Raw genomic sequence first — 286,669 nt, 5'->3', positions numbered from 1 at the left:
AGTGACCCCTACAGTCTACTTTCGGCATGATGTGTCTCGAGTTTTTCCATCTTTGCAAATGTTTACCATGTGCTCGAGTATGGATTTAATAAACAATATTCTAAACTGGGATTTAGAATGTCCCTTTTCTTTAATCATTCTTTGGAAATATTTTCCTTATGCTTCCATTGGTCTTCTCCAAGTAGTCTGGCTTCCTCCCACAAAGTCCAAACTTGTTTTAATAATAACATAATTATTATATTAATAATAATAATAAATTCATAATTTATGACTTGTCTAAATTGACTATATATGTGAATGGTTATTTGTCTATATGTGCCATGAGATTAAGTGGCAACCAGTCCATACTTGTGTACCTCAATTTGTCACCCAAGTGAGCTGTGATAGATAAACAAATTATATAGAAAAATGGATAGATCATTATTTTTCAGGAAAAATAGACTTGGAACTTGATGCTATGGTAAATAATAAATAAATAAAATAAAGACGTCTTTACTTAACATTTTAACAAATGAGGCCAACACACTAGAATAAAAATAAATTTAAAAAACTTCCATGTTAAGACTTGCATCTAAAATACAGAACTTTGTATGAATGTTGATTTGAGTGACTTCATTTGATCAAAACCAAAAACTGTGATGAATCAATGTGCAAAAAAAAAAAAAACAACGTGCAAAAAATAAATTAAATTAACCTTAAAAACTGTTTTCATTATTAGGACGGTGAGAATGTAGTAATTCCTGTTCTGTTGACACACAATCTGCCACTGATCACAATAAGACTGACTATCACCATTCTCATCGTATTAAATGGGTGTGAGTTTTAAAGTGAATATGGCCATGATCTGGTCTGGAGTGATCAGGGGTACAGTGTAGTTTTTTTTTTATGTCAGAGTGAGAGCAGCCCTCTCGAAGCGATGAAAAAAAAGCAGCCTCTCTTATCTAAATCACGCAAAATCATGACAATCTGTGTAAATTTCATAGAGCGGCATATATTAGTTGGTGAATCACCAAATAAACTTTAATTACATTGCATGTACATGCTGTCAAACTTCAATGGGAAAAGTATCATGACAATTCAAATCACACTACTCCAGTCATCTTTGCCTAATACATCACTACCAGCTTTGGTATAAATATGTTTTTAAAATGTATCTTTAGTTCTCTGACTCCATAGAAAAAAATTTCCGTTGCTGTTGCTCTTTTCTTGCTCGCATTCTCTCCTTGAAGTCTTCCAGCTCTTTCCTCTGCAAGTGAACATGATAAAACAAATATTGGTCAAGTCATGAAATTGGGGGTAGTGGAACAGTCAAGCCATTAATCATTGCTGGTATCAAGGTACAAATTCAAAATGATGACAGTCATAACTGGCATCCCCAAATGCCATCTAGACTTTTAACAAATAAATATTTTTTATATATAACTAGATCGAGCCTAGCTGTAATAAAATGCATCTACAAAATTGACAAATCATTTAAAGGTATTGGTAAATGACTAAATTTACAAATGAAATGTAATAGACACATACTCGAACATCCTCGTCAGCGGGGAAGATCTCCCTCTTAGTTCCACAAAAGATTTCATCATAGAAAAAAGAAAGCTCAATTAGTTTTACAACACGGGTACGGCATAGTAACTTGCTGTGAAATTACTACTGGGTTACAAACCTTCCTGTTTACGACGTATTTCTCAAAATATTCTGCTTGATTCGAGATCCAGAACATGGTAACGGGGAAAGACAAGTACACCATCATCTGTTCCACGACAACAACAAAACACAAGCATGTCAGTAGCCTTGCTTGACTTGAACCAAAACAACGCCGAAATCGTTGGTCGTTTTAAATCGTTACACAGTAAGGGTTTAACTTTAACAGGAAAAAAAACAACAGATTTACTTACTCTGAATATCTCTATTTTTACGCCCATTTTGACGTGAAATTTCACCACAGGACTGCTGAAGCGTTATCTAAGTTTGAGCTGCAGCCAAAGACCTACACGCTGTTTTCCACTGCGGTCCGGCGAGTTACCACACGGTAATACGTTATGCTTCTTGTTCTTCGTTTCTTCTGTCTTTTGGGAGTTGACTGAGCAGCCTGACTATACTTAACATGAATTTAATAAATGCTCTATAGTCTCGAATGTCTAAGCCAAGGTCTACACCACGGACACATTAGTCCGTGACCTGGCTACTGTCTATTTCCGGGGTATTCCGGAAAACCAATCATAACGATGCGCATGCTTACACGTTATGAGACTTTTTTTTTTTAAATAAACAAAAACATGATTTTAGCCTTTCTTGCCTTCCTTTTCACGACTAATATTTTATTATGTTTCGCTTGGGTATTCGGAAATGTATAATTTATTTTGTATCGCTAACAACATATACAGTTGAACGTGTACTATTATATAGATGTAGAAACGTTCTTGTCCTCTAAGGGGCGCAGCAAACCTGATGTTTTACATTGTACCGCCTGATATTAGTTTATTGTCGTGAATTGTTTTATGTAGTTAAAAAAACGGATTTATTTTCGTGTATGTGTGATTTAGGTAAATATTCACTATTGCCCTCCAGGCTTTATTTGATCTAAGGAGACGTCAAACGCCACGGGAACTTTAAATTATAACTAGTACTGTATTATATTACATTGTTATCACGTATTGCAACGAATACGTGAAATATACAAAACAGAAAAGCACACAATGTGATTAAAATGTACGCAACAATTACAGCAATTATATTGTTTTTTTTTTTTTTGCCACCGTGCACGTTGGCTGCCTGTTTTGCTAATCGCAGATTGGTTTGCTAAATTTACACATACGATTTCTTATGAGGCAGATAGTTCAAATATGTACCTCGGAGTACCCTTTATCAGTTTGCCAAAATATTATACTCTTTTTTGTTGTTTTGTTTCACTTGCACAGTTGCACCGTTGCACGTCAAACGTGACCCTGTTCAACTTGTCGACTGGCACGCTCATTACGTCCCCGACGAAAAGATCTACGCGTGACGTCACCGACAAGGAGAGGTGTTCATGATCCTCGGAGAGAAAGAACCCGCGCTCACTGGCAACCTGATAAAAGCAGGTAATCGCCATTGTTTCAACCTCTAATTGTCTCGGTTTGTCGTGTCCGTCAACCGTGCCAGCGAGCAATGTGGAACACGGCGACGGCGGCGGCGCAAAAGCCTTAAACTAGGGGGGACGTTGATAGCCGGTGCTCGTTGTGAGCGTTGACTTGCACGGCAGGCCTGCTCCGGCCGGCTAGGCTAGTTTATTAGCCAAACGCTAGCTGGCACTTGTCTACAAAAAGACACAATAACCGCACTTGACTTATGTGTCCGCCTGACATCCCTTACACTTATGAAACCCAGTTCGCCCCCATTATACCACCCGTAGCCCACTAAACGCCGTTACGAACCCCGTTCTCGGCGGCTATGGCTACTTCGCTCGTCGACTATCTTGTGTTGTGGGAGACGGTGACGCCGACACGGTGATGATGGCGTACCCTCACACTGAGGCTTTTTGCTCAGAACAGAGCCAGTGAGGCAAATGACGGCAGTCGGGGGTCTTAATGTCATCTGTTCTACGGCCAGGACTGTGGATAGTCGCGCCTTTGTGCGCGTTAGCAAACCTGGTTTCACTTTGTGTTGTTCGGACGTCCGTTACGAAACTGCTTCTAATCCATGCACCATGGCCTAACGTTATACTCCACACTGTCCGACGAGGCTAACTACATAGCCGTTGTCCATTGATGTAATCATGACTTGATGTGTGTGGCTATAATGACGGAACATAATGGACGAAGTCAATCGCTTTGAGTCTACTTGTGTATGTGTGCACGCAGTTGTACGGTGCCCATGCCAGTTAAATGGCAGGCTGACCATGTTCTATTCTTAGAAACAGGAATTCTGATTTATAACACACACGGACTGTACTTTGTCAATGGTCGATAGTGTGACACGCAAAGTGCAATGTGATGGCCCAGTCAGGCCTATCAATATTAGGTCACAGACACAATCGTTAGTTTGGTTCTAAACAACACGGCATTTGGATAAGAAATGGCCAAGAGGTTTTCTAACTGAAGACTTTTTGCTTTAATTTGACCCAGGGTTTTTAAGGTGCAAGAATTCTATAACAGTTTGTGGCTATCCGGTAAATGACGAGACATAAGTCATATGTCACATTTCGCAGGGGACCCTGATGCAGGAAGAACTCAAAAAGATCAAATGAATTTAATTTCCAAAAGAACAAAAACAAACAAGGGTTCTCAAATTATAAAACAAGGAACTAAATTCACACAAACTGACGAGACAACAAGAGTCACACCAGGGACCTCTTCGGATTCTCGTTTTTTGCCCTAGGAAATGTCCTTTCCTATCCGAGCGAGAAGTATTTGGAGGATAGGAGCATTCCAATCCTACAAATGCTTAGGAAAGGCGCATGTATGCCACCTTTAGCAACGGTTACTTCTGACCAACCTTTATGAAAGGAAGCCCACAATTTTTTATGATAGCAACAGGGCACAAATGTAGTTGCCAGTCTATGCGTAGATGCTTGACTTTCACAGCCAAGACATTAAAAATAAGGTCAAAAAACCCACTCATTTATTGTCACTAGTGACGAAGAAATACACGTTCATAGCAAAAGGGACAGAAATAAAATTATAGATAACTTTCCAGTTTCCATTATATATTTGAGAATGTGTAATTCCAAAATCAATGAAAAATCTTGACAAAGACCCTTCACAAACACAATAATTAGCATCTGTAAATACGATATGTATATATTTTTTAATTTCATTAATATTTCATGTCCTCGTGAGGACAAGGGCTATAGAAAATGAATGAATGGGCATCGATGGGCACCTTGTGACATGGCTCAATGGACGAGCATGCCATTTGGGTTGTTTGCATGCAACAGGCAGCAACGCAGTCAGCGTTGGCAATTTAAGGGGACAGAGAAAGGATTTTCATTGTGGTAAACAAGAAATTGAATGCCCATGGCTCTGATATTTTTTTGTGCTTATGCAAATGCACTTTTCTTAGCCTAATGTTTTTTTTCCCACCTGTCTGTTATGATGCTGTTTTTGGTTCTGCTCTCCAGTTGCCATGGAAACATTTTTGGCCTAATTATGAATGACCTCTAGATGAAACGGACAGTTCGGTATGGGAACAAATGAGCAGGCCAAGCAAATCCATTACAGGGTTTATATGAGAGTGTAAAGAAATGTTGCAACCTTCTTGTAAAGCTTTTGTGGTTTGATATGAACCACTGCCAGACATTATAGAACATTTTAAAATTTTACAATACCCACACCCACACGATATTATGTTCAATAATTATATATAAACTGAATCGGCCAAATGACAGAATAGACTCTCTCCTTTCTGCCTTGTCCCGTTCTTTTATAATCGACAGTAGAAAAATGTAGGTTGCACAAAATGCAACCATTACGCCCATGGAGTCTGTGGACTGTGTTTATTTTGCATAAAATGGGGCAATGATGTCATCTACTGGAGGTTGTGCATCACAGTAAAGTTGTTTCCAAGTTTGGCATTTGCAGTTAAGCATAATTAGATTCTCCCACATCTAGCCTTGTTGAAAAAAAAAAGAAAAGATAATTATACTTGTCAAAGGCAGTGAATGAGTTAAACAGCTTTTTAGATTGATTCGGCTTTAAATAGGACATTTGTGCATGACCACATTCTAACTAAAATCAAGCACTGAACACATATCAAGCCCTGCTCCCATTACCATGTTACACTGCGCCTACTCGACTTACCACCTTGTGTCTAGAACTATTCATACAAATTCTGACTCTACGACTCCAATACTGTGTTAGCATAGGTTGGTGATAAACTACGGAGGATACTGTCTTTGGGTGAGGATTTCCCATGCACTGTGATGATGAGCTACTTGCGTCGACGCCATCCAAACTGTGGCACCAGGATCCCCAACCGACTAGCTTCCACAAGCCATACCTCATAGTTCCTTGTTGTGTCTGCTTTAGATAAAAGAAACGCACAGCCAGTGCATCTGTGGTGAGGCGACTAGCTGTTGGACAAACTTCATTACAATTGACTGAGAAATGGCATGTAAAACCATGGTCATATTTTGTCTTTCATAAAGCCAGAATTCCCCGTAGGTTTGACTTCCTCAATAGTCCTATGATTAATGGAGGCGCTCTTACACTTCCTGGCTCATTCTCATCTCCGGCGCTGTTTCATCTGTCTCTTACCCAACCCCCACTTGGTCCACTCCACTACATGAAACCCTTTCCACCCCACCCTCCCTTACTGTTACATGGCTGTCAGGTTTGGGTTTCTTTGCATAGCTTTATGTTGGAGCTTTGCTGTTGTGGCAGCTGCTATGTTGTCAACATTGGTAATGTGACACATTGTGGATCGCAATCACTATTTAGTTAACAGTGCCCAGTGATGACTATTCCAAATGGAATATTGAATGGGTATTGCCAGTTATATGGACCACGACACGTCCGTTGCTCAAACGTGTAATCAGAAGTCGTCAAGCTCTCACTGGTTATTTGCAGTGCTCACTGGATGTTTGACAATGACATAACACAATGACTTGTTGTCATTGAATATTTTTTTCTTATTAGAGTCTTGTTTTGTATATACATCTTCTATATTGAATATGAAATTGTTGTGAATCTTGGACATCATTTAGCGACATTCCGTGCTTATGTTGTGTAAAAATACGAACGATCTAGGGGTTGATGCTCACAGTTGTTCCACACTTAACATTGTTTGTTATTGTTGCACAACAAACAAGAAATTGCGTTCTAGAAAAAGGTATTCTTCTGGTGCCAATTCATAGCGTTGAGATTGACATGCGTTCTCTCTGCAATTTATCACCTCAACCCTTTGTTCTTGATACTTTTTCAACCTCTGCATTTCTCTGCAAAGTATACACGATTCAACCATCATTTTCTTAAATTCCTGCCCTCTTTCTCTTTCACACTAAGTTACACTGGTGTCAGTTCCGCCTTCCACTATGTTCTGATCCTAATTGTGATTGTGTTTAAATACCTGACTTGTCACGTACACACATCTCTCACAATAGAGGGTTGGCCGCAACGTTGATGATCTTTCTTTCCACATTTCTTATTGTGACTGAAGTATGGGTATCCTTTAAGTAGTTTGGGAATCCAAAAGTCACCCAAAGAAAAACGTGAGTTGGGGTGGAGCATGACGAAGCGGACAGCGGCAAAGACAGGAAAGGGTGGGGTGTTAAAGGTGTAGGGGTAGGAGAGAGAGGGCAGCGAGCGAGCGAGCAAGGGAGCAAGAACCTCAAGCAATTGATGGGGAAACAGGGGAGGGGTGGAATGAACAAGCACGTATGGCAGCCAGAGGAAGGGAGGGGTGTGTGTTTGTGGGCTGAGGCTCTGGTGAATGAGGAAGCAGCAGAGCCATTTTTCCTGTTGAGAAACTGCACGCTGCTCTGCTGCGCCAGAGACGCAGAGAGAGAGGGCGAGCGAGCAGAATAAAAGTCCTCCTCTTGGAGTCTCTGTGGGGTCCTCGCAAGGGCGGCCTTGCGTACGGCTCGCTCACTGCTGTTTTTCATTTAAGTTGTGGAGGCCTTGAAGAGGACACAATGGAGCGGAGAGCCTTTGGCAACTGGGCCGTTGTACTACTGAGAGGGGGATGGGGTCGGGAGAAGACCGGTTCACACAGCTAACACAGCTTGCCGGCTGCAGGCTTCCGTGGCCTCTCCTTTGCTCCTGAACCAGCTCTTCCCGTCTCCCGGGCTATTTTTTCCTGGAACAGCCACCCCCACCCAAAACTCCACTTGGACTACGCAATGGATTTACTCATCATGTTTTGTGGGATTTTAGCACACACACCAGAGCCTCGGACTTAAATCTGTGTTCTGGATGACAGAAAAGGAAAAACAGAAACTTTCCTAATCGGTTTTAACCCTTCTTTTGGGATTGTGGCTTGTTTCCTTGTCATGGAGTTTATATAAATGGATTACAAGATGCATGCCAAGTCCAACGATTTGCTGGACTTCCAAAAACTGGATGCCCTTCTCGAAAAGATTGCACATTCAGTCTCTGTGAAAAGGTAATTGTGTTGAATGTGAAACTTCTTCCTAAGATTTTTTTTTTTTTAACAGCACAGCCAATGTGTGTGTGTTTTTCCATTCATGCATCCATTTGCTTTAATTTTTTTAATGAAACTTACATAATAATAAATCAGTTCCATGCCATGCGTGTTGATATGCTGAGGACAAGGCAACATTGGAAACAGCCTGGAGTTCTAGCTCTTGGGACTGTCATGTGGCCTTTTTTGACACTTTTTCCCCTAGTTGTTTGTTACAGTCTCATATTGAGGACAGTATTGTTATCCACATTTTTGCCAGAAGCCATGAGCCTACCTCCTGGTGAGAGGGGTGGGGGGTAGGGGGAAGGGGCACTACGGAGAAAGAAGGGGGTTGTGTGTGATTCATGGAAGTTTGGCTTGCATATCACAACCAGCTGGAAGTTAAGCGTGAAAGAGCCTTCATTTTTCTTTTGGTGTCTATCTTGAGTCATGGTTAGTCTATTTGAGTCACACAATGCAGTGACTCATACAGACGCTTATAACCATGAGAGGAACTCTTTACTTTGGACAGCTTTGGATCTTTGGACATCATCCAGTTCTGGTCTTGTGCGCTGAACCATTTTGAGCTTTTAGCAAAGCTTTCTGGTCTTTGTTTTTATGGTGGCTGTCTGTTGAGGAAACCTCTTTTGTGGTGCAAAGAGGTGGCTGTCATTTGATTACAAAAAACACATGAAGTTGTCCGGTGGAGAAGCAGCTGTAATTCTTGGGTGGGAGCAAATGTTACATTCCTCAAAAGGGAAGGACAGTCAGTGGTACTGGTACCGGTGGTATAAAACCTTCCAAATGCAAATGGTGTTTACACTGAGATTTTGCACTATTTCTAACTATTTGCAGTCTGTAGTCAAGAGAGAGAGTCACAAATGGCAATGCTAATTGCATTGTTGCATCCACTTCATCAACGGTCAGATGATTAATCACTCATCATCGCTAATCCAAGTCCCATTATGACCTCACCTGTATTCCGCTCATTGACCTAGTTATGGAATGATGTAGAGCCTCCATTTGTTTTCATCTAAACATCAGCCTCTTTCCCACACAGATCTTGCTAAATTGCCGCTTTGGAGCCATAACAGAACTCAACTCATCTTTATTTCTAGAGAACTTTAACAACAACCGCAGCTGTTAGAGATGTAACGATTCACTCAAGCCCCGATTCGATTTTCAATTTTTAGTTGCCCATTTTTATTTGATCTTTTTCTTTTTTTTCTTTTTACAAAATGAATGACTCATTTTATAACCAAAATATTTTTTTTTATTTTAACATCTGCATTTTGTCCTTGTTACAGTTAATTTTGGTAACTTTACCACACAAAAAAAGATAATAAATTTACGCAATGTGCATGTGCAGTTTGTTTACAGCAAAGACACGAGAGAGCGGCTGTGGTTTATGTAGTGTTGTCCACATAGTTATATAGGATTTATGCTTACTCAAGTCAGCAGTATGGACCATTGACTCTGGTCACAAAATCAGGAGACTGAAATATCTTGAATGCTTTTTAATTACAGCAGGTAGAGTCACAAAAATAATGAATGTTACCTCTTAAGGAGAGACACAGAAACGCACAAAAAGGAACTAATCTTTAGTTCCCCCCAGTCTTTTTGACAGTTAACGTGGCGTTGCAAATCGATTATTATTATTTTTTTTACATTGATGAATATTTTAAGCAGTTTACATTGATATTATATCGATTTTCGACGTATCGTTACATCCCTAGTAGTGATAGAGGCTAATTATTTGTCCTCTTTTGCGTGTTCCAAAAAATTGAAGATAGACTTCTTGTGAGAAAAACTCCTTGCTAAGATGATTTATTACAGAGAATCTCCGGTCACACAACACTGAACATCACGTAAAAGGTGGAATTCCAGGGTGCGTGTGTGCCCCCTCTTTTGCGGAATACAGCTTTTAAAGAATCCAAATTAGTAAGAGAACACCTATTCCTCCTCCCATCATGAATAAGTAAAACAGATTGGTTCTCACACAATATGTTACATAATATTATTTTCGTACACAGTCCGCAGCTGTGTTCATCTTTTTAGACAAAATATACTCTCAGGGTACTTTTCGTACTTTTTTCCCAAAACAATATCTCACAAACAAATTGAACTGGATTTAGAGTGGCCATGAGTGATGGTGCTCTCAGGGTATATGTGTGGCAAAATCTGTTCTCACGAACAGAATGTGTGTGCGCAAAACACTGAGAAGGAATTTTTAGACAAAAACAAGGTTAAGGTCAAATTATACTGAGTTCAACACTATTTCACCTACTCTACACATCTATAAAACATTTCAACATGGTTAATATATGAAATAAAGAATTAAAAATGTTAATAATGTATAACAGTAGCTGTAATAAAGTGCTGTTCATATAACCTAAAATACAATAATTTAAATAATAGTAATACAATCATAAGAAATCAAATTAAATGTTCTTTTCTGATTCAAACATAAACAAGCTACATTGGCGTCTCGCTTACAGGCAGTGTTAAGTTTAATGCTACACATGTGTAAAGCTGTTGGTAAGAGAGAGAGGAACAAAATTGATGTCTCCAACGACCAGTATGAAGGTGCTGGGATCATAGATGTCTATGGCCGAGGTACTGTAATCTCACAATGACGTATTTTATACAAACTGAGTTTAAATGCAAACGAACAGTTGCAGTTATCCACTTAGTTTTTTTTATACAGAAACCAGCAAAGTTGCTATATTGCTTACGTTAGCCCATGTCTGTTGTGATGTATAAAGTATTTGTAGGCCACAACAAACATTTTCAAGAAAATAGGGCAGAGTTGAGCTTTAGGTCCTGTCATCCCACCTCAGTTATGGCTTTGATGCGGCCTCAGAAGGCAAAATATTCCACGTCATTACGGTTTCCACCACCCATTCATATCAGTGACTTTTATACAGAACAGAAACATTCAGGCGGAATAGGTATAAAATTTCAACTTTACTGGCAATGTCATACTTCCATACTTCCTAATACTTGATAAGCACAAAACCCAGTCACACTACAACGTTCAAAGTTCATATGTTTTACTGAGATCAGTAGTAATCCGCTTTATCAGCATTAATCAGTAAATAAGTTGGAAGTGTTAATGCTTGATGTCAGTTGTAGGAAAGGGGCTTTGTGAATCAGCAGGGATGGTGCGCCTAGCCTGGGTGCTATTAATTATTTAACCATTGACTTTTAGACTTAACACTATTCTGACACTTAATAGGGAGATTGCCGTCTGACATCCTTACCTGAGCCTGACCCTCCTCCCCCGTACATGAATGATTCAACGAGACTTTCATGGGAGATGTCGGCGACATCTTGCTATGATGTTCTTTCTTCTACACTTGCTGTGAGGCTAAACACAAGAGCACATTTCCTGGTGTGAGATGTCCAACCCCCCCCCCCCCCCCCCGCTTTCACCCCAGGAACTAAAGCCTCTTCCGCTCTTTTCAACATTCCACAGCAGTCTGCAGTGATGTATGTCCAGGTCAAAGGTCAGCTGGTCTTCCAGAGCTTAGGGGCAATGTAGGACATGCAAGAGGCATGAAGTGGACTTTTTGATTGCCCTCACTTAAGTGCTTGTGCACACTTGATTAGTCTCACATGCCAACACTATTCCTGTTTCGGACCAGCAGGTCACTGAGATGACTTTACACTCATGCATAGTATTGGTTAAAGAGTGCAACCACAATAGCACATGTAACCCACGATACGGTGACTACAGTCTTTACCTCAATATTTTTTTCTTGGTACGTTTTCAGTTCATTTTGTGTATAAAGAAAAAAAAAATTCTCTGAAAATTGTCTCTTTATTTTGCTTGTCACCAAAGACCGCATTTTGCAGTGAACAAATTTCACTCTTACTGATATACTGAATTATGCCCATCCACCCATTCATCCATTTTCTGAGCCACTTATCCTCAGTTGCGCATTAATTTCAAGTTATTAACTCATTTACCGCCAGGAGTTCCCCATGTTGCCAGCTGTTTTGGAGCATTTTGACAGATTTTTCAAGAAAAGGAATAACTTAACCCCTTATTGACTGGGGAATTTATCATGCCTAACTCCTGCATGGTGTAGGGATAGACCAATTATTGGCCGAGACGATTATTGGTCCTGGTATTTGGCCTTTTGACAAATATCGGCATAGGCCTTTTTACAAATCTGAAGGTTGATAAAGCTGGTAGCTCACTGAGCCGTGAATGCATCTGTCAATTCTTTATATGTTTAAAATTAAAAGACAAACTTTTTTTTTCTTTACGCTAATATTTTCTCTTACTGCAAAGGAATATCGGCTTGAAATATTTGTTATCGGCCTTCTTGACTACTAATAATGGGTATCGTAAAAAAACATTGGTCTATCACTAGAATAGAGGAATTCACATTTCATGACAGTTGCATAATGTATCTTTACTTCACATTTTTTAATACGCAGAGCCAGATCAACACACACACAGCGTTAATGCAAAATTAATTGCAAAACCGAAAAACTGCACTGATTAGTATATGATGTCACTCCACTTCATTATGAAAGTCACTTCAAGGTTCATCTTCAGTCACAAATTTGATCGTTTAATATCTGTACCAATGTTTTCATATAAATGGTTTAGTGTCTTTTTGCATATTATTTTTTCATTAATAATATTTTCCTGTTAGAGATATTTCAGGAATGTTTGACGTGAATTCACCACTTAGACTCTTACTCCGCAGTGAGTGTGACGACTTGGCCAAGATTTACTTGTCCGTAGGCCAAGATTTGGTGTTTCTTGACATTAATTTGTAAGCAAAGCAAAAGCCTCAGTGCATTCATGTGTAAAGGGCGACTTTACCGCCTGGTGGTAGTAGTTTGTAAGTTTGTCTTAGTAATCACTGTTTACAGTCTACTGTATTTTGTTTAAATTATATGGGATGTTAAGTGCCAATAAAAGGCCAACATTTCCTCATGACGTGTGGCTTTTCATGGAAAACTAACAGAGGCTTCAGAGCAAATTAAATCTGCAGTTCTAACCATGGATCTTCCAACAACTTTTTTTCACGAGTCATCAGTAAAAGTGTGTCAAACTAAATATATGGGCAACCCCCACTTCATTTCTGAATGTGCTTGCAGTTTCACACGTGCAAACATGACACCTGCAATTTCAAGCTAAAACAATCATGAACACTCAAACATGGTGTAACAGGAACATTTTTTTTGAATCTTTCCCAATGGTGCACAGATACATTTTGCTCACTGCCACGGGTATTCCCACCGCTAACAGTTTCCAAACTTTTCAGCTCAGCTGCTGGCCGATTAGAGACTCCTCTGAAGCATGCTGGCCCACTGCTAGCTAGTGTATTTACAAAACGTGTGTTATCATGTTATAACTTGCACAACAACAAGAATATGAACATCACAGACTTAATGACTAGAACCCGAGCTTAGTATTAAATTGCACCAGACAGCAATACTATCCGATACACACATATAAATAGACTGTCCGTGAAGTGTGCCAGTATGGAAAGTATTGTGAGCCATTTTCCGAGTTGAGCTTGACCAGATGCTGGTAACCCTGCAGGAGGTGTAAGTTCATGCTCCCACATTTATTGCTGATGAATGCGTTCTGCACATTTGTTTACACTTTTCATTGTGAAAGACTGTCACAGTGAGCGAGCACGCTTGTTGCTGATGTTAATGAGCAGTTGAGTACCATCTGGCAATATTTATTTGTATGATAAGGGTTTGACACCTAGACTCCTAGAGCAACTGGTATTGACATAAAATGTTGTGGCTACAGTTTTTTTTTTTTTTTTTTACTTTGTCCTTGTGGAGGTTTTCCTAATTTAAAACAACCAACTTCATAGCTTTGCTCTTGTTTAGTCAGTTTAGCTTTATACTAACAAACAATGCAAAATGTCATTAATGGGCTAACAAATAGCATCAATGACATCATGGTATTACAACAACGGATATTTGAATATGAATAGTGGCTGGAACAGATGAATGGCAAATTCCATTAGAAAGGTGATATGATGAGATTTTTAGTGTTTTGAGGTATCAGTGTTGTTGTCGCACAGTGAATTAAACTCGTATCTCTACCACTGTAACCTGTTTTCCACCATCTTGAGGGGTCTACTGTCCCCAAGAAAACTTCAAACACATTTAAAAAACTAGGGGCAAACTCGCTGAGGGACGACTGGATTTGTAATCTAGTAGGGTGCAGAGCATTGCTCACCTTGCCCTTTGCCCTCTGTCCTGCAGACGTTGTTTGCACACTCGCCACCACATTAACCGTATCCCACAAGGATGCATTGGATTTAGTGGTTTGTTCACTGCTTACGTAAGGTATGAGAGCTCACAGAATTCATATAATGTTTTCCCCGTTGATAGTTGGCAATCACAGTTGCCGCTGTACAAAGAAACAACAATTGCTCTTGAGAGCACAACTCCCCCTGTTTACACCTGCTTACATACAACGACCCATATTCCATATATATGACTGGTCTTACATTTATATTCACGCAGACTACAGAAACAAAAGTGACAACCACAAACGCATTACATAATGTAACGTTTGACCTGGAATGACTCTTCTCTTCATGTGTTGAAATGCATGTGAGGCCCATAGCTCCAACTGGCTGCAGTTAACCATTTTCCTGTTTAATGGCTTTTGCAATTTGCACCTCCTAGGCGTTTACTGTTTTTGATTTACTGCTGGTATGTTGTTTGGTTAGTCTGTGTGACACAGTAGGCTATATGCGGTCTTTCTTCAGCTTATCCCAAAAAGCAGTTGGTGTCACTTGAACCACATAGTGTAAATCTAAGCTTAATAGGTCTGGTGAGTCACTTTTTTGGTCTACAATCATAATTACTGTTATTATCTGTGGAAGTAAGATAAACACTACATTGCTACATACATACATGTATACAGTGTTCTAAAAGTAATACATCACAATGTGTTTGTTTTTCAAAATAACATTTTCTGAAACATTTATCTTAAGTGAACCTAAAATACATTGTAAAGATTGTTTTTACAGTATTAAAATCATGAAAGTCGCTTTTTTTAAAAAAAAAAAATTTACCCAGTACCAGTTCAGACGTGCAGTACGTGTTACGTATTGGTTATCATGTGTGACCCCAGTCAGATTCTCCGCTGTGTGTTTGAATGCCCTGACGAGGCCCAAGGCGCTGATCATGTGTTTGCACAAACTGGTTCCTTGTTCCCATTAAGTGACTCATCAAGAATGTGATTGAATGTGAGCAGGGACTCTTGTACGCTTTATGCAGTGAAAATACTGTAAGTGTTCTTCTCTACTATAGGTTAGTTAATTACAGTTGCTGCCGGCTGTGTTAATGTCAACATAAACTGAAATGCCGCTAAGTGTTGAAAATGAACATCTGGCTTTTTTTCTCCACCCCTAGAGAGTCCAGCGAGGAGTGCAATGGGATCAGTGGTGCTCTGTCAGTGGAGTCTGTGCCGGGGCCAAGATTGAACTGGTGCACTGCCAACACCGCTCCCCCTGCCCTCGCTCCAGCCCCTGCAGCGGGGCCCGAGCCCATGCCCAACCCTGTCAGAATGGGGGACGGCCTGGATGCAGCGCAGATGTCGGGCAGCAGCAGCAGCAGCAGCAGTGGCAGCGGCAGCCAGGGGCAGCCCCAGACAGTTGGCAACCCCCTGCCCCCGGAATACATCAATCTTGACAGGCCCAAGCGCCAGACCAATCAGCTGCAGTACCTGCTCAAGGTGGTGGTGAAGGGCCTGTGGAAGCACCAGTTCGCCTGGCCCTTCCATTCACCAGTGGATTCAGTCAAACTCAATCTGCCCGTAAGTCTTTTTTATTTTTCAATTCAGACTGGGTCTTAATAATGCTAAATGCAAATAAAATATAGAGTAATCGTTAGTGATGCACCGAATATTCGGCCAACGAAATTTTTCAGCCAAAATAAAATTAAAGCCGAAAGAATACGGCCAAAATAGGTTGCAGTGGCGCAAGCAAAAAAACGCTGCAAGCAAGCGTCTGTTTGAATTAAAAAGCAAACGCGGGGTGAGTTGTCCGCCTTTTCTTCTCGCTGGCTTTTCACTGTGTGAGTTTGTACCGGCCGGTCGCAGCAGCTCCCGGGGGCCATTGCGCACACCGGAGGAGAGAGTTGTCGCTGGGTGTGCAACATTTAAGTGGGTCGAAAAATGACAGAACTGCCGTGTACTACAGTACAGGTGAGCCACTCTTTCTCCCGCAGCGCCTTCCTTTTTTTCCCTTTTTTTTAAAAATATAAGAGCCCCTCGAACGCTTCCACTTTTTCACCAGCATCCCGGTGGCCGCGCTAAATACTTTAGCTAATGCTAGCACTATTGCTATCAACAGTTTTAAACACGGAAACACTTACCGCTATCTCCGGGTGGCGGCAGACCTGTACAGGACGCTGTGTATGCTGTTTCGGTTTTCGGCCAAGCATTTTTCATTTTTGGTTTCAGCCAACCATTTTCATTTCTGTGCATCCCTAGTAATCGTTTACATATTCCTGGTTCACCATTCACAAATTTACATACATACTTTTTTTTAAATGTGGAATCTATCCCTAACTCTTAGCGGGAAAAAAAGCACGAGTTGTCCTCGTTCTGAAATGCCTTACGTCAAATCTAATTGGAAAGTAGTGCGGTAATTGGTGTCAAGGAAATATGTTGAAATGATGATCTCCACTGAGAGACAAGATTGGGTTGTTAGTGGAAGCTAGAGACAGTCTTTGTCCAACGTGCGTGTGCATGTGCACACCTCTAAGCTATTTTACATTTCAGAGTAATGTAAGGCCTACTGCTAATGTAACTAGCGACATCAAGTACGGCCTATCTCGTGAATAGCAGAGGATTATTGTGCGCTCATTATGGAGGCACCATAACTATCAGTCTGATGTTGGGGGGGTGACTTCACATTTAAAATACTCTGATTAGATTACTGTCACTTTAAATGTGGAGCCTCTGCTGCATGAACTAGCAGGTAAATGTTGTAAATGTGAAAATCTTTCATCTTTAATTAACTTACTCATCACTTCAGCCTTACTAAAAACACTTTTAACGAATTTTCTGCAGTGATGAAGTCATAAGGTCCTTACATGATTAATCATGGATGTGTCATTTGCTTTGCATAGCCTGGCTTGGTGACATAATTGATAGATTGAAAGAATTTGCTCTACTAGATTTCTGAGCAGCTGGATCCTTTTTACAGGACTACTACAAAATAATAAAACATCCTATGGACATGGGAACAATCAAGAAAAGGCTTGAAAACAGCTACTACTGGAATGCCCAAGAATGTATCCAAGACTTCAACAAGATGTTTACCAACTGCTACATGTACAATAAGGTATTGCAGTAGCGCTGTTGGTAATTGGGTGAAGAGTACAGCATACAAATACAGAAGCTGACAAGACTTCATGTTGCTCCATGTTTGTCACTGCAGCCTTCAGATGACATCGTCTTAATGGCTAAAGCGCTAGAGAAGGCTTTCCTCCAAAAGGTCGCCGACATGCCTCAGGAAGAAATTGAGATTGCGGTCATGACAGGGAAGGGTCGAGGCCGAGGTCGGAGAGATGCTGGTATGTGCTTTTAAGTTCATGACATGTCATAATCGTGTGTTGTCCTTAGCCTGACTATTTCGCTATCCATTATCAAGGTCTCAACTTGAAGCCAGGAGCTATAATCGACCCTTCGTCCACAACTCCTCAAACTCGAGGTCTGTCAAACCTCTCGGCAGCACCTCAGACCAGAGGACCGGCGCAGGGCCCGCCTTCACTACCTCCTCAGCCTTTAATGCAGACCCTCCCGTCCCACGTTCCCCCGACGTTACCAGGCCACGCGGCACAGCTTGGAGCCCCGTACTCTATGGGCCAATTGGATTGCACTCTTCAAGTTCCCATGATGACCTCTGTGCCTCCCCCTGTTCAGACCTCCCTTCCCCCAGTGTCCATCCAGAGCACTGCCCCCATGCTGCAAAACCCTATCACCATGACCAAAGTGAGTGTGCGATTGACGTGGGGGAATCATTAACTTTATTTAATAGCTTAATCTCGCCGACATCAATATGTCTTGCAACACAGAGGTACAAATAAGCCAAATAAATAAGAGCAGAGGTTAGGCACATGGGAGATTTGCACAAGGCCATAGAAAAATATATTCAGACTGACAGATGAGTTTGGGCTCAAAACTATTAACGAAAGCGCATTTTCAACAGTAAAATACAAAAGGCGGAACAATTTTTGAACTGCCGTGGTATTGGAGACGGTGCAGTTTCGGAGAATTTGTACAATATTGTACTTTTGTTTGTACATAAAAAAAATTATCTGATTGAAACTACGTAAAATAATTTAATCAGATCTTGCCGTGGAGAGGTTCTTGGCTTACTCTCGCACATTCGAGAAACTAAGGCTGGATGGGGTTTTTTTTTGTGTTTTTTTACGAATGTAATTTTTTTTTAAATCCTCAATATTAGGATTGGGATTTAATATGCAACTACAGGCCTTAAAGTACTCTGGCACGGTGCCAGATTTCCTGCGTAAAAGCCACCAGCGCAATGACAAATCCAGCGAAGTAAACAGTTTACATGTGGGGAATATTGGACACGTCTGGAAAAACACCGCCAATGCGGAGAGAAGGCCAACTTCAAAATAAACCTTCCAGACACAGTTGCCGTTCCTAGAGATCAGTTTAATAAACCGTGCTCACTCAATTGTGCAGTTGACGGTCGACAAAATCACAACTGTGGTTCTGACGTCACTTTGTCTCACAGAACTCAACTCGAAATTTCATTTCATACAAATTGCTGTACATAGAGTAAAAATCAGTTATGAAATAAAGATGGGTAAAACAAAAATAACACCAAATAAATTAATAACTATCTTAAGTGGGTAAATAAATAATAAAATAACAATAAAATAACACAAGTATTTCAATTTAATAAAATACATTAAATAACAAAATACATCAGGCACCAGGGAGAGATTTCTCTAAAATCTCCCTAACTTTCTAGAGAGGAAAATAATGTGCTGTTCAGCACACTTTAAATTTAAGTTAAAAAAAAAAAGAAAGAAGTTGATTATCTAGGAATGAAAGTTGGTTGATCATTAGTAAGTGGAAATATATTATTAATGTCTTCTTTACTCATAATTGTTCTTTCACCACCCGGAAATATTATTTTTATCCAAACACCTGATTATTCAATAGAATTTTCCATAGGATATTTGAATACCAAAGTATTCGATAGCTGCAGCACTAGAGGGGACTGCAACCCGCAGTGCTATACTGTACTTATACATAATACAAATGGGTAATGAAAGAGATGACCTGACGCTTGAGGAGGACTGGCCATCGGGAAATTCATGAGTTTCCCAAATGCCCAGTCCATCCACGGCGACAAATCGAATAGTAATGGCTTGATGTCGGTCGAACAACGAATCGGCACGTTGGACACTGCACCACCACTCCCCGGAAAAAGTTCAGGCTCAGGATTTTTTTTTACTTTAAGCCCTGCAACTAATTTTCTTAAGTCCTTTTCCCATGTATTCTTGAATAAACACAAGCAATAAATCAATCTATAAAGACAATATCCAATTTATTATACTGTACATATATGGTTTGGTTTTATAGGTTAGCCTTACACAAATAAAAAGCTTTGATTTAACATTAATTAAATAATATAACTCATTTTTCAAAGATTGGGAAGAATGTATGTCTTTGTTATACGTGTTACCCATATGTACGCATTTGTTCCTACAGCGTCATTATTTGAAGTATTATCATCCCTGGAGCTCAATGCTGATTTAGCTTTAGCACCGGCGATGTTTAAAAAAAAAAAAAAAAGAAAGAAAGAAAAAGAAACATGTCTTGTATTTAAAACTACAATGTGTGTAATTCATTATGTTGCGTGATTATGTTCTCAGCAGCCAGTCAGTCAAATCAAATCAAAATCCTGCAAGAATATGTAGATGTTGGACATATTTCCCTTTTACCACTTTTGAATCAATAGTTGTGTTTTTAATATGCTACAGTATTTGTATGAAAGTAAAAATCTGTTACGCAACAGACAGATGAGTTCCACACACAAAATGTGCAATGAGGCTGGTAGGTGTAATGTGATATACTGTATGAACACTGTAGGTTTGTAGTTTATTCTCTGACTTCCATTATTGCTGTTTTTCCAGCAGAGAAAGAGCCAGAAAAGAAAAGCAGACACTACAACACCCACGGCTAACGACCAGCTCAGCGAGTCTTCCCCAGCCGAGTCCAAGTCGGGGAAAACTCTACCCAGGCGGGAGAGCACCCGCCCCACTAAACTGATCAAGAAAGAGGCTGCAGACTCGCAGCATCAAGTAGCGATGGGCATGGGAATGAGCGGGTCCAGTAGTGGCCATAGCCCCGTCCCGCAAGATCAACTGGGATACTGTTTAAGTCTGGTCAGGGAGATGTTGTCCAAGAAACACACAATGTATGCCTGGCCCTTCTACAAACCCGTCGATGTGGCTGCACTTGGGCTACACGATTATCACGACATCATCAAGCATCCCATGGACCTAAGCACCATTAAGGTGCGTATAGATTCTGACTGAGCATTTGCATGTGACGTTAAGTCATAAGTTTCCTTGATTGCTTTAAAAAAAAAAAATGTTTATGCATAGGCCAAGCTGGAGAACAGGCAATACCGGGATCCCCAGGAATTTGCTGCCGATGTGCGGTTAATGTTTTCCAACTGCTACAAATATAATCCGCCTGACCACGAGGTAGTGGCTATGGCACGCAAGCTGCAGGTAAACGTTTCCATTTCATTCAAAGCGTGCCAGTATGATTGAATATTTCACGGAAACTGATCACTGGGATGCCAGAATTTTTAGGGAGTGGCAGATGAAGCAATGTACTGCTGTTTTGGCAGTATTGCGTATTTACAGGTAACGGCATGTGGGCAGTGGAGGAAACCTTGATAAATACAATGCATTTAACAACAATGAAAGATGCATCTTGTCGAGTTGTGGTGTACTTCCTGTCTAAACCAGTGGGAAAAGCCTCACTTTTTACTTTCTGGAAGGCTGCTACGTCAGCAATTCCAAATGTAGGCACGCTATTCACGCCAATCTTTAACACTGAGCAAGTGCAGCGTGTGTGACGGCTCGTTCAAACATGCCAATGGAACGGATTACATTCGTCAATCGAGGTAGCAAATATCGCGTGCATGCGCTTTGACACAAATGACTTGGAAACACCGTTTAGTGTTGGCCTACCAAATTGCTCTCAGAATGAGAGGAAAACATGCAAAACAAAAAATATGAAGACCAACACGGCACGTTTTACCACAGTTTTTGTTGAACACAATGCAAGCCATTCTGCCATATATGTTAGGCATCATTGGAGCATTTTAAGTTTTCAAAACTTCAGTAGCACTTCAGTTTCTGCCATTCAAACATCCAGAGGTGGGCGCGTCAATGACTTTTGAGCGTCCGTCATTTGGCAATCGTCAACAGTCGGGACACCCTTGCGTCATTTTCAATCTGTTAATATTTCAAGCCGAACCGCATTGTAATCATCAATCCGTCATTCGTCGATTGCTCAGCAAAATGCGCATCTGTCAATGTTTCAGTCATTCAAAGTGGACATCCGTCAATTCGCCAATCCGTCAGCAAAATGAGACATCTGTATTGACAGGTTGACGGTTACATTGACGGAAGAAAACCCCTTACAATGCTTAATTTGTCTTTTTCGTAAGCTTCCTGCCAATCGGCAATTGGCAAGAAAATGGCCGTCCGTCATTGATGAATTGATGGACCTTCCGTCAATATTGACGGAATGCCCACCTCTGCAAACATCAACTATGAATTTCCAAAGGGGACTGAATTTTGCAAGCTCAAGTTGCTCAGGCGGTTAGTTATTCCCAAAATGTATGTACTCATATCAACTTGCCTGGGACATCGCACGTCTAAAAGAGCATACAGGGGAGTTTGTTAAAAGATGAAAAAGAGAGATAGTGAGTGAGGGCATGCGATGGGGGCTGTTGATATGGCTTGTTGCAGTAACACAGTAAAAATTGTGGTTGTGGCTCTTATCCTCTTAATGGTTGTCCACCCGTGGGCTAATGTGTTCACCGCAGGATGTAGGAAAATGGCAATAGCTGACTCCACCGCAGTGTCACCCGGTTCTTTAAATAGGTGCAACGCCACAACATAAACAAGGAATAACAGTGAAGCGATGCAGCATTTTGTGTTTTGCATTCATTCACATGGCTCATTCTTAGTTCATAAGTTGGTACCTCAACAGAAGGGTACAACGTTGACCTTTTTTTTTACATTACAGATAGTTGTTTTTTTTGTTACACAATAGAACTTTATAATATAAATAGTCTGTTTTATACCTTTTTGTTTTGTCATCATTGTATTTCATAGGATGTGTTTGAGATGCGTTTTGCCAAGATGCCAGATGAGCCAGAGTCCAAGCCTCTTGCCTCCGTCCCAGCTCCCCCGCTCCACCACCCTGCCCCGGTTAAACCCCAGCCTCCGATAGCCCACGTCGCCTCCTCCTCTGACAGCTCCAGTGACTCCTCCTCCGAGTCCGAGTCTTCGACGGACGACTCCGAGGAGGAGCGAGCTCAGAGGTTGGCAGACCTCCAAGAACAGGTCAGTGTGAAATGAGGAAACTTTCTATGACGTTATTTCGCAGTCCTTGTTCGTGATAAGAAAGTGGTGTCTGGTCTCGGTGTAGCTGAAGGCTGTCCACGAGCAGCTGGCTGCCCTTTCCCAGCCTCAAGCCAGCAAACCAAAGAGAAAAGAGAAGGAAAAGAAGGAGAAGAAGAAAGACAAACACAAGAAGAAAGTTGGCATGCCCAGCCTTGTTGACGAGATCCAGGATGCTGCACCTGTTTCCCAGCTGTCCAAAAGGAACAAGACCAGTACAAACAACAATAAAGAACTTCCCAAGAAGAAATCCAGGTGGGTTCATTTGGATCTCTCTTCACTGATGGCTTATCAAAGGAGTTTATAGGAGGAAAAAAAGTACAGTGGTGCCTTGACTTACAAGTTTAATTTGTTCTATGCCCATGCTCTTAAGACACCAAACTCGTATGAGAATGAATGGGCATCCCATTAATCCGTTCCAGCTTGTTTTTTTAATAGCACTCTATAGTATTGCACTTTGTATAAAAAATATACAATAAGAATGTAACTATATTAAATGTAAGCATTTAAACCTTAAGTGCATTATAATTTCATTCTTAAATACCCATTGATGTGCTTCCTCTGGTGTGTGTGCTTTGGTCACCAAGGGGCAGTAGAATACAGGGAAACAAACTACTGTATTATTTAGCGATGTGCAAGAAAAAAAAATCGACACTGGCATACAGTTTATCATTGCAAGCTTTTTTGCAATATACATACAGAGGCATCTGAATCGATATTGCACATTCATTCATAAAGTTTCCCGGTGCGTCTCTGAAAGCTGCAATTGGGCACACATTTGGACCAGGCATGGCACTGGCGGTAATCCGGAAGCATTGCTAACATTGCAAGAAGAAAACATTTTTGCCATCTATACATATGACTATTTTCTTAAAAAATGTATGTAAAGTAATGTAAACTATCGGGACGCTATCACATTGAAGGCCGTGTATCAAAATACATGTGCATCGTGATCCGTATCATATCATGACCCCCTTACGGTTTTCATCGATTTCAATCCAATAAATCCAGCAAACATTTATTTAACGGTTTCATGTATTCAAAAATAATTCCTGTGCAAAATGTTCAGACAACAATAATGTATACTGATTCTAAATCCGTTTTAACATAAACTTAGCATTCATAGTTTGTGGTTAAATGCCACAATTAAGTAAACATTTATTGTAAACCACCCATCCAGCATTCTGCCACTTGTGCAAAATTACAACTCACAAAAATATTTGGATATAAAAGAACATAAGAATAACAGCTTTTAATAATCCAAAAGACAAAATTCTATTTCACAATTTAGCAAATTTTCAAATCTTCTTGCCGAAATATGATCATATCCTCTTTATGGCGGACTTTAATATTCACGTACGCTGTTCTGAAAAACCATAAAGTTGAGTTGAGTACTGTTTATCCGCGTTGTCACTTGCTCTTTCTGATTCGCTAGCTAACAGCCAACCACTGTGATCAAATACCCCCGACGCCGATTCAACATGTCGAATTTGCTGGAAACAATCCTCCCTACCCGACGTATTCTAACTCGACCCGACTTCACGCCAGTAATTTTTACACTTATCAAACGGCACATGCCGTCAGCCCACCGCTGTCCGACTCCCGACGTCGGATTGGTGTATCTAGGCCTTTAGTGTCACTCCTATGAGGCATTTGTTTTTGTTAATGTTGTTTCTGTTATAGAAATACGATCACACCCCTGTCCGTCCCATTCTGTGAAAATTGTCTTCATTTGAATTTTTACATCCCTTGGATTCCAATTTCTTGAGGACTGTTCTCTTAAAAAGGCTTGCATGTTTGTGTGTTGTATGTAAAGCAAAAAGGAGACGACGAAAAACAGCCAGCCCCCCAACCTTCCGCCTGTTCTCGGTCTGGAAGACAACCTGGCGGGTTCATCGGCTTCGTCGGAGAAGTGCAAGCCCATGACGTATGAAGAGAAGAGGCAACTAAGTCTGGACATCAATAAGCTTCCCGGTGACAAACTGGGCCGCGTAGTCCACATCATCCAGTCGAGAGAGCCCTCGCTCAAGAATTCCAACCCCGACGAGATCGAGATTGACTTTGAAACGCTCAAGCCTTCCACGCTGCGAGAGCTGGAGCGATACGTGTCTACGTGCCTTCGCAAGAAAAAGAAGGGTGGAGGTCAGCTGTTTTTGCATCTCATCCTGGAGTGGCTTTGTGATTTTGAGATTTACACACGATTGTTTTACAGCTGAGAAGTCTATGGAGTCTGTGGTTTCCGCCAAGAAGACTGGATCCTCTTCCGACAGCAGTGGCTCCAGTTCTGATAGCGAAACCGAGGCTCCGGGTAAGTCCCTTTTCAAGTTTGGGCAATCAAACTCCTTTTGTTAAACCAATCCTAAACAGGATTCCTCATTCTTCTTTCAGGGATGATAAAGCCGCAAAAGAAGAAGGCCCAATCTGTGAAGGAGGGAAAGAAGACACATTCGCACGTACAGGGTGCCCCCGCTCATCCTGCGCTTCATCCGCAAGTGGCAGCTTTTCAGCCTCAGATGAAGCAGAATCAGGCCCCTCCTGTGGACTATATGCCTCCCCCTGTAACCGCCCTGGAGTCTTCCCAGATGCTAGAGAACAGCTTTGAGTCTTTGCCGGCGTTCGGCCAGCCCCTCATGCATCTTTCCCACCATACGGGAAACTCTTCGTCGCCCGCGCCGCCTCAGCTCAGCGCCAACACCGCTGGGCCGGTGTCCCCCGAGACGCACCCCTTCCTCAACCAACATCCAATTCTCCCCTCTCCAGGTAGGCTCTTGCTAAAATTATATAAATAAATAAATAAATAAATGCCAATCCATGATTGGCCAGTTGGTCTGTTTTTCAATGAACCGTACAGAGTGGTACTCCTGTAAAGTCATATCCAATCTTTTCTGTTATAATTAGCGCTGTCAAACGATTACATTTCTTAATTAGATTAATCAGATCGTTGAATTTTGATTAATCACGATTAATCGCTTGTTTCAAAAGGCTTTTATTAATTTAAAAAAATTTGTCCGCCATATTTGAAGAGCACTTGTGTTAATTCTGTCGACATTTAATCTTCAGCATTTTTTGAAACCACTGCAGACGCTCATCCTGCTCTTTTTCTAATCAGATAATCACTTGCATAATTTAAAATGGGGGAAAAAATGTCCCCAATATTTTTGCATGAACAAATATGTATGAAATGCTTTACTTTAATGCATGATTAATACATGATTAATGCGATAATTCTTTGTGTTTAATTAATTAGTTAACGCTTTAACGTTGACAACACTAGTTACAATCAACTTTGTTTGTTTAGTTGTCCTAATAATTGTAATACATTGTGTTTCAGGGTCAAATTGTTGCAATAATAAAACATGAAGCAGGTTTCAATTTGGAAAAAATAGAATTAAATCAATGTGGTAGTTTGCAAAACACGAGGTGCGTTCAAATGCAGACGGACATTTCAAACACATTAAACGTTGATAACTAACATTGTGGGCGTTCTATCTCTAAAAGCTGACATTAGGGTTGGGCGAGTATCAGTATCAGGCGATATTATTCCAAGGTATAGGTACTTATGACAGCGATTGCCCTCTTTGGCTGTACTAGAAATAAGGAAAAATAGAAAATTGCCTTAATTTCATTCAATTTTATGGGAAAATGCTATATTGGGAAATTATAGGTCTTGCTTTAAAATGATCTGTCTGGAGAAAAAAGTTGTATTGAACATCCTTAGCTAGCATGTATCTAATGGGGGTGAAATCACGTTGCTATTTTACTTAACTGCAATCAATGGTTCATCTAGTCACTTGCGTTATGATACCTAATCAAATAATTAGGCTTCCATCCTCCGTTCTAGTGGGTGGGATGTCAAACATGAACTATATTCAAATAAACAAGTACTAAATGTTTCGTGTTCAGTTTTGCTTAAGTGCTTAAAACTGTTTACATTACAGTTTATTTATTTATTTAACTCATTAAGGCCTAAAGCGCCTGCCAAAACATGCCTCTAAAACCTATGGGTGACTTAAGAGTCACCCCCGAAAACCTGAAGTTTACCTGGAAATGTTAACAATATTGTAATGCCAAAAACATTTCAGAGCTTACACCTGTGGCGTTCACACAAATTATTATAAACCTTCAAAAAAATAGAAATCAACAAACAACTGTGTTGCATCTGCGGGTATATTTACCTTCAACACTGGAGCGCAGTTGTAAAAACTTTGGGGGATTGAGCGGTAATTATTCGTCCATTCCGTTACAAAGCAGCAGAAAATTTCAACATCCTTATTGTCTACAAACATATTTCTTAACAATATGTCACTGTCGACTGGTTACACTGATTCGAAATTTCTTCCGCGCTGTCATCACTACCTGTCATTTACTTTATAACTCACGCGAATCTGCGTTAGCCATGAATGCTCGAATAAAATTCCAGGACGTGCTACGAGGCCCACGTCACCCTCTCGTGTATATTCTGATGCATTTTATCGGCTAAGAGACCAAGAATTGGTCAAAACAAAACCAAATGGCATATCCGCTCTCCCAGTTTTAAGGGGAGAAGCGCGCTGGAGCCCTCCCGGCTGAAACATTGGTAGGCCTTAATGGGTTCATCAAAAGTATCCTAGTAATTAGTATGCTTTTAGTTAATAAAAAATAAAGCAAATGTCTAAGTTGTTCAGTTGTTTAACTGTGTTTGGGTATATTCTAAAATTCAATTTATTTCGATTTTTATATGTAATTTACTGTTTTTACAGCCGGAATTGGCTATTATTACACGTTCTGAAATGATGGCAAAAAAAAATATTTGGGAACACGGTGTATATTAACAGTATGTTTGATGTCATTCAGCCTTGCACAGTTCCATGCCTCAGCAGCCATCTCGACCGAGCCACAAGGCGGCGCCTCTTCATCCCAAACTTCCCCAGCAGCAGCCAACTTTACAGCAACAGCCGACTTTGCAGCAGCAGCAGCAGCCCACGTTGCAGCAACATCCGCCGCAGCATCAGCCGCCTCTCCAGCCCCAGTCCGCACCTCCGCCGCATCAGCTGCCCCCGCAGATCCTTCACCCTCCTCAACCCATGCACCCGAGGCCGCTGTCCCCGCCGACGCTCACGCCCCAGGGCTTGCTGTCTTCCCAGCCTCCCCAGATGCTGCTGGAGGACGACGAAGAGTCGGCCTCCTCGGTGCCCCTCAACCAAGTGCAATTGTACCTGCAGCAGTTCCAACAAGCCCGTCAGCCCCAGCAGTCCTTGCAGTCGCTCCAGGCGCAGGCTCGTCAGCAGCAACAGCAGCAGCAAGCGGGACAGTCGTCCCTGCTCCAGTCAGTCCAGGGCCAACCTCAACTCTCCTCCCAAGCCACGCTGCCCACTCCCCAGCTTCCTCTTCAGGCGCAGGCGCAGGCAGCCCCGCCACATCAAGCCCCGTCCCAACAGATGTCCCTCCACGCCAGCCGCCACCTGCCGCACAGTCAGCCGCAGCAACCGCAGCAGCAACCGCAGCAGCAACCGCAGCAGCAACCCCAGCAGCAACCGCAGCAGCACCTGAGCTACCAGCAGGTCTCCACGCTCATCGGTCAGCCTCAGGGGCCTTCCCACAAGGTGGCCGTGCCCAGCAACAAAGCACAGCAGATCCTCCAGCCCCCGGAGGAGCTGTCCCCTCGTCCGCCGCCCAAGCCGGACCTTTTCATCGCAGGTGAGCGCAGAGGCGGGAAAGGAGGCGATGCGAGCACGCTGGCTGGGAGGTATTTATTATTTGTTTTGTGTGGACAGGTCACATGAGGGATAACCCATCCCCTCTCATGATGCATTCCCCGCAACTTCCTCAGTACCCTCCCGTCACTCACCAGTCTCCGCCTCACAATATGCAGCCCAAAAAGGTGATCATTACCACTTTGGCGTGTAGAAATGAATGGAAAATATTCGATTTGAAAACTTCAAGGTAGGGCTGAACGTTTTTGAAACATAATCCCATTGCTGTTCTTCGCCCCTCAATATCGTGATTATAGTTTCATATGTGATTATTTTTTTCTAGGTTCTCTTGCTGTTTATTTTTTTCAACAAGCAATTAAATGGTTTGGTTTTATAAATTGGGCTTATGCCAAAACAAACGCAAATGAAACATGAATTCACATTAAATAGCATTAATAATGTTTTTTTTGTCTAGGTGAGATTTGTTAGCCACTTTGACGTGCAGTTTCTTTAAACGTTCCCTATGACAACTAAATATTCTACTACATAAGTGTGACATAAAAAAATCTGATTAAAAGATGCAAACAAATAATATAATATTATGTGGTACTGTGTGTGCCTACAAGTCTAAACATGGCATTCTGATTAAGCAGCAAAATCCACCTGTTTTTATCCATCTCAGGAGGCGGCCATTTTGCCACTTTCTGTCAACTGAACCTGACGGCTTACCTGAGCCATGATTGGTTGTTACCTGAGCAACTGTGATGTCATTTTCAGTCCACAGCAAGTGACTGAGCAGGAGTTTACTGCTTAACTCATATTCAACAAATGCAATATTAATCAGAATACTGACTTAGTGGGTGCCCATATAACATTATTTCTAAAAAATTCTAGGTTGACTTACCTTTAAGTCCATGGTGGCTGAATTGTCCTTAATTTGTTATTATAAAAAGATTTCATTTGGCAACTGAAGTTTTCAAAGTGGCCCATTTTTATGACGCCTGTAAAGAACAACCGAGCAAAGTACAGCTACAGTATGTAATCTATGCCTACTTCATCTATTGTGCCGTTTCATGAATGTTAAGGATAATTTAAAAATATATATACATATGTATCTTGTGGCAGACTGTGCCTTAATTATTTTATAAAGATTAAATGTATTGTTGTTTCAATTTAAATTGACACATTCCCATGTTGTATTTTGGTTACTCACCAGTTAGTACTTAAGTAGTTTTTGGGGTGTTTTATTTTAACAGAATATCTACTTATGTAATATATTGGTGGGCTACTTTTACCTCGTGCACTGCCATGAATTCATTAAAAAAAAAGTTTGTTAAAATTACGGGGCGTCAGGCGATTAACATTTTTAATCGCATGCCTTCACTGGTTAACTCACAATTAATCACAAATGTTATGTCTGTTCTAAATGTACAATAAAAAAAAATGTTTTCTAGGTTTTTATACTCTTGTTAACAAAAGTGGGGAAAAAATGTTAAACTAATAGAAATAGTTCAAATGAATTTTTGATGTTTCTAGCCGTCAATGGCAGTGAACAAGTTAAGGTCACATGAGTCCTATTCCAAAGTACAACTACTCTTACTTGAATACAAATTGTTTGCTACTACACTGCCCACTTGTTCAGAGCGAAACTGATGACACCGTCTATTGTGCTTGCAACGCAGCAAAGGGTGCCTGGCAATCAAGGAGTGCTGAAAGAGGAGAAACTTCCTCCGTCACCAGTGATGAGAGGAGAGCCTTTCAACCCCGCCATGAGGTCGGAACATCACAAGCATTCCGACAGCAAGCCCTCTCAGCCAGGCCTCGGCCAACAGAGTAAGACTTGTCCCCCCCAAACTCCCGACCCTCTTTCCTTCAAAACGACGCCCATTTATTGAGTGAGGGCCTGCTGGTGTTGCTTAGATGTGAAGTCCATGGACAGCTCTCGGCCCGTCATCCGCTCCTCTGAGGCCAGCGGACCGCCGCCTTCCCTGCAAGACAAGGAGAAGTTCAAGCAGGAGTCCAAGGCACCCACTGCACCCAAAAAGGTACATAACCTCTGCATGTTTTAAAGCAGACCAAACAGTTTTCAAACATGATGTAATGGCTGGCTGGAAACCCGTGCCTGATTGTGTCAGGATGTGAAACTGAAGAACATGGGCTCGTGGGCCAGCCTGGCCCAGAAGTCCACGTCGACGCCGATGTCCGCCGTCAAGTCGTCCAGCGACAGCTTCGAGCAGTTCCGCCGGGCCGCCCGCGAGAAGGAGGAGCGGGAGAAGGCCCTGAAGGCGCAAGCCGAGCAGGCGGAAAAGGACCGCATGCGGCGAGAGCAGGACAAACTTCGGCAAGTACTGAAGCACAAGTGCGTTAAGTACTTGCAAATCATTTTCCATTGTAAACATTCAACAATTCCTGGCTCCGGTCGTTTTCACAGCAGGTTTGGGAGGAACAATGCCCCTAATCCTTTCCAGAAATCCAATAATCGGAAATTTGCTGTCTTTTATCGAAAGCGGGATGAAAAAAACAAATCCTCACAAAAAAGTCCCATTGTCATTATGGCTAGTCTTTAGAGAGACAAAGATGATGAGCGCACTCTAGTGGCCAATTCAAGTATTCAGAGTTTCCAGGTTTATTTACCTCAAGTTGAGCCTTAAAATTACCGGGAGGACATTTTTATTAGATGAGTCAATAAATATGAACAGAAATTAAATGTTGTCTAAGTATTTATAAAAAAAAAATTAAAAAAAAGTAGGGATGTTCAATAACACTTTTTTTCCAGACCAATACCATACGAGTACTCAACTCTTGAGTAATAACCAATGCCACTTGTATTTTTAATTTTGAAACATAAAATCTATATTATAATCTAAATAGATTCTCACTGAAGGCATCAAAATTGTGAATGAACACATGTGGAGTTATTAACTTTAAAAAAAGATGAACTAACTGAAAACATGTTTTATATTCTAGTTTCTTCAAAATAGTCACTCTTTGCACTGATGATTTTTTGCACACTCTTGGCATTCCCTCGATGAGCTTCAAGAGTTGTCACCTCAAATGGTTTTGCAACAGTATTGAAGGAGTTCCCAGAAGTGAGAATGCCAGGAGTGTGCAAAGCAGTAATCGGAGAAAAGGGTGGCTATTTAGAAAGAACAAGAATCTAAAACATGTTTTCAGTTATTTCATCTTTTTCTTTTTGTTAAGTCTACATGTGTTCATTCTTAGTTCTGATGAATCTACAATGTAAATAGTCATGAGACTATGTGATGTGATGTGTGTGTGTCCAAACCTTTGGCCTGTACTATATACATATCTGTCATCTCCCAGTCGAGGGGAACCTTGGACACAACATGCACAGGTGCTCCCCCCGTCTTCCCACTCCCAGTAAGGCCAGTGACATCAAACAAAATGGCCGACATAACAAATGAAAACACTAATTAAACCCTACCCTCCGAAAAATTGATAAATGACAAGCCACTAACTTAACCCCTAAAAGAAAAACAGCAGGAAAAAGGTTCAACCAAAAGAGCTCACTCACCACGCAGTCGCTTCTTCTTCTTTTTTTAAATTAGTGCTGGATCACATCTCTATGGTGTATACCGCCACCTACTGTGTAAAAGAAGAACAGATGGAAACTGGCACAGGTTGCATGTGCGATTTGCGCATTTTCAGTAAATTTGTTCAAGAATTTGAAACCCAGCTAGTGGCCGTTTCTCAATGGTCTTCCAAAGAACATACTTGAGAACGTTCTTCCAAAGAACTCACTTACTTCACTTAGCCCTCTGATTCTGGCGTATTATTTTCATAGCCCAGCATTCACAAGCAACAACCGATGCATCCTTGGTTTAAGCATTCAAGTGAGGCTGAAAGGAAAACACCTGCTCCTATTTCCACTCAATCAGGGCACGCACAAAACAATAAACCAATGTAGATTTTTTTTTCCCCTAAAAATTGCATATTAAAGATAATTTCTCCTCTTTCCTGATCATATAGTGGCTACACGGCTGCCGGTGCGAGTACTGATACCTTAAAAAAAAGGCTGGTAAAGGCACCGGTACAAAATGGTTGTTTTTTTCTTTTTCAATTAAAACTGAACCTCTGTGAGGTAAGCTTGAATATATTTGCAACAAATACCCAAAATATATTTTTGAATACATTATGATAGTGATCGGTGAAAATCCACAATATGCAGTCATTTTTTTAACTCATTTGCTCCCACAAATGTATAAATACGTTCTATTTTAAATATTACCATGCTCCCAAAGACTTATTTATACGTTTTTTTATGCTAGAGCATACAGATGGCTTTGGTGCAGCGTCTGAACTGAAGAGAATGCTTGAAGCAATGGTAGTTATTACATAAAACGGCCAACAGGTGGCAGCAGAGTATGAGATCAACCAATGGCCATGTTGCAACACGCTTTTTTCCCCCACTGTTTCCAACAGATTTGTGGATAATGATAAAAATTAACTATATTCTAATGCTAATTGCTGCAAAACGATAACAGAAATATACCTTTTTTTACATTGCATTACAATTTACGGTAGTTACAGTAACCCTGACACTTAAAAGATATTTACATATCGCATTTTGTCTTGTGAATGTCAGCTAGCTTAAAGCTAGCTCACAATGTGAAACACAATAGACAGGCTATTGGAAGTTAGCATTGATATTCGCAGCGATCAGAAACTTTTAAGCAACAAACAATAACGGGTTATACCAAAGACAACAAGTCTAAATTGTGTGAGTGTAATCTTCCAGAGGTCGGGACGACGACGAGGTCCTGGAGACGACGAGCAGGAGGGTGCACGAGGAACCGCGCCGGCGTCTGGAGCAGCAGCAGCAGCACATCCAAGTGCCCCCACAGCAGCCCGAACCTCAGCCAGCTGTGATCCGAACGCCCCCGCAGCAGCAGCCGCCGGCCCCGCCCCCGCAGCCCCCCACGCCGCCTCAGCCCGCCGCTGTGCACAGCCCGCTCGACCAGCAGAGGGAGCTGGCGCGCAGACGAGAACAAGAGAGGCGGCGGCGGGAAGCGGTAAGAGGAAAACAAAAGCACAAAGCAACGTTCTCTTTGCATTATTTACCGTTTAGAATTTGTTTTCTCCCCCAAATTTTTTTTTTAATATTTGCATCCAAGACGTCTTTTTCCTTTCATAACATTGTGACTTTTCACTCATAACTTTACTTTTTCTCTACGACCATTTTGTCATTATATTACAACTTGTACTTTTTTCTACATAATTCTCAAATTTTAGAAATAAAGTTTACTACTTTACTTTTTTTCGTAAAATATTTTGACTTTATTTTTGTTAATCTTATTTCTTCTAACATACTACATTTCTGCCATAGTATTCTTTATTTTCTGGGAATTTTACCATTTCGTTGTGGTCATTTCACACAAATATTCTGCTACTCTTAAGAATTTATACTGGTAGCTTTGCTGTTTATATTTGTACTATTGCAACTTAATTCTCGTAAGCAAAGAATAATTTTCTCATAACAATAATACAACCCTTTCTGTAGGCTTACTACTTTTTTGTTGCAATGCGAGTACTTTATTGTAACTTTTGTTTTCTCGTAATATCACCCTATATATAAGGGGGTCTCAATTAGAAATTAAAAAGGTCCAGATTATTATTATTTTTATTTTTTTTACAGTTTTTATGTAGTTTGGGTCTGGGTGAGTCACTGGAAGGCACAAAAACATTTATTTTCAGTATCACACTGATTCTTTCTTGCTTGTTTTACCCCAAAAAATAATAATAACCAACTTCCACGAAAGGTGAATTAAGTGTTTTGGGAGTTCAAATGTTCACAAACTTCTTAAAAGTCCAACCAAGTGTAATTTCAGCAAAAATAATCAATGCATTTTGAAGTAGTTTGTTGTTGTTGCTTACCGATGATCAAGGCCACTCTGGGTGAGCAACCCGTTTTTGTTTTTTTGCTTTTCTGTCATTCACGAGGTCATTTTCGTGCCAGAAGCCTCGTATGATTTATTTTCTTTTAGCTCTCGCGGTGGCGCTTGTCATAATGCCGTTTTGTTTTCACTTTTTATCACAGCCACCGTACTTTTGCACAAAGATAAGATAAACATATTTGTCGCTCCATTCGTCATTAAATTGTCCATTATCGCACGCATCTTTCTCAGACTTGCCACCTTGGTGTTGGGTTACCGCCACCTGCGCCGTTAACGTGACTTCCTGTTTACGTAGTTATCAACCAATCAGCGGGTTGTCACGGGGATGCAAGTGTGAGCGCGCACACAGTCACACGCACACACTCTTGTGCGCTCTCGTCCAGTCTAACCTCACGTCAGTCACTCATAGTGACATGCTTCCACCTGCGCTCGGGTCCAAAGAGGTGGTCTTATACTATTTACTATTAAAAAAATATTTAAAAAATCATGTGATCTTAGGATTCTTTTCTTGAAGTTTCTTGTAACTTCTTCGGTAACTTCTTGTAACTTGACAAAATTTTTCTCAGAATAATAAAATGTTGTACTCTTAACTTGACTATTTTTAATCTCAAAATTATGATTTAATACTCCAATTTGCCTTTTTTATTTTTATGATGCAGCTTTATTCTTGAAGCTTTATTACTTTTTGTTCAATTGCGGATTGATAATAAATACCATAATGTTAAGACGTTATTCTTGTATCTTGACTAAATTTTTATTGAAATTTTAGGACTTGTAACTCGAATACTTTTTATCTAGTACAATTATGCCTTTAAACTTAAGTGTTCTTTTTATCTTATTATTATGACCTATTTTTCATAACCTTATACAACGTTTTCACGTACTATTTAGGGATGTAACAATAACGGCATTATGGCGATATTAACATTTGTACGATATCGCCAAATGTCATGTTAGGATATTAACTCATTCACTGCCATTGACGGCTATAAACGTCAAAAAATAATTTTAACTATTTTTATTAGTTTAACAGTTTTTCCACTTTGGTTAACAAGAATGTGAAAACCTATTAAAAACAATATTGTACATTTAGAACGGTTATAAAATTTGTGATTAATCGTGAGTTAACTAGTGAAGTCATGCGGTTAATTAATATTACAAATTTTAATCACCTGACGCCCCTAATTTTCAATAATATTTTCTTTTTTTTAATCATGGGTTAACGAGTGAAGTCACGCGATTAGTTACATTTAACATTTTTAATTACCTGACGCCCCCTAATTTTTAATAATCTTTTTTTCTTCTTTTTTTTTAAAAGAAAAGATTAGAATAATCATAATAATATATTCATAATCATAATTAATCCCATGACTTCACGAGTTAACTCACGATCAATCAAAAAAAAGGATATCTGTTCTAAATGTACAATGAAAAAAAAATCTAGGTTTTAATAGAAATAGGTCAAATGAACGTTTGACGTTTATAGCCGTCAATGGCAGTGAATGAATTATAAAGAAAAAGAAAAGATAAAAAATTTGGAGCATCTAATCGTAATTAATCGCATGACTTCAATAGTTAACTCCCGATTAATCACAATTTTATATCTGTTCTAAATATACAATAAAAAAAATCTAGGTTTTTAATAATAATAATTATAATACTGCCAACCTGATAATATTGTTTGTTGTCGTTTGCATCATCATATCATTTGCATCCTTAGTACTATTAGAACTTTATTCTTGAAGCCTTACTACTTTCTTGTCTTTATAGTAGGACTTTATTATTCTTATAATTTAGGACAGACTTTTTTTAGACCAACTAGTCTTGTCATTTTCTTTCTTGTAAAAATGTAACTTTATTCTTGAAGCTTTGCTGCTTTCTTGTCTTATGACTGTATTTTTGCAATTTGACAAAATGTGTCTCCTATTATTAGGACTTCAGTCTCGAAGCTCAGCTACTTTTCTCATAACATTTTAGTTAGTTAGTTAGTTTACTTAATATCAACGCTTTACCCTGTAATGAAGTATTATTCTGCCCACATCTTTTAAAATGAAATTGTGCTGCTTTTGTTTTTGTTCTTGTCAGATGGCAGCAACGATTGACATGAATTTCCAAAGTGACTTAATGGCGATCTTTGAGGAGAACATCTTCTGAGGAGGCGATAAAGACGAGGAAGAGGCGGAGGAGGAGGAAGAGTCGAAACTAACTGCAAAAAAAAAAAAAAAAAAAAAAAGCCCCCATCACACACACAAAGAGGGAAAAAGCAACTTTTTAAGAAGGACGACTAAGCGAACGCCACATCATCATCCTCGTCATTCTCACCTCCTCTTGGGAAGGGGACGCCATGTCGGCACTCTTTGCCTTTTTGTCTCCCCCACGCTGCGGGAGGGGGGCATAACGACAATAATAATTTGAACTCGAAGCTCTGATTATTTACTGACACAAAAGACTGGAGCACGTTTGCTTCTGGAACTGAAGTGCAGAACAAGACTTGCTCTCTTTCTTTTTTTGTTTGTTATGTTTGTTTGTTGTATGTGAACACACGAAATGTTCTTTGGGGGAGGGGGGGTGGGGGACTTCCACACTGTAAATCAAGTCAGATTCTCAATAGAGAAGGTACACTTTGCCTTACACATCTCTCTTTAAGACCATGAGGTTCTGTGGCCTACACACTCACACACTCACACACGCACACATACACGTTGAAAAATGACATTTAATACAAACAACTACGACATGTAGTCATCTTCTTAGTATCTACTGTAAAGAAGTATTTTCGTATACTACAATAACTCTTTATTTAGGAGCTTTTACTTCAACTTTCCTTTACCGACGCACTCCACACAAATGCATACATGCACACACATCTATGCCAAACAACCTTTTATGCTCTGTCATGTCAAATAGGTAGCTAGTTAAGAAACAACAACATAAATATATGCATTATCATAGTTCCAAGTAAGCAAGTATTTAATTCACAGACGGTTGAAGTCATATTTTGAAATCCCTGACAGGACGCAGAGGTTAATGTTCCGGAGCTTCAGCTGTTCTCTTATTATTCTTACCATGATCATTTCACTACAGAACCAAAAGTTGGCACCACTATCTTGATACTCCATATCGGCAGTCACACTACTTACTAGCTGCAGTCTGACACATTCTCCATTTTGCAAGTTAAAAGGAAAAAAACAAAAAAAGACGAATAGGAGTCCATTTTTAGTTCTTGTTAGTGGACGTGACTTCTTTGGGACAATGTGGTCTCACCTGGTGTTTGTTTTCTCCAGTGCCTGTATTATTATTATTATTATTATTATTGTATTGCAATTCTCCTTTTGGTTTCGGTTACACTCGGAGGAGCAGAGCTAGAGTGTTATATCTGAACCGGGGGGGGGGGGTAGGGTGAATGTTGTTATTTTTGTTTGTTTGTTTGTTTGTTTGTTTTTGAATGAATTTGTGTATAAATGTGGAAGATGAAAAAAAGAAGAAAAAAAAAAGAATGTTTTATATTTGACCCGACATTGGGGATTTTAAATGTGTTTTTTAGCTGGACTCTCGTTTTAGTCTCAGCATGAACACATTTGGCTTTGGATTCTGCTCGTGTGCGTTTGTGTACATTCGAATGGCTGCGCGATTGTGTGTCTGTTTTTTAAGATATTTGCGTTTTATTGAAGAGAATAAACAGTACTTCAGGAGAACGTTTTTTTTTAATTATTATTATTTTGTGCTTAAGTCACCTTTTTATTTGTTCCCATGAAGTTCACCGTATAAGAATATATCACATCTGAAAAGTTTAACTGAACTCGTTGGCTTTTTTTTTTTCCCCTTTCTCGATGGCTCTCTTTCACAAAAACTGTCGTGCCATGTGTTCTTTGAAGAATGTGCTGACTCAGCCCAAGAGTTTGCTTTATTCAGGTATTTTATTTTGTTACATGCGTTCAGCTTTTTGGGGGAGGGTGGGAGGGGACTGGAGACGGAGTTGTTCACAATGTCCTCAAGTTATCGTTTGCTATTATGTGAGTGGTCTATCTAGATCTCTTGGTTCAGTCTGTTCTGATCATTGAATAAACTCATCTCTTTTATAGAAAACAATAAATAAATAAACAAAAATCTGACTTGTATTTACCCTCAATGAGCCAGTATCGGTATACAGGTTACACTTCAATATGGGAAAATGGAAATGATTGTCCAGGTCATTACAGAATTAGATGACATTTGGGCTTCAAAATTCTTGAAAAATACATCTTAGCTAATTTTGCATAACAATTCATTCAACCAAGTCTAACTATGTTATAAAAATAGAAGAGAGAAGACCCATTGCTCTACCACTGATTTAGCAAACTGATGATTCGTTTCTCTTAAATTTTTAAGAAAGAATAATTAAGTATTTTGTATGTGGCTCATTTAACATTTGATGGGTCACGGGACGTGAAGTGTCCTCCAATTCTGGAATGGCCCTGTACATAAAAGTTCAATTACAATAATTTGTACCTAAATGTTTAAAAACTAACTTGTTACCTATTAAATGCAGGTGTATTGTAACGTTAAATACTGTACTTCGGCAGTGATTCTTGCACGTACCACTAGAGGGAGTGCGACTAGTGGTGCCACACTTTCGAGAAGTTGGGTACCAGATGAAAATAGAAAACATCTGAGTTTGTTTTGAATTTAAAACTTGTAATTATTTCAATCAATAACACATTAAATAATACAGCAGAGCAAGATATGACTTAAGTACTCGCAGGTGTCCACAATTACACGCAATGAAAAGCCGATAAGATTTGGCTTTTTTTTCCTCCACGCCGCGTACACACAACTCTCTCGCCCCCCTTTCTCTCAAGTACACGCTCACACTCTGCACTCCACGACGTCTCACAAAAGTCTCACACAAGCAAATCTTAAAACCCGCAACGTTAACGCAATCGCACACTTTCAGTGCATCTCATGCTCAACGCTTCGACTTGAATGAACGTGTATTATAAAAGGAAACAATACTAACACAAATTATTTTGTTGTTCAAATGTATTATTTCATACGCGAGCTTCTCGTTCGTTTGCAATCTTTATTTTAAATATTACACGTTCCAGCTCATACCAAGCAAACGATGTAAAAAAGAAAAAAAAAGTTTTGCTAACGTAGTTTGACAGTATTTTTGTGGCTAAAAGTGTCGCATTGACAATCAAAATTTAGCTTTCTGTTGATGCGGAGGAGCGGCCATCTTAAACGTTGAGGTCAAGGGTTGTGAGGCGTTCCCGTGTCCTTTTTAAAACTGGGAGTATGCCCGAACTGGTAGAATTGAAAGCGATACAGATGAAAATCCACTGCATTGTTATTTGTTACCTGGATAAGAGTGGGAATATCGGGTGGAGTTTTATCTTGTCTGTTGTTGAAAGTGTATCCAAGTGTTTGTCACAGAAAGTCGATGGAGGCCTCGTTGTTACCTTACTGGGGATTCCGGGTCAACTTTCAACGGGAACGCTTGAACGTGGATTTTTCCAAATTCCGTGAAAGTAGCTAAAGCTCACCTATGGATCACCGATTGCCTTCCTACTTTCCGGTAGTTTGAATGCAACACTTTGACCACTTCCAGCTTCCAAACAAACAAAAAACGAATGCCTCTTACCACAGCGCTACCTGCCATCGTTTTGAATTTATCATTTAAGTTTTAGAATTATGCACAAATGATCATATCAGCATCCCCATTTTATTTTTTTTATATAAGTATTCGTACTGCATATCTTAAATGTACTATACATTACAATGGATGTCTTTTTTTTGCCAACAGGTTCAAAGATCAAAAGGAGCATAGACAAATGGTAATCTCCCCACATATTATTTTTTAAATAAATAATAGTGTTAACAGGTTGTTTTAATGCCATAAAGTTGAAGATTTTGTGTTATAAGACTGACATGATTCAGAAGATGGTGCTATATCTCTTTGCTTTGCTTTTTTATTACATTTGACTATCACAAGAGCATTTTGTGACAACTTATAAAATGAAACACTACTAAAATCTGAAATCAAATGCTGGAAGAAGGAAGGGGGAAAAAAACACACTAAATTGTTTTTTATTAAGTTTCTAATAAGAACACTACAATTTGTCATTCTTCCTTTGTTTTTAACTCTTTCTTTCTAGAACAATTCTAAAGTTGAGGTATAAAAGGAGTTCAGACAGACGTGTGGGTCTGAAAACAGCGGTGGGTTTGGAGGGATTTGGGGGTAAGGGGGGGGGGGGTGTTATATATACAACAAAGATGGAAAGACAGAGGTAGAGAGAGGGGTAAATACAAGGGAAAGAGAGGCGATACAAATTTACTAAGATAACAAAAACAAAGAATAATAATCAAATGGGCTTTTTGGGGGGGACATTTGATACTGTGAACTTTTTTAGTTTCTTTTTTTTTTTTTTTTTTTTAAATCACTTTCATGGAAGCTTCACGGGAACCATCATTTTCCACAGCAGCAAATGTCCCAAGCAGTAAACCCCACATTTTCACCTGGTTATGTAACAAAAAGCCTAAATAATAACAATAATAATAAAAAATAAAGTTGATACAGAGTTATATAGAGTCATGTCTGGATGTGAGAGGGGTCATGGGGGGTACAGAAAGGCCAAATGAAAAGTAGCATCTGAACTGAGCATCGAGTGTATAAAAGAAATGGTGAACATTACACAAACTGTACAGTGACATCCATTACACAGGTAGAAAAAGAGAGGGGAGGGGGCGGGACAGGCAGGAGAGCGGGAGGGGCTTGATGACATTTTGGTGTTCGGAGAAGTAACAGAAGTAATTACATGTCGGGACATCGAGATTGGACATTTTTTCCCCTTTAAGGACATTTCAGTCTTCATAAGAAGACAACCTAGCGTGACCAAGTTGCGTAAGAAAAAAAAGAAAAGAAAGTCATTCCAGAGAACAGAGTGGTTTCCTTTTTATGTATATAACAAGAGTGAGAGAGTGAGACAGAGGGGCCCTCGTCTGATTGGCCGGGAGGGGAAAAACAGGGAAGTCCATATTTGTAATCATTGGAAATAAACATGTTTGCACCTCCCCCTCCCCCCCATCGAAAAAATAAAAATACAAGACACACAAATAGTGGGTGGCATCATCATCATCATCATCATCATCATCATCATGGTTAGTGACTGTGGTATTTTTGGTTTTGGTACAACAGAAGGTCATTGTGTGCGTCACCATGATGACAACGAACCGAGCAACACGTGACGTTCCTTTCTTTTGTATTTTTTTTTGGTCTGACTGTAATATTTATACCCTTTTATTACTTTTTTCCCTCCATTTTTCTGAATTAAAACCCAAGTTAAAAAAGTGAGAGGGGGGCGGGGCTGAATGTGGACGAGAACAGGCGGCTAGAACGAGTCCTAACATGCATGGAAGACAAGTTTTGCTAGATTGCGGATGGTCGCCCGCGCCGTCACGAGCCCCCTCCTCCCTCGCACTGTCCGATGCTGTATTGGCAGCATGTGTGGATTTTTGGTGGTGGCTGGTGCATTCTTATTAAAAAGAAAGGGGAAAAAAAACACGCACACACAATATGGCCAACAATCGAAGAAACTAGCGGACAGAAAAAGGAGTGAACTCTAGCGAGCCAAAAAAAGGACGATTAGTTCCATCCACTCTTTTTCTTCTTGGTCTGCTAACTGCTTAGCCGCGCTCATTGCAAGGATGCTAACAGCGCAACGCAGTGATGCTGATAACGAGCCGGGCGGCGGTGTTTTGGTAAATGCCTGCTTGGGTGACCGATCGAACGAAGCCACAGGTGAAGAGTTGCATGTGTGAAGATACCGAGCATATATGTGTGTCTGTGTGTGTACATCATGACACAGGTGCGGGCGGTCGGTGGGAGGAGGAGGAGGAGGAGGAGGAAGTCCAGGGTTGCGTTGCTGTCCTGTGTTCCAGCACAGTGTTCATGACGTGATCCTGTTGAGTCCAAGATGGCGGTGGGAGGGAGAGGGCGACCCCCCACCCGCTCTCCGCCCCCTCCAGTGGAAATGGCGTGACGGCGGAAGGTGGGAGCCACTCGGATCAGTTGGAGGTGTCGGAGTGGACGCTGCCGGGAGGTCCCGGAGGGGAGGTGACGGAGGGGGGGTTGGTGGGGTCCTGCCAGCTGTTAGCCTGCAACAACACACAAATGAGCTTCAAAAACACCAACAAAACATCTTCATTTAGGAGTGGGCCGGACAGATAAATGAGCTTTTTTTCCCCATCCTTAATGTAGTGGATGTGTTGTAATGTGTTCCTCACATCCAGGCGATGAGGGGTGTAGAGGCCGCTACCCGACAGCTCCTCATAGCCGCCCGTCAGGTGTGTAGCACGGTGCAGGGTATCCACCTGTCAGCACAACACACAGTCGTTTTTTTCCCGGTCACCACGACTACACAAAAGGATTTTATTCCAAAGGCACAAGCAGACAACATCGCCAAGTGAGTGTCGTCAATCTTTATATAATGGGCGCCCCTCTTGCTGACCATGTTGGAATGTTTCCGGTTCCATCTTCATCACGACTAACATGACGAGCACTTTTGCGTTTCTTTCCATGGAAAGAAGGTCGTCAAAAGGGCGCCTTGCCAGACAGCCAGACAGACGGCACGGAACAAAAAGCTCACTTGGACGAGTTGTGTTCTGTTTGCGCTGGTGAACATACACTTGCGAGAAAAAGTTTGGCAAGCTTTGGAATGACTTCTGCATTAATTGGTCAGAAAACGTCATCCGATCTTCATCCAAGTCACAATAGGCAAAATGATCTGTCAATGTTTTTTTGAAGGGGGAATTTTACTTACCAAAAGCACTAATGGTACTGTATCGGTACTTGGTATCGGTAACTACTTAAGAATTGAGTGTTCATATTGTTCTGAAAAAAGTGTTAACGAGCATCCCTGACAAAGTTGCCAAGCGTCTACGTGTCCCACGTGATGATTTGCACGCTATCGTTTTGTGTCTGGATGAAGATGCGACGACATTTCCTGCTCACATCCTTTTTCTTTTCAAGTGTGTATGGTCATGACGAGCAGAGGGATGTCTGTGGGTTCGTGGCGGGATGATGAAGGCGGGAAGTGTGTCGCGTCTGTCAGCACCTGAAGCTGACAAATGTTCCGCACTCGAGGAGGGGGACACGCTCACACAACTAAAGGATTGGATATTGAAATTATTCTACCAACTCCATGGTAACCCTTTGAATGGACTTTCTTGGGATGAGTGGGACTGGGGGGGAGAGGTCAAGGGTCACAAGGAGCTACACTATAGGATAGCTATCCCGGGAGCCTGTCAGCCGTCCTCAGTGCGTACCTGCGGCTGGAGAGAGGGTGCGATGCCGATGCCCTCCCCGTTGAGCAATCGCAGCCCAACGTAGCTGTCGCCTGCGTGAGACAAACCGCATCACCCCGGTGACCCCACAGGCAAGACATGAACAAGATGCCACGCTTGTTATTCTGGGGTCAAAAGGTTACCGCCGGGCAGAGGGAGGGCACAACTGCCAGCCGTGCGAAAATAATAGGGAATGCATAGACGAGGCGGCAAGCTGGTTCCAGGTGGCAGAAAATGAGTTGCGACTGCTAACTGAGCAGAATGACGCTTCATTTTTTCTCATCAATTTCTTAAAAAACACTGTGGAGGTTTTTTGTGTGAGAAGGAGCGATGCCGTCGATCCAGAGTCCGTCTGGGATGAGGCGTCGGCGACATGTGGAGAGCGCAGGTGTGTTACCTGAGTTGGGCGTCGCCGGTGAGTTGGCCTGGCTGGCTTGCGCCGACACGTTGGCGGCGTCCACGGCCGTCTTGACTGCGTACAGGTTGGCTTCCTCCTGGAACTTGCCGATGTTCTTCTTGTAACGTATTCTCTTGTTGCCGAACCAATTTGAGACCTGAGGACGGACCATGGAAGGTTAAAGTGGAAGTCAACCTTAAACATTTCTTGACAATAATATGTTATATGTGAGCTCACTAATCTAAACGTGACATTCTGAATGAATAATATTACATTTGTGGAATAAGAGTTATGAAGCAAATTTTTGTCCATCTCAGGGGGCGGCCATTTTGCCACTTGCTGTTGACTGTAGATGACATCAATGTTGCTCAGGCAGCGACCAATCACAGCTCAGCTTCAGAAAACAGGTGAGCTGTGATTGGTTGTTGCCTCTGAGCAACAGTGATATCAGTTTTGCTTGACAGCAAGTGGCAAAATGGCCGCTCCCTAAGATGGACAAAAATGGCTGTATTTTGCCGCTTAACTCATCTTCCACTAATGCAATATTAACCAGAATACCTTATTTAGACATAGTGTCAAAAAAATGTTGGGGGGTTGCATTCCCCTTTAAGACAACCCATGTGGGACAGCCCAGACTGCATAAACACAAAAGCAGCAGTGGCATTTAGCAGCTCTTAGGCTTCATTTCGACTGCAGGTGCGAGAATTTCACTTCAGGATTTCATTCTGCCAAATATCGGGATGGGCATTGCCCCCCCCAAAAAAATTGCATATGCGTGGGACTCGGAAGTTGGTAGTTGTCTTACCTGAGACACGGTGATCCCACACTTTTTGGCCAGCTCCTCCTTCGCCTCCTCACTAGGGTACGGGTTCGACAAGTGGGAGTAGAAATACTCGTTGAGCACCTCTGTGGCTTGCTTATTGAAGTTGCGCCTCTTGCGTCTGACGGGGGGAGAGGAAACAATCAGCAACATTCTCGGAATGCCAATTGGCGCGCAAAAGGCTGACGAGTTCCGCCTTGGAGAGCATTACCGGCAATCACATGCACGCAACGCACTAAGACGCGGGGCACCTATCAAACACGCACACACCTGGCATCCAGGAAGCGCGAGCGCAGGATCATGACGGCCTCGCAGGTGCTCTGCTTGAGCTGCATCTGGATGGAGCTGAACTTGCGGTGGATGATGGCCACCATGCGCTCAATCTCCTTGGGCGAGATGGGCCGGGTTCGAGACTGCTCTCTCAGCAGGTTCATTACATGGTTGGTGAACTCGCTGCACGCCTGCGGAGAGAGAGGAGACGAGTCATGAAAGCTGCTGCTGAGATCAAGAAAGACAAAAGCAGAGAAGCTGTCAGGTGCTACGAAAGAGTTGCTGGATATGAAGAGAGCGTCTCGCCTCTCTAACTCTTTCTGACTGGATAATCTGCTTGTCAGGAGCAAGTTCAGCAAGCAACTTTCGCACACTGCACACCCGTACAACTAGAAAACGTCGGGACAGCCACCCAAACAATTTCTATAGCACTTGTCTTCATTAACTGAAGAACTGCTCGCATTTTTTTCTCTGGACAACATCATCATACATACATCATTTTTGGAATGTGGAATGTGAAAGATGGACTGAAGAAGAAAACAGCACAAGCATTTTGAAGGATATACTAATACCACACAGGAAGGCCTGATCCAAGATTCGGACCTAGATTCTCTGACGTATCCGATTTTGTCACTCTATTAGGCATAGCTGATGCAGTTATGACCATCCCGCCTACATACCCTAACTATGGAAACACAAGCCAATCAGGATTTATTATTCCAAATCACACTCTTGCAAACAGAACTGCATCACTTGGTGGAAACACGCCATAACTGTGATGAAGATATTTCAAAATGATGCTCGAGTATCCTGAGGAGCACACCTGTTCATACTTCTCCAGCTCCGAGTGGTATATCTGGCGAATCTGGGCCAGTTTGGCTCTGTAGTCCGAGTGTTCGATGCTGCTGTCCGTGGGCGAGCCGCCCGCTGCCGCCGCAGCCGCGGCCGCCGCAGCCGAGCCGCCGCCTTTCTCCGGGCCGGACACGCCCTCTGCTAGCAACATGTTGTCCAGACGCATGATCTGCGGATCTGGGGGGTCTTCCTCCTGCACGCCTCGTATACTCAGAACTGGATGGAAAAGGGGAGAGAAGAATGTTTTTAGTATGAGTATTTTACCATGATGAGTCGACGTCAAATAGTCAATGATGTCATTGTATTTTTTTTATGCAGACTTCTGCCTCACCGACTCACTCGCTCATCCAATCACATGCCTTCCTGGCCGCAACTTGTAACACCTATTCACGTAACGCAACTGCAGGGTCGCTACAGTATATAATAGTAGTGTAGAATTTTTCAAGAATTACACAAGTGAATACTTCACAATAATATATCGCAGCAAACCTGTTACGTGGGTTGTTGCAGGAGTTTTCTAAGAGACGACCAACTGTAAGAGCATGAAAGTGTGATTTGTGACAAGATGAGTGAGTTGGGGCAATTGGAAGGAGGAAGATGAGCTAGCCATGTGACTTTAGGATGAAGGCTTGAGAGAGACAGAAATGATCAGGATTGTTATCAGGCTCCTGCAACGATTGCTGATGAGCTGATCATTTGAATCCCATCTAAAAACATGCAGGATAGTGGCCCTCGACGACTGAAGTTAGTGACTGTTCATTTCCCAAATAAAGAGGTTATTGTTCGACCACTGCTCGTCTTTGTTTTGTTGTCTAACACAACACATATTAAGCGAAGAAAAACAGAACGGCGCGGTGTTGTGAAAGTACCCTGAATGCACCATTTAGCTTGTGGTTAGCCCGGAGCGATACAATGTGATTCTGCTGTCCTTAAGCATCCTTTAAACTGTTTAATGAAACCCTAGTTGGAGTTCACTATAAAAACACACAGCAAGAAGACTTGCATCCATTGTATATTCAAATACAAAACATCGCTAGCTCTGCACTATTGGTAAAGTGAATAGAGGATCCCATTCAAATGCTAACGGAAAGTTAGCATAGACTTCAGGAGCGTTTTTCCTTCAAATAACAAATATTCCCACACAAATGTTGTGGAAACAAATAACCACAGGTAAGATAATTACTCAAAGGCACAAATTTTTCCCAATTTGTGAAAAACTAGTCATTTTAATAGACTTCAATCGCAATTTTCTTCTTTTCTCATTATAAGCATGTACACCATGGATGCACGGCACCACACTGCCCCTAAGAGGCCAAAATGCGCAGGAACACCCAATATTTGTCTTCAATTGCTATTTTAGTATACAGCAGATGTGTCAAGATCCGGTCCTCGAGGGCTTGAGTCCTGCAAGTTTTCGAGGTTTTTCTACTCCAACACACCTGATTTAATGATTAGGATAATTATCAGGCTCATGCAGAGCTTGCTGATTATCTTAAATATGAATCAGCTGTGTTGAACATGGGAAACCTCTCAAACATACAGGACACTGAGGTCCCAGGTGAGCCCACTGGATCCCCAGACTTGTGAAAATAAATATGAAAAGAGGATAATGTTAAGTTTGAAAATGAAGAATGAAAATGCAAGAGGCTTAAATTTCATATGATATTTATAAGGTTATAGTATACTTGGGGAAAAAAGCAATAGTGTTCAAGAATAAAGCGCTCAACGTGAAGGGATGAATGGGCGTAAGGCTATGATCATAGTTTTGAGTAGTTGGGTTTTAGTTGAAAAATCAATTAATAATGGTTTTATTAATCGGGATTTCAATCTCAATCCAAAATAATCGTGATTATTATTTTTCCCATAATAGTCCAGCCCTACTACTGCACTCATTTATAGCACATTTCTTTCCCACCCTCGAGGAACTGCTTCTAGTTTTCTCCGGTGACTGTCTGACCACCTGCTGAGTTAAGCAAGGCATCCATGTTCTTAATGCCAAAACACGTGCTTGCCAACTAATCAACTTTAAGTTATAATCTTCATTGCACAGTGGTAAAGTTGACGCATTGACTATTCGGCTCTACCTCCAACGTTAATGCAGTAGTAAAGTCATAAGTAGAGTACATATGTGTATGAAAAGAGTTCTTCTACCGCAAATTTGTACATTGTAACTTCAATGTGTCATGTGGCAGTTGAAAGAGGAATACAATTATTTTGTCCTCTTTGCGTGTTTCAAAAATGAAGATAGATTTAATGTAAGAAAAATACACCTTTGCAAAAATGATTTTTAATCAGTCAGAGATCTCTGGACAGATAACAGCCTCTAATTCATCACTTAAACAGGTGGGATTCAGAGCGTCAAATGTAGCTCTTCCGCGTGCACAATGGCTTCTTATAGTTAAAAAGACCTCCTCCTTTTCATTTATAGACTAAACATATTCTTAGTACTTTTCCGTGAGCAGATGGCGTAAACAAGGTCAGGTGTGGGTGTTCAAAACAGATTCTGTTCTCAAGGACCAAATGTGTTCTCGCACAAAACGCTGAGAAGGAACTCCTCAGACCAAATAGTATGTCCCAGTTTAAGGTCAGATTATACCGAAATCAACACCATCTGCTCTGCACAGGACACAAAACATTTCGACAAGGTTAATATAAAGAATTAAAATGTTAATAATGTGTAACAATGGTTAATAAAATAAAATGAAGTACTAAAAATTTTATAATATCTATCACAGTAGCGGCGGAAACAAAGAAAACTATGAACCCACCTCTCCTCTTCAATTCAAAGAGGTAAAGCTCTGTCGACCACAGGCGGGAACCACCACCCCCACCCCTACCGTCGCCGACTGAATTGGCAATAAAGCCCAACTTGTGCTCAGGATGCACAGCAGAGGGCAGTGTGGTCCCTCGGTGGCAGGCTGCCAGAGATAAGGGCATGAGGCATGGGACCAGTAATGGGAGTGCATGTGCTGTCACTATGAGCCCCAGTGGCCATAAGTATAGTTATCAGTTGCTGCTCTCCACCACTGTATTATACCAGGACCTCTGTCAGCCCGCAGCCCCGCTCTCATCTCTCTCTTTCACACATACACAAACCTCCAGATAACACTCTGTTAGTGGAAACTTTCTGGCGCAGACAACTATCTTTTACTTCGCCGTCTCAAACATTTGACTTTCTTTTAAATCTTTCACACTTCAGGAGCGGTAAAGGGGAAAAAGTGCACATCTTTGAAAGTGTCTGTTTTCTTTGCATGTGAAGACTATAACTTGAATATGGGAAACATTGTCTGTTAGTTTTCTTGATCATATTTGAGGGCTACTACAATGTGTCACAGTGAAGTTGACCGTTTTATTCAATGAAGGCTAGTCCGACAATTAAAGTCCAACAATATTTCCAATGAGCTCATCTTTATCAAGAAAATGCTCAGTGTGGTTTACATGCACTGAATTTTTTTTAACAGTGCCACGACAAAAAATGGCAATCTAAAAATGTCGAAACTCCCCAAAATACAAATCTTTGTTTGTTTGTTTTTAAACATACACCACCGATATGGAAGACACAACTAATTTTGCAGGAAACTGGAAGGCGTTGGTCCTTGCAGATTACGCTAGTTAGTCAAAGCTCACTATCAAAGGTTACAGAGTGCACAAACTCAGTGGTTCGAAGCGCCTCTGCTTCGTGCGACTTCAGTACAAGTGTGTTGACTTGTGAGTCATTGTGTGGACGTTTCACCATGAAGAGCGAGACAGAAAAACAGGTTAGCAACGTGTGTGTGTGTGTTGTTGTGCTAACAAATGTGGGGGAAAAAAAAAAAAGTTGTCTCAAGCATTCCAGATGCCACAGAGCGAGCAGATGAGTTTAGATTTTTTTTCCTCCAACCTTCGTTTGATAAATGAGTGTTCCACCATTTGTAGCAAAGCGTCCAACTCCCTCCCTCCCCCCCGGTTTTTTTCTTTCTTGTTCCTTCTTGCCTGTTTCTTTCCCTGTGCTTGGGTCTCTTCTCTTTCCAAGGCGCATTCCTGCTCTGCTGCTCCCCCATCTTAGGGCTCAGGAATGCAGCAGACCCTGCCGCCTGAACTAATGACCCTGATTCGCCCATCATTTTCCCTCCACTTTTTCCTCCTTCGCAGTCATTCACCAGCAGGCTCCCCACTCGTTAGCCAGATAACGTGAAGCTAATTCAAGGCAAAAAGTGACGTTATTGGACCCATTGTACTGGTGTAATGGACACCTTTTGTTTGCAGTTTGGTAGCCGAGCGAGTTGTGTGCGCAGACATAAGAATTAGGCCGTACTGCCGCAGGTCACGTGTAATGTCCATCAAGGGGGTCAGGGGGGATTTTTTACTGTCCATTCAGAGAGAAATCGAGCCGATGTACAGTACAGAGGGCAACTGTACAATTCCTAAAGCTTCTCACCACCTCGCCCCCTCCCCCTTTGCCCCTCCCCACCTCATTATGGCCCCCAGCTGTAGCCTAATGCCCCTACATTCCCCTAATTACTCCAATTAAGCCGTGATTACCCACAATTGCACTCAAGCACAGTCTAGTGGTCTTGTAGTATTATAGCAGATGCTGTAATGAGTCAGAATTCTGCATATACTGTCGCCGTGGAAATAAAGTAGGTTTATTTGATTAAAAAGAAACAGGATTCCTTCCTTTAGCTTTACTACTTATTTTGTTGTTGATTTTTCGCATTGCTTGCTGCCTCGCTAGACTTTTTCTCAAAGCCACCACAAATGGCGTGAAAAGTGACATCAAAAAGGGAAAATAAGCGGTTTTGCTCAACCGGTTCTTGAAAGTGCATGCACGACAGTTGAGTTAATGAGAAGCGGCGCTACTTAAATTCGTCTTACTACGATAAGACGAGAGAGGGCCTACAGTACTCTGCACATGTTCCCACCCTCGCTGTGGCACCGGGAGATGGAGCGAGCAACATATACTATGAAATATTCAGAGTATCCAGCTGGGCTTTGGCTGCATACATAATCATTCTCATTTCTGCGGAGCTGCCGGTGTGGAAGCCGTTGAGCTGTGCAGACACAACAGCGGGCTGCGTGGAGCGTGGCTGTAAGTAAGGGTGAAGATCCGAAGCAATACTGTGGCGTGATGTACATTAACCGTAATGCCGTCCACACCAAGGCGCAGATAAGACTTAAACACAGTCAGTATATCATTGCTCAGCTCACAGCACAAGCTTTATCCTTGTCTGTCTTTCCCCTCGCTAGCATCCCCTTTTTCACTCCGTCTCCCCCCCAACACACATCCCCTCCCCCTCTCCCTTTCAGCGCACCCCACCCCTTCTCTCTCCCCCCTCTGTTCTCCATTTCAGTCGAGTTCTCCATGTGAGCCGCAATCCCTCATGCTGTCAGCCCCCCCTCTCCCTCTCTCTGTAGACAGACAGGATTAGCATTTTAATTGCATCAGCTCCCTTGGGTATTCTCAGCCTTTCACTGGGAGAGAGCAAGGGAGCGGGAGAGAAGGATAGGGGAAGGGGAGGAAGAGGGAAAAAAAAGGTGAGGGGAGAGGGGAGGGTGGAAGGAGAACCAAGGAGAATTGCAAAAAGGAGTCACAGGAGAAGATGTGCGTCTGTGTGTGCGTGCGCGCGTCGGGGAAGAGACACCGAGCGGTTACAGAAATATAAAGAATCCAGAGTCGAGGCATGCCAGAGAGGGAGAAAAGATGGGAGTGTGAATACATCAGTTATCCTTTCATTACACAGATAAAGAGAACTGGGACACAGAAATCTTTCCACAATAATAAAAAATGATGTACAGTAAAAGAACGTGCAAATTTACCTTACAAGGGAAAGTGCTATATACCAGGCGGTTACAAGTGCGACTTCTGTATAAAAGATGTTCATAATAATTTATCATAAAAAAGAAAGAAAAATCAGGGTATTGTCATGCTAGTTGTACCAAGCTTAAAAGAAAGGAGGGGCTTTGGTGACGAGGACACTGACTGACATCAACACTAAAAAGCCTGCATTACAAATGAGATGTTTCCTTAATGGGATTTAAGGAAATGAAAATGGTGTCATGTCAACATTAAAGCAATGTTACATACACCCCCCCCCCCCAACCTTTTTTTAAATTATTAAATAAGGTGTCTTTTTTTCAGGCGTACAGCCAACTTAATGAGCACAATCCATATGTTCATTGCTACTTTAAGCAGCTCACACTAATCAGCATCTGTTTGGGGAGAGCTCACCGGAGTCCTGTTGCACGCAGCCCTCCACTTCGCTATAAACACACACACACGTATAACTAGATACATACATAGTACACATGATGTGGTCTGATTAAGGTGTGGAATTGGACAACTCACACCTTGGGCTACACTTCAGCCCCAGCACATCATTAATCAGCAGTTAATTAACTAAAAGGGAGAGAATTGGATGCTAGAGCGATGACGACACGGAGGCCACCACCCCCACCCACCACCTAAGCGGCCATACACAAACACTGTCTCACAAACACACGCACACACGAGCGCACTCAACACTAATGAGGGATAGATCAATTAGTGTTGTCAGGTAATGGAGGCTTTGCTATGTCTTAATCATTAATATGCATATTTGGTGTTAACACAAAAATGGGAGACCAGCATACAGTTTTAACACCAATAACAAACAGCAGGATTGAAATAAAATCACAATATTTACATTCTATCATCTAATTTAGGTGAGCCATTAGAGTCCATCTTTGACAGAATTTATTTCTCTTGAATAACATCATCACAAGACACTTACATTTTAGACTGGACTCCATAAAAGACAACACACAAAATTGTCATTCCAACTTGTTTAAATTTAATCGCAAGAATTTTCCCTATAAAAACTTAATTATGTTTGTTGTGCCATTAAACGAAAGAGGATGCAATGACAGAGGACATACAATTATTTTAAGTGTAGAGAGGGGGAGGGCTGAAGTTGTTAAATTTATTGTCATCAGAATAGCCTAATTTTAAGATGTTAATATGCCATCAAGCATATTGCCTGCTTTGCGAAGCTGCCCCAAAATTCATTTCTGTGATTAATAAAACCAATTAATGGTTACATTTAAGTTTTCATAATGTTGGGCATTTATTTAATACAGTGAACATAAAAAAAATTCACACCCTATTTAAATGCAAGCTTTTTGCTATTCAAAACCTTTTCCCGTCATTAATGTGACATAACATGTTTAACTCAATTGAATAGTAGGGTAGCTAACAATAAACAACTGAAATAATGTGGTTGCACAAGTGTGCACGCCCATATAACTGGGATATGGCTGTTCAGACATAAACAAACACATTCAAAGTCAAACTCATCTTAAAAGAGTCAACACACACCTGTCACCATTTAAAGTGTCACTGATTATCCCCAAATAAATTTCAGATGTTCTAGTAGGCTTTTCCAGGCATTTTTTTTTAACTTTCTTGCAAAAACCTGCAGGCTTTGTGCTAATTCTGATTGCTATTTTCACAGTTCCTTCCACCTTGTCTAAGGCCGCAGTTCACAACTCCCAAAAGTGCGGGGAAATGCATTACTTTCTGATGAAAACAATCAGGTCTGGTGCAAACACAACACTGCTCATCATTTCAGTTGTTTATTTCTTACTGATACTCTCAAAAATACATATTTTTTTAATTCAGTTGTGTTGTACCGGTGATTTGAAATGTTCTATATTGGTCTCAATATTTCCCATAGCTGACGTCACATTGTTCTTGTGTAGACTGCACAGCAGTTACGACTGAAATCAACAGCGCATCTTCTGGTTGGAGGCAAGTAGTGCACTCCATTTGGCTCCTTTGCTTCACAACGTGATTAATCAACAATAAAAGAATGAGGATCACAAGAGTTGGTCTCCAGTGTAACATCAAGTCCAATGCTGTTGTGCACGGGGAAAGATGAAAAGCACGGGTTTGTGAAATGTCACAAGAGGAAGAGGAAGATGAAGAAGAACGCGTAAAAGCAAAGAGGCAACGGCACGGCGCGGCTCTTCCCCCAGTCGACTCTCATCAGGCCAGCTGCCTCCTGTGCTCATTAGCGCAGACTCTTAAGGAGCTCCTAAAGACTTTGTGAAAAATGAACGCTCATTTGAGAGGTCGTTAATTTGCACTGTTATGCAAATGATGCCGCAATTAAGCGATAGATCAGACGAGCGGTCCTCATTTATAACACGTGAACAAGCATTATGACACTCAGATGGTGTTACAGAGCTGAGGCGACATGTTTAGCCTACACCGGTTGATATACCTCTGAGGAATAAAGCCACTGGGCTAATTGTGTTTAAGATTGGTCAAAATACCATTGCCCCGGTGGTTTCGCAAGAGGTTATTTAAGTGCCAAGCTCCTCTGATGAAAAATTAACTGATGAAAACTAACTCACATATCATTACAAAGTTACATTTTAAATTTACAGATGCCACAAAACAGCCAAGCCAGGTTTAATTTGTAAGTGGTTTGAATCCAGCTCTGTTTAATAAAAAAAAAAAAAAGGGGGGGGGGGTTCCCCAGTCGCTGTGCTACACACCTGCACACAAAATAACAACTGCAACAAGGTGTTAAATGAATTAATGCAGGTGTAAAACATCCCTACAAAATTAACACATTGGCGTAAATTGACACCTGCTTTGTTTGGTAAAATGTAACCAAGCAGAATACCATAAAGGCTAGGTTGTTGTTTTTTAACAAAATAATTAAGCAAACTTTGTGTAAAAGTAGGTTTACAGCACCTGCTATAACCACCGTATCACTGCCAATCCTTGCATTTATGACGTGGTGTAATACAGTCTGGAACAGCGATGGGAACAATTGCAGAGGGGTGGAAGTCTCCCATCAATTATAATTAATCCTTAATTAGTCAGGATTAAGAGCTGGGATCTGACACTCTCCCACCCCTCTGCCACCAACCTAGTGCAAACCATCTGGGAACATATTTACATGTCTTTGATTAAAGAGACCTTGTTTTAAAGGAGCCAGTCTTTTAAAAGCGATGTGAGAGGAACAGGACATGCTGAGAATAAAACCAGATGAGATGAAGAAGTCGGAGTTCATGGTGTGGGCTATGTTGGCCCAGTAGTGACAGGTCACATAATATTTCCTGGTCTTGAGACTCCAAATACAACTGGACACAATTGTATTTGAGTAGTCAATGACACGTTGCGGTAAGGTGAAATAGTATGTACAGGCAAATTAATCGCTTCCAATCTCCAACTTGACATTGGTTCTACGCCAAGATTGTTTTTAGAATTAAAAGGCCCACCAAACACTGAGCAACATGGCCAAACATGACTGAGGTGCTGTGCAGGGTTCGGCAACTAGCTTTCATTAGTGCCATGGGCCACTAGTTTTGCTGTGAATCAAAAATTTTAATCACTGGTGAAATGTGGTGTAATCATTCAGCTTTATATATATATATATATATAGATATATATATAGACAGATAGATATATATATAGATAGACAAATATATATATAGACAGATATATAGACAGATAGATATATATATAGATAGACAAATATATATATAGACAGATATATATATATATATATATATATATATATATATATATATATATATATATATATATAGACAGATAGATATATATAGAGAGAGAGAGAGACAGAGAGAGAGACAGAGAGAGAGAGAGATTTATATATATATATAGATATATATATATTAGGGGTGTTGGGAAAAATGGATTCGGCAATATATCGCGATATTACAGTGCACAATTCTTGAATCGATTCAATATGCGGCCGAAACGATTTTTAAACATCAATTTTTTTATGGGAATATTCAACAAAACGTCTTACTTAGGGTTAGGATTTACACATTAAGCATGGAAGAATGTTATATTAGTGGAACATTAAGCCTTAATATTTTATTTCAGTGCTGTTCAAACATGAAACAGACTGCAACCTAAATTTTCAGATAAATAAATCAATTTTCATACAAATCTTACAGTGTATATGTACAAGTTTACTGATTAGCATTTTCTAAATTTGAGTTTTAAAAAAATTCCAATAATCAATTTATAGATTCGTATCGGGACTTGAAAGAATCTTGTTTTTTTTGTTTGTTTTTTTTTTCAACAAGAAGTCCTTGTATATTTGCGGCGTCTCACGTGCTACCCACTGGAAATACACAAGCAAAGATAAACATGGCAAAACTGAGACAGAGCACAGCAACACACTCTGGAGCGAGGAGGAAACTACTACTTTATTAGTGCGGTAGGTCATTGTTTGGCAGTGGGATACATGGAAAACAGGCTGGATAGGGATACTCAAGAACCGCGCTTGAGAACCACTGCAGTAGGTAAAAAAAAAAATATATATATATATATATATATATATATATATATATATATTTTATGACAGTAGAAAGTAAGAAGCGGAAATTATATTTGTTTGTGTCATGAAACTGTCCACCTGTCTACTTACGTATATACGGTTTACAGACAGTATTCAGAATCATTCAGAAAACGAAATTTTGACCTTAGCCCGAATATTGACTGCATGTAAACCATGCAAATGTAGCTAGCTATCCCCACGGTTGCTGAAATGCCCAATGACAAAACAGCTTCTTGAATATCCAAATTCTCGCATGTTCTCACTTGTTTCCCTTCTTTGTATTATTGCAATACATCTTCAGCAGGCAAGGCAATATGCTTCTTTCCTGACAATTGCACCATGTTGATTGTGGTTCAATTGAGAAAGAAAAAAAATCTACAGAATATGGGACTCCTCATTGTTTCCCGACTGAGGGTTTTTCCCTTGCAACAAATTGGTTATATGTGCGAGGGCCAATTACCTACCTAGTGTGCAGCGGGGAGTCGGCAACTACAATTTTTTTGCGATCCAGTTCAGTCACTTTTGGCCATTGGGCTCAGTGTGTGGAGGAAGGCTTTAGTCTTGTGTGTGGGCACATTAATGTTGGAGGGTGTTCCTTCCATTACTGAGTTAGCCCAAAATGAGCAATTATCAATATGTTTCTCATAGCAAAATAAAGATTATTTTGTTTTAAATTAAGATGTGCATTTTTTATGTGCTGTAAGACGATATTGAGCAGCGTGTCATGTTAAAAATGGAGTCCCATTATGGCACTGAAATATTCCACCGAGATGTCCTCATCCTACAACTCCAGACAGCCTTGTCAGTAAACAGGCGTCCAGTTCCTGTAGGAATAATGCCACATGGGAAAGTCAGCTGGCCCACACACCATTAGGCCTAGGCTGAAGGTTGAGGTGCCTTGCTTCTCCAGTTTAAATTGGGGGTGGCGGTTGAGGTTTTGGGGGGTGGGGAGGTTGGCGATGCGTCTGTCAGGGCCAGGGGTCTGTGTGATATTAGCCGTCTGCCAATCTGGCTTGGGAAATGGACATCGAGTAATTACTCCTGCTCTTACTGCCTCATCAATCTCCTTGTATCACTCCGGCACAACCCTCCCACCCTGCCCCTCCACCACCAACACACACCATCTTTTTTCCATTCTCTGCTGTGAGAGGGTGGGGGGTGGTGGAGGGCCAGGCTGAGTGACAGGACACCACGCATCACAAGTGAGATTCCTCAAAAAGCAATGAGATAATCCTGCTCCACTGCATTGCATTAATATAAATCGAGAGGTTTCAGGAAATAATTAAAAAGATGGGAATTTGTCCATGTGAGGATCCAGGGCTACTGCTGCTATAAAGCTTCATAAAAATACAATAATGACAGCTCATAGGTTCTGAACAACAATAAAATGTTATGGCTTTTCTAAATTGGGCTCTTTAAAACTTGTAATAATTAAGATGCTTTAATGAGGCCCGTGATTCACAAAGCTTCATGTGTGCTGTTCAATTAAATTAATAGCACGAACATCGAAGTCAGGTGCGGCTAAAAAAAAAAAATGATTACAGGGTAAACTGTAAGTACCCAACAAATATCCACCATATCACAACCGATAAAGCGGTACTACAAATGCAAAAGTGCAAAATATGGTTTCTTTAACGTTCTCGAGTTGATCCCTTCAAAGTTACACTAGTCAAAACAAGCCACTAATGACAACGGCGGTTGTGAATAAACAACTAGGTTAATTAACAGCCTGTTTGTGTTTTTACAACTTCAAGTATGTTGCAATTCCATTAACATGTAATTGAGGCCATTTGGTGGCTGAAGTAGTACTGTATTGTGATGCATGCAACAAGGGGGGCTGTGAATATACTGTGATTGCTAATGCTAACTGAGAGGAGGGGGTTGTCACAGGCGTGTGGCAGCATTAGCTAGATAAGGATATATTTGCATAACATCACTACTGCTACAAAGTACCGCACTCAGGGCTTAAAGTAAAAAAATATATATTCTGAGCCTGAACTTTTTCAGAGGAGCGGTGTTGCTGTGTCCAACGTGCCGATTTGTTGTTCGACCGACATCAAGCCATTACTATTTTATTCGTCTCCGTGGATGGACTGGGATTTGGGAAACTCATGAAATTCCCGATGGCCAGTCCACCCCAAATGTCAGGTCATCTCTTTCATTATCCATTTGTATTATGTATAAGTACAGTATAGCACTGCGGGTTGCAGTCCCCTCTAGTGCTGCAGCTATTGAATATTTTGGAGTTCAAATATCCTACGGAAAATTCTATTGAATAATCAGGTATTTGGATAAAAAATGTATTTTTGCATGGTGAAAGAACAATTATGAATACGGAAGACATTAAAAATATATTTCCACTTACTAATGATCGACTTAAATTTAAATTGTGCTTAACAGCACATTATTTTCCTCTCTAGAATGTTCGGGACATTTTAGACAAATCTCTCTCCATGGATTTTGGAATGACCTTCTGTTAAATATTAGGCAAAACTCCCTCTCTACCCACTCTTAAAACACATCTTTGTTCTTTGGCATTTGACTCAGCATGAGATTCAACATTGTTTCAATGTTTTATATTGACTTATTCATTTAGCCGCTTAAGATAATTATTCATTTATTTGGTGTTATTTTTGTTTTACCCGTCTTTATTCCATGACTGATTTTTACTCCATGTACAACACTTTGTATGAAGTGAAATTCCGAGTTGAGTAGTTTTTGGTCTGTGAGACAAAGTGACGTCAGAACCACAGTTGTGATTTTGCCGACCGTCAACTGCACAATTGAGTGAGCTCGGTTTATTAAACTGATCTCTAGGAACGGTAACCGTGTCTGGCTGTCAGCATCAAAGTGTGCAAATAATCACCTCGATTAGACTGCCTTTGAAAAGTAGTCCAATGATGACTCTAGCTGTAGCCACTAGCACCGTTAGCACGCTAACACTAGATGCCCTAAACACTGGTAACAGGCACCGTGCAATACAATGTCAGCGTAATTAAGTCTTCTTTTAACGTCCTTAATTGGGGATCGAAGGGGATTTCTGTACAAAGTTGTTTTGTTTACGCCGGCAATAAGAACGGCAGACACACGTTCCTCAGGACGAGTCAAGTTATCCGTTGCGCCGAGACTGGCAAAAAGGTCTCGAGAAAAACTTCAAAATAAATGTTTCCATTGGCATTGCGCTCCACATATTGCTTGGTATGGGAAGGTTTATTTTGAAGTTGGCCTTCTCGCCGCATTGGCGGTGTTTTGCCAGACGTGTGAAATATTCCCCACATGTAAACTGTTTACTTCACTGGATTTGTAATTGCGCTAGTGGCTCTTACGTCGGAAATCCAGCAAAGCCGGAGTACTTTAAGCCCTACGCACTAATATCTACCTGGGTTAAACAGACAATAAATAAATAAATAAAATAATAATAACAATGCATCAGATTTATAAGGGGGTATGGAAATTTCTGTGTGACTTAACACTTGAGATGAAAATTCTAATCAAGCCAGGCAATTTCCTAGAAAGACCCCGTTCAGTTAAACACTCATTGACAAGAACCCTCCCTATCGTAGCTCTCTTCTCACCAGACATACCACCACCAGTACTCTCTGTTCCAGCACTTTTATTACACTCTTTGCTCCCAAAGCATGCACTACTTTTTGATTTTCAAAATTTTGTTAAATTCTCTTCAAACAACTAACAACATAATTATATTATTATAATATAATTGTTAACGTTAATGAGCGCTACTGTCCATGATCACTATACAATTTTAGCCTGTTTAGAACTTCGTCCATGAGATTTGTTGTTTTTTTATGCATTTGCTTTGCTTTTTTTCATTGATGTCTGCTGTCAGGTAAACACTGCAAATGAGAATCTGTTCTCAATTGCCTTGCCTAGCTAAATATAGTAACAAATTAAATAGTATAGTTTAGATATGAGGACAGCTTTCCAAGCTAGGTGGGCATTATGTAAAATGTGCGCTTGTCTGGGGAGAAAGGAAGGAGAAGGTACTTATTAATATACTTTGTTGTCTCCAAGGTACAATGTTGCACACTGTCACATCAATTCCTCATGAAAACAATTCAAATCCTATTCCAAACACATCCGAAAATAAATTGGCAATGTTCGCACATGTAATAAAAGGAACTTCAGTGTTGTGACAGAAGAGAGTGAGTGACAGGCTCACATTGTTTATGTGTACAGAAAAAGGGAGAACATGAAAGGTAAACAAAAAAACGCCTAAAAAGATGCCCAAACTAAATGTAAAAACTTCTGAGGGTAACTGCGGTAGCTTGTGGGAGATTTTTGGCATATGCGGTCCCATTGCACTACACATGAGCTATTTTTACAGTAAATACCCATGAGAGCGAGAGAGAAGAGAACAAGAGTTGAAGCAAAGCCCCTAACTCTTCACTCTGATCATTTTCCATCTCTTTTACTTTCTTCCTCAAAGAGTGTTTTTTAATGAACTATTAAAGGGTATCACATTTCATGCAGATGTTTAATTTGGTGGTTGGGGGTCTGGTAACCATGTAGTGAGAAGGGGGCACTGGCATTTGCGCAGAACATTTCCTTTACAATGAAAACAATCTAACCAACTGCAGCACTCAGAGGAATTCACCTCCCCTCCCCCACTGCACTCCTCCCCTCCTCCAACAGCACCATTACATTACCATATCAAAGCCCCGAGTTCAAAGCGAGTCTTCTCTTTCAAGAAAGGGAGTGAGGCTGAGGCAGAGAGGAGGAGAGGACAACACAGAATCAGTAGGAGTAGACCCAAAGACCGAGTTTGCTTTTATCCTCCTTCAATGCGCTTGTACTGTATGTGCACAAGAGAGAAAGGGTATATGTGTGTGTGTGTGTGTGTGTGTATGCACTGACAAGTGCATGTCAGTGGGGGGACTGCATAAAATGTGCAGAGATACAAGCGGGTTACTGATTGGGTCTTCCAAAAGCAGTGCCGAAGAGAAGTCAATTCCCATTCCGGCAGCACATAATGGAGCCTGCAGGGGGTCTTATGAGGAGCAGAGAAATGCCAAAGCAGGTAACAGTGCAGCGAGGAGGGCGCTGCGTGGCAGATGGCCAGCAGCTAACCAGCAAAGCCAAATATTTCTGCATCTTATTGTGAACATATTCACCGCTGGTATAAATCTATTATTTAGCTTTTTCTCCCCTCCTGCTTGACTTACCGTACGAGTACTAGCAGCTTCTCTCTAGTTGGCTGGGAGACTAAATGTGAAAATCAAAGTGAATGGCATTAGGGTAAATAAGAGCGCCGGTTGCCTGGGAAACGGTATACCCTGCCCCACTCACTCAAGCCTAGCCTGTACTTTTCTCCAATCACTGGAGAGCAATAATACATTATTGACAGAGGGCCATGGCAGGCAGCAGTGCAGCATTTTCAAATTGTATTTGAACAAGAGAGGATTTTTTTTTTTCTTCAGTGAGAAGATACACAAGTGAGAGGCAAGCAAGCACAGGGAAAGAGAAGCCAAGGAAGAGGGATGAGAGGGATGAGAGGACTCAAAATCCCACCCATCCACAGTACCATAACCATCAATCTGCCAGCCATCCTAAGCCTTCGTCCTTTGAACCGCACTCGAATCTGTCAGATAGCTGACTGGAATAGCTAACAAGATGGGAATAAGCAGCTGCTTTTGCTTAAAATTATTGTGCGACTGTGATCAAACTAAAAAATAATCGCATGTGTTCAAGCATAACCCTCTATCAGACCACGTTTATATGAGATCCAACAACATTATTACGTTCCTTTTAGCTAGTCTAGTCGCGCCACATGCTATGTTTGGCTGAGGGTACTGCATTGATATGCATAGCAATTTATTACCAATGCATAATTGCATTATACTGCAGTGAGTGTGGAGGTTCTAAGAGTGCGTCGGAAAATAGCATGTCGAGATGGTATAATACACTGACAGTGAAGCAATAACCCCCGCGGATTCTTTTCATATCTGCCTGCTGTCAACGAGTGTGTGAATTTTCTGTCAAGATTATGCAAGTGTATTTTTTCCCATCCTATTAATTTGAAGAAGATATAGTAGATGTAGTGATTGCAGTGGGTATTCAGCAGTTATTATGTCTGATTTTGTGTGGGAAGAAAAACTATGATAGCAAAAAATTATGTTTTTCATTGACTGTTTAAACCAAACCTTTCGATACTGACAATCTACACTGCCAAGACCGAACAAACACAATCAACGCTCAATCATTTGTGAGTTGTGTGAGGCCAGGAAGGAAGTAGCTTGGATGCAAGGAAGCCATTATTGGAGGGAAGGCGCGACAGTGCACCTCCAAACTGGGTTTCAACTTGTGTGGAGTGCAGAATAAAAAGGAAATGAGCGAAGTTGAAACTCACCTGTCTTCTCTTTGATCTCACAGAGAACACTGAACAGGGCTGGCTTCATTCTGTGACAGTTAAGGGCATGCTTCCTGCACAAGAGAGAAGAGGGAATCAGAAGGGGGAGAGAGCGAGGAGGAACACACACACACACACACACACAAAAGAATCCCCCCCACCATCTCAAGTTGTACCATGTCTTCGTCTTCTTAAAACTCGCTCTAGTCTACCGAGGTATGTGCGAGTGTTTCAAAAGAGTTGAGCAGTGTGGCTCCTTGACATTCTCAATGGGAAATGCCTTTGTCATATCAGAAATATATGTGACGAATCAAAACTAAATAAATAAAGATGCCATTTAGGTCATTAGCACTGTGGGGTAGGTCAAGGAGCCTGATAGCTAATGAGTTACTGAGAGTCGTAATTACTGAGCAGTGCACCAGATTCCAGTTGCTTGTGTGTTCTGTAACTGTTGTAAAGCAGTACCCTACGCCTTGTTGTGACTCATCTGTATGCCTGACTTATAAAGTGCTGAATACTCTGAATTGTGCTAATTGTTAGGTTAATTTGTGCCAAAACCATGAAAATCACAGCACTGTATGGCAATAGTTAGTGCCGAGTTTCGATGAGGCCCAAAACTAATTAATTTCATATTATTAAGACTTCTAAATCTACCCCTGTGTATCTCATTAAATCCAATCACTGCTGAAGTAGTGAGAGATGTGTCATTTACATTAATGGCAACTGTCTGCTCGTGATAGAACAAACATGAGCGCATTATGACATCACAACGGGTGTATTATGAATAGAGTGGCAATAACTTTTTCCGCCCACATTTGGTGTTTAGACGAAACAAAACAAACCCAGCGCATGACATTCATTGGATGTGATGAGCATGGACTGAAAAGGGTGACATGATATTTTCCATGAAAACAGCACATTTAAGACAACCACAAATGAACATGACTTGGCTACACCTGACCACAACAACAATTCCAGTTGTGAAATCCCTGAGGATAATTCAGGAAGGGACTACTCAGACGGGGCCTGAATGATATGCCTGGTGATCCTGCATTCAATGTGAGAGGAATTGAGGCGGCGTGATAGGGCTGCAGCTATAGATTTTCTTACAATCGAGTATTCTCAGAATTGGAATCATCAGAATCAACTTTGCTCGCCAAGTATGTTAGAAACACACAAGGAATTTGTCTCTGGTAGTTTAAGACCCTCTAGTATTACAGCATCAAGCAACTATAACAACATTTTATCGATTATCCTATCGATTAATCGGATGTTAAACTCAAAAATGTGCATGTGAGTTGCAGGTGCTTTTGTCCACTTAGGATCGCATGTTCTACTGTAGTATCTGCGATGTTAAGCGTGCATGACTTTAAAAAGGACTGGTGAGTGACATGGGTGTCAGCGACTGAAAGTGCAGTTGACTGGTCGGGAATTGGCATGCGCTGTGCCCATCGAATGTTCTATGTGTTTGTTTTCTTACCGATTGTTCAATAAGGCGATAGAAAGTGCACCGGCTGGCTGAGTCTATCCCTGACCACTTGCGAGGCATTCATTTACAACAAAGCTTAACAAACGATGGTAGGCTAGACTCTATCAAATGCGTTTACATCAATGTGTTATCTTGTGATGGTGATCGTCGACGTGCCGTTGTAGTAAACATTGCACTTTAGCTTATTTTAATATGTGCAAAATGATTCCAAATTTTGGACATTCTCCATCTTTTGTGGAATCTTCCTCCTGGCACGACACCATCACGCCAACTTATTTTTACAGGCAGTGAGTGGCGTGTGCGACGGCAGTAACATTAGTTCACATGGAAAAGTGATCTCTGCCACGCTTCGAGGCTGAGGTTTTGTGTCGACTTTTTTTTACATTTTTTTTATAATCGATTCATTCAAGTTAATCGAATAATTGTTGCAGCCCTACAGAGTGATGTTAAATGTTTTTCAATGTGTATCACGGCTGGATTTGAGTTGGGGGAGGGCTGCCATCAGAATGGAGGGTATGAGCAGGAGGGGGAGAGGGAGGTGCTCATGCGGTCCTGTACTGACCTGTACTGGAAGTTGACTGGCAGGCCACCCCCTGCCGTGCCCCCCCCTGCTCTCCCTCCCTCTGTGGGGTCGTCTGATCCACCCCAATGCGCCGGCGAATCTTCTGGCCAGCATCTAAACATATGGCGACAGGAGGGGTGGGTGTGGGCAGAAGATGAGGGCGCAGGGCAGGCAGGGTGTGCAGGAAGGGCACAAAAGTTCTTGCACTGCCCTGACCGCTCCCCATCCCAACACACCCTCCACAACAGGAGTGTCATGGTCATGTGGCAGCCTTGTCACATGTTCTGTTTGGCGATCATGACTGAGGAGTGGATGTGGGACGGACAAACTTGACCAAAGTCACAATTATGACGACCGTACCGTAGTGTGGCCCTTGGAAAAGGACCAAACCCATTTGTTATGAGCGACCTCCAACAGAACTGAACAATCCTAACATTGATTAGCATCAAACTGCGCACCTTTATAGATAGTACTAGCCTACTTCATGTGCCTTCGTTTTCAATTTAAAACAGTTGAAAATGGACCAAAAAGCTATGTTAAAAATCTTGGTTTCGCAACTATATTTAGCGTATGTCAGAGTCTTTTCAAGTTTCCTGTACTGATGATAATGTCAAAAACCTGTAAAAATAACTGTAACATGCATGTTGCTGCAGTAGTTTGTAGGCGATTTAGACCCAAAAGTGGCGTCCTCGCGGACATGGGAAACTTTTTACACCAAGTGCCACCTCAAAAACACGTAAAAGTTAAATACAAATTAACTGCACTTGGGCAGTAATTTATTGGCATACCGTGAAAGGGAGCCTTTGCACCACAATTCTTAAATTGTGGTACCAAGGTAATCTGCTGTACGTGTTATGTGAATGTAGACTTTGGTAAGTAATGTGACACAAATGAGATCATGAGCACAATCGCAACGATTGTTTAGACTGTGGTGTATTTGCACATCCTATAAACACTTAATATGCATGCTTTCCGTTTTTACACCAGACAGGTATCACTGACTATGTGTACACGCACTCAATATTCGGGTTAAGGTCAGCATTTCGATTTCTGACACATTCAAGATAACCCGTTTACATGTGTAGCTGACAAAGAGTTACTCCTGTATACATGGTCATTGTGCTCAATTAGAATACCCTGTTCTTAAGCATGACGCATGGACAGTCATTCCGCTTTTAACTTTCTACAGGCAATAAAAGACATTATATTCATTTCACTGACCACGCTAACTAAAGTAGTCGTTTTCCTCCTCACTCCAAGTGTGGTTCTTTGCTGTGTTGTCATGTTTGTTTACCCGTGCTTGAGTATTTCCGGTGGGTTGCGCGCCAGAAGGCGCAATGTATTCAACACGGCTCGCTTAGCGAGTGGGATGGCACTTCGCATATAACTTGTTCCTGTACTACAAAGACCAACATTCGTTAAGTGAAGAAGGAAATAAGACAATGAAGAAGAACAGAGCAGACGCACAATGCAAAGCAATGCCTTGCTCAAATTAGGTACTCCTAATGCCGTTTATATGAACAAGAATTTGGGTTATAAAAGGAGTAGCCCGTTTTATTTGGGTTTTTAAAAACATATTCCGGTTTTTGAGCATATACACGGCCTTTCAAAACCAGAATATTGGCGATATTCTGGTTTTGAAAGGGTTATTACCTGCATGTAAATATAATCACTGCTCAAAAGGAAACATTGGCACTATATCTAAAACTTTAACTTTAAGGTTTAAAAAAGGTCATTTTCAGTGCCAAGCATGTTTTTATGTAAACAAAGCACATAAAAAAAGTGTAATTTGTCCCTTAACGGGTACTTCCCCATCGCGCCACAAAGTTTTGTAGCCACATTTAAGTGTACTCCAAACAGACGCTAGAACAGTTTGTGTGTGGTCGCCGAGATTGGGTGCATTTTGTTTGTTTCACCTAAACTAAATAAGAGAGGCCAATTAGCAAGCAGATGAAGGGTCTCCTACCTCGGGCAAGTCACGCTGTCAGCTAAAAACAAACACCCACTGTTCCAAGGATGAATATTTTATCAAATGGAATGGGATTGCCTTTATTGATTAAATAGTTTGCACATTACAGCCTGCATGTGTCAGAAAGAAGAGTCCCTCTTGTGCACAAAGTGGACATTATAAGGGTACGCACGCCTATGGTACTCCAAAAGCAGACACACCTTTAGTTACATACTGTATATTTGTAACCTGTTTAGCCTGTTACATACACTCTAATTGTCCCTGTTTAGGAGCAAAGCACTATCATTTAGTGTACGATAATTCTTGTTGGTGTGAACATATTTACGAGGGGGGAAAGCGTGACAGCAAGAAAAAACTGCACTGGCCCAGATTGTATTCTCAAACTTGCATGTTAGAAAAAGGTAACAAAAAACAAACAAGCCCAGTGCGCGCTTGGCCATATAGCATCATCCCTCCCCCTCAACACCACCTCATTAATAGAAACTCGATTTGCGGACAGCTGCACTCGCGTACACATTATAGGAGAATTGATTGCACCCAGCACACAATGAAAAGGATGAACACCAGGGAGGGAGGGAGTGAAAGGGGAGTGAATTAATTAAGAGAACCAGGTGGTCAAATGTTGGGTGGAAAATCACTAGCTAATGACACATCACACAGTGGCCACGGTCTTGCAAGTGGACGCCTTCCTATTGTTGAGATAGTGCGGCTTTATCTGAAAGCTGACCTTATGCTCCCTGGGCCACATGGCGCATGAGTGCTGGCTGCTTGCATAGATTTCCCCTTAGCTCGGAATAATGGAAACACCGGAATGCCTCTGTGATATGAGCATTAAGTGAGGAGTCGTATGAATGAATGGCTTGCTGTCATCAGCGGGAGCTCCTGACTGGATACGCCAGCCAATTGAGTAATCCCTGCATTCATTTGCATTTCATCGGATAATGACATCGACTATCAATTGATGCAGAACGCTATTCAGACGCATTGGGGTGCAATTAGACAAATCTCATTAGGCGTAAACAGCAATGTGGTGCTGCTTTGAAAGCTTTTTTTTTTTGAAAGACTACAATCATTGCCTTATTTATTTTTTTTAAATGTCAACAACTCTATATTTACCTGACAGGTGTCTTGTGTGAGAACTGTGTTTACAGTTTTACACAGGGGTTAATAAAAGGCCCTAAAATGTTAACTACTGCTGCTACTTTAATGTAATGAAGCAGTTATATGAGCCATGCAAGTGCAGTTTAAGTGGCAGCCAAGTGGTTGGGAGATCATTAGCAGTACAACAACCATTGTCTCGCCGTGAAAGCCCAAACTTTCGCAACTAAAAACAAAATAACGAGCCCTGGTTTGCTTCTTAATCTATAGTGGATGTGTTTGCAAACTCAAAGGCAGCCGAGCGCAATTGAAATAACAAAGAACCGCCTTGCTTTTCTTTTTAACAGCAGTCAAATTCAAGCGTTGTGGTGATCGCATTTTGAAGTTTATTATGACGAATAATTGTGGCTATTTTTAAAGAACCGCGTCGGCTAAATGTAAGCTCCCCAGAGCAGCATAGCAACGTGATGGAAAATGGCTCTTGGCCGCTCTTACCTGGCCTGTGCTTCGTCCAGGCTTTCGTCGGTGATGGCCATTATTTGCTGTAGGATATCCCCGATGTCTTGTTGGGGCTGGCCGAGAGACTGCTGTTTCCGAACCGAGTCCGGGTCGCCTACGTCGCCTGGCTGTAGTCCACCAAGTCCGGTGAGACCAGTCAGCATCCTGGTCTGGTCATCCATACTTTGTTAAAAAAGGAAACTCGCCGTTTTCCTTCCTTACGCGAAGACACACACGCGCGCGCGCGCGCGCACACACACACACAAATAGCTAGCCTGTTAGCTAGCCCGCAAACTAGTTTCCGCGACAAACATACACACAAGCTTCCTTGACGAATAGTAGGTCGCTGGGAACTGTTGTTGTCATAAAAGAGTTCACGCAAATACCCTAAAACATTCACGCGATTAGAAAAAACGAAAAGGGGGGCGGGAGGGCTAAAAACGTTAGCTAAGCAGCGAGTGAAAAGCAGCTAGGTTAGTAGCTGCAACCCAGCGGCCAAGAATCAGCAGCGGGGACACACACGCACGGTCCGTGTGGGCTCGCCTCGAACATTGTGGGATGAGAAAAACAAAACAAAAACACCAGCGCGAATCTCGACGGCTTCGTTTTTCCACCGCCGCGTAGTCAAACTCCCCCCCCAAAAAAACCCGAGTGAAATCGGGAAGGCAGGACTCCGACGAGAGAGAGAGACAGAGCTCCTAACGCCACAGACTACGCTTGGCCATTGTTGTTGCTGACTGTCGTGTCGCGCGACTATGTGGGATGTGCTGTACTCGGTGCTGGTGCTGTGGGCGAGCTCGGCTTCTTCCACTCACTTGGAACGACACGACACGGCTTGCTAGCGGGTGGCGAAAAGTCCACTTTCCGGACAACCAGCCACTATACTACGTTTACGGAGGTGGATTATATTCATGTTACATGTTTGTGACGCGACCGTCAAAGGGGGATGAAATATTTGTCCAGGTGAAAACCATGACTCCCTCGTGGCAAGCGTTACGCATGGCTAGCCACTGACGTCATCAATATGTTAGTCATTTAACACTCAATTCAGGCAAATAAAGGCACTTATTTGAAACGCTAGACGATTTGACATCATTAAAAAAAAGGACACTGAATGAATGTGCACTTTAATACAAGAGCTGCACACTGAAATCATCATTCATGTCTACTAATATAAAAATATGGACATTAATAATTTTGGAGGCCCCCTGGTAGGACCAGCCAAAGTAACACATGTACAGCAGTATGCAGTGTTGTACATAAATACATATATCTTACAGAGACGCAACAATTAATCGGCATCTAATCGATTATGAAGTGAATCAACAACTACTTTGATAATCGATTACTCGTTTTGAGACCTTGCTAAACTTAAAACTGCTCTAATCTTCAGATTTTCAGCCTCTCAGCAGTAGATTTTTGTCTTCCTCCATGAAAGCAGTCTTATTCTTTGTGTTGAATCCAAATATATTATGTATATAATATAATGTCCAGGGTATAGTCCACTCACCCGGTTTTATACAGCTAATTACAGAAAGTCTCATTTGTGCCAGTTAATATGAGCTGAATTAAAAGATTTTTTGTCAGGGAAGTCACCAAAAAAACTTAGAATTTATCATCATTAGTGACAGCACAAGAGATTTCATTTGAGCATTTAAAGGAATAACTCATACTACCTGTTTTGTTTTTTGTGTGTGAGGGTTATGACGGGGAAATGTGACAATAACCATAGAGCAGTAAATGGAACCCAGTGCAACAAGGGAAATGATCCTGCCGGTCAGAACAATGCCAATTAATTAAATATCAATTACACATGCAAATGAGTTTCTCAACATAACATAATGGTTCTTGACTTGCATGACAATGAGAGCTTGCCAACTGTCCATTACACTGCCTGGGGCGGCGTCAAAGGGTGAAAAGTTTTACTTTTAGTTTTACTATTCAGCGATTATCATCTCTTTATACAAAGTGCCAAATGGGCAGAGCCAAGCCAATCCAATGTGGTGGCCCTTCCATCAGAGATTTATATTATTGTAGATACACTTACAAAATGAATCAAATTGTGTTGTTTTTATCATTGTCTTTAGTGAATAAAATTGTTAGCCAATTTAAAATCAAAAATAACATTTGACTAATGACGTTGATAAAATGTACATATTATCATTTATAATATAATTTAGTTTAAGATGGTACGTGGCAATAAGTTATTATTAAATTTTGGCTGATGATTAAAATGAGGAAAAACAGTAGCCAGCTAGATGTAATAAATGTAAATATAAATACAGCAAATAATAACCTACATCATTTGTCGTGATATTAATTGGGCATTGCTTTACAATTGAATCGAAGTCAGCATTTCTATTTTAAGTGTAATAATAACTAGTTACACAGTGGTGCCTTGAGATACAAGTGACTTGACTTACATGTTTTGAGACACAAGTTGTCACTTACTACTGTCAAAAATCAACATAAAACTAAGAGATTACACGTTGTTTTTAAAACAACCAAACAAATTTGCCTTCAAAATGCACCCGCTAGCTTAATGCTAATGTATGGAAAACAACTTTGATGGGGTAACGATTAGCATCAATAGTCGTCGTGTTATTACCATTTAAGCTACAACTGATATGTAAACACAAACTGTGGAGCAACACAGGCGGTGTTACATTACACGTGGGCATATATTCTTTATCTTCTGCGAAAAAATGGCTACTATTAAGCTGCCTGTGTGTATTATACTGCCTCCCAGTGGCCAACATCAGATGAAGCAGTACAATGAAGTGAAGCATTAAATCATAATGCACAAATGGTTCAATTCTTTACATTATTATGGAATTATGTTATTATTCAATATTTTTATGAAGTACAATAATATAGAGTGTTATTTTCATTATGAAAGAATGCATTACAAACATTTTTGTTGGGGTTTTGGGGGAAGCTGGAACGGATTAATTGTATTTCCATTCATTTCAATAGGGGAAAGATAATTTCAATGCATTTATAATGGGTGTCAATTATACGCGGATTTTTGTTATTCGCCTGCTCCCTAACCAATCCCCCCTCCTGAATAGTGGGGGTCCACTAACGGTCTCTACAGTTATGAATGGTATAGTGTTACTTGAATGCCACATTGACAGTCAATAAATGTTTTATGACGTTGACAATTTGAGCCTGCAACCAATTAATTGACTTAACACCATAAAGAATTGTGTGTCTTGACAAAATAATGATGTCTAAAAACTACCTGCCAAATTGGACATGTCACTTGTGCAATTTCTTCTGTAACTACCGCTGCTTTGATGGCTTAAAAGTGGAACTAAAATGGTGTGTAATGCATGCAAAAATGCGGTGATGACAATCGAGAAAGGTACTAATTAGGCGCATCAATATAAACCTCTGTAATCTGTTTCTGCTCAGTAAACTGCGAGGAGACGAACTAGCCCATCTGATAATGCCAAAGTGGTCAAATTCACATTGCACAAAATACATTGCATCCCAGAAGCACAACAGAAGAGAATCACTCTTTCAGCAGCCAGCGAATGAAACATCGCATCAGTTTCCAGTTTGAAAATGATGACAGCACAGATTGAAAAACTAGTGTCCTTGTGTCTCTTTTTTTTGCAAACTGGGCAATTCTGCTGCCGTTTATCACTCAGATCAGAGAGACAGCCTTCCAAGACGAATGGCTGTTTGGATGCGTGTGTAGGAAAGGCCGATGCAGCAGGCCCAGATGTGCTATGAGGAGATGATGGGTGTGCATAAGGTAGTAGCAACCAAACTGGCGCCGATTTATGCTGACTCTCCGCACATCAGTCCGCGGCAATCTGGGCCTAATCAATCTCAAGTTGGAGACAGCAAGTATAAGCAATAGGGTAAACGCTAATAGCAGTCATAATTTAGTGGTGCCATTTCAAGTTGAACGCGCCTGATGTTGTACAATTCTGAATATGACCGAGATTTGTTGTCCTAATACATTGTTTTTGTTTCCACACTTTAGCCAAGTGCATTCAAATTTGTCATTAAAGTCATGTTTACGGCCACTCGCATTACGTGTGCGTATGTGCCAGTGGTGGATTTGCACAAGGTAAGCAAAGGTGCAAATATTGATTGGATTCAGTGTTGGCTTTTGATAAACAGCACTTAATTACTTGACAGTGGTTAACTTCATACATTTGTATGAGAGTTGTGAATAATGGTTTCTTGAATATACATATCTCATAGGGTACATATAAAAAGTCTACACACCCCTGTTGAAGTACCAGGTTTTTGTAATAGGAGAAAAAGCTCAATTATTTCAAATGCTTTTCCATTCATCTGACCTATAACCTGTAAAACTCAATTCAATTTGTTAATTTTTTTAAGAGAGTAAAAATCAACTGAGACAACGTGCTTAAGTGTGCACACCCTGTTATAACCGGGGATGTGGCTGGGTTCAGAATCACATTCAAACTCATGTTAAATGGGAAATGTACTAGTGGGCTTTTCCTGACATTTGTTTTGCTTTCTAGTAAAATCTTGAAGGCTTTTTCTAGTGCCGTCAAAGTTAAAGCGTTAACTAATTAATTAATCACAAAAAAATTCTCACATTAATCATGTATTAATGCAGATTAATCACACCATTAATTTTGACCACAGATGATCCTTTAGCTTGACAGTGGATGGTTACATTAAAGATAGCACAGGTTGTGTTTGACCAATAAACATAACATTAGCATTAAAGTTAAAATATTAATAAATGTTTCCGTATGACATTGAGAATATTTGTTAATGTCAAACTACCGTGGTCATTTTTTTTCATTTTTAATTATGCAAGTTTAATTAACTGATTACAAAAAGAGGAAGATGAGGGCGTGCAGTGGATCAAAAAAATGTTGACATCCTCATAACATTAAATGTCAAAAGAATTAACATATAACAGGTGCTCTTCAAATTTGGCGGGCAAAAAATGTTGATAAAAAGCCTTTTTAATGAAGTGATTAATCGTGATTAATCAAAATTCTAAGATGTGATTAATCTGATTTTAAAAATGTCATGGTCAAAAGAGGGTGTGGACACTTGTGCAACCACATTTCGTGAGTTTGTTTACCTCCCCTGTCTAAAAGATTTCACGTTTCTCTCCAATTAAGTTGCACAGGTTACAGGCCACATTAACTTGAGAAAACGTTCTGAAATAATTACCTCACGTAAAAATATTTGAGCAGGGGTGTGTAGACTTTGTATTTCAACTTACATGGAACCGATTTATTTTACTTCCAGTATTTCCTATGGAAAAATGGTTGTATAAAATAAAACCCACTATCTTGTCAAATAAACTTAACATTATATAACAAAGCTTTCTTTCATTTTGTATGTCTACAAACAAGATGCGCGAAGGTGAGTCAAGTCTCACCCTTTATCCAAATGTTAAAAACCAAACACTTAACTCCTAAAGGGGCCATTGAGGTTTGTCTGGAGTGTTTTGTTCCTCACACTTTTTGAGTGAAAAGCTGTAAGGATTACCATCTAATGCCAAAGTAATTGCATTTGACTGCCGAGAGAAAAGCTTCCTTGCGAGTGAAGAGACGACAGTGTCTTTGTGGTCCTTGCAGTTTTTATTGTTGTCGATTCATTTCGGGATCATTTCTGTGAAACTTCCTATTCATTTGGATGCTTAAGGTGCCCTCCTCTCACCCCACAAGCATCAAGCCTCATTTTCATCTAAATAAGAATCGATCTCTCCTGCTGTGCGCCATCCTCCCTCGCTCACAACTCTCACGGTCACAACCCTGTTCGTCTTCTCCTGTCAGCCCCTTGAACACCATCCCACTGAAAATGTCACCCTCGCTCTATTCAAGATCATAACCACAGCACACACACGGCAAAGGAGGAATGAGACATTCCCTTTTCTTTATGCTGCACCCTTCAAATTACGCAGGAACATCAATTAGTGAATGGTTCCAGGAGATAGGAGTGATAGCAAACAAAGCTTTTGACTGACTGGTACAATGTCAAAGCTTCGTTCTGCATCAGTGACCCAGCCAAATGCAAGAGATGGGGGGTGAGTCACTGTGGGGGGAGGGGCTTTCTCTTGAATGGTCAGGGGACACTGATGAAGTGAAATAGATGCAGCACTGAAAGAAAAAAAGGAGAGTAAAGCAGCCCGAGGAAGAGTATGGACAAGGAATGGAAAGAAAGACAAACTACACAAGTGTAATCTTTATTAGTATAAAGGTTACATTCATTTTCAAATTGACACCATGTAGTACCCAGTATAACAGAGACCCCACTGCTTTAAACAATGTTTGCAGGACAGCCACTGCCACCAGCTGGAGACTTGTACGAATTACATCAACTATCAACATTAAACTCTTGATAAGAACAAGTGCAGGATTTTATTTAGAATTACGCAGTAATAAAAAAACACATAAAATTTTTCGTTATATACAAGTCAAAAAAACGTAACCCAATTGGGGCTTTCCTCCATTTAATCTGACTGTGTTCTTGCGGATGTAAATGGTACACAGAGTAGGTCGTGAATGATGTCGGCAGAATTATCCTGGAATCCTGCTTGAGCCGCTGGCAGGAAAAAGAAATGGATCCATATGTTTAGTTAGTATGAGCAAAATGATTTATAATACCAACAAATACTGTACAATCATTACCCAATCGGCCACTGGTCTCTTTCACCACCAACTGTGACAGCTTCTTGACGGACTGAAGGACTCGCGTAAGTTTACACTGAGTGTCCATCTGTGTATTCAAAACAAAATATTCAATGATACTATAGGAGAGTAAGTAATGACCATTTGTGGACAATAGAACACACTGGAAATGTGTGTGTGTGTGAAATCACATCATACGTACTACAACAGGTGCCATAATGCGCATCTCGGACTCTAGTCTACAGAGATGGCCACGGTAGTCAGGTTTACTCTGAATTAACTGGTACTGCACGGACTGGGCCATACACGTGTGGTCTAAAGAGAAGGCTTCATTTTGGCCCTGAGCCAGTTTCCTGTGACAAACAGGACAACAGAACATAAGCATAAAATTAAAAAAAGTCGATTATTGGTAGCGTTAACAGTCACCTTTCCAATTCTTCTGCCTTAGTCCGGTGTTTATGAGAGAGTGCGTCCCATGATTGACTTTCAGCTTGAATCCTAAAACACAACAATGTATTAAAAAAAAGAAGCGTGGTGGATCCCAATAGTTATATCCACGACCAGCAAACCTCTTAATAGTATTTTTGATCACCGTAGCTGTCCGTGCTCCAAGCTCACCAGTCCTGAAAGTATATAGTTTGAGAATAAAAATCTATCTGTTATAGACATGCAGGGAATAACGTGATTTACTTTTGAGTCTGTTGTTCACTGCTTTTGGACACAGATTTGGATTTTTTCTTCAACTTCTCAACTAAAGGAAGAAAACAAAAAGTTTTGAAATTAATGACAAAGTTTGAAGTAAGAGGTGGAGGATCAGTAATCTTGTGTACCACATAAAACAGGGCACCTTTTTTCTGAAAAGACTCCAATGAGGAATTTGGCACCGACTGGAGCGAATTCTGAAGTTTATCCGTGGCCAGCTGTTACACAAGAGATATTTTTGAATACAAAGTGTAATACAACCTTTACAAGTTTGAGTCATAGCCAATTTTTGCTGAAATGATCTAAACCAGGGGTGGCCAAGTTCAGTCCTCGAGTGCCCCTATCCAGTCTGTTTTCCATGTTTCTCACCACTAACACACCCGATTCATGATCAGGGTCGTTATCAGGCTTCTGCAAAGCTTGCTGATGAGCTGATCATTAGATTCAGCTGCGCTGAAGGAGGGCGACATGGAAAACAGGCTGGATAGGGGCTCTCGAGCATCGAACTTAGCCACCCCTGATCTAAACGTTTGACAAGATGTATAAAAAGTGAACAAAAATGAAACCAAAAATAAAATAATTAGTGTTAATCTTAAAGCTGCCTTAAGGACTTTGAAACTTTTTTCTTTTACACACGACTGCCACCTCTGGACTAAAGTGTAAATGCAGCCTCCATGATGCTCGTGCATGAGCCGTGCAGGCCTGTACGAGAACGAGCAAACAGAAACTCCTCTAGCAAGAGGCCACTATTTACAGACTAGCAAAGATGACTTCAACTAATAAAGATAAGACAATGATAGAGCAATTCTGAATAAATTGCTAGCACAGATGTTTTAATTTTATACAGTGATATAGTGCAGTTGCTTGCAAGGAATTTATTATCTAGTAATATTTTTGGCCATGATAGTGTAGTTCAAATACACAAAGTTTAAAATAATTTGTTCCTCATGATACTTCAAATCAAGCAACTAAAAATGAAGTCTTTATTTCAAACGTATTCTTGAAAGCATTGGAAACGTGTGTCTGTTCTGTTTATATAAACTGTTGACTGGAAAGACGCCGAAGTTGCGAACTGTGACATCTCACAAGAATGCTGCCAGCAAACGTGGTTGGTAATCTCCCACTTTTATTTGTCTTCACACAACCGGCTACTATGGGTGTTAGAAAAAAAAAACGATTCGGCAATATATCGCGATATTACAGCGCGCAATTCTTGAATTGATTAAAAATGTGGCCAAATCGATTTTTAAACATCCATTTTTTTAGGGGAAAATTCAACAAAACGTTTTATTTAGGATTAGGATTTATACATTAGCATGGATGAATGTTATATTAATGGAACATTAAGCCTTAATATTTTATTTCAGTGCTATTCAAACATGGAACAGACTACAACCGGAATTTTCAGAAAACTAAATACATTTTCATACAAATCTTACAGTGTACATGTACAAGTTTACTGATTAGTATTTTCTAAATTTGAGTTTTTAAAAAATCGCAATAACCAATTTATAGAATCGTATCGGGATTAATCGCTAGCGAATCATGACCTATGAATCGTGATACGAATCGAAAGGTACTAGGTAATTCACACCCCTACCAGCTAGTAGTAGCTTGTTGCCCGCGGCCGACAACAACTGTTACAAGAAACTTCTCCACCCGCGAGATGAGCGATGCGTACACTAAACACTGACACCAGAATGCAGACAACAAAATGTGCAACACAGGAACACTTATGTACCAGCCAAACACGGATCATGTCCTCTATCACATTTACAACGCTCATAAGCAATATTAGCTTTTGATTTCCACCTTCATTTGTCATCATTATTGTTTACATCTTACTTTGACATATAGTTGCTATCATATCTTATCTTCTCAGTAGAAAGGAAGCCAACTCTCACTGTCACTGCTGCGATGTTTACACGAGTCCTCTGTCTGCGCCTATCAGACTATATTTTGGCTCGCTTTGTCGCGCTGGATAAAACTTGTTGTTTCTTCTTTTTTGCGGAGTTCCAGCTGTGCTCAAACGTGTCACTTCCTTTACTCCTGGCAGATTCCATACTCATCAATGTAAAAGCTTGCAGTCGTGTTGTTCATTCTGTCTCAGGTTGAGCACTTCTACATGTTATGGTGCAGAAGTGGAAACCTTTATTTATTTTTTTACATTCCAGCAATAAATTCAAATCACACAATAAAGAAATTTAAACAACGCGTTAGTGAAAAAAAGAAAATAATTGGAGACTGTACTAGGAGACGGGAGCGCGCATGATGTCACATTCTTAGCACATTCGCCCCGAATGGCTCTATTTAGAAGCGTTTTATAGGCTTATCGACGCAGTTGTTGTAAAGACGGTATTGCTTCTGTGTGTGTAAAAATCTGTAATTTTAACATTTAAACTTGCTTAATGCAGCTTTAAGTTTAAAGCCAGCTTGTTTTCAGAGGTGGGAAGTCCATCGGGAGGGATTGAGTGCCCGTCCCTAGTTTGAAATCAGGGCTGTAACTATCAACTATTTTACACCATCAATTAATCAGATAAAAAAAATATTTTGCATTATGAAACAAAAACATTTGCACGCGAGGTGCAGGTATTGATTGAATCCACCATCCTCACGTTCCCCACTACATCATCTGTGACTTTTGAGTGCGTGTGTGTGCTTTAAAAGGTGGTGTTTGGCTGTCGGTGTCAGCAAAGAGTGAAAAGTTGGCTGTTGTGAGCGCAGTTAAGTGGCTGGCTGTTAACTGGCTAACCGTTACCTTGTGTGTGAATGTGCTTATTACATGTTTATTTTGCTTCAACTGTATCTTGTTATTGCATTATTCGATTCATTGTTTCACCCCCCCCCCCCCCATTTCAGATGAAATCAACATTTTTGGAACACTGTATATATCTTGCTTTGTTTTTATTTTGGCTTTGACCTTACCTTCATTGCAGCCTCCATCAGCATACTCAACCTCTCTTGTTGTGATAACGACGTGTTTATGCTCTCATACAAAGCTATTTTTAAAACAAATAAATACAAAGGCACATATACGTCAATATGTATTCAATGATCGTCCTGATGAGCAATGCATTCAACTCACTTTGATACGGTTTGGCAGGTACAGACAGGGAGCGTCTTGTCAAGGTGGCTCTCCTCCAGGATTTCCTCCTGGCAGTGGATGTTTTAGGCGGACAAGATTCAGGTTTGTCCGTGCTTCCAGATGCCATTTCCAGCCCGTCTGTGTCTGGATGCTGTTCTCCGGCATTAAGCAGCTGTGTCTCGGCTAACAGCAATTCAACACGAGGGGATTTTTTTTGAGGGACGCCTTCTGGACCACTGGGTGACGAACACCGCTTGGGTGGCTGCTTGACCTGAATTTAGAGAATACAGATAATTAGCCTGTTTTCTAAAGCAGTGATCCTTAACTGGCTGGTCATTGTTGGGCAGTGGACAGCCATTAAACAATTGCAGGGGGCCCCTGGGTTTATGATGATACTGACATATTACATATTAAGGTTACAAAAAGCAAGCAATGATTCAAATGATCAGCTCATCAGCACGCTCTGGAGAAGCCCGACAACGTTCCTCACCCGTGTGGAGGCGGGAGACATCTAAAACACGCAGGCCTGTGACCAGGGTTGCCTACCCTGCTGCTCTCGCCAGCTACTCCGTAAACAAACAATGCAACGCCCTCAGGCGACAGACATACCTCTCAAATTCATTTGAATAACAAACTGCAGTTGTTTAAAATATGATATTATAAATGTTTTCGAAGGCTATTTTTTAACAATGCTAACAGTTGATAACAGCTAAAATAATTTAAATGTGATTTAAACCATACATACCTCGTTTGTCGCTTCAACAGCAGCGACAGACCCGCAACTGCAAGACAATTGAAATGACTGTATATTATATTAAATAATTGATAGGTAACCTGTCTCAACTTCACAACAAACGGCATGTTTACAGTCAGTTAAATTAACATTGGCCGACATTTTAATGTACCGTTTGAGTTAGCACACCCAACCCCAACAATGAGCCCTGAGGACACAGGCCGCTCGATGTGACACTAAAGGCTTGAAATGCTCATGCATCGATTTACCTATACTTTATCTGCACTATAGTACAAATGTTTAACAGCAACAAGAAGCAAACGGAAACAAACCTATCTTCTTCTGCGGACGATGATTCTTCCGCCATCTTTTCTTCAAACTGTTTTCTTGATATCGCGCGCCTAACAAGCCCCGCCTCTTTCCTGCATTGTTGCACTATGGGAAATGCAGCGTTTTGGCTATGCTGCATTCGAGGAAGGTTGGAAATCAGAAACATCCCAGTTGGCTTTTCCCAGTTGCGACCCGAAAGGGTTCGAGCCGAAAGTAAACAATCAAAATGGCGGATAGTGATCAATTGTTTGTTGTTGTTGTTGTTGTTGTTGTTGTTTTTTTTGGGGGGGGTATGATATTAAAGTAATTTAACTGGATTACTTTTGGATTACTCCAATATTGAGTATGCTCATGAAGACAAAATAAAAATAAATATCACCACAATATATATTCTATACAATGTGCCCCTGCTATTTGCGGGTGATAGGGACCCGGGCAGCCTACAAATAGCAAAAATCCTTGTGTAATTAAAAAGCATGTAGACAATAGATTGATTGAAGGCCATTTGCTGTTTTCAAACTGTCACTGAAAGCAACCACACCTCACAGTTTAGATAGATAGATAGATAGATAGATAGATAGATAGATAGATAGATAGATAGATAGATAGATAGATAGATAGATAGATAGATAGATAGATAGATAGATAGACAGACAGACAGACAGACAGATAGACAGATAGATAGATAGATAGATAGATAGATAGATAGAAGATGATGAGTGACATCGACTGCAAAATGAACTTTTATCCCAGTCACAAGTTTAGCCATGTAAATAATGTGCATGATGTTTAAATAGTGAATTGGTGGGAGGATGATTTGTTTGGAAGGTGTAACTCACATAATGGTTGTAGGCTAGCGGCTCAAACTTTCGCTCCGATTAAGTTCGTTCGTCCCCACCTCCCTGACAAGTAGCAACGGTCCCACTCGCGCGGGCGTGCACAAGCGCTCTGTGTCTCTCTCTCTGATCGTAGAAATTGTAATCCCTCGAAGTAATCCCGTTTTTAGTAAATTAACCTGTAATCTGATTACATGTTTTTTCCTGTAACTAACAGAATAGTTAATTTTTTTTTGTAATCTGATTATTTAACGGCGGATGTATAACTCCCCAAGCCTGTATATATACATACATACAGGTCCATCCTCCAGCTCCTCGTCCCTGTCCCTGCAAGCTGAGGCCGCAAGTGCTTCAGCTGGTTCATGGTTCATCAGGGGCTGGCCACTTTGTCTTAGCCAAGACCCTTCAGCGTCTCCACTCCCAGTTTACTGGCCCGGTTGTCGAAAAGACATGGAGTGATGTGACCTCTGCACCTCCCAAAAAGGATGGCTCTTGCGCTCATATGCCCTTACAGCAGTACCAATTAAGGATATGTGGTTGGGGCTCTTTAGCTTTTTTGTCTGTAATGTTTTTGAAATTGAAAAGGAACAAAACATTTCAGATGGAAGTGTAGGAGTGCTACAGTATATAGGCTGGAAGGTTTGCTTAAGTGAGGCAGTCATGTGCAGGGTGACTGCGCATGCGCTGTGGCCAAAAGACTCGTACTTTAACCACATATGACGGCGTTACATTATTATGCTTTCAATTTTAGCATTGCATCATTGCACAGAATTAAACAGTGTTTGTCCCTTTCCTTTCCTTTCGGCTGCTTCATTTAATAAATTTTTTTGGGGAGTAGTTAGAGAATCATCTTTGGAGAATTTTAGAAAACAAATCCCGGCTATTACAATCACATCAATATCAATAATATTCCTTTAAGAGATAAATAAAACAGGCTGCCAGTATTGTTTTTGCCTCTAATGTCTGTCCCCAGAGATGATCAGACAAATGTGTGATTGAGAATAAACACTTGACAGACCTAATCGTTTGTAAGTCTTTTTATAAGTCTGTTATACATGTCTTCACTTTTTACAAAATCAAGAAGAATAATCAAAAAAACGAACAAACAGCTTGTTAATTCTCTTGGAGAATGCCCCTCTTGTAGTCTTGAGTGCGTCACTCTGCTGGCACAGTGCCGTACTCCTCTCAATACTGCTCTTCATGGCCTTGTGTGGTTGTGGGGATGAATGGAAGTAGTTTGGGGGGAAAGAGGAAAAAGAACAAAGCGTAGCTGATGAAAATACAACAATGAAATGGGGTTGGGAGGAGCCGACTGAAGGAGTGGAGTGTACAGCACTGCGCGCCATTGACCATCTCACTTCTTTTTCTTCCTGTTCAAAGGCTCCTCTCCCTTTAGAAGGACGTAAGGGCCATGGGTGCTGATGGCAAGAAGAGTTCAAGAAGGTACCCTCAGAGTTCCTTTGCCAAGCAAGAACTGCAGTAAACGGTCCACAAATAGGGCGGCGAAAAAATCCACCACCAGAACCTGGGCGATGATCATTTTGAACTATGGGAAAAAAAGGGAGACCATTATTACACAACTACATGATAACAACTCATGAAAAAAGACTTGTCTGTGCCTGGTACCTCAGTTGGAATATCAACGAGTGCAAACTGTTCATTGAACTCGGGTGAAGAACCAGAAAGAAGTCCCACAATTGCTAAGCCTGACAAAGCGATGCTCCAAAGTAGTGGTCTATTCTCACTGAGAGACTCCATGAAGGGGTGACCCTATGCAAGAGAATGAAAATGCATTCATCTTGTTATATGACCAAATATACAGAAAAAGCAACACATGGGATTCTCGGTTTATGATGGAGATTTGATTCTGTGTAGTCTTCTTAGCACACAGTAATTAAGTCACAATTTAAACAAATATTCAAATAAAAAATACTTTCAAGCGAATAAATATACAATAATCAACTTAAAAGCAGTATACTCCAATAACTCAAAGCACCATTGCATTCTTGCGGCACGCTAAAAATGTCAGGACGGTCAAAAACCGAGGAAGCCCTGCACATGTAATAAGGCAAATACCTTGTAGTTAATGGCAAATGTGGCCATCTGCATAGCCATGGACATGATATAGACAGTGCTGTTGATTAGACTGGGTTCAAACTCTTTGTACAGATCCACAAACCGATCTTCTCTGCAAAAAAACAAATGGAGAAATGTGACATTTCACCAGGTCAAGGAGAAGCCACACAGTTCTCGCCTCTTACCTTGGCGGACTTCTGCTCTGCGCCTCTTTGTAAAGAAAGACCAGACTGCAGAAGTGGACCGCGAACTGCAGCAGCACCGTCAACACAGTATAAAGATTGAAGATGTTCGGTAAGGGCCGCTCCCGAGACAATGTTTTCAGTGGCTGAGTCGACAGGAGAGGAGAATAAGAGGATATACACCATTACTCAGAAATGAAAAGAAGTGACAAACACCTAATGGGTGCCTATTTCTTAATACAAATTCTCACCTTTGAGCGAGAGATGAAAAGGAAGCATCCAGCCAACAGTAGACCCTGCAGGGTTGCCTGGAAATCGCTGAACTTCACCCCCTCCAGGTAGAGCACCGATTGGCTGTATGCGAGCACCAGGGCATTGAGAGCGAGGATCTTAAACATCTGTAGCGTCGTTACCAGAGTGCAACGGCCCTGCTTTATTACATGACAGACTGGACAGAGATGGCAAAAAAAAAGCCATTTTAGTTGAGGAAGCAAACCAACTCTCATTGTGATATTTGTTACTCACTGCACTGAATGGAGGAGAGTTTGGAGGTGAAGGGGGCGGCAATGGAGGCGTCGCCCAGTTTTACGATTTGTATCTGATCTTCTTCAAGTTCCCGCAAGACTTGACTTATCCTCTCCTATATAAGAAAAATACTTGTACTTTATTATCCAAAAAACAATAACAAAATGAAGCCACTCTTTTGAGATGAAAAAAAAAAAAAGGTATCCAAATGGTAATGAAGGTGAAGGACACTTTTTGTGCTGCGAGTTGTTCCTCTCTTTGGGCCATCATCCTCTGCCTGGCCCCTCTGGAACTCGGCTTGCCTCCGGCATTCACAGGTAGCGAAGGTCTAATTTCAGCGGGGGGCGCCTCCTTCTCTCTCCCTCGTTTCTTTTTTTCGGGCATGCGTTCAGGGGCGTTGGCTAATAGAGCTACACCTGTGTAAAAATACCACAAAAATCTTAGATGGCAGTCAAATTAAATATGGTGACATATTGTTGGACAATCTCACCTATGTGGGCATGTTTGAGAGCTCCGACATCATTTGTGCCGTCACCACACATCAGTGTTACATAACCCAGACCCTTGAGACTGGTGACTACAAATTCCTAGAACACCGCAGACATGCACATTGTCATTTTACTACATTCAATTGACTTTGATTGCTCTGTGCTCTATTCCAAGAAGTTGATGTCACTGATATACCTCACGAATCCCAACCTCATTTTGTGTCTTTGGCCTTACCTTCTGTTTGGGGCTGACTCGCGCAAACACTTGTACATGAGGCAAAAGGGCGTGCAGTAGCCGGGGGTCACAGCACAGTCTGGCCAGCCCCTCCCCGGTTACACACAGGTCATACTGGTGCACAAAGGAAGAGACTGAGGGAGGCGGAAGGGGTACGTGCACAGTGCCGTCGATGGACTCCCACTGCCACCCGCCTGGGTACAAAACAGCACCATATATAAGGTCATATAATACGGTATCATACTACAAGAATGAATCTTCAAATATAAATGGCGCAGCAAGTTACAGAAAAAGATGGTATTATGGCCGATATTAAAACTGAGGACTTTGCCTCTCTCCCAGCAGGCATGCAGGTGGGGGGCGCAGTTAAATGACTGTTTTGGCGCAATGCTGTGATTGTGATTCATTCGCTTGTTGGCAGTTAAAGAGTAACGACATGTTCACAGCAGCGTGTGCTTCTTCATTTGGCCACAGTATAAACATTGTTCATAAACGTATATTATTTCAATTTGTTATACACAGGGTTCTTGCCGGAAGTAAAATTTGAGACCTTTTTTAGGCCAACTTCAAGTCATAACAGGGTGGTGCTTTCCAGCGTGACTCGAGGGTCTTCACGCCCAAAGTCCCCACTATATATATATTTTGCATACTTTGCAACGAGCCGAGTGCCTATCACCTGCTACCACTTCTAAACAGCTGGAAAACTCGGTACTTTCAAGCCTATTTGTTTTTACATTTACCCATTTTACAGAAACACGTGACGTTTTCCACATTCCCAATCCCCATTCTGACTCACTGCATAAACTCGGCAGAAACGAAAACTTGAAAGATACGGCACGTGGACACACTGAGCCACCTAATTATAATGCTACATTCACACCAAAAGCAAAGGGAGTGTTTCTCCTTGCTTTACTCACTAGTGTTTCACTGCCGGAGTGTACACGGATGCTTCATTTGCGCACACCGGAGAGAGGGGCGTTGCTTTGCTTCACTTATCGCACCCACTTCCACTACAACAAAACTCCGCTCAGGAAAAGAAAAGTTTCAATAGTGCGATCAAGTGGCCGACACTGTGCTATAATGCTTTAGCTAATGCAGGGTTCTACGTTAAGCCTTTTCGGGTGGTGGCCATTCCATGCCAGAACCAGCACTGGCCATGTATATCGCTAGCCTTGGGCCGATACCACACATCAGAATTTGGTAAATAAAAAAAATAATAATTAAGACAATCAATACTATTAAATCGTCCCCACGTGTGTATTTTTAATTTTAATTTTAAAAATGATTCACCAATCTTGAGAGTTGAAAATCGCTTGTTTTTTTTGATGATGCAATGTCAATGATTGAACAAACATTCCGTTTTTGAGGATAACATCAACACAGCACATTACCAGAACTCGTCACTTCATCATCCCAAGCACGACACCACTTGGCAAAACAAAAAACAAAACAAAAAAAGATAGCTGTAATAATAAGAGGGGGGAAAAAAGAGAATAAATAATATAATGATTCCTAATAAGAGATGAAGTAATTCACAATTAGTAAAACATAACTGTAAAACATATTATATATTAAAGTGTTGATTAAATGACATTTTTGATCAAATTTCTAGGGTCATTTGTATTCAGACAACCTGTACAATAGACAATAAAATGAATTTAAAAAACTAAATACGTAAATAAAATACAATAAAAATATCTAGTGGCCATAAAAGTCACATTCAAAATATGTGGTTCTACAAGTTCGGAGCAAAGCCGCAACGCACACGCATGCGGTGTAACACTAGATTAGCTCCCATTTAACCGGTTTCCACACAAATTGTAGTGTGTCCATCTGAACACTTGGTGGTACACTGGGTCGCACCCACATAATGACGTACTTCATAGACAGCTGTCATGTGCTAACTTCGAATCAAAGCGATTAATAAAATGAATAGACAAATTGCTGAGAATGCTGCACAGACTCAATGACCGCTACATGCATAGACAGCGACCCCCACCTAATTTAAAACTATTTGCGGCGATCAAAGGCTTTTATCTGCCGTGATCCGAATGCAACAAGCTAGATGCGATGCGAACCGCTACGAACTACATTGACTACAATACAAACGCACCGCTTTGAATGCCCGCCTTGGCTTTTGGTTTGGTGTGGACGTTCTTCAGCAAGCAGACAGCAGAAACAACAACGCAACAGGCACAATTTTTTATTTCAGTCCTCGGAATGGACGGGGCGGATTTAAGAATTTAAGACTTGGGTAAAATAGTTTTAGACCTGGGATGAAAATATGGGTGTTTTTAAAAAACAACATTTAAGGCCTAAAATTTACGTTTCTGAATTTTAGACCCTATGGGAACCCTGTATAATACATTATTTAGCAGCAGTGCCCCCCCCCCCCCCCCAATCAACAAATACCACCAACCACCTCGCAAAGTTTGCATGACAATGAACGAGAATAGTAATGGCTCCTCAGCACGCACAAAAAGTGTTACATTGGAGCTCAACATATGCCATGTTCAATAAAAGTTTGTGCTTCTAAACAATATTTGATCAAATAAAACAAATTCCCATCAAAATTCGAACACCTAATACTGTAGTATTATCACGTATCATACTCTGTATGATCTAGTATTCAAATACGTGTACTTGTCTTCAAAATATCAGAAATGCCCCTTAGTATGAACAGTAACCACAATCATTGTTGGTTGGAGTTTTTCTATTGTGCAGGTGTACCCAATGTTGTGGGTGCTGCGTGCATCTCAGTCCTACCGTGAGCCGATTGCAATATAAGTGTTTGCTCCTTTTGGAGGAAGTGAAGTTCTCTGGCCACATGGCACGCCGTTAAGGGGTTGTCCCCTGTGATCATCACCACCTGAGAGTGTAAGAATAAGAATCATTGGTATTGTAACAAAAGTAGTGAGGAGGAGTTTGCTTGAATTTTGCGTTGCTTGGAATTAGTTACATGATGAGATGCTTCTTGGATTTCTCTGATGACCGCCTTGCTGTCACTCTTAAGGGGGCAGGACACGACCATGAAGCCGGCAAAGTTCAAATTACACTCCAGGGACTGGCGGTTCATCTCCCGAACCTACAAAACACAAAGATCCAAACAAGTTGAAACAAAATAATACTACTAACTCTGCACTTTTTAGAGTACAGAGACAAAACAAACCTGTTGATGACTTAGATGTCCCATCTCTTTGTAACCCAAAGCAAGCACCCGTGCACCTTGCCGGGAGATTTCCATGTGCACTTTATCATAACTCTCAGGACGTTCTGAAAACTACAACCACAGTCACATTATGAGAACAAATCCCTTTTAAACAATTTGGCTACAAATTTGACACAGTGTTCATATGTACCATCGCTTTGAGTGTCTCTGGGGCACCTTTAACGGTAGATATGTAGGAAAGTTCAGTGGATCCCAGCTTCTCGTATGAGGCCAGAACTGACATCCTCTTGAGAGCGCTGGCAAAGTGGAAGCGCTGATGGATCTTGAGGCCCTGCGTCTTGATGCTACGTGGGAATACCTTTTCATCTGGTTGGACAGACAAGAATAAGTAATGTCTTAGGCCACTAAGGAACACATTTTGCTGGTGAACTGGCATTGCAATAAAGAATGTACTATAAATAAAGAATAGGTTATTGTAACGATTCAATATTTGAATTCACAACAGGAAACAAAACCGCACAACCTTTATCCATTACGCCACACAGCCACGTGCTTTCCTTGGGAGCACTTTACCTTTGGTTAGGGTCCAATCCGCAGCTGTCAACATGGCCTTCTCCAATGGATCTCCAACCAGCTGTCCATCATCCAGAGTGACCAGCGAGTGGCAGGTTGCCACGACCCGATGAGTCTCGACTGGGATATCCGATACGGGCATCACCTCTTTTCCCCCTCTACTCATTAACATACATATAGATTGATATGGATCAAATAATACAATGCCGGGGGTCATAAACCCATTTACCTGAGGCCCGCTACTCCTCGCACCACCAGACTATCGCTAGTGAGTGTTCCCGTTTTGTCAAAACAGCAGACTTCCACTTTCCCCGCGAACGGAATCCTGAAGGGCTCGGTACAGAATACATCTAAGCGGAAGCAAAGACGGTAATGAAGCACTGCAGATAAGGACCATAAATGCAACTATGCAAGCTTACATAGTTTGGCCAAAGCAATGAGAGATGTGTTAACAGCCAAAGAAAGCTCAATGGGGAGTTCCGGGGGGACTACTGAGGTGAGGATTAAGGTGCACTCCAGAAAGAGCTTGTAGCGGTTCCTGCTGAGGTCCTTGGTCCCTGAAGTAGGACAGGTAACACTTAGATACTACGTATGCCAATTTGACAGACTAAATCATCGTTCTGCAAAGCTCACCTTCCACCCACACGTAGGCAGCGGCTGCAATGGCGAACACCAGGAGGAAGAGGATGAAGATAAATGTCTCCAGGTTGTTTGCCGTGACTCTCTTCACACCAAAGAGGATGGTGCGCAGAAGTTTACCCTGCACGCAAGCACGTTTCCAGATTCAATTGACCACTGACGATAACTGACTCATGAAGAAGAAAACGCACCTGAGAGGTGTAGAACCCTGTTCGCAGTACATAGGCCACACAGCCATTGTCTACAGCTGCAAATGCAGATGAAAAGTTACATAAAGAGAAACAAAGACTTCAGTTAGGGTTTGTGTCATCTGAAATATGTCAGCAGCATATGCACTACCCATTTACACCAAAGCCTTTTGACTTGAATGTTCACTACAGTTTTTTTTCCTCCCAGTGCAAAATTTATTGTCTTACGTTTGAGTCCGGCACTGGCCTTTAAAGGGGGGCTATGCTGAACCACTTTGGTCCCCCCAGAGATTATGTGGAGCCGCGAGTCTGTTTGAAGGTCAATGATTTGACTGGGGTCCAAGTCCTCCACTGGCTCCTGAACAATGCCCCAAAATCAGTCAGCAGTTATTGAAATATCAACCCAATAAACACCTTCCATTTTTACAACACATTATAGAGCCAGTCAAGACATTTGCATTCTGCACAGTCCAAATGCATAATATAACATATTTCCCCCTCATTCTGACATTATTTTTCTTTCCATTGAGGCCTATTCTTACCTTGTAATAGATTTATGAACTGTGTTCAACATTTTTACAACAAAGCAAAAACAACACAGTAAACACTGCACCAAAAGAAGCCCGCAGGAGCGTGTCAAGTCAAAATGTTATAAACATTCTCAATTTTATGACAGCCTCCTTCTTTTATAATTCAGCTATACAGTGGAACCTCCGTTTTTGTGATGAATTACTTCCAAGAAGTATGACTAAGGCCGTAATAAACAAAAACTGAAGCAATATTTCCCCAAAGGTAATAATGTCAATTCAATTAATTAGTTCCAGATACCTAAAAAAAACAACAAATACCATTCATAGAGATTAATGAGTTTAAAATACAGAATGTGAAATAAATATAAATAACTCATTCAATCAAAAAATGAGCTTCAAACATTACTCGTAGCATTATTGCGACGATGACAATGGTGTACGCAAGGTTGCAGAGAAAAGGGATTTTAGCGTTTGGAAGAGAAATCCAGCATTTTCTTACCTTGCTATGAGCGTTTTTTTCCCTCATCATTTTTTTATTTATCAACAGACATGCACTGAGAACTTTCTTTTGGCCACACAGTGGCAGAGTTTGTACTTCTTGTACCTGGATTTGCCAACTCTACACCCTCACTGCCTCTAGAAAATGGCTGGCTGGATAAGTGTGTCCTTTACCTTCATCTGAGGTACAGACTCTCCAGTCAACATGGCCTCATCCACGATGCAGCGACCGCGCAGTAGAAGCACATCACACGGTACCAGGTTGTCCTGAGGAGAACGCCCTGGAAACCAGTCCAATACACACTAACTGTCCACTCACTCATTTTGAGAGAAGCGGCAAAATGTCAAGACGCTTACCGATGGAGACAAGGTCGCCTGGGACGAGCTCGTCACTCGAGATGGGCCTCCACTTACGGTTCCTATAAACCTGCCAGGAGTAGCCCACGTTAAACTAGGACGCTTTGCACACACGAGGGTTATAGCTTGGATGGAAATCCAACCTGGATCATGTAAGGCTTGTTCCCCATGCGCCGGATCTCAGACATGTTCCTCATTTGCTGCTGAACCAGGGAGGCTTCGAACGCCACCAGCATGAAAAGCGTGAATACACTGTAGTACCAGTACTCGTCCAGACACCACAGCCCCACACAGAACACCTGGGGGATGAAAAACATGCAGTGCTGTTTTAAAGTAAACCTGAAAATTGATCATTCTAAGAGAAGGAACATTCGCCCAAACCTGGAAGACAAAAAAGGGGGCTGTAGCCCTCTCCCGAAATAACGCCAAGAAATCGGGAACTATCATTTCGGCATGATTGGTGCCGTAGCGCTTTTCTGCCGCTCTGAGGTCGGCTTCCTCCTGGTAGCCGCGCCACAACTGGAAGTAGCCCATTGGGTGGTCGATGGGGAATGCGATGGGAAAGAAGCATTTCTTTTCTTTGTGGTCGAAAGTGTAGCGGATTTTCTGAAACTCAAATGACAGAATCTTGTCTCCATTTTCATCCTGTGGAAGAATGAAAATAGCTTAAGTATCTGTAGCTTTTTATCCATGTAAATGTAACACAGTGAAAAATGAGGTGCTAACTGGAGTCCTGGTCCGAACTCACCTGGTCCCTTTGTAGTGCCACAAGTTCAGCAGAACCGTTATTGGGGGTGGGTACAACCTTTGCCAGTGCAGCCTTATTTGGGTCCAATTCCTGATGGTCAACAGGTGACAAATTCTCACAGGTGTAAGACATGATCCGGAGTAGTGCTGTCACTATTAAATATTTTTGCAATCGATTAATCTATCAATTATTCAATTGATTAACCAACTAATCGGATTCATTTAAATTTTGCACTATTTTTTTTTTTTTTTTGTGTTTATTTCAGAATTCATATTTGTTAAAGTAGATTAAAAAAGTGGGGCGGGGGGGGGTGTTATATTGTACTAGGTTAGCGGTTCGGTCATTGTTTTCCAAAGTCTTTTTTCATGAAGGACTACAGAAATCAGTGAACAATTACTGTTGATATGCTGAAATCAGAGGATTTGGACAATTTTAAATTAAAAAATGGCTCCAAACGATTACTCGATTATCAAAATAAATGTCGACTGATTTGATAAACAATTACTTGTTGATTAATCTATTAATTTTGAGAGCTCTGAGTAATGACAGCAAATGGGTTCCAATCAAACATCTGCCATTTTGCAATTTCTAGCATATTTGTGCCTTTAGAACCTATGTCAACATCAAGGCCAAAGGCCAACACTGCTATATAAGCATTTTTTAACCAAACCCCTTTTTAATACAAATCTAATAGCATTTATAGAGGGGTTGCCACCATTTTACTACTTTACATGATCTCTGATGTTTTTTTGTTGTTGTTGAAATATGGTTCCTTTGGGTTGGCAGCCTGTCAAAACAGGTCTACTAATTTTCGGATTGATTGCTAACTTTGTTATAGCTACAGTAGTTATTAAAGCCTATATTAATAAAGTTGAGTTTAAAAAAGAAAAGAAATGCAGGGGCAATTGTGTACTGTTGTTTATACGTAGCAATATGATGAGGTAAATAGAGTTTTAGAACGGCCATCCGAGGGAAACTTCTTGTCATTTTAGAGAATTTTTGCACCCCTAACAATAGAACTTTACTCGTGGAATCGAACTGACTCCTTATATGAGAAAGGAATCTAGTTTTGAAGCATATGCAAAGCGTTTCAGGAGATATGAACTTTAGCTCGTGAGCATAGTATTGTTGGGCAGAACTGTAAGACTGACCAAATGATCTTATAATAATGTAATTTCTGTTTTAAAAAAATGAGCCAAATCAATTGAGAAAACTGTAATGGTAATGGTAAATTAGAGGTAGAAGGGGACTTCTGTTTTATCCTTGTTTATTGATACTGCCGCGCTGTGATCTCCATGAAGATGACAGTGTTAAATTGAATAGAATGTCGTCATTTTAGTGGATTTTTTTGTTTGTTTCTTTTTACCTTGGAACAAGTAAGCCAACAGTGGGCGTGCACGGACCAATAACCAGACAGCGCCGTGAGGATGTGCACGATGCTGATAGCAGCGAGAGCCAGCAGGCCTGCCTCCGGATACTCCGAGGCTCCATACACCCCCAGCCACACGTAGAGCCAGGACGGGTAGAGGACCACCAGGAAAGGGAGGACGGTGCCGTGAAAGAGCCGCGGCCTTCGCCTATACAGTGTCACTGAGCTCACCAGCTCGTCGCCGGTGCCATTGTCATGCTGATTGTGGCTTACAGAAGGGGCCGTTCGTAGCTCGCCTGGTCCTGTGACGCCGTCCACGGTCATTTCGTCCTCTTTTTTGGCGTCGTTCATGGTACTCTGCTCACCCCCTAGGGTCCTCTGTTATCCGCCGCCGCCCCGTCGTGTTGATGCCGGTAAAAACGCAATTTTTCACGCGGAACGTTCCCCAGTTCTATCTACAAGCGCCTAGTCGCTTTCTGTGGTCCCTCTTCAACAACCGTCGCTTCCGCATACGTCACCGCGTACGACGCGTACGCATGCCTAGGTGCTGTATCGCGGAAAGCAAACAGTTATGACCTTTCCTACAGGCGAATTTTACTTATTAGGCTCTTTTCACATATATAAAACATTTTCATGACACAAAAGACATGTTGTGTTTCGATCCAAATGTAAAATTAGGGCGCTGTTTCTTTAACTTAACTTACGTCATCGCCGGACCTGGGAACTAGTTGTACGATTGTCATCAAAATTAACCAGTAGGATTTGAGATGGTGTTCTCTTACTGGGTTTTCATCCAATCAGAGGAAATATTTCCCGGTTTCCATCCAATGGGACTCTAAGTAGGCGTGTCCACACATCATCTACATGGCGCCACATGTAACCTTGACTAATCAAGCTTCATCGCTTCTAACGAGTAGAAAATAGCAAAATGTAAGAACTTTTATTGCTACTATGTACATCCGATTGTGCTTTAATGATAGAGATAGGTCTGTAGATAGCAAACACATTTACTGTAATGCTGTGTGCCTGCTGAGCAATAGCACTGTCTGTAAGAGATGTGTTTTTTTAAATGTTGCAAATGTGAACCATTCCAAAAACTTACAACAGTACGGCATGTGTTTCCTCCCAGGCAGGCGGCTATGCATATCACTGCAAAGTATTGTCATAAGGAGATGGACGCCTATGGGTCATGTGTGGCCTCCAACCCATCAATGTGGCAGGAGAAGTGTCATGAACTCAAGATGAAGGTTGCACAGTGCACATCATCACAGTAAGGCGTGTGTATTGAACCCATATCACTCCCAAATCACACACTTGTTTGGTCTACTCTACACTAACTCCTGCATTTTGTGGCGCTAGCCCGGTGATCCAGAAGATCAGACAAGACTGTTCCAAGCAGTTCGTGGAGTTCGAGAAGTGTCTGAGGGAAAACCAGGACACACCTTCCTCCTGTTCAGCCCAGGTGGCTCGCTTTCTAGGCTGTGCTGAGACGGTGGATCTCAGTGGAATGGGTAAGTCAGTGAAAAACATAAATAAATAATAAAGGTAAGCAGTTAAATGATATGATAGGGCCAGTGGTGGGTAAAACAGCTCCGGAACTGTACTCAAGAGTACTGTTACTTAAGAATAATGTGATTCCATTTCAAGTAAAAAGTAGACCTCCAAATATTTATTGTGGAAGAGTACTAAAGTGCGCAGTGACAAAACTACAAAAGTGGATTCAAAAACTGTTATCAGGAAGCCTCAAAAACCTATGTTGTATTAAATGTTGTACTAAATGTACTCTTACAACAGGGATGTGATTTGACCAAAGTGAAATTATCTGAAAATTTAGCCGGGGGTCTGGGGGCCGCTGGCACCCAGCTAGGTCCAGGGCAGTGCCCAGTGTGGGGGGGGGGGGGGAAGCATGAACAAATAATTATATCATGACCAAATGAAAAGTAACTCATATTAGAGCATACCACAAATGTCTTTGTTATAGCAGAAGATGTTATCTGTCGGAGTCATGTGCATACACAATGAACTACTAAAAAAAAAAAAATATAAAAATCGATTTTTTTTTTGGGGGGGGGATAAAAAAAAAGCGGAATTCCGCGAATTAGCGGAAAAATCACATCCCTGTTACAAGTACAATTTAATAAAAAAAAAAGAGTTAATTTGAGAAGAGGAAACAGAGTAAGTTTACATCCTATTGTATTTTAGTGATAGAGATGAATATATCGATACAAATACATTTACTGTAATGTTACCCACCACTGGATAGGAAATTTTAAAGCTTTTAAAAAAGCAAAACTGTAATTTGCACTCAATTTTTCATGAAACCTGTGTGGTTTAGTACAGTGTTGTGTATCCCAACCTTTATTGTGCCAAGGGACCCATTTTACATTACAAAAATCTCACAGCACACAACTAAACAAATATTTCACAAAACGTTTGAATAGTTAAAAAATAAATAAATGATGATCTCATCCCAATTTACTCACAGATATACTTTGTAGTGAATCACCGGTGTAGTGCACTACTTGTGTGCAACAAGCAGAGGCGCTGTTGATTCACTCTCATTCAGTCAAAAGAAGAACATTCCAACTCTGGAAAAAATAATTCACCTAAGACTTAGTCTGGGAATGATTAATATAAAACTAATTTGTGTAAATGAAGATGTAGTTAAATGCCCATTCTAAGACTACTATGACTACACAGGGTGCTTCTTCGGAAAGGTAAATCTCTTAACCTTTTATGCCACCTTTCCTTAACCTCTATGGAAATCGTCATTGGGTGAGGGAGAGATTAAAAGATGCTTCCTTTTGAATATAGGGAACACCCCAAAAACGGATTGGTCAAATTAACCCCCCCAAAAAAGGTTAAATTTGACCAATCTAGCTGGTAGTTATGTGTCCGACAGACCAACCGCTCAATGGTAGGTGTTGTCAAACAATATATATTGGTGATTGGGCCAACCGATACAAATTGGTCATTCTGACCAACCTATTGGTTCATCTGTGTTAGAGGCTGACATTTTTTGGGGGGAATACCGCGAGTCACGGGATTCCCGAGAAAAAAAAAGTCACACCCACCAAAGTGGGACGAAATTTGTTCTCTGCATTTGACCCATCCCGAGGGATGCAGTGAGCAGCAGCAGGGAATCCAATGAATATATAAGTTATATATATATATATATATATATATATATATAGTAATCACTTATAATAATTAATAAATACATTCAGAATACAATAAATTGATACAATAAATATATTTCCAATTGATCCATCTAGACTTATGTTTTATTGTAACCAATTTCATTGGCTGTTTGGCTAACCAAAATTAGTATGCCCGTAACCACCCGGAATGGTCAATGTCTGACCAATCTATTGGTTAATCAAGCCAATATTAGCTTAACCAACTAGATTGGTAGTTTTTTAACCAATCCATTTTTAGAGTGAAGGACAGCACTGTTTAAAAAAAAAAAATTCCTAACTGACGTCATCATGCGAAAGCATTTAATGTTGACCTACGTCACGGGTGTAATACTACTAGTTTTTTTGGAAGAAGGATAACTAAAACTCCTTCAACCCATTCATGCTTGTCGTATTTAGTTAATTCAGGTCTTGCAAAAACTCAGAAGAGCCCCAGAGTCCTCAGTTTAGGACACATGAAAAATAGGTAGTACGGCAGCAACTGGCAAGTTTTTTTACGCCGTGCATAAACTCGTAAAATGAAGACCCTTTTACTACTATAGGACTCATTGTATATTACTGCATGACTAATTATTATATTTGTGTGTTCCTTTTTTTCCTCAGAGACAAATCCGGTACCTGTGCCCCCGTAGCATTCAACCATCTATTTGATCACTTTTCCAAAAGAAAAATTCCCATAATTTTGTTTTCTTTAAACTTTACATATTGTGATTCCCCCCCCCCCCCTCTTTTCAAATCAAGTGCTACTTGTACCAACTGCGAGGCTGTGTAGACTTAAATAAATGTGACACATTCTTTATTCTATTAAATCTAAGTTATGTCTTACTCAACCAGTGGGGGTTTCCTTCTTTTGTTTTCAGCTCCATATATCTGCACCGCCTCATCATCTACGGTGCTGAGTCAGAGTCAAATATTAAACCAGAATGTTGCACTCCCACACAAAATCTCCTGACGAAGAAATAGGGAGTTTGGGAAGAAAAGAGCAGGAGGAGGTCGTCTCTGAGAGGGGAGGTTGTTGAGTTATTATCTCTGTGACCACCAAAGAGAACAAACCTTTTCTTCTTGAATTATTACAATTTAGTAGCAAAAAGCGCACGAGGTGATCCAAGTATTATCAAAATGCAAAACAAACAAGACAAGCACACGATAGGATAAAATGTCAGACTGTATTAAATATACAGCAACGTTATACATTCAAAGCACATCACCTTGGTAGCCACCGAACATAAGATTGCAACTCAGCTAACACGGCACAAATAAGTTACCCTCACAAAATGTCACTGTAGAAATGCGCACGTGTCAAACTTGATGTGAGAAAGAGCCTTCTTAGGAGCCATAGCAGCTAAAAACATCGCCAGTCCTATTTTTATGCTTTTTAGATTGCACTGCTTTCTTAGCTTGGTGCTGCTTTACTGTTTGTCTGGAGGTTATGCGTTATTATAACCTACGCTGTGACAAATAATCATGCTGCGGTTTAAGTAGGGTGATGTTCATCACAGAAGAAGGTATAAAATGTCGACCCGACTAATTTGTGATGAAATAAATATGTATGGAAAGAAAATACTGTACTACAATTATGTACATCAACACAGTCACACATTTACATTTGGAGCTCATTGTTTTGTACCCAGTGTGTATGATTAAATGATAAAATAGTTAATAGGCTCTTGTGCAACCCTGTCTCCGAATAAGGCTCCATAAAAGTAACCCTGTCATGGTGTCTCAATGCAAAAAAAAAAAAAAGCAGCCTTTTTTTTTTGGTCTGTAATAAGCCAGTCATGCAAACAAATCAAGACAGTGGAACCTCCAAAGTGGAAGACAAGGTGTTTTAAACACATTTCCTCATTGGAAAAAATGGAAAGGAAATAACCTGACCCGGCTTCCCGCTTTCATACGGCGGGAGAATACTTCCTCCTCGTCTCATCTCATCAGCAAATCGCCAGTCACGGTTTGATGGACCTTCCATGAGTATTGACTCTGGAGAGTTGAGAGAATAAATCGGATTTGTCAAAAAGTACCACGTTTAATCGGGTGAGTTGGTCCAGCCAAGACGGCTTTAACGAGGTTTGCGCTTCGCTTGCGAATATGGCTACAAGCAGTAGCTGTCATGGCGCCTCCACAAATACATTCTGGAAGCTATTTACAAGCGGTGAATTCCAAATTGTGCTGCTTTTGGAGGTTCCATTGTCATTTTTGAAATGATAGTTCCACATGGAGGGTTGCTTCAAAATATCACTTCTTCACATAAATAATCGGTTACATATGAATTTTATCCAGCGTAATATCCTGAGTTAGGTCTCAGGTAAAACATGCACCCACTAACCTGAGCGCAAAACTGTGGGTACTCCAGTTATTATACAGTATTGTATCGGCTGCATTAATAATCACAATGTTTTTCCCGTCAGTTTTTAGTGTATGCATTTTGACAGGTGAATTCCCTTTGAACATAAAATTTTGTCATATGTGGTGTACTGTGGATATTAAGTCTACACATCCCTATTCAAATGGCAGTTTTTTTTGTTGAATCATAAAAAATTAAATAAAAGCACCATTAATTTGGCATACAATGTCACAACTCAATTGAAAAACATGCATATTTTTTTAGAGTGGGAGTAAAAATAAACAAGTAATGTAACATTACGTAACAAAAACCTGGCATTTTGAATTGAGGTTTGTAGACTTTTTATATCCACTATATATGGTATGTTTGGCATGTATTTAGTTTGTCTTTTGTTTAAAAGTGCTGCTTCATTAAACACAACATAAATAGCACAAAAGAGATGCTTCTGCACATAACGAGAAATCATTTTCCATCTAGAAGACTGACTTTGTTTGACGGTGTGTGTTTGGATGTGTTATTTCCCCTTCTTCATTTATAGCGGAGGCATTTTTGACGGAAAAACTCCGTATTAGCTGCGTCTCTTGAGGTGAGAGGTGGAAGAGGAAGCGGGAGGAAGGGCGAGGGTTTCTCAGGGTCACGAGGTGAAGTAGGAGTTTTGCATGGAGTAGAGGCGGTCGATGGGATTCCCCACTCGCGCAGCCAGAAGGCCGCCCTCGCCGGCTGCGAGGAGGCAGTCGCCGAGGTGACCCAGACTGCCGTCACTGTCCAGGTCGTGGAACACCGTCTCGGATTCTATAAAGAGGAATGTACACAGCAAAATGGCAGGTGTTAGATTAACACTGAGGGTGGTAAATCTAACACTAGAAATGTGTTTATGTGTCCACACCAATGAGTGTAAATCTTTCCAAAGTATTACTTCTTTCACACTTAACCAGTGTTACGCCAACTCTACAAAGGTAAACACTGAGTACTATTGAAAGTACTCTATACTAGTGTCAGTGTTAAACATTTAATTCCGCCAAACTACACTTAACTCTGGTAAATGGTACTTTATTTATATAAGCGTTTTTCCTCCTTACAAGGCCCTCAAAACACTTCACATTTTGACTACCGGTACTGATGATACGGCATCAGGAGTAACTGGGGGTTCAGTATCTTGCTCAAGGATACTTAGTCACAGTCACTTAGACATAGTCACACTGACCTGGGATCAAACCCACTTTCTCAGGGTTGCGAGACGACCACTCTTCCACTGAGCTACGTCACTCCAACAACAACAACTGGATGTATCGCTTTTGAAATGTCGCCAGCGCGCTGGAAGATTGGAAAGTTTCTCCTTCACCGGAACGGGTGTGTGGTCAATCAATTTAACACTCAATGTAGTGCTATTCAGGTAACACCCAACATCCACCCCAGCACTCGAGGAAATTTACTCTGAAAGTGTAACTTTTTTATCCTAACAGTGTTAAAAAAAACACTGCTTACTGTATATTAGATCGAACACTAGAATTTTAACACTGACCGATTTGCTGTGTACGCCCCCCAAACTTTATTCAATTATTTTAATTCACAATCAAACATCAAAGTGTACACTCACTCGCTTTGTAAATAATATGAAAGACATCGCTTTCCCCTTTATGATGTCACCTTTGAACATGTGTGGGAAAAATGTTTTTGAAAAGTATATCATACTATAATGCTTAGCTCTCGAAAAAAAAAAATAAAATGATATCATGATACAATAGAGATCCTGACGTTGACGTCACGCGTTCCAAAATGGCCGTGAGCGCAGCCATTTTGGCATGAAAGGAAACGCATCTGCCACTTTGAGTACACAACAATTCCCACACTTGAACAATGATTGACAGCTGTTGTGGACCAGCTGCCACAACAAGAATAGGAAAAAAACGGATCGAGCATGCTCCAGGCTACCAAAAGAGGAACCAATGCTAGCCATTGTTGCACTTAGTATGTGGTGGCTAAATCAGCAGATGCTAACTGTTACCACACGCAAAATGTGGGGGGAATAATCAGTTTCGTTCATTTTTGCTGCTACGGTTTAATAGATATTACACAGTTGAATTTAATAACTGACCAACACCATAAAGAAGACTTTTTACGGTATAAATGACGGCGGCTGCGGTCTGCGGCCGATTTAGCAGCTGCTAAGTTGCTAATGTACATAAATAACACTGCCAAGACTTGCGTGAAACTGCCCATTTTGAGCACACATAAAGGGGAAATAAATCCGGATTGTACAAATTTGTAAAGCCTTTGTATGATCAGATTTGAAAGGCAACAGGGGGTAATTCCATGCTAGCAGCGCCGCCAAGTTGAAAAAAACCCTCTCCTGACACGTCATCAGCAATCCAACATGTCCACCTCGCGCATGTATATCATGTCTTTTTCATTAAAATGACTGTCAATGCTCTTGGGTGTAAAGTTGACAGATAAACGCTAGTTTTGCCCTCCACTAATTGTAGCCCATCAACGCTGCGCCAATAGTTTCCTGCTGCAGGTGGGCATGTTCAGAGAGACTCACGTGACGTCAGGCTCTCTATGGAAAGCACTAGCACTATTAGCTTTAATTAGATTTTTGGGTCTGCGATCCGATTCAGAATCGATTCTTCGATTAAGAATGATTTTTGCTTCAAAATGATTTGATTGAAAATGATTTTTGCTTCAATCTATAGATGTGCAAGGAATTGTAATGATCTACTCCAGTCTGACTCGCTAATGCTAATTAGTACGCTACTCGCGGCACTTTTATCACTCAAAAGAACGGCTCCACGCTGAAAAAAACAACAACTTTTATTGGAATAACTTGATCGTGACTTTTTCCTTCTACTCTCTAATGTGGCTACAACTTAACAGTGTATTAGACCGCGGGGAACCACACTGCCCCTCAGTGGCCAAACCAGGTACAACATAAATAGCGCTCCAAATAAAGGCATACACAGACAAAGGCAAGACAGTATAAAATAATTTAAATAAAATCGATTTTGGGACATTTAAAATCGATTCTGAATCGTACTAAATGAGAATCGATTTTTTGGCACACCCCTAGTAGTTGTAGTAGTGGTGATAGTAGTAGTAGTAGTAGTAGTTGAAGAAGCAGTGGAAGCTGAGTGGTAATATTCGTAGCACATGATGCAGCAGTGGTTGTAGTCGGTAGTGTTACAGCTGCCTTTTGGGTGTGATGGAGTGAATGACACTTCTTCACACAGTCTCAGTGGCCTAATGGATAAGGCACTGGCCTCCTAAGCCAGAGATTGTGGGTTTGAGTCCCACCTGAGGTGTGTTTGTGAAATGTATGAATTGATATAATGTGGTAGTTTATAATCTGCAAGTTTGCCTTATTTGTGACAAAACTTTAGTTGCTGCTTACCGTACGGGTGAAGCTGCTCGTTGGTCAGTTGAGGCGGAGTGAGCCCGTGTCGGAAGGGTTCCCCCCCGTAGATGTTGGGGTCCAGAGTGAGCAGCTGCTGTCGAGGCAGAGAGGGGTATCCCAGCATGCCATCCATGCCCTGACCACTCGAGCCGTCTGTGTGAAGATGGCAATACAAAACTGCTGGGTTAAAAGTAACCCAATTTGGATGGGATTTAGGGACTAAGTCAATGCTGGGTTATTTATACCCATTGGCTTGAGGACTAGATCGCTGCCATATTTAGAATACAACTTCACCCATCATCTATTGCAGGTTTTACATTCTTAAAACCGCAGTGTTAAACGTTACCAAAATTGCATGAAATAGCTAACCCGGCGCTGGGTTCAAAACAAGGGACCAATGAAATTGCTGGGTTATTTATACCCAGATTGGGTTGTTGATTTGACCCAGCACGTTGGGTCAATATTTTGATCCAACAAATGGTGAAATCTAGCCATACATATGAGTTTAAGTTACCAAGAAATGGATTACCAGGTTATCAATATAGCTGCGTGGTTAAAAGTAATACCAACGTTGTTGCCAACATTTTCTCTGTTAAAACGCATTAACAGACGTTTTAAGAACATTTAAGAATAAAGACATAAGAGTAGTTTCCTAAAATAATTTAAAGAAAAAATGATTTTAAAATAAATTCATTCATTTTCCGAACCACTTATTTGAATCTATAAATCTATTCCATTGATCAAAGTTTTTATTCAAGTTTTTATTATTTTTATTTCACTTGGTGCTGACTTCGCTTCTGTTGGCAGCTTATTCCATTTGTGTGCAGCATAACAGCTATATGCAGTTTCACCATGTTTACTTTGAACTCTGGGCTCCACTAATTGACCCAAGTCTGCAGATCTCATAGCCCTACTGGGTTTATATTCATTCAGCATTTTTTTAACTTTAGTACACTCCAAAACTCTAAATCCACAGCAACCCAGTGATAGGGTTAGGAAAACAACTCAGCTTGTTTTAGTGTGGCCAAACCTAAAATGGGACAAAAGTCGAACTTGTTTGACTTTCCCCAAAGTTTTGGAAGCAATGAATAAAATTGTCCAAGATGTGTATCAAAACCTTTGCTCATTCCTTACCCTCGCTGTCATCATTGCTTTGGCGTCCCCCTCGACTCGGGCCCCTCCTGGCCCCTCCCAGCTGTTCCTGTTCCTGCTGCTGCTGCTGCTGCTGTTGCTGCTGTCTCCGGGCAATCTTCTTCATCTGACACAAAAACACTCAAGATAAATCCTCTGTTTTGCATATGATTTTGCAGACTAAATGTGTTACCTTGGCCCTCTGGTTTTGAAACCACACTTGCACAACACGCACTGTGAGGCCCGTCTCAGCAGCCAGCGTCTCTCTCACCTGGAGGTTAGATTTGGTTTGTTATACTCAATAGCATTGTTATTTTGTCTGTCTATACAAGTTAATAAAATATTTGTGTTCAAGCATCCGTTGCTTTAAGTGTTGTGAGCACCGCAGCATTGATGCTAGTTTCGTTAGCCTGTCTATGGCGTTTTTCATTCTTTGTTAGCATTAAGCTAGTAGACTTTTGTAAGTTAATTCCTTTTGTTTTACGTTTAACCCCTGGGCGTTATTTTGACCATTTTTTGGCTTTTTGTTGGTTCTGACCAAGCCATTTCAAAATAAAATACCGCCCAGGGGTTAAGTAAGCTTTAACTGGGAATGCAAATAAAATCTTGCCGTGAATTTAGCTGCCACCATCTAGCGCTCATAACACATTTTTGTTCAAGACAAAAAAAAAAAGAACTCAATAAAATCGGCCGAGCAATAGCTCAGATCTCCTCGGATCACTTGTAAATCGAGGTACCAGTGTGGTTGGAAAATGTTCAGCGCATCCTCTCACCTTGCGGCAAGGTTTGGCCGACACCTCGAAGGACGCTTTGAACGCACGCCGCTGCTGCGTGGTCAAGATGGTGCGCGGCCGCTTGGAGCGCTTGTGCTCCTTGCCCTCATCACCGCCTTTACACCCGCCTGAGCCCCCGCCACCATCCTCGTCCTCGCTTTTCACTGAGCAAAAATGATTAAAACGGTCAAAAACGGCCTGTGTATGATCAAATACATTACTACTATACAGACAAAAGTATTGGGACGCGTGGCATTGACAGTTATACTGTAGTACATGTGCATTGTGCAAACGAATGCATGGCCAGATTGCTTTGGAATCCCGCTAAATTTCGCACCCGATTCCGTGGGCGTGGGACTGATGGCGGCGAGCATCTCCCTCTCCTTCTCGTAGTCCATGCGGCACAGCAGCTGGCCTTCCTTCAGCACAAACTCGTCGCCCCGCTGCAGCCGGCGTTCGCACTCGCAGCAGCTGAAGCAGCCCAGGTGGTACACCTGGCCCAGCACGCGCATGATCAGCTCCGAGCGGCCAATCACCTGCAAGCAAGCGCTGCACTTCCTCACAAACAGCCTGCAAACACACAGAGGGGGGTGCACATGGTGAGGGATGCCTACATATTGGATGTAAAGTAGAGCATCATGAGGGTCAAGGAGCTGAAAGGAGGTGAGGTAATTAAAGATGGAGGCGTAGACAAGGAGCCCCCCAACACATTTATCCTCACATTCAATGATTCCTGAGATTAGCGTCGTCTCTTAATTAAAGGCCGTATAAACATTACCCAATGCACAGAGCAGCAAGGTGAACATCTGCTATGCAAGGAATTACTGTACTGTTGAATGAGTGTCTGTTTCAGATGTTGTGCTTTACTTACAGCCTTTGGATTGTAGATGGCAGTAGTGAGCCTGGAATTGAACTGCTTATGGTGAGATAAAATGATCTGTCACTCTCCCTCCATCCATCCAACCACCATTTTTCTTGGTTACGGATTTTTTTTCCTTTTATTATTTTTAATTAAATTAAATTATTTATTTTTCTTCATCCATCAGTCCATATTCTGTGGTGTTTTACCAGTTTGAGACACACTTCTGAAATAACATATTTGCCCAAATGTTGTTTAATAATTATGTTACCATATGTTATTATTAAAAAATAATGATGTTAATTTATGTGAAGACAGTGATCATATTAATGAGTTCTAGCAATAATCACAAAACTGATAAATATCATTGTGCAACACTTTAATTCTATTAATCACTTGCAGTGTTTACATTTTTAAATGTTCTCTTCAACAGCATTCCTAGAAAATCCCAACAAATTATGCCAAGTACCTCCTAAAAAACAAACAAAATGAGCACTCCCAAGTACCACCGTCATGACCAACATTGAAATAATTATCCTGGTAGGTCTAAGTCTTCATGAAAATAATATTATTGCAATCCACTGTAACATTATGGATATGTCAAACAACAAATATTACACTAAAAAGTTAAATACGACTGGAATGACCTGTGACCATTTCGCGTACTGTTAGAATGAGACCGAGTGCCGCCAAAAGAACTTTTTGACAATCACTGCCCTCAGACTAGCGACAAGCTAACTAACCTAGACCGGTCGCCCACTAATCTCTGACCACATGTAGACAAACAACCATTCCCACTTAAATGAATTGAGACTCAAACACTGAACTTCAGAGCTGTCAGGCAGACGTGCTAACCACTATCACCATCGTGCTCACACAATAATTCAATATTATAGAGAGCCATATGCCTGATTTTTCCAATTGCTCTCCTGCTTTTATCCTTCCACCTCTCCTCACCCTTTCATTTCCAGCCTCACCATCACTTCACACACTCGTTCCCATTCACCAGCACCTAATTCCCTGCCATATAATTCCTCTCAAATCCCTGTTCTCGCTCTTGCTTTCCTGCAACCTCGCCATCCCTCCATCCCCTCACACACACACACCCCCACCTTAGTATTTTCTGCCAGCATTCCCAGTTTGCCCTCCTAGCCCGCCTCCCCCAGTTCACTGAAACTAATAAAGACGGGATTAATTAGATTGTTGTTTAAACAGGGCGATGGCCAGACAGACGCTGTAAACTCATAACCAGGGATTGAGGATAGCATGGGGTTAATCTCTCGCTACTCACTTATGCACACTGAGCCACGCACAAACACACCACTTGAGTATCAATACTTATTCTGATGCGGGCCGCCAACCGCTGCCACTCCTGCAACCAGGAATCAAGGATTTTTGGTTTTAGCAGGATAACAGTGGCGGAGATCTAGTTTGAGCCAAAAAGCAGGAACTAGATACAAACCGGGATAAGGCGGAAGGGAGTACTGGCACGAGGGTGTGCAAGGGGGAGGAAGGCACAGACAAAAAGTGTTGTTGCTCCCTGACTGAGTGCGAAGAAGGTGTTGCTGCACAAATCTGGAGCCAGGTCTGCACATTAGAGCTCCTAATCTGTCATTCCGTCCCAAACGCAGCTGCCATGGCTAATCTCTTCCATTCCATCTGCCAAAAAGCATCTCCAAATTCCCCCAAATGACTGTGTTTTCAAATCAATGGCAAATAGCAAAGGTGGCCAAAGTACTCACATCTAGTTCCTAAAAGGGGAGTTTACAATTTGAATACAAAGAAAAATCACTTCTTCTTTTTTTCAAAGCTGTCAGTGTGGTCTGACAGTAGTACATCAGTAAAGTGGTCTGTGAAAAAAAAAAAACTCAGCCCTCCCTGTCCACATTTTGTACCTCTAATTTGATTTGTACGAATCCACCGCGCCCAAGGAAAAACTACCAATCAGAGGCAAACTGACAAGATGTCAATCACTCTCATGCACACTTACAGTGGGCTTCAGGAGCTTTGCCCCAAAAAACTATAGCTACGAAAGTTAAAAAGATGAAATTTGACAGATTCCAAACAACACAAGAGTAGTCAAAGGCTCCCTTTCAAATGTGGAGAGGCCACAGGAAGCTGAGAAAATTCAGAAGAAACACAAAATTATCAATATTTTTATTTTAAATTGATTGAACTTTCGCAAATAATTAAAGGGGAAGTCGACCCCCCCATCCCACCACCAATTTTTTGGGACAATAATATGTTCTATGCAGCCCAACTAGTCTAAACATGACATTCTGATTAATATTACATTTGTGGAATATGAATTATGAAGCAAAATCCAGCCATTTTAATCCATCTCAGGGGGCGGCCATTTTGCCACTTGTTGTCGACTGAAGATGACATCAATGTTGCTCAGGTCTCAGGTAAAAAACAATCACAGCACAGCTTCAGAAAAGAGGTGAGCTGTGATTGGTCGTTGCCTGAGCCCTGAGCAACATTGACGTCATCTTCAGTCGACAACAACTGGCAAAATGGCCGCCCCCTGAGATGGATACAAACGGATGGATTTTGCTTCATAGCTCATATTGCACAAATGTATTATTAATCAGAATGTCATACTTCGACTAGTGAGGTCACATATAACCTATTATCAAGAAATGTTTAAGGTTGAGGGTGGAGTTTTCTTTCTTTTGGTATTTTTGTAGAATTTTCACTGTTAGAACTGGGATTAATGGGTGTTTGCGTCCGTGACAGTTTCCCAGTTCTACCAGTGAAAAGTCTACAAAAATACCAAAAGAAAGAAAACTCCATCCGCATGACATCGGAAGATAAACTTTAAGATTCCCCCGCTTCCTTGCAGATGATGTGATGTGGGCAATTTCAAACCACCTATTGCTTAATGACTCGGAATTCTGAACATTAGTGTTTACATCCTAAATGTATGTTTATGAAATAGTGACTTTTATCCCTGTAGCACTAGTGAAGCGCCAATGACAGGAGAGTTCTTTTTTTGTCTGATTCTGATGTTGATCTGTAAACATCATAGGTAAGGTGTAGAAAATACAGATTTCCAGTAAAAGTAAAAGTAGTTAGAAAAATACTCAAGGTAGAGATGCCTGAAAAATTAGTAACTGAGTATTTGTGCTTTGCTATTTCACACTACTGCTCTCTGGTTGATATGTCTTTAATAACACATGCGACACTTCCTTTCACCCGAGGGAACAAAACGCTCCAAAATGACGACGATTGCTCGACATGAGATTGACCGTGTTAAATCCTCACATTCCCTAAATAGGGGCGCATGCAGCGTGGTGGGAATATGCTCAGCATGGCAAACGGAGGCAACTCGGGGCAACTGCCACAGAGGGGGGGTCTGTAAGTAGATCAGTCTAATCCCCTCCTAATAGAAGTATCATTCACACTGGCCCTGACAGGGGTGCAACTAGCGGCTAAAGAGCAACCACATGCGGGGCCATCGTGGGATTTTAAACAGCATACCTGAATGCATTGCACTGTTCTCGTGGGAATAGGAAATCCTACATAAACTGTCCAATGCCACTGAGCACATAGAGTTGACGATTTGACAGGGAAGAAGTCCCAAAAAACGCCTGAGCTCCGACCTCCATCATGCATATGGCATTGGGCAATCATTACAGGAGAAATTCACATAACTTTGTGCAGTTTGTGTGGGTGTGGGACCACATCCCACTCACTTGTGACCATGAACCGAAAATGAAGGGAAAAAAATTATGTATGATTGCTACTTCTGATTCTACAAGTATCTACAAGGCGTTGAATGAAAGAAGCAAGGGTATATGACGCAGAAATGATCAAGAAGAATGTAGTTAACAGTAACGGATGAGAAAAGCACTTGAAGGAGGCCTGGAAATGACCTTTCTTTGTTAAGTCGCGCCTGTGATAGTGAGCGTGTTGTACAAGCAGCGTGTCAAACAAGGTGAACATGAAAGACGGAGGAGAACAGTCAACGTTACGAGCGCTTCAAAAAGTTGCGGGCTTGCTGATCATGCGGAGGGGGTTAGAGGCCATGAATAATTACACGTATAAAAAAAAAATGCTTCAGTGGAGGAAGTAAGTATTTGATCCCACGCTGATTTTGAAAGTTTTCATTCTAAGAAATAAATGAACAGTCTCAGATTTTTATGGAAGCTTCATTTTAACTGTGATAGAAAGAATATCAGGAAGATTTAAAAAAATACATGAAATAAAAAATAAAAAAGGGAAATAAGTGTAACCAAGCCCACTACAGTGGGGATTAATCTGGCAACAATGAACAAGAATAGGTAGTGGCAACAACAATTTATTAAAACTAATTACCACAGATTCTACCAGCCAAAGTGCATCAGTGCTTTAGTTAAGATACTACTTTTAGCTAAAATACCACTAAACAATGTAATGAGAGCTTAGATCCGTAGGCCGACAAAAATGAGAGTTTGGCTAAAAAGCAGCGACAGACTTAAATGTTGCAGCAAACACACAACCAGACGCAGGACGTTTCAGTGGAGCAACTTTCCCCTCACAGACCACTCTGCGCTTGTGTCCAAATTCACAAGGCTGGGTCCTCCAAAGGCCGAATTTGTCGGCTGTATGACGTCACTCCCGGCGCGATTCGACAGCACGGATTTATGACTGATTTACAAAGACAAAGCAAGCCTTGTCCGTATTTAATGACTTAAAAAGTTTACTGTCCGATTAGACCTTTTTTTTCTCCCTTTTTTTTCAGTGTTTTCTTTTTCTTGTGTCTTGTTTGACAGCACCGTTTATGTTTGAATTGGATATTGAAGTGTGAAGAAAAAAGAATGGCGTGCACCGGTGTTTCACGTTAACTTAATTAGTCGGCAGGCAGAGTGGGACGGTTAAGACGGGGCTGATGCGTTTAGGGACAGTTGGGAAAAACTAACGCCCTATCTAACCACCTGCTTACATCAGTATTTCTGAGACTCTTCATTTTTTTTTTTGTATAAAAACGTTCAAAATCAGCAGGGGATCAAGTACTTATTTCCTCCACTTTGTATGTAGTGATAAACTGGTCCTTGCAACCCCTTTTTCATGGCAAATCCTCTGAATATTTGTCAAACTTTGACGGCATGACCCAAATAGGACAGCATAGGCAAAAAAGTGATAATTTCACGTCACCTACCTTTTTAGGATACATGCTAACATCAAGTCAGTCGAGACAAAGCTTAGACAAAACATGTGTTTGGCTAACTGTAATTGGGTTTAGTTTTGAGGTAAACTACAACTGGTATGTTCAAAAACTGCCTACAGAAAGTACTTGTTAACTGTTTTTATCTGCCAAACTTTACGCAGCACTCGGGGAGTAAACAATAGTATAGCATGTCGTACGACAGGCTTGTATTGGCTAACGATTTTAACGTGTCCAAGTATAGATTTAGGCCAGGGGTGGTCAAGTTCGGTTCTTCAGAGCCATCATCCAGCCTGTTTTCCATGTCTCCCTCCTTCAGCGCAGCTGAATCTAATAATCAGCTCATCAGCAAGCTTTGCAGAATCCTGATAACAATCAGGTGTGTTAGTGGAGAGAAACATGGAAAAAAGGTTGGATAGTGGCTCTCGAGGACCGAACTTGGCTATCGATAGCCTAATTTAGGCTATCGATAGTGGTATACATACATTTTCACTGGTACAGATGTGCAAAAAACAAAAAACACACCTTTTTTTTTTTTAGCCCTCCAAAAAGGTGATTCATTTGTCACTAAAAAATAAATAAATTCCAAGAGGGCCTTCGCATTACCTGGTACATGGCTGTATTTCACACAATACAATCACAATAACACAATCCAAAGAAAGGTCTTGAGTGCAACAATATCTGGCCTGTAACCATGCAATCATTTCATAAATATGTATATGTCTCAGAGTTATCTTTCAGAATTATGATATATATCTCAAGATATATGCTTGTAGTATGGCTGCCGTACTAGAATTGGCCATCATTTGAGAAATCCCAGAAAATGACAACCGATATGCAACTGTTGTACTTTTAAGTTACTTTGGTATCCATTTTCTTGTGCGCGTGTCTGAGTGTGTGTGTTTGTGTGTGTGAGCGCACGTTGAGCGGATATTGCGCTGTGAAGCAAAATGGCTGAGAGCCAAGGTTCAGTAATCACATCATCTCCGTTTATTAAATCTCCCTGCACTGCTTCTGTGTTATTAAAATCTCCCAGCATTCCCCACGATACTTGCTACCCCTGCCACCTCTCACTCACACACACACACACACACACACACACACACGCACACACGCACACACACACACACACACACACACACACACACAAGTTTGCCTCTGTGTATTATGAGGACATTTTTTCCGCGCGCACACACACACACACACACACACACACACACACACACACACACACACACACACACACACACACACACACACACACACACACACACACACACACACACAGAAAACACTATATGCACAGTCACATAAGCAGCAATGCTCAGTTTGTGGAAAAGCAGATAAGGTGCTGAGGCCCAAACATCCATAAAACAAGGCCAGATGCTGTTGTTTGGGCACCGTGGCGTACGCTGATAAACTAACATGGTAAACAGTCCTCTTGCTTGAATGAAAGTTTCCGAAATGAGTTAAAAAAATAAACAAATGCAATCTTTACTGCCCTGATAACGCAAACTTACATCTCTCAAGCCATCTCTTTATATACAACACTAAGTCCATCCCAGAAATATTGTAGAGCATTACAAAATATATATATATATATAAATTATTATTATTTTTTTTCTAAATTTTTTTCCATGGTTAAATATATATTTTTTTAATTTATTATATTTTCTTCTGCAAAGGTTCTACGTAAGTGTTTTACTGTGTTATATTTACAATGTTAATACGTTTAGCTAGCAAAATAACGTGATAATATGCAGAGTTGAAAAAATGTAAGAGAACGGCAAAATTATGGTTTTGTCTGTTTTTCCATGTAAAAGTAGAGCGAAACCTCAGAGTTTGAACGTTTCGGAACTCGTACAATTCGGACTTCAACCAAAAAAATCAGAGTAAAAAATGCCTTGGAGTTTGAACTCATTTTCGGAGTTTGAACACCCAAGCAAAGCAAGCTAAGCAGAACGTACTTTGAAAAAGGGTAGCCGAATGAAGCAGAGCAATGCCGAAAGCTCACGTTGCGGTAGTTGAGACGATGCACTGCTCATTTCCAGTCAGATCGTGAATACTCCCGGAGGTGCTCCATACTCGCGAGTGCATTTTGATTTTTTCACGACAATTTTCTTTGCCATGGACCCAAAGAAAGACAACAGTGCCAGTGGCAGCAAAGAAAAACATACAGTACTACGAACCACAGTGGAATTAGGAAGGAGATTAACACGCAGTTGTTACTACTGTGACTACTTCTGTAAATACTGGCATGAGGAGCCCCCTTAGCTGTTCAACAACGTGCCTGACGTTAAACAACGCACGCAAGGACCGCTTAGTAGGCTAACAATATGCCCAATGTAAAATACACAAACTCAGCACTAAACTAAAGCTAGCATTAACATAGCATTTATCATCCACTGATGCCATCACACCACAATAAAAATAGGTAAGGTATTTTTTTTTATTGTTTGAATACTGTACAGGGTGTAAATGTCAAAAACATAAACAGCAATTAAAATAGGAATTTTCTGTTTTTGGAGCTTGGGAACGGATTAATTGCATTTACATTATTTCCTTTAAAAAACGTTTCAGAGGTTGAACAATTCCGACTTTGAACACTTTGCAGGAACGAATTATGTTCAAACTCAGAGGTACCACTGTATGTTTGAATAAAATGACCATTTTCATTTTATTCCATAAACTACCAATAACTCCCTTACTCCAAAATATTGTATTAATTTGCAGAACATGGGAAATAGTCAATCTACCAAAAGAAGTGTCCAATATTTAATTGATCTTTATTTTTCCATCAGTCCATCAGTCCACCTCCCCCTCCCCCCCACAGCCGTTATGAAGTCACTTGAAGGCACCACTGCATATGTTCAATGTTGCACAGAGTTTATATATCAAGCATATTGAAGTAAAAGCGTGACGTTCCAGTGCAAAGCGCTGACAATGAAAACCCAGCTTGTATTGTCATTTCTCTCAGGATTATGTTTGATTTTCACCTGATGCTACCAAAAATTAATGCAATGCGCGAGGACCTAGCTCACATGTGTGTGCGTGTGGCTGTGTGTGCGTGTTAGTTTAGATAAAACAGTTAATCCCCAGGCCACCAGAACGCAATATCCTGTCTGCCCGCTTCTCATTTCCTGTCTGTCTCAGGCGGAGCGGGAAGCAGCGGGGCAAGGGAGTGGGGGTGCTGGGATGGCGGTGACGGGGGACAGCGGGACCCGTTGCCCCAGAAACAGGAGATGCAGCGATTCGGTGGAAAGTGTCTACGCCGTTCCCCCACCTCCTCTATTCTCTCTCACACTCTTCCTCCTCTTCCTCTCTGCTTTTATTATCTCAGATTTAATAAAGGCGAGGCGAGCAGCTTGTTCTGCCATGAAACATTTATTAGCTGTCTGTTATAAAACTGTTGTGTGTGGGGGGTGGGGGGGTGTTGGGGTGAAAGATGATGGGGTCTCATAATATGCAAAAATTGGTGGCAATATCGCAACCTCACAGATGAGGCTGCCCCCACCCCCCCCAAAAAAAACAATCCACCTTGTCTTCTTCACCCTCTCCATCGTGCTCGCTCCATCAAGTGACAATTGGCCTTTCATAATACTGTAAAAACATCACAACAGCATGTCGCTGCCATATTTAGGACTCAACTTCACCTATCATCTACTGCAGGTCTTGCACTCTTAAAACTGCTGGGTTAAAAGTTACCCAAATTGGGTGAAATTGCTAACCCAGCGCTGGGTTCAAAACAAGGGACCAATCAAACGGGGTAATTTATATCCAGATTGGACTGATGAGTTGACCCAGCACGTTGGGGCAAGATTTTGATCTAATATTGGGTACTAACAACCCATGCTAATGAGTTAAAGCACTTAGGTACTTGTGGTTAAAAATCAGACTAGAAGAAGAAGAAAAAGAAGAAGAAGAAGCAATTTTACCCACTGCCCCATCTAGCTGCCAACAACAGTATCCAGAGTTCAGCTCTTCAGCCTACCCGAATCCAATTTTCAACCCAATGTCAAAAATAATGTAGTAACCCAATTTACTCAAAATCTACAGCTACCCAGCGAGTGGGTTACAAAAACAACCCAGCATATTTTTTTACCTTGCCTCTCAGCAGTGCTCACTAAGAAGCATGGTTTTACAAAATTATATTTCATTTGAAGGTGACCCTCATGAGGATAAGTCGTTTAGATAATTGATAGATGGATAGCATTTACTTTGTGTGTGTGTTTTTTTTTTAAATGATTAATCATACAGAAGGCTGCATCAAGACTTAAAGTAAATTTTTGGTGGTGAGAAATGCACAAAAGGTAGGTTTAGTGGTGCAAATGCAATTACATTTATAACAAAAGCCAAACATTGCTATGCATGTAAGAACACTATATTTGTACTGTAATTGAGGGGTTTCATTGCATTCAGGAGAGGCATAAGGGGGAGATGATGCTGTACAATAACTGCCATTTTAGCCTATAAAAGTTGTTTCCTGATGTTTTATTGTTAACCAAATAGAAACAAAATATGTAGATCAAACGAAATACTTGACACTTTATTTACACTATAGATATTTTTCAAACTTTTTTGTGTTCTAATAAAGAAACTAGGAAAAAGAACTTCAGCCGGGCTCACCAACCTTTTGGAAACGGAGTACGACAAAGTGTGAAGGGCTACCAGTACGATACACACTTCTGAAACAACAAATTTGCCTGTAATTACATTTAGTATTAATAATTAATCATATTCATGTATGAGAAGACACCGATCATGTTCATGATTTTAGACTCTTACATATTCAAATGATCACTTGTATAACATTCCTTTGGGAAATCACAATATCCCATCACCAGTTAGATATTTTTAGAGCAGCCACCGGACTACGCATGTGGTCCGTGGGGCACCATTTGGATGACCACTGATCTGCAGTAAACAAAGAATGGTAGTTATACTGTGGCATCACTAAATGTGAAAGTTGTAAATGTATTTGTGATTGTGGCACAGTACACAGTAACTTCTGTAGAGTAAAGATGACTCTATTTAGAAAAAAGACTCATTTTTATAGTAATATTTACACTTGGAAGAGAGTCAGATAAAGAATCAAAAAATAAATAAACATAAGTTACTCAAGGGTTGAGGAACAAATTCACGACCATCAGCTTGGGAGCCGATCTAGTCCCTGAGCTACCCAGCTGCTCCTGTGTATTAATATATCGCTCGTGTCCGCTGGAATCTTCATAACTCCACAACCAAAAATGATATTTTTGGCCTCCTCTTAGATCATAGAAGCAAACAGTAGGAGGGGCATTGCTCAGGTGGTAGTGTGGCAGTCTCCCAAGTTGAAGGTCGTGAGTTCGTTCCTCAACCCTTGTGTGACTTTTATTTAAAATGTTAAATTATTTTACTCTTTTCAAAGTGTACATATTACTCTAAAACTAAATGTATTCTAAATAGCATTTGCTCTACAGAATTTACTGTGTCAACTCAATTCTTTGCGTAACCAAGTTGAAATTCTATCAATCCATCATTTTTAGATAGCAGTTGACCTCACTTGGGTCGTCGGTGTGCTGTAGCCTATCCCAGGTCACTTTGGTCGCCAGCCAAGAAGGCCAGAGCAAGAACTTAGCATTCTGTGCTAGTGTGCTCCCCCATTTTCTTCTGCCCACCATTTAGTGTTTCATTAAATTTAAGTTTAAATGGAGTCCAGTCCTGTTTTAGATTTTAAACTTGTTATTTTAGCCTAATCCAATAGTGGTCAACAACTGATGTAAAGTACTGTCACTAGACACACTGACACGACGTAACTAACTGTGTAGTGTAATTTAGTCTTCAGACAGCAGATATTCACATTTTTGCCCTGAAAAATCATATCGTACATTCACATTGACACCTTAATGATCTTCACTAGTCAGCCCAAGTTTAGCTGACGGTAACGAGAGCTTGTTGACATGCTATCGCGTTAATAGTATTTCCCCACAGTCCGTGTCGAGAATGTCATTGAGACAGCCACAAGAGCTGTTGCTAATTAGAGTAGTTCTCAATCAGACCCCTCCTCTTCTCCCCACGTCCCATTGTACTCCCTGCAGGGAACATCAAAGCATGCAAGTAGTAGACGAGGACAAGGAGGAGGGGGCGGCGACATTAAGAGAAAACAAGAGATAAACTGTTTGGTGTCATGGCTGCGATCAATCTCACTGAAAAGGAAATGAGCTTTAGGTTGGAGAAATATGATTGCAAAGCAGACAGTGACAAATGAGGCGGCAGATAGAAGGAGAGACGTAGCGACTACCGGGAGGCAAGATGGTGGTGGCTTCTATCCGACTACTGCCTGAGAAGATAGACAAAAGAATATTTCTCATATTGAACCCAAACAAACGAGTTCACTTGTTTACTTTTCTACCTTCAAGGTTCTGAAAGCGCAAACATTGTCTCAATCTAAATGCCTGATGGCGTAACGAATTGTTACCATCCATGTGGTGGTATAACGCTGAAGATAGACAAAAAAACAATACCTTCAACAATACATAACACTTATAACTCAAACAATTTGAATTTGAGTTATTTTGTCAGTTTTTGTTAACTATAATAACCTTACAATCCAGCTAACTCAGTGATCACACACATGAGGATTTGCTATTGTAAATATTGAACAGTTTGATCTGTTACGATTGTTGACCCCAAGTATGCAGATTAAGGAGAAAAAAATCATCAATCATCACTTAATGTTTTACCCTGTAGTGCTGTAACACTTAAATAGCCTCTCCAGGGATAAATACATTTGGTGGGGAAAATACTTCAAAGACCTCCTCAATTCCACCGACACGTCTTCCTTTGAGGAAACAGAGTCTGGAGTCTCCAAGGTCGGCTCTCCTATCTTTGGGGACAAAGTCACTGAGGTGGTTGGAAAGCTCAAGGGGTGGATGAGATCCGCCCGGAGTTCCTAAAGGTTCTGATTGTTGTGGGGCAGTCGTGGTTGACACGCCTCTACAACATCGCATGGACATTGGGGACAGTGCCCCTGGATTGGCAGACCGGGGTGGTGGTCACCCTTTTTAAGAAGGGGGACCGGAGGGTGTACTCCAACTATAAAGGGACCACATTCTTCAGCATCCCTGATAAGGTCTATTCAGGGGTGCTGGAGAGGAGGGTCCGTCGGGAAGTCGAATCTCGGATTCAGGAGGAGCAGTGTGGTTTTCGTCCCGGCCGCGGAACAGTGGACCAGCTCTACACCCTCGGCAGGATCCTCAAGTGTGCATGGGAGTTCGCTCAACCAGTCTACATGTGCTTTGCAGACTTGGAGAAGGCGTTTGACCGTGTCCCTCGGGGAGTCCTGTGGGGGGTGCTTCGGGAGTACGGGGTACCGAGCCCCCTGATACGGGCTGTTCGGTCCCTGTACGACCGATGTCAGAGTTTGGTCCGCATTGCCGGCAATAAGTCAAATTTGTTTCCAGTGAGAGTTGAACTCCGTCAAGGCTTCCCTTTGTCACCGATTCTGTACATTGCTTTTATAGACAGAATTTCTAGGCACAGCCGAAGCGTTGAGGGGGTCCGGTTTGGTGGTCTCAGTATTGCATCTCTACTTTTTGCATATGATGTGGTGCTGTTGGCTTCATCAAGCCGTGATCTCCAACTCTCACTGGAACGGTTCGCAGCCCAGTGTGAAGCGGTTGGGATGAAGATCAGCACCTCCAAATCCGAGACCATGGTCCTCAGTTGGAAAAGGGTGGCGTGTCCTCTCCGGGTTGCGGAGGAGATCCTGCCCCAAGTGGAGAAGTTTAAGTATCTTGGAGTCTTGTTCACGAGTGACGGTAAGAGAGAGCGGGAGATCGACAGGCGGGTTGGTGCAGCGTCTGCAGTGATGCGGACTCTGTATCGGTCTGTGGTGATGAAGATTTACCCGTCAATCTATGTCCCTACCCTCACCTATGGTCACGAGCTGTGGGTTGTGACCAAAAGAACAAGATCCCGGATACAAGCGGCTGAAATGAGTTTCCTCCCCAGGGTGTCCGGGCTCTCCATTAGAGATTGGGTGAGAAGCTCGGTCATAAGGGAGGGACTGAGTTTCGAGCCGCTACTCCTCCACGTTGAGAGGAACCAATAGAGGAGGCTCGGGCATTTGGTTCGGATGCCTCCTGGACGCCTCCCTGAAGAGGTGGTCCGGGCATATCCCACCGGCGGGAGGCCCCGGGAATGACCCAGGACACGCTGTAGAGACTATGTCTCTCGGCTGGCCTGGGAACACCTTTGGATCCCGCTGGAGGAGCTGGTTGAAGTGGCTGGGGAGAGGGAAGTTTGGGTTTCCCTCCTAAAGCTGCTGCCTCCACAACCCAACCTCGGATAAGCGGTAGTAAATGGATAGATGGATGGATCTTAGCCTAAGACACTCCGCACCTCCGGATAATCGGTCAGATAATATTTCATTCAATAATTGATTATTTAGACCAATTATCAATATGTCTGAAGACAGCTTGAAGCCCATTCCTGTCCCTCAAGGTACAAAATCTTCTCCTTGTTACTTTGATCGGATTGCCATCATAAATATTGAACAAATGTATAATTTACGATTATTGTCCAGACTGATTAATAATAATAATAATAAATCTGTCTTAGAATACCCCATCCCACAGGATAGCGAATCAGGATAATCATTTGAAGATTCGATCATCTGATTTTTGCTCATTTTGACCAGAATGGGAAAAACTTCACTCTTAACTCACCCCACACCACATGATAATCACTCAGGATAATCTTTCAGCGACATTTGATAATCTGATTTTTGTTGACTTTTGGATTAAAAGCAGGAAACTGCTGAAATTCAGCCTGATTTTCAGTATGCGTGTGCTTCACTTAATTCAAAGCACGGCTCTGCTACTACCTCAAAAGAGAATGAAGTCCTGGGTAGACTTTGCTGCAGCTTTGTGGTCAGAAGAGGCAGATTGGATTACTCTGCCGGTGGGATCTCCCTCTGTGTGAGTTTATAAGGCTAAAATGTAGCGTGAGCGGCCTCCACCCCACACAGAGTGAGCTATTAAACCCGAGCTTTGGTGAATATCAACCCCCGGCGACCTGTTTTTCCACGGGGCCCGGGTTGCCTTTATGGAGCTTACGAGGAGGGCTTGCAGGCTCATTCTGTCCGCGCTCAACATCATTGACCAGGAAACGCTGGCTTTAAACCTCGCAGCTTGGCAGGGAACCGTGCGGCTGACCTACACTGGAGGAAGGTAACGGCTGTCAGGAGGCCTATTTACTTAAGCAGCACTTTTGTTATGATGCTGGGATCACACTATACTGCAAAATAGTCTCATCAGACTCTTTGAGTTTTACAGGGAATAGAGCAAAGGTGAAATTTAGTTAGACTATGTCAGCATAAGCATCCTGAGTCACTTACAGTAATTTTGAAACTCATCTTTGTTTATGCCTGCATGATTGTGTTATACTGCCTCTCGGTGGCCAAGACGTGCGCATCAGAAGGGTCTGCAATGAATTAATCATGATGCACAAGTTGTATAGTTTTTTTAATACAATATTATAGATGGCTATTCCACTCATATCTCAAGGCACCACTGTAGTTTAATCCAAAATTTTCACTAGAGGCTTGTGCCCGCCTCCATCCTCTTAAAAGCCCCAGCATCATTCTAGTTTCAATAAAGTTTTATGAACTTTATCAATGACAAAATAAAAGAGTTTTATATAAAAGTTTGTGGCTGGTTAGCCTGTAAGACTGATGCACTGTGAGTGTTCCCGCTGGGAATATACCATATGTATTATATATAGGTGGAAGGCTCTAGTTAAAGCTTCATTCATGATGCTAAATCCCCTCATTTCCATAATAAATTAAGAAACAGAAGAATAAACACTTCCTGTTATTCCATAGCACAAGGAAAATACTTGTTTTGATTGTCCTTTTGTTGTCATAATACCACAGGATCTGCAAATACTGTGTTTTGCTAGCCTATTAGCACAATTGCCTAAGTCATTTTTTATCTTACCATCACAAGATCAATAAAAACAAAACAAAACAATTTTTCTTTTTTTTGTCTTGTGTTTTTGTTTCTTATTCATCCTGGTAATCTTTTCATTTGTTATCTTCTTTTTTCTTGTTTTCTGAAAACGTTAAAAAATGACTTATAGTTAATTATGCTATTGAGCTAACGATATCTGTTAAAGGGAAACTTGACTCAATGAGTCATTTTCAAGAGTAAGAAGAAAATATTTTGCCTATAATTAATGTGATACCTTTATTATTTTTCATGACAAATTAATACCTTTAAAAAATAATTTTGCCACTTGCTGTTGACTAAAGATGGCATCACCTGTGCTCCGGAAACAGGTAACGACTAATCATGGCTCAGTTTGCTGACCAAACCCAGAAAACAAGTGAGCCGTGATTGGTCGTTATAGGTGATGTCATCTTCAATCGACAGCAAGTGGGGAAAAAATGTGTTTTACAGGTGTTAATTGTACGTGAAAAATAATGAAGTTGTCAAATTAATTCTGCACAAAATATCAACTTTTTACTGCTGACAATGGTTCAGTGAGGCAAGTATCCCTTTAATGCCTGCGCTCTGAAACCAGTTTGGTCAAAAATAACCCAAATTGGTTCAAAAAGGGTTGTTTTGTGGTTTATTCTTTTTGGGTTATAGTAATGTTATGTGTCATAACAAGACATACGAAAAAGCAGAGGTGGCAAATCCAGGACCAGAAAGTAAAAACCCTGCCACAGTTTGCCTTTAGCCTCAGGTGCTAGTTAGCTAGCTCCCTATAGCTATCTCCCAAGGTGCTCGTTTACCTGCTAGCTAGCTAGCACCAGGGACGAAAACCAAACTGTGGCAGGGTTTTTACTTTCTGGACCTGGATTTGCCGCCTCTGTGAAAAAGTCTCATGCTTGAAATTGAACAGGAAGTAACTAAACAAAAGTCAACTACAAACACAGTAATAAACATATTGCTGTATATTTTTAATGGCAGTCTTGTATTATATCGTGAGCTGTGCTTCGATGTGCTTCTGAGGTGTAAACACAACTACATACAAGCATTATAAAACTTTTCCCTATATAATCTCCAGACCTCTATGGCACACACAGATGGGAGGCACTGATGGAGAGCGTTCATGCAAGGGAAACAAGGAGACATTGTTGCTTATCCACTGAAGGTCACAGGCTGCACCGAGTGCCAAGTCTGGCACAGACACAACAAAAAAACAAGGCAGCAATCCATATGGAATGCATACAGGAGGACTTAATCAACCGTGTTGTGAATGAGCCTCCGGCTATTAATCTCGCTTTACGACTACAATCATTACATGAAGGGAACAAATACGCTTTTTCACTCCCAGGAATAAAAAAAAAAAAAAAACAGCGTCATTTTTGATAAGCTACACTTGCACCATTCCCACTCATTCCCCTCAAGATAAACGTCATACAATGGGACTTTCATCAGCAGCCAGTTCCCCTTTTCTCCTCTTTCGCTACGCCTCATCTAGCCCTCGCTCGCTCCTCCAGATGTCAGGTACAGTGGGAGCTGCTGGATGCCGTCTGACACTTTTCAAAACATTGATAGCAGCGATGCACTGCACTGAACACACAGACACGCGCGCACGCTCGCACGCACGCACACACTACTGTATACATAACCTAGCAAAAATGCAACCCTGGGAAATGAGAAACACTCCGTGCAGAACATCTGGAATGACAATTGTGTGTTTGCATTGTGTATTACACTAGTTGTTTATTTATGTATGGCATCTCCTCCCTGCCATCTAAACAAAAAAGACAACGTGAACAAACCAGTCGACGCTTAATAAAATCCTAACCTAAGTTCCCATGCATAAAATAACAGATAATTCAGACTTAATTATACACTTGCAATGCAATTTATATTTTTTACACTCTAAGTGACGCTTGCGCCACAGTTTGTAGAATATCGTGTGATATTTGATTTAAAAACATCCCTGCAAAGACCTGTATGTTTCCCCAGGGTAATTAAAAATTTATTTTTCATGTATGTTTTTATTATATGGCTTTCCCCACACCTAAATTCACGATCAGTTTTCTTCAAGTGAAACTTATGTGTAGAATACTACGTCTGCCATTCTATGCAATTTCATTTTGATTTCATTGTTTTCTGATTACAATCCCTCAAGTGGGAAATTCATTTTACACTCTGCTGTGTAAAGCAGATCATACATGCAGGTATCATGTATGACACAGTTTTAATATACTGTCGGTTAATTACTACCTGTCAAACATTTTTCTCTATTCATTTGAATAAACTGTTTAGAATCACATCTTGATTGAAAATGCACAAAAATAAGCAATTGCTGTTTAAATAATATGCTATTTGTTTGTAGTTTATTTATTTTTTTCTTGTGTGTCTTTAGTTCAGCATGTGATGAAAAGACAAGAGTACAAGGCCCCTGGGATTGAATGTGTGTTTTTACTATTGTAAATATACAACATGGATATTAAAAGTCTACACACCCCTGTTCAAATACCAGTCCGATTGAAATGAGACCTCCGGGAAAGAAAGAAAAAAAAATCAAGTATTTTCTTGTCACTATTGTGATCTTTTGGAGAGGAGAAGTGGGGAAAAAACAACTGTGATAGTGTGGTTGCACAAGTGTGCACACCCTCTTAAAGTTTAGTATTTACCGAGCCTATTTGAATTCATGCTTAAGGGCCTCTGATGAACTCCAAATAAAGTTGAGCTGTTTTATGGAGCTGTTTTTCTTCAGCTGAAACTTGGGCCTTAGTCAAGGTGGAGGGATTTATGAACAGTTCCAAATAGAAGTTAATGTTAACACAAATCCTTCTGAAAAGCAAAACATATATGGCAGGAAAAGCCTACTAGATCATCTGAAATTGATTCAAGGTTAATCAGAGGCAGTTTAATTAGTGGAAGGTGTGTGTTGAGACACATTTAACATGAGTTTGAATGTGATTGGTGCTTTCTAAAGCCAGCGTTACATGGTGTACACAATTGTGCAACCACGTTATCTCAGTTGTTTATTTTACTTCCCCTTTGGAAATTATTTTTTATTTTTTTTAAATATCATTTGTGTGTTATAGGTTGTTAGTCATATTTACAGTGGGAAAAGGTTTAAAATGATTTATTCTGGTGTATTTTCTTTTTTTAGGTACAAAAAATGCACCTGGGTGTGTTGACTTTTCATATTCATTGTATATTATTGTATAGCCGAATTGTATAAACATAAAGAAGGCAGCCACAGTTAATTACACTCCAGTCAAATGACTCTCAAGGTCTTATTTGTTGTGATAGTTAAGTGGAGCACCAGGGGTGGATTTCCCCTGCACTGCCCTCCACCCCCACGCCGCTGCCCCACTATGCAAACCAAGTGACGACTTTCCGTGCATTCCCTGCATGTGCGATTTGTGATGTGATCCTTACTTCTCATAGTCGGGCTTGCAATAGAGCAGTCGGTCCCGGCAGTAGCAGGTCCCCGTGAGCGCGCTCATGCACACCGTGCACTTGACGCACGACTCGTGCCACGAGCGCTCGTTGACGCGCAGCAGGAAGCGGTCGGCGATCGGAGACGAGCAGCCTGCGCACACCTCACCGCCTCCGCCAGAGTACTCCGGACCTGCGTGGCCCACCCGGAGCCAAGAAAAGTTACAATACTACAAATCAATAAATCCCAACACAAAAATCCTTAGTTTAATATAGCATAGGCTATAGAGGCAGCAACAGTCCCGACATACGACGGTATAAGCAATGACTCAGTCCTAGTCTGACAAAGTACGATCATGATAGTGTACGTAAACGTCAAAGCAGCAGTAAAATTATATTTTAGTTCATATTATAAGGGGAATGTTTTGTATGTTTTTGTATGTTTGTGTGTTTGTTGTGTATGAATATGAAACAATCAAATGTAAACAGTCTGTTATAATTGTAAATCCCTTCCAAAAATAAAAATAAAATAAATCAGAATTTAATTGGGTCATCGGTTTACGACCGAGCCCCGTGCCTATATGACGGCGACGAATTTCACGTACGTCGAAGGCGCCATACTTGTCAACATAAAACTCGTCATTACATTAACAGAAACACTGTAAATGAAATCAGGACCCCTGTACAGTTTCACAGTGGCACAGTGGCTATTACTGTAGTAACACCCGCACGAGCTATCCCCACACACAAAAAAAAAAACACGCTTGTGGTTGTAGTTTGAACTGCATCACATCATGGTTAACATTTTGGTTATGCACAAAATAGGCCTATACAAAATGCAAAATATCACAAACATCCTTTACTTGTGATATAGAAGTAGCACTTTTTGCTATTGAACATATAAAATGAAAACAAATTGCACTTCTTCGTGTGGCTAAGGTGAGCAAAATATTACAGATTTGTCATTACCATTGTAGTGATTATATAATATTTTCTAACTTAAGTGAAACATTAGAAACACTCGTTAATTGCGACGCATTAGTGTGCAATTTATTTCATTCTAACAATGACAATAGGATCCATATTAGGCCAATCATATATAAAAATTGGAAACCCCCACTCACAAACACATGGGCACATTTTTCTACAAATCTTTAAATCTTTTCCATCAAGTCTCCACTCCTTGTGATTACATTCATTTTGATTGCATCGTTTTTAACGTTTTTCGTTAACAGGCCTAATAGTTGGAAAATATGTCAAGTGTTGTTTATTCACTATCCATCAATAAACTATATACAATTCTTAAATGATTATTATTATTATTATTATTATTATTATTATTATTATTATTAGGTATTGGTTTTAATTTCCGCTCTAACATGCACGTGCATGGTATTTTAGTATTACAGAAGCAGTGCATATAAATAACAAGGCCCTTCGAAGTCAAACTAAGGGAAGGTTGTCGTTGTAGTTGCAGGCCTTTTTGGACAAGTTGTAGATACTTAAAAAAAAAAATATATATATATATATATTTTTTTTTAATTGATTTAGATACTCGTCGGCGTGAGTCAGTCACTCACCAACAAAAGGTGTTGAAGATGGAGGCTGCTGCAGACACGACTGTTGACTCTCCTCCGTTTTCATGCCTTCTCTCCTTGCCTCAGTGTGGTCGCTGTGCAAAAAAAAAGAAGAAAAAGAAAAGAATAGAAAAACATGCAAAATGGTTTTTCGTTCCAAATATTATTTTTTTTAAAAAATCACCAGATAAAATTCATTACTAAAAGTGGGCCTAAATGAGATAGGCGAGCCTAAGGAATTTGAATATGTAAACGTGCAGCTGCAACATTCTAAGTTAGATCCTCCGAGGATGAAATTGAAATGTACACCGTAAAAACTTCACATGACGATATGGTGCAAAACATGCATTACAAATTTTCAGGAATAGAGGATGGGGGGGGGGGGGTCCTACATGCAGAATTAACTTCATGAAGTTCAATTGTGAAAGTAATAATAACTCATTGGATTGTGTACCTTTTTAATAGCACACAAAAAAACAAACAAACAAAAACACTCACGCCTAACTAAATATGTTTTTGTTTGTTTTTTAATTAGTTTTCATTGCATAATCCACGATAATTTTTCCTGCATTATTTATTTAATTCCCTGGAGGGATTTTAAATCATATTTCAAATACTTCTCATAAATATAACACAATTTTACACATAAAATGTAAAGCGTATATACTTCAGAATGGCATCAGCTTAATTCTTACTGATACAAAATTATAAATAAAATAAATAAAGTGTATCACTACCTTTGATGCCACTATCGTTCGTCGTTATCATCCCGTAATATTCACCTCCTGTAATCAAATTGTACTGAGCATCCATTTTGATGTTTGCCTCATTATTGACATGAGACAATTATTTCCTATCCATAATTATTAGATACGGGCTGATGATTGCCTGTTTAATTGCCACATTATGTAAAGAAACAATAAAATACGATAAAAGAAATGAGTTATGGAAATTCAAGCGTAATCTGATTTGGCTTTTATGACTAACTGGAGGCTTGGGGGGTGGTGGGGTAAAAAAAAATACACGAGGGGCACATTAGTGTTGCACCGATAATTGCATGTTGACACTAAACGAGAGGGAAAAAATAGCCGTCAGGTGTAATGAAAAGAAAATATACAATTCTCAAATAATTTACAAAAGAAGCATTTCAGGGAATAAAAGAAAATAGTGCCGATTTTTTTTTTTTACAAGTGTAACATTAATAAGTGTTTAATTATAATAATAGGCGTACAAAACCCGCACAATTTAAGGGGCTTTTAATTAGTTTCTAGCTAAGAATTTTGTGCACATTTTGTTGTATTATCAAGTCAAATAAAAAAATCAATAAGTGAGTAAAATGTGCCACCCTGTTGCACGTATCTTAATAGCTTACCTTGTGGTGAAACACACTCCTGGTATCTCGGTGGGCAACATGAAAAACAACGCGCCAACTTCCAGATGTGTCCACGGACCGCTTTCACCTGCACACTCGCCGTCCTTGCGTCTCGCCTAACTAAACATCCATGACGACACTCCACGCTCCACTCCACGCTGCAGACAGGCTATTGTCTCTCCTCCTCCTCTTTCTTGTCTAGCAGCCTAGCCGCCTCTCCTCTTGCGTGTTTTGTGCGTGGAGTGGGACAAAAAAAAGGGGGAGAGCATGCATGCAGACAGAGGGAGGGATGTGGACGGACTGCAAGGAGAGGGAGGCAAGCCAAAGGTGGGAGACATGAAATTGATTGATGAACTTTAGGATGTTTGAGGGTTTGGGCAGGGAATCCAACTATTTGAGTGCTATAACGTCATTATTTTTTTCTTAGTTTGCAGTATAGTGCAAAAAAAAATACCTAATATTTAGTTGAATAATGTTTAAAAATTCAAGTAAAAACTAATGTGAAAGTTGACGTGCTTAAAAACCCGAACGGTTGCCACTAGTAAACGATTTATTTGCCATTTTAGGCTGGTGGCGAGCGCGGGATGGTGCAGTGAGAGAACAACGCCCCCATGTGTCGAAACAGGAGAGATGCAGGAATCAAAACACAAAACCCACATTTTCATGCACTTCGCAAGTCCAAAAACACTTAGCAAACACATCAAATATACGCGTATTTTTTTGAAGACACAACTAAACACAATATACGTATTTTGCATCACTGAAACAAAAATTCAACCATAATAGGCGTCGGACGTGCGGTCAGAGAAGGCCAGGCCAGTACAGGGAGGCAGTGCCACACTCACTGCTGTCCCCTAATGTTCTTTCCTTTCCCCTGCATGTGAAGCGTTAAACTAAAAACAAACATTAAATTATGTTCCATTTTAATTCTATGGTCCGTGATTTTCTTTCTCAATCCAACAATGGCAGTTTTTTTAGAATTAAAATAGATGATTTTGCATATTTCCTGTTCAAATGCACGGGAAGAGCATCCCTTCGTGCTTCAAGCAAGCACGCACACATCAACTTGGGTAGGCAGTTTTTATTGCGTGGAATCATACAGGTTACTAGTGGCATGGTGGCCATCGAAAATTTCGCAAGTTTCCCGAGTGGCTGGTCAATTTCAAAGACAATTTCAAGACCTCCAGTGCCACTCACAATGGTGTATGGATGGTGCGGTCTGGTGGTGGTCAGAGGTGCACAGTGGCAACCACGCTTCCCGTCAGCCTGCTCCAAGGCAGCTGTGGCCTCATATGTAGATTACCGCCATCAGAGAATGAATATTGTAGTATCTATGAAAAGCGCTATAAAAATATGATGCATTATTATTATTATTGATCTATTTTGGGCTCTTATTTTTTTTATTATTGTTATGTGTAGCCTGCTTCAGTCCATTTCAGTCCCTCAAGGTAAAACTAGACTAGTGTGAAGGCTACAAAATGAAATAAGCACCACCTCAGTGCCAAGACACAGTAAAAGTAGCAGGATGCTCCTCACACAAAAAGTTGTTCCTCCTTGCCTGATTGGCTACGCCTCAGTTTCAGACCGGACAGAATCTTCTGCGCCGGCGAAATGAAGTGGTGATCTGCAGGAAGTGCCCTGGGCGAGTGACACAATGCCTTCCTCTGTGCACCCGTACCGGAGCTGTTCACGTTAAGTCCGGCCGCGCCGCCGCAGGCCACTGGCTCCAGTCCGAGCATGTACTGCACGACGTCCCGCGGGCTGAGAGGAGGAACGTCCTCTGCGGGACCGGCGGCCCCCAGAGACGGGCAGATACCGTCCAAACTCCGGGGTCGTCCCTGCGTGGTTCGCTCTGGGGAGGAGCTGCGACTGCTGTCCGCGCTTCCTGGAGGGTCCGCTGAAGGCACTGCGGGCCGTCTGGCGTCGCAGCTCTGGCTGTCGGTTCGGCCTCTCGGGTTGTGATGGCGGTGGTACTTGACAGGCTGCCTGGTGAAGCGGTAGTGTGGCTTGTCAAAGATAAAGCCCCGCGCTGGGTCGTGATGAGTCTTGCTCAGGGCTCCGCTCATAGCCAGGACTGGGACACCAGGAGGAGAAAAACATACGGTTTATTAAATAAAGTCACGCGGCATTCAGGTTAATGCTTGTAGGCCTGATGCACATGGAGCGAGTGACGGGAATGGACAATTGCCCAAAATTATAGTCGGCAACTCATGACAGCAGCAGGCAATTGACACTTGCACTTATAACCAACTCGTTCGCTGCAGCGGAAAAACTGCGCCCCCTGTCGTTCTTAAGGAGAAACAATGTTTTGAGGCGCCACACATACTACTTACTGTATACGGTATTTGATTTTATTTTTTAAAGCGGATAGTCCTGGCCACTGTAGCTCTTCAAGTACTATAACAATACAAAGAGAAGAAACTAAAATGAACGAAATAACTAAAAAAACAAACAAACAAAAACATTTTCGTTAACGAAATAAAAACGAAAACGAAAATGCTTTTCAAAAAACTAAAACTAACTGAAACTACATTTTACATTTACAAAACTAACCAAAACTAGAGTATAAATGTCCTTAGTTTTTGTCTTTAGTTGATAACTCATTTACTGCCATTTACTGCCATACTGTCATTTACTGAGGGCTATAGACGTAAAAAAAACAACATTTAGATGGGTGTGACAATCAGTGGATCTTATCTTATTAGTTTAACGTTGTTTTTTTTTAAACTTTTGTCAACAAGAGTATGAAAACCTAGGAAAAAAAAGATTGTACAATTCGAACAGATATACAATTTGTGATTAATCGTGAGTTAACTAGTGAAGTCATGCGATTAATTACGATTACTAATATTAATTGCCTGACGCCCCTAATTTAAAAAATAAATACATTCTTTTTTTAATTTTTTTTTTTTAAAGAATAAAAGATTATAAAAAAAATTAGGGGCGTCAGGTGATCATTTTTTTTTAAATTGTAATAAATCACATGACTTCACTAGTTAACTCACAATTAATCACAAATTTTATATCTGTTCTAAATGTACAATAAAAAATTCTAGGTTTTCTTACTCTTGTTAACAAAAGTAGAAAACAACTTTTAATAGAAATAGTTCAAATGAATTTATGGCAGTGAGTTAACTTAATACATGAGCCTTTGGATATGTCACTGACATGTCTGGGAGGCAGGTGGATCGGAGCGGGGGGGGGGGGGGGGTATAATTTCCCTCTGCTCCATCTCACCTGCTCCCAATTTTAATACACCACACACACACACACACACACACACACACTGCTGCGTTGGGTTGGGGGCGCGGGCCGTGTTGGGGTGGGGGGCGCTCCTGGCTCCGCTCTCCGGCCGGTGGCCCCTGCGGGTCCCGGGGGTTGTCCCTTGGCGCTGCCGTGGCCTGGGGGGCCCTGGGGGGTTGTGCTTGCCCTGTCCTTGACGGCTCCCCTCTTTGGTGGAGGTTTTCATGCATGCCAGATCCACTACACCAGCATCTACCGAAATTCAAACACAATCTGCTTCTTCCTTTGCTCGTTGACTCGGCGGAGGCTGATGTCTGTGGATCTTACTCTGCTTCATCTGTCCTTCCTTCTTTTCCTCAGTCTTTCCTTTGGTCTCTTGAGGTCTCCCTAATTTGTTGGAATTTAGATGTTTCTGGGGTTGGTGAAAGACTCTGGTTGGTAACCCGGTGGGTAGTAGGTGATGTCTGGTCAGTGCTGGATTTCACTTTCCTTTCTTTTCTTTGATCCTTCTTCGGGTCTCCTGACAACCTCTCAACTCTAGCTGGATTCTGAAGTATTCGGATTAGCTGAACGGTATGGGATTTTTAATAGGTTTTAGGTGAACTAATGAGTACACACTCACTCACCCGCACGCACACATGCACACACACACATACAAAATCAAATAAAAATAGAAAATAAAAAAAATGTCGAATCGGTAAAATTATCGAATGAACAATACTGAGCTCTCAAAAAAAAAGAAAAAACGTTTATTTATTTGCGGAATAAGGACGTTTGAAAGTGTGACGCACGGAAGTGACGTCATCTAGCAGCAGTCATTTGAAAAGCCCTTTAAGATGACCTTGCTCCTAGCTGACAATTTTGCATGTTTGACTTTTGGCTCCAATGGCTCGCCTTGCCTGCTTTTTCATTTAATTCAGCCAAAAGGCAACGCTAGGTAAAAAGTGCGTTACTTTTTTCATTTTACCATGCTATTTATTAAATCTTGCACACAAGTAATGCACTTAAAAAAAAGAAGAAAACTAATACTAAAACTAGCCATTTTTTAATTAACTAAAACTAATAAAAACTAACAGGGACGGCCTGAAAACTAATTAAAACTTTTTTTTTTTACTCCCCAAAAAAATTAACTGTAATGAAAATTCCAAAACGATTATAACCCTGCTACAGAGAAAAAAGTGGCCGAGAATAAAGGACAGAAAGTGGATTTGAGAGACTTGGCAATAATTGTCCAATTCATTAACTATACTTGAGTATTTTGGTGACAGAGGCTCTCCACACCTCACTTTTTTTTGCCACAGGTATGTAATCTAAAATGTGTTCTGAACCTAAATGCGGAACCAAAATGGGATTGTGCAGATGGCAGAGCCTTGAAAGCAATATATTCAGAACACCACTCTCCACTTGAAGGCCAAAGTTAAGCTGTGTTTGCAACAGAGCCCCAAAGAAGAACTGAAAATAAACAGTTGAATACACTCAAAGAGAAAGAGAGGAAAAGGAAGGAAGGAGGTCTAACTTAACCACAGAAAAGTCCACAAGTCAGAAAAAGGGAACTACAATAAAAAGTTAGCCAGCAGGAACAAACCACTCAGAGGACTGCAAGCTAGAATCAGCTTAAATAAATGGACTACAGTGCTACAACAACAATAATAATCATTTTTACAAGGCAACTAATTTCTTGTCACTGTTCTATGGCTCTAGTCCCGCCTACCTGCTCTGTCATTGGCTTCGGGGCTGAGCTGGTCCACTGCCTCATTGGATGAAGACTTGTCAGATATATAACCCTCACTCGACTCTCTCTTCATTCCTTCGCTCTGTTGAAATGACACAAGTTGAGTGACGTACCTTAATTAAGGACGCTTGATTCTACTGTATTTGAGTTATACTGAATGACGACACGTCGATCTGTTCTACAGCGGTGGTTGAAGAGAGTACTTACATTATCAAGAGTCTGTAATATTTATTTGATTTAGCTGTTTTTATTCCTAAAACTGGTTAATCAAATAATTGTTCATTTTCAATGCATTTATCTTTATAACTTAAAAAATTTATTTTTATTTATTTATATATAAATCATCTAAGAATGACCTGGCCCCATAAAAAAAGTAGAAAGTAGAAAAGTATGCCCACTTTGCTTTTTCTTGGACTTTTTGTTTGATGTTAGTACAGAAGGCTACCAGCAGGGGTACCGTCGTCAGGTAAAGAAAAGTCATGGCAATTACAAGGAGCTAGTAACTGACTGGTCTCTAGAAAGCTTGCAACATTGTTGCCCCACAAACCGCCCCGACCCAACATTGGCCCCCAAACCCTGCCAGCTATGACTCTGAGATATCCATAAAACTGTAACTGTCCAGCATTTACTTCCATTTCTCAGCTTCAACAGAAACGCCAAGTGTGAAGCAAAACAAGTGGGAAAAAACAAGCGAGTAAGCAAGCAAGCAAAGCAGCACCTCTTAATCAGTTTTAGAGGAAGAAGTTCAATTGTAATAGAGCTAAATAACTCACTTCTAGTGAGTAAGGGCGCTCCCTGGAAGTCGTTTCTTGTTCTGCTCGTGTGTCAAAGCCCCCATCCAGAGGATAGGTGCGTCTGGGAGGGGTCTCTGGAAGCGGGCCCGTGGGGGCTGGAGGAGGTGTGGGCGTCCTGGCTCTCTGCAGGAGGACCAAGACTTTGTCGTGGTGCGAGATGAGGAAGTCCACAAGCAAGGCCTGGTAGGTGTTTTCCTGCAGCGCCACCGCAGGCTGGTCCGTGCACACTGAGGGGCGCAGGAGAGTCGGACCGAAGACAATGCCCAAATTGTTGGAGGACATTTTGTTCTCGTTGTTTCTGGAAACCCTGCAGGGATGCGTGGGAGATTAAGTGCGTCATCTGCCTGTAGCAAGGAGCGGCTCCGGTGTCATGTCAAACTTACTTATGCAGGTGGAGTATGAGGTGCTGCAAAGTGTTGTAATGGCAGACAGGGAGTTTCCGCAGTAGCTGCTGCAGGTTACGAACAAGGTCCATGAACTCGTTAGTGTCTCGCGTCAATTCCCACTCGCCCACGTGCTGGATACTCCTCCCCGCAGTGATCAACTCATTGTAGAGTTTGAATGTCAGCAGGGGCTCTGGAAGCTAATTGGCAAAACAATTAAGGTCAGGGAGAAGCGTTCGAGAAGTATTCGGTGACATACCTCCTTGAAGAAGTGCTTCAGGATGCAAGTGATGTCGTGTGGAGACACCTCTGAGAGGTCCACGTCCTCCTTGAGCTCTTCCAAGGCCTGGCACAGCTTCTGGACGCGGGGTTTGGAACCACTCACCCGATACACCCCCTTAGTGAGAAAACACAAGACAGCTCATAAAAGAAAAATGATGCAGTCTGATAGTGTCTTCCATTTAAAATTGCAGCCAATGTTAGTGTCACGTAAGCACCACTCATTTGAGGATGAACGTCTCCAGATCCAGAACAAGTCTCAGAGTTTCCAGAAGTCTCAGTAACATGACAAAAAGTCGCTAACTTGTTGCTAGTCGCTAAAATTCATTCATTTGCAATCTGGATGGGAAGGAATGAAGATCTCCTTTCCTGTATTTTGACTGAAAAGTATGGAGGACCAAAAATGCCAAAATTAGAAGCGAAAAAAATAAATAAAATAAAAGTGAAAATAAAAACGGATATAAAAACATAATTAAAAAATTAAATACAAAAGATTAATACAAATGGAAATAAAAACAATAAAATATATAGATATATCTAAAAATATAAATAAAATTTAAAATAAATACAGAAATAAAAAACGAGATTCAAAAAAAATAAATAAATGTGGAAATAAATACAAAAATAAATATATAAATAGATTTAAATATCAATCTCACTCTCTCTATACATATATTTTTTGTTGATGTTTTTATTTCCATTTATATAAATTTTTGTATTTAATTTTTGAATTATATTTAGAGCTGTCAAACGATTGAATTTTTCAATCAGATTAATCACATCTTAGAATTTTGATTAATCAATTTAAAAAGGCTTATTTATCAAAAATGTTTGCCCGCCAAATTGCTTATGTGTTAATTCTTTCAACATTTGATGTTATGAGGACATCTTCAACATTTTTTGATCCACTGCACACTCTCACCCTCCTCTTTTTTTAATCAGTTAATTACTTGCATAATTTAAAATGAAAAAACATGAACAAATATTCTGAATGTCATACACAATAATATTAATAGTGTGATTAATCTGCGTTAGTATATGATTAATGCTTTAACTTTGACAGCACTAATTATATTTTTTACATCCGTTTTTATTTTCACTTTTATTTAATTATTTTTTATTCTGGCATTTTTGGTCCTCCATAGGAAAAGTACCTGAAAATCTTTAAATAAAACACCTGGGAACAGTTTTAAGTTTAAAAATAAAATAAAATACCTGCAAGGCGAGCGCACGACTCTCGATCTCTGCAGTGCAGCGGCGTACCACAAATGGGACGTCGTCCGGTGTGTCTCGCAGCAACAAAGACAGGGGAACGCCAAACACTGTCCCCTTGTTGTTGTCACACTCCATCTGACACACTTCCATGCACTTCCTGTGCAAACCCAGGCCGCACTGAGGGAGGCAGAAATGAATAAAAACATCACCAGTCTCCTTTTAAAACTTCTCAATGACGCTAACGGCACACACACCTCCTCACATTCCACACCGTTAACGTAAATGTAATTGTCACACTGCTTGCATTTCACCATCTTGCTCTTCAATTTCCTGAGTCGGTGAGTTAGTGCCGCCCGGGATGGGGTGCGAACCTTGACCTGCTGGCCGTCGAGGCACTCTAGAGAAAATTTGCATATAAAAGACACATATAAAAGTTACTTTTGTATTCTAAATGCATATTTCAATTGTACTGTACATAATACTTTTGTTATGTATTGTCATGGTGGATTGATGGTTGTGTCTGCCTCTGACTTTACAACTGCCGAGTCCTGATAATTAAGCAAGGGCCCCCAAAATTTACTCCGTAGCAGCCACTGGAAATGCATTTATTTTACTTTTTTTATATTTTTTCATTTAAAGTCATCAACTCAAGTTTCACCAATTGACAGTGAGTGGACTTTTCTATCGTACAAGAATGATCGAAAGAGTCTCAACAAGCTTTGTTTGAAATTGAACAAGAAGTTGGCCATTTTGGTTTGAAGTAGCCATTTTGTGTGAAGTCCATTAATGAGATGAGAAGTGATTATCTTCTAGTGGTAGTGAATGAAGAGAGTGTCTTATGGTATGTGAAAGAATCACTGCCTAAATACAGCGCATGTAACTTTGTTTAATGCTAATGTTTTGTACTAAAACGTTATATGAACTGTATCTAGAGTACACACTAGTGATGCTGTAAAAAGGGCAAAGGGAGGGGGGGGGGGGTGTCACAAACCAGATTCAGACGCCACATCACGGTCATCCATGTCATCTGCGAGGAAGTTGTGCATTCTGTGAACCCTCCTGTGACAGTGAGCTGCCATGTTTGCATCAACATAGGAAAAAAACACACTTTAGTCATGTTTTTACAATACTAATAATTAGAAGACATCATGCAGAGGTGCGACTACCAGGGCTGGACAGAGATTCCAAACTGCCGCCGACGCTCTCACTGTCGCTGAAGACAAATCTCCCTAACAAGCAGCAGGCACATTGATTACTTGCCATTCAAATGGAAGTGATGAGATATTTATGGATGAAATGGAAACTTGCTGGAATCACCGGGTTGTCTGTAGGGACTGTCATCTGTGTGAGGTGAGGAGTCTTGCAGGGAGCTGAGGTGGTTGCTGGTTTTTCGCTTGTTGCTAAGACACATTGGACCATATGATGGTTATTCATACGCACACACAACCCGACAGTGACAATATTACAGTATATTCATATTAAAATACGGCATATGATAATAACATATATGAACTCATTCACTCCAAGCCATTTTCCCTGAATCAACCCCCTTTGCTCCCGGCTGTTTGACTGGATTTTGACTGATTTTGCAAGGCCCACAGAATGCTAGATTCTATTGCTACAAAAACATGGAGCCTAAAAAAAGAAAGGTTAGACTCTCTTCTTTCATCAGGAAAAAAAAAAGTATATTTTTATCTGTTTCCGTTTTGCAGCAATTAGCATTAGAATATAGCTAAGTTTAATCATTATTTACAATTCAGTTTAAAACAGTGGGGGAAAGAACTTTTGGTTGATCTCTTTTACTCTGCTGCCACCTGCTGGCCGTTTTTGTAATAACTACCATTGCTTCAAGCATTCTCTTCAGTTCAGACGCTGCATCAAAGCCATCTGTATGCTCTAGCATAAAAAAAAAACATAAAAAATGTATAAATACAACTTTGAGAGAATCGTAATATTTAACTCATTCACTGCCATTGACGGCTATTGACGTCAAAAATTCATTTTAACTATTTCCATTAGTTAAACATTTTTTTCCCACTTTTGTTAACAAGAGTATAAAAACCTTTAAAAAAATTTCATTGTACATTTAGAACAAATTTGTGATTAATCGTGAGTTAACTATTGAAGTCATGGGATTAATTATGATAAAAAAAATAATAATCGCCTGAGGCCCCTAATTTTTTTATGTTTTCTTTTTCTCGTTTAAGAAAAGATTATTAGAAATAAAAAATAAAAACATTTTTAAAAAAAGAAGATGATTAAAAAATTACATTTATTCGTAATTAATCGCATGACTTCACTAGTCAACTCACGATTAATCAAAAATTTTATATCTGTTCTAAATGTATTTTTTTTTTTTTGGGGGGGGGGTTCATGCTCTAGTTAACAAAGGTGGGAAAAAAAAGTTAAACTAATAGAAATAGTTTAAATGAATTTTTGACGTCAATGGCAGTGAATGAGTTAAAATAGAACATATTTATACGTTTTGGGGAGCAAATGAGTTAAGAGTCACATAGAAATGGGTATTAAAAAGTACAAGTTCTTTACCGCTTTCCCTGAGGCACATATTCCTGGAAGGAGAACACTTGCAGCGGTGTCTCCTGGCGCCGCATGCTGCGTACATACATCAAGTAGGGCTCGCCAGGCTCCAGGGAGCGGCACGTTAACTCCAGGCTGTGATACCCAAGAGGAACCGGCTCGGTCTGCTGCCGCTGGTAGTAGAACATGTTAACCGTGACCTGGTGGACACGTGGAGACTACGTTAGAGTAAGGACAATGTTTTCATGGACATGGTAGCACCGACCTGCTTGAGCACCGTGTCTGCCTGACAGATGAGTTTGCGGGTGTGAGAGATAATTCTCTCTTTGACCTTCACTAGCTCATCCTGGTGGAACTTGGCTTCGTGAATGCACTGTCTGTAAAGTATCTCGGACTCCATCACCTTGAGCACACAATAGTTTAAATTAGTCTTCGAAAATACTTTTTATGAGGACTTCTCTTGCCTTTGTCTGGGCTTCATCCTTGGACTTTCGCCTCTTGTCCAGAGTTTTGAGGCCACCCGGGTCATCCACGATTTTAGCTGTCATAGCTTTGGCCTTTTCCAGCTCGTCGCATCGCTGGAAGTATTGCTGACGAGACTTTTTCAGAGCCGTCACCGCTTCATTCTGAAAAACACACAGATAAGCATACAGACTTACCCAAGGTTCAGTTAATTATTTTGACCCAGGAGATTGGATTTGGGAGGAGCTAAAGCTGGTCGCCATTTTACAAACATTTGCCGATAGTGCCCGGACAGGACTTAATGGCAATGTAAGCTCTGAAGGTAGGATGGCTCACAAAACATGGACATTCTTGCGTCTTCTGTACTTTCGGCTTTTATTGGTTGCTATGTGCATTTATCAATTGTGAATTAGGTAAAGAATCTCGGCAAGTTAGCTAGTTGCCCGACCGCGTTAGCTATGCTAGTTGCGCTATATGTTACAACAAAAACAACAACAACAACATTGTTGATTCATCACTTATTTTCATACACTTAACAACAATTTCAAGTTTTAAAATGCTGGAAAAGGAAAATAAGAGACCTAAAGGAGAGTATTTGGAGAGATCTCAAAATCGAACATGTTGACCACAAATCTATTTTTAGCCAGAGCTAGCCACGGCTAGTAGCTCACATATATCACAATTGCATTATGCTAAAAGCATTTTTACCACACTTACCTTAATCAAATTGGTCAGAACACACTTTGGTAGACTTTGTCGGTTGGAAATCCTTTCTATGTATCTTTGCAATTCCGGACACCTTTTGGTCCGTTCCCATTTGACATTCCACGGACCCGTGAACGGCATACAGTACAATGTGAGGCAAATGACGTCGTGTGAATATTATCTAGAAGCTACGTTTCACATCTTTGTTCGCCCTATTTTGCACCATTGTGAAGCGGTTTGTGAAAATCAGGAATGAATGAACAAATGAATGAATCAAAGTAACTTGTAGTAAGCAACATGAGCGCTCCTCGGCATTTGCTTGCGTTGTCTCGCTGGCAGTTTGCCCCACCATGGCCGTGCTGGGTCTATAGGTGGGGTCAGTGACGTCATGTGAATACTATGTATTACCAATAGATTGTTGAATGGTGACGGTCTGCCCAGTGGAATCTAATATAACTGCGCGCCTGTCATCAGGGCCACACAATCTCAAATCACACAGAAATGTCACCCAATGTCATGATGCATTGTTCAGATGCTTGACCGAATGCTGTTGCTAAACTAGGAAGTCGTCCTAATTCACTTACCATCTTCCTCTGCTCCTTCACCCACTGCTCCTTGAATTCCCGCCGCCACTTATCAATCTCATTCCTCTTGGCAGCCAAGGCCTTTGGGACAGGAGATAGTGGATTAACAACTTTGCACCACGGTAACCTTCACGAGGGAGTGTGCGAACTCTACTTGGTAACAGCGGTTTTGCACAAGGTCCGACGTCTTTCGAGAGTTCAGACTGTTCTTCAGGTCTTGTTCGAGAGCCATGGTGTAAATGTACTGCAGTGGCATCGTTTCCTACGCAAGTAAAAGCAACTTTTGATTGTTTCTCAAGTGGCACAGGAAGAAGGAAAATGCTTAGAACTAACCATAAGGACTTAAAGCATCTACCTGTGCTGCCAAACTGGCTTTTGCGGCTTCAGATGTCTTCATAACATTTTTGGCAAATTCTTGTTCTGTCAAAAACAAACAAACAAACAAACAAAACCATTTTAATGGTCACGTTGGAATGTCATGATTAGCATCATTTAATCACATATTCCACACAGTAGTGAGTGAACAGAGCAGTGTGGGACAAAAAAAATCACACACATCTAGTGGGAAAAAATATATCTAGGATGACGATAGCATAATTCAATGATGTGTGTGGAACTGTTTGGCCACTTATGACAAGACTTGACTTGACTCCTACACGCACATTAAGTTGCTCTTTAAATTTTGTTGTATGTTTTCATTTGTTTGTAATGACAGGTAATCCATTCACATCTAATCTCTAATGCTAACTATTTGTTAGATCCTAATTCTGCCACTTTGTTGATAAGAAGTGCATGCTTTATGCCTGTGTTTATTCACCAAAGGCAGTGCCACCTTTCACAACCTTGCTCCAGTCTGCTAATCCTCCCTCGCTACCGGTAATCCTTTTTGCGTGTGGAGCACCCAATCATCCTTTGAACTTGACATAAAAAATCTATGTCACGATTGTCACATTATTGTTGCTGGGTCACAATTAAATGAGGTTCAACAAGACAGCTGGATCCAAACTTCTGCCTTTACAAAGTTGGCTAGAAATACTGCTCTTGTATAGAAAAGCACCTTTACTGTATTTTATAGTAGCCTACATAAGATAGCTAAATATAAGATAGATAGATAGCTTTCGAGCTATATGGCTATAGCTACTGTAGCCTACACTTGAGATGCGAGTGGTGCCTTTAGATGTAAATGATGGTGACCGGACCCACAAGTGTTTGAGTCACAAGCTGTTGTTCAGCTCATTTGTTGCTTTGGCTTACTTGTAAGCAGAAATTTGACATACAAGTGCTGTATGGTGGGCGTGAGATCAACTCAACTCACAGCAGTTTGAATGATACACAGTGAACTATAGTGTCATGCTGTGTATTTAAAACAACCACATAACTTTTCCTTCAACTGTGCTTGCTTAATTCTAACTCAAAATGGGAAATACAATTGATGGGTTAATGAATAACATCATTGCTAGTGTTAAACATTTGAACACAAAGGGTGGTGCAACACGTGTGCACAGATAATATAACAATACTCACAGGCTTATATTTTTCATTCCCTGCCAGGAATAACTTAAAGTGTTGCGGCCTACTGAGGCATGACCATGTGTATAACTGGAGGGCTCTATGAGGGGCAGGACAATGTCCTGAAAATGTGCCAAAACCTGTAAAATGTTTCCAGTCTATTTAATTATGTCATTAATGCATTTTTTAAAGTCAATTTTGCATTGAATATACAAGCGAAATTTATGTTGTTTTTTTTTGGGGGGGGGGGGGGGGGGGGCTGGAACAGATTCATGGCATTTTTATTTACAGTATTTCAATGGGGAAGGATGATTTAAGATCCAAGTGTTTTGTGTTACGAGTGTGGCATTGGGACAAATAAAATTTGTATTTCAAGGCACCACTACACATACATATCTCATCAAGGAAATGAAGTTGTCAGAGCAGCAAAATTTACATTTTCATATAAACGTGCAATAATAATAATAATAATTTATATACCAGTATATAAAAAAATAACATCAATATGAGAACGAATATAGGTGGGATTAAGAGAAATTGTAAACTAATCTAAGTAAAAAGAAAATGGACACATGGACTGAAGTATTGAAAAAAAATCTGTTCCGTTCTTTAATCGTGCACAATGAGCACATATTTGACATTATTGGAAGTCATTTCTTGCATTCATTTGTTAATTTTTTTTCTTAAAGTTGGTTAAATAAAGGCAATTTTAATGTGTTTATTGATCATTTATCTCATTAAGTAACTTATTTTTGTTGTTGCAAATAATACAATACTGTAAAATAGTTTCACATACATTTAAACAATTATTTAACTATGACTATGTTAATTATAACAGAAAAATGTAACTATTTTACTTAGTTTATATGCAAGTTGAACAAATTTAATAATTTACTTATCCAGCCTGTCAATCTGATTTAAAAATTAAACAGCCAGGCGACTCAGTATGTTTGTCCATATACGTGTCCATTCCAATCTGTGCACTCACCTAAGCTGAGCTTCTTCTCCATCCAGGCCAGGAGGTCTTTGGCGTAGCGGCACCACATCTTGGCATACTGCAGGGCCGTTTCCACGCCGTCCTCGCAGCGGCACAGCGCCAGATCCGCCTCGTGGGCTGAGAAGGAGTACATCAGCATCACGGCGGCTCGGAAAAAAAGCACTATTTTGTGTCAGTGAAGCACACTGGGAAGCCTGGAGGACCTCCACTCAAGGAAGCAATTCATCGTTTCCAGAAGGTGTCGCTATGCTGTTCACTAAGTGGCCCCGCAAAAAAGCACCTTGCATGAGGCAGATGACACAACTGAGGGAGTGTTTTGGAAAATAGGCTGAGGCTGTGGGGGCCTTGACGCGGCAACTCCCCCTCTCACCCCTAACCCCCTCACCACTCCTTGTGGTTCTTCCTCAGCGACTCACACAAAGTGGAGGACAATCACATGGCCTCCCGACCTCCAAACACACCGACAGAATCCAGTTAGAGGGCCAAAAAAGTGCTCACTCAGCCTTAAGTCTCATTTAGAAATCAATATCCAAGTAGATTGTGCTGCGTCCTCACTGTCGTGGAGGATTAGCTCGAGTGAACTCGGATTGCAGGCAGTGACGAGCATTCCAGGTTGGCCACCTGCCCAGTAACAGTTTGGACAGGGTGTTAAAAGGGCTGATGGGTAATTAAGTCCAACCAATGGGAGCAGGGAACACACACAAGGCTGCCAGAGATCATTTTCTTTGGACGTACTCGAAATAATCCACAAAACTAGCAAGGGTGCGGTAATCTATATCCCTAATACTAGGAAAAAGAAGAACAAAAGTTATTAACTCATTAATTGCCATTGACGATTATAGACGTCAAAGATCCATTTTAACCAGACTAGCAGTGAATGAGTTAATAATATCTACTACGTCATTATAGAAATAAGAACAGTAATTATTTATGATCTATGTATCAAAAACACTAAATATGCACTTTCAAAACAAACTCTCGTCATTTATAATCGATTACATTTTGACAGTGCAAAAAGCAGTGACGTAAACACACTTGAAAGGAAAGTGAAGTGCTGTTGGTGGTGCAGACAGATGCAAATACGGAGCCAGAGGTGGACCACACACACACACACACACACACACACACACACACACACACACACACACACACACACACACACACACACACACACACACACACACACACACACACACACACACACACACACACACACAGCAGCCCAGCAGTGAGGTTTTGAGATAAATGTTGTCACGCGCTTGCCACCTTCCAATTGCAACCGTGCGGCTTTTCCACACTCCCATTAGATCTGCTCGTCTCCCGCCGCCCTCTAACCTGCGCTTGCAGCGAAAATGTTCCGTGTGTAAGTTTAGTCGTTGCTTTTCTTGGCCTTGAGTTTGTGTTTACAGCCATCAGGGCCAGCAGGCGTAACACCTCGCATGGGTAAAAGAGGGCAGATGCCTCCTGCTTAATCTTCATCCTAATCTCGTTACTGCGCGGCAATTACAACTCGAGGTAAGATACTGTATGGAAACAAGCAATTGAAAAAGATACAAGTGGGAAGAAGGAACAAGAAATCATAAAGGAGCCTTACCGGATGAGTTTCCATCAACTTCAATGGTTGCACAGTGTTCCTAAAAAGAACATATATTTAAATACATATATTTGTAAAAATAAGACGATATACAGTCGAACCCTGCTCTGACCTACGACGAATAGTCAAAATCCGTGTATAATTGACGCCCATTGAATTGCATAGGGCTGGGGGTGGGAGTACGTTAAAAAAAGAAAACAAAAGATGATGATAAACATTCAATATATGTATTCCACAAACCACAGGGTAAAAATGGGGGACTAAATTAAAAAAATATATTTATAATGATATTTTAAAATATTTTAAAAACATTGAAACAAAACTTGAAAACACAAATTTGATAATACAGTATGTGACTCTACAGGTGCCAAACAGCATATGCACAGGTTGACTGTATGAAATGTAATGTAATGAAAGACTCAATAAAGATTCCTTTCTCACAGGACCGTAATATTGAATAGGGTTGAACAACTCTGAAAAATAATCAAATTGCAATGTTTCCCCCATCAATATTGCGATTGTAATTTAATACGTGATTATTTTTTTCAAGGTCAACATTTTTTTTTAACAAACACAAGCAACATATGAATAAATATAACAATAAATAATATCAGATTTACTCATACTACATAAATATTTCGGTTTTATAGGTTAGGTTTACGCAAAAATAACGACAACTGAACAAATGAAGATGAAAGGCAGTTTATTTATTTACTCTAATTAGAGTTGTTCACTTAATGAACACTTTGACTTGCAGTCTTTTAAGCGTTCACTACGACAACTTCACAAAATTTGACCAAACGCGTGTGGCGTAAACAGAAGTATAATGCAAACAAATCTGGGGCTTTATCACTTTACAACTTTTCATGTTTCGTGAAACAATGACATGGTATATGTTATATTTTATATTATTAACTTTTGTACTACCGACCGAAATGAAGTATGTCTGCTCGGCAAATTGCATCCCTTGCATTCTACTACACTTCGGTGTTGATATTAAATCTGAGCAGCTGAGTAAATAATCCTTTACAGTGACAGTGTGGAGCACTCACAGACGGTTCATGCTGCTCTGCAAGTTCCGTTATATCTCCAGTGATGCACTCCAAAGTGTCGGACAGCAGCTCGTCGTTGTCACTGATGAGAATTAAAATACGCATTCATGTAAATACAAGTTCAAGTATGCATATAACAGTAAGACGACAAAGACTAAAAACAACCTTTAGTAGTTTAACATATTAGCAACATCATGTATTGTTAAATTAACAGCTCTCAATCAAAACTATACGAGATGTACCTTTACCCATAAACCATGTACCGTACAGAGTGCAGCTAATGTCGTTGTGACCACGCTGTGCATATTTTTAATAGAGTTCGCCCTTTCTTCGACTCCTAAAAGTGGTGGTTTGCAGCAGCTTCTACACTCTATAATTAAATTTCAATTTTTTTTTTCCAATAGTTGCATCATTCCCGCTTAGAGCATTGATTAAATCTATTTTTGAAGATTTTTTTTAGTTTACACATTTCATTGACAGAACAAGTTGGTGGAACTATTTCTTCTGGTCTCACGCGTTTTTGTGATACGGCGTAAAAAATCAGACTAAGAAGAAAGCTTTTTCCATCATTAATGTGACAAAAACACAACTCATCTGAAAAATCAATACATCTGTTCAGACCCCGACACCTTGCAAAAGTGTGCACACCCATTTAGAACTGGAATGTGCCTGTGTTTACAGTAGAATTAACTAATCACATTCAAATTGATTAGTTAGATTTAACCGCCTTAAAATATTGTATAAAGCTCATCATGAAATGTTGCCAGTTAATATACAAACCAAATTTATAAAAGGGGAAAGTGAGTACAAATTAAGAGGAACAGACATTTTTTTCCAAACCTAAACATAGAACAAAACAAAACGAAAGATGTATTTCAACTCAAGATGTCAGTCGGTGGAATAATTTGGATCGTAAAACAAAATCTTCTCAGTCTATTTGTAGTTTTAAAAAATGTTTACAAGCAGTTATTGCAAAAATATATATAGCACAAGGACACACAGTTGAATTATTTTGTAGAATTGTTAAACTGAAAGCGTCTTGACCGCTCGCTGTCATTCATTTTGTATTGTTTTTTTGTGTTGATCAGGGGCAGACAAAATGAGTTTTACTTCTTTCTGTCCTTTCATTTCTTTTACTTTACTTTGTATTTCAATATTGCTTTATATTGTCTTTTTTCTTTTACAAATGAATTCAATGAATTTAATTGAATTCAAATTGAAATGAATTTTTTTCACACCATTTGTAGCACCTCTAATGAACCTCAGCTGAAGTTCTGATGTTCTAGTAGGCTTTTTCTGACATATGTTTGCTTTCTAGCACAAGCTTGAAGGTAGGCTATATGGAGCTGGTCATAATTCCTTCCATCTGGTCTATGGTCCCAGTTCCAGCTGAAGAAAAACAGCCGCTGCCTCCAACATGCTTCATTGTGTGTATGATGTTCTTATGGAACGTTTGCGGCAAACATAACTTTTGGACTTATGGCCAAAAAGTTCAACTTTGGTTTGCAGGCTTCCACTAGAAATCAAAGCAAATGTTAGGATAGCCTACTAGAACAACTGAACTTTAAAAGGTGGTAGGTGTGTGCCGTCTCTCGATTTGAGTTTGAATGTGATAGATTAATTCTGAACCCTAGCCACATCTCAGTTGTAAGAGGGTGTGCACACTTGTGCAACTACATTATTATGACATTATTTATTTTTACTTCCCCTCTCAAAAAGATTTTAAAACCTAAGTGGCTCAGGTAGTAGGTCAATGGTTGAATTGTTTTTTGAAATGGTTTATCTTGGTCTCATGTTTTGATAGGCCTATCACAAAAACGTGGCATTTGACTGACTGTACTGTAAATGGAAAAGCAGCACTTACATGGTGATAAATGATAACTGTAAGTTGTCAAAGTCTCTGAAGATCTCACTGTATCTCTTGGTTTCACTTTTCTGTGCCTTTTTGAGGACGTCTGAAATGAAAAACTGAAAGGTTCAGAGACACACGAAAAAAGGGCGTTGGACTAGTTGTGTTTTTTTCTCCCGTTTGTTGTGAGATTACACATTCTGTACTAGACACACAACTTCCTTCTAAACAGCAGAAATGTGTTCACTGCAGGTCAAACGACAAAGTTATGTCAGGGAAATAAAACACTATAAAACTAACCAAGAGCTCATAAAATGTTAACCTTAGCATGAAAGCCATTTTGCACTTAAAGGTAATTGAGAGAGAGAGAGAGAGCGGGCAAAAAATGGACATACAGACTAAACCACATTTTCATCAGATCATTTTAACACATAACTGGTGCGACACATGAAACACTCATCTCCTCGTTTGCCAACCACATCCTGTCTGCAGTTGGTGCCTTGACACAGTCTGCATTCACAATGGATCACTTTATCTAAAAAAAAAAAAAAAAAGTGCAGAAGCTAGCAGTCAAGCTCAGATTGCGCAATCTCTCACTAACTGGGTTAATGTATTTAATATCTGTGTCAAATAAACCGCAGCTAAAGAAGTACGACGTGAGGCAGAAAGTAGCCTGCCTCGCTGAAGACAGCATAGAGGCTCACGTTGCTGCCATTGAAGTTTTATCCCTCCTTGAAAATGTCTCCAAACTAGACTAGCAATCGAAATGGGATCCAGTGTAATTGATAAAAGAAGATCGCTGTTGGAGCTTTTCAAACCGAGTGATAGACTTGTCAGGACTAGACTATCAAAATTCATTACGCATTTGCACCCCACTGATTGAATGAATGAATAGGCTATTGAATAAGTCTGAAATTGTGATGGCTATATATAGTTTTATGACCAGTTTTCTTTCTTTTTTATTTTTTATGTCATGAGGCTCTGCCACTCTGTTTGGCTAAAAAAAAAAGATGAGGTCTGTGCCTCACCAGCCATGACCCCTGTGTCTAGGATATCCGTTTCCGAATGCACTTTCTTTGAGCAAATTCACTGTTAGGAGGTTTTCACCCAAATTGGCTGCTATAAAACAAAACGGCCGACGTCTTGTTCAATTTTGAGCATGGGTCCTTGACAATTTTATGTAACAGACTATTCCTTCCAGTTTTGTAACGGGAAAAACATGGCAACTCTTTGCAATGATCATCAAACTTTGACACACACATTATATGGCGTAACTTGGCAATTTAGATGAATTACCGTTTGTAAAATACTTTCTGAATGCACTTTCTTTGAGCGAATTCCCTATTTGGAGTTTTTCACTGAAAATGGCTGCTGCAAAGCAAAAGGGTGGATTTCATGTTCAGTTGGGTCCATAAGACCTTTTGTGTGTCATTGTTTATCGATTAAAGTAGTGTTATGTTTCGGTTTTGTAGGGGTTGGGTTTTGTCATGTGTTCCTGATTTCTCCCCTTGTCTCGTTATGTCTGATCACGTCCACCTGTGTGTTTTTTTTTCCCCTTCCCAGTTTGTCTGACCAATCGGTGCCCTCCGCCAATTGTGTTCCCCAGGTGTGTCTCATTAGTGTTAGTGTATTTAGTCTGTTGTGTTTGTCCAGTCTGTGTCGGTCCATTGTCTTGCCATTTGAGTTTACTTGCATTTAGTAAGCGATCAAATCATTTGAAATGATTGATTCACAAAAAGAATCGATCTTTTGGAACGTTTGAAACATCTCCCCACAGCGACATCTGGTGGCCAAGTGTAAAATATTACAATCAAACAGGAGATCAGTGTGGCCAGCCCCCCAGTAAGGAAACTAACTATTGGCTGTCTGTCGTCACCTAATTTACACAACTGGCAATCAAACTATAATTGTAATGGACGCCATAAGAGAGAGAAATAATATCGTGGGAAACAAAAACTGAATAACTCCCCCACCCTGTCAAAATATGTATAGAATTACAAATTAGCTTTTTGTTGCTGATACTTGGTTTGTTTTTAATTTTGACTTAAAGGCTTTAATGAAACCCCCAGTGCTATCACATTTAATCAAAAAGTACATTTCAAAGGCTTTTTTTTTTTGCGACAGGGCATCAAGTTTTGACAGAAAGTAGAATGGCCTGCAAAAACATGACACCCGTAGCAGGAATTGAACCTGAGTTACCTGGATAACAGACCTTTTTCTCAGCCCATCGTGCGAGTGCGTTACCACTAAACCAACCACCGCGTTTAAAGCATTTAAGAGGATGTTGACATTTTGTCATGTAGGCCGATGAATCAACGGCAATTTTACATACGAATTATACTTAAATTGGATTTATTTTAGATTCAAGACATTTTAATATAGTGCAATGGTTGGATTTTGTTTAATTTTTAGAAAAGGCACTTGCTAAAACAATGTGACGTTTGGAGGCGTAATGGAACGCGGAAGGCAACTGTCACGTGACATCCCGATTCTGAGACAGATTAAGGAACGCGATTCGAGTCACAAGTTCCGCCTGTGTTCCGGTACGTACCAAAACACAGTTTCAATTTTGCCATCACTAGGATTTAGGACCTTGTTGTTTTTGTTGTTTCCTGTTGGCACGTTGTGCACCACCTTGTTTTTGTTCAATTAATAAAAAACTTTTGTTTTTTGGACTCTCCCTCGGCCTCCTCGCTCTGCTTCCCCACACTTGAGCCCACAAATACAGCTAACCGTGACAATTAGTGTCCGGTGCTAATTTTTTCCAACTTTCCAGAAGGCGTTACTGAGTGAGGTTTGTGAGATCATATCTGAGACCCTTAAAATACAATACAGGATACACACTCTTGCCAACATTTATCAATTTTCAGACATAATGAAGCCCCTAAAAGGGCTTGGCCTCGATAAGCAAAGTCGCTCACTTCCATATATTCTGACAGAAATTCCACACGCATTTAATGCCGTTTAGATCACTCCTAACGGCTCAAAAGAGTTGGCCATAATAATTAAACAGCATCAACTCAGCTAAAAATGATTTTCAGGAAGTCAGTCCAGCTTTGACAAAGAGGATGTTGCACAAAGAGAAGACAACAAAGTGAGATCATTATTTCACATGGGTAAACTAAACATCCTTCATAAACTTAATAGTGCGCTTTCAAATTAAAAATATTTTTATGTTCACCTGCAGCCTGATGGGACTCCTGAGCCTGCTCCTGATCTTCTTCCATCTTCTACACCTGCAGCGGGTTGACTTCTCGCCTCAACACCACTCACGGGTCACTTGACTGTTGTGGTCAGGCCACACAGGGTGGAAAGTCTTCACAAAAAGGTTCACTGGCACGCCGGTTCGACACGGCCGCTGACTGCATCGTCCTCTCATTGCAAAGACGACGTTGGTCTGTTGCAGTAATAGGAAGAGGAAGTGCAGCTATAGGCCACACCTACACTACTAAGCACTTGTGTTTGAGATTAGATGATACAAAATGTGACATCTAGCCATCAGTTAGTATGCAAATTCAAGTTTTATTGTCATTGCTGCCCATCAACCAAATGATACACAGTGATCATATGGTGAAACATTCTACATGTATGCAGTGAAAGCTTTTGAAATGAGTGAAAATCATGAAAATGGGAATATTAGTGATGAGGGGCTCTAAGGGTGGGTTCTTTGTTTGGGTCTTCACAGAGGTGAAGAGGTTCGTGCTCGCATTGTATTGCAAGAAAAACATTACAATAGGAGGACTTGCAAAGATAGTGTTTTAGTATCCTAAAAAAAAAAACTTAAAATAAGTATGCAACTTACTCAGCTAAGTAAGAAAAAAGAAAAGAAAAATTTGGACACTGCTTAGTAGAAAAAAAATCTACTCATCTTAGTAAAAAATAGATTAGTTTTTTTTTTAAAGGAAAAAAAAAGGTACACATCTTGAACAAAAAAAAGAAGACACTCATCTTAGTCAAAGAAATCAAGCAAAAATGTAACCGGAAAAGTTAAAAAATAAAGAAAAATATGCTCATCGCTGTCAAAAAAAAAAAGAGACAAATGCAATCATATTAGTAAAACAAAAACATTACTCAGGACAGTTTACTCAACTGAGTCAAATAAATAAAATTTAAAAAATTACTCATCTTGGTAAAAAAAAATAAAAATAATAAAGAATATTGTACTTAGCTAGGTAAATAAAAACAGAAAAATATATCCATCTTAGTAAAAAATTATAATATTAAAAAAAGAACTTCCCGACAGTTGAGTAAAGTTTAGTCAAAAAATAAAGGAAAATGTACTCATCTTAGGAGGAAAAATTGTACTCAACACTACAAAAATAAGTAAACTTAGTAAAGACAATCAGGAAAAATGTACAGTACTCCGAGAAAAAGAAAGAAAAAAAGAAAGAAAAAGCTGTCAAAGGAATAATAAATGCACTCTGCTTCATTAAAAAAAGAAAACGTAATCATCTTAGTCAAAATAATAATAAAAATAAGCATTCTCAGCCTACTCAATTAAAATACAGAAAAATTGACTCGCCTTGTCAAAAAAATAAAGTGTACCTGTATAACCTGAGTTAATAGAAAAAAAGTTGTTGTTTTTTAACTCAGCTTTGTCATAAAATTAAAGGAAAATTTATTCAGCTTCAGAAAATTTTTTTAAGAAAAATGTAACGTACTAATTAGGGATGCTCGATACCACTTTTTTTTCAGACCGATACCTATACTCAACTCTTGAGTCGTCACCAATACCAAATACCAATACCACTACTACATAACCGCCCCCCCCCCCCCACACACACACACACATGCAAAAAGACAGACAATTTTAAAGAAAGACCTATACAGTGGTACCTCTGAGTTTGAACATAATTCGTTCCTGTGAAGTGTTCAAAGTCAGAATTGTTCAACCTCCGAAACATTTTTTCCCATAGGAAATAATGTAAATGCAATTAATCCGTTCCTAAGCTCCAAAAACAGAAATGTCCTATTTTAATTTATGTTTATGTTTTTGACATTTACACCCTGTACAGTATTTAAACAATAAAACTACCTTATCTTACCTATTGTGGTGTGATGGCATCAGTGGATCATAAATGCTAGCTTTAGTTCAGAGCGGAGTTTGTGTATTTTACATTGGGCATATTGTTAGCCTACTAAGCGATCCATGCGTGCGTTGTTAAACGTCAGGCACGTTGTTGAACAGCTAAGGGGGGTCCTCGTGCCAGTAGTTACAGAAGTAGTTACAGTAGTTACAACGGCACGATAATCTCCTTCCTAATTCCACTGTGGTTCGTAGCACTGTATGTTTTTCTTTGCTGCCACTGGCACTGTTTTCTTTCCTTGGGCCCATGGCGAAGAAAATTGTTGTGGAAAAATCAAAATGCACTCGCGAGTATGGAGCACCTCAGGGAGTATTCACGATCTGACTGGAAATGAGCAGTGTACCATCTCAACTACCGCAACGTTAGCGTTGCTTTGGTGTTCGAACTCCGAAAATGAGTTCAAACTCCAAGGCATTTTTTACTCAGATTTTTTGGGTTGAAGTCCGATTTGTACGAGTTCCGAGACATTCAAACTCCGAGATTCCACTGTATATCAAAATATAGTATTTTTCCTTAAAATTGTATGAAATTAATGGAAATGTTATCTTCCTCTAATTTCTAGTTACTGATCATAAAATGGCCACAAGAGGGCAGCCAATACTGGTATCGGACACTGTCGTGAGTAATGATACTTTAACATAAGGCGGGTATCAGCACCTTGCCAAGTAATCAGCTAAATGAATAAAACGTTTTTTTACTGATCTGAGTCAAAACAAGAAAGAAAGAAATGTATTCAGCTTGGTCCAAAAAAAGAAAAAGAAAAACATGTCTTTTACTTGGCAACTTGGGCCACCAAGTGAGTTTTTCTGTGACTTTTAATGACTGAACTTTGCAAATTTACAACGGATGTCTCAGCATCCCTTTGGCAGTCCGCACGTTGTTAGTCTCGGCGGGTAATTACACACATGCGCCTCGAGTGACGTTAAAACTACACAGAAGGAGAAAAAGTGCATGTTTGTTCTGAAAGGATCAAGTTGTGTCATGTTGCAATTGAAAGTCATTTTGTTCGCCTTGTTATGGCTTCCAATCGGCTTGAAAGTCTCTAAACAGTGGCGGTTGCTTCGGTAGCATAGTGTCATTATAAAACGTTTTAACATGCTATAACCCGAGAAAAGGGCGACGTGGTAAAAACATTACATCCCGTCTTATTTAAAGAGCCTTCAATCAAGTCAACGCAGATGTTTAATCATGAGATGACATTGCTATGTGTGTGTGTTTGATGCGCATCTGTAACTGCTTTGCTGGTGTGGCGCGGGCGGCTGTCCACGAGACAAACTGCCCGCCCAAGATGATGTGGCGACGGGGAAATTGCAGCAGAGGATAAAAAAGGGCATGTTCGTATTCACAAGTGTTAGTCGTCAATTTCTTTCTTGACAGCAAGAAAAAAGCAAGGATTACTTCCTAAGTGTCATCTACCGCATATTTGGCGTGAATTGCTACGGGACGAGTTTCCGTTTGGCGACGTCAGAGAAGAAGACAAGCAGACATGTCAACCCATTTACTTGACTGAATTCCTGATTCACAGTGTAACATCGCCTTAGGAGAACAAAAGAGATATTTTCTGTATGACAGACACACGCTGGGTACTGCAAATGCCATCCCGTGTGGCAAGTCTAGTGCCTTTCCCATGAATATGACGGAACACTTTTTACATCCCGTGATGATTGCAAAGTACACAGAAAATTATGTAGAGTAAATTTGACTCGAGTTTTAGAGTAAAATAAATAAATAAATAAAAGTCACTCAACTCGTTCCTTCCTCGACCCTTGAGTGACTTTCATTTTTTTAAATTTTTTTATTTTACTCTCTTCCAAGTGTAAATATTACCCAAAAACTGAGTCTACTTGTTCCCACTCTAAATAGACTTGAATTTACTCTACAGAATTTACTGTGTATAAAGTGTCAAATGACATAAGAAAAAGGGTACTTTTTGGAGGGTGGTGGGACAGAGGCGGTCTCACAGCTCGTCCCGCGCCGTGCTGTCCAGCGGCGACTGCAGCACGTCCGAGTTCTGGGCCTCGGTGCTGAGCTGTCCCTGCTCGTGAGTTTTGCCCGAGCGTCCTCGGTCCCAGTCCGTGCGGATCTTGTCGTTGTCCCACACAGTGGACGTCTCTGTGTCGCTGATGTAGCCCGAGTCGCCCGTGTAGTGGGTGGGGTACACCAGGAGGGGCTCCGCGGAGAAGGCTTTTAGGTCGCGCGTCTCAAACTGCTCCATGTAATCGGACCTGGGGAAGAGAAGGCCAAATTTAAGCAAATACATACAAAATGCTCTTTGCTCACTTATGGTGAAATTTGTGGAACTGATAAACTAATGACTGTTTGAAAACTGCAGTCGTTTGTTCACATTCAATGACTCGCATACGGGCAGACTAACAAAGAAATGGATCATAAATCACATCCGCGTTTTCACATAAGGTCAGAATTCTTACACTGGATGTTTATTGTACATGATGGGGAGAAACTCGTCCACCGGCAGCACCCGCTTTAAAGGCTCGGCTCTTAACAGCTTCTCCGCTCCTTGCAAGGATATCATGTAACCCAGAGTCCAGTAGGAATAGTCGGCTTCCACCAGGTTATGGACGTTGGGCACCGCTTTCTCCGAGTGGTCCACCTGCATCCGCTTGCGGCCGATGTAGCTGCAAAATGTGAGCAAGCGAGGAGGATGGGTCAACTTTGATTAAAAGTCTTTGGCGGGGAACAAAATGGAAGAACTCTCACATGAGATCCCAGTCGAGCCCTTGGTCCTCAATCTCGCTCATCAGGTACTTGAGACGCCGCTTGAAGAAGATCTCGAAGCGCAGGTCGTCTTCGATCACCAGAGAGGTCAGCAGGCCGCGCTCTACTATCTGACCACAAATGTTTCATGCAATATTCATTATTAATATTCGACAAACTACTCAAAGTCCATGCTTAAGAATACTTAAAGTGATTTTAAGAGAGATTCTATTTTTAACTCATTCACTGCCATTGACGACTATAGACGTCAAAAACCCATTTTAACTATTTTTATTAGTTTAACATTGTTTTCCACTTTTGTTAACAAGATATTTTTTTTATTGTACATTTAGAACAGATAAAAAAAATTTGATGAATCGTGAGTTAACTAATAAAGTTATGTGATTAATAACAATTTAAAAAATGTATTGCATGACGCCCCTAATTTCTAACTCTAACACTCCCATAGCTATTTTCACTGAAGCAACTCCCTTCGCTCCCGGCTCTTTTACTGGATTTAAGACCGATTTTGCGAGGCCCACAGAATATTGTGCTCTATTGCTATAAAAACTTGAAAAACCTACGAAAAGAAAGATTATAGAGTCTCTTCTTTCATCAGGGAAAAAAAGTATATTTTTATCTGTTTCCGTTTTGCAGCAATTAGCATTAGAATATAGCTAAGTTTCATCACTATTCACAAATCTGTTTAAAACACTGGGAAAATGAGCTTTTTGCAACATGGCCCTGGTTGAACTCTTATACTCTGCTGCCACCTGCTGGCCGTTTTTGTAATTACTACCATTGCTTCACCTGTTCTCTGCAGTTCAGAGGCGGCATCAAAGCCTTCTGTATGCTCTAGCACAGAGGTGGGCATCGAGGGCCGGAGTCCTGCAGGTTTTGCATGTTGCCCTTCTCCAACACAGCTGATATATGATCAGCTCATCAGCAAGCTCTGCATAAGCCTGATAACGATCCTGCTGATTGGAATCAGCTTGTGTTGGAAGTGAGAAACCTCCAAAACCTGCAGGACTCCGGCCCTCGAGGACCGAGATTGCCCACCTCTGCTCTAGCATAAACATTTTATAAATATGTCTTTGGGAGCATGGTAATATTTAAAATAGAACGTATTTGTACGTTGTTGGGAGCAAATTAGTTAATAATCTTTTCTTTTTTTTTAGCGCATCAGGCGATTAAAAATGTTTAATTGTAATTAATCACATGACTTCAATAGTTAACTCACGATTAATCACAAATTTTATATCTGTTCTAAATGTACAGTAAAAAATTCTAGGTTTTCATAATCTTGTTAACAAAAGTGGAAAAACATGTTAAACTAATAGAAGTAGTTCAAACTAATTTTTGTCGTCTATAGCCGTCAATGGCAATGAATGAGTTAAGTTGTTGCTTTCAGAACTAGAAATAAAAATGTCTCTGGACCATGATATGAATGTGTGTCATCATTTGCTGACCTCTTTCCAGATGTTATAGTGCGAAAGGAAGCATCCCAGCTCTCCTTTGGTCAGCGGGCGGCCGTGGTAAGGGTCACTGTACCCGGGGAGCATGTGGATGCCCATTGCCTGAACGTCACTCATATTCAAAGCCCTTATAGCAGACATGGGGAAGAGGAATCAGCAATGATCAGGTAGTAGTCTACAGGGTGGGCTAAAATTAGGCTAAAATTAGGCACACTGTACCAGTGTATACCTAATGTAATTTTGGCTAATCCTGTGTATAGCCTACTGTAAAAACAGTAAATATTCAGTAGAAAGTAATGAACTGGACTCACTTTCCATCGACAGCCTCAGTGATCTTGCAGTCAATCTCCTGCTCGTAGAGCGCTCTAAGCATTCGTTCCCTGCGGTCAATACGCCTGCGGAGGTTGATCACGAAGACCTAGCCACACAAGAAGCACTCCTTGAAAGTTGCGATCGCACATTCATAATCCATAAAGACAGATATATTACGTATATTATATATATATTGACAGAAAAGAAGGAAACCGTCACAACTAAGCAACAGTGATATTAGGCATTTTGTTGCTGAGGATAAAGAATATATGCCAGCTAGTAGGGACGAGCGAGTACAGCACTATCTGTATCTGTATCTATATCTGTCCGACCATCTAAATGATGATGATGAGATGTATCTGTATTCGGAGCGGGCGTGGCACAAACCAAAAGAGGGTGTGGTTTAACTGGAGGTAGGCGCGGCTTAACAAAAATGGGTGGGGCTTACATCAATACATTACTGTATTTTTTTTTATATGGATTGATCAAAAGTTTGTATATTTTTTGTTTATTTGAAAACTACAGACAAAACAGCCTAATAAAGATTCAAATCAAGTTTTTTTTAAATAAACTCAGAAAATGTATGTGTATGAATAAATATTTACAGAACAGTCTGACTGTGACAATTGAGATTCACTTTTTTTTATCACAATAGTAAGTGAACTATTTGGAACAAGTTTTTTTAAATGACTCAGAACAGGAATCTTTTTAAGTCTATGAATAAATATTTACAGAACAGTCTGAAAATTAATATTCACTGTTTTTGATCCCAATAGTAAAGAAACTACTGGGAAATACTGCAGTAGGAAATAATGATCTATTATGTGAATGAACAAGAGTTGTCATAGCAACACAAATTTATTTTTTTGTTTTCAATGTTTTATTTTGTTAAGCTGTGTGTGTAAAGCTTTATTTGCAATATTTATATTTTTATGGACTGCAGTGGGGTGGGTGGGGGAGGGGGGTTAGTATGGTTGTATGCTGTCGGCATGTGTTGCTACCACTTGTGTTCAAATAAAAGTTATGAACATTTACAAGTGTAGCCACATCGATGCTAATTTTATTAGCCCACCAATGTCGTATTGCATTGTGTTTTAGGATTAAGCTATCAGACTTTCGTAATTGTCTTTGTTCAATGTACCACTGTTTTGAGCACGGAAGCACCTTGAGTGACAAAATTGTTTTTGCTTACCTCATCAAAGCCCATTTTATCCGGTTGTTTGGACGGAGCAGGAATGTATTTAGACGGCAACACTGGCGAATGTCGCACTACCAAGACAGAAAGACAGTGCTCGTGTTAGTTGACAGTTTAGCAGAGCTATCACGGTAGAAGCCGTGCGACTCACCGTTAACCTCCAGCAGGCAATGCATAAAGCTGTCGGCCTCGTCTTGCAAGGTATTGTGGCCGCGCAGCGGCACGGGGACGTAGCCGTACGTCTCTCGGTTGCACACGAACATCTGCACATCTGTCGAAGGCAGGGGATGACACAGTTAGCGTAAAACAACGAAAGCAAACTCTGCAGCCATTATACGCATACATGGGATATTTTTAACTCGGGCCATTTTTGTGGGTTGGGAAAAAAATATATCTTTATCTTTAAAAGTGGCTTAAAAAACAAAAACAATCCACTTTAAATGTACAGTACATGTCACAGCATGTGGTGCTATAATCTCTAACCACACGTAGCCACAAGAGCATTATTTTAACTACTATTGTTTGACGCTACGTTACACACAACCAAACATTTTCGAACCTTCACACTTCAATTGTGGGCTATTTATAGCTAGTGATGGGTACCTTTCACATTTGAACCGGTACTGTTCCAATACTCGGTACCTGGGAATCGATACCGGTACTCAACTGTACCAATTTTTGGTACTTTTGTACTCTCTCTTTTTTTTTTTTTTTTAAATTTGTTAAAACTTATTTATTACTTTTGGTTGTAAGGTACTGGTTAGCACATCCACCTCCCAGTGCAGAGAATGTGAGATGAAGTCCGGGCTTCGGCCTTCTTGGGTGGGGTTTGCATGTTCTCCCCGTGCTTGCGTGGGTTTTCTCCGGGTACGCCAGCTTCCTCCCACATTCCAAAGACATGCATGGCAGGTTAATTGAACACTCCAAATTGTCCATAGGTATGATTGTGAGTTTGGGTGGTTATTCGTCTCTGTGTGTCCTGCAACCAGTTCAGAGTGTACCCCTCCTATTGCCCAAAGCCAGCTGGGATAGGCTCCAGCTCCCCCCGCGACCCTTGTGAGGACAGGCGGTTAAGAAAATGGACGGATGGAATTTTGGTGGTAGTAAATGTTCATCATTGTTTAATAATAAAATCTTTAAAAAAATAATTTTAACAATTACTTCCAATATATAAAACTTGACAAATAAAAAATAAAATTCCATTCAAATGAGCCAGAGAGGAATAGTAAAAATAAAGGTTTACCATTTTACAATTACTGAAGTGTAATTAACTCTTTCACTGCCATGGACGTTAAAAGACGTCAAGTAAAAACCTACGGAGGGCCGCCAATGACGTTAATATACATAAATTCATATTACAAAAAAACAAAAACAAAGTGCGAATCAAAGTTATTTAATTATTATATTAATTTATAATAATTGATGTTATCTTAGTTTCTTGTGTAGTTGTGTTTCAAGAGCCTGCCGCGCTATGAGCTCGAAGTTTGAACCGACGATGGACTCAAAATATATATATATTTTTTTAAATGACAGTTGGAAGAGGACATTACATAAACAAAGAGAATAGTTGGGTTCAAATGAATCATTTGAATGTACCCGATGTGGTCGGTAATGCTCGCTACATTTTGGCAAAACCTTTTGCTAATTTAAATATGGTCACCGTCCAGTACGTACGTCCAAATTACAATGTCTATATACATTAACGATGACGAAGGCGTGTGCCTTCCAGCATGATTCTATCCGTGGGGGAAGACGTACGCGGGCTCCTCATACAGCGAGGCCGGCGCCGACACCCCCCTCTCAGGCGTACATTGTCAGCCTGCACCCGGCATACCTCAGAAACTACATTTCTTTGGCTTGGTGCGGCAAAATCCTTGCTCGTTTCCAAAACCCGGAAATGTATTTTAGCGTGAGTAGGTACGTCCGTACGCTGGCGCACGCTTAATGTTGCGTTCAAGTGCGCCATGGAAAATCGTCAACTCTTCCACTCCCGGACAGTCACAACTTTGAAAGACGTGCTTCAGAAACATGGCACTGTTTCATTTTACATGATGTTAGGTGTTCGGAAGCACCGACCCAAATCGGTCCATACTACAAAAGTACCGTTTTCGGTACCCATCCTTATTTATAGTGCTATTCAACTTTTAAAGACTCAAAAATAGACATACTGAAAGAAAGTCAATCCAACAACATTTTTTGAAATGTCAAATACGTTTTTTTTTTTACATTATACCAAATATTGCACATCTTTTCATATTAGAGTCAACAGCCCATGTTGTAATGCTTTTAATATTAAGAGCTGAACAGTTACTGTATATCTAATAAAGTAGAATATCATGAAAAAGTTTTCATAGTTCATTTTAAAAAGTTAAACTAGTCATTAATTGATTATTAAATGACTTTTCGAAAAGGCCAATTATTGCTAATTTCAAAATAATGTTTGATTTTTATAATATTAAAATTTGTTGAGGGGTTTGTTAGTTTGCTACAAAATTATATAAAGAAATAAATCCAGAAATATGTTACGGTGTGTGTAGCGAATCGATGTAATATGCTGCATATGTTTGGATTTCCGTATTGAACAATTGAAATAAATTAATGTTCTCCCTATACAGTAGAAACCCCATAGTCCTGGTTCATAATTATTTTGTTAACATTTCTTATTCTATGGGGGAGCCAACCGTTTTTTTGTGGAAAACAAATATTGGAGATCCTATTATTTCTATAATGCATGTCAATTGACCACACAATGTTGCTATTTGCGTGGTGGCCCAGTCCGTATCTACCCCCTGCAAATAGTGGGCGTACACTAAAAGCCAGGAGATTTACTGGGGAAAGGCATATTAAAAACATTGGCAAATCAAGGAAAAATGGAATCGTATTTGTAAACTGATTGTATGACCATCACAATTTGTAAACAAAGTTAAACTAAACTATTTTTTTCCTAACAAGCATTTTGTGGACTTGGCCTTCACCTGCCATCCGAGCTGAGTAGGCGAAGACGATGATGTCATCGAAGGCCCAGTTGTACTCCGGGTGCGGCGGGTGGAAGGCCAGCTGCCTGGACGCCTCCTTCCGAAGGTCTATCAGGAAGGTGGAGTGCACCATGGGTACTGCAAAACAGCCCGTCCGCACCCGCTTCCTCATGGGCATGTAGGCCGGAGTGCGCTTGTAGTAGCCCTGAAGAAAAAAATGTAGCATAAATGGACAGTCGACGCTCGTCATCGTTGGTCACCAACCCAAACAAGAACATGGCGAGTACCTGGCTGGTCATTCCGCACCAGAAGTTGGAATAGGCCGCGCGGGAATCCATCATGGGAGCGATGACCGTCTTATTCTCGCTCATGAGATTCCAGAGGACGTTTGGGTTGGTGAGCACGTTGTCGCAGTCCATCAACTGGAAAAATTAAACAGTTTGTGCGTCATGATTTCATGCGTTATAGTACTTTATAATGTGGCTCCTTCTGGTGTGTGTGCCTTGGCCACCAGAGGGCAGCATTAACATATAAATATACTGTATACACGCATAGAAGATGGTCACAACTGCTCAGTAACCTGCAGTAATATTAGTGTACTGCCTTGATGCTAATTTTGTTAGCGCGTCCATAGCGTTTTGCATTATGTTTTAGCATGAAGGTAGTGAACTTCTGTAAGACAAAGTTATGTGGTTTCTTTAAATGCACAACGTGCTATTCTTTTGTTTGTGTCTTTCTGTTTCTTGTTCAGTTTGCTGCCTTCATCTAGCGATCAGAATTCAATTTTTTGCTTGCAACGCAAAACAAAAATTGACAGTCACAACTTGTATCTTGAAAAAACTACTAGTTCTGGTCACTTGTAAGTCAGGGTATAATTGTATAGTGCGATCTAAATATTTAACAGTTATTCCCAGCAAATCATGGGAAATGGTGACTAAAGCCTACCGCAAATAGCACACAAAAAAAGGGTTTGTAATTGCCTATTGATGCCAAAAGATAGATACAAATCTCTCAACATACTTCATTGGCACCAAAATGCTACCAGGTCAGCACAAAAACAGAAAATAGGTAAGGTTGTAGCAACTTATAAGGGACAAAAGGATACTTGTATTACATAAATAACATCATATTAAACATATATAGATCTTAAAAATACAGAATTAAAAACAGAATATACTAATAATAAACACACAGACACACACTTATTGTTCAAAAGTTTGGGGTCATTTTTTTCTTTTCTTTTTTAGTAAAGCTGTTTTTTTTTAATTAATCCGATATACAAAAAACGTTTTTTTTTTTTTTTTTGTTCTAAGGACATTTCTAAGTGACCCCATAACCTTTTATGAATAGTTGTTTGCTGTACACACATTTACAACTGTGTGGTTTCATGGAAAGCATTCAATTGTCTGCATGAACTCAAATTTTTGTACAGTGGTTTGTATTATCAAAATGTTGAAAAAGAAAATTCATGCTGTGTAATTTGCATAAGATAACGGCTTTGACACCTGCAAAATCCATAAATAAAATTACAGTCATTTATTAAGTTATGAACATCTTAGATACTTGACTAATGTCATGTTAAATAAGACAAAAAAATAGAGCTGAACAGCCTAAAATTACTGCAACCCCGATAGCAAAAGGCACACACTCTTTTCCATACCAGAGGCCAAAATCTCTGGACTCATAAAAAGGTCTAAGGAATATTTGCAGCGCAACAAATCTGCAAAATCTTCTGGATGTTACATGTGGCGAAATTATATCCCGAGCTCAAGCTGCAGTGAGTGGGCGAGGCTTGGGAGTGCAAATAGAAACATGAACAGAGGTTCATCTTTGTGCCACTGCGAGGAGACATTGCAGAAGAACCACACCAGAACCCAAACGCGGCAGACAAATATGACAGGCTCCAATTCCAATATGATTTCCACTGCCAAAAATGTCCCTGTACTTATCCGTTGACTATTATTGGACTACAAAGCTGTACCAAGCTGGGATCTTTGCTGTACATGAAAAGCATTATTTTTTTTTGTGGGCAATACTCACTGGGCCATTCAAATCGTGCCAGACTTGGCCATAGATTGCAACATTGTTTTTGTTTTTTTTACTGTGCAAGGTGGATGGTTATCATCAGTAATTGCTTTTTTAACTCACAATCATTTCTAGTTATTCTGGACTCACAAAAATATTTAAGCCTAAGATTTATGTATTTTTTTGTTGTTGTTGATAATTTTAACACAAACTTACCAAATAAACCTTATATGATACATATTCATTCGTCTGATAAAGCCTATTTATTTGAAATGCATAATCCTCAGGTTTATGTATTTAGTATTAATATGTTTTTGGGATGCCTGCATTCAGTTTTATCCCAAAAAGAAAAAAATGTAAAAAAAAGAAAAAGAAAAAAAAAGACATTAAGTGTTTTCACATAGCAGCGAAGATATGAGATTTATCGTGTATAGGTCACCTGACTTGATTATTATGCAATTCAAACAATATAATTTATGTATTTTAAATAAATACTCTTATTATTATTAATTTAGAGTAATTAGACGTAACTAAATACATAATCCTAAGGATTATGCATTTCAAATAAATAGGCTTTATTAGACTACTGAATATGTATTACATCGTCACACCTCTTAAAATAATTGCCTGTCATTTTTTTGCCTGAATCATCTCTTCATGATGCAAATGGTTACATTTTTTGTGCTTCCTGAAAAATCTGAAGAAGAAAAAAAGACTTAGACGATTATTTTGATAAGGCGTCAATATAAGGTTTATGTGGTAGGTTTGTGTTCAAATTATCTATAAAAAAAAAAAAGTAAATGGGAATTTGTCATGTAAAAAAATTACATAAATCTTAAATTAGGCTTACATATTTCTGAGTGTGTTTGAGCTGCTGCAATAACTTTATCCGTACAAACACATTGATGTGTCCCTCCAAGTGTGCCATAGACTTTTATGACTGTTTATTCCTAGTTGGCTGTTACCCTGAATACCTGGCAAGATAATTCTATCAGACATACATTGTGGGATTGCATTTGCCTCTGCATGAACAAGCATGCTGTGGCCTTAGGAAAAAAAATCAGGTTGTTGTATTTCTTTCTATTATGAAAGGTGCCAGTGGTCATGAATAACTGCCAAGAAACTATCTTTTTATTTAGTCGACATACCATGAAGTAGTCGGCCCACATCTCACGGGCCGACTCCAGTGCAACTTGCCGCAGCTTCATAACGTGGTCGTAGCGGGGGTCCGGCCACTCCTTGGGACCCTCTTCGTCCTCGTAGCGACTGCAACAGACATCCACAGCTCATCTTTCCACTCCTCAATGTCAAAAAGCTCAGCAAGCAACCAACCTGGGCTCCTCCTTTGGCCTCCACTCCACATAATGGTAAAGATTCTGCACCTTGATGAGCCAGTCACGCAGAATGGCCGTGGTGTTGTCCTCATTATGATCGGTCGCCACCCTGTCCAAATGGGACAATAAACAACATGTCCATTTTGCACCACTGTAAGAATAGCAAAACAACATGACACCGCTAGGTGTGTAACAGGATCACATTGTGTGCAGCTCTGGGAATGAGTTTAGGTGTTAACGGTACAAAGCAGAGCACATATTGGGTACACCCGCACATTTGAATGGGATGGGCAGTAGTATGAGTTGCATCAGCATTACGGTACCTTGATTGCCAGTAGGGATGGGTTGGCTACCGGTAGACTGTGGTTTTAGAGTCTCGGTTTCAAAAGCACTCAAACTTTCCATCTGCTGTATGAGGTGGGGCTTTTTTGTGTGTGCGTTTTTTTTTTTTGGCCACTAGTGCCAGCAAAGTGCCCCCCCCCCCACACACACACACGTCTTAATAATTGTAATGCAGAAGCAATTATTGAGATATATTTGTGAGGTAGATTGCATTTAAAACCCCTAAGAAACGGCGATTCTACACGAAAAGGCACTACGTGTATGATCACGGGTTATTGAAAAAATAAATACATAAATCCATTAATTAACAAATAAATCAGGTACACCGAATTAGCAAAACTACAGGAAGACATCCACTGTCACCTGTCAATTCTTGCATGGCACAGCAATGTATGGTATGGTATGCTTTTGTTGTCATTCCGTAATAATATGTGTGAAACATTTCTATTTATTTGCTTTTAAAATAAATGTGCTAAATGTAAAGAAGATTAGGAACACATATAATGCATTTTGTTATGCAGTAATATATCAGTGACCTAATTTAGCCAAACCATAGAACACTGTCTAATTTAGGATATCGTACTCTATGACGACGAGACTCTTTAAGGCAAAACAATTGTGTTCTTACTCGCACGTGCAAATGACTTTCTTTTGACCGGGGCTCATTTAACAAGGTTACACAGGAGGCGGGTTCAAACTGACTGAGCCGCTACGGTAAACAAATACCCACCACCACAATAAAAGAAGAAAGATGAAAAAAAAAAATCTGCCCCGTGTGAGGCTCGAACTCACGACCTTCAGATTATGAGACTGACGCGCTGCCTACTGCGCCAACGAGGCTGTGCGTAAAATCAGTGCTTTACAGTTTTAAGTAGCCGTTCTGACGACTGCTGTGCCGAACTACATTTCATTTCCAGAAGGGAAAACAAGGCCAGCCAAGGTTTCAATTTCAGAAGGGGAAAAAAAAGGCCAGTCAGTCAACATGAGCCTGGAAACAGTTGTAGACAGTGTCATTTTTTCAACTGACCATTAATGTATGGTAGTGCAGCATTAATGTATTCACACACTTTGCTCCTCACTCTTACTGTAGATGAAAATGCTGGGGATTCTTTTGCGTCAATGCTCGACTCGATCAGCATTTTTTAATTTGTTGTTTGCTAGGATTTTTCAGTTTTTCCGATCATACAACACATAAAAACATGTTTATGCATGACAGCATTAGAGCGAACGCTTGGCTCTCAGCATTCAAAAATAGCAGTTACTTCCTCACTCCCTAAGGATAAATGCCAAGATTTTTTTTCTGTGTCAATGTTAGTCTCTCAGCAAACGGCTCATTTGATGCTTAGTCATTCATTTGCAACATGCAAAATGCAGGGTTGTTTCTGTGAAATTCCTGACTCTTACCATTAACTTTCTAACATTCATATGAATGCTCGTCTTCCAGCATTCACATATTTAGCATTTGGCTACTAGGTAGTGGGATTTTTCCCGTGTGAAGGTTTGACACAACGTATAAGCACAAGTGTGAATGTTTGACTGTCTTCACATTCACACCAACATTTTAATACATGATATAATTATTGTGAATGCTTGTAATTATCCTTCAGCTTGACGACGTCCCTCATCCAAGGTCCAAGACCCTGGCTCGGGTTGGCAATCTCAACAATGGAGGCATGGAACATCTGACTTGAGCCCTTTTTGACACACAGCATTTAGCAGGGCGCTGGCGTACCTCGAGGAGCAGGGACTGGTGTGGGGCATGGAGCGGCACGGCAAAAGGGCTGGTGGAGTGATTTAGTGTTAGTTTGGCGGACTCACAAAGAACGGCATGATGAAACGATCGAAGTTCCCTCCGAGCCATTAGTTTTACTCTGCTGCTCGTCTCCTCCACCTCCTCCTTAAAATGAGCAAAGTCGGGGCTTTCTTTTGAAACAATGAAAGATACATTTTGTCGAGGTGCGGTCTAACCAGCGGCACAATCTCTATTTACTTCCCGGTAGGCTGCTCCTTCAGCACTTTGTAAATAGGGGCACGCCGGCAACCAGGCCCATCATCGCCTTCGTGTTGCTGAGCAACAAGTGCAGTATGAAAAGGGCCTGTCGGAGGTGGAAGACTGGTAGAAAGTCCAACCCTCTCAAGACGACTGGTACAAAACTTCAAGTTTGTCTAATTGGTACTTACCTATCTGTATATTGGGATTTGGGACACACAAACTCCTCCACCACAATATAAAATACGAGCACAAACTCCCTTTATGTCAAAATTATGGGATACAGTTTCTCCTGACTCAAAATGAACATACCAGTAAGTTACTAAAAGACAAAAACTACTAGGTCTCATTCGGCAAGAAACTGCTTTTGTTTGCACACAGCACCAACAGCTCAGTGTTGTGTTGCGGGTCAACCATCAGCTGCAGCACTGGTATTTTTTTTTTCTCCTTACATGGACTACATCCAGACAGTCCGGAATGGGACACATTTCTCGCCAGTATGTGAGAACACTGCAGATGCTCCCTGCTAAACCATCATTTGTCTACAAGTCCTCAAACATGACACATTCACTCGGCTCCAATAAATGTTTGTCCAAAGCCTTTTGGCGGTACATTCACGAGTGCCTTTTATTTTCTGGCTTGCATCTTGTGTATATGATAAAGTCCCAAATGTAGACACAGAATCCATTTCTGATGGTTTGCTACTTACAACAACAACAAAAAAAGTTATCCCACATGTCCATGTGCTTCCAACAGGACACAGCTGTATGTATAAAACTGTCATCGCTTCAGGCCCGTTTTGGACAGCCACCAAAACGAGAGGGGGCAATTAACAGCTTGGCCCGCATGAAAGGCGCCACATAAAGTGAAGCTGATGTGTGACAAGCATACCTCCTCGGGGTTTAGGTGCGGGTGGGCTGTTGCGGCATGTTGTTAAAGTCATGGCAGAGAAACACAGAGCCTTGTACCGCACCTCACTTTTGCTTGAGAAGGAGCTGAGAGTTAAATACAAATTGCATGTAAAATAATGTTTAAAGACGCTGTAAAAGTGAATTGAGAGATTTGTTTCTAAATACATTATATGTTTGAAGATAATTGCTGGAAACGTGCAAAGACTGAGAACAATGTGTGCTGAATTATGGAGTTATAATGTTAAACAGTTTTCCAGATTTTTTTTTCATGGCTAAAGCAGTAATGACATACTTAGTAGTCTGACATTTGCACCCTGACCCCTACTACATAATGGCATTTGTTCGTATCTGTGGTTAAAAAGTGCAGTTAGCTAGCTAGTTAGTTGCTTAGGCGCCATTTGGTGGATTAAGTATAGTAGTGGTCGCGTTTTGAAAGTACATTCTATTTATTAGCCTGAAAATTGTGCAAAAATAATGAAGAGGAGCTATTGATTCAGAAGTCAGAATACAAAGAATAAAAAAGAGGGAGAAGAGGAAGAAGAGGGGGAAAAAAGGAAAGTCAGAGCTAAATGAAAAAAAAAAGCCATACAAGTGAGATGGCTAAATGTTGCTAGGCTTCACTTGCCGTCGCATAACCATATTTATTATGTTTAACTAAGTCGTTGACTATTGTCCAAAGAGTTTAGTTGTAGGCAAATAGACTTCTGGTTTGAGTTCGTACACAAAGTATACTATCTAACCAGACAACTTAATTTTATATATTGTTATCAAAATTAGCTAGATATCTTCCAGACTTGTTACTTACTGATTTACATTAATTGATTGAAATGACAGGACAGTATAATGAAACATGTTATGTATACACTACCAGTCAAGCTATGTTTTTTTGTTGACTTATAAAACATTGCAGGGCTTCTAATTAAATTCTGCTTGGGGCCCCAACAGACCCAAAAATCACCTGTGACGTTATGTTTTTTTCAGATATGACGCGTGACAGCGTTAAATGCTCATTTCTTAGCATTCCCATACACTTGAGTAAACTGTGGGATCTTCCCTCACTACTGTATACTCAACAAACTGCTTCTACTCCTGTGATGACAGGAGATGGGTGTGCATCATTGGACCCCAAACACCCAAATCCCGCCCCCTCCCCTCCACGTATACAGATTAATGTACAGCATGCTCATCACTACAGTACATTCACACGTGGTGCACTAGAGCACAACAACTTGATGCATAATGTTGATCGTTTCAGCCACTTATAAACACACTTCAGCTCACAAAATATGCACTTTAAGAAATATTTATGATGGAAAACGGTCATGCAATCACTATGAAAGTCGGGGGTTCTCTCTCACCACACGGCGATGCGCTCTTTGGGGTAGTCGAGGCGCTCCACGGCTCCCAGCACGTAGGGAAGCGAGTGCTCCGAATTGCGGCAAATGAGGGCGAGGACGACCCGGGGAGCAAGAAGCGGAGACTCGGGGCTCCAGCGCTCCTCGGCGAAGTAGCCCACGGAGGGCGTGCAGAAGCCGGACAGCAGGCACAGCACAGCCAAAGGGACGCCGTGGGTCATGGTGATTCCTCGGATGGAATGAGGCTGAATGAATAAATGCGAGCAGGGACGGTGGCACACACACTGCGCTACGCGAAGGTTGTCCCTGTTGGGTGCTTTTTTTTTTTATCATAAGCGAGAGAAAAAGATAGTAGCGTAGCTGCAAAGTTGGGATTTAAAGGGGAGGACGCTGTCATGTTAAAGGGGATGGGCCCTGGAAAAGAGAAGGAGTTTCACAACAGTCGGGAAACAAGGAAAGTAAAACATGATTTTTACCACATCGATGCATACATAGGGCGTCCCAAAAGAAAGTCATTAAACACTTCACTTTTTCTCTATTTCTTTTCAGGTATCTGTTGGACATCAGCATTTGAAAGGTTTGGCTTAGCAGTCTTTGTGAGCATCATTCCCTTACCCATATCTCACCAAGTAAAAAAAAAAAAAAAAAAAATTATTCAAACACTCCCAAAAAAATTATTTAACTTGGTTTAATGTTCCCATCTTACAAATATAAATCTAAATTATTAGACTTTCTAAATCCTCTGGACATAGACAAACACGTACAAGCTTCTCTTCTCCTTCTCCATTTGGTCTGGAAAAATGAATCACTATGAATGAAAGAAGGATTCTGGCATCTTCATCATTGGCAAGCTTTAAATCTTGGCCCCAGAGCCCAGCCTCTCCACCTTCATCGTTAAAGCGGCGGCGGCGGGCTCGTCGATGAGCCACAACAGCTCCCCGTTAGTTGGGTGGACGCGGGCTGCCGGGAACGGCGGACCCTCACGTCCCTCCAGAACCTCCTGCAGGGAAACGATCAGTATTATGCCACATCAAACTGAACAGTAATCTAATACATAGGCTCTTTTGGTTTTGAATTTCTTGTCTGATGTTTTGCTTTGACCTACCGACCGATACACTTCCAGATGTGTATTGGATGGGACAAGCAGTTAAACACTCAAATATGAAATGAAAACACACAAACTTGGTCACAGAAGGAATTAAGCAAGTAAATTAAGCTACCGTGGCATTTGATTTGTTTTACCTTCAAAACGGGTGCTTTGCTGCCCCCGGTGGACACGAAAGCAGCGCAGCGGGCGGCGTTCACCACCGGAAACGTCATGGTCACACGCTCTGGTGGTGGCTTGGGAGAATCGCTGATGGGAGCCACGATCTTCTGGCTCTCCTGCTCATGGAGTGCGAGCAACAGTTACAGAATTTTGTTTGCATCCATCATGTTTCCCAAACAGAAGTATCGATGACAAATCTACTCATAGATGGGATGGCCTTTGCTATCCTATAAATAATCTTTTATATAATAATAGTATATCAATCAATGATACATTCTCTTTACGTTCAAATAAGAAAGTTATGAATGTTCTGCAATGAAATGAAGAAAAAAGTCATTTAAATCTGTACTGTACAATTAATAAATAAAGGTTTGGTGATGATAGTTTGAGGCTGACCTGTATTAAATCACTTCACATTATTTCTTATGGGATTTATTTTCCCTAAATTAAACCAACTTGAAAGTTCTTATCCCAGTTCCATTCCACATACAGTATATATTTAATGATAGAAAATGCATGGATATGTATAAAGTGCCACCCTGAATAACTGAAAGCGGGTGTGTGGTGTCACAAACAGCAAATTTAGTCCAGAATAGATATGATCCAGAGTGTCTATTTGAATCTGTATGCAGTTTCACAAGATGCAAATTGGATTAGGATATGATCCATATTACTTATTTGGAAAGAGGATAATTAAACAGCAAATCTAATCTGGATTCGTCCATATTGTGCAGGAGGAAGCTTTTTTCTTTTCTTTTTTAATCAGCACATTCAGGGTAAAAAGATGCAGATTGTGTATTTAGAACATAAGTAATTGGAGTTTTTATTGCTTGCAGGGTTAGCTGCTGTTGAATAAATCCACATCTGATCAAGATTATGTATTACCATTTTTAGAAGACAAGGTCAAAAGCTATCAATTCAAATTGGATCAGATCCTGATTTTCTCAATTTGAATGTCAATTTGAACCTCATCTGATTTAGAGAGGATTTGATCATTTTTGTATGTAGTGTCACAAATAGTAAATTTAATCTGGACTTCATCCTGATTGTTTATTCATGAGTTAATTTGAATTTTTGTCTGCAGGGTCAACTCTGTATCAGGAACAATTATATTAATGATTAGTCTGCAGGATTAGAAAATATCAATTCAATCTAGATTAGATCCAGATTGTCTCTTTGGAATCTGCATGCACCATAAGAACCTTAATTCTATTTGGATCTGGACAAGATTGCATCTTTTAAAAATGACAAAAATCGAGAGCAGCTCTCACCTCTAAAAGAGGGTGATTAGGGAAGAGGGAGCATGTGTGTCCGTCAGGCCCCATGCCCAGCAGGAGTAGGTCAAACACGGGGACGTCGTTATTGGGGAAAGCCTGTGCGTGTTGGAAAGTGACACACCATCATGGAAAATTCATTCAACAAGAGAAATCACACACATTAAAAAAAAAAAAAAAAGATGTTAAACCTTTCTCAGTTTACGAGAATAATCCTCAGCACACTCCTTCACTGGGAGTGAGAAGTCAATGGCTAAGATTGCGTCCTCTGGGATGTTGATCTTCGAAAAGAAATGACTCTAGGGACAAAAAGAGAGACATATCTTAATTCTGGATACAATCAAGCAAATGTTTGTCTTACCTTATAGAGGCCATAGGTGCTGTCAGGACTGTTGAACGGCACCACTCTCTCATCACAGAAGCCCACCACCCACTTGCTGCAGTCCAGGCCCGGCACAGCTAGCAGCTCTTTGCTGAGCATGGTCACCAGGCTCCCTCCAGATAGACCCAGGGTGAACCTGCCCCATGAGTTGACCGCCTTTTCAGCCCGAGAGGTCACCAGTTGGGCCAGCGCCGAGCCAAGTTCTGCTGAGGTGGGAAACACCACGACTCTCTTGCTGGCCATGTTGTCTGTGTGAGGGCGGTGGGGAAATGGTGCAAAGGTTTGGGTGACCAAACATTGTTTGGCAAGTCATCATGATGAAAGTTCACTATCTATATTAGGAAATGCTTGGTCCTATGTGGCCTCAGAGTAGCACTGATAAAAAATTGTTGCCCCCCTCCAGCATTTAAGTTGCCCATACCTAAGCTACAGTATTTACATTGCAGTACAAGATCAAGTATCATACGCTTCAAAATTGAGTAAATGAATAAAAAGTGAGGTGCACATTTATATTCTTAAAACAACTAACCTAACACAAATTGATCACAAATTGATGAAAATACCGTTTCTACTAGAGCTAAAACAGTATTTGCTCACCCAATGAACGCAAAAGTGACAAGGATTTTCCGTCGGCAAATGTAAATTACTTCCTGGAATGAAAATCAGTAGCCAATCACGTTTCAGTTTTAGACCGCGTTGCATTATGGCCAATAGTGCCTCCGACTACGCCAATAAACCTGCCCCTACCCCCACCCCCTCTCGCTCTCTCTCTTCGAAAAGTGTTTAAAAAGACAACAAATTTAATCTATCATAAATGTCGTACATGACATACAGTGAGTGATAAATGCGAACATGGAATTTTCACAAGTGGCTAGCGTTTGATGTACCAAGTTTCAGTAGCCAATTATAGTCTGTGTTTAAACCGCGGTGCATTATGGTTAATTGGTTTCCGCTTCAGTTTCCTAAATAAATATTATTTTAGCCCGGGGTTGAATAATAAAAAATAAAAAAATACCTGAAATTATTATTTTTGCACAAGCGTTTTCAATTTCAAGCAAAAGCGTTTTGTATTACTATTCAGACACACACAAAAGTGAATTTTGTATAATCTCCCCGGGCCGCTAGAGGACAGCAGTACTTCCGGTTTTAGCGAAATCTCATGGAGTTTAGCAGGTGGGGGCACGGCGGCTTGTTTTGTTAGCACACGTACGACTGTTCTTGTGTTCTAAGTCCTTAATTGAAACAATATGACAGCCTTCTGCTTCCAGACACAGCTCATGTCTATCATGGACGCGTTGTGCAAAACGGCCGTGACAGAAATCGGCAAACTGGTGGAGATTGAGTCGAAGATGCTTAAAATCGAGATCACCCGCGGACGGAATGAAATTGCGTCGCTCACGGAGAAGCTGAATCTGATGGAGACTTTGCTGCACATGGCGCAGCGAGGCAGGCCGCAGGACGCCAGGTAGGTCTGTTTTTCGTCCATCATCCACCACTCCCTTGTTGTCTACCTGCAGGCTGGAGATAACAGGAGAGTTCTATCATAGCCGCCCGCACTGTGTATTGACTCTCAAACGGTTGCACCCTAGTGAGTTTGCATGGGAGAACACCAGCTCCTCTCTTGATACCACTACTTCCGTCCAAGATGAGCAGCGTCCCGCACCTGAGGTTTGTATTTTCAATGGTTACCATGCTGTGTTGTGCAGCGAACTAATTGTACCGTCTCTCAAATTAGACGCTTCAGTTACCGACCGAACATCCTGAAGTGGTGGTAAAAAACGAGCCAATTGAGGTGGACAACAGAGAAATTGAACGAGAAAGAGCAAGTGAAAACCGTGAGTTTGGAATCACTTCTTGTATTTAAGGCTGCTATATAAGTGTATACACGGTGAAATTGTGTCTAATGAATCCAGATATAATCCAAATTATGATTTTGTGGGAAATTTGTATATGTGTATGTAGGGTAGGCTTTGGTAAATTTAGTCTCATAGATTGTGCCTCTGTATGCAGTTTCAGAAGATACAAATTTAATCCAGATCTGATCCATATAGTGTAATTGGACACAATGTAAATCTGCATGCATTTACAGAGGCTGTCAATTTGATTTTGATCTGGTCCAGATTGCATACTTGTTGTAAATTGTAAGAATCTGTCAATGTAGCATCGGAAGATCTAAATTTAATCCAGATTGAATGTTTGGGAATAATATAATTGAATGTGTGTATGTGGGGTCAGAAACTGTACATTACACACCTGGAATTAATAATAATGTAAAAGTACTTTGAATTTTGTTATGTGCAGGTTCAGATGATGTAAACTGAATCCAGATCTGATCCAGATTGTGTTTTTGGAAGAAATTTGCAATCTGTTTATGCAATGTCAGAAGCTGTGGATCCATAATGTACATTTTGAGACAAGCAAATTGAATTTGTATATGTAGTGGTCCAAAATGATCCATTTGAATTTCTTAATGTAGGACCAGAATTTCCAAATTCAATTCAGATCTGATAAGGATAAAACATTTGACTATTTCAACTATTTGTTTGCACCAGGCGAAATAAGATGAAGTTTTTAACCTATTTTTTAAGCATCCACTTTGACGTGTACATCCTGCCAACAGGCACCCAGAAGAGTTCAGATGTGAGCCAGCGCCACAAACACGTCTCAGAACGCCATCATCCCGTCTACCTTGACTGCTTTGTGAGCCTCAACGCATCCTCGTTCCTCACTACGCCCGAAAATAGGGAGGCACAGTGTAACTCCCCACCCACAGCGGCATACGCAAGCCACGAGGCCAGCAAAAATTCGCCCGCAAACGCGGCGCCACAAAATTCGCTCAGGAGCGCCAAGCTGCACCACCTGAGGACCGCCGTCACCGCCGCCAAGAGGTTCGGCTGCCTGCAGTGCGGTAAGGGCTTTCGCTGCCACAGCCAGCTGGAAATCCACCAGAGGAGTCACACGGGAGAGAAGCCATTCCGGTGCACGTTGTGCGGGAAGCGGTACGCCCAGAAGGGACACTTGTACACGCATCAGCGCACGCACACCGGGGAGAAACCGTACCGCTGTCCCATTTGCGGCAAGGGCTTCATCCAAAAGTGCACCCTGGACATGCACCAGCGCACGCACACAGGAGAAAAGCCCTACGTGTGCGTCCAGTGCGGCAAGGGCTTCACAAAGAACTGCAATCTGAAAAAGCACCTCTTGGTGCACCTCGAGTCCAATGTGCAACTCTGCAGTAGTAATGCAACGCTAAGCAAGCCGTTCTTGAACGAAACCGCATCGAACATTGTGGCCACTCTCATGTAATTTGTTCAGATGGTTGTTGAAAATATGAAGTTTACACAGGATTAATTTTTAATTAATCGGCTTAAAGATTTGTATTTTGTGTCCCTTATTTTCAAAAACAGGATATTTAAGATTGACAGTGCAGAAAATGCATGATCATTCATGACTTATGATTCACTTCCCAGTTTGGTCCATAAATTGGCAGAAAATGTTGGTCTTTGTTTTCAAAAGTAAAAGCAGATGTTTGCAAATGTTTTATTTTGGAAGAAAAATACAGGATTGATTTATGACATTTGGTTTTGGTGAACAATATGGGATTTTTAATAGGTTTTAGGTGAATTAATGAGCACCACATGCACATACTCACGCACATACAAAAAAGAGAAGAAGAAAAAAGAGAGCAATGATGATGACATGTCGAATCGGTAAGATTACCAAATGAACAATACTAAGCTCGGGGGGGGGGGGGGGGGGAAGAAACAGAAATCTGCAAAGAGTTACTTTCGAGAAGCTGAAATTCTCAAGAATTGGACCATTTTAAATTGAAACAGGTGCCTAAATGGTTAACCGATGACCAAATATTTATCAATCAATTTGATAATCGATTAGTTTTCTATTAATCATTGCACCTCAAATTGATATAACATTAATATTTTTCAGAATATGTTGACTCTGAGGTAGACTAAGGCAATGTACTGCGGTCTTGTTTGATGGCGAAATACAGTGGTACCTTTACTTGTGAGTTTAATTCATTCAGTGGCCATGCTCGTAACTCAAAACACACATCTCAAATTATCTTTCCAAAAATGAAGAAAATAAGCTTTATTTGTCCCACAATGGGGTAATTTGCAAATGCCCTTAATCCATTCCATCCCCAAATTGTACTCCTTTTGGTGTGTGAAGAATTTCACAACTAACACCCACTATTTTGCAGTATTATTAGTTATTTTTTCATAGATAACGAATATATGCCAGAGAGTATTGCTATATTCTGTCTGCATGTGTTGAGGCACCATTTCTATTCAAATATTTGCTGCTTGAAACTCATTCGCTGCCAGTCATTTTAGAAAATTTTAAATAGCCACACAATATTGTGCTTGATAAATATATTTAAACTGAATCGGCCAAACAACAGAATAGATTCTCTGCTTTGTTCCTTGTCCAGTTCTTTTATAATCAACAGTATTTTTCTACTGTCGGTTGCACAAAATACAGCCATTACTCCCATGGACTCTCAAACTGTTTTTATTTTCTATAAAATGGGGCAATGATGTCATCTACTGGTGATTGTGCACCAGTAAAGTTGTTTGGAAGTTTGACATTTACAATGAAGATTATTATTATTAGATTATCCCACATCTAGCCCCATTGAAAAAAATGTAATTGACAAGTATACCTGTCAAAGGCAGTAAATGTTAAAGAACCACTACATCTATGGTGTTATTTTCATTAGCCTGTCTATGGCATTTTTGTATTGTGTGTTAGCATAGCTAGCAGACTTTTGAAAGTTATGTATTGTGATTAAATACACAACCTGTAATTCTCTTAGTTTTATGTTTAATCTTCAACTGTAAATGACAATAAGCAATTGGCAGTTGTTTTTTAAAGAATTTGTCACTATTTGGAGTATTTGCTACTTCTATTGTTCAAGTCTAGAGAAAAGAATCGGCCGAGTGGTGGCCTGAAGTCAGGTCACTCATAAGTTGAGGTACCACTAAAATGTAAAATATGCTGTGCTTATGCGTGCATATTTTTGAGCGGCGCCAGTGAAAAAGAACAACTTGTGTCTTCAATGTAGGGACATTGTCATTAGGTTTAGCGGCTTTTTGGGCCCGTTTAGCTACTATTTTTCAAACAAAACAAAACAAAACAACTATCAATAATGCCATAGGTGGCCCTGGTGTTGACAACATTCCAACACAGTGGAGGGAAGAGGACCAGACGTATTTACCTTGATAATCATTTGGGAGTCCCAGCTGGGGAATATGGCTAACATGAGTTAGCTCATAATGTCAGCACACTTAAAATATCCATCCCAAAATAGATGCATGCTTTTGACTTTTCTCTCTCTCTCTCTCTCGTTGCTTAGCAAAGTAATGGTAATGTAATTTTTTATTATTTATATGTTTTACGTTACTAAATACTTTGTTGCATTACTAATTATGTGAAACACATTGAGTTACCTTGTGTATTAAATGTGCTATATAAATAAAGCTGCCTTGCCATGTCTAACATGGAACACAGTTGAGGTAATGTTTAGGGTGGGGTGACACGTTGTAGTTCTCGCCAATCGTTCCAGTTGCCCACGTGACATGGCTCCTTTGGAGAATTGCCTTATCGATCTATCTAGCGTTACTAAATTTGAATACTTTAGGTCATTTACTATGGAAATAAAACACAAAGGCACCTGACTGCGAGTTGGCATCGATTTTATTCTTATCTCACATAGGTTTTGAGAATAATAATGTTTTAATCATATCAGGAACCTTTGCAATTGTTTTATACTACAAAGACATACGCTATCCCTATCTCACGTTTCTAACGTGATAAAACTCATGCTGCGTTCATGTTAAGCTCGGAAAAGGCATGTCCACTTCCCATAATGCACTTCGACTCAGCGGCTAGCAGCTAGCCTTGGTCCTACACCCGCTCCATTCGCTCGCGGATCTCGTTTTGTCAAATACATGCCGGACCAGGCGAGGCCGAACCGTCGACTTATTTGCGCCTATTCCGCGTCGAGATGATGTGCGACACTACCAACAGAAGCTTCCGGATGCAGCTGGCGGCCATCCTGGAGAAGCTAACCAAAACGGCCCTGTTGGAGATCGGAAACCTGGCGGACGAGTGCTCGTCGGTCCTCCTCGGGGAGATCTCCCTGCACAAGAGCGAAAACGAGGCCCTGAAGAAGAGATGCTACTCCCTGGAGCTTCAGCTCAGGGCCGCCCGGGAGGCTCAGTACTACCCGGGGCACGTCCACAACCTCGGCCGAAGGAATCCCGAAGGTCAAGATGCTCATAAAACTGGTGAGTCGCTATTATGGAGAGTTTTTTTTTTTTTAAACGGAGTGACACATTTAGGATATCATTACAAAGGTAAGCGTTACAAACACAAATTAAACTCAAATAATAATAATTACATTGTCGTTTATTAAGTATTAATGATTTATTATAATACATAATATAATAATTTAGCTGTAAACGTAACCCGGATTCTGCATTTGAAAGTAGTTCATCTGTATAAACAGGCTTACAAATTGTGATTAAAAAAAGAAAGAAAAAAGATCTGATCTAGATTTTATTTGTTTGGAAATATTATGAATTTGTGTATGATGGGTTAGATGTGTTAGATTTGATGCTGCCTTCATGTGGTATCGAAATTATGGAAAATACCACACGTCGAGTAGAAAATTGCACGTGAACGCCCACTCGTGTCGTATTTTTCATTGGACAACTGGGAATTTATTTTGGTACCCGATTTTCCGAGCCGAGTTAACTTTTCAAGTTTCAACATGGCGGAGAGCGCCGAAGGATTTGCGAATGGCAAGAAATATTAACACTTATAAGGGCGTTAACGTCCGCTAGCAGGTTGTTTTAGAATCTACACATTTACGTTGCATACACAATTCAATGTCCTGTCCTTTACAACTCACTATTTTCCATAATTGTTCGGTTTTACGAGCAAAGACTACATCAGCTGCTATGTGTATTTTTTTTGCTATAACTAAATCACATGAACAGAACTCGGTCGGAGATTCCGAGTGGTAAAGTCCATCTTTCCCATAGCACGTGAAGGCAAGCCCCGATCTGATCCAGATGATGTATTTTGAAGCAATTTAAATAAGTGAATGATGGGTAAGAATTTTACTGTAATTTTATCCAGCCTTGATCCATATTTAAGATTTTGAAATAATTTCAATTTGTTTATGTTGCCATCTTGTAAATTAATTCCATATCTGATCCTGATTGTATGTTTGGAAGTGATCTAAATGTGTGCATGCTTGGTAAGAATTTATTTGTAAAAAAAAAAAATCCAAATGTGATTCACATTGTATTTTTTTTTGTTTTAAAACAATTTGAATTTGTGTAAAATGGGTAAGAATTAACGTTAATTTAATCTAAATCCAATCCATTTTGTGTTACGAACCAATTGAATTTTTGTATACAGGGTTAAATGTGTTAATTTAATCCGGATGTGGTCCATTTCAATCAAATTTGTGATGCGTCTATCCTGTGTTTTTTTGTATGTCTGTATGTCAGGTAAGGTATGATTTTTAATGCAGAGTAGTGCATTGTATTTGCAATGATGTTAATTGAATGTGTAGTATTCAGAACCCTTCACAATGGAATATGGATCTGGTCAATGTAGATTGTGTTTGTAGGAGCATTTTGAATATACAGTATGTATGCAGATTCAGATGCTGTCATTTTTTTTGTCATCCCGGCCAGATCCAGATTGCATTATGGTAAACCCATTCACACACGGCATCCTGTCATATACTTTGCATTTACAGACCACCACCAACAGCAACATCAGCAGCAGCAGCAGCAGCAGATGGTCGTTCCCGCAATCGACGGAATATTTGGGAAAGATTGGTGCATGGATTTGTGGAGGGAAGATAAAAGGGCCTCCACTCAAAGGAAAGAGGCGGCGGACCCTGTTGCGATGTCTAGCATGGGAACGCAGGTATGTCTTGACGGCATTAGTCGAGCTCACATTTGGCCTGTCGCGTCTTTTCAAGCAAATCATATGGGGACATTTTGGCAGGTGTTAGATATAATAGACGCAGAACCCGAACTCATCTTCGTCAAGGAGGAAATGTACGATGATCATCCGCTTGGGCAGCAGATGAGGCAGACGGAAAACAGGAAAGGTAAACAGATGCAAAGACATTTCTTTAGAAAAAACATGACTACTATCCTGAGTATTCCATAGAGTTAATAGTTTGCGTATCGCGCAGATGTCGCCCTCCTGGACGCCGAGATTCATCGCTCCGCTAACGAGCTCCAGCTCCACTCGGAGGTTCTGAACAGCTTCCCGCTGATGGCCGACAGCCAAGCGCAGCGCACGCAGCCCAACATCATGGACAAGCTGATCGAGGACGCCGCACTGAGCACGTTGGTGGACGGCGCGTGCGCTCCGGCGGCCGCCACTGCCGGCGATTTCGCCGACTACAACATCCACGGCGGTGCCGGCAAACAATTTTCCCTCCTCCCTGCGAAACCCATGAGACCAAGCAAGCACTTCCAGTGTCTCTTCTGCGGCAAAGTGTTCAACTACCTGAGCAGCCTGAAAGTGCACGTGAGACGGCACTCGGGCGAAAAGCCCTTCAGTTGCACGGTGTGCGGCAAACGCTTCGCCCAGAAGACGTACCTGAAGCTGCACCAGCGCGTGCACTCTGGGGAGAAGCCGTACAGCTGTCCCAACTGCGGACGTAGTTTCTCCCAGAAGAGCTCGCTCAACATTCACTTCAGGACGCACACGGGCGAGAAGCCGTACAGCTGCGTGGACTGCGGGAAATGTTACGCCTACAAGTACGGCTTGAACCACCACCAGTGTTTCACACACATGACGACCACCTGAATGGGAAAGCAGGCGGACGCCTTGCCTTCCATTGGGCTCGAGAATTTCTTCTCTCTAAAAAAACAGTTTGGTCAAATATAACTCAACATATGAGTGGGACCGCCTGCCCACAAATGTTTGCTTTTCGGATGAAATGAATAATACAAAAAGTTGGGTCAAATATGACCCAAGTGGAGTCTGTCCCTTTTTGACTCATAATTGGCCTATTTTTGACCCAACAATTTTTTGTGTTTACAGTGTGGGCCTAAAACTGCATGTACTGAATGAAGCTGAAGAGACAATTTAGCTGTCAGGAAAGAAACAAGTGGAGTGCATTTGCCATAAAAAAAATAAAAAAAAAGTTTTGTGCTTTAAAAGGGGAAGTGAAGTCAAACATTTTCTTTGCAATATGTTCTATACACCCCCACTAGTCTATACACTATCCTAATTAGGGCCAGACATTTTTGTGGACATAAACATGTACAAAAATAATTCCCCCAAATTTTGCACACTCTTTTGGTACTGGCGAAAAATGTGATGCAGTATTATGTAGTTGTCATATCAACGTGGCTCTATAACACCCGCTTGAGTGGAAAAATCGAATCCAATGCTGGCACTTTGACCGAGGGCTGCGAAAATTAGCAGGCACGTGTAGCACCCCGAGACGCACAAAAAAGTCATTGGAAGCCATTTCCTAAAATGTAGAGGAAGCGAGCTATGAATTTTTGAGTCTCCTATCTTCACCCAGATGATCCAATCATCTCAAAAATTCCAGTCCAGGCCTGAAGACATCTATGACCTTGTTTTTCATTGTAGTGGCAGCACCATCTACTGGCAAAAGGATTTTTTTTTTTGTCTTCGATGTTTTCCTCTTAGCGGGGGGTTAATCAGATGAACCTAAAATTTTCTCGGAAGCCTGTTGAGGTTTTCATGGCATTGAAACGCGAATTTTGTGGGTTGTCAGTAAAGGTTGTTGACATGGCAACTCAGTTTGCTAAAAACAACAAAAGGACAGATTTTGAGTGTCTTAACATGGACAAAAACTTATGAAACTTGGCACACTCATCCCACCTGGCCCAAAAACACACACACACACAAAAAAAAAAAAAAATGTATAGCTATAGCTTTATTGTGCCATTTTCAAAAACATTCACATTCCAATGTGCCAGTACCCCAAAGTAGCCCAGGCTGTGAGAACCCTTTATAGCTACTCGTACCTCTAGTTAATATTGTGTTTGTGGAATATGAATTAAGCAGAAGAATCCATCAATTTAGATCCATCTCACGGGGCAGCCACTTTGTCTTGTACTGCCACTTGCTATCGACTGAAAATGACATCACAGTGCCCAAGGGGTCATCTTACACGTCACATAACCAAACAAAGAAAACAGAGATTTGACGAGCGCTTGGGCACCGAGATGTCATTTTCAGTCGACAGCAAGAGCCAGTACACGGTTAGATGGCTACCCTTGGGTGGATTTTTCTGCTTAACTCGTTCCAAATCAGAATACCATGTTTAGAATAGTGGGGGTGCTTACAAGATCCATCCATCATCATCATCATCATCATCATCATCATCATCATCATCATCATCATCCATACCGCTGGTCCTCACCAGGGTCGCGCGATATTATGTAATAAAGAGCACTTTTGACTTGACTTCCCCTTGAACTGGCCTTTGATTATGTTCTTTTTGCAAATACACTTAACTGTGCTTTCATGCACTTGCTGTTGGAACGCATCGTAGATGTCTTTGAACTTGCATTTCCGTTGAGTATCTGTCTGTTTTATGGAACTTAAGTGTGAATACCTCATTGACACGCTGACCTCATCCGCATCGCATGCTGTCACGTTTGCTGTGCATTGTTTGAAATACCTCCTCCAAGGCCGCAGCAAATGGCCTTGTCAAGTAAAAGCCGAATTAATACGTTTGTGCCGATGTGTAGCAGACACCTTCAACTACCTCATTACAACAGTACAGTTTTTTTTTTCAATCTACACAGTGTGTCCTTTTCTTTTAACAAACCCGTGTAGCGATATGTACAGGTTTTAATAATATTTTAAAAAAAATATGGGTGCTTGTTGTTTCCCCCCTTATGTTTATTATATTGTGGCTTCTTTTCTGAGTGGAATGTAGCAACATGGAGCACCAATTTGCCATCACTGTTCAGTAATCTGAATGATTTATAAGATAAGTGTTGCTGTACAAGCTGAAATAACCAAAAAAATACATAAAAACGCAATGTAAATGCAGATGTATCTCAGTAAACAAGAATAGCGTTAGCCTTATAGCATAATTGTCCAAGTCATTTTTGAGTGTCAAATTCAACAAAGAGTGAAGTTGATGACCTTGATGATTGAGAATCAACAAGACATTCAGAAAACAACAAAAACACAATTTTCAGCAAGTACATTGGTTTTCTTGACCGATTTTTGTCGTTTGAATTTTAAACTGTTCAGCTCATTTACATTATTTTAAATACATTTTCAGGGACAGTGAGATACTTTTAGTTGATGTTGATTATGGTTAACTTCCACATTTCTTGAGCGATTCCAGTGGTTTAAATTTTAAACTGTTCAGCTCATTTACAAGAGTCAGCAGTCCCATTCAAAATTTCCGCGGGAATTTTTCTAGTTTATATTATGATACTAAGTACTGAGGCAATTTATGCTATGAGGCTAGGCTAGCCTAACATTATTGTGAAAAAATCATGTATTTCAGCAGTTGAATTCAAAAAGTGAACTTCGGATTACATAGATTGAGATTAACTTGAGTATTTATTTGTTTTTGTTTTTTTATAGCTAATGAACCCCCCCAAATTGACTCTCAAGATACGAGCATACTTCATTCAAATAGTTTTATTAGAATAGAAATCAGAATAAGTGTATTTTTCTGTGTTGAATGAATATGAGATTCACTTGACTGAATTTAACTACTGAAAAAAAAGAAGCTTTTCTACCATATTCTAATGAAATTTGTATGAAAAAAAAAAATCAAGGTTGCAGAGACCACTTTGGTTTAATAAACATGCTAAAACCAGTCCAACAGATGAAACAATGTTATGAAACAAAGTGTGTTACTTTGAAAATGCCCCTGAAAAACATCATTCACTATTTTGCTTGTGTTTGCCAAAAGAAATGAGAGATTTGTGTCGTGTTTGCATGCTCTAACGAAGCTGCCCCCAAATGTTAAACGTGTACAAATGTTCATTGGAGTTCAATGGAAAGTGCATTCTTTAAGAACGAAGCACACTCGGACTGTATTTTTAAGGGATGTTTTATTTAATAAACCTATTAACTCCTATTATGTGAAGACTGATGACTATTAAGATTAAAGCAATCTAATACATGTTTAAAGACTTTCATATATGCAAGAAAAGCACACCTTCCATCTACTTTTTCACAACCCTATTGAAATCTGTCGGCTTTGAGAGGGCTTGCCCTGCCGTTGCCACCGTCTTGTATATGAATATTCATATACAAGTCATATACAAGTCTGTGGTCTTCACCAAACAGTCCCCATTATAGTTGTGAGAGAGCTGGAGCCCATGGCAGCTGATTTCACGGGGTACACCGTGGATTGGTCGCCAGCAAATTGCAGGGCACTAATACAGTATATTCACGCACATGGACAAATTAAAGTGAGGATGACATCAAAAAGAAAATAACATTGAGTCTGGCTGAGACGCTGTAAGCTAGCCCCATAAAAAGGCGCCGACTGGCGTCATCACATCACCAATTTCCATATCACACTTAAATGGTACGCTTCTTATGTTTCAACAAATGACGTAGTAGTTGCGTCTTGACCTCAAACTTCATCCCGCATTCGCCGCAGCCGACGTGCGTTCGCATCAGGTGGCTCCTCATGCTGCCCTTCTGCGCGAACCTCTGCCCGCAGAAGCGACACACGAAGCGTTTATCCCCCGTGTGCACCACCATGTGGGTCCGCAGGGCCGACTGGCTGGCCCAAGTCTTGCCGCACAGGCGGCACCTGTTGGGCACCAGGTCGCACTTGTGGTGCTTGAGCTTGGCCTTGCTCTCAAATTGCTCCTTGCACATGTTGCACCAGTAGGGCTGGTGGGCTCTCTGGTGTACCATCAGCGTGTTGGGGTTGTAGAAGACAATGTTGCATCGTAAACAAATGTATTTTTTTTCTTCGGCGCTTGAGCTTGTTTGTACCGTTAATTTGTTCTGACCGTCTTCGACGACAAACTCGTAACATTCCTCCTCTGTACTGTGACTCAACTCGACCACTTGTTCTCCAGTCCCGTTATGTTCATAATGATTCTCACTGCCCGCATCCACCGAGATGTCCACCGGCCACACTGGCATTTGCTCAACTTCCTCCGAGAAGAGTTCGTCGTCGTCGTCGTCTGCTGAAACACAAAATACAAAGATGCCTTAATATCCTTCAACGCCGGACACCAGAAACGGTATTTGACACATATTTAAAAAGTACAGTGGTGTCTTGAAAATGGGACCACCATAAATCATTTCAAAAGCATAATAGAACAGCTGTCATTTATTGATGTGAACGTGATTGCTTAACTCATTCACTGCCATTGACGGCTACAGACGTCCAAAAATTCATTTGAACTCTTTCTATTAGTTTAACATTTTTCGACTTTTTTATTGTACATTTAGAACAGATATAACATTTGTGATTAATTGTCAGTTAACTAGTGAAGCCATGCGACTAATTATGATTAAAAAAATTAATCGCCTGACGCCACGAATTTATAATAATCTTTAAGTCGCGTCAGGCGATTACAATTTTTCATTGTAATTAATCGCATGACTTCAATAGTTAACTCCCAATTAATCACACATTTTATATCTGTATTTCAAAAAAAAAATAATTTCATACTCTTGTTAACAAAAGTGGAAAAAAATGTTAAACTAATAGAAATAGTTCAAATGAATTTTTGACGTCTGTAGCCGTCAATGGCAGTGAATGAGTTAATTACTGTATTAACACAGTCACAACAACAGTAGGGTGTGAGCACTTGTGCAACCACATTATCTCACTTGCTTATTTTACATTTTTATCAATTCAGCTTTACAGGTTGTAGACCACATTAATGGTGGATAAAACTTTTAAACGATTGATCTTCCTAATTTTTTTTTAGATTATAAAAACCTGGCATTTGAAAAGAGGCGTGTAGTTTTTATATCCACTGTATACTTGTTTCAATTTACTCACAAATGTACTTTTTAGTGGGTTTCACCGAACACAAAGCTATTATTTGAAACAGGTGAATACAAATGTTAATTGCACCTTCTTCCATCAAGTGGCATTTAATTGTTGGTATAGAAAAAAATACAAATATAAACTATATGTAATAAATATGGAAATATTCTTCAGACCAATTATCAGAAAATGAAATGAGATCATTAACGATCTTTACCTTTATCTCCAAACTTGTGTTTGCTAGGTGACCTAACAACAACTGACTTACCACATAAACAATTTCAATCTACACTTGTAGCCCTTACTATCGCTAAAAAACTGGAAAAATAAACAAACTCTGAATATCGACCAATGGTCTAACCTCCTCATAAATCACATTTTAATGGAAAAAATATCTGCCTCAAATAAAAACCAAATATCAAAATTTATAGAAACATGGTCTACGTATATAGAATTTTTTAACCTAATTCTGGTTACTTAATTCTGTCTGTTAGCGAGAGCCACCACATCGTGATAACTTACATTGATGTTTCTGCATTTGGCAATTTATTATTATATTATATTATTAGTATGGGATTTTTTTTTAATGGACTTTAGGTGAACTGATGAATACACACACACACATACTCACCCACATACAAATATATATATATATATATATTTTTTTTTTAAAAAGAGAAAAAACATTTTTTTAATTTAATTTTATTTTTTTAAAAGGAGAGCAATGATGATGTCAAATCGAATGAACAATACTGAGCTCTCCTTAGAAAAAAATAAAATAAATTACGATCTTTACGGCACACTAATTTGCTATGAGACAGCGGTGGGGAATTAACTGATGTGTGCCAATTACACGGTATAATGTAGGACCTGACTGATTAATTAGCAGGCTGATATTGACAACACACACACACACACACACACACACAACAACCTAAGACAACGATAATGACATTCACCCCCCCCCCCAAAAAAAAAAAATCTGCGGCTTTTTCTCTTGGTTGCTAAGTTAAATACTACTAAGCACTGTAAAACAGTCAAATGTTCTGAGTGTAATTTATATATTTATTATTGTAAGCATTAAGGGAGCGACTTTTTTGATTATATAGTTTTCAGTTAATAAGTTCTCGTAATTTTATCCTGCCAAATATTGAAACTGGCATCGGTCTCAAAATATAAAAAATGGGTCGGACCCCAATACAAACGCATTTCCATCAGAAACGCCACCTAGCCCCATTGCAAGTAGACTGTAACAAATACATGTGTGCATTTGTGTTTCCTTGAAATGCATCATGATTTAGTATCTTGGCCTTGGACTCTCTCCAACATGGTCTGGGACACAATCAGCCTACCACCTAAACCATGCCGCCCTGCCATTAAAATATAAGCGCTCGCCTAACGCCGTACACTTTGGAGGTAAAAATACTAAATGGTATGATTATTTCCTTTTAAAAGGTTGAGTTTGAAAAAATACATTATAGCGCAAGCATCGGGTGGAATCCTTGTGCCTCCAAAATGACTTTTCAGAGACTCCAAAAATGGCACATTTGTTCAACCTCATTGACATTGCCAACATTGCATTGTCAAAGAGCGCAAGCCATTTTCAACACTTTGTGACAAAAATGTCTAAAACCAATACCACCTACACACTGGGTTTGTAAAAAAAAATATTGAAATGTATCAAACTGTGACATAGGAGGTGTGATATGTTAAAAGTGTCGGTATGACACGGTATGAAAAAAATCTCTTTTGAAAAATCTTTCCTCTCTAGCCCCATCTTGTTACGCTGCGACGAGAAGACATGACTGAAGTGTGTCAATCAGGGCTGTGCAGTGTGCACTCACATACACACTCATAATATTGGGATGCACAATAATGCCTTTTTCAACCGATACGATAAACCAATCATTTAGAAAGTTTCGATGCCGATAACCGATAAGTAAGCCGATAATTGTTTGCAAAATGAACCTGAATACAAATATACTTTCAAGTCCTAACATGTACAAATACATTGAAGCATTGTGTAAAGCACCATGAAGCTGAATTTTATTGATATCTCTGCTTCAAAGACAACCAGTAACTCATTTGGAGTTTGCCAAAACAAAACAGTCATATTTTAAAAATGCAACAAAAACCTGCGAGGGTACATTTGGGGAGACACAGTAAAGAAAGGCCACAGTGGCGACTGCCGTGTCGCCATGATGCATCTTCTGTGAACATTGGGGTCGCGCGCATTACGATGTCACAAATATGCAACACTACCATAGGAGAGGGGAGGGGTTAAGGAGTTGGGCACAACCACAACAGATGGACCAACGTCACATGTCTATTATTATTGGCGGATTTCTTTATTATCTGGTTTATCTGTATGATGTCAAATTGGTTGCTAATTGACGATAATTATCAGCCAACGATATTATCGTGCATCCCTAACACAGGGAGTCAAGATACGGCGGAGTTCCACTCCTACGCTGACGATGTAACCCGAATTTCAACTTAAGTCAGATTTCCCCGTTTGAGTCGATATTTACATCAAAATACTTTGTACAGTAATAAAAAAAAAAATAATAATAATTTGGGCGACCCAGAAGAGAGGGAACCAATTTAGTGTTTCCGCACGGACATTCATTGCTGACAGACAGAGCTAATTTAAAGTTACCGTATTTTCACAACCATAAGGCACCGTATTATAAGGCGCAGTCACAGTTACTGGTGCTATTTTTGTGTTTAACACACACATAAGGCTCACCGCACTATTGGGCGCACGTACGGTCAATCATACGCTAGCTCAAAACATATGGTAGCATGCTATTATGCTAAAACATATGCTAGCGCTTGTTTTTAAAAAGGCAGCGAACGAAACTCGCCACCAAGTTGACTCTCATGTCTATCCTCAGTCAGGTCGGCCTTTCTTGTATATAAGCAATGTGTGCGTGAAGTCAGATTTTGGACCTTGGTCCACACACAAGGTGCACCTTACTATTAGGCGCACCGTCGATTTTTGAGAAAATTTAAGACTTTAAAGAGCGCCTTATAGTCGTGAAAATACGGTAAACACAGAAATGTGACGAAATGGACTTCCGTCGCTTGAGGTAACAACACAACTTTAAATCACTTCAAAATGGTGTGATCACTGTGGGAAATTAAATGAAAAAAAAAAAGGTGCTACGGAGAAGGCACGGGCGTCGTAAAGTCGAAACGACGTAGGTTGCGTACTACGTAACTCGAGGACTCCCGGTATATTATAATGCACCCACATGATCGGATGTCGACTTGTTTATATTGCATGTTACGTACAGGACATGTTTGTGAGGGGCGTGGCTTTGGTCGGGGGGCGGGAGAGAAGGAGTGAAGAGATTTGCTTAAAAATGCAAACTTCCCTTTTAACATTTTTGCGTAAAGAAGACAGTAATTAGAAAACATAAAGTTTGGGAACAGTTAGGAATTTTATTTTTGGAGTGCGTTGAACAACAAAACTACAGAGAAGGTATTTGTGATGATTAGCCACTTTTCCGTCATGCGGTGCAGTCCACTTGAATTATTCCTGTTTGATTTGCGAGTGAAAGATGTTAAAAGAGGCTTCGTTGACAGCGGACGATTGGCCGAGTTTCTGTTTGATCAGTTCGGCCTTCTGCCTTCTGGCACCGCGTGCATCCTCCTCCATGCACATCTGGAGGCGCTGTTTGTCCATCTCCTCCGCCTTCCAAGCCGCTGTTGACACCTCTTCCAGCGAGTCGGTCATGTCACAGTAAAACTGTCGGGAGGAAATACGGTGAGGGGCGATCCGGGTCGAAGGTCCCGGTTCTGGTTCCGCTGGCGTCGAGGTCCTTGACAGCAAACAGCTTGATGAGATCAGCGGCTCGTCGATTGAGACAAGTTGCCGGTGGTTGTTGCTGGAGCCGAGAACTTCCACTGAGAAGTCACACAGATTATGTGTTATTTACCAGGACTCACAGGAGGAAACTGTTGCATTTTCATTAAAAAACGGTTTTACATTTTTAATATTCAGTAGAACATCAAACTTTTTAAACCATATAGCACCTTAAAAAAAACCATACCAGTAGCTTTTCAATTACCACAGTAATGCATTTGTAATACTTGAGAGTGGTAACAAATTAAGAGTTCCTTTTCAGGAAAAATATACACTAAACATATTTAAGTGGTACACGTGTGTTTGGCCTGTTCAGTATAACATAGCTATAATAATAATAAAAGAATACGCACCGGAAAGTGAGCTCCGTGTAGTTTTTACTTGAAGTGACCCGCCTTCGTCGTTTTTTATATGCCATGTAGTCTAATACGCATGTTAATCAAGTGGTAAAGAGAACAATGCTGGCAAAACTTACCGACAGACTCCATCATGGCCTCCAGCACAGTGTCGGTGTTCACGCGTTGCTTGTTTATCGCCGGCCTACGACCATATACGGCGTCCACCAACTCGAACCACCTCCACGCTTTGGTCCTCTTCTGCTCTTTTATTTTGCGGTACTGGCAGCGCAGCTTCTTGCACTTCAACTGGCACTGGCCGCACGTCCGGCGGAAGCCCTTGGCGGCCATCCGCTGCGAGACCAGCTGGAAAACCCTCCTGTTCCGAACCGCGCCAATGAGCTGCCGCTGCACCTCCTCTTCGGCGAGGATACCGAGGAAGGTCTGCACCTCCTGGAAAGTCCAGGGGGCGCTGTTGTGTGCTGATGTTGTCCGGAAAAAGGCAACATAAACAATTTTAATTCCCTCTCCGGTCATCTTAAAGTTTTGCTTTCTTTTGATTGTTTTTAACTCATTCACTCCCAGCCATTTTCACTGAAGCAACCCCCTCCGCTCCCGGCTGGTTTACTGGATTTTGACTGATTTTGCAAGGCCCACAGAATATTGTGTTCTATTGCTATAAAAAACACGGAACCTACCAAACGAAAGATTAGAGTCTCTACTTTACTTTATATTTCTCTGTTTCCATTTTACATTAGAATATATCTAAGTTTCTTCATTATTCACAAATCTGTTTAAAACGTGGGGAAAAGAGCTTTTTGCAACATGGCCATGGTTGATCTCTTATGCTCTCTTGCCACCTGCTGGCCGTTTTTGCAATAACTTCCATTGCTTCATGCATTCTCTTCAGTTCAGAGGCTGCATCAAAGCATACTGTATGCTCTAGCATAAAAAAACATTGGGGGAAACGTATAAATACGTCTTTGGGAGCATGGTAATATTTAAAATAGAATGCATTTATACGTTTTTGGGAGCAAATGAGTTAAGCAGATTCTTGTCGTCGCATAGAATTGTTGACTCAGTTAAAACACTAGGGACAAAAAAAAAAAAAAAAGGAGAGCAATGATGATGACATGTCAAATCGGTAAAATTACCGAATGAACAATACTGAGCTCTCCAAGAAAAAAAAGAAAAAAAACACTAGGGACTTGACTACTGTTCAAGATCAACGATGGTGATCAATTAATCAATGTTTTTTTTTTTTTTTAAGTTTTGATGGGATGGGAGAAACTTGCTCTGAAAGTCTTCAACTCCTGTGCCACAGGCCTTAGCTGAGGAAATGTTTTTATTTAGTTAACAGCAAACTACACTGGAGTCAGGTCATGCACTTCTTTTTGCTTCAATTCGAGGCAAACTGTATTAACCGACAATCACACGTTCAAACAAGTTAAAATAAATAAATAATGAAACACAGTGCTGGGTGGAAGCAGATTTGGTCTGTGTCCAATAAGTACACACATACTGATAATCGGGTCCAATTTTGATAACTTCTCCTCTGTTCCGCTTCACAAAGGCCTGATTACCAGGTGTCACTGAAGCATTATCCTAAATCTTAACGATGGACCCTGGATTATCCTGAGTGATTATACCGTGGCATGTTAATAATGATTTTTCTGTCTCTGCTCGAGAAACAATCGTAAATGTTAAACCCGTTCAATATTTACGATCAACACCGAGTTCAATGGAACGATAGCCAATTAGGAAGCCACCTGAAGCTCAAGCTGTTGCCAGACTGAAATTGAGGAGCAAGTTACTGTTGAATGTATATGTGTCTCACAGTGGATGCCTTGTGGTACCATGCTGCCTCTCAAAGGTCCACCTTGGTACTACAACAGACATCAGGCAACGTGCAATGGTCTGTGGAGATATGGTTATGTGTGAGCTGCGCTGTGGGGATCATCACATACACCACACAAGTTAAGAGCAGTAAGAACACATTGAATGTTTCCGTCATCGTATGCGGGCTCTCGCACATCTAAAAAAGAATCATAATCTAAGATGCTATGCATCCTTATGCGGGTACCTTTCAAGATAATGGCTTCACTTACTTTCTTGACTGACCGGTTCCTGGGGGAAGCTACCAGCAACAGCACCCTCCAAATAATCTTCCACTTTCACCTGAATCACATCGGCATGTTCCGAGTCAGGCCCGGTCATCACAACCTGTAAAATGGAACAAGTGGAATGAAAATCTTTATCTTTTCTTTTTTTTTTACTTCCCCTAGCAAATGCCCAATGAGAGTTTGGGACCACAGCAAGAAGAATGGATAAAGTGTTAATTGAAAGTTTGGGGTCTTACATTTCCAAATCAGATGTGAAACTTTGGTCACAGGACCATCAAGCTGCTTGTCGCTAGTGATGGGACGAACAACACTGGCGCGCCAGCACTGTGCCGACTGCGCAAGTGTGAAACCCCGTATCGGCGCGTGTATCGCTTTAATAAAAAAATCACGTGACCGATACAGGAAGTGTGTCGTTTGGATGTGCCAAGCCAAACTGTATTTATAGGTAGACAAACTGTATCAACATGTTGCGTGTTTGTTGGATGGAGATTAAACTGTTTGCTGTTGCTGTAAATTTACCTGTACCTGTGCCTGTGCCTGTTGGATTTTTGTTTGCTTCCACTCATGGATCGTTCTAGAAAATTTTCACAAGTCTGGAATCATTTTGATCTTTTGACGCCACATAAGGTAAATCTTTCCCTACTTTGGGCATTGTTTACTGTTATTTTTTTTAATTAAATATGTCTACTCTTTGATAGAAAAAGGTTTGATTTTTTTTTTGTCAGATAAGTTAACTTTTTATTTTATTGTAGGTGAAGTGTCGGCTCTGCTCCACAGAGTTGTTGGGGAGAACAGGATGACTTCAAATGCAACAGCAGATTCCATAGTTGAAGTCCAAAGCTACCTGGCTGAAAGCAACATACCCAGATCACAAGACCCGTTAGAATATTGGAAAAATAACCAGAGAAAGTATCCACACCTTTATCAACTGGCACTTAAATATTTATGCACACCAGCTTCCTCTGTTCCCTGTGAACGAGTGTTCTCTAAGGCAGGGGAACTGGTGTCCAAGAGGAGAAATCGCCTTGGAGCAATCACACTTCAAAAACTTTTGTTTCTCAATAAAAATGTATGACAGAATCTGTTTTTAGTGTGTTATTACATATGGTTTAAAACTTTTAACAAAATCCCATACAGAAGTTAAACATTTTAACTTTTATTATTTATTTTATTACATACAAATTTGCTATATTTTACAAGCCAACTCATATGAGCATCTAATAAACAACTTAACTCGGCAAGCAAATGGACCAACTGAAATTATACAACGATGAGATCATATTTTAAGTAAAAGACTAGCAAGTGAATAAATAAAATTTATTAAATTTATTTTATAAATATAAATTCATAAGCTAATATTAAGGTTTACAGCATGCACGTTTTACCATCTTATTTTCATTTTGTTTATCTGCAATGATTTTAGATCTAAGGCAGAGGGTCACTATTGAGTGAACAACACAGTGTCAATATAGTTTGTGTAATGTGTCAATACACTCCTTGAGGTATCATCATCCCATCACTACTTGTCGCTAGAAGCCTGTACTTTAAAAACATAAACTTTCTAATCTTATGAGACAACTCTCTTCTTCACTTCCTCTGATCAATGTTTGTGTGACACGCACAATGTCACCAAAAAGCACAGTGACTACTTACCAGCTCTTAAATAGTCCAACTGACTGATGACACATTTGAAGACACCTGTGATGCTAATTAGAGGACGCACCTTGGTTGTACAGCTTTCCATGAGGCAAACCAGGCAATTGGTTGCCCCCCCCCCAGTCAGAGGGGCCCCCAGATTTCACAAAAAACGCACATCTTATTCTTTCACACTAGGAGTGCCAAGGTGCAATGACAATTGACCGTCTCAAATTCCCTAAAGGGGCCCTGCGAGCCAAACTCGCCCCACCCCCACTTGTTGCTCATCAGCTCATTAGAGTCACAGCGAGTGTGCGCTAGTGTAAACAAATAATAGGATGACAGGAGATTCTCCGACAAGACTGACAAAATGAAGAGGAGCTATCCACCTGGGAATGAAAAACGACAGTGATGAGTGTGATAATAAGTAAGAGTTGTTTATGACTGTTTTAGGAGAGACTTTCAGGGCTGACTTTAATTTCAATCGAGCACAGAGTGAGAAGATCACTGAATCATATCAACATATAATAACTGCTTTTGCACAAAACTAACTGGGCTAACCTTGCATGGAATTTTGGAACCACGTGGTTGAACAGTTTCCATGAGAAATAATGGGAATTTACTGTGAATGTTGCATCCCTTTTTTTTTTCTTTTTTTTCCCGGAGAGCTCAGTATTGTTCATTCGATTTGATATGTCATCATTGCTCTCCTTTTTCATTTTATTTATATATATATTTTTTTTTTGTATGTGGGTGAGTATGTGTGTGTGTGTGTGTGTGCGAGTGTGTGTGTATTCATTAGTTCACCTAAAACCTATTTAAAAAAAAAACCATACTAATAATATAATATAATACTAAATTGCCAAATGCAGAAACATCAATGTAAGTTATCACGATGTGGTGGCTCTCGCTAACAGGCAGAATTAAGTAACCAGAATTAGGTTAAAAAATTCTATATACGTAGACCATGTTTCTATAAATTTTGATATTTGGTTTTTATTTGAGGCAGATATTTTTTCCATTAAAATGTGATTTATGAGGAGGTTAGACCATTGGTCGATATTAAGAGTTTGTTTATTTTTCCAGTTAACAAGAATTGTATTTTTAGCGATAGTAAGGGCTACAAGTGTAGATTGAAATTGTTTATGTGGTAAGTCAATTGTTGTTAGGTCACCTAGCAAACACAAGTTTGGAGATAAAGGTATCCTACAGTCCAAGATGGCGGAAAGTTTTTCTAAGACTTTAGTCCAGAAATACATGACCGGAGTGCATAACCATAAAGCATGAAAATAAGTGTCTGTAGTGTTTTGTAAACATTGGAGACAAATGTCGGAGTCTGAGAGTCCCATTTTCTTCATCATATATTGAGTAATGTATGTTCTATGAATAATTTTATATTGGATAAGTTGTAAATTTGTGTGTTTTGTCATTTTAAATGCGTTTTCACAAACTTGAATCCAAAAGTCAGATTCCGGTGCTATAGACAAGTCTGTCTCCCATTTCGAGATGGGTAAAGACATTTTATCAGTATATGAAAGTAACTTATATATTTTTGAAAGTTTTTTTGTTGTTGTCGGAGCAAGCTTGTTAATATCTTTAGCTAAAACAGGCGGTTGGAGCGTACCCCGAAGTGTTGGAATTTTTTTCTTTATCATATTTTTAACTTGTAGATAATGTAAAAAAAAATCAGTTTTTTATTTTGTATTTTTGGAGCAAGGATGTATATGCTATAAACATATTATCTGAGAAGAGATGGTGGAGATGTGTAATTCCTTTCTGCTCCCACACACCTAAATAAAACGGTTGGTTGTTAAGTTGAAAGTCGGGGTTATGCCATAGGGGAGAAAGTCCACAGGGCTCCACTTGGGCTTTTGAAATTTCTAGTGCCTTCCACCAAGCAGTCAGGGTGGCGGAAATCATTGGGTTTTTAAAACAATTATGTCGCTTAATCGATGTTGTAATAAAGAGTAAATCTAGAAGTCTGAGGTTATTACAATCCTTCTGTTGTAGTTCCAGCCAACAGTTAGTGTCTCTGTTGGGTTGTTCCCATCCATCCATCCATCCATCCATCCATTTTCTTGACCGCTTTTCCTCACAAGGGTCGCGGGGGTGCTGGAGCCTATCCCAGCTGGCTACGGGCAGTAGGCGGGGTACACCCTGAACTGGTTGCCAGCCAATCGCAGGGCACACAGAGACGAACAACCATTCTCACAATCACACCTATGGACAATTTGGAGAGTTCAATTAACCTGCCATGCATGTCTTTGGAATGTGGGAGGAAACCGGAGTACCCGGTGCCATAGAACGATATATTGTAGCTGGTTAGCTATATAGTAGTACATAAAATTTGGTGCCTCTAGACCACCTTTGGATTTACTTTTCTGAAGAGTAGATAGACTAATCTTTGCTTTTTTTTTATTCCAGTAAAATTTTGTAACGGCTGAGTCCAACAACTGGAACCATTTAGCCGGAATGTTGCATCCCAACCCACAAATACACAAACTTGTATGGCTACGTTTACATTATGTTCCCGCCAGCTAGGCGGTTACTACAGGTGCTGGTGTGTTCCCTCCAGGCACGTCACATTCTGATGAGAGACCGTCACGTTTGTGGCCTTCTATCAAGGCTTTCTTCAGAGCAGACGGGCAACATATTTTGGCCAGGCAGAGTCGAATGAAGCTCGTCTGCCTTGGGCTGGAGTGAGCGTTAGCGAGGGACACATGTATACTGCCACTCAATAAATGTTTGATAATTACTTTTTTACATACATAAAATATGTATTGAAACTTTCTCTATCCTTCCCATATATTTAGCATTATAAACAGGTATGTCAGGGTCAGTGGCGGTTGCTGGCCATTTCTGGGCAAATCAATAAATGCGTTTATTTAATCTAATTTTCTCTTCGTAAGGAACACTGGCTTCACCAAAATTGGGTCGACAAAATTCATTCGGTATTACCTGCCATGCAGGTAGAACTTCTTACAAGGGGAAAGGATCCACAGAGTGGCACGAGAGTCGGCAAACACAACGCTAGTCGTCTTTAACTAAGTCGCTGGGAATCGGTAAAGTCTCCGGCCAGTTCAGAACAACGGAATGAAAAACATAGAATGTCGCAGTAGAGTTTAACATTTCAAGATTGCAGATTAGCCTTTTTCACTGTCAATCAAAGAGGCTTTTCTCCTCAAGACGGATCATCCAATCAACATGCAAAAGTCGAGCATCCAGGCCAGCCCACTGCCTCATTGACTCCCAGAGACTCTGAGCGTCCAAGGGCAGGATAAAGCCCGGCATTTATCCAATGACCGTCCAGTTTTGTGTAGTGGAACAAGCCACCCTACGCCTCCTCATAAGAAGCATTTGACGCTGAGCATCCAAGTGTGTCAAAATATTGCGGCGCAGCGGGGATGAATGAGAAGGAAGTCATGACAGTTATCTGTGACAAATTTACCTTGCTCTGCATGATGAATTCTCACGATATTTGTGAGTTCACAAACTCCGGAGAATACATCTTGTACCGAGCCCGTTGATTTCCACCGAATCACACAGTCCTCGTTGAATGTTGAACAGCGAGAGGCGCTTCGTGTATTTTTAGCTGGCAAAGATGTTTGTGCTTTTTTCCCCCCTTCGACAAGAACGAAGATGACATTTTCATCCGTGGGCGTGATTGGTCAAAACAGCCAACAAACAAGTTTGGGTTTTGGGCACTGTTTGGTGTTCCAACAGCATAATGACCCAAAAACAAATCAAAAGCGGTAACTGAATGGTTAAATCAAGCTAGAATTAAGGTTTTATAATGGCCTTCCCAAAGTACTGACCTTTTAAACCCCATTGAGAACATGTGGACAATGCTACAGAAAGTCCGTCAGCAAGCCAACAAATGTAACTAAACTGCACCAATTTAGTCAGGAGGAGTGGTCAAAGTTTCAACCAAAAGCCTACCAGAATCTTGTGGATGGCTACTGAAAGATTACCTTTATTTTTGTAATCTTTTGCGTGTTCAAATAAATCCAAGATGAGATTCTTGTGAAGAGGGTCCTTGCAAGGTTGATTTATTACAGAGATCTCTGGTCACACAACTGCATATCACCCAAGCAGTGTCATCCAATATGTGTGTCTGCTCTTTTGCCCACACAGCCTTTTTATTCAAAACAACAGGAAACGCCTCTGTCCTCCCGTGAGGTACAGAATCAGATTACATTCTCCCAGTATACTAGATCGTCCTTGAACTTTTGAAAAACGGATTTCTGACGAACAGGAACTAGACTTCTTAGATAAACAAACGAAACATATTAACTTTCTCATGTCTGGGAAAAGAGTAGAAAAGATAGCAAAAATCTCAAAAGCATTACTCATCAGGTTATATTAGGTTAACATAATAACACCTACATCAACACATCTATAATGAAATGCAAAACAGGTCAAATGTAAAATAAAACAGTAAAAATGTTAACAATGTCAACACTACCAAAAGCACCTAATTGAAGTGAACACGGCCAAGAGACATATAACCAAATATTAGCATTGCTGCATCTATATTTTTGTCCCAACCATTTGCTCACTTTTTCTGTTTACCCCAAATATAGTCATAAAAAAACAAAAATTCATGAATCTTTTTTGTGACAAGAAAGTATCCGTTCCTCTATCAGAGAAAAATCTGAGTTGTAAAATAACTGGAAGCCTGGGAGAGCCATGACATGATCTTTACATGTGTATGTAAACTTTTGATCACGACTGTAATTCCCCCTATCATACTACAGTCAACTGGGTTTCCCATATGCACGGTGACTGCTGCAAAATTATTATTATTTTTTTTACAGCATAAAAATCTCACCAGGCACCCATGGCCTGTCATGTTTGTCCAGCCTTGTGTTTTACCATTAACAACATGTAAACATAACTTAAAAAACAAATTTACATTTAGTTTGGACACAAGCAGATATGCCATCAATCCATCCATTATCTACTGCTTATCGCGAGAGCAGGAGTTAAGCAGGGAAACCCAGAATTCCCTCTCCCCAGACACTTTGTCAAGCTCCTCCAGCGGGATCCCAAGGCATACCCAGGCCAGCCGAGAGACATAGTCTCTCTAGTGTGTCCCGGGTCGTCCCCGGGGCCTCCTGTAAGTGGGACATTCCCGGAACACCTATCCAGGAAGGCGTCCAAGAAGCATCCAAACCAAACATGTCCAAGCCACCTCAGCTGGCTCCTCTCACTTAGATATGCATCCAAATCAATTCTAAAACACAACTCTTTTGATGTCACAATTGTTTGGTGTTGTAATACGACATGCCTTCAAAAAGTAGCCAGAAAAAATTATTGACTCAGCAGCTGAGTGCCAGATTTGACATAAGGTGCTCAGAGGAGGCTTTTATATGTCTGAGGAGATTTCATACTTTCACCGTAGTTATTAAACAATGTGTGCTAATCGTTCTCAACTTGTCATTACATTACCACATGGCTGATTGTCTTACTTGAGAGAGTTCATGGTTGTGGACATCTGCAGGACTGATCTCCTTTATGTAAAGCTTCCTTCCATCCGGTGTAACTCGTACTTTGATAGTAAATGGACAACGTAGCAAATCAGAGCTAAAAAGACATTAAAATTAAAAAGACATTGGTAAGTAACACAAGATCACAATACTAATTATTCTGATCTGTGACGGGCTCTTATTCCAGTGGTAATGAGTGTACAAACTTACCCTTTACTGCCATGGGCACAGGCAAAGTCCAGCTCGGCGAACACTAAATTATCACTGTATGATTTTTTTCTCGCCCGCTTTTTGGCATTCTCGACGGTCCTGGAGCTACGCTTGTAAAGCTCCACCAAATTAGTCCTCTGCCATCGTTCGATGGCCTCCGAGAAAGACTCAAAACTATAAAACTCAGCACCTTTCTCCAAATCCTGCGCGTCGCTCATTGAGAAACAATCAATAGGCATTGACATAATCATATCCTGCTGAGAGAGAAAAGAAAAACATATTTACAGCATGAATATATACACAGTATAGCAGACACTAAATATGTGAAGCTCACGTCATCTACTTGCTGAGTATCAGTCCTCTGACTAGCACGGAATCTGTCTTTCCACAGATTAAGGCACCAGTCCTTTCCAAAGACTCCCTGAATGACTGGAGACACAGACTCTGAGGAAAAAAGCAGACAGATTGGATTAAGTCAAACAACAAATTTGTATATGCCCATATTGCTGTTGGGGAAAATGGTTATATTTTGTAGCCATCAATGTCATGGATAACACAAAAGATTTTCAAAACCAATTTGTGTGTCTGGTCTGGCAATTGATGGTTTTATATGATGACTGCTTGTTCAATTCATGGAAGACAAAAAGTAAATTATAAAATACTTTTTTTTTATGTAACAACACATGTTCTTGCAAAATAAATAATACATTGGTATTGTGCACAATAGGGGTGTGCAAAAAAAAATTGATTCTCATAAGAATCGCGATTCTCATTTAGTAAGATTCAGAATAAATTATAAATGCCCCAAAATCGATTTTATTTCAATGATTTTATACTGTCCTGCCCTTGTTTGTGTGTGCCTTTATTGGGAGCGCTGTTCATGTTGTACCCGATTTGTGTGGTTCAGCGCGTTCTGATACACTCTTAAGTTGTAGCCACATTAGCGAGTAGAAGGAAAAAAATCACAATCAAGTTATTCCAATAAAAGTTGTTTTTTGCAACGTAAGTAATGTTAACATGCTTCTCTGTATACATTCCTGAAGCATTTTGCATGAATAGCCGTTCGCTTGAGTGATAAAAGTGCTGCAAGTATCGAGCTAACTGGCATTAGCGAGTCAGACTGTAGTAGATCATAACGATTATTTGCACATCTATAAATTGAAGCAGAAATCATTGTCATTCAAATCACTTTGAATCAAAAATGGTTCTGAATCGAAAATCGATTCAGAATTGAATCGCAGACACAAAAATCGGAATCGAATTGTGAGACAGTCAAGAGATTCCCACCCCTGGTGGACAACCGATTCTTTACTTGGTCAACCTTGCGATGAATTACAAAGTAACTTTATGGCTTCTTTAAAATTGCAGTGTTGCTCAAACTTTTTTTCTCCAAAAGTAAAAAGCACACAGCATGGCAAATGCTAAAGCAGGGTACACTACATTGCAGATTTTTGGGGGGTGAAAAGTATCATATTATAGCAATGGTGAAGCTACGTGCTTCCCAGCATGCTTTTAAACAATTTATTTGTTTTCTGTCTGTGATGTATTTGGGGATAAGGTACACTTGAGAAAGAGTAGGAATGCTACGGTATCTAAGCTTGAAGACTGGCCTTAGTAATGCAATCAGTGTGCGTGAGTAGTGGGCATGAGCTGCGGCCGACAGCAGCTCTTGAACAGTATGCATGTCTAACAATTGTTTTTTTTTTATTGTGGACTTTTGCCCACAATTATTTACATTTGCGATAATCCTAATTAGTGTAATAACATTAATATGACATTGGAAGTATTTTCTTCCCAATCTAATGCCATCCAATACTGTACACCTAATGCCGTTTTCAGGGAGTGTAAAATAAATGTAAACAACCGACCATTATTACCATCAACGTCGTCATCCGTCTGGATGGCGACGGTACGGTGGCTCCGAGGATGCCCGGACACGTCGCTCCTGGCCGCCGTCAGCTCGCACTCCAGCGTGTCGACTTTCTCTTTGAGAGCCGTGTTGAGCGTCTTGAGCCGTGAGAGCTCCAAACGCAGTTCGACCCTGTCCTCGTCCATTGCCTTGCATAGCTCGGCCATGGCGGACTCGGCCATCGTCTTCATGATGGAGGACAACTTGGAGTGAAGAGATATGTTCATCTCCATCGCTTTGGGAAGCGTGTGTGCTTCTGAAAACGTCCTTGTGCGGTGAAAAAACTTGCTTTGATGTGAACAGCAAAATTGTTTTCGAGTAAAAAAAAAAAAAAAAAAAAGGAGAGAGAGAGTCGAGGCGACAATGGAGGAAAGCGCTTCCCCAGCGGAACCAATCGAGGCAGACGTCACGTGACGTACGTCTTCTTCTTCGTTGGCATTGTTGACCGTTGGCAAAACAGCAACCAAATGCTTTACTGCCATTGGAGTATGGCAATTTAAAAAAATAATAATAATATATATATATTTATATATATTTATATATATATATACGCATTAAAATTGTAATCTATTTATTCATATAATTTATTCTCCTTCATTGAAAGTAACAAACAAGCAAATACAAATAACAATAAATAATTATTTAGTTTGCTAAACAATTTAGTGACGTATTTGTTTCCGCCGATAGCAACCGGTCAGCTGCGTTGCATTTACTCGCAGCTTCCTGGTTCTCTTGACGGCTTGTTTCCCGTGACAAGTTGTCCTAAATGCAGCGTTTCTCTCACAGTTTACCCTAACTATCAACGGGAATACACATAAACAAAGACTTTTGCTCGGACCTCCGGCTCCACCATGAATACGGAGAAGGACTTTACGCCGCTAACGCCCAACATCGTCCGGGCTCTCAATGATAAGCTGTACGAGAAGAGGAAAGTGGCGGCCCTGGAAATCGAGAAGCTGGTGCGCGAGTTCGTTGCTCAGAACAACTCCACTCAAATTCGTCACGTCATCCTGATCCTGGCGTCGGAGTTCGCGCTGTCTCAGCACCCGCACAGCCGCAAAGGAGGACTCATCGGCCTGGCCGCGTGCTCTATCGCGCTGGGTAAGGACTCGGGTCTGTATCTGAAGGAGCTCATCGAGCCGGTCCTCACTTGTTTTAACGACTCCGACAGCCGCCTGCGTTACTACGCCTGCGAGGCTCTCTATAATATAGTTAAGGTGGCCAGAGGAGCCGTGCTGCCCCACTTTAACCTGCTTTTTGATGGGCTGAGCAAGCTTGCCGCTGATCCGGACCCTAATGTCAAAAGCGGCTCAGAACTTTTGGACCGACTCCTGAAGGACATTGTGACTGAAAGCAACAAGTTTGACCTCGTCGCATTTGTCCCTCTACTAAGGGAGCGCATTTACTCCAATAACCAGTACGCCCGGCAGTTTATCATCTCCTGGATTCATGTCCTGGAGTCCGTACCTGACATCAACCTGCTGCACTACCTCCCCGAGATCCTAGACGGCCTCTTCCAGATCCTGGGGGACAACAGCAAAGAGATCCGCCGGACGTGCGAGGTGGTGCTTGGCGAGTTCCTGAAGGAGATCAAGAAGACGCCGTCCAGTGTGAAGTTCGCCGAGATGGCCAACATCCTGGTCATCCACTGCCAGGTGGCGGATGAGTCCAAGGTGACCAACGACCTCATCCAGTTGACCGCCATGACGTGGATGAGAGAGTTCATCCAGCTGGCGGGCCGCGCAGTGCTGCCCTACTCGTCGGGGATCCTCACCGCCGTGCTGCCGTGCCTCTCGTACGACGACCGCAAGAAGAACACCAAGGAGGCGGCAAGCGCCTGCAACTACAGCTTGATGAAGCTTGTCACCCCTGAGGATGACAACGATGATGACGAGGAGAGAAGCATCGAGTCGCCATCGAGAGAAGAGAAGGTTGATGCTGGTGACAGCGGCGACGTGCTGAACTCCTCGCAGGAAGTGACGGGCTTGAGCAACATCAGCTTCTTCGCCCCGGCGAGCACCGACAGGTCTCAGGTGACTCTAGACTTGGACGGTATCGTGCAGGTGCTGGACCGCCACCTCCACGACACCTCCACGGGCATGATGACGCGCATCGCCGTGCTCAAGTGGCTCTACCATCTCTACATCAAGACGCCGCGCAAGATGTTTCGGCACACCGACAGCCTCTTCCCAATGCTGCTCAAGACCCTCTCGGACGAGTCGGATGAGGTCATCCTCAAAGATCTAGAGGTGCTGGCCGAGATCGCGTCGTCGCCCGCCGGGCAGGCGGACCCGGCGGTGACCTGCGACGGTGTCGACAGTCGGCCGGTGCTCAAGGTACCGGACAAGGTGGGGAAGGCCGGAGAATCCTCCCCGTCCACCCCCAGCATGAACTCCTATTTTTACAAGTTCATGATCAACCTCCTGAAACGCTTCAGCGTGGAGAGGAAGCTCCTGGAAAGCCGAGGGGCCTTCATCATCCGCCAGCTCTGCTTGCTCCTCCACGCCGAAAACATCTTCCACTCCATGGCGGACATCCTCCTCAAGGAAGAGGACCTGAAGTTCGCCTCCACCATGGTGCAGACGCTCAACACCATCTTGCTCACGTCGGCCGAGCTCTTCCAGCTGCGCAACCAGCTGAAAGATCTCCGCACGGCTGAGAGCTGCGCGCTCTTCTGCTGCCTCTACCGCTCGTGGTGCCACAACCCCGTCGCCACCGTGTCGCTCTGCTTCCTCACGCAGAACTACAAGCACGCCTACGACCTGATCCAGAAATTCGGCGGGTTGGAGGTGACGGTGGACTTCCTGATGGAGGTGGACAAGCTGGTGCAGCTGGTGGAGAGCCCCATCTTCACCTACCTGCGCCTTCAGCTGCTGGACGTGGAGAGCAACCCGTACCTGATCAAGGCGCTGTACGGGCTGCTGATGCTTCTGCCGCAGAGCCAGGCCTTTCAGTTGCTCTCGCACCGGCTGCAGTGCGTGCCCAATCCGGAGCTCATGCGGACGGTGGACGGGCCCAAGCGCGGCGACGCTAAGGAGCGCGAGGTGGACCGCAACCGCGCCCCGCACGCCCACGTGGACTACGGCGAGCTGCTGCGCCACTTTGACTGCGTGCAGGGCAAACACCTGGAGGTGCGGCACCAGCGCTCGGGGCGCGTGGCCGAGCTGCCCGATAGGAAGCTGGTGTGAGGCCGACCCGTACTGGAAAATGATGAGACAGATTACTGGAACCAAATATGATATTATGAAGCTTGTACATACACTGGCATGACGAGAATGTTCAATTTTCTTATTCTCATTAAGTGTCTCAATTTGGAGTCTTCACTAATGTGTTTTTGGTATGTGGAGGAGTACATCCAAACTCAACACAGAAAGGCCGGAGCAGAGATTTGAACCTAGAACCTCAGAATTGTGATGCAGATGTGCTAATCACTATGGCATTGTGCTGCCGCGAGAATGTTGTTCAAAGAAACTGAGCACACTGTGGTCACAAGTTACATATTTTTCTCAATGTTTTATTTTTTATTTTTTTGAATGAAGAAGAAAAGGTCACACCACCATCATCACACATTCTTTATGAACGAGTGTTAAGGCCACAGTGAAAATAAATAATTATACTGCAAGATTAAAGTCATGTGATTTTATGAGAATGAAGTTGTATACTTTTTAGATAAAAGCCACAGTGTAACTAGAATAAGGTTTGCATGTTCTTGAGATTAAAAAAAAGTTGAATAATTTTTAGATTAGTTGTAATATGGTGAGAATATAGTTGTATTATTGTTTTATCATTTTTTTTAATGATTAATTTTTTTACTATATTTATGAAAACCATATTGTTACAACTGTAGTTTTTTTTTTTTTAAAGTGCTCTAGAAAAAGCTGGTCTTAGCTTGGTGCATATATTACATGTCTGGATGGATTTTGAAATCCACTCATTAAAATAGGGCATTTCAAAAAAAAAAATCTCAAACATCTGTATTGTTGCGATATTAATCTTAAATAGATAAGTTTAAAATATTTAAAAACAATAATTTATTCTTATCTCCAAACCATACTACTTTAATCAGAAGAAAAAAAAGTTTTTCTTGAAAGTATAACTATTCTCCTAATACTACAACGTTCATCTCAAAGATATGACTAAATCCTCCTAACATTATTGGCAAATAGCCGGAAAAAAAAATAATGCTTAAAAAAAAAAAAAAAAAAATACAACTTAAGTTAGGTGTAATTTTTCTTCTTTTTATTGTGGCCCTAACATACATCTTTGTAATTTTATCTTTTTTATTTTTTTCACTAAATGACATGTAGAAAACAAAATCACTGGCATTCAATGACTATCAATAATTCAATACATTTGTCAATGTTTGTTATTGTGTGTTGCAGTGGTGTATTGACAAAAAATTTCAAGTAAGTGGGTTGCCCTAATGTTAGAAACTCCTTAATATGACCAAGTCTTACATTGCTACTGTTCGTATTGCGGACAGAATGTCAACTGTCGTAACTAGTCGTAACACAATCATGTGTTTTCCTGTCAGGAGGTACAGAATATATGTATTTTTTTTTTCCTTCCTCTAAATTATTGTTCCATTGATTTCAAGTGAAACCAACAAACATTTCATTCCAAGTAGTCCACATTGGTTATTTAATGACCACAATGATGATGATTTATTGTCATGTGAGCTCCACACAAAGCGTCACATGTCCAGAGCTGTGACTTTTCCAATTAAGATGCGGCATATGTTCTTGCTATGCCTTTTGTTGTTACACGCACTGCTAGCTTTACAGTTAAAGCTGGCATAACAGTATTCACTGCTTGTTTTTTTAATCCTAATATATTTCTTGGAGTTTTGCACTCTTTTTGTCGTCATTTGTCACCAATAAAGCTGAACCCCACATGATGAGAGACGTGCTCTTCTTGATCAAATAGCAAATAAAACTCTGGAAAGTCAGGTACAACCAGTTCAGATGTTTCTGTTACTGTACATTTAGTCCCTAACTACTATGTTCATTATTTTCTCATGGATTTAACACCTTGACTAGCGCATCATTAAGAATCAAAAGGGAAGTGAACAATTGAATGCTTTTGATGTTTTTTTTATTTTTTTATTCAGCCAATAATTAGTTCATACAAATAAGTCTACACACCCCTGTTCAAATGCTAGTTGTTTTTTTTTTTAATGGGATAACACATTCAAATGTGTTTTTACCATTTTGAAACCAAGGTCGGACTTTTTGGCCACAATTTCCAAAAGGCTCATCACCAAAACAACTTACCTACAGTGAAGAATGGTTGGGGCAGCATTCTGCTTGGGGGCTGTTTTTCTTTGAGCTGGAATTGAGGCCTTACACAAGGTGGAAGGAATTAGCAGCAGTTTGAAATAGCAGTTAGCACAAAAATTAAGCCAGGAATCTGATACAAAGCAAAAAAAACGTCAGAAAAAGGCTTACTAGAACATCTGAAATGTATTTGGGGTTACTCAGAATGGCTTTAAATGGCGGCAGGTGTGTGGGCAGTGGTCACAACAATTTAACATGAGTTTGAATGTGTTCTGTAGTTAGATACCACTCCATCAAAACAGATCATGCATGTCTTTGCCAAGACAGAAATGTGTTCATACATCTCTTGCGTAGATATTATCATGCAGGTGTACCTAATGAAGTGGCAGGCGAGTGTGAATGTTGCCACTGCTGTATTGAATGTCACAAGTGGACGAGTGTTGCTATACACTTTTCGTATTTATCCATTATGTCCATCCATCCATTTTCAGGGTAAACCCTAGCCTGGTCGTGAGCCAACTACAGGCCAGATATTATAGACAAACAAGAATGCACACCTACTTTTTCACATTGCATATATTTAGTACCCTTTTCTTAAATGAGTGTGGAAAATCTCTGCAGACCATGAGAAATGTCAGGAAAAGCCTTCTAGAACATCTGAACTTTATTTGGTTCTGCATTGTCAAAATTTTAACCCCGCTGAAATAAATAAAAAAAGATGTCCAGCTATCACAGCTAAAATACTTGACTTCACAGAAACTAAATTGAGTGACTGATCATGTTGATGTAAACAATAATTCTTCACTTGAACCAACCTTCATTTTTTGCCTTGATTCAAATTATTTTCTTAACATTCTAGTTACTGAACCAAATTAATGTATTTACTTTTAACTGAATTAACACATTGACTTTGACATCAGTCAATTAATTTATATATAACCAAATAATATTTCTCGCATTTTATAAAGTTAAAGGTTGAAATACCACTGACTGTCACACCCACCTAAGTGGGGTGAAATTCGTTCTCCGCATTTGACCCATCCACTGACGGAGCAGTGAGCAGCAACAGGGGTTTGCGCTCAGGGATCATTTCGTCATCTAACCTCCCAATTCCAACCCATAATGCTGAGTGTCAAGAAGAGAGGCAAAAGGGTCCCATTTTTATAGTATATTAGTCTTACCCAGCCAGGGATTGAACCCTTGACTTCGCAGAATCAGGGCAGACACTCTACCACTAGGCCACTGAGCTAGTTTAATTCATTTGACCAAAAAAATAATTTGTATTGTCCATCTTATAAACCTGATGCAAAATGACACTTGGCCAACAGAGTAGACGTGGTAACAGGCCTACACAATCTGACCTGTAATTAAACAATATCAAACGAAATGTTGACCCTCAAACTACCAAATTCAAAACACTCACTCAAAGCCAAACAATATAGCATAGCCTTAAATGGTTAAAGCAACAGAACAATGTCATGGTGGTACTGATGTGCTGTCGTTTTCAATGTGCATGGGCGGCAAGTCCATTTGACTCAAACTATATATATATTACCCGGAGGGCATGAAGAAAAGAAATTAATTGGAAGGCAATCAAAAACTTTATTTGGGGTCCTTTGGACGTATATTTAGTTCCTGTCAATGCAAAATAAATGGTTTTCACAGTCAAATCAATAAATGTATCCTGTTTTAAATGGAAATGATTACTTTCAATGAACAACTGCATGTAACAATTTTTACAGTGTGTTTAGAAACACTTGAAATGGTGGCACATATGTGCTGACTCCCATTTAACGACTTTACACTCGCACCCCCAGTTACAAGTGCGCTGTAAATTCTGTAGAGTAGATATTACTCTAAATAGAGTCTATTTGGTCCCACTCTAAACAGACTCAAATTTATACTTGGAAGAGAGTAAAATATTCAGAGTAAATTTTACTCAAAATATTTTTAGTGTGTACAAGAGAATTTGCCTATCCCATGAAAAAACCTATTAAAGTTTTTTTCACTCAGAAATGTCACTAAATTTTACTAGTTTATTTAAATAAAAAAAGTCACTAAAGGGTTGACGAACAAACCCACAATTTCAGGTTGGAAGACAGCCAATCTACTCTCGCTCCTCCTGTCCTGTGTATTACGTATATCGCTCGTGCCAGCTGGAATCTTTGTACCTCCAAGACCAAAAACATTGTTTTGGATCTCCTTTTGGATATGAACAAACAGTAGGAGTGGCCTAATTCAGGTGGTAAAGCGGCAGTCTCCCAATATGAAGGTTGTGAGTTTGTTCCTCAACTCTTGTTGAATATAATAATAAAATAAACTAATACAATGTAGTTAAAAATTCCTTCTCAAATTGACTTTTTGAGTGATTTTTTTTTACTAGGTTGTTGTCATGCCAATTATCTTGTACCACTAGAAATACTTTGAGTAAAATTTACTCAGAACATTTTACTCTTTTCCAAGTATAAATTTTACTTTTACCAAATTCACACTTGGAAGAAAGTAAAATATTCAGAGTAAATTTTGCTCTGTTTAGAGTGGGACCAAAGAGAGTTTAAAAAGAGTTTAGAGTCAAATGTTTTACATAAGTTACTGTGTGGCTGTGCGCACTTTTGCAACCACATTATCTCAGTTATATTTTTACTTCCCCTCTCAAAACGAGTTGTAGGAGTTGTAGGTCCAAAGAGAGTTTAAAAAGAGTTTAGAGTCAAATGTTTTACAGAAGTTACTGTGTGGCTGTGCACACTTTTGCAACCACATTATCTTAGTTATATTTTTACTTCCCCTCTCAAAACGAGTTGTAGGAGTTCTAGGTCACATTAACGGTAGCAATTAAAAAAAAAAGAAGCTTTATCTTGGTTACCTGGTTTTTATGTCAATATAACTTGCCGATTGGCTAAGAGACATCACATGGTTCTACTGCCTCCGTGCGACTCCAACGACTAAATATGATCCCTCGTTCTATATAAAGGACGAGTGTATCTGAAACACATGAATGCTTGTGTACAGGGCGACCACATGGGGACGTACTGCACCTCTAATCCCGGCATGTACAGTACTGTACATGTGCGTATGCGGGCATCTGTCGGCTCCCATCAGTTAGCAGCTCCACTACATTAGCTCTGAACTTCTGCCCTGTCACCCGTGCGGACAAGACGACAGACGACTAATTTGGTCGGCGAGTATGAGTGCAGATTAAGCTTTCACCGGCAGAATGCACCAGAAGTACCCCTATTGGACACATGTAACGTGGAAGGCTTCATCACATTGGCATGCGTTTGGCACTGGCGTAGCCACATTAAAAACAAGCGTGGGTACCTAAAGTTAGGACTAAATAGTTTATAGACGACACTGCATTGTTTTTGCTTCACCTGCCTGGTTTTAAAGCGGCGGGCAAGTCCTTAAATAGCATTTTGTCTGTTATACACTCCTTTACTGGTAGGATTGTATCACCCCCCCCCACCCCCGAGCTTTCTATCGCCACATGTTCGCGTCCTATTTTAGGTAGCGCGTCAGTCCCAGTAATTTGCTTTCACAACAAAATACCGGATTACAGTTCGCATCAATGCAAAAATGCATGAACGAATGTGATCCAATACCAGCACCCTCTGCTCCAAGTGCTATTGCAGAGCGGTAATAACTGAAGAACATGCTTATTTATTGTCATTGTGGTTTAAAGGTGGAGAATAACTGCACTTCACAATATGTTGATTCTCATATTTTGTTGACCTCATTTACAATGGACACAAAAAAATCTGCACACCCCTGTTCTTGCCATCTTTATGAAACAAGACCTAAAGAAGACATTTGTCAATGTGGGGAGAATTATGAGCAGTTCCAACAAGCATTCACTATTGGCTAAAATTATATTTAATGTCATTCTTAATGTTTTTTAGGAAGGAACCACAAATAGTGTTTTTTTTTTTTTTACTGGTGCCCATTTTTTCTAAATGAAAAGAATATATTTTAAGTATTTAAAAATATTTTTGTAAATGCTCAGCACCAGCAACCATTTATTTCGCCAATTTTTTATTTTATTTTTACATTTATTTTTTATTAATCATGCATCAATAAGTAGAGATGGATGACTACCGATACCAGGTACAGGGAGTCCTCAAATTCTGAGTTCCGTTCCTACGCTGGCGATGTAACACAAATTCATATTTCCCCGTTAAAGTCGACATTTGCATCAAAAACGTATTTGTGCGACCCGGAAGACGCCGGAACCAATATTTTGTGTTTCGGCACAGACATTCATCGCTGCCAGATGGCAGAGCGGTGCTAATTCAAGCTTCAACACGGAAATGTGACGCGCCTGACGCCGACCTGCTGATGGACATCCGTTGCTGGAGGTAACAACAACACAACTTTAAATCACTTTAGAATGATGCGATTACTGTGGGGAATTAACGAAAAAGAAGGTGCGGGCGCCGTAAAGTCGAAACGACGTAGGTCGCATGTGACGTAGCTTGAGGACTCCCTGTATTGTATTGGACAGATACTCTGCCTTATTTGAAGGTATCGGTTCTCGCGACGACGGACAATCCCTCATGTGGCAGTTTTACGATGAGGAACTAGAAATTGCAAATGATAGGAATAGAAAATAACCATTAATTTCATCCAATTTTAAGGAAAAATGCTATTCTCTCGTTTATCGGTGGGGTTACGTTCCGGGAAATACCCGCACAGTTGATATCCACATCATAGCCAGCTTTATTTGTACATTTATTATATATGTTTAAAGTAGTGCTGTCAAAGTTAAGTCGTTAACTCATTGATTAATCACAACAAATATCGCATTAATCATGTACTAATGCAGATTTATCACATTTTTAATTTTAGTTTGTATGACATTCAGAATATTTGTTCTAGTCAAAATATTGGGGTCATTTTTTTCCTTTTAAATTATGCAAATTATTAACTGATTAGAAAAAAAGGAGGATGAGCGTGTGCAGTGGATCAAAAAATGTTGAAGACGTCCTCATAACATTAAATGTCAAAAGAATTAAAACATAACAGGTGCCCTTCAAATTTGGCGGGCAAAAATGTTGATAAAAAAGGTTTTTTAATTTAGCGATTAATCGCGATTAATCGATATTCTAAAATGTGACAGCTTGTTGTTTGCCAGCTTTAGTTAAAAGGCAGTAAAAACCCTCCCCACCCTATACTTTTCTCAGACAGGCATTAACATTTTGCCACATTTCTCTCTTGTTCAAACACTCACATTTTCAAACCTTCATAGATTAAAAAAAAGGTACACTACTGTAAAAATAAATAAATAAATAAAAGCATGCAAAATTGCACAAGAAAAAAAAAGTAAAACAGTGAGGCCGCAAAATTCTCAGCACATTGTACCTACAATAAGTTAAATCTCTATTAATCTGTGTCTTATATGAGCCACGAGTGGTGTGATGCGCTCCGCCAGCTTTTTCATCACTCTTCTCAAATATCATAGAAGCAATCATTGCAAATATTCCAGCGTCATCAATTTTTCCCTCTGCTGTCATACTCTGACACACTACCTCGTGAGCAAAGCCTCTTTGTTCTATTTGGATGCGTGGTGTTTATTCGAGAACGTGCAACACACATAGTCGAACACCGCTGGCCGACATGAGATATGCCTCCGGTCTTAACACTTATTTCGGGGCTTAAAGATGGAGCTTGTCCTGCATTTCGGTGGGCGTGGTGGCATGGGAGGGGCCATCCCCTGCCTTGCTCATGGCCGCCGGACCACCTCACCACGAGCGTGACCTCGCCGGTCCAAACTCATAGTAGCCACATTGGTTCTTTTACAGGCAGGCTTCCCAGAGAGACAGCTGGGCAGGACGCAAGGCGACAGCCCCAGATTCCCTTTCGGCCCATGGATCAAATGGTGCTGGGGAGGGCCCGTGAGGCCTTCACCACAGACAACAGGGCTAAAAGTGACCCCAATGTGTGCAGCGAGCATGGGGAGAAGCTTACGCTCTTCTGCTTGGATGACCTGGAGCCTATCTGTGGGGTGTGCGGGAAGTCCGCGGCCCATCGAGGACACAGGCTCTATCCCATTGGAGAGGGGGCTAATGACTGTAAGGTGAGTGTGGCCACACTTTGAATACATCAGCAACAATGAAAATGAAATTTCATAATCTGCTCGTATAATATGAAATAAGCAATTTATGCATGCACCGTTGGTTTAGGTTAAGAACATACATGTTGATTTATTAGATGTGGATTTATTCATTTCTTATTCTGTTCATTATTTGCAATTTTACTTTTTTTCCTTTTCTTTTTTTTTTTAAAGATTATTTCATTTTTTACTTGGATAAAAAAAACAAGTTAAAATAAAATATTCAAAAAATAAAAAAGTAAAATAAAAAACAATATTTCTATAATTTTACTTTTACTTGGGTAGTAAAAAATTAATATTTTAAAAATAAAAAAGTAAAATAAAAAATAATGTTATTATAATTTTTATTTTTACATTTATTTGTTTTATATTTTCATATAATTTTGTTTTGAATGTTGTTATAGTAATTATAATAGTAATTATTTTAATTGTTTGTTAATTGATTATTTTTTATTTAAAAAAATATACTATTTGTATTTCTTTTATTCATTTGTTGTTTTTAATTAAATTTTTATACTTTATTTTGTTTTGAATTTGATTAAAATAATTACACTTTCTCATTCCTTATTTATTTATAGATATATTTCTAACTTTTTTAAATATTTTATATATATATATATATATATATATATATATATATATATATATATATATATATATATATATATATATATATATATATATATTTATAAATGTTATAAATGAATTTTTATTAAAATAGCTTATTTTACTTGATAATTGAAGTTACTTATTACCAATGGATGCACAGAACTATCCATCATATGTTGGAAAAATGCCTGACATTATTGATTATTTTTCTAACACTTATATATATATATATACATATGTATTCGAGGTTAATGTATATATATATATATATATATATAGAGAGAGAGAGCGAGAGAGAGAGAGAGAGAGAATGAGAGATTGATAGAGAATGAGAGAGAGATTGAGAGAGAGAGAGAGAGAGTGCGAGAGAGAGATGAATTATTAAATTTTACTCACAGGATTAATATATTAAACTGTATGTATTGTATCATCTAGTGTATCGCTCAATCACACAGCCAAGGCGTTTCTTTAATATGTAGGATGATGGTTATCAGAGATTATTGCCATTCTAATAATAGATTGATATTTTTGGGTTTAGCGTGGCTGCTAGTGTCCTGAAACTCGAGCCCCTGTGCACTTTTTTTTTAATGGTAGCTCATCCCATTTTGCCTGCTGGGCCTCGCTCAAGAATGAGAGACCTGCGCCTACTAATGTGAAAAGAATACGCGCTTGGCCCAAGCAGCGCGAGTTCAGCTTTATGCTTGTCACCAGGCCGTGCTTGAGCCTTCCACGCAGATGTGACCCATTTATTTGGCGCCGCCGTCCGCCATCATCCGCAAAGTGCGTTGACGCTCCAGACGGCATACTGCGCTGACAGCTCTGCCGCCCGCGCCACCTGACGCATACTGACCTTGCTTTCTACTGACTTCCATATAGGAAGAGCTGAAGGGTGCCCTGCTGCCTTTGAAGGAGAAGCTGCAGCAGTACAAGCAAGTCAAACTCGTGTGCGAGGACATGCAGGAGCATGTCAAGGTAGTGTCCCGACGCACATGCTACACAGCACACACGCCAATGGTATCATGGTGAAAGAAATTTACATGCAATAAGGCTAAGTGCAGGGACGTCCATCTGCCTGTACACCAGCTCAGGACAGAGGACCAAGAAGCAGTCGTCTATAATAGCATCAGTTCAAACATCATATGAGTGACCTAGTGGACTTAAGATACAGGCACTGTTTGGTGGCGATGAACTCAAACGCAACTTAGTTTCACGACAAGCAGCAAGTAAATATTCTCCCAAAAATGAGGCATATAGATGTTTATTGCCATTCTCAGCTGAAAGGTACAGTCACTGACTAAACATAAAGAGGATTAAATGTCATGTAACAAGCCTAAAATTATGCCTGTGAATAGTCTCATTCAATCATTTCATTCTTACGAAGTCTAAAATGACGACAGAGTGTATATTGGAGTATGTTTTTCCCCTGCATTAAGTTGAGAACAATGAAATAAAAAGTGGATGAAAAATGTAGATGCACTTTGTAACATTTTGTCCCAAAATATCTTTACAATAGCCTTTTTATTTGACTATTTATGACAGAAACATTTTTTAGTTAGTAGATTACCACATTAGCTGTTTATAATAACGCCTGCAAGCCTCTAGTCTGGCCAATAGTTTTCAGACAGGATTCAGGGTTTGGATTTCCCGCCCTCTGTGGATGTCACATCATGTGTGAGTTGGGAAATTTTCTGCCACAGGTGAAAGTAGTGAAGGATTATAATAAATTTTGTAATCTTTTGCGCGTTCAAATAAATCAAAGATGAGATTCCTGTGAAAAGGGTCCTTGCAAGGAGAATTTATTACAGAGATCTCTGGTCACACAATTGCATATCTCCCAAGCAGTGTCATCCAAGAATGTGTGTCCCTCCCCCCAGGAGACACAGCCCTTTTATTACAATCAGAGTTTGTACAGAAAAACGCCTCTCTCCTCCCATCAAATACGAAAATCAGATTTCATTCTCACAGTATGCTAGGTTGATCTTTCACATTTAGACAAAACAGAATCTCAGTATGCTAGAGTGAACTTGAATTTTCACAAACAGGACAAAACAGGGAATTTAGACAAAACAAGATAACAGATCGGTTAAGGTCGAGTTATATTGAGTTTGACATTATTACACCTGCATTCTACACATCTATAACTAAATTCAAAATGGTTAAAATATAAAATAAAGAATTAAAAATGTTAACAATGTTAACAGTAGTGATTCACAATTCACAGAGCCGTATATAGAGAGAGTTTGGCCAACTGTGTCCGAATGTGCACCCTACTCTCTATATAGTGCCCTAATGAGGGGTCACGCCATTTTGCAGTGGCGTCCGAATAATGTCCATAATGTAGGGCACTCAAAATTACCCACAATGCACTCTGAAAAGTAGTGAACATTGATGTTTACGCAACCGGTTTGATATAGACCAGAATGCATTACGAGTATAAAAAAAAAACATGGTATATATACTATATACTATGGAAATAATTAATGCTGTTTACATGAAAATATTTACAAGAAAGGAACTAAAGTACAGTTTTAAAACATTTTCATTCACAAAAATAGTCGGGAGATTTATGCGCCGGTGGGTCGTAAGCATTACGGTGGTCACGTGATATGCGACGAGGAGAAAGCAGTGAGCTGGCTGTCCGAATCGCCAAACTGAATAAGGGGACTACATATTAAGCCATTATATAGTGCGGGGCTATGTAGTGAATGAGGGGTCGAGGGGACGAGGGTGGACATTCGTACACAGCCTCGGTTTCAGCAGGGTAACAAGACGTCCATATGTCATGTGACCAGCAGTTGACCAATCACATGATATGAGTTGCCCAACCTCTTTCTATTTACGACTCTAACAATTCAATTTTCTGCGTCCATTAGCTTTAAACTGGGTGAATAACAGTTCAATCAGAAATTTGAAGAGGGACACATCATCTTAGTTACAGTGATCTCTCAAACAGCAAAATAAGAATGAGGCACGTCTCTTGTATACAGAACCAGCTGGAGCACACGGAAACGCAGATCAAGATGGAATTTGAGGCACTCCACCTCTTCCTGAGAGAGCAGGAGACAGCCAGGCTGTCTGCCCTGAAGGCGGAGGAGGCTCACAAGAGCCTGATAATCCGGCAGCGGATTGAGGAGTTGGACCAAGAGTTGGCCTCGCTCTCCAACGTGGTCCACTTTGTGGAGAATCAGATGAAAACGCAAGACATCCCCTTCCTTAAGGTAGGGACAGCCAACATTCAAAACGTAACTTTCCTGCTCTGAATTGCAAAAAAACAAAAACAAAATTCAAGATGTGAAGTGACAGCTGTGTTCGTTTTCATTCACAGAATTACAAGGACATAGTAAGGAGGTGAGCCTTACCAAAGAACATAAATACAGTTATGAATAAAACAGAACATGTCTGATTCATTTTCAATTTGAGTTTGCAGAACCTGGATAAACTCCTGCGAGCCTGAAGACATGTCCGGTGCTCTGATTGACGTGGCCAAGCATATTGGCACTCTCAAGTACCAAGTGTGGGAGAAGATGAAGAAAATAGTCAAATACAGTAAGTTATTCATCGAAAACAGCAAATGAACTCAAGTGGTCAGGACACTTAAACATTTCGCTCGCTTCACTTTGTAGCCACAGATGCTGAACATGTCAAATTAGGGCTCCACCCATTTGGAATTTTTCAAGGCCAATTCCGATTTTTCCAGTCTCACTTTATACTCGGAAATGTAATTTTTGTTGTGACGAGGAAAACTGATTGATGTGTCCTCTCCTCTCCAAGGTCCCGTAATTGTGGATCCCAACACGGCCGCCAACTGTTTCGTCCTGTCCGAGGACCTGACGGGGGTGCAGAACTCCACGGAGAACTTCAAACTCCCCAACAACCCGGAGCGCTTCGACATCAGCGCCGAGATGCTGGGTGCCGAGGGCTACACGGAGGGCCGCCACAGCTGGAGCGTGGAGGTGAAGGACAACACCTACTGGGTGGTGGGCGTGGCCAGCGAGTCCATCAACCGCAAGGGCAAGCACGTGCTGACGCCCGCCGAGGGCTTCTGGACAATACGCTTTCGCAACGGCGAGTATAAGGCGTGCACGGCGCCGTGGGAGCCGCTCAACATGAAGGCCAAGCCGGACGTGATCAAGGTGTTGCTGGACATGGACCGAGGCAAGGTGGCCTTTTACAGCCCCCCGGAAAGGGAGCCGCTCTACACCTTCACCGACATCATCACCCCAAAAGCCTTCCCTTACTTTTGCACGGCCTGCAAAGAATACCCGCTGACAATCCTGCCTGCTAGATTGACTCTTTCGACCGACTGATCCCTCCTCACACACGGCGGCCATCCGCGAAAAGACAGCAGCCGAATCAAGACGAAGAATCGAGTCTTTGTTCTTAAACAAGAGACAATTGTGGGAATGCAGCGTTAGCCACAGTGTGGCATTCACAATAAAGTGAAAAAATTCACTCGTATTGAGTTTGAATTTATGTACAGTAGGTAGGGCTGGGCGACTTTGCCTAAAAAACAAAAAATTCAATTTACAAATATATATATATATATATAATATGCTTTTATTTGATCAGTTAACAATAGTGACCATATTTCTTCTCTTGGAATTAATGTGCAAAACTTCTACCTTAAATCAAATGCTTCTGGAAATGTAAATCTATTGTGTTGATGAAGTAGAAAAGTTTTTTTGGTCAACTTTGTTTTAAAAACTAAACAGTGCTACTCGTGTCCCTCAATATGACACAAATAAACATCACATTTTGGCTTTAATGTAGTAACCGAGCGTTATTTAGTTAGCGTTATTTGATTGGCCAGTCCCCGGAGTAAGAAAGTCTTGGCCTGCCGTAAATCGGCTATTTTACCGTAATTAGACTTCGTCACCCCCTTCTATAGATCTCCTTTCACTTTTCAATTGGTTTTGTCACTGAAAATAGACTGTTATCGGCATTACCAGCCCACTATACAACATTTCATAAGGATTTTATGTTGCAGATGATGCAGAGGCTGATAAGCGTCACGGGCACGGCGAGTGAAAATAAGCTTGTCTTTCATACCGGCAGGGCTGGCCCGATGTGATTTGGTGCCCTCGGCGAAAGTGTAGATTGTAGGCCCCCCTCAAACAACTACAAGTAAAACAAATAAATAGCATAAGTACAGTACAATACAACTGTTTAGTGCAATTTGTGCTGCCATTATTAACTACAAAATGTTTTCAAACTATGTACAATATATTTGTGTAAGATACATATAAAAAGTAATAAAAATAAAGAGGTCAATGACAGACGCCCATTTTGTTAACAATTGACGGGAAACTTTGAAAAATTTATGAAAATTAACGCTATTTTGATGTTTATTTTTATAGGCAATTGTGATTGACTGACATACATGCCTCTAACCTCCTCCTCCTTCCGCTGCTTTCTTAATGCAGTACCCGATGGCTTGGACCTTTTCATTGTAAAATTTTTCTATGTATAGACAACAACATAAGCAAGCCATCCATCTATCAATAGCGCTAACACTCTGAGATGATGCGCGACCCCTCCCCCCACTATTCACTGTAAACAGCAGCAGCAGGTCAGATTCATGGTGCCAGGTCATGATCTCCTATTTATTTCGACTAGAAGTCATCAAAAAATAATTATTATATAAAATATATATGCGGTATCATATAGCATATATAAAAAAATTAATGTAATAATGTAAAATAAATAAAATATATATGCTCTATAACATTTTGTAGTATCCTCGGTTGAAATAAAGGTGGTCTCTCCAACTGATGGTTCACAACTTTTATTGAACCTTCCTTTGTGTGAACACACTGTAAAAGCTACAATATAAATTAAAAAAAATTTGCCATTAATAACTCAAACGGTATGTTTTGTGTATCCTTTTACCGTATTTAAGCCATATACTAGGGTGACCATATTCCCATTTCTAAAAAAAGAGGACACTTACTTGCCCCAGCCTTGAAATTGTGGTCCCAGTCACAGTTACACAGTCTACTTCGCCTATTAGTCACGCAATGCCAACCAGACATTTTCATGAATTTATAAACCCCCCGGATGCCCCAACAGGACCTAAGAAAATGGTCTAGCCATCCAAAAGAGGACATATTTGGTCACTCTACCATATAATATAAATGAATTGCCTTAAATTATTACCTCTTATAGCATTGACAATCTCTTGAGTACAATTTATATTGTAAATAAACATTTTAACCTTGCCTTTATAAATACCTCAAAACAAAAATAAACCATACAGAAATACAGATTCTTAGTCAATAAAAAAGAATCTTGAACAATAGCATTGCTAAATACTTACCAAGGAGCGTTAGCACACTCCAGTGGACGAAAACGGTAGCGTTTTACTATGCAGTAAATTACACAATGAACATGAAATCTAGCAACATTAGTTAAACATTGAAACATTGCTCCAAATTAATTAACTAACTGCACTTAAAAGACGGCGCTACTAATGTCATGGCAGTACGTCGGTTACTTACGTCATTTCTTACTGGTTTATGAGACCGTTTCCTGTATCCATCAAAATAAAGGTATCAACTATATAATAATAGCACAATAAAACAACACAATGCTGCAATACAAAAACGCAAAAACAAAAATAATAGCAGGATCATTTACATATTTTATTTTAGAAAACCTGAAGGGAAAAAAATATTTTTTATCTTTTTTTTTCCCCTGCAATTTGGCGCCCCTCCTCCACTAGATGGCGCCCTAGGCGACCGCCGAGTTCACCTATGCCCTGAGTCCGTCTTGACGAGATAGCGTACATGTTGCGATCACACAGCGACATAAACGTGCAAATTTGTGCTATTCAGATAAGCTTGTAAATGTCTATAAGCAAACACGGTAATATATCCAATTTACAGCAGGCTAAAGATTTCCTTGCTCCGGCGATTGACCAATATTGGAGCCATTCAGAGCAAAAATATCACTAGCATTTGAGTTGCCAGTTACGACAAAATAACCACTGCCTAAACAAATGGCGTGGGGCAACTTGAGCAATACTAGGTAGCAGTAGCCCATACCTGGGTGAAACATTGTTTATAATTTTTTTAAATCGGCCACAACAAAACACTCGAATTCATTCAAAAATCGATTCATTGGCCAGCCCTAACAGCAGGCATGGAAATTAATGGGAAGAAACAGGAATTTACTAAATTGAAGGTTGGCTCTAAGTAGGGAACTTAAACTGAGTTGGGGAAATGTAGATTTGGGATAATCCTGACTAAAACAACCTGATTCCATACAAGTACAGCAATACCTCAACTTCGTTATTGCTGAGTTTGTGGGCAGAGAGGTATCTATTTTGCATGGCAAACTGCAAGTAAGCGAGTTCCTCAGCAAGTAATAAAGGATAGAAAAAAAACATGAATTGGAAAATATGCAACTGCTGAACCGGGTTCCCCTTGAGAACAAAGAATCTTTTTTCAACATTCTAACACCAATTAAGAACTTCACCGCATAGTGCTAAGAGCCATGAGAGTTATTTTTTGAACATTTCAACCTAAATATTCATGACCTGTTCTATAGAAATGATAACAAATCAGAGCTTTCTTTGGCTCAAAGCCAGGGTAGGAAGGAGTATAATAAAACAATATTGCTAATTATTTTGCAGACACCCAAGTTACGACTCACAGACCAGTTAAATATACCATAAAACAAACTCGAGGCACGTTTTAGGATAGGATATTTAATTGGAGTTCACACAAAAGCTGTCATCTGAAGGATGCATATATTAAATCTTTATCACCTGCGGATGTCACTAAATGTTCTAGACGTGTTACATGAAATGAGAGCGCAAAAAGGTGACAATTTCTTTTAAAATCCTTTTCACATAAAACTCCATAATAAGAATTTGTTTGGAGCGTAAGGCACGTTAACGATTGTTGCTTTTGAGTCATGTGGACATGAAGATGGATTAGTTTTTTTTCATCCACGGCACTAAAAATATTAGTATGATTTCGAAACCCCCTTCCTGGCGTTGCTAAACCCAAATTAGAATAACTTCCCTGTGACAAAGTTACTGTCCTCTTATGTCAGGATGACCACTAAAGTATGTGCGGCGAAGGCTCTGTGAGGTGGAAGAGGTAATAAAAGCCCTCCCGTGATGCGTCATCTTACTCCTACTGTGTTAAAACAAACAAAAAAAAAGGAATCACCTGTAACAGTGCTGCCCCAGTGAGTGGTCACGTCAACTCTGTTTCCTGAAGAGTTAAAATTCCAGAATTCCACTTCATAAATTCACTCGGCCCTCCGTTATGGCAGTAAAGAGCTCGTCGTTTATCGCTATGTAGCGGCCGACTTTTACGTTTAAGAAGTAGATCCGGTCGCTTGTGAGTCGTGGGTCATAGCCCTCCTTCTGCAGCCTGGTTTTCTTGATTTTGAAGGTACCTATGGAGGAACGTGGAAGACACAATGTAAGACGCTGTGATTCAGAAAAGGGAACTCATTAGCGGCGGTTTACCTGTGGTGTCGACAGTCGGTGACAGTCGTAGGAACACCGGTCGTGCATAAGGCGGGAGAGCAGTCTGGACCTTCTGCAGGAATGCAACGCAGTCGAAAGTGCCATTGCCGTCCGCAATGGCGGCCATGCCCGCCTTCCCTTCGACATCTGAGCACACACAGGAGAAGGTCAAGTATTGTGACACCTTAAATTTATTTTAAAAAATTCTGTCAGTTCATCAAAATTCTCCCCAGTCACTACAGGTATACCCCAGGGCGCTGTCCCGGGACTCCTGCTCTTCATCATCTACCTCTTAACTGTCCAAACTATGCCCATTTGCAGCCCGCCATCCATTTTTCAGTGGCCATGATCCCCCCCCCCCTAAAAAATAAATAAATATTTATATACTACATGGCTTGCAAGGCAGTTAATAGGTTTATGTACTAGAGATTTTCAAAATATGTAAAGATGCTAATAAATTATTTATGACTAAAATAACAGAATTTCTGTTAAAAAATAATCTATTAAATAAAGATGATTCAATTTTAGAAGCAAATAGTTTATTCCACTTTCCGATCTGTCTCTGATTTATGAAGATATCATATTAGTGATCCTGAAAGAAATAATAAAACTAGTAAAAGTTTTAAAAATTGTCATCTTATAGATTTGTCTGCTGTTTATTGCAGGGGTGGATCTAGTAAAGTGGAGTACAGGGGCGAGGGCCACCCCAAAACCTTGAAAAAATCCTCAATAATTTGCCTTATCACCTTTAACAGAAAGTTGATCAAATTGTGTATGTAATAAATAGTCGAATGATTTTACAAGTGGCCCTTGCATTCTTCTCTATTTTTTGGGGGGGTGCTCTTTTTCTGTAAAAGTAATTTTCTCTTTCATTGATTCGTGGATGATACGCAGCGCTACCATTCCTGCAAACCTAACATCTCACACCCAACAGAAGTGTCGTGACTTGTTATCAAAGATGGTGTGTTTTGTGTTTGCTTTACTCATAACAATTCTTGTCACACTTGAATGACTATGTAGTGGTGTAGAGGCATTTCCTCATCATGTCTGGGGTGTCCCATGTAAAAAAAAAAAAAAAAATAAATAAAAAATAATAATAAAAAATAAAATAAAAAAATAAAAAAATAAAATAAAATAAAAAAGGTTATGGTGTTGAAAATCCGTATGTGTGTATCCCAATAAAGTGTACAAGTAGGACGAAATATATGTTGCGCTTACCTGGCACCGTCACGCCATACACAGCCACATCAGTCTGATCCAAGAGGCTGCTCAGTATGCCTTCCACTTCCGTGGTAGACACGTTCTCTCCCCGCCAGCGGAACGTGTCGCCACTGCGGTCGCGGAAATACATGTATCCTAATTCATCCATCACCAAAACATCACCTACAGGAAACACAGGAAGATCATGGCCACTGCGCTACCTCAAAATGCAATGTTGTCAAGAATGACTATTAGCTGAGTGTATTTTGGTAGAAACAAAAAATGACCGCTAACCTGACAAATAGGCTGAGTCGTTTTTCTTGAATACATTTTGGGCTATTTTCTTGTTTGTAGCTTCGTGGTTAACATAACCGTCAAAGCGTCTCAGTGGATCCTGTTGGTCGATGCGGCCAACCAGGAGCCCTGGCTCACCTGGAAAACACATGGGGAGGGGGGGGGGGTGATTGGGGATCCAGTGGGTTCCTTTCAAGACATTTACCACATTGAGCTGAAGAAAGAGTCGTATTAGTCACCAGGTTGACAGGGCACACAAAGACCCCGGCTATCTCGGACCAGCTCCATCGTGTCCTCGTCCACTTTGACCAGACGGATGGGGTAAATAGTGGGCAGAATGCGACTGTTAAATCCACAGGCACCCACCTAGAAATGGAGACTTATTACCGTACATTCATTCATCCATTCTATCAAATGATATTCATAAAGATCGGCGTGAATGTTGACCTTGCCATCCAAGTTGGCGATGCTACAGTTGCACTCGGTCGCGCCGTAGAACTCGCCAATCTGCGCCACGCCAAATCGCTCGGTGAAGGCTTCCCACACGCTTGGACGCAGACCGTTTCCAAACGCCAAGCGAACCTTGTGGGCCTTTTCTGACGGTCGTACCGGCTGAGACAGCAGGTAGCGGCAAATTTCACCTATATACTGGACCACCTACAAGTGAAATTATTCAATAATTAGTGCTGCAGCTAGCAATTTTTTTAGGCTATCCCATAGATACATTTCAGATAAAAGTTAATTTTGCATTTTAAACACAATAACGTGAGGTCAGAATTTTTTTTCCACTTGGGATCGCCATTATCACGTTTCCGCTTTAACATCTGTGTTTTTGAGTGTGTATGATGAGCCTAGCCTTGTGACTTATGTGGGTATCAGTGAATGTTACCTTGTTGCTGTTAACAGGCTAAATCATTAGCCAGTCTGTGTGTTGAGAGACTGACTCAGAGTTGCGGTCATCATCAGCAGCTTGTGCTTATTTCATGTCCGTTTTTTTTCTTGTCTCTCTATTCAATCAAGCGATTGAAAGTTATGTGTCTCTCCTTAACCATTTGCAGGAGCAGTACATTCTAACTACTAGCGACAGTAGGCTATATGTGACCGGCTCTGGCAAAAGCATCCTCGCGTGCCCCAAAAAAAAAATGAAATTCTACACAAATTTTACAGCAATTTTAATGTTGGAAGGTTGAAATCCCTAGTTTAGAGAAAAAAATGGTTTAAGGTTTTGGTCCTTGCATCTTTCAAATGTCAATAGCAACCAGTACCTTAGGAAAAAGATATTAAGCTGAAATTTTCAGGAACTGTTAAAATGTCAGTGGAAAGTCAATTTCGATCACAAGTAGGGCCATTGTCCAAGATTTGAACCATTTAAAAAACTTTAGGAAGTTTGACCTCTCCACAGATGACATCAGCCTCAACTTTGAAGATCACATTCAGCTTACAATTCATCTTTTGAGGCATCAGCCAAAGTTTGGTTATTTTATTCTTGCTCCTTGTGGTATTTTCTTGCTTAAAAGAGGTCATATTACCACAGTGGGAAATTTGATTTCATAATTTTATGTCAATTAAAAGATTATTTGCCATTTGGTGTAGTGAGTCTGTCACAAGTAATATGGATGTTATGTCTCAAATGAATTTGGTCACATAAATAAAATGAAAATGTTTTGATGGTTCAACAGTTTTGTTGTTGTTCTCAATGTAACACATAGGAGCACAAGTCACTCCAAATATGCGCTGCGTGCATTTTGGGGCGGGCCGTGGCAAGACTCGCTTTGAAAAAAAACATTGCATAATTTTTCATTTTCAAATATTATATTTTATAGATCATATTTGGTTGTCATCCCACAATGGATTGGCCAACATTATCACATACAAGGCATTTCACATCACAACATTTACACTTATCCGAGTCGCTGTCGCGTTACTTTGGGGTGCAGGTGCATGCTGCAGGTGCAGCAGGGCAGGCTGCTCCTAGCTGTCAAGTCTCACCCTGGTGAAATGTGCAATGCATAGTTCATTTTACGTTAAAGTCAAAATAGACTCGTTAAAGTAAGAGATTCCGGAATTGAAGATGATTCGTGCTGAATGGTTACTTTATGGTGTATTTCGACTTTTATTGCAAGGTCTTTCCTGTGTACAGAATTCAGAGGCAGCCACCTCCACCTAATTTGCTCGCCACCTCCAGCCTGAGCCACTGATATCGCTCAACACAGCACTCCAGCTCTGTTGATTGAGCTCGGCAGCAACATTTTAACTGCAGTTGCAGTGTTGCGCCATTATGGAGGCGCTATATCAACAACAGTGCACTGGAAATACCTGAACCAACAACCGAAGAAGAAACAGCTTTCTTTTTCTTCTTCTTTATTTTAAACTTTAATGTACCGAAGAGGAAACAGATCATGGAGCAACTGTTGCGCACGCCCATTTCCTGGTTGTGAGGCAGAGGGGGCGAGCTACAGCCATTGCCAAAGTCATAAAAACACAGTATATATAATGAACATAATAGTGTTTTACAACAACGCTGAACTATTGCTATTACTACTACTACTGAATTTTGACTTTGATACTATACCTGCATAAAATACATCGATAGCGGTACCTCGACAAAACTCAAAAACATCAGCAAAGCAGCAAAATTAAAACTGACAAATTAGTTTTTATTTATTCAAAATATTGGGATGTATACATGTTAATTTATGTACATACTGTATATATTTATGTTTATACTGTATGTGCTTTCACATTGTATGCCATATTCTTGAAGTACTGTATTTGACTGCATTTGATGTAATTAGTTTTAAATATTGGCAATACAGTGGCACTCCAATGACTCAATGTAACGTTGCTTGAGTGTGCGTGCATGTCTCTGCTCTTCTCCATTCCACAACTTGTGTCTGTTGCTCTGTCAGTCGTCTGAGCTTTTTTTCTATGCATGATTGTGATTTCTTTCTGTGTGCCTGCTCATTGAACGCACCTTGAGTCCACTGCAGGAATAATTGCTGCTTTTTCTTCTGCTTCTCCACGAAAAACATTAGCTCTTTTTTTAAGTACTGGTACTAAGAAAAAATTATACCGAGCCGTTTTTGACGCCAAAACATCAAGGTACGGTACTGGTACCGGTATCCCGTGCAACACTAGATTGTAGTTAAAAAATGGCAAAAATTAATGGCAACTTTGTATTCATACAATTTCTCATTTCTAGTCCCTGATTGAAAAATGGCTGCAGGAAGGCGGCCAATAATGGTATAGGTCACCGCTGCGTGTACCGATACCTTAAAATAAAATGGTATTGGCAACGATATCAATATCTGGTATCGGTAGTCACCCATCATAGTCAGGATGATACCACCTATGTCTCATTTTGAGCCAGAAAAACCCCATGTATTGGTATCAATCATTTGTGAAGTTGCGTTCGAGGCGAGGAATTCAGGGTTACTCGAGGCAGGTTTGTGAGACGCGTTGCTAGCTAAAGTCTGCTAATAAACATTGACGTTGACTAACGATGCACTTTTCCTAATTATTCTGTATTTTCATACACTTCTACTACAATTTTAACTTTTGTGCTGCTGGGAAGACTATTTTTGGAGAAATCTCAAAATCAACATTTCCCACCTGCTCTATCTGGGGCAGTTACGCAAATTGTTACTTTCCGACATGCGGACCTTTTTGCCAGAGCGTGTCACATGTTAAGTTAGTAAGCTAATATCAATACCTTCAGTCGGGATTATCAATGTGTTTTTGTGGTACACATTGCACTTTAATACTTATTCCTCGTTAAGTGTGAAATGATGATGACAGGCACAAAAGCCTCAAGCATCACGGTATAATTTTTTTTTTACTTTAAATGCAAATTATGACTCCTTAAAATGTAAATCTCTTACAGTGCAGTTGTACTTGATACAATCATCCCAGAAGCGACTCGCAGAGAATTTCTTCTTGACGACAACAGTGAGGCCGTTGATCAGACTCTGACCGACACCCATGATGTTACCTGGAAAAAGAGGAAAGTTTTCACATCACTTGCGCACCCTAGTGGTGGGAAATCAAGTGCTGACAAAGAATAATCTATTTAACCTGCAGAGTGATAGAGAGGAAGACAGTCATAGATGATGTCATCCTGGCGCATACGAAATGCATAGTAACCGAAAGCAGCGATTCTGTAGTACCTGTAGAACACACAGTTGTTTTCAGATGTCCATGGATACACGTGCTACTATTTTTTGGGAAGGGAGGACATTTTGTAAAGAATAACATACCGACTGTGCACGACAATAGCAGCCTTGGGTAGTCCTGTGGTGCCAGAGGTGTAGATGTAAAACAAACTGTCTGCAGAGGAGAAGAAAACAGAGAACCCAGTTACAAATACTCTTCAGTATGAATATGAACAACAACGTAAACACTAAGCAAATAAGAGCGTACTTGTAGAGAAAACACAATAAAAGATGTGAAAGTCCCTCTTATGAGATCATTTCTAACTTTATCCAACCCGGTCAATCCTAAAGAGAACCTCAACGTCTTCTTAAACTCTGCCTCCTGTCGTCTCTTCAGTGCCATTGCGTCTAAGCTGTACATCATGGCTGCCTTCTAAACCTTTCCCGGCTAATCGTCATTCCTTTCCATTCCAACGCATGCCTCCACCTTTCTTAAAGCTCTTCCACCTGCTCTCTGCTCTCACTGCAGATACAATGTCATCTGTCAATATCATGGTGGTCCATTGAGATTCCAGTCTAAGAATATACATAGTGTATCGTATAAAATATAAAAGCATAAAAATATCAGTAACAAAAATATAAAAGATACAAAATAAAGATAATACCGTGGTGCCTTGAACTATGAAAAAAACACACGCACCTCTTTTCCCCTCAGTGAAAAACATGGAAATGCCATTAATCCATTCCAGCCCCCCTCCCTTCCAAAAAAACCCAACACGTTTTGTAATAATTTTAATAAGAAAAATTAAAAATAAATGATTGAAATCACATCATTCACCACTTTGTCTGATTGATTGTTTTTGTTTAACGCGATGGTTTCCTATAAAATTTATTAGAAGTCCAAAATGGGGCCAGAGAGGGCAGATTTTTTTTGTCACTTTTCATTTCACTAGTGCTACAGTTTTATTAAATAAGACAATGGGAAAGCTATCTTTTTCAAATACATGTCTTTCTTTTCGTTTTATGTTAAGTTTGACAGTAAACGTCAACTGGGAGTGACAATACAGTTTGATGGCTCTTTTTTTGAACAATTGCTCACCACCTGCAAAACTGCTACAGTGGGTAGAGTTCACGGTCATCATCAAGTCGTACTAGGGGTGGGTGATGTGACAATATTACCGTAAATCGTGTGAAGATATGTAGGGCTGACGATCTGTCATTTCTGTCAAATGCTTTTAATGCGATGCAAAGCATTTCAGCTCTGTGTGACCGTCAGCTCATTTTCTTTCACTGACTAAAGGACAGCCATGCTTTTGCCACTGCCTTGGGAGTGACGTGATCTATACGACGACCAATCGATGTGATCAACTGTAGCACACACTATGCCCCCGCCCTGGCCCCTGTTTTCCTCAAACAAGCAGGACGCATATGGTGGAGGAGGCTTAAAGTGAGTTTGTTCCAAAGAGAAATTCATCATCCATAATATGGAACTGTTTTGGTTTTACGCCAGACAATAAAGATCAAGTGAAAAATCGTTGCATTGCAAAGTGTGCAAGCAGAGCATGAAGACAAGTTACGGCAACATTACGAACTTTATTCAATCACCTGAAACGGCAGCGTCCCACACATACAATGAGAGCCATATCGCGAAAGCCAAAAAAACACACACAAAAAAACCAAAAAAAAACAGCGACAACAGCTCATGCCTGCTCCTCCAAAACAGAAGACCCTCACAGAAGCGTTCTCCAAACTCACGCCATATGACATTGGATGTCGTAGTTTACTTTTAAGAAGACCGCCATTCCCTGCATTTACACAGATTGTAGAGAAACAGTGGCACACAAAAATACAAAATGTGCAGCTTCTTGCAACAAGTGGCCTCTAGTCCAGCCGTAACTCATATTGTGATCTTTATTTCTAAAAGGTGCTTTTTACTTAGCTACCAGCAGCAAAAATCGTGATATTTTATTTTTGCAATATCGCCTACCCCCAAGCCGTCCTATCTCAAATTTTGCTCGCAAGTCAAATGGCCCGAGCAATGGTTTGTATCTAAAAAAAAAAAAAGGTAAATCGGGGAGTGTTTTTTCAGCAGAGGGGGCAGGACAATTTGAGTTGTGAAAAATCGGTAGACTTTTTTTTCACGTCGTGCCCGACAGAAATTAATTTGTCAAGGAAGTGGGGTCTGTGGTGTTTGCAGGGCTCTACACTAACTTTTTCAGTTGGTCGCACCGCACATGATTCGGTTGCACCATTTTTGGGGGAAGGTGCAGAATGACCATATTTGCTGATGTACAGTCGTCTCAATTTGCATACCGTAGGTTCATATGACGTAAACATTGGCAGTGTCTACGTCAATGAAAATCTCACAAAACGAAATGCTGACATTGCAAGAAGGGCGCGACAATTGAGAAAAAATGGACTTATTGAGAACACATGGACAAAAAACTGTCGGATCTTCATTCAATCATAGGCGTCCGGGAACCGATTTACCAATTCCAAATGATTGCTAGCTGCAATTTATACACGGACATCTTTGAAGATGAACTGAGCGAGGAGTGTGCAGACTTAAGTCTGGGATTGATAATGATATGAATCAACGACTTTCGTAGGAGCCCAGATCTCCAAGGACCTCACATGGACAGACCACATAACACTGGTCATAAAGAAGGCCCAGCAGAGTCTACACTTCCTGAGAGTCTTCAGGAAGAACACCGTGGACAAAAAGCTGCTGCTGGCCAACAATCAAGAGCCTGCTCACGTACTGCATCTCCACCTGGTACGGGAGCTGCACTGAGGCAGACGGGGTGAGGCTGCAGAGGACTGTCAATGCAGCACAGAGGATTGCCGGCTGCCCTCTGCCCTCCCTGATGGACATCTACACTACCCGATGCCTCACTAGAGCTAAAAACATTATCAAAGACGGGTCCCACCCCGGCTCTCAGCTGTTTGAGCTGTTGCCCTCTATCTCGTTTAATAGTTGTATTGTGCATATTCCCATATTTATTATCCTGGAAAGATACTCCACTTTCAAAGCCATTTACTGACCTATGCAATATCTTGTACATAGTGAATCATGCAATTGCACATATTCCTAATTCCTTGTTTTTTATTTTAATTTTATCTTTTTTCTACTTATGGCACTGACAAGTATCTTACCCCAATCTCGTTGTGCACTGTATAATGACAATATAGTGCTTTCTATTCTATTCTATAGTCAATGTATATGACTGATGCATATAGTAAGAATCGATAGGGACGCATTACTAATAAGCCATGGCTTCTACCCGTCAGCCCTTCTTTCGGATGGCAATGCTGCAAATGATGTAACCTGTAATAATGTGTCCGAAAGGAAAAAAATAATCAAACAAAACAAAAAAACAAACGGCCACAAAATATCGTGGACCGTAACGAGTCATGTTAGTGGACACGCCACCGTAGGCGTCGAGGGTCAATTTCAAAATAAAAGAATACCAACCCTATTGCATTGACGTCTATGTATTAGTTGGTAGCCATTTATTTTGGTTGGCCTTCAGCAGGCAGCGCGTGGTGTCTATCTTGACTCGTCCTCGCACTTGATCCGAACGAGTTATGGCTCAAAGATCCGTTGCATTACATTAAAACGTGCACTTACGCCCTTTTTTTTAATACCAGAAAACACTGTAAAGTTGATCGCATTTGTGGTAAATCGGTTGCAGTGCTGTCTGGTCGCCTTTTTCACCATCCATCCGGCTGCACTACTCTCCAGCTCCCAACTGCTTTAATTGGAAATTTGAAGGAGCGGCGGCTATGATTTTAAGAATGGTGGGGCGCCGGCGGTGAACGAATAGAATGGAAACGCTGTCGGGTCACTCATATTTCAAGGCACCACTTATTTAATGTTGTGTGCTAAGTTTTTTTTAAATCATAAAACAAAGTATGCAATTATGATATAAAATGAATTGATGTTTAAAAATGAAAGAAAATATTAATATAAAATAAAAACATTTAAAAATACTGTATAATAAAACTGATTTAATATAACATTTAAAATATAAATACAGATGAATAAATAAAAGTATAAAATATACAAATCAATGAATTAATAAACAGAAAATAATAACCGTCTGATTCAATAATTATAAAAATTAAAGCCAGAAAGCCATGCTGCGCTACTAACCATTCATGCCTTTATGCTTTATACAAGGTAAAGGGTAGTGCCTCGGTGTGGACGCTAAGATCGGATCCAGGGGTGTCGCACCCAGATAGGCCACGTGATGAGTGTTGAGGTCTCCGGTACAAAACCTCACCATGGACTGACTGAGGGAGGCGCTGATCTCCAACATGGCTGATATGAAGGATAAAGACCAAAAGAAAAGTTGGTCTCGCTGTTTTTTGTTTTTCATGTTAAAGTACATTGTTCTCTTTCTTACCATCTGCAAGCTCAGCTCCAAACACAATAGCCCGAGACCGAGACACCCCGATGCAGTGCAGGAGGGAGTCCTTGCGGAGGTTGAAGTTGATGAGAGCAGCTTCTACGCCAACCTTGGCCAAGCCCAGCCAGAGCGCCACTTGCAGCGGTCGACTCTCCATAAAGAGGGCCACCACGTCTCCAGTGATCCAGCCTTGACTTCTGCCCCAGTTGGCCACCGAGTTGGATAGTTGGTCCAGTTGGGTGAACGTCCACGATTCCCCTGTCGCCTCGTAGATCAGCGCAATCTTGTTTGGGTGGCGTTTCACCGTCTGAGCAAAAATGGTGACGATGTTGCTTCCGTCACGCATGTAGCGCCACAGAGCCAGCTTGACTCTTACCAGCACGCACAGGCCACTGAGAAAGAGAATAGATGATGATAATTGCCAATGCAGTGGTACCTTGATTTATGAGCTTTGATGTTTTTTTTTTTTTTGCTTGGTTGATGTTTTTTCTTTGTGTAGTTAAGAGAAAGCTTTGAATGCTAGGCTCTCAGAACAGCAAGTTTTTAATAAACTGATCACCAAACTGATCACAAGATGAATAATATATCAATTAATAACTAGTTATTTACTGTATGTACTGTGGAACCTCAGGTTACTTTACTTAATTGGTTACATGCGTCCATTTGTAACCAGAAAATTTGGCAAACCAAAGTAATGTTTTCCATTGAAATGTATGGAAAAATTCTCATTCATTTTTATCAATCAGTGTGTGGGTAAAAATAAATGTAGTTCATAAGAATGTGAATAGGGGATATATCACAAAATTACAGAGGTGGGCAGTTGGTTGGTCCGTCGCAGACGGATACCTGTTTTTCTGACGAATGACCAACGGCGAGAAACGTAAAAAAAAAAAAAGGCGGACTAATGAACGGCAGATGTGGGTTTTCGTCTCCCGTGTAATCAATTAACTTTATTTAAACACAACAAACAGGTATGTTTGGCTCAGGAGGCTTTTTCTTTAATATAGTGAAACGGCGGACCGACAAGTTGGTGAGGCTTGAAAAAAAAATGGATTGTAGCCTTTATTTGAATTTTTTCATGGTAATTTTTCTGGTATATTAAATAATATATATAAATGCTATGGTAGTAATACAGTAGTATTACAAGTAGTGCATGCATTTTAGCTTTACAGATGCCATGTACGCTTAATAAATAATAATGTATTAAATAATATATATTTCAATTAGTGCTGTCAAAGTTAAAGCGTTAACTGATTAATTCATCACAAAAATTTTTTTCGCATTAATCATTAATTAATGCAGATTAATCGCACTATTAATTGTGACCATAGATTATCCTTAAGCGCGACAGGTAGCACAGGTTGTGTTTTAGCAATAAATATAATTACATGCATTAAAGTAAAGCATTTAATACATGTTTGTGTATCACATTTAGAATATTTGTTCATGTCAAAATATTGGGGTCATTGATTAACTGATTAGAAAAAGAGGAGGATGAGCGTGTGCAGTGGATCAAAAAATGTTGAAGACGTCCTCATAACATTAAATGTCAAAAGAATGAACACAACCAGTGCTCTTCAAATTTGGCGAAAATTTGGTTGATAAAAAAGTCTTTTTTTATTAAGCGATTAATCGGGATTAATCAAAATTCTAAAATGCGATTAATCTGATTTAAAAATGTAATCGTTTGACAGCTAATAATTTCAATATAATATTCAATTGTGCATGCTAAACAGAGCAGCCTTTTCAACAACAATTGTACAAATCCTGAAAATGTTACTTGATTAGATATAGTAAGTATATTACAATACAATATGTATAATTATTATCCATCTTGCATATAGCGTCGCTTTCTCTTAAACGTCAGCTCTATAGATGCCAGGTTCATTGTGCAAGGAGCGAGTATTATGATAATTACGTTATTGGCGAAATGCCGCAAAAGATGTCATACTACAGCTAATTACAGCCATCTAGAGGCACCAACTGATATTGTGTTTCTTGAGACATTTGACGCACGGTGCTTATTTTTCAAGGCAGCAATAAACTATATTTTTTGGCATCTTATGCTTACACTGTACATGAGAGGCCCGAAATTACAACGAGCCCCATGGCAAGTTTGACTTACGTGATATCTCTCTTTGCAGTCAGCGCCGCAACGTAGAAGTACTTCCAGCTGCTGGTACCAAGGTACACAACGAGTGCGGCCACAACACTCCAGGGCCAGGACACCCCGAAAAGATGCAGCAGCCCCAATGAGCCCAAAGAGGCTGACACACTCGCTGCATTGTGCATTCTAAAAGTAGATATATACGATTACATTAGATTAGATGAATGGTTGTATTAGATGAATGGTTGTATACATGATAGACTGACAGAGATATTGACATAAAAAAGGACAGTCGGATCCGGCAGATGATGTGGATCAGGGGTGGGCAATCTCGGTCCTCGAGTCCTGCAGGTTTTGGAGGCTTCCCTTTTCCATCACAAGCTGATTCCAATCAACAGGATCGTTATCAGGCTTACACAGAGTTTGCTCATGAGCTGATCATATATCAGCTGTATTGGAGAAGGGAAACATCCAAAACCTGCAGGACTCCGGCCCTCGAGGACCGAGTTTGCCCACCCCTGATGTAGATAGATGGAAGTGATGAATATGTAGAAAATAACACTTGTTTGTGGGAGTCTATGCTAAATTTAGGATGCATTTTTGCTTTTCCCAAAGTTAAGATAACTGTCATTTTGAGGTTTGATCCATGACCAAGCGTACTATATAATATAGTAGTAATACAGGTCACATGTGTTAGCCTAGCCTGCAAACACCCCAAAAATCGTATGCATGAACTTAACTTACCTCAAGTAAACACTCAGCGGTGCCACCTTTCACCCAATAACCCTAAACTACCCGAAGAGGGTTCACGTCTACGCTTAACTGCTTCCGATAATTACTTTCGATTTGGCGTGGCCCTCCTCAGCGATAAGTGGTCTTCTTCTGGACGGGCGTTGCTTTTTTTTCTTTTTAATAGTTGTGACACTTTTGCATGTCGCCGGTTCGCGTGGTTGCAGTACAAAAAAGCCGTCTGACAATCCAAATGGCGTCCAACCTACGTGAGAGTCCCGGAACCAAGTGTGACGTTTACAACTAGGCGTCCATTGTTTCGGTATCTGAAAGTTGAACTACATCTAAGTGAGCAAAATTTAGTTTTTAGGGTGGTCCTGCCTTCATTTTTTTCTCCCCTCTGTTCTCCATGTTGAACAGGGACGTCTCCGATGAAGCCCCGACCTACCATTCCGTGAGCGCGACATAAGGAGCTCATCTATTGGTTAACTAAGGTGCTCGTCAAAGCAATGCTCGGTTACTATTGGATCATATCATCAACGCCCCTTTATCCTCGAACAAGATTTGCCAGACGATGCTGAATGGTACCAATGGCACAGATTACTAAATACTGCACTGTACTAAAATGTTGCGTAAATCTGCTGTACTCTTCTGAAACATTTGACTCCTTTGGCGTATGTGCTTGCTGAATATAAAGAGCAGCACTCTTAATGAAATTTTGTGAAATGAATGGCGAGGTATTTATTATCCAAAGTGACTGCAAAAAAACATTTGTGTGTAAGTGTGTGTGTTCACATTAGAATAAAATGGTATTGCTGCGAGAAGGACACGTTTTCCCAGAAAAAAAGAAGACACAATCTCTTATTTAGAGTAATTTACACTAAAATGTCAGATCATAACACTGTAGCACAGTAGCACCTATACTATAATAATTGAATACAAAGAGCACAAAGTGTATATGAACTGTTTTAACCCGAATTTTGGGTGAACAACTATTCATGGTAAAAGACAAAATTGCTACTTGGTGGTGGTCGGAGGGGCAGTAGGCGCACACTGGCAGCCACGCTTCTGTCAGCTACTTAAGTAGCTTACCGCCACCACTATGGCTACTTAAGTAGCTTACCGCCACCACGGTGTGAATGTGTGAGTGCAAGAATAATGTATCCATTCCATTATAAAGCGTCTTTGAGTGCGCTATATAAATGCAATGCATTATTATTGTTATTATTATTTTTTTTATTACTAAACTTATTGCTGTCAAATATTATGGCTGTAAATAGGACACCTAAAATGAACATTCAAAACACCGTAGCACGTAAATATAAAAATCACAAAGTGTACGAACAGTTTTATATTGTTTTTTGGGTGAACCAATCAGCATTGAATGATCAAATAGTTGACATTGGCTGCTATAGGCCTACCTCTGAGTTTGACACATTCTTCCCATGAAAAATACGTAATATTTAGCTGAGCAATTTGCACTAAATATGAACATCAAGGTTTATTAATAGTTTGAGAGATTTTGAGTGACATTAATCTTAAACACAGATGATCAAAGTTTTTTGTATGTTTTAAAACATCATTTCAAAACATTATCGTGCAAATAATCACATCAAAAAGCAGTTTGTTGTCAGAATCCAATATACATCATGAAGCATAGCACAACAATGATGTGACTCCAGCAAACACAGGAAACCAGTGTAACAACAACCTGTTGCACCACCATTTCGAAATTACTCTCACATACACTCACATTTTTTTCCTCGATGCCTGACAGCTTTGGAACATACCTGTATCCTTGTGGCCCACGAAAACAAACCCCAGAGTCCAAAAATGAGTCCTATGTGGTACATTAGTATACAATAAATGCCTGTGTTTTCCTACTGCAGAGAACAAAAACAACACTGCAGTACGTACTCCATTTACAAGCTAATTTTCTCTAAACAAGATGGGGCGGTTCTCTAACTGAATAGTAAGCTGCTATTACGTGTTCCACCAGGTTAACAAGTTCTCCACCTCAAGAATGCCTTTTTGTACATTGTACAATCACAGTACTGGAAATCACACAGCACAGTTGGCCTGTGTGCATTTCTTCTCCAAATGTCATAGCCTAGCTTGTTTACTTATCCCTTTGCTTGGAAGGATCGTGTGTTTTTCTTAATTCTTAAAGTTCATAAAGCAACAAAATAATCTTGAGGTACAATAATTTTGCCAAATGGAGGAACGATCTCAGTTTTATAATACAATACACAACGTAACGTTTCATGTTTCAGGCTGTGCGTCTGCATGTAGTGAGGGCCACTTTCAAAAAGTGTCACTCCCCAGAGCATGTGTGTGTTTGGAAGACAAGCTTTGGCGCTCGTCTATCGGTTATTATGAAAAAGGAGGCACAGAGTCAGATGTGGAAACATTTTGCTTGCATGGCCGAAAAGATATTACAAACTATAGAAGAATTGAAAGCACAACAGGTTAAAGGGTAACTCAACAGGAAGTCAGATTATTGCTCCACCTCCCACTAAGATTTGAAATCGGTGCTCAAAGGGGGTGTTGCCTGGGTGACCGTTGGGTTGCGAATGGGGAGAGGGTTGGGCGTGGACTGGCTGTGATTGACAGCAGCAACTCGCCAAGAAGGCGTTTAAGGAGGCGTGTACAAGACTGAGCCGGTGTGTGTCGGGGGTGACTACGTCTCGATCCACAAGTGAGGTAGTCTGCCGCTTCTCATGTAATGAGAGGACAAACAGACAAATTGTGTTAATCGCAGTGTTTAACCTTAACTCATTCACTGCCGTTGACGGCTATAGATGTCAAAAATTAATTTGAACTATTTCTGTTAGTTTAACGTTTTTTTCCACTTTTGTTAACAAGGGTAAAAAAAATATATTGTACTTTTAGACCAGATATAAAATTTGTGATTAATCATGAGCGAGCTATTGAAGTCACGCGATTAATTACAATTAAAAAATTTAATCGCCTGACACCTTAATTTTAATCTTTTCTTTTTTGAAAAAATATTATTTTTAAAACTAAAAGAAAAGATTATTAAAAATTAGGTTTTTGAAAAAAAGATTATTTAAAAAAAGAAAAGATTATTAGAAATCAGGTCATCAGGCGATAATTTTTTTATTAATTGTAATTAATCACATTACTTCAATAGTTAACTCACGATTAATCACAAATTTTATATCTGTTCTAAATGTACAATAACGACTTTTTTCTAGGTTTTCATATACTTGTTAAAATTGGAAAAATGTTAAACAGAAATAGTTAAAATGAATTGTTGACGTCTAAAGCCGTCAATGGCAGTGAATGAGTTAAGATGGCACCAAATACACTTGTCTTTGCCCCCAATTCAAGCTTTCAACAAACATGCACTAAAATCTCAAAAATAATGACCAAGACATGTAGACAGCATGTAGGCACCAGTTTATGCAGTTTATCAGCAAAAAAAAAGAAGAAAAAAAGTTGATTTAGTGTTGAGTTACCTTTTATCAAAGGTGTTGTATTTAAACAACTTACCTTCAAGTCTTGTGAGTGCTAATTATTTTGTGACAAGCTAATGTTTGCCCCATTGGTTGCATTTGATGAGGCAAATAATCAATATTGTGTATAGGGAATATACAAAACAAACAAACATATTTTTTTTAAATAAATAATTAAACCACTTATATTTGATTCTTTTATTTTGTATTTTTAAACCACCAGGGTAAACAATACAAAAATAAAACAAATATCATGGATAACATGACTGTTTTCATACCGTGTAAATAATGTTATTTATCAAGACAAACACAATCCAGAGTAGATTTCAGCACAACATGTGGAGCAGGAAAACAAAATGGACAGTACACAGTGAATTGCACTACAGCATAGACAGACAAAGAAATGGTGCAAATATATGTGTTTGCTGTAATTTGGAGGAACATTCATACAGTGTAAGTAAGTCTGACACGCTAAGCATGCAGAAAAAAATTGAAATACATTTATTTACACATTTTACATTCTCTGGGCACTCTGGGGTAGTTAGACATAGTACCTGGAGTCATTTCTCTGGTTTGAAGCCAATTTTACACATACATACATGGGAGAAATATGCATGTTGCCAATTATACCCTGGAATTTGAAACTAGGTCATTTGAACAGATCCATTTCTCAATGTAGGCAACAGAACACTGAATTTAAAAGACATAATAACGCTTAACATGTCAATCGCTTAGAATTCAATAGCATATTCAGAATAAGATGAGTAACCAAACTTGATCAATCAACAGACAGCTGGCCAGTGCTTGTGGAATACACACGACAGCGAAATGAGCTTGTCTCTTCAGATGTGCGACTCTCCTGTATCCTGGCTGCTCTTGGATGCCTTGGGATGGATGACAGGAAGAAAAGAGACAAGCCAATCAGTCACGACTGGACAACTTTATTGCTCGTTCATTATCAGCAAAGGCTGGGCGACTCTGTCAGCAAGATAAAAAATGCTTTACCTCCATGAGATCTATCGCTCAGGAGCGTGCTTTGACATTTACAACAGACCACAGATAGTTTTTTTCAACTGTATAAGTATACAGTAATAGGAATGCATCTGCAGTGTCCTATTTTCATAGTTATCACAGTGTGAAACCTGGGCTTGTTTTGTTGAACACAAAGCTTACTTGAAAATGCTTGAAAATGAATAGGAAGCCAACCATTTTGGTTTGAAGCAGACCAGAATTCAATCTCCTAGTCCTACTGTGGGAGATTTGCTCAAATGAGACTCATTCAGAAGCAGCTACGCTAGACACTAAACTGTGAAGCTCAACCGACATGGGCGTAGCAATGTGTCAAAGTTCAATGATCACTTAATTTATAGTCACATTGAAAACGAAAACATATATTATGAATGAGTTCTTACGTGCTGTTTGCTGAAAAATGAGCTGAATTCAGAGTAGTTTTTCTTTGGCGGTGAACTGACTCTGGACAGGAGGTTCCCATACTCGCCCCTCACCTAAAATCCACAACACAAAGTTTGAAAGAAGTTCAAACTTTGCTCTTATTTGGCTTTGAGTGCATCTGAATGATATAGTGACTGACCTGCTTGGAGAGCAGACAGTGCATCACAAACAGCATGAGGCCCTGGAGGCTAGCGAAGATGGTGAACAGGTAAGACATGAGCATGGTGCTCTCCTCAAATTGGAAGCAGCCAAAAATCCATGTGGTACCAAGCACGCACAGCTGGGCCACTGCAGTGATGGTGAAAGCTCTGCAGGGGGCGACAAAGGAGCGCAAACGGAGAAATGAGGAGCGCGTGTGTAGCGTCAATCAACACATATTTTGCACGTTGTGCAAATATTTTTAATAACACATCATTTACACATGCTGACTTACTTTATTTTCTGTAAGGTGTTTAGGTCAGGATTTAGACTTGAGAATTTCTGAGCCAACTTCCACACCGTGATGAGAAAGAAGAAAATGTTGATCTGGAAAGCAACAATAATTCGATTTTGGAAAATTTACCTTGTATTGTTTGTGTACAATACACTGTTGCATAACAATTGGAGTCATTTACATACCAGTGTTTTAAGTGGACCGGAACGCACTGGTACGGAGCTCCGGCACTTCTAAGAAATCTCCCTTGAGCGTTCATGTACTTCTCAACGTGCAAAATGAACGTACTGTCAGCGTCCCCGTACGATTGACAATGCATGTTTTCGGATCCGAAAAAGTTGTTCTGGTGAGCGCCGTTTATCCACGGATTTAAATATAGTATGGAAGTCCTGCGCTCATCACAGGACCACGCGCACGCTTAATCCAGTCCTTGTATAGATCTGTGCTTAACGAGAAAAGAGCGCACATGCCATTCAAATCGCCCGCTGTAAACGTGATGCTAGCTCAATGCAAGCTGACCCGAACGTGTGTGTACAACCACAGCTCTTGAGTTAAGAAAGTGAAATAAAACGCTACCACCCTGTCCTGGCTCAAAGCTTCAAAAAGTCCACGGACTCTGGGGTGGATTTGCAGGCTTGATTCAACAAGGATGTCAAAACAAAACAAAACTGTGCTACTCATGCTGAAGGGAGAAGTGAAGCTGGCTGCGGCCATCTTGCATTGTCAAGCATACATTGACGTTTCCGCTTCGTATTTTTCACTTTATTTTCTTCCTCTACAGCGAAAGTACCACCGCGTGTGGCGTACGGTTGTACCACTAAGTATAAAACAAGTGTGGGAGAAGCTCTAAATACAGATTTCATCAGTAAGAATGTGTATATAAATTTAGCTAGGTGAATACTGACACTTATGTTTTTCCACTTAAAACACTGTTACATACCTAAAAAACTCACACAATTGGTTTCTCACTGTTTTAATGAATTATTGTGGTACTTACGGCAATAATGACACAAGCTGGGCCCAAAAAACTCCAGATGAATTTCACATTTAACCAACAACTGCAAACACACATTTAACAGTGAACAATTAGTTGCAAGGTGACCCAGTGATAAATTGAAAATCATCATCATGAATTATAATACTTACTATCTCTGGGTGCCGTATCCTTTGGGGTTGACCAAAGCAGAGATGCCGACGATCAGAGCTGGGACGCCATAGCCGCAAGCCATCATATAGAGGGTCCGGAAGTTGGTGTTGAAAACGAAAATGACCATCCGGAAGAGCTGCACACCTTCCAGACACATCCAGCAGAATGCGGCCAAGAAAAAGAAATGCAGCAGGCCGGCAATCACTGCACAGGCACACTAAAGGACGGACACAGAAGCAGTATTGGACAAGTCAGTTAAGCTCATCCTTCACTTAAAAAAAGCTGGGTCAATAATGACCCAATTTGGGTCAAAGATGGACCAATCCACTACCTGGATGTATATGAACCAATTTGCAAAAAATTTGGTCATTTTGTATTAAGAAAAATTGGTTGGTTTTATACAAGCCAGTCCAAAAAATGGGCACAACCCAAAACATTTATGTCTAAAAAATCAGATATTGTTTATTCATGTATACAGATGAATTTACTGCTTGATTGTTAAAAAAAATACAAACGAAGAGTACCTTGAAAAAAATAACTGCATATTAAATTGCAATTGCAAAATTGATGGGGAAAAACAATCGTAATAAGGTTATTTTTCGAAATTATTCAACCCTACTCTAGTCCCGTAAAGTCAATCAATGACAATACAACGAGGCTGTACATAAAGGCAGGAACTTTTTTTTTTTCTTACTCACCTGGTTCTCTGTACGAGAGATCCCCACTAGAAAGATAAGGGAGGCGACAAAGAGGCTGATGCACAGGTGCAAGTGTATAGTTGTACGGGGGCTTTGGATGGAGCGGATGAGAGTGAACGTCAGGATGCAGATGAGCAGGCAAATCAGTGACAGGGACAATCCCACCCATGTCATGACCTGCAACTCGAACGTGGCCTGTCCAGAGGATGAAGAACATCTCTCAGCCTCATGCTGCTAAGCATCTTGAGAAGAGGCTGACTTTGGAATCATTCACGTATTCCCTATCCTTAATATATACAGTATGTCACTCACTACACATTCGATCATCACTACAAAATGACCAACTGGCTATCAAGGACACTAGTGGCTAGGGACACCGAACACAGCCAGAGTGTTTACCTCCACGTCGTAGAGGGCCATGAGCACGGCAAAGGTGCTCAAGTGGTTGCAGGAACACACGGTGAATTCAGAGTTGGACTCTACTGCCGTGCAGCCGCCAGCTGACCAGCTCCCATTCCCCTGGGAAGCGTTCCAGAACACACACACGTGGCGAGACCCGTTTACCTGGAAGAAAATAATGTGCAGTGTATGTACACTAGGGTTGGGAATCTTTGAATGTCTCACGATTACGATTTTTGGGTGTGCGATTAAGAACGATTTTTGATTCACAATGATTTGCAAAAAAACAACTTTTATTGGAATAACTTGATCGTGATTTTTCCTTCTACTCTCTAATTTGGCTACAACTTAACAGTGTATCAGACCGCATGAAACCACACTGCCACTCAGTGGCCAAACCGGGTACAACATGAACAGCGCTCCAAATAAAGGCACACACAAACAAAGGGAAGACAGTATAAAATAATTTAAATAAAATTGATTTTGGGACATTTAAAATCAATTCTGGATCGTACTAAATAAGAATCGTGATTCTTATGAGAATCGGTTTTTTGCCACACCCCAAATGTACACACATAATTATGCATGCACCTGGACCTCCTGTTTTGTGTTTAGGGATGCAAAAATGATGTCATGAAATACAGGACAATGTAACGAACATTTAGTTGCATTTTGTACAAATAAGTATTGTACTGCATTTAGTGGCAAATGCTGTCTGCATGTCCTGGTTATTTTGACATTTTAGTTTGTAGAAAGCTTGAATTTGGCGGAAAAAACTGTGTGGTTGGAGCCATCTTGAGGTTAAACACTGGGATAAACACAATTTGGCTGTTTGTCCTCTCATGACACAAGAAGTCCAAGTGACGTAGTCGCCTCTGCCACCCACTGTGCACACCTCCTTAAACGCCTTCTTAGCGAGTTGCTGCTGTCAATCACGGCCAGACCACGCCCAACCCTCTCCCCATTCGCAACCCACCCGTCCTCCAGGCAACACCCCATTTGAGCTCCGGTTTCAAATCTTAGTGAGGGGTGGAGCAAGAGTCTGATTTCCTGTTGAGTTACCCTTAAAAAGGGATAGATCCATAATGAATGTCTATTTATTTTCAGTATAACTTCCTACTAAATTGACATGAGCTCAGGCGCAAATGACACCTTTGTTGCTTCATTTATAATCTTAAGAGTTAATTGTTACCTGTGTCAGGTGGCTAAAAGTTAGGATAACTGGCTCTTCCAGGTGTCTGGTGTTGGTGTTAGTGACAGAGACGGTCACCACTTTGGAGTTGATGACGAAGCTTTCCTTGGCCTGCGGATTCATCCCACTATAGAAGCCATCAGTGAAGGATTCCATGTTTACATAGCTGAGCATTATCACGCTTGCAAAGCCTGTAACAGTCACAACGTAAACACAACAATCTAGAGGACATCTTATGAAAATGAAAGCGGTCGTTGGGTTGAAGGCATGAACACCACCTGGGTACTTGGAGGGATCTCCAGAAACTGTTTCAAAGTGGATAATCAACTCAACTGGCTTAGTTGATAATGTGACGATTCCTTGAGGTGGCGTGGATCCTTTGTGGGAAAGCAGCTCCACTTCTGAAGACAAATACGGTAAATATGTCGTGGTCAAGGGGCTGTTTCATACAAATTTTATTATTTGTAATCAAACGCATTATAAAGCATCATTTTTATGAGATGAGAGAGGGATGGGCGATTAATTTGATCAATTATTTCAAGGAGGATTTAAAAAAACTACTTTTTTGTGGCTTTTCTAGTTCAGGCTGAACGTCGCTAAAGCTATGTTGCGCATTTATACAGTAGAAAAAGATAATTATCGATTTACTGGAAACTTTTGATCCAAGGTATGCTCTTCCAAGATGCAAATGTTTTGTGGTGAAGTCTTACAACAGACCAGCCAAGATCATTTTATTGTGTTAAATATTTAAAATGTCAATTTATTCAGTGAAATGTTTACAAACTGTCCATGTTTTGACAAAAGGAAGTCAAACACTTATTCTTATTTGTCATTTGTGGGTATCGAGATTTTTTTGTTTTGGCGATTATTTCCCTGGTTGATGCAAGTTTAGGCTTGTGAAAACCTTGCTGGTAAATTTTGTTCCAATGCTTGTTTGGTATCAGGAGAAATAAAGCCAAAAGAAAGAAGATGAAAACAAAAACCTATACCGATTGTAATAATGTCATTTTTGTTATTTTCTTTTTCTATAAGCAAATATAATGATTTTTTTCCCCACAAGTATCTGATTTTTTCATGCGGTGTGAACGGTACAAGTCCATTTTTTTCCCCACACCAGACCTGGGCCTCTTTCGTATGTGCATATAAATAGGATGTGTGATGTGTCTGCACTGTGAACGCTCATCCGCACGCATCCGATTCATACGTCATCAGAAGCCTGATATGCGCTATGCGCGGGTGGGAGAGCGTGCTTGGAAGGGAGACTACTGTCACGTTTGCGAATATATGCAAAGCATCTAGCATAAAGTTGACATGTGTGGCGATAGTAGAAATTCAGCCCTGCAGACGGTTCATCACGAACCGCGATGACGCAACGTCATCTTCGGTAGACTTCTCAATGAAATGAGGAGGTCGAGGAGTGTCCCCTCATTTTTCCCCAATATTTCTATTTCCTCTTTCAACCTCGCTACTCTGGCAACATGAAATGAAAAAATAAGTCCAACGGATTTCTGTTGCTGTTTGTGAACGGCACGTTCAAAACTGACGCACGAGGAAGCCGAGGATAGCAGCCAACCAGGAGCGAGCGTGAAAACAGTCCACCAACCAGGAGCGCGGGCGTTCGCGCGGGCGTTCGCGCGGGCGTTCGCGCGGGCGTTCGCGCGGGCGTTCGCGCGGGCGTTCGCGCGGGCGTTCGCGCGGGCGTTCGCGCGGGCGTTCGCGCGGGCGTTCGCGCGGGCGTTCGCGCGGGCGTTCGCACTGCCAGATTTGCATAATATATGTAGACAAGACACATGAATCGAACTCCTAACACATCCGCGAAACGAATCCACCAGTCTACCAATCGGTAGCGTGCGTTGGCGTAGCTAAATTTGTATATGACACTGATAAAAATCGCTAGCCTCAGTGACTTGGCTGGTAGCAAAACGTGGCGTCGTTGTTTTGGGTGTACGTTAATCGACGTGCGCTCTTTGCGCATGCGGGTATCTTCCCTACCTTACTAGCTGACTAGTGAGGTACAAAATGTGATGTAGTGAACTAGTAAACACAAATATACTCACTTGTGGCACTAGTTGACCTCGTTTTGACCTCACTTGTTAACTAGTGAATCACTTGGTTTCTCTCTTGCAAGCTAGTTACATCCGGACTGAGTCACTAGTTAACAAGTGACACTGATGTTTATTTAACTAGTGGAAGGCATTTTCTTTCACAAGTCAGACCAAGAAATGAACTTGTACAAGATTTGACAGAACACGTTAGACATTTTTCCTACATGTTGGGCATGTCTTTTAACTAGTGGACCCTTATGTAGCACTGGTAAGCAACTGTGCCCAACGAGTACAACAAATATCTAACATGTAGTGAATTTTGTTGCACTAGTTGATGTTTCTAGTATAATAGGCGTCTTTTACATCATACTAGTTTAACAAAAATGCTTACTAGCTGACATGTGCGCACAACTAGTGAACTTGCGAAGTGTTGTAACTGGCAAACATGTCAACTAGTAAAATGTAATTATTTTCACTGGTTAAGTAGTTGTGTGCACATGCCAGCTTGTGAGCATTTGTGTGAAACTTGCACAGTCAAAGTCTGTATAAAGTTCAGTGTTGAGGCCGACACGTGAGACAAAATACCTTCTACTCGTAAACTAGTGATCAGAAAATATGTGTCACTAGTTTACTAGTTACTCACTCTGTACGCAGATAGTTTACTTGTAGGAAGACACGTGTTTCACTAGTTAACAAGTGGCATCATAAAGAGCCCAACTTGTGTAACTAGTGGATATCTCTGCATTTACTAGTTAACTAGTGAACATTTTGAGCCTCACTAGTTAGCTTGTAAGGTCCAAATAGATGCAAGTAGTTGTGTAGTCTGGGTTTCTGCATTCACTAGTTAACATGTAACCGTAATAAGCATCCACTTGTTAACGAGCTCCAATTCCTCAGGACAACTTGTAAACTAGTGTAAAACGTTTAATTAAAGGGGGTGGGATAATGACAAAATCTGAATCTTGATTGGTGTATTTTAACTGCAGAGCCAATAGGAATCCTGGACGCGCATCGGCCCCACCTCCTCATTAATTTTTGGAGTGTAACTAGTTTACTAGTGAGCATGTTGGCATCCACTAGTTCTACTAGTGAACGTTTTGGACCTCACTAGTTGACCTAGTTCAGTCAAATTGTCTCACTTGTGTAACTAGTGGATATTTGGGGCATCACTAGTTAACTAGTAAAACAATTGCGTGTCACTAGTTCAACATGTAGACTTCAAGAACCGTTCACTAGTTAACTTGTGGATGTTTCAGCTCTCACAGCCTAACTAGTGCAAGGAAATCATAGGACACATGTCACTAGTGAGAATAATTCACGTTTGACTAATTAACATGTTGCTGAAAATGAGTGACTAGTCAGAGTTTCTGTGCAACTAGTATGACAAAGTGCATAGCTAGTGTGGCTAATTGTCCAACTAGTGCTGGCAAAGACTGAACTAGTGAGAAACACTACAGTCTGATATCAAGGATATGGAATAAATGCTCAAAGGGCTTGCCATATGCGAGTCGCATCACTGGCGCGTTGTTGTTGTCGCATTTGTTTTTGTAATGTGAACGCTACATAAAAAGATCGGATTTAACAAAAAGTCTGAATTGGGAATCACGCCCTGTTGTGTGAACGTAGCCTTAGTTGCTCCATAGATGAACCCATTTCATTTTTTTTGCACAAAACCAGATGAAGGGGCAGACCCCGGAAGGGATAGGATTCATTGCCACTTTTTGCACTTTGCAAGCGGGACAAAGACACGCCATCCATTAGGGGGCGGGTAGACTGCTTTTTTACTTTGTAAAGCGAATTACCGCTACCTACAGACCTTAGCTGAAGTACATGGGCTACACATGTCTATGCACAGATTGTACACTAACTTCTGTCGTGGGAAAGGAGTATCACTTCACAAAAAAAATCCAATTTCATACTAAATCCCTGTGAGAACAGATTGCACATCTTAAAAGGAACTAAAAGTAGCTGGAAATACAGTATTACCTGTGTAGGCGGATGATCGGCTTACTCTGGGGGCTTTCATAAAAAGTCCCATCAGCCTCAACAGACTCTCCACTAGGTTTAGAAATATGGACACCTTCCTGTTTTTATTAAGGGCGCCAGTGGACAAGAGGTTGTCAATGAGTGGCAAAAGTCCCTGTGAGAGAAAAAAAAGATTTTTGTTTTGTAAGAATTGAGGTATTCATTTGCAGGGGGGGTGGGGTGGGGCGGATGCACCTGACAACTGCTATGAAACTATTTACAACTGAAATAGTAACAACATTTCTCTTCTTAATTGCTCATGAACGTAGACATTTCAGAAAAATATAACACCTTTTAGAGTAACAATTTGTTGTTATTGACATTGTCATCCATTTTGCAATCGGCTTACAAAGTTTTGTCATCTACGTTCACTTAAAGTGTCTCCATACAGCTGAACTGGTTCCTACTCCATCAAGTATATGTTAGGTTGGTGATATAGTATCAGAGCATTGTTTCACTCATGAGTTCATTACAGTACAGTTAGGCAGCGGTATCGGTGCATGCAACTTTAAATGCAAAGATAAGAGCAGAAATACCCAAAGCAGGTCCTGGTCATCCAAGTCTTGTGGATCCTCACCACCGGTCAGGTTCACACACCTTCTTTTCAGCTGTATCATCAGGTCTTGTGCAATGGGGACATTCTAAGTAGGAATCATTTCAAGGGAACTAAATACAAAGAGAGCTTTTGAAGTCCAGTACTTGTGCTTGGAGTTACCTCTTTCAGATCCTCTGTGTCTTTGAATGCATCGCAGTCTAATGCTGAAGCAAAAGGCGTTTTAGTCAATTAAACTGTCCTGAACTCAACAAGGATGCCGGAGGGAAAAAAAAAAAAATCCTACCTGTGCAACGAGCGGCTTTGTTTCTGTAATTGGTGAACCCTGCATGGCACGCGCAGTAAGGGCCGCTGACTCCAACGTGGCAGGTTCCATTTCCACAGTGGTTTGTCTCATTTATTGAACACATGGCTAAAGAAAACACAATCAGATGTCAAAATATCGTTCCTATAGAGACCCTTGAGCAAATGCGGTAGGAAATGGAGAGCTTTATTTATTTAACCCCTTCAGCGCCATAGATGGTCCCAGTGCACATGACATATTCGCATGTCTAAACTAATAAAACTCATAATTTGGATGATGTCAACACCTCTAGTTCATGATCACAATTGCAAGTTGATTTGCATGATGTTCATATGCTTATAGGTTTACAACACGTTACAGCCATATTATTCTGGCATCCACTATAACAACTAAAAACATGAGATAACCCCCCAAAAATATTTCCATGTTGTTCTTATGTGGGAAAAGAGTCAAAATCAGCAAAAATCAATACATTTTGCCCAGCAGGGCTCTGAAGTGCAGGGGCAAGAGGGGGCATTGCTCCCTCAAATCAGAAGTTGAGAAATCACCTTGTGCCAGCCGTGACGGTCATTTAGTAACCAGAAGGTCAGCTGTTCGATCCCCTCTCTCCCTGTGTGGTTGTGTCCTTGGGCAAGGCACTTCACACACATTGCCTCCAGTGCCACTCACAGTGGTATCTGAAAAGTGTGATTGTTTGGTGGTGGTCGGAGGGGCCGTAGGCGCACACTGGCAGCCGCGCTTCCGTCAGCCTGCCCCAAGGCAGCTGTGGCTACTTAATTAGCTTACCGCCACCACAGTGTGAATGTGTGAGTGCGTGAATAATGTACTCATTCCTCTGTGAAGCGTCTTTGAGTGTCTAGAAAAGGCTTCTTTGTTCAACTACCTATGCCAACAACATATAGTGGCAGGTAGAGAAACTAAATGCTCTGCCGCTAGCTAGCAGAAGTTACATAATTCCTCAGTGGATCCACTTTTTGTGACTTTTTTGTTTAGTGGTGGGCTATGGCTCAATAAAGCTAGCAAAACCCCATTGTAAAGTGTAGCATTTGTCTTGATGACACACTCCGCAGCCGAATGGCGTTGCTGACCTTCACATGGCTCTTGAGGTAATGTGAAGTTATTTCTGCCAGACTTTGTTGCAAAACCGACGTTGCAGACGCAGTAATAACTGCCAGCCATGTTGATGCACGTCGCATTAGGCCCGCAGATATTTTCCTCCAGACACTCATCCACATCTGTACAGACAAAAATCATCAATCTGTAAACAGGAAAGTCATCCACATTAGGGCTGTGCAGATCGATCCAAGTATTGATAGACTCGATACTAAAGTGAGTATCAGTATACCAGAGCGCTAGTATCGATATTTTACATTTATTTATCTATTTTGGTTTCTCAAGGGTCCCTCGTGCAATCCCTTTGTAGCACACCCGCATATGCCGGCCTGCCAATAGCAAATAATTATTTTTACAGTGAATGACCCAATATTACAATGAGTCATATTATGCTTTGTTTGAGCTTTTCCAACTACTATTTGACCTATGTATTAGTGTAGCACGACATGTAAATATCATTTATGTAATGTGTCTAGACTAGAGGAACTTCGCAGAAGAGTAACAGGGACTAAGAATATGAAGACAATTACTACATTGCAAATTTAAATAACAGCCCAGGTATGTTTCCTTTGAGGATATTATAGTATGTCTAGTGTTGTTCCGAGAGGCCCCGATACAAAATTAAAACAGTGGTATCGGCATCGGCGAGTACCAACAAGTAACATGCCGATAGCATTATTTCCAACGTTAATATAGGACTTTGGATGCAGCATCTTATGTCATTCACTGATGTGTAACATGTTGACTACATGCCGAGCCAAGATTTCCTATTGGCCCTTGAATGCTCTGAACCAATCTCAGGGCAGCTTTTTAATGTCGAAAAACAAAAAACAGGTAAATAGGTATCGGTACGGTATCTTAGTTGGACGATTCTTCATCGGAATCGGTATCGGAGGCCAAAATACGGTATTGGAACAACACTAATTGTGACATATTTAAGAACATAACAAGAAAGTATAATTTGCACAAAAAAAAAATATTTAATAGGACAAATGATTTAAATTACAATAATATTTTATGAATCTAAAAGTGCTTGGTATCAGCGATATTGGCGCCAGTATTGATTGATACCAAAACCTCAATTATCGCACAGCTCTCTCTGATCCACATAGCAAACTCCCCCTCCAAATTAAGTGTTGCTGCCTACAGGCCATAACATTAGGAACACCTGCATGTAAGAATTTCAATAATAATAATAATAATAATAATAATAATAATAATAAATAATTTCTACACTATTGCAACACTCCATGTATTTTATAGCACTTGACCTCACGACTAACTTTGTAAAGGCAGAATTTTAGATCCATCTTTGGATTGTGCAAGTGTACTTAATTTTATAGCAAATGCATGCAAATGTAAACATTTCAAACTATGCTAAAGGGGGGGGGGGGGGGACTACATCTTACCATCGCAGTCAGAATGAACATTGGCAATGTATCCCTCATTGCAACCACAATAGTACATTGGACTGGTGTTAACACAAGGTCGCGATCCACAGATGTCTTTGTTCTCCAAACATTCATTTATATCTGCGGGAAAAAAAGAGATAGTAGGTCAAAGCTAAAATGAGCCGTATAAGTAATCTGAAATGAAATTGTATCTTTGAGGAGATGATTTACCGGTACAGGTTAAAGATGATTCAACAGTAAAATGATGTGACTTTATGTTGGTTTGAAAACCCTTGTCACACATGCAGTGGAAGCTGCCGAGGGTGTTGTAACAATATGCATTCTTTCCACATGGTCTGATGTTGTCGTCATCAAGGGAGCACTCGTCTTCATCTTTTGGGAAATATGAATTCATGAATGAATTATGCAACAATGTGGAGTTTTATAATTTCTGCAAAATGCAGCAATGCAACAGTCAAAACATTTGATTTTGGCCACTCCTGTTGCCAGTGCGTCTCAATAATTTTTTGTTACGCTCCCCTCAGGAAGAAGAAAATGTTCCGCGCCCCCACCACCAAATCTCTGCTGCAACTATAAATAGTATCATTTGTCTATTACTCTATAAAATTGTAGTTAGTCCACCTCTGCAAAGGAGCTAATACTCCTTGTGCTTTCTCTGACAGTAAGAGCGCCACTGACACCTACGGGAATGGGTGTGCAATTACATGTTATTTGAGTACAAAAAAAAAGTTCCCTGAGGTCACACGTTCTGTAGTATTCTTATTTTACTTCCTTACTAATTTCATTTCTCAAAGTCCTTTTAGATTATATTTAAAGTTGCGTTTTCAAAGATTTGATAAATGTTTATTTCCTTAAAATTCAATTGGCTTTCATTGTTATATTAACACACATTTCCACGACATGGCACAAAATACAATCCCTGAGGTCCCGGGTTAGCCCACTAAATCCCAAGACTTGTGAAAATAAGATAAAATAAGTATGAAAAAGAGATAAAGGTTATGTAATTCTCAAGAAGGAAAATTTTGGGCGTTTTGTACTTAAGAAAAAAAGTACTGGTAGTGTTCAACATTAAGGGATGATTATGCATTAGGCTATTTGTTCATTAGGCAGTTTCGAGTAGTTGAGTTTTAGTGGTTGAATAAATGCAAAGTTTTTAAATAATTGAATAAGGATTTTATTAATTGTAATTTTAATCTCAATTGAAAAGCAACACATTGGGGGTATTAAAAAAAATAAAGAAAAAAGAGCTATGAACTAGTTCATTTTTGAAAAAAAAATATTATGAACAATGAACTGAAATAGTTCATTTTAAAATCTGTGAGCTGAATCATGAACTAGTTCACGTAGAAAATTAACTTTGCCAACACTACTCTTGTCACTTGTTGCTAGGAAGAATTCACAAACACAAGAAAATAGGATTAAAGTGTTATCGGGAGAAAATAAATTAAAAAAAATCACATTTGTCGCTTGTTGCTAAGTAGACTTCACGAAGAGAGCCAAATCATCTACGGTTGTTTTAATAAATAGAAACAAATGTTCATACCAATGCATTCGCCATCCACCAAATTAAATCCCTTCGGACAGGAGGATTCTGACAGCACCAAAATGGACGGCAAGCACAGAGCTGAAAGGGAAACGGCGAGAAATTGCTGTCATCCTCCATTTCATCTCCTCCTCACACATGTGTTAAAGTTGCGCCCACGCTTCATCTTCTTGTGGTTCACTCAATCAATTTGAAAGCGCAGCCACAGAGATGTCAAATCTTACGTTTGACATGGATTAGTGGTGTGCCAGAGATTTGCCAAAAAGGCACATGCCCTCATTTCTCCACCCTCATTTCCTCAGATTGTTCCCATATACGCTGTGTGGACCATCACTCATTTGCAAGGCCGTGTGGGACTTCCTATGGGCGAGGAAACCTCAGCTGGCACTACGGGTGCAAAAGTATATATACACTATATGTGTATATATATATATATATATATATATATATATATATATATATATATAACGTTACATCCTCTGCTCACAGTGCACAGTGTTGTTGTCTAAAGCACATCAGATGAACAACAAGTATCTGCAGATGGGGAGAAAGAGGCCAATTTCACCGCTTTTGACCGCATAAAATGAAGCCACACTCACCCTCAAATAAAGAAGGGCCCCTTTAAACATGTATTAAAGCTTTGTGGAAACATTTGCAAATGTGGTTTAAATGTAAAAACGCCTGCTATAACTCAAGCACTTCATTTCAACACAGTATTAAAAATATAACTCTCAGCTGGTAAAGAGTTCCAATAGAAGAGCTGAAGGCAGAATTCTGCCTTTACAAAGATAATAATTCTCAGTTTTGTTTAATTTAACAAAACACTTATTGTAGTTTGCAACAAATGATGGACAAAATGAAAGATCCCATTATCCTTTGTTTCCAAATGACATGTTGTCATTATATTTTGTAGTGCTTCGTCTTGTTACTTGCTGCATCAAAATAAAAAAATACATTAAAAAAATCTGGTTTGTTTTGTCCCCCGTGGGGATGCAGCCACTATCAGCCAGATTCTGCATGTGATGAGGTCATAGTATATAGATGCCCCCCCCCCCCCCTCCCCCATAAAAAAGCAGAACAGAGAGCCTCTGTGAGTTGTGTAGATGAGATAGGGAGTTGTTGGATGGAAAGCAGAGTCACACATCCTCCCACTTCCCTTTAGTTTGTTTGATAGCTGGCACTATTGCCCATTAGTTGGGCTCCTTAACTACTGGGCAGCATGGTGAATAAAGTTTTGGGGGTTCGATCCTTGGCTCTGACCTTCCTGTGTGGAGTTTGTGTGGTGTCCTCCCCTATTTGAGAAACATTCATAATAAGTACAACAAGCACTGTAAATGTAACCATGAGTGGGGATGTTTTTTTTGTCTACATACAGAATCCACCTGGATTGTTCGTGTCCGTGTGTTCACCGTGTTAAATTCATTGATTTGATTTGAGTGGTCGATGCATGTCGTTGTCATATTTATGAATGAAATACGATGATATCCACCACACAAAGCGACATCAATTGCATTGCACCACCTGCGCCGCAACTTAGACATGTTTTTAACTAGTCTAAGGTATCGTCAATTTCCTGTGACCAATTTGTCAGGTGCAGCAGGGGCGTGCCCAAGAAAACACCCTTGGTCCCCCAAAACAAATCGGAGAAGGCAGCCCAAAGCCCCCATTGGCTGTCCCGACTTTGTTTTTCCTCACTCTCCCGTTTTTCACTGGGTGCCCACCAGGGTTAGAAATACAATAGTTTTGGAGTTTTCATTATAGTTAGTTTTTTTTAGTTTTGACTTTTAGGTGTTAGTTATGAGTTTTTAGAGCAGGTTTGTTAATTTTTTATTAGCTTTTTATTTTTTGAATGCTTCGTTTTAGTAAAAAAAAAATAGCTTTGATATTAGTTTTATTTTTTTCTTTTGTAAATGAAATAATTGTTGAGTGGAAGATAAAAACATCACAGGACATTCACTTTTATTACAAACAGTAGCATGGCTCAGCGAGGCCTCCCAAATTCCCAAACATGGTAAACTAGACTTTTCCCGGCACAAAAATGAAGATGCATCAGTTTGCGCCTGTCTAAGAAAATACACCCGTATGACTTTTAGTGTACTTTGTCCTCAAAGCAATTATCAATCAAAGATGTATGATGCATTCACATAAATCTCTGAATTCACTTTACATAGTATTTAAAAAAAAATGTTTTTGTCACAAAAAGCATATATGATGGCTACACAGGTTTAAATATACCTTCTGTAATCTAGCCAAAGCACACTTAATTGCAATGCCTTTCAAAGTACACTGCTGGTGATACATAATTTTTGAACCAATCTAGTGCAATTAGCTGAATTCTCACCACACACCTGGCGATCTTTCTCTTACATGGGAACAATCTGCGGTGGGGGGGTTGCCACCTCTGAATGCAAGTACAGCAATTTTCACAAATTTGTTTGGATGAGTTTGGTGTAGAAGACCATTTCTACAGTCATCTTGTCTAATGTCATGAAAAACAAAATTGGAAGCAGTTACAAGCGCGTGTTACGCGGCCTGTTAAAAACACGGACTGCTGTTCTGTATAAAAAGCACTGGCATGGAATGGAAGGATAAAGTTGTCGCCTCCATTAAGCTGCCTTCGCAACAAAGGTGTGATGACAGCCAATGAAAAAGGGACTGCTGAATTATATATTCTGTGTAGTATTTTCCTGCTTGTAATCTATATTGCTAATTGCATCTTTTGCAAATCTTTGTGTGCTGGTGCTCGTTTGGGACTGACTGACAGACTTTGTCAGCTCTAACTTTTTCTCCATGATTAGTGGCCCAATCAAGATGGCTCAATGTTTTTTCCTCTCCTATCTAGCAGATGCCTGAAAGTTTTTTTGATCAGCTTTTGGAACTTTTGGAATTAGGCCCAAAAGATTTGGCCTTTATCTTGTCAGACCGTAATATATTTTCTCTCATGTATTTGTAAGATTTTGTTATGGTCTGATGTAACCAAGGTTAAAGTTTTTGTTTTCACTTCTTGCATTGGCAATGTATCCTAACACCTTTGTCCGTATAGAATTTCAAAAGACTCATTACAAGGTAGTCAAACCAAATCATTTTGCCCAGCAACTCGCAAAAACCAAAACCAAAAACAATGATCATCAAGAAAACCACCTATTGAGTAAAAACAAGTATATTTGTCTGATTGTAGCAAATGAAAAAAGGTTTTCCCTAGAGACATGTCCAATTCCATTTAAAATGTTTATAGCACTACTGAACTGAAAACAGTTGATTTTCCGTGGAAGCTTCTGTGTAAGAGATCAGTTTTGACTCACCCAGAAGCAGAAGTTTCCTCCACCTTTCCATTGTGACCAGAAAAAAACAGTCTCAACTTCTCTTCTCTCTTCAGAATCAACTTCGGAGTTTCTGACTCTGACACAAAAGCTTGTGAGGGAGTACTTCTGTGCACATGTGTGGGTGGAGTGAGAAAGTTGGTTCTGTAAGTGTCTATGATGCATGAAGATTTTTTTTGCTTTTTTTGGATTTGTACACATCAACACGTCAGCCTCTCACTTCCCTTCTACATGGTAGTGCTGTGTTCAGGGGGGAGCGGGTGGGGGGGGGGGGTGAGGTCATGAGCTGTTTGGACTCTGCGACCTGTCATTGTTTCATGTGGCCCAATATGATGCTCCGTCCTCCCACTGACAACGTTATTACAGAGACACGGCTTAACTATGACGATGACATATATATGGCTTTTACCTCTGATTGCGACAAAGGGAGACAATGAAACAATGGCGCCTAATGTTGAACTTCCCTTCTTCTATTTTCCTACCATTTTCTCATTTGGATTCTCCCTGGAGTATATCTTAATCAAAATATAGACAACCAGAACACAAAAATCACACAAAAGCAGGCTTGGGGAGTAATGGAATACATGTACCGCCGTTACGTAATAGATTGCAAAAAAAAAAATCAAACTGTATTCCATTACAGTTACAGGAAAAAAACATGTAATCAGATTACAGGTACATTTATTAAAAATGGGGATTACTTCGAGGGATTACAATTTCTACGATGAGAGAGAGTGCAAAAGAGGGCGAGAGAGAGAGAGAGCGAGAGAGAGAAAGTTATAGAGAGAGCGTGCACGCCCGAGGGATCTATCTATCTATCTATCTATCTATCTATCTATCTATCTATCTATCTATCTATCTATCTATCTATCTATCTATCTATCTATCTATCTATCTATCTATCTATCTATCTATCTATCTATCTATCTATCTATCTATCTATCTATCTATCTATCTATCTATCAAACCGTGAGGTGTGTTTGCTTTCAGTGACAGTTCGAAAACAGCATATGGCCTTCAATCAATCAATCAATTAATTAAATAGCCTACATACGTTTTAATTACATAAGGATTTTTGCTATCTGTAGGCTGCCCGGGTTCCTATCACCCGCAAATAGCAGGGCACATTGTATAGAATATATATCGTGGTGATATTTATTTTTATTTTGTCTTCATGAGCATATTCAATATTGGAGTAATCCAAAAGTAATCCAGTTACATTACTTTAATATTACTTTAAAATATAATATTATGGTAATTGGATTACATTACTAACATTTTTTTAGCAGGTAACTTGTAACTGTAATGGATTACATTTTAAAAATAATCCTGCACAGAAGTGACTTTTAGGGCATTTGGGTAAGAAATCAGAATCAATTTAAAGTAGTCAGAGACTGCTAAAATACATTCTCTGTGGAAGTGGGGCCCTCCAAAAATGCCCAGACCGACAAAACTGATGTTATGAACTTGCAGAATGTATCCAAATAGTTTACAATATCTTTAAATACTTTCAGTGGGCTGCCCAGAGTGTGTTTTTTCCCACCTCTATTCTGCCTATAAACAGTTTTTTCATTGGACTTTTGATGGCCTTAGATTCTGTGGCCAGAGCTTCACTCAATCTAGTTGATAACAATGTATAATATACATTTTATATCGAATACACAACAATGATTTAGTTGCTAAAATAAAGGGCACATATATACAGATATATTTTCACAGTTCATACATTGCTGCTTTGTGTTTTGTTTTCCCCGATTTGCTTTTTTTTTGTGCTCCAGTGTCTAACGTTTAAGTATTGTTTTGGCACCATCTTGTCTCATCCATCCATCCATTTGCTACCGATTATCCGGGGTCGGGTTGCGGGGGCAGCAGCTTTGTCTCATCTTGAAGCAATAAATAAATACATAAATAAATTACCGATTTGTTAAAGTGAGGGGAGGAGCGTCATACAGGCCTTTGATCTGTCTAATAGAACAGCAGCACTGTTTTGTGGCATTTGTCGTAACCTAATTTGCCACTAAAAGAGCCTGTTGGGCATTTTTTTTATCTCATTGGTGTATGGGTAATTTATGATTGAACCTTATGAACTCTACCTAGCAACAGGTAGACAAGAAGATTTGTAGGCCTTTGACAGAATCAAGAACATGTTTCTTGAATGCTAAAATGAACCTTTTTTACTTTAAAGTTTTGTAATGAATCGCATTAACCTTTTGTAGCCTATGCAGTGTAATGAGAGAGATTGTTGTGTTGTCCTGGTTTGTAGACCTCTAATTAAAGTGCTTGGTACCTCATCAATTATTGTTCTTCCCATATAAATGCCAAACATAGCCTTTGAAAAAACATACAGTATTATCCGCCATGCAGTTTAAATGAAAGATTTAAAATGTGACATGAAGTGAAGAGGAACCTTCTGAAAGAAGAAGGGGACATAAAGTTCTTCTACTTTTACTACCATTTGTACCTTGTGAGAATTTGCCTACTGCACTTATTATGGTTGAGAAAAGTGGTGCAGTGGTCCCTGGAGAAGTGGGTATACACCAGTTTTTTTTTTTTTTTTTTTGAAGTAGTCCAGATGTGTAAAAAGTAAAAATCTTAAAACTTAACTAGAGCATGTAGTTAGTCTGTAACTGTCAGCGTCCACCCCGGGTATCGAACACACGTCGTGATCAAATATCCCGTATATGAGGGCAAATCAGATCGACCTGAGCTAAATTTCTGTGTCACCATTGTGTCTCGGGGGAGCATTTGAACGATTGTTTTCCTCGTCTTGACCCGCCCTACTCTGCCTCCGATTGGCTCATCAGTCTAATCTAATCAGTTGTAGGCACCATCCAATTAGAGGCAGAGGAGGGTAGGCCGATGCCATGATTTAGAAGTGGGTAAAAATTGACTGTAGAATTTACAAGAAATAACAGGCAAAAAAGTTACTAGCTAACTCCTGTAAAATCAATTTAATCACTGTAGAAATCTATTACAGTATATTGTGTTTTTTTTTAAATTACAAAAAATAAATAATTATATATATGAATAAATTACCATATATATATATATATATATATATATATATATATATATATATATATATATATATATATATATATATATATATATATATATATATATATATATATATATATATATATATATATATATATATATATAGGCATGGGAAGAACATGCAAACTCCACCCCGGAAGGCCGAAGCCCACACTTGATCTCACACCCTCAGCACTTGGAGGCAGATGTGCTTCATCAGGGTGGTCATCCACCACCCTTTTTGTAAAATCATTCCTCGTTCTGCAGCCAACTGAATAAATGAATGTTAGCTGTAATGCCTGTTTATCGGAGAAATGCGATGTGAAAAATGTAAAACATTACTCGTGTCCTTGCTCCGGTGACAATACATTATTTGACCGCTAATTATACAGCAAATGACTGTACATTGCTCTTACCCATAATGCACTTTGTTTTACCTATAATGCATTGCGGTATACAGTTAAATACTGCAAAATAAAAAAAACAAGATAATGCTGTCAAATTTTTACAGAAATTTGTTACAGTGTATACTCAATACAGAAGGTAAAAGAAGTGGGTATACTTCGTATACCTGCGTATACCATGGACTACATAATACTCAGTGACCCTCTGCAAGCATATTGTTGTGCAACTGGAGGTGACAAAACAACACGCACACAACCTGCATCTCGCTTTTCTCAACTCCAGCACCGAGTGACAAGGTCATTTGTGGGCCACAATTCCACAGATGTTAACCCACTGAGCTGGCTGGTCATTTTAGGCATGAGATTAATAGACAGCTGTTCTCCAGGGGTAGCAGCAGCTTGAAATTGTGTTGACACAAACACAATCTTTAAAAAAAAAAAGGAGGCTTGGTGAGCTGACAGAATTACAGGAAGAAAGTTTTCTTCAGATTTGGAAAATGACAACACAAAAGAGCAATTGTGTACATTTATGACACAAACAAACCTTCCGCAGCTTGAATTGTATATTTTTGATTTTCCAGTTAAAGGAGCATTACTTAAAGAGGCGGTTCCACAAGTCACAGTTTTTATGCGTGATGGCAAAAGAAGATTATTTATGCACTGAATAGATCCCGGGCTTGTGAAACAAATGATGGCATTATACATTGCAAGACAGGCACTATAGCATTAAATCATTTGTGAGTAATTCAGGCATCTTAGCCAAAGATTCTGTCGTGCAGGTCATGAAGGCTGAGCTACTTTGGATAGTCGAGTGGGTGGCCAACATGTCAAAACAAGGCCTCACCGTCAGCGAGGAGGTGGAAGGGTGATGTTTTGGGATGTAATAAAGGCGAGTATTTAGTTAGTATGCCTGACAGTGTCAAAATGATCTCTGGGAAAAAACGTGGAGTTTATCACCAACAATTTCCTGGCACGGTACAAAAGGAAGTACCATGACTTGTGCAAAAAAATAATTTTTGAGACAACGTAACATCCTATGCTGCAAAATATTTGATGCTGTGGCTGCTATGGGAAAAAAACTCATTGCGTGGCCACAATCATCCCTTGACCTCAACCCTACTGATAAACTGTGACTTGCTCTAAATGTTTTTTTCCCCCCCTAAATTGGGTCAAAATTGCATTTAAAAAAGATCTCTATGGAACGACAGGTATGAGATTTTTTTTTTCATCTGTTGTGCATAATAATTGAGAATATTTCAAAATACAGTGGTGCTTTGAGACATGAGTAAAAAAAAATCTCATTATATTACCCTATGACTATACCAATCAGAACGCATGTTAGAAGAGTCTGAAAACGTGATATTGGAGATGTGAAGAGACACAGTTTAGAAACTTGACAACAGCCTGCTCTGTTGTAGGAGAGACATTTTACCAATAGATCATGCGTATGCTATGCTGCTACATGCTATTTGTGCTTTTTCTCAAGTGAGGCTGGCTGCTCGCTGCCACACTTCATGCAGTAGAAAAGGAAATATGCACATTTAGCAGTTTTTATAATGAAATCATGGACATTATTGGATTAAAAAAGAAAAGCAATACAACACACAAACAAACTAAAATGGAAAAGATCAATTGTTCAATTATCAATACTATTATTATCATTATTTCTACTAATGCAGGTGTGGCTCTGCCTCTCCTGTCTTCCCTTATACTTCGGAACCCTACAATGTCAAGCTTGAGCGTCATTACCTTTGTTAATTCTGAATGTTTGATGCAGCTTTTGCATGGGATCACAACAAAATTGTGCAATTGCACCTAAGCAACCATTCAAGGGCTTATCCTATTATCTCATTACCATCTTCCTGCACATACAGAGAGATGGAGCGCTTATATTTCCGACTGTTTTGTGTCGGCTGTGTCTTGTTTCGGAGTACTCAAACAATGAGGAGAGACCTCCGTGCAAGTCCAGCTGTCTCAACAACTTCCTGACAAACACAGGGCAGAAAAGGGCTCAGGATGGAGACTGAACACTCTCTCGTCTGACGCCGGAGGTCTTCGGTCGCGTTTATTTTCAGACCGGCTGTGCCAGTGTAACTGTGACAATTTGCCTTTGTCATCACAAGAAAAATAATATCAAAAATTCCACCATTAGTGAATAGTAGATGTAAAAAAAAAAAAAAAAAAAGCAACAAAAGTTACAATGTGGGTGCTGCTGACAGAGGTGTCGTATCCTGCCACTGTTCATAACAAACATTCAAACATAAATAAACTTTCACTCTGAAACGTCCCACTTCTTCTTTTTCTTCTTGTTCTTTTTTTAAATGTATTTAATATTTGTGATCTTAATGGAAACTATTTGAAACAAAAAACAAACAAACAAAAAGCATTCTGCCTTAAAAATATCCACTTCCATTTTAATGCCTTTGTATTTGTGCTTGTTGCATCTATCTATCTATCTATCTATCTATCTATCTATCTATCTATCTATCTATCTATCTATCTATCTATCTATCTATCTATCTATCTATCTATCTATCTATCTATGTCCATCTGTCCATCCGTCCACCCGTCCATCCATGAAGCTATAGCTATCTAGCTAGCTTCAAAGGTGACCTTGATGGCACCTTTCTTTTGTAATTACATTGAGTTTCCAATTCGGATTACATTTTTGGTTTTATTGTGAAAAGCCTGCCTGTCCTATTTCCGATGTTCACTAAAGTTGTTCAACGTGAGACATGAATCGCTAGCTCATCATTTAGTGTAATTTAGCTTCTAGAAGTTTTAATTTCGGAACCTTGCTCTGCAAGCTGAATTCTCACGGTATTTGTTCACAAAACTCCCGATAATATTGTGGATAATATAATTATATTATATTGTGGAGAACTCACTTGAGTGAATCACAATTATCAATCTGGCTATATGTCAGGTTAATTATATCGGTGTCGTGTCAAAATACTCCTGGCATACTTTCAACTATTGTCAACATTCATCCCGCTCGTACGCAAACTTTATCTGTATTTGGATTGGATGCACCTGTAAGAAACCATCACTTCTCACAGCGCCTTTGGTTTTTCTAACACAAGTGCTTCGAAAAGTTTATTTAAGTGTAGACATGTATGGTCTTCAGTGAGAAAGAAATTAAGTAGTAAACTATTGAATTGAAAATACTTGCAGGATAGCTCATGGGCTTTTTCTTGTCAGAATTTGTTTTATAAGAATCCAGAATTAATTAGGCCCGCTACATGTGAAAGTCTCATTGCTGTGTTGTTTTAATTATAGTTACAGCGTAAATGAAGAACCAACTACTGTAAGACTTTCACTACACAGTAAATTCTGTAGAGTAAATTTGACTCTATTTAGAGTGGGACCATATAGACTCCGTTTTTGAGTAATACTTACACTTGGAAGAGAGTAAAATAAAGAATTGAAAAATAAAGAAATAAAAGTCACTCAAGGGTTGAGGAACAAACTCACGACCTTCAGCTTAGGAGACAGCCGATCGAGGACTTGAGCCACAGAGCTCCTGCTGTGTGCTAGTATATCGCCCATGTCAGCTGGAATCTTCATTACTCCGAGACCAAAAACATCTTGGGGCTAAGCAAACAGTAGAAGTGGCATGGCTCAGGTGGTACTGCAGCCGTCTCCCAACTGGAAGGTTCCCCAACCCTTTAGTCACTTTTATTTTGTTTTTCAATTCTTTATTTTACCAAGTGTAAATATTACTCTAAAACTGAGTCTATCTGGTCCCACTCAAAATAGAGTCAAATTTACTCAAAATAGAGTCAAACTTACTCTACAGAATTTCTTGTGCAGTCACTATCGTCACCTTCCCCTTCTTGGCCATCCATACACTGCTCTTTGTATGGCCAAAGGTTTTCATCCACATCGCAGCGGATATTTTCCTTTGCAATGCAGCGAGGAAAAAAAAGGTGTGAATGTCTCAACCATCCTCTACATTGATCACCTGTGATGCTGGACTAATTTTGACAATTGAACAGATGAATTTGCATATTATGACTTGCACACTGATATCCTGCAGACATGTTTTGGAGAGGACAGCCATTAGACTGAAAAACGAGTAATCCAGTTCAATCAGCAAGATCTGTTCATTTGAAAAATCATGTGCATGAGACATGTACAAAGACATTGGCAATTTGATGAAAGCAATGAGAAATCCCATTCAGATGAGACCAATTGTAAGGTAGTTTAGGGATTTGTCCATGGTATTTTGAAAATGTCATTTCAGTTTCAAGAAATGTACCAAACCTGTGGAGAAAAACTGTAATCAACAATACCAATACAAAATGTGCATGTGAAGTGCAGGTACAGTATTATTTATGTCCAGTTGAGGTCCCCATTCTCATGTTTTCCAATGCAGTATCTGTTACTTTGAATGTGTTTCTTTATAAGGCGAGGCCTGTCCTGGTGAGTGATTTGTGCATAAGTGAATGAGAAGATAGTTGGTTGTTGCTTTGAGTGCCTTGGCGTTCGTTATTACCATCGAAATGTGTGTATAAAACTATTTAGTGCTTCTCTATTTGTTACTATAGCCGTTCTTACCTCCTCATGATCTCGTGAATCATCATAATTCGTGAGTACTGTTCCAATTGAATGTACGCATCAAGTAAGAACACACTGAATACTTGGAGGTTGTTCTTGTCTGCTATAGTTTAAACCAAGGATGCATCGTGAAGACTTGGCTGGAAAAATACACCAAGACTCATATCGTTCTGCTATCACAAATAAACAGTATTTCAGAGTTGGGGGGAAGTTCACAAGCACACAGCCATTCCAATTTAGACTAGCATTCTTAGGAAGTATGCTCTCAAGTACGTTCTAAGGAAGACCGTACTCTGCGTTCTTCATATTACGAAACGGCCATTGTTTCTTCAATAAAGTGATTGAAAGTGTATCAACACTATCATGGAGCACTTGCGGGGGCATTACAATACCTTCTAACAAGTGGTAATAGGCTATATTAAATTAGCTAATGAGATTTACGTGTTTCGACAATTCTAATTATTTTTGGGGAAAACCCCAAAAAAGTTACAATGGATGATCATGCGAATGGATGCTGAATGCAGTCACAGTGACCCTTTAACAGTGCCTTGGAATAGGACGCTTTGTGCTAAGTTGTTACAATATGTGCAAAAGGACATTTCCCTCATTTTGTCAAGAATAAATTGTCCTTGCAGAGCGCAGCACAGCGACTGTGCTGATTTAGTCTGTCCACTCTTATACATTCGAGCGGAAGCTTTTTATAAAATATGTGCCAAAATAAATTGGGAGTATATTGTTGCTCTGTGTAAGACATTGAGCTTTGTTTTATTGACCTCCTCGGTCCAATGTTCTCAGAGGAAATGACTTGGCTTGTTGTCACACTCAGAAATCAACAGGCTAACTTTGAGGAAGCAGTTTATTGGTTATGTAACTTAATTTTTGTTTTGTTTTGCTTCTATGTTTTCTGACAGTGCCATTGAGATACTTGTTCGTTACAGAGGTGGGCATCGAGGGCCGGAGTCCTGCAGGTTTTACATGATGCCCTTCTCCAACACAGCTGATATATGATGAGCTCATCAGCAAGCTCTGCATAAGCCTGATAACGATACTGTTGATTGGAATCAGCTTGTGTTGAAAGCGAGAAACCTCCAAAACCTGCAGGACTCCGGCCCTTGAGGACCGAGATTGCCCACCTCTGGTTTAGGACCTCGAGAGCCACTGTCCTGCACGTTTGAGATGTTTCCACACCTGATTCACATCATCAGCTCATCAGCAAGCTCTGTAGAAGCCTGACAATGATCCTAATCATTCGAATCAGGTGTGTTGGAGGAATGACACAACTTAAACAGGCAGGACAGCGGCACTCAAGGACCGGGGTTCCCTACACCTGGTTTAGAATGCATTCAATGAATATAAAAAAGAAGAGATTACATACACATACATGCACAATACAATTTATCACTTGTACTTGAAAAAATTACACAATAAAATTGAATGCATTCTTAATCGTTTCATGCAATTGACATATTTTTTAGTAAATAATTAACATTACTTTTTGATTTTTTCCCATGTATACAATATGAAAATGTATATAATTTAATTCAAATAATTGAAACAAATAATTGTAACTAGATTTACTTGTATGTTTTAAAAGTAATCAATATAACATAATTTATTAATTATACATATTTTTACTTAATTGATAAATTTAAGTTAATTTCTTTCTTTCTTTTATACTTTTAAAAACTCAATATAAAAATGTATAGAATACATTAATAATCATGTTTATTTATACAATTCACAATTACCTAAGTAAATATATTATTTTTTTATTTATATGTACACAGTATAAGATAGATTACTTACTACTATTAAGTCAATTTACTTTTCCTGAGTTAGTTACGTTTGCTCTTCTGATCTCAGAATCTGCACTCATTCTGTTCAAGAAAAAATCACCATCTTTGGCACAATATGTAGGCTATCTTACCTTAAATATGGAATCAAATTGTACATTTGGCCACAGAGATAGCAAGAGCACCAGCTAGTGGACAAATATGGTTATACATCCACTGAGAATGGTGACTTGCAAACATGGTCACCCACTCAAATGTATGCACTTATTTTCTTCTGTTGCAGACTGTAAGCACACACATAATATATGGCTAGAGATGCAATAGTTTCTTGTAATGTTTTTCTGACCAACAGCAATTTCCAAGCTTGTTTCGGCCAATTTTGTATTCAACTGGTGTGAATTATTGTTGGCGGGCCAACTTAAAAGGAGTCAGTAGTGTATTTCCAGCACAGAGAAAACTATTTTCATCAGGTGCAATGTGGAACAAAAAACTGGAAATTAAGGTCGAAGCACCAACTCAGCAAAAACAGCAAGTTATTTATTTATTTTTTTTAGATTTTAAATAAAACTCCACAAAACGCTGACCCAAGCATTCTGAATACGATGCACTGGTCCACATGCAGCATAAGCCAGGAGGCGGCTTAAGGCAAAAATGATGGAATATGTTTTATGTTTGCAGAAATAACATAGTTGCATTGCATTGCTCTCCCGCATCTCTCTGGAGTGGACATTTTTAAAGTGTGCTACATTTGGACATGCTGGATTCAATTAAAAGATTGTACATAGTGGCTGAATGAATTTAGTCATAAATAACGGTGCCCAGTGAGAAGAGCCTACAGTTGTATGAAAAGATGCATGTATTTTCTCTCTGCATGAGTGATACAGATGATTACCATATATGGTAAAGATGCTTAGTGGTGTCATCAGAAAAAGCTCAGTGTCGTTCTGCCAGGAAGTACGTGTGGCGTCATGATCAACAGGTCTATTTTGGCAGTCAGGACATTTTGTACACACAGCTTTGTCAACAACAATAAGGAGACAAGGGTGTGTAGACGTTTTTTGTGCAGCCCATTAAAATGGTACTTTGTTACAGCATTGCCAGCAGGATGGTTAATACAGGTTTTAGGATGGCCACAGTTTGACCCCGAAACAGATTATTAATTTCCATGATTTCCTATACAAGCCGGCATCCCTTAAAAGATTGTGTTTGACTTCAGAGGCATAAAATAAATACATAAAGGGACGAGTGGGTGCCATGTTGTTAGGAGTGTGTCTTTCTGAGCGCGGATCCACAGTCACGCCTGAGATTGGGCATTCAGTGTAAAATCTCCCCGAACCAAACTTTTTACATGACTTGCTCCTATTCGGTCCCAGCGGTGCTCAAAGGCTCTGTGTTGAGAAAGTGTGAAAGTTCTGCTCTGCTGGAGCTTTCATCCACACGGAGAACTTCTCCTCGCCTTGGGCTACAGGGCCAAAACACCCCCCGTCACCTGCCATGACTGAGGGAATGTAGGAACCAGAAAGCCAGCCCGACTGCTTTGTAGAAGCCTCAAAAGCAAAGCATTTCTGAGCAGAGGGCTGCCAGCAGGAGGCTTACCTTAGGCAAGTTATTCCAATTTAAATAATAACTTCAAAAATATATACTGGTGCATCTCAATAAATTAGAATACAGTACAAAAGATCATTTATTTCAGTAGTTGCATTCAAAAAGTGAGCTCACGTCGTACACAGTAGATACATTTACTCATCCAAGTCATTATTTCAGAAGGCCGATTCCAAGCTAATTTAAAAAATAAAACATACAATGCTGCTCAAAAGTTTGTGAACCTCTTGAGCAATTTAGACTTTCCAATTGTTTCAACCTGATTTTGTTGTTCCATCTGAACCATTACATTTTATGTGAAATAGCAGGTGTAGGTTCATCAATTCAATGCATTGTTCTTTTTTTTTGTTTAAATCAACTGTGTAGTCAAAACTTAATTAAAAAAAAGAATTTATGGTCAATTTGTGTAGGTGCAAAAGTAAGTGAACCCTGGACTGCATTGCTTAAAACAAGCAGTCAAGTAGGATCAGGTAGGACAAATTGGTAGCTAAGCTAACCACTGAAATGGACCAATGAAATGAGAGATTTAGCGAAGAAATTGTGCACCACTGAAACAGAGACAAAACCACATCACTTTAGTCTCACCCAGGTGAACCCATACAGGTCAGTCATGCTGAGAGGAAGACAAATCTCAGGGGATCTTGGGAAGTGGGTAGTGACAGCACATCTGTCTGGGGAAAGCTATAAAGTCATCTAAAAAAAATTGAGCTTCATCATTCCACTGTGAAGCAGATCATCTGCAAGTAGAGAACACTGAAAATGACTACAATCCAACCTAGAAGTGGATGACCTTCTAAAAATATCAGCAAGGCCCACAAGAAATGATAATTCAGGTAAAAATCCAACTCGAACATCACATCGAGGGATCTGCAGAGCTCTTTTGCTGCATCTGGGACACATGTGCATGCTTCAACAATCAGAAGAAAAGTCAATCGATGAGGCTTTCATGGAAGGCTTGCTAGGTAGAAGCCTCTGCTCACAAAAAAAAAGATCAAAGCTGCCCATCTCAACTTTGCCAGAGAGTACCTGGACAAACCTGAAGCTTTTTGGAAGTCCCGTCTGTGGACAGATGAGTGTGTGTTGTGTTTGGTCACAACTAAAAGTCATGTTTGGTGAAAAATCAACACTGCATACCAGCAAAAAAAACTTCACCCTACAGTGAAGCATGGGAGTGAGAATATTAAGTTCTGGGCTGGCTTTTCATCCTCAGGACCTGGACAACTCCACATAGTCCAAGGAATCATGAATTCAGAGGAACATTGTGAAATCCTAGAACATAACCTGAAGCCGTTCTTTGTGAAGTTGCATCCTGGTAGACGATGGATCGTGCAACATGACAATAATCCAAAGCATTCCAGCAATACAACCGAGGAATGGCTGAAGAACAACAAGATTCATGTTCTGGATGTGCCCAGTCAAAATTCTGACTTAAATTCTTTCAAAATACTGTGGCGGGACCTGAAGCGGGCGGTTTATGCTAGACGTCCATCCAACCTCTCTCAACTGGCTGCATTTTGCAAGGAAGAAAATTTCCCCCAAAGTAGATGTGAAAGACTGATAAATCACTAAAGAAAGTGTTTGGATGAAGTTCTCATTGCAAAAGGAGGTGCAATGTCTGATTAAGGGAGAGGTTGACATACTTTTGCACCCATGAAATCAGAGTTTTGCTCAACAATTTTTGTTCAAGAATGAATGACAATATTATCATTATTTTTGTTCAAGTTCATTATTTTCAATGTCAGCATTGTAGATTTGAGTATGACTAAACATTTAATCAGTTTTTTGGGTAAATATTTTAGACAAAAAATCTGACCATGTCTGCAGGGTTCATAAACTTTTGAGCAGCACTGTGTGTATATATATATATATATATATATATATATATATATATATATATGTATAATATATTTTTTTAAAAGCCATAAGATATTTCACTTTGTGTGGGGTGAATCTATTATATAATTTTCACTTTTTGTGATTAAAATATTAAAATTTACTTTGTTTTGCAGTGTTGTGGCTGCAGTGTGAATTTTTTTTTTTTTTACCTGGTAGGAAATGAATGAGTGAATGACTGCCATATTGACAACATTTTAACATACCGTTAGAGTGGTATAATTAATTAATTTTCTCCCATATGCAGTGCACATGTGACTCACAGGCTAGCTCTGATGTTTTGAGGCTAAAATAATAATAATAATAATGCATTTAATTTGTAACACATTACAATAAATAAAACAGTTAAAAAACATAAAATTTTGCCCCAAAAAATTAATAATAAATTAGTAGGCCTTTAAAAAAAGAAAGGTCTCTCTTGATTAAATGATCCAATTAAAATGTATTGCACATAGGTTAAAAAATGTACTGAGATAAATATTTACAAACAAATATTTCTTGATATAGCTCTTATGGAAGCTTGTACAGGTGTTCTTAATGTTGTGCACAGTGATTGTAATCCCTTTAATAGCTTCCTCGTAACTATCTTCACTGGAGCAGTCACCTCCTGAATGCCGGGTCTGTACAACTTGCAAGTTTATAGCATTGAATTAAATTTGCACAAATATTTCATGATGTGCTGTTTACTAACGAGCCCTTCAGGCTATTAGCTGGATTAATCTAATAAAATGTATGCTTTGTTAGATCTATAAGATTCATCGTGTTTGAATAATGATACTATAAACAAGATTATTGATATTCTGACCCAGTCCTGTATTAACTATATCTATGGATTTTTAAATTAGCTACAAAATTAAGACATAAAACACTACAAATTGATAGCAGTAATGCTTTTGTTATTGTATACAGTACATATCACTTTTGACTGTAAAGACGATATTTGAAGACATCACAAAGCGCTAACGGCGCCATCACTTCCACGTGGCCATGCAATGCGCCTAATGTGGATTCCAGAAAGCCCATTTGTCTAAAAGTGAGCCCCTCTGGACCCGTTAAACACCACTAAGTTAATAATCACTGACTGATGTATTTCATATTGTTTTGAAAGACACTTGAAATTGATTGCCGTCATTTGTAAGCGTGTACAGAATAAATGTTATGCGGGCGTGATTTAGTTTGGAGGTGAATGAATAATTGCAAATCGTCTGCTTGGCTCCCGGGATAAACGAAAGCTCTTTGACTCTATATCTTTGGAATCGTTATTTAGCAATTATTTAGCATTATTTTACATATATTTTGCATCTGTGAGTGCGAGACAGTTCAACAGCACTGTCGTCACACATCTTTACCAAAGTCCATATGTGCAGAAAGAAACTTAGGTTCATTTGGTCAAAATGTTATGCTGACTCTGAAGAAACTTTGTGTACTTCTTCTTATACGTAAACGTAGTGTGTTATTCATGATCATTTTAGCCACTGAAAACTGAAGTGGTCTATTTTTTGCTCTTCATTTTGTAGAAGCCTGATTTAAAGTTTTAAGGCTGCAAAAAAAAAAAGAAAAAAGGATTTACTGCATATCTGTTACGAGCAAGAATTAAGTATTCAGTGAAAAACTGCTGTACTGAGCAATTATTTCAAAGACTACTTTTACTTTTATTTGAGTCCTATTACTTTAAAGAAACCAGGAGCTAGTTACTAACTAACCAACCAACCAACTATAGCAATGAGAAGTTTACCACCCTACTTTATAGGTTATTTCATATAATGATTTTGAAGCTGTTATTATAGACTAATGCAGCAGCTCTCAACCTTTTTTCAGTGATGTACCCCCTGTGAAATATATATTTTTTCCAGCCAAGTGCCCCCTAACCAGCGCAAAGCATTTCTGATTGAAAACAAAAACAGAAACATTGTTTGATTTATTATTATTATTATTATTATTTAAATTATTTTCTTACTTTGGAACTCCCTTTGTATTTATGTGGTCTCTTGAACTATTTGGAAATAAAAATAATAACAAAAAAAGAAGAAAGAAATAATTAATTAAATTATAATTAAAGATAGACATAAAATTATCAACATTAAGTGTCTTTTGGGATCATAGTAAAACTGTAAAAAAAAAAAAAAAAAGCCAACTGAATTTTAAATAAAGTTTTCAAGTGACTGACAGGTGATTCTAGATTGCTATGACAAATTGGGTCAAACACATTCTTTTAGGACACCCAAATTGAATACCTTTCTGAATATAAAATTAATTTGATGAACTTATATTTTTCCGAAATATTATCATGTACTTTTGAAATATATTTTAATATCTCACTTGGAGTGCCAACACGTACCCCCATTTGAGAACTAGTGTTTCATTCCACAATGCAGCTGTCATCCACTGCACACCACCAAATGCAATTTCCAAGTGTACTGTATGCTGTGTGAGGCCTGTTGTGGAAGCTTTCCACCAGCAGGATGCACTGCAGTCCCTTCACACATCAAATCTAGGAGTATGGAGCAGAGTTTTCTAGTGGCACCAAGGGGAATATTTATGTGTGTGTGCGTGTGCAAGATAGAGAAAATGAATACCATTCTTCACATAAATGAATATCCGCACTCAAATTAGAGTTTGGAGAAATGACGGAGATTATCTTGTTGCTTAATGCTTAATTGAAGTCATCTTCTAATTAGCTCAGCGGCTATTATTGTCATCCCACTTGCCAACATTTTCACATTCCTAAATCTTCCACAATAGAATTTTTGCCCCTAGAAAGACACTTAAAGCGGCTGCATTAGGTAGAATTCCAATCTGTGTCCTCTTGTTGCAGCTTCACTCACCGTGACCCCTTTTTCTTTTATTTTTACCCAGCTGAACATTCATCTAGCTTAGAGCTAAATCTTTTGAATTAATGTCATGTCATTCTTTTTTTTTTTTTTTTAAGCTCCCTCCTCCCTCATTACATACTATCTTAGTCTTAGTCGTATTACCTTTTTCACAAGGCTAAATTAAGTTCACTTGGCTAAAGCTGCAGCATGTAATTCTGCTGGCTGAATAACAGAATACATTTTGAGTGGTAAAACTGCCTCGGCAACGAAAATAGTGACATTATAGCAGCACAACTCAGGGTTAGGCTTTTAAGAATTTGACAAAAAAGAAAACACTGTCAACAAAGGTTCACTTTGATTTTTGTTTGAAAAAAAGAAATAGTTCACCATCACAAAAAAGCGGTACATTTTTGTTCTTGGTTGAATCACTCAAGACAGCAACTAATAGTTCTACTACCAGTTGTTTAAACATTTCTTGATGTTAGTGAACACTCACTTGAGGAGCGAAGGCTTAACTGACAATTGTCGGAGTGCCATTTGACATTTCCTTGTTCACCTATTTCTTAGTTTGAAGGATACTTTCCTGGTTTGAAGTGGATAAGCCATTTTGATTCCATGTTTGACTGTTTCATTCATGAATGAGATTCCTGCAATCCTGGAAAGAGAATGAATTGGATATTGGTCAAACTGTTGCCATCATAAAACCTGAATGAATTGTACAGCTAGCTAAATACAATGGAACCGCTAAGGTAGAAAACTATGAGGTTTATCCGAGGCACGATGATTGCTAGTTGAAAACTTTACCCAATGTATGGCTGCTGGGTTGAACTGGTGCTGCTTTACCGTCCTAGGGTTTGGGATTTTAATCTCCGCTCCGGCCTTCCCGTGTGGAGTTTACACGTCCTCCCCATGCTTGCATGGGTTTTCTCCAGGTACAGACGCTCCCCTACTTACGAACATTCGAGTTACGAACAACGGTACATACGAACATTTCTGCGCATACAGTATGTCGAAAAATGTTCGGAAAGAAATGCTGTAAGTTAGATTTTGTATTGCGCATAGTGCTTCTTTCCGCCGCTAATACCGACGATTGGCGCTGTGAGAGCTCATTGGAGGCTGAGCAACGTGGCGAGGAGGAGGAGGAGGAAGAAACGCCGGTCCCCATGAAGCAGGAAATAACTTTTGAAGCCGATTCCAGCGACGACGAAGAATCTCTCATGATATAAAATCCTCCTCTTCCTGCTCCTCCTCCTCCATCATCTCCTTAAGCATCAAGTACATCTTCCAAAAGTAAGTTTAACTTCATTTTATTTATCTTATTACGTACATGTACATACTGTGTGTGTGTGTCTCGCTCTCTCTCTCTAACATACGTAGTACAGTACAGTACTGTACGTATTCTCTCCATTTTATTACGTTTTTTTCAGTACAAACCAATGCAGGTTACTTGTACAAGCCTTAAACATACTTATATAAACCTTCAATATACTTATATAGGCTTTAAACATAAATTATAATACAAAATATAGCACTGAAGCAACTTACGAACAAATTCACCTTACGAACGATCGTCCGGAACGTAACTCATTCGTAAGGTGGGGAGCGTCTGTACTCCAGCTTCTTCCCACTGAAGCGATCAATATCAATATGTGACACGTGAAGGTGATCAATATCAATGAAAAAAGATAGAATGTTCAATAAACATTAAACACCACCGGATATGTACATTTCATAGAAGTAAAGAAGTTCCCCAAGACGTGCTAGCTCTGGTGTAAAATGGCTCCGACCGACCCTCAGGCTTAGCACACTACCGGAAATCCATAATCAGGTAAGTAAGACAATCAAATAAGTCGTATTCAATAATGAGTCCACTAGCAAGTTAAATTAGACCTTAGACAGTGGTTCAACTGAATTGAGTGCGCTCCTAGAGAGTATTAGTTTGTGAAATGTTTTGAGCTTATACACGTTGTAACGCGCGGTGGCTGATCAGCAATGGCCGCCGCTGCTGGATAGCAAAAAAATTGGAGAGCAAACAAAGGGACTGGAAGTCCACAGTTTTATTAATGAGAAAAAGTAGGCTTCTTGGTGCTACCACGCGTCATGATTACGCGTACAAGTCCACGACATCAAATACACTGATGGCCAAACGAAAATATGCTGCATAGCCTTAACAAAAACAAGGAGGCGCCACCTTGTGGTACGGTGCCATACTGCAGATTGTTACAACTTGCAGTGTATGAACAGTAATGAAGGTTAATGTAACTATCAACGCTACTGCTTTGGGGTAGCATCTTTAGATTATCTGCAAATATGCATTTACGATTGTTATGTTTTATTGTAGTTTAACTTTAACCCATTTTATACTTTTTTTTTCTTATTTTGATTGGGTTAAAAAATATATATTCTTGGGTTTATTTTTTTAAATTATTGATATTGACTAATATGAAATACTTAGATCATGATACATTTTTCAGCTCTCTCACCCGGCACTAAGTTACAGTCAATGTTTTACACTGCTATTACTAAATAAATAAACAAACAAACAAACAAACAAACAGAATTTAGTAAGTTTTTTACTTTTTGTATTTACAGAGGATATAAAAGTCTGCACACCCTTGTTTAAATGTTTTTGTGTTGTAAAAAAAAATGAAAGACTAAAATAAACATTTTCAAAACTTTTTTTTATCCACAATTAATGTGGCATATAACGTGTACAAAATGTTATGAAATCTCTTCGAGAGGGGAAGTAAAAATAAACTGAAATAATGTGGTTGCAAAAATATGTACACCCTCTTATAACTGGGGTGTGGCAGTGTTCAGAATAGCTAATCATATTTAAAGTTATCAAAATGGAAGTTAGCAGACACCTGCCGTTATTTAAAGTGCCTCTGATTAACCCCAAATGAATTTAGGCTTTTTTTCTGACATTGTTTAGTTGTTCTTTCAAGCAGAACGCTGGCAGTTTTGTGCTAAACATTGACTAGTATTTGCAGCTTTCCATAATTTCCTCATCATTGGCCAAGGCTACGGACAGCCCCAAAGCATGATACTGCCTACACCTTGCTTCGTTATAGGGATGGATCTTCTTTTAATGATGAGCGTTATTTTGTTTTTCAACAACACATCACCATGGCCCAAAAATTCAAACTTGGTTCATCGGACCATTAAAAAAAACAAAAAACATTTACATTTGTGAAAATGTGTTATGGTCCAATGAAGCCAAGATTGAAATAAGGTGGAGAACGTTTGTAAATTATTTATCTTGGTCTTATTTGTTTTTTTCATTTCGCATTAAAAACTATAGATGTATTCCAGTCACTCTAAATAGCTACCTGATGATTTTATGATTTTGAGACCCATGACATAAACGTCAGTGTAGACCCCTAAAACTCCGTCAGGCACCATCACACAGCCTTCCCTTCCACCTCTCTTTGAATTATTGAGCTTTTTCTCTCAAGGAGAACGTTTTCCCCTCGTCACACGAGTGGGCCGCCGTCAAATCTGCTTCACCGCTCTTTCACCCATGTCTGCGGCCACCTCAACGTCGCCTCGTGACATTGACGGACTCGCTCGCACGTCCCCCACTCCCCGTTTCGCTTGCTCCCTCTCAATCTTATTCTAGCCCCCCCCACCCCCCCACCCAACCCCGCTAACCCCTTTCTTTTAATCTCTCTCGCTTGCCCGTGCAGTCTCAATCTTTTTTTTTCTCCCTTCACTTCTCCGCGTCCTCCTTCCTCGGCTCTGTTTCTCTGTAATGTCACGGCCCATAGATGGATGTCATTGAGTTGATGAAGGAAGAAATGAGTCAAGGGAGGGAGTGGGTGTTGAGAGAGGGTTGGTGTGCAGAAGCAAAAGGCCTGATGTGCGGCGGGGGGAGTGTCTCATGTAGAATGCTCCATGCATTGCCATTCAGACACTTTGCAGTTAGTGCGCCACCACTTGCAATGAAGGCCATTCAGAGCAGTGCTTGTATGTGCGCACGCTAATGGCATTCCATTACAACCCCCCAAAGGAGCTCTCTTTGTGCAAACGCATGCATTGTCGTACTGTGTTATTATGCAACGCTATTAGGTCACCTGGAACCAAGTGCATTGACTGGAAGACAATATATGTTGGTGCAACAACATTGATAGTTGTGTAGTTCCATCTTTTCCTCGTGGATGGTCAAGTCATTGAGGAGGAAAGAAGGAAAAAGAACAATGACACATTTTATACTCTGTTCTGTTTTCCATCACTGAGAGCAATGAAGCAAATTTTCGAGGAGTCAGCGTAATAGGCACTGGTGGCAGTACATGTAATCCGAAACCTCATCAAGGACACATTTTGGCTCGGCGCAATTACAACATCACAAAAGTCGATGGGAGCTGACTATTAAATACAATGATTTTCCACGTGTCATCTCCCTTTATCGCTATTGTCGCTCTGCGCAATCGATCCAATAAGCGGCAAAGCACAGAAAGCAAACTTTCAAATACAAGAAACACAATTCACATTGATAACAGTAAACATTTCACCGCTCTCTCACCGCAACATTTTAGGGAGCGAAGGTGTCATTGCGAAAAGGGTTTGGACGTGAAATTTGTGTTTGAGCAAGAGACAGATGTGTGCTGAGCCACGACGAGCATGCATCTCGTGGGACGCGCTTCGGGAAAGCCTCCCACTGCTTTTCAAACTGACGAACAAACACACACACACAAACAGAGCAATTAAACACGGAAAGTGGCAACAACTTGTTTCTCTTTCATATCAAGTACAGTATGTGAACACATGGCCATTATACCTCTCGGAACAGCTTTTCAAATTAACTTTCTACAGCATTTCTATGATTCTCCCCCCCAGTAAATATATTTGTCAATATAGTAGATGTTGTGTAGAAGATGTGTGTTTCTGTTAGGGCTTGGCGATTATTTGCTGGAAGGCAATCAGAGTTGATTATATATACCAAACATTTCCAAAGATATGATGCTCATTTATATGTTGGCTCTAAAATAATGCTCAATGGTTTCAGATGTACCTTTATAGCTAGAAAGTCAAATACGGAGTGTCACTGGGATGCTTGTGTGCAGCCAGTGAATGGAATGTTTAACAATTGCCAACAGCCTCTCAAAGTATTCACACTCTCGCACATTTCCTCATCTGCTTCTTCTTGACAAACACACCATGTTTTTGTCGTTCATTAAAAAGCTATACAATATCTGATGGGGTTGCAGTTTTTCTATTGCTGTACGTCGGCCGATACATGTGCGATGGTTGGTGTGTGACTGAGTCATCAACTGGATTTTTTTTCCTTTTCTGTGGTGCGTCACTTAAGTCATCAAAAATTAAATAAATAAATGGACCAGCTGAGTAATTTGATGGTTCATTTGATTATGTTAACTTGTTGTTGTTTTTTTCCCTCTCATTATGTATGAAGAAAAAATATTTACTTTTGTTACTTCTGGGGAAGTTGATGCAGGTAAAGTGTGTCAGGCAAAGAGAATGTCATTGTTATTCGCTTTTCATTTCAGTGAAAGTTGATTAAAATTAGAAATGGCATTTTTGTGAAATAAGACTTTATTTCATGGCTATATTGCCCAGGCTTACTTTCCGTGTTGACAGTCATGGTTGAGAGATGTCAAAAAGCACGAGTTAGTAAAAATAGGTCCAACTGTGGCATGTGAAGTGGGAAGGAAGTTGGTAGGTTGACTCTGCCGCCATTATTAGTTGAGCTCTGTTAGACCATGTAATAGCCTCCTCACATCATAATGGGCAGTCACTTTTCCAAGAGAAGACTTTGCCCAGTGTGACATCCTGATATGGATGAGATTCACCGTACAGCAAAACACGTAGCATGGATGGCTGTGTGTATTTTTTTTTCTTGGTTGGTTGAAGTGTTTGCATAAGTGCTGATTTTGCGCTTCCAGACCCTTCAGCTCTGCGTTTTTCCGTGCCCTCATCTCATCGCCGCCACGCAGCTTGCCTCTGTGCCCTTTGCCTCAATTCGTCACACATTAGCTTCATATTACCTCCAGTGGTGCTTGCATTGCACCCAAAAGTAGGAAAACAACAAGTTAACGGATGTCAAATCATCAAGAAAACAGAGCTTTGGTTTGGCTTTTCTTTGTGATATATCTTAAATCTGTTCATCAGACACTGCAAAAACTAAAATCTTAAGTATGATATAATTTCTAAAATTTAACCTTAAGCTTCTTATTTTGATTTTACAAGTTATTTTTACTTAAAAGGAAATTGTCAGGCAAGATCATTCTGCTTATTTTAAGATACTTATTACTTATTTATCTTATTTGATCAAGCAGTCTTGGCATTGAGTGTTAACAGCCAGTTTCAAATACTGTGAAGATTAAAACAAACATTTCCCACATTTTAAGATGACAACTAACCAACATCAAAGGCCCTGAACTGGGGTTGCATAAAATTTCTTATTGTAAGATTTTGCATAATCTAGTAATAAGATAAATGGGAAAAAAATACAAGTAAGAAAACACACAAGTGCAATATGGTTCATTTAGTTATATTTACTAAGATCATTTTTCCTTGTTTCAGTACCAGCTCAGTGGTCTAGTGGTAGAGTGCCTACCCTCAGATTGAGAAATGTGAGTAACGAAACACCAGAATAAGCAATAGGGTGGTACAGTACATTTTTTTGGAGAAGTCTTGCATCAATGCACAGTAAACAAACGGATAATTTAATAAATGGGTGGAGAGAAAATAATACACAGTGATATAAATTTTTAGGCCAAATCGCCCAGCCCTCCTGAGAGCAGCAAGACCATGGACCACTGCAGCCATGTAAAATTGTAAAATAAAGTACTATAACTAATGTACTTCTGTTGCAAGAATTCCTAAGTCAAGCAGGTACACGGGAGTGGGAAATAAAGCAATCAAACTCCAAATACCGTGTAAATATGTCTCCAAATGTTTGACATGAACAGAGATGTGTTATCAAAAATTGAGGGTCTTACAGTTTTTTCTTCCTTTAACAGTTTGTCACGGTTGTTAGAAGTCTGTGTGCGGAGGCTTAGATCCACTCGGGAGCATAAGCACACGCACATGTGCGCATGCAACCGTCCAGTATATTTATCCATGTAATAAAGCAGCATTGTTCAAAGAGAGAAAATGGAGCGAGTGAATCAACACACGGCCCCAGTGCCAGAGCATTTTATGTGGCATCTGTTTTTCATTCCTTTGCTGGGCACAAAGGGCTGGACGGTTGCCGCTGCAACGCTGCGGCCAATCGGTCTCGGGCCGGGCTCGAGCAATCTGGTGGCTCACGGGGGATGTTTATCAATAAGCAACTGTTGAGCTCAGCTGGAGGACTCTTATTGGGTCAGTAGAGATGGAATCATTTCTGTGTATCCTTCCATATTCCGCCACTTCTCTTATCTGGATCCATTATCCTGTCATTCCTTGCGTTCCAACACCCCCCCCCCCCCCTCCTCGTTTTTGACATTGTCTCCCTCTTGATTCCACATTGGTAGTTATTGTAGTACCGCTGGGATCTCATTAAGCCCCTAACTTCAAATAAATAAAACAAACCACAGAGACGAAACAAGGCTTCTATATATTTTACATATAAAAAAGCGGGTCATAAAGAGTTTTCCTTTTTCCCTCCGCTGACACCTTTCTCTCGGTCTGCGTTGTCTTGCGGGCCGCGTCTGTCAATTCAATTAATTACAAACAGGCTTCGCTGGCACACACGCAGCATTTAAATTGTGCCAAGGACTTATAAAAAAAAGAAGAAAACAAAAACAGGCTGCCTCTTCATGTTCATGTCTTCTTCCTATTTCCAACGAGACATGGAAATGATGTCCGTCCTTGTTGCCCATCTTGAGCGCCTCCAATCTTCCGTCCATCTGCAAAGGCTCCTAAATTGAGAAATCCGTTTTTTTTCCCAATTAGAAAAGAAAAGACGCCAGATTTGATGAATTATATTCTACAGCATCTACATCTCCGCATGTTTCCCCAAATGGCCCCTTATCCTTTCCCCTTCCGATCCTCTCCATTTTAATATCCCGAGGTGGCGAGCGAGCCAAGACAAATCCGGCAGTGCCTATCAAATGAATGCAGGGGCCAGGATGACCTACAGGTGCATAGGAGTCAGCTTCCAGGATTGGGGTCCTGGGCCGGGCCCGGGGGGCCATCTGCGTAGGTCACAGAGAGGAGATGAGCATCCTGGGAAAATGTCTTATTATTGGAATCGATCAGCCTCACAGGCATTGTACCAGCAGAGATCAGCGCGTAGAGCGACTGGTGCTGCAAGGACTACCACTGAGGCGGCCAATTTCAGCTAGAAGGGAGTGGTAAGCGATGGGGGGCAGGCAAAAGACGAAAAAAAAAAATAGCAGGATAAAAGAAATCTTGATTTTTGACTGAGAGTATTGATTTCTTTTCTTCTTCTGAGCTGGCTGTGTGCACACAGCCTGTTATTAGTTTAGAAGAAAAGAACAGTGGTGGTACGTCAGACTGTGCGTATGTTGTAATAACTTGGCTATGTTCATATGAAAAGGTGTACAGAAGATGATCTGTTCACCATCATAGAACTTTATTAAATGTATAGGCAATGTTTTAAGTAACACATAATTTCTTAAAGCGGAAGGAAATTTCCTTTACAGTATTATGTTGTATGTGCCCCCACTAGTCCAAAACACAGCATTCTGATTAATATTGTGTTGGTGGAATATGAATTCACCGACACAATCTACTTGTTTTTATCTATCTCTGGGGGGCGGCCATTTTGCCACTTGCTGAAAATGACATCACAGTTGCTCAGGGCTCAGGTAATGACCAACCACGGCTCACCTGTTTTCTGAGATTGGTCATGACCTTCATAAGTTGAGCCGTGATTACCTGAGCTCTGTGCAACTGTGATGTCATTTTCAGTTGCCGCAAGTGGCAAAATGGCCACCCACTGAGATGTATAAAAACTGGTGGATTTTGCGGCTTAATTCACATTCCACAAACACAATATTAATCAGAATACCATGTTTAGACTAGTGAGGCTGTAAATAACATTATTGGGTTGACTCCTTTAACTCATTCACTTGCAGCCATTTTCACTGAAGCAACCCCCTTCGCTCATGGCTGTTTTACTTGATTTTGACTGATTTTGCAAGGGACATAGAATATTCTGTTCTATTGCTATTAAAACATGGAGCCTACCAGAAGAAAGATTAGAGTCTCTTCTTTCATCAGGGAAAAAAGGTATATTTGTATATTTTTCCGTTTTGCAGCAATTAGCATTAGAATATAGCTAAGTTTCATCATTATTCACAAATCTGTTTAAAACACTGGGGAAAAGAGCTTGTTGCAACATGGCCCTGGTTGATATCTTATACTCTGCTGCCACCTGCTGGCCGTTTTTTAATAATAACTACCATTCTTCAAACGTCCCTTTTCAATTAACAGGCTGCATCAAAGCCTTGTGTATGCTCTAGCATAAAAAAACATATGAATACGTTTCTGGGCCCAAGACTGTAGGCCAAATTTGCACCATATACATTAGAGTCTATCATTGTTTTGGAAATCCCACAGGTACTGGGATTCCCACGAAATTTCTGCGGGATGGGAGTGAACTTTACCTTTAATCACAAGATTGGGGAGGGACAGGATAATAACTTCACTGGAGCATACGGGAGCAGGATTAATTAAATATCTGTTCAGGAAAAAAGCTTGGACAGATACACACTTGCACAGCCATTTGTATTTTTCCATACGCTTTTTTTTTTTTTAATGATGACCTCCATAAATTGACCTCCATAATGGGAGCGGTACAAGAGTGGGAATAATTCTGAATGGGAGCAGGATGGGAGGGGAGTCGTTTACACCGGGAGTGGGACAGGACAGGATCTTTGCTGTGGGAGTGGGATGGGACGGGAGTGAAAATCCATTCCTGTGTCACCCTCTTATATCCATACGGTGCATAATGCACACTATATCTACAATTGCCCTACAACTGGCTGGCGACTAGTCCAAGTGGTGCCCCGCCTGAGCCGCCTCTTACCAAAAATCAGAGGGGATAAAATGTATTTCACTTATGATCCTAATTAGGCCAAACGCTATAGAAAATGAATGGACTGGTGGCCACACTTTTTTTGGATGCACAAGAATTTGTGCTGCCTAACTTGGATGTTATTTGTATATTTGGAGCCGAACGCGTGTCTATTGGGCTGGTGTATGGGCGCGCACGCTTTGGCGGCTCTGGCAGGTTTGGAGGTGTTGGGATTAGGGGAAGATTAGAGCAGTGATTACACAATATCTCCGCTCTAATGATCCCAACTGTTTGTTCATCTTATCAGCCGCATTGCACCGGATTCCATAAACGACGCTGTTTGAGAGATAACACGCGGATTACGTCTCAGTCCTCCAACTCAAACCAGTTCAGTACACCAGTTGGCGGGTAGGCAGAAAAAGGCAAAGCCTTTGGGCTGCTTGCCGACAGAAAAGAGATGGACGTGCGCTGCTGGAAATTCATGGCGGGTGACTCAGTGGGGTGACCTCTGAAGTCCACACAAGCATTAGCCAGAGCGCTCATTGTTCATTGAGACAATACACTGACCCCCTGGAGAGACCTTGGTCGACTGTGCAGCTGCAGCATATTACCTATATGGGAGCTGTGGGTGGTGGTAAAATGTCCATTGTACTTTAATACACTATGTGGTGTGTGAGAGTACATTTTCTGGCCGTTGAGGGTAAGACGTATGAGGTTATTAGTGTTCATGTGTGGCGCAAACATACAGTACGCAGTACCCGGTGGGAGCAGACACAGCAATGGCCTTTGACTTAACTGTGAGCATGTGATGACAGCTGTGTGGTTTTAATCAAGTCAGGATGTGAGCGTTTGTTTGCTTAAATGGGAGGAACACAGTAAAGTAAAATAAAGTGTCAATGTGGACGTGTGTGTGTGTGTTTCGTTACATGCCTCTATGCCAGTCTGATCTCCCCATTACAAGGTCGATTAAGCCACTAATCCCCAAAATACACGCGTCCAACAGTATGGCACCGGAAAAAAAAAAATTCTCTCACATGGGGGAAAAAATGGTGGGATCTTTGCTTCCTTGTTGCTACGAGCTTAAGCACACCAAAGCTGGCTGCTACAGAGCATGAGCACGGAAATGTGTTTTACCGCCATAACCACAAAGGCAGGGGATTAACAGGAACCTTAAACCCTGGCGATGCAGCCCGTCCTTAGACGGTCCCTTGGTCTCACAAGAAAACTGAAAACGCACAGTTGCAGTGACATAGCAAGATGTGTGTGTAGCAGTCGCGCAGACCTTTCCCGAAGTCGAACAATCCCAATCATGTCTGTGTGAATCACTAGACGGGGGGGATATCTGAACTCCTTTTATGTTGACTTTTAAAACCGGGATTTAGACTCTCTTTTCCAGGTTGTTGTTTTGTATTAACTGCACTGACACAAAGAATGAAGGCATAATATCCAGCAAAAATCAAACCTGAATTAGCGTGTGTTTGCTTAAGTGCGTGTGTGGGGGGGTTAGAATATCTGTACTGCCACCCCCTCGCTACCGTAGGCAATACTGTCTAGAGCCGCCAGTGCACGAGGCAAACTACCGCAGAGATACTGTAATTGAGTAGTTTTTTTCTGTACTTTGTACTTTCCTGAGTATTTTTTAGCTTACTTTTTACTTTTATCCATTACTTTTTAACATGAGTATCTGTGCTTTTTACTCGATACATTTTCAAAACAAGGTTGTTACTTTTGTTTTAAATGCGATTAAAATAGACCTGGAAGAACAAGCAGCTGTCAATGTTTCCTGGGTCCGCCAATCATTTGAAACGTTACACCCAGTCCCCTACATCCTAGTTTGTGATTGGCTATATGTCAAACTATCACATGACGTGCAATTGGCTAGATTAGAACAACCCAGAAATATGAACACAATGCCTGCCGCCACCACAGAGGTTAATTTGAAGATACTAAAAGCTACAGATTGCCAGTAAACAATTTGAAAAAAGGTCCAATCCTGTCAGCGAGGAAGTGGACTGAGGAACCAGAGACATGAGCGAGTGATACTTAGCAATGTGGACTCGACGCAGGGCAAGTCGGAGAATCAACTGGCTGTGATGGCAAGTCTTGCTCCCTTACTTCAAATTATGTATGTGACGTAGGAGGACACATCCAGTAAAAATACTTTTTACTTTTACTCATCAATAATGTGTTTATAGCCTGCATTTTTTTTTTACTTTTACGTAATTATTTGAGTACTTTTACCAAAGTATTTTTTTATACAAGTAATGTTTTTTTGTTTTTACAGTTTTTTTGTTGTACTACAATTTTACTGTAGATAATGTCAGTACTTTTCCCATCTCTGAACTACTGTATCTATAATACATAAGCCTTTCCTCGTGATATTTATGCTTAGCTAAGAAAAAAAAATATGCTGATTTCACTGTAAACCTTTCCCCCCCAATCAACCCGCAGAAGGTCTTTTTCGTATCATCCAGTCATAATTGTCCACTCAGATCTACTAATTACCGACTCTTAACATATAGTATGTATCCCTCTCGTCCTGCCCTGCTCCCTGAATACGGATATGGAGGCATCTCCATAATCTCTAATTAAAGTGCAGGTGGTGAGAATTGAGTCTCCACTAGAGAGGAGGACCACAGCACCGGAGGCCTTGAAGTATTCTGCTTCCTTCGAGCTATTCTGACTCCCCTACCCACCCCATACCCTCTCCCTCCATCTACTGCCTAATTTGCCTTGATTCTCTCAAAGCCCTGAAGTATGAATCATTTCACTTCCATTTTTTTTAACCCTCATCCCTCGGTCCTTGTTTTTTTGTGTGCAAAATTGACTTACTTAACAGTATGGAATCGGGTCACTCCCATTTTGATGACGTAACCTGTTGTTGTAGGTATCCCATGTTAAAGGATAGATGTAATATTCCAGCAAAAATACCAGATGAGGCAATTGCTATAAGTGCAACAAGAAGGCTCCACCCACCAGTGAACCCAAAGTTACTGTGGAATCACCAAGAATATCAAGACCAGCAGGCAGAAACACAGAACAAGATAGTTTCTGTGTTCATTCTCGTCACACAATCTTTGTTCTGATAGCTCCACCAGTAGCGGCAGTCAGTTAGCCCGCACTCGAGTCCAAACAATTCGTCTGTGGTCCATAGATCTCTACTCCTTTCCAAGGAGGCAGTTAATACAGTTGACCTCTATCCCTGCAGACAGTTGCCTGGTCATCTGTCATTGGCTGGTGCTTATTGTGACACCAGGAAGTGACTTGGCCAAGATCTGTGGGCCTCATTGAACTATAGCACATCCCAGGCTGTCTGGCCTCTATATGTCTTTATATCTGGATACAAGTGGTTTCCATCAAAATAAACATCCTCTTGTAATCATATATAACAGTTATATCAGATTATGATGACAAACCACAGAATTGCCAGTTCTGCGCTACATTAAAAGCCAACATATGGATGGTAATAAAACTAATTAGCATCTGGCTTCCTGTGGTAATTAGTATGACGCAATGCAAGTGCAGACAGTTCATTTGTCCGACTTACTTATCGCCCATAAAAGCGTAATTAGCCATGTTAAGGGCACAGGTGATGTATTGTACTGGCGCCGGCCAATCATTAATAATGGATGGATGTCACCTCTGCTGAAACTGCAGGGTGACAAAACCCACCAGAGGTTTAAACACATTTAAATGAAATCATCAGAGCCACAAAAATAGACATCACTGATGTTACTGCGTTTCTTGCTTTCCCCCTACATCTCTGTACTTGAAATTGTACAATGTTGATGTCAAATTTACAAGTTTATATAGTGGCACATTTGCGGATTTTTTTTTTTTACTCCAAATAAGGAGATAATAATTGCTTTAGTTCAGATTAACCATATCATGTTAAGCATTCGCTCTGAACCGTTGTGTGCGGCCACTGGCCAGCGGCAAAGACGCCTCTCTTTACGAAGGTCCACACGCGGACGATCAAGCATTTAAGTTAATTTGTAAAAATGTATATTTACTTGTACATTTATGTTTCCAGAATTATTATTTACACATTCATACATTTTGGTATTTTTTCGTACAAGTACAGTTGAAGCCAAAAGTTTACATACACTGTGCAAAAACACACATTTCTTTTTTTGGCTCACTGTCTGAAGTCAAATCAGACTAAACCTTGACTTTTTCAGGTCAGTCAGGATCACGAAAATTATTTATTTGGGTTAAATGCCAGAATAATGAGAGAGAGAATTTCTTGGTGAATTTTATATGATTTTCTTCGAGGTCAAAAGTTTACATACACAAACAGTACTATGTCTTTAAAGAACAAGGGGAAGCCCAAATGATGAGGTCATGGCTTTGAAATCTCCTGATAGGCTAAATGACAACATGTGAGTTAATAGATGACACAACTGCATTTACCTAGGGTATGTTAGCATCTGATTGGATAGTGTTAGTCAGCTGATAGGGAATCAGGAAGTGTTGTCGCTCTGGCTGCGAGTAAAGTTTTAATTTGAGAATGAATCCGTCTCCATCGTGCCTTTTCGTTTTATAAGCAGTGTCCCATTAACCACCAACGAATCCTCCAATGATCAGACAATAGCTACGCTACGTGTATTTCTCGTGAGTTACAGAGTTTTTTTTCTCGCGAATCTACCACTATATAGTCGCAAATTTGCGAGTTTATAAAGTGGCAATTTTGCGAGTTTAGAAAGTGGCAAATTTGCGAGTTTATTTTCTCGGAATATTGCCCTGTCCTCTAAAAAAAATGTTTTTATACGTGGCCGAAATACAGCGTCGTACAGAACAACTAAATGCAGCAAATAGTTATATAGCACAACTAGCCTCTGCATCCACTTTTACTGACATTTTTGTCTGTGCCATGAGATTCTATTTTAATGAAGAATAAATACAGCATGTGCCTTGGCTCAATAAGACTGTGAAACACTACATTTACATACAATTATACAAATTATGATTATTCAAGAAGGTTATGTCAAACAAGTAGCCCTCCTGAAGTAGGCTGTAGCAGAGGGGGCAAAGTGCTTCTATAAATGGAGACGAGAGCGACTCATGAATACAGCTTTAACCTATGGGCGCACTGGAAAGCTGTCAGGGTCAAACTGCAAATGCGGGGGTTGCGGTGGGGCCGGGTGGCCGTGATCCAGTGAAAAGCTTAATGAAAACCAGAGGCATCATAATTAAAACAGTCTCAATCAATCTGCTCCTGGGTTTGCTCTCCGGCCGGTGGCCCCTGCGGGGCCCGGGGGTTGTCCCTTGGCGCTGCCGTGGCCTGGGGGGCCCTGAGGTGTTGCGCTTGCTCTGTCCTGGCAGGGGTCGACGGCCCCCATCTTTGGTGGAGATTTTCATGCATGCCAGATCCACCACACCAGCATCTATCGAAACTCAGACACAACATGCTTCTTCCTCAGGTCGTTGAATTGGTGGAGGCTGATGTCTGTGGATCTCACTCTGCTTCGTCTGTCCTTTTTATTGAGAGCGGACTCCGGCACTGTAGGTGGCGGTATACACCATAGAGATGTGATCCACCAGTAGTTTAAAAGAAGAAGGAAAACAGGAAGCGACTGCGCCGTGCGTTGACGTCGTATGAGTTTTCATTTGTAATTCTTGATAAACCGTAGCGTTTCTTTGCTGTTTTCCATCTAAAATTGCATTAATATTCGCTTCTTTAATTATTCCTCAAAAGATTTCTGTTTCGTCCCCCCCTAAACATATTTTACTTTAGCGTTCGACATTGCTTTGGGACTATAAACGTACGTGTAATGTAATATCCGGTCATAACATGCGATGTGTATCCAGTTTTGTCAGTGTTTATGTTATGATTTGTGTATCATGCTTAGGTTTGTTTTTTTGGCTGTGTCCTGTCTGTCAGGATGGGGGAGCTTGAGGACCCAAATGCGGGAAGACATGGCGAGGAGGCAGAGGTTCAATCAAAAAGAGGGATTTAATTTCTATTCAAACAAAAGGCAATCTTCCAAATTAAAAGATAAACCAAAACTAGAACCAAAACATGAACCAAAACATGGGGGAAAAGACAAGGCAAAAAACGGGCAGCATGACATGGGGAAAAACAATGAACCGAGACAGCAGACTAAACACGCAGACACTAACGACACAACAAGACACACCTGGGCAAGACACAAGTGGCTGAGGGCACTGATTGGATAACACGAGGAAGGGCAGGATCACACTTAACAAGACCAAGGAAGACACACAAGGAAAACAGAATCTAAACATGACACTGTCTTGCTCGTTAGGTTTTGTTTGCAGCTGTGCTTGTCAACCTGTTCCCTTGTATCATCCAATCATCTCCCCCAGCCATTTGTGTCTTGTCCAGGTTTCTCTTGTTGACGTTGGCTTCTATTTACACCCCGTCCACACGCCAGTTTCAATGTATCCTCACAATTATTTTTTTTTTTTTTACCGTTTAGGCAGTTCGTCCACGCGATGGTGCGGTTTCGGAGCTTGAAACAGATCACTTTTGAAACCGGGCTCTAGAGTGGAAAGATTTTAAAGCGCTAAATTGTGTTCAGTATTCCATGCATTTCTGCCTCCCTTCCTTTGGGTTTTTCCCCACCAGCTCACCGGGACAGTTTATTCGCAAAACCTGTTTCAATTGCCAAAATTAGCATTTTCCTTTTTTTGATACGCTTCAAAATCCACTCCCTCGAAGCATAAAAACTTTTATTTTTTTTGCAAATTTTGGGCCCTTTTTTGAATTTCTAGCATTTCCACACCATTTGATTTCGCATTTCTTGAAAATACAAATAAAAATGAGTGGATGGAAACCCCACTATTGTCTTTTTTGTCACCGTTGCCACAGCTTTTGCTACTTTTGGGCTTGTTTTGTGTTCATCTTGATAGTCGTGGTTAGTTGTAATGATTGTTTAAAACAAATAGTTCAGCCATGAACGGTAGCCCATTAGTGATAAACAACACTAAAGAACATTTCAACCTTCATAAAATATTTTCATTCATCTTCTGATGAAACAACTTAGAACTCGTTGGATGGTACATTTGTCATGGCCTGATGGGGTCTGCCACACAAAAAAACAACAAATGTGCTGACTTCTTTACAGCATACAGTACGCCACTTCCCCCTTTCCCCATTCCTAACAAAAAACAAGTTGATTTGATTATATGCGCGATTACTGCTGTCATGGGAGAAAGCCGTAAAACAACTATATATATATATATATATATATATATATATATATATAGATATGAATAGTTTTGTCTGAGGTGACAAAAAAAGAAAAGTAAAAGGGAGGCTACCTGGATTAAAGGACAGTCAGGGATCAAAATTCTGGATTTCACCCGATGGCATGAGCTCAAAGACGAGGAGGGATTTCCAACTGACACTGCCTTGGCTCTGTTCCTGCTGGACTAGTAAATAGCTTTCGATGCTCATTGTTCAAATCAGAATGATAATGGTAATATTACGTTA

General features: G+C 40.3%; 17 protein-coding genes, 1 long non-coding RNA gene and 2 other non-coding genes across 42 annotated transcripts in view; 7 read left to right on the top strand and 13 right to left on the bottom strand.

Moving 5' to 3' along the window:
* stxbp2 (syntaxin binding protein 2) overlaps positions 1-9 on the bottom strand; it is a 13,998-nt gene extending 13,989 nt beyond the window's left edge. The window contains exon 1 of the mRNA XM_077555616.1: positions 1-9. This exon is cut by the window's left edge and continues 127 nt beyond it. The gene's annotated coding sequence lies outside the window, so the exon portion shown is untranslated.
* A 983-nt stretch (positions 10-992) lies between these two features.
* On the bottom strand, positions 993-3,604 carry pet100 (PET100 cytochrome c oxidase chaperone). Its single transcript, XM_077555617.1, has 4 exons — positions 1,899-3,604; positions 1,667-1,753; positions 1,528-1,560; positions 993-1,246 (listed from the first exon to the last, which is right to left on the bottom strand). The coding sequence occupies exons 1-4, from the start codon at positions 1,923-1,925 to the stop codon at positions 1,157-1,159; spliced, it is 237 nt and encodes a 78-aa protein (XP_077411743.1). The 5' UTR covers positions 1,926-3,604; the 3' UTR covers positions 993-1,156.
* brd4 (bromodomain containing 4) lies at positions 2,953-38,178 on the top strand. 5 transcript variants are annotated; one of them, XM_077555615.1, is made up of 19 exons: positions 2,953-3,083; positions 15,514-15,916; positions 17,313-17,450; positions 17,547-17,682; positions 17,760-18,100; positions 20,284-20,667; positions 20,758-20,886; positions 22,510-22,740; positions 22,826-23,052; positions 24,614-24,939; positions 25,010-25,105; positions 25,186-25,557; positions 27,631-28,473; positions 28,551-28,657; positions 30,152-30,302; positions 30,390-30,514; positions 30,605-30,810; positions 33,229-33,502; positions 36,470-38,178. In XM_077555615.1, exons 2-19 carry the CDS (start codon positions 15,650-15,652, stop codon positions 36,536-36,538), a joined length of 4,422 nt encoding a protein of 1,473 aa, XP_077411741.1. In that variant the 5' UTR covers positions 2,953-3,083; positions 15,514-15,649; the 3' UTR covers positions 36,539-38,178. The 5 variants fall into 5 exon arrangements, with proteins under 5 accessions (XP_077411741.1, XP_077411740.1, XP_077411738.1 ...); XM_077555614.1 differs by having other exon boundaries at positions 30,605-30,828; XM_077555612.1 differs by lacking the exon at positions 2,953-3,083 and adding an exon at positions 7,440-8,082 and having other exon boundaries at positions 20,287-20,667; positions 30,605-30,828.
* A 2,256-nt stretch (positions 38,179-40,434) lies between these two features.
* Positions 40,435-69,304, bottom strand: pbx4 (pre-B-cell leukemia transcription factor 4). 4 transcript variants are annotated; one of them, XM_077557212.1, is made up of 10 exons: positions 68,365-69,304; positions 64,803-64,916; positions 62,752-62,825; positions 46,016-46,260; positions 45,193-45,383; positions 44,908-45,043; positions 44,103-44,259; positions 43,688-43,758; positions 42,647-42,733; positions 40,435-42,517 (listed from the first exon to the last, which is right to left on the bottom strand). In XM_077557212.1, exons 1-10 carry the CDS (start codon positions 68,547-68,549, stop codon positions 42,428-42,430), a joined length of 1,350 nt encoding a protein of 449 aa, XP_077413338.1. In that variant the 5' UTR covers positions 68,550-69,304; the 3' UTR covers positions 40,435-42,427. The 4 variants fall into 4 exon arrangements, with proteins under 4 accessions (XP_077413338.1, XP_077413339.1, XP_077413340.1 ...); XM_077557213.1 differs by lacking the exon at positions 64,803-64,916 and having other exon boundaries at positions 68,365-69,299; XM_077557214.1 differs by lacking the exon at positions 43,688-43,758 and having other exon boundaries at positions 68,365-69,296.
* LOC144043510 (uncharacterized) lies at positions 61,131-63,440 on the top strand. Its single transcript, XR_013291117.1, has 2 exons — positions 61,131-61,422; positions 62,775-63,440. It is a non-coding gene; the product is annotated as an uncharacterized LOC144043510 (long non-coding RNA).
* A 5,243-nt stretch (positions 69,305-74,547) lies between the features above and the next one.
* Positions 74,548-79,990, bottom strand: dsn1 (DSN1 component of MIS12 kinetochore complex). 2 transcript variants are annotated; one of them, XM_077557829.1, is made up of 11 exons: positions 79,861-79,990; positions 79,541-79,577; positions 78,796-79,066; positions 78,636-78,709; positions 75,856-75,928; positions 75,699-75,759; positions 75,578-75,631; positions 75,435-75,506; positions 75,211-75,361; positions 75,009-75,096; positions 74,548-74,922 (listed from the first exon to the last, which is right to left on the bottom strand). In XM_077557829.1, the coding sequence occupies exons 1-11, from the start codon at positions 79,893-79,895 to the stop codon at positions 74,831-74,833; spliced, it is 1,008 nt and encodes a 335-aa protein (XP_077413955.1). In that variant the 5' UTR covers positions 79,896-79,990; the 3' UTR covers positions 74,548-74,830. The 2 variants fall into 2 exon arrangements, with proteins under 2 accessions (XP_077413955.1, XP_077413956.1); XM_077557830.1 differs by lacking the exon at positions 79,861-79,990 and adding an exon at positions 79,701-79,854.
* Positions 79,991-81,716: 1,726 nt separating this feature from the next.
* atp13a1 (ATPase 13A1) lies at positions 81,717-92,785 on the bottom strand. Its single transcript, XM_077557962.1, has 25 exons — positions 92,269-92,785; positions 90,903-90,992; positions 90,536-90,799; positions 90,298-90,453; positions 90,155-90,224; positions 89,972-90,078; positions 88,998-89,127; positions 88,773-88,828; positions 88,576-88,702; positions 88,362-88,499; positions 88,172-88,292; positions 87,943-88,100; positions 87,560-87,735; positions 87,370-87,480; positions 87,160-87,285; positions 86,967-87,069; positions 84,201-84,394; positions 83,968-84,064; positions 83,709-83,893; positions 83,478-83,592; positions 83,204-83,400; positions 82,956-83,098; positions 82,771-82,882; positions 82,321-82,464; positions 81,717-82,240 (listed from the first exon to the last, which is right to left on the bottom strand). Exons 1-25 carry the CDS (start codon positions 92,620-92,622, stop codon positions 82,130-82,132), a joined length of 3,585 nt encoding a protein of 1,194 aa, XP_077414088.1. The 5' UTR covers positions 92,623-92,785; the 3' UTR covers positions 81,717-82,129.
* Positions 92,478-96,298, top strand: chchd5 (coiled-coil-helix-coiled-coil-helix domain containing 5). 3 transcript variants are annotated; one of them, XM_077557965.1, is made up of 4 exons: positions 92,478-92,623; positions 93,401-93,541; positions 93,631-93,782; positions 96,072-96,298. In XM_077557965.1, the coding sequence occupies exons 2-4, from the start codon at positions 93,411-93,413 to the stop codon at positions 96,098-96,100; spliced, it is 312 nt and encodes a 103-aa protein (XP_077414091.1). In that variant the 5' UTR covers positions 92,478-92,623; positions 93,401-93,410; the 3' UTR covers positions 96,101-96,298. The 3 variants fall into 3 exon arrangements, with proteins under 3 accessions (XP_077414091.1, XP_077414092.1, XP_077414090.1); XM_077557966.1 differs by lacking the exon at positions 92,478-92,623 and adding an exon at positions 92,731-93,201 and having other exon boundaries at positions 93,405-93,541; XM_077557964.1 differs by lacking the exon at positions 92,478-92,623 and adding an exon at positions 92,731-93,201.
* A 322-nt stretch (positions 96,299-96,620) lies between these two features.
* On the bottom strand, positions 96,621-125,932 carry lmx1al (LIM homeobox transcription factor 1, alpha-like). The gene is made up of 9 exons (XM_077559169.1): positions 125,459-125,932; positions 124,090-124,181; positions 122,510-122,702; positions 103,442-103,674; positions 103,105-103,268; positions 102,525-102,602; positions 102,335-102,458; positions 101,198-101,353; positions 96,621-98,601 (listed from the first exon to the last, which is right to left on the bottom strand). Exons 1-9 carry the CDS (start codon positions 125,497-125,499, stop codon positions 98,444-98,446), a joined length of 1,239 nt encoding a protein of 412 aa, XP_077415295.1. The 5' UTR covers positions 125,500-125,932; the 3' UTR covers positions 96,621-98,443.
* trnar-ccu (transfer RNA arginine (anticodon CCU)) lies at positions 101,036-101,108 on the top strand. Its single transcript has one exon. It is a non-coding gene; the product is annotated as a tRNA-Arg (tRNA).
* A 592-nt stretch (positions 125,933-126,524) lies between the features above and the next one.
* Positions 126,525-147,810, bottom strand: gmip (GEM interacting protein). Of its 2 annotated transcripts, XM_077556915.1 has the most exons (22): positions 147,576-147,810; positions 144,831-144,929; positions 144,410-144,500; positions 142,546-142,627; positions 141,494-141,533; positions 139,891-140,016; positions 137,749-137,813; positions 137,548-137,655; positions 137,394-137,474; positions 136,107-136,268; positions 135,908-136,045; positions 135,652-135,842; positions 134,422-134,504; positions 134,271-134,333; positions 134,096-134,176; positions 133,359-133,501; positions 133,105-133,281; positions 131,870-132,007; positions 131,611-131,810; positions 131,207-131,534; positions 130,413-130,515; positions 126,525-127,532 (listed from the first exon to the last, which is right to left on the bottom strand). In XM_077556915.1, exons 1-22 carry the CDS (start codon positions 147,619-147,621, stop codon positions 126,991-126,993), a joined length of 3,087 nt encoding a protein of 1,028 aa, XP_077413041.1. In that variant the 5' UTR covers positions 147,622-147,810; the 3' UTR covers positions 126,525-126,990. The 2 variants fall into 2 exon arrangements, with proteins under 2 accessions (XP_077413041.1, XP_077413042.1); XM_077556916.1 differs by lacking the exon at positions 144,831-144,929 and having other exon boundaries at positions 147,576-147,809.
* Positions 147,811-149,182: 1,372 nt separating this feature from the next.
* Positions 149,183-166,640, bottom strand: colgalt1a (collagen beta(1-O)galactosyltransferase 1a). The gene is made up of 12 exons (XM_077556917.1): positions 166,114-166,640; positions 161,511-161,621; positions 161,327-161,444; positions 158,441-158,575; positions 158,154-158,358; positions 155,330-155,449; positions 155,176-155,252; positions 153,983-154,089; positions 153,666-153,798; positions 152,200-152,327; positions 151,911-152,117; positions 149,183-151,706 (listed from the first exon to the last, which is right to left on the bottom strand). The coding sequence occupies exons 1-12, from the start codon at positions 166,329-166,331 to the stop codon at positions 151,439-151,441; spliced, it is 1,827 nt and encodes a 608-aa protein (XP_077413043.1). The 5' UTR covers positions 166,332-166,640; the 3' UTR covers positions 149,183-151,438.
* trnam-cau (transfer RNA methionine (anticodon CAU)) lies at positions 162,622-162,694 on the bottom strand. Its single transcript has one exon. It is a non-coding gene; the product is annotated as a tRNA-Met (tRNA).
* Positions 166,641-166,783: 143 nt separating the features above from the next.
* Positions 166,784-169,776, bottom strand: pgls (6-phosphogluconolactonase). Of its 2 annotated transcripts, none has more exons than XM_077556918.1 (6): positions 169,631-169,776; positions 169,013-169,281; positions 168,843-168,950; positions 168,649-168,750; positions 167,353-167,493; positions 166,784-167,110 (listed from the first exon to the last, which is right to left on the bottom strand). In XM_077556918.1, exons 2-6 carry the CDS (start codon positions 169,274-169,276, stop codon positions 166,964-166,966), a joined length of 762 nt encoding a protein of 253 aa, XP_077413044.1. In that variant the 5' UTR covers positions 169,277-169,281; positions 169,631-169,776; the 3' UTR covers positions 166,784-166,963. The 2 variants fall into 2 exon arrangements, with proteins under 2 accessions (XP_077413044.1, XP_077413045.1); XM_077556919.1 differs by having other exon boundaries at positions 169,563-169,665.
* A 394-nt stretch (positions 169,777-170,170) lies between these two features.
* On the top strand, positions 170,171-181,181 carry LOC144042735 (uncharacterized). Its single transcript, XM_077555646.1, has 8 exons — positions 170,171-170,498; positions 170,623-170,701; positions 170,769-170,868; positions 171,654-172,336; positions 174,951-175,341; positions 176,829-177,001; positions 177,083-177,188; positions 177,276-181,181. Exons 1-8 carry the CDS (start codon positions 170,281-170,283, stop codon positions 177,896-177,898), a joined length of 2,373 nt encoding a protein of 790 aa, XP_077411772.1. The 5' UTR covers positions 170,171-170,280; the 3' UTR covers positions 177,899-181,181.
* LOC144043338 (uncharacterized) lies at positions 181,137-199,065 on the bottom strand. 8 transcript variants are annotated; one of them, XM_077556861.1, is made up of 7 exons: positions 198,600-199,065; positions 197,066-197,175; positions 196,732-196,988; positions 196,504-196,618; positions 189,383-189,497; positions 187,415-187,756; positions 181,137-182,253 (listed from the first exon to the last, which is right to left on the bottom strand). In XM_077556861.1, exons 1-7 carry the CDS (start codon positions 198,871-198,873, stop codon positions 181,631-181,633), a joined length of 1,836 nt encoding a protein of 611 aa, XP_077412987.1. In that variant the 5' UTR covers positions 198,874-199,065; the 3' UTR covers positions 181,137-181,630. The 8 variants fall into 8 exon arrangements, with proteins under 8 accessions (XP_077412987.1, XP_077412988.1, XP_077412989.1 ...); XM_077556862.1 differs by having other exon boundaries at positions 181,137-182,250; XM_077556863.1 differs by having other exon boundaries at positions 196,732-196,985.
* Positions 199,066-199,324: 259 nt separating this feature from the next.
* On the top strand, positions 199,325-203,540 carry vac14 (vac14 homolog (S. cerevisiae)). The gene has a single exon (XM_077559457.1). The coding sequence runs from the start codon at positions 199,492-199,494 to the stop codon at positions 201,826-201,828; it is 2,337 nt and encodes a 778-aa protein (XP_077415583.1). The 5' UTR covers positions 199,325-199,491; the 3' UTR covers positions 201,829-203,540.
* A 3,520-nt stretch (positions 203,541-207,060) lies between these two features.
* trim35-13 (tripartite motif containing 35-13) lies at positions 207,061-216,010 on the top strand. 2 transcript variants are annotated; one of them, XM_077558159.1, is made up of 7 exons: positions 207,061-207,090; positions 209,712-209,986; positions 211,508-211,603; positions 213,619-213,849; positions 213,957-213,979; positions 214,059-214,177; positions 214,403-216,010. In XM_077558159.1, the coding sequence occupies exons 2-7, from the start codon at positions 209,777-209,779 to the stop codon at positions 214,936-214,938; spliced, it is 1,215 nt and encodes a 404-aa protein (XP_077414285.1). In that variant the 5' UTR covers positions 207,061-207,090; positions 209,712-209,776; the 3' UTR covers positions 214,939-216,010. The 2 variants fall into 2 exon arrangements, with proteins under 2 accessions (XP_077414285.1, XP_077414286.1); XM_077558160.1 differs by lacking the exon at positions 207,061-207,090 and having other exon boundaries at positions 209,594-209,986.
* A 2,313-nt stretch (positions 216,011-218,323) lies between these two features.
* Positions 218,324-233,928, bottom strand: slc27a1a (solute carrier family 27 member 1a). Of its 2 annotated transcripts, none has more exons than XM_077558158.1 (13): positions 233,797-233,928; positions 231,296-231,463; positions 229,168-229,562; positions 228,915-229,082; positions 224,864-224,933; positions 224,682-224,773; positions 224,489-224,598; positions 221,055-221,264; positions 220,847-220,973; positions 220,608-220,745; positions 220,332-220,496; positions 219,114-219,260; positions 218,324-219,040 (listed from the first exon to the last, which is right to left on the bottom strand). In XM_077558158.1, the coding sequence occupies exons 2-13, from the start codon at positions 231,460-231,462 to the stop codon at positions 218,883-218,885; spliced, it is 1,947 nt and encodes a 648-aa protein (XP_077414284.1). In that variant the 5' UTR covers position 231,463; positions 233,797-233,928; the 3' UTR covers positions 218,324-218,882. The 2 variants fall into 2 exon arrangements, with proteins under 2 accessions (XP_077414284.1, XP_077414283.1); XM_077558157.1 differs by lacking the exon at positions 233,797-233,928 and adding an exon at positions 232,022-232,450.
* Positions 233,929-235,668: 1,740 nt separating this feature from the next.
* On the bottom strand, positions 235,669-253,195 carry adgre5a (adhesion G protein-coupled receptor E5a). 2 transcript variants are annotated; one of them, XM_077557928.1, is made up of 19 exons: positions 253,104-253,189; positions 249,802-249,882; positions 248,469-248,630; positions 248,256-248,378; positions 246,822-246,968; positions 245,716-245,841; positions 245,592-245,635; positions 245,413-245,517; positions 244,838-244,991; positions 241,085-241,207; positions 240,807-240,997; positions 239,615-239,779; positions 239,216-239,410; positions 238,517-238,734; positions 238,368-238,428; positions 237,371-237,462; positions 237,077-237,245; positions 236,898-236,990; positions 235,669-236,369 (listed from the first exon to the last, which is right to left on the bottom strand). In XM_077557928.1, exons 1-19 carry the CDS (start codon positions 253,132-253,134, stop codon positions 236,328-236,330), a joined length of 2,322 nt encoding a protein of 773 aa, XP_077414054.1. In that variant the 5' UTR covers positions 253,135-253,189; the 3' UTR covers positions 235,669-236,327. The 2 variants fall into 2 exon arrangements, with proteins under 2 accessions (XP_077414054.1, XP_077414055.1); XM_077557929.1 differs by lacking the exon at positions 249,802-249,882 and having other exon boundaries at positions 253,104-253,195.
* Between the last annotated feature and the right edge of the window lie 33,474 nt (positions 253,196-286,669).

The sequence above is a fragment of the Vanacampus margaritifer genome, chromosome 2 (genome assembly GCF_051991255.1).
Source record: "Vanacampus margaritifer isolate UIUO_Vmar chromosome 2, RoL_Vmar_1.0, whole genome shotgun sequence".
Classification (NCBI taxonomy): Eukaryota; Metazoa; Chordata; class Actinopteri; order Syngnathiformes; family Syngnathidae; genus Vanacampus; species Vanacampus margaritifer.
Note: the sequence above shows the minus strand (reverse complement) of the source record. Positions and strands in the feature narration are given on the sequence as shown.

Coding starts and splice junctions, on each gene's coding strand:
- vac14 (XM_077559457.1), top strand. CDS start 199,492: ATGAATACGGAGAAGGACTTTACGCCGCTAACGCCCAACATCGTCCGG.
- dsn1 (XM_077557829.1), bottom strand. CDS start 79,895: ATGGCGGAAGAATCATCGTCCGCAGAAGAAGATAG. Junction 78,710..78,795: donor ACCTGCCAAACCGTATCAAA/GTGAGTTGAATG, acceptor TTTTAAAAATAG/CTTTGTATGAGAGCATAAAC. Junction 75,362..75,434: donor AAGGCAGAAGAATTGGAAAG/GTGACTGTTAAC, acceptor TGTTTGTCACAG/GAAACTGGCTCAGGGCCAAA.
- colgalt1a (XM_077556917.1), bottom strand. CDS start 166,331: ATGACCCACGGCGTCCCTTTGGCTGTGCTGTGCCTGCTGTCCGGCTTC. Junction 153,799..153,982: donor ACTGAGGCTGTCGATGGAAA/GTGAGTCCAGTT, acceptor GTCTGCTATAAG/GGCTTTGAATATGAGTGACG. Junction 152,118..152,199: donor GGGCTCGACTGGGATCTCAT/GTGAGAGTTCTT, acceptor CACATTTTGCAG/CTACATCGGCCGCAAGCGGA.
- pet100 (XM_077555617.1), bottom strand. CDS start 1,925: ATGGGCGTAAAAATAGAGATATTCAGA. Junction 1,754..1,898: donor TAAAAATAGAGATATTCAGA/GTAAGTAAATCT, acceptor GTCGTGGAACAG/ATGATGGTGTACTTGTCTTT. Junction 1,561..1,666: donor AATACGTCGTAAACAGGAAG/GTTTGTAACCCA, acceptor TGTGGAACTAAG/AGGGAGATCTTCCCCGCTGA.
- atp13a1 (XM_077557962.1), bottom strand. CDS start 92,622: ATGAACGACGCCAAAAAAGAGGACGAAATGACCGTGGACGGCGTCACA. Junction 90,800..90,902: donor TGGCACTACAAAGGGACCAG/GTGAGTTCGGAC, acceptor ATTCTTCCACAG/GATGAAAATGGAGACAAGAT. Junction 90,454..90,535: donor CCCCCTTTTTTGTCTTCCAG/GTTTGGGCGAAT, acceptor TTCATCCCCCAG/GTGTTCTGTGTGGGGCTGTG.
- trim35-13 (XM_077558159.1), top strand. CDS start 209,777: ATGGATCAAATGGTGCTGGGGAGGGCCCGTGAGGCCTTCACCACAGAC. Junction 209,987..211,507: donor AGGGGGCTAATGACTGTAAG/GTGAGTGTGGCC, acceptor ACTTCCATATAG/GAAGAGCTGAAGGGTGCCCT. Junction 214,178..214,402: donor GAAGAAAATAGTCAAATACA/GTAAGTTATTCA, acceptor CTCCTCTCCAAG/GTCCCGTAATTGTGGATCCC.
- adgre5a (XM_077557928.1), bottom strand. CDS start 253,134: ATGGAAAGGTGGAGGAAACTTCTGCTTCTGG. Junction 248,379..248,468: donor ATCATCTTTAACCTGTACCG/GTAAATCATCTC, acceptor TTTTTCCCGCAG/ATATAAATGAATGTTTGGAG. Junction 239,780..240,806: donor CTTTTAGCCACCTGACACAG/GTAACAATTAAC, acceptor ATTTTCTTCCAG/GTAAACGGGTCTCGCCACGT.
- brd4 (XM_077555611.1), top strand. CDS start 7,985: ATGGATTACAAGATGCATGCCAAGTCCAACGATTTGCTGGACTTCCAA. Junction 20,887..22,509: donor CTATGGCACGCAAGCTGCAG/GTAAACGTTTCC, acceptor TGTATTTCATAG/GATGTGTTTGAGATGCGTTT. Junction 33,503..36,469: donor AGAGGCGGCGGCGGGAAGCG/GTAAGAGGAAAA, acceptor TGTTCTTGTCAG/ATGGCAGCAACGATTGACAT.
- LOC144042735 (XM_077555646.1), top strand. CDS start 170,281: ATGACAGCCTTCTGCTTCCAGACACAGCTCATGTCTATCATGGACGCG. Junction 170,702..170,768: donor AGCAGCGTCCCGCACCTGAG/GTTTGTATTTTC, acceptor CTCTCAAATTAG/ACGCTTCAGTTACCGACCGA. Junction 177,189..177,275: donor GCAGACGGAAAACAGGAAAG/GTAAACAGATGC, acceptor CGTATCGCGCAG/ATGTCGCCCTCCTGGACGCC.
- gmip (XM_077556915.1), bottom strand. CDS start 147,621: ATGGAAGAAGATCAGGAGCAGGCTCAGGAGTCCCATCAGGCTGCAG. Junction 144,501..144,830: donor GTGTTTCATGTGTCGCACCA/GTTATGTGTTAA, acceptor TTTTCATTTCAG/ACGTCCTCAAAAAGGCACAG. Junction 131,535..131,610: donor CTCATACTCCACCTGCATAA/GTAAGTTTGACA, acceptor GCATCCCTGCAG/GGTTTCCAGAAACAACGAGA.
- pgls (XM_077556918.1), bottom strand. CDS start 169,276: ATGGCCAGCAAGAGAGTCGTGGTGTTTCCCACCTCAGCAGAACTTGGC. Junction 168,751..168,842: donor ATTCTCGTAAACTGAGAAAG/GTTTAACATCTT, acceptor CAACACGCACAG/GCTTTCCCCAATAACGACGT. Junction 167,494..168,648: donor CTAATCACCCTCTTTTAGAG/GTGAGAGCTGCT, acceptor CTCCATGAGCAG/GAGAGCCAGAAGATCGTGGC.
- lmx1al (XM_077559169.1), bottom strand. CDS start 125,499: ATGTTGCCCACCGAGATACCAGGAGTGTGTTTCACCACAAG. Junction 124,182..125,458: donor GGAGTGTGTTTCACCACAAG/GTAAGCTATTAA, acceptor TTTTTTGCACAG/CGACCACACTGAGGCAAGGA. Junction 103,675..122,509: donor TGCAAGCCCGACTATGAGAA/GTAAGGATCACA, acceptor GTGTGTTTGCAG/GCTGTTTGTGAGGAAGTGCA.
- slc27a1a (XM_077558158.1), bottom strand. CDS start 231,462: ATGCACAATGCAGCGAGTGTGTCAGCCTCTTTGGGCTCATTGGGGCTG. Junction 221,265..224,488: donor GTATCAAGTACAACTGCACT/GTAAGAGATTTA, acceptor TTTCACTTGTAG/GTGGTCCAGTATATAGGTGA. Junction 219,041..219,113: donor ACCGACTGTCGACACCACAG/GTAAACCGCCGC, acceptor GTTCCTCCATAG/GTACCTTCAAAATCAAGAAA.
- LOC144043338 (XM_077556861.1), bottom strand. CDS start 198,873: ATGGAGATGAACATATCTCTTCACTCCAAGTTGTCCTCCATCATGAAG. Junction 197,176..198,599: donor CGACGTTGATGGTAATAATG/GTCGGTTGTTTA, acceptor TTTTTTCCTCAG/AGTCTGTGTCTCCAGTCATT. Junction 189,498..196,503: donor ACAACCATGAACTCTCTCAA/GTAAGACAATCA, acceptor TCCATTTTACAG/GTTGTGATGACCGGGCCTGA.
- pbx4 (XM_077557212.1), bottom strand. CDS start 68,549: ATGGATGACCAGACCAGGATGCTGACTGGTCTCACCGGACTTGGTGGA. Junction 45,044..45,192: donor TCGCGCTTCCTGGATGCCAG/GTGTGTGCGTGT, acceptor TCCCCCCGTCAG/ACGCAAGAGGCGCAACTTCA. Junction 42,734..43,687: donor CACCCTCTCTCCAGCCGCAG/GTACGCACTGAG, acceptor TTGTGCTGACAG/GTGGATACCCTGCACCGTGC.
- chchd5 (XM_077557964.1), top strand. Junction 93,542..93,630: donor GCACAGTGCACATCATCACA/GTAAGGCGTGTG, acceptor TTGTGGCGCTAG/CCCGGTGATCCAGAAGATCA. Junction 93,783..96,071: donor GGTGGATCTCAGTGGAATGG/GTAAGTCAGTGA, acceptor TTTTTTCCTCAG/AGACAAATCCGGTACCTGTG.